At 42.3% G+C, this 225,000-nt stretch overlaps 7 protein-coding genes across 11 annotated transcripts; 2 read left to right on the forward strand and 5 right to left on the reverse strand.

Moving 5' to 3' along the window:
- Positions 1–59,891: 59,891 nt before the first annotated feature.
- On the reverse strand, positions 59,892–78,400 carry LOC143281212 (serine/threonine-protein phosphatase 2A regulatory subunit B'' subunit gamma-like). The gene is made up of 12 exons (XM_076586290.1): positions 78,254–78,400; positions 77,068–77,195; positions 75,234–75,283; positions 74,876–74,930; positions 74,533–74,645; positions 73,140–73,308; positions 72,010–72,198; positions 71,499–71,635; positions 69,394–69,469; positions 68,701–68,838; positions 67,863–67,990; positions 59,892–66,023 (listed from the first exon to the last, which is right to left on the reverse strand). The coding sequence occupies exons 1-12, from the start codon at positions 78,330–78,332 to the stop codon at positions 65,909–65,911; spliced, it is 1,377 nt and encodes a 458-aa protein (XP_076442405.1). The 5' UTR covers positions 78,333–78,400; the 3' UTR covers positions 59,892–65,908.
- Positions 78,401–82,180: 3,780 nt separating this feature from the next.
- On the reverse strand, positions 82,181–86,488 carry LOC143281464 (AP-4 complex subunit sigma-1-like). Its single transcript, XM_076586676.1, has 6 exons — positions 86,313–86,488; positions 85,745–85,829; positions 84,248–84,334; positions 83,360–83,428; positions 82,899–82,910; positions 82,181–82,306 (listed from the first exon to the last, which is right to left on the reverse strand). Exons 1-6 carry the CDS (start codon positions 86,363–86,365, stop codon positions 82,181–82,183), a joined length of 432 nt encoding a protein of 143 aa, XP_076442791.1. The 5' UTR covers positions 86,366–86,488.
- Positions 86,489–87,492: 1,004 nt separating this feature from the next.
- On the forward strand, positions 87,493–127,011 carry LOC143281213 (striatin-3-like). Of its 2 annotated transcripts, XM_076586291.1 has the most exons (19): positions 87,493–87,735; positions 91,861–91,964; positions 92,695–92,774; positions 93,391–93,475; positions 95,363–95,530; positions 96,692–96,823; positions 97,848–97,923; positions 99,734–99,830; positions 102,780–102,878; positions 104,653–104,781; positions 109,484–109,635; positions 110,651–110,709; positions 112,769–112,885; positions 113,531–113,700; positions 115,434–115,601; positions 116,844–116,984; positions 117,793–117,900; positions 118,377–118,463; positions 119,880–127,011. In XM_076586291.1, exons 1-19 carry the CDS (start codon positions 87,529–87,531, stop codon positions 120,047–120,049), a joined length of 2,349 nt encoding a protein of 782 aa, XP_076442406.1. In that variant the 5' UTR covers positions 87,493–87,528; the 3' UTR covers positions 120,050–127,011. The 2 variants fall into 2 exon arrangements, with proteins under 2 accessions (XP_076442406.1, XP_076442407.1); XM_076586292.1 differs by lacking the exons at positions 102,780–102,878; positions 104,653–104,781.
- A 168-nt stretch (positions 127,012–127,179) lies between these two features.
- Positions 127,180–160,998, reverse strand: LOC143281214 (uncharacterized). Of its 3 annotated transcripts, none has more exons than XM_076586296.1 (13): positions 160,835–160,998; positions 150,211–150,370; positions 149,279–149,369; positions 148,715–148,794; positions 147,861–147,940; positions 146,525–146,711; positions 144,816–145,040; positions 144,171–144,239; positions 142,944–143,115; positions 141,776–141,982; positions 141,060–141,155; positions 139,416–140,605; positions 127,180–138,004 (listed from the first exon to the last, which is right to left on the reverse strand). In XM_076586296.1, exons 2-13 carry the CDS (start codon positions 150,310–150,312, stop codon positions 137,174–137,176), a joined length of 3,330 nt encoding a protein of 1,109 aa, XP_076442411.1. In that variant the 5' UTR covers positions 150,313–150,370; positions 160,835–160,998; the 3' UTR covers positions 127,180–137,173. The 3 variants fall into 3 exon arrangements, with proteins under 3 accessions (XP_076442411.1, XP_076442408.1, XP_076442412.1); XM_076586293.1 differs by lacking the exon at positions 160,835–160,998 and adding an exon at positions 159,873–160,013; XM_076586297.1 differs by lacking the exon at positions 160,835–160,998 and adding an exon at positions 152,848–152,955.
- An 8,935-nt stretch (positions 160,999–169,933) lies between these two features.
- Positions 169,934–192,275, reverse strand: LOC143281215 (uncharacterized). The gene is made up of 11 exons (XM_076586298.1): positions 192,141–192,275; positions 189,438–189,620; positions 187,999–188,082; positions 187,024–187,181; positions 186,541–186,589; positions 185,252–185,354; positions 184,047–184,155; positions 183,173–183,287; positions 173,812–173,924; positions 173,263–173,414; positions 169,934–171,584 (listed from the first exon to the last, which is right to left on the reverse strand). Exons 2-11 carry the CDS (start codon positions 189,607–189,609, stop codon positions 171,476–171,478), a joined length of 1,164 nt encoding a protein of 387 aa, XP_076442413.1. The 5' UTR covers positions 189,610–189,620; positions 192,141–192,275; the 3' UTR covers positions 169,934–171,475.
- A 1,181-nt stretch (positions 192,276–193,456) lies between these two features.
- LOC143281217 (sperm-associated microtubule inner protein 10-like) lies at positions 193,457–196,928 on the forward strand. The gene is made up of 3 exons (XM_076586301.1): positions 193,457–193,616; positions 195,322–195,415; positions 195,894–196,928. The coding sequence occupies exons 1-3, from the start codon at positions 193,525–193,527 to the stop codon at positions 196,107–196,109; spliced, it is 402 nt and encodes a 133-aa protein (XP_076442416.1). The 5' UTR covers positions 193,457–193,524; the 3' UTR covers positions 196,110–196,928.
- Positions 196,335–210,999, reverse strand: LOC143281216 (proton-coupled folate transporter-like). 2 transcript variants are annotated; one of them, XM_076586300.1, is made up of 5 exons: positions 210,895–210,999; positions 208,502–209,700; positions 206,460–206,543; positions 204,999–205,155; positions 196,335–204,387 (listed from the first exon to the last, which is right to left on the reverse strand). In XM_076586300.1, the coding sequence occupies exons 2-5, from the start codon at positions 209,628–209,630 to the stop codon at positions 204,303–204,305; spliced, it is 1,455 nt and encodes a 484-aa protein (XP_076442415.1). In that variant the 5' UTR covers positions 209,631–209,700; positions 210,895–210,999; the 3' UTR covers positions 196,335–204,302. The 2 variants fall into 2 exon arrangements, with proteins under 2 accessions (XP_076442415.1, XP_076442414.1); XM_076586299.1 differs by lacking the exon at positions 210,895–210,999 and adding an exon at positions 210,562–210,833.
- Positions 211,000–225,000: the final 14,001 nt, after the last annotated feature.

Below are 225,000 nucleotides of genomic sequence, written 5' to 3' on the forward strand. Positions count from 1 at the left end.
TCTGGGTGCATGTGTTTTAAGTGCACCTTTGCTTGCGTATTATAATCTGAGTGACTGTGGGTTCAAATACCACTGCTATTACTATTTTTGTGCGCTATGAATGTTCGAGGAAAATTTTGACGGCATGATATCAGTAATTGTGTGTGGAGAATAAGTTAGCAGTCGATTCTGTTCTTGCTTTTTATCACCATGATTGTGGTTTTGTGCCTTAATTGGGCTCCACTGAGCAAAATTAGTCTTGGTGTGCTGGCTTTGTGCTTTAATTGTGCTATACTGAGCAGTAAGTTGTTGATGCATTGTGTGCCGTAATGTGCTTTGCTGTGTTGTACGCTGTTGTATGATTATACATATGCTGTGTAGCGTGTTTGTTAGTATATATTGTAGTGTTGTGTTTTGTAATGTCGCGCTACTATTATTATAACGTGTGCATTATGGATGTTGAGTACCGTGTTGCTTCGTGGCAGAGAACAGGTATGTATGTGATGGCCTAGAGGTAACGCGTCCGCCTAGGAAGCGAGAGAATCTGAGCGCGCTGGTTCGAATCACGGTTCAGCCGCCGATATTTTCTCCCCCTCCACTAGACCTTGAGTGGTGGTTTGGACGCTAGTCATTCGGATGAGACGATAAACCGAGGCCCCGTGTGCAGCATGCACTTAGCGCACGTAAAAGAACCCACGGCAACAAAAGGGTTGTTCATGGCAAAATTCTGTAGAAAAATTCACATCGATAGGAAAAACAAATAAAACTGCATGCAGGAAAAAAAAAAAAAAAAATGGGTGGCGCTGTAGTGTAGCGACGCGCTCTCCCTGGGGAGAGCAGCCCGAATTTCACACAGATAAATCTGTTGTGATAAAAAGAAATCCAAATACAAATGTATGCCAGATACTGTGCTACATTTGCTGTGAAGTGCCTGGTGTTTAACAGCTACTGGAAATCGTCCTTAAGGTCAAGCTGCTTTAGGCCGAGGTCTTGTATTGCATTTCTGTCACGGCAGGTTTCTCGACGTTTCTTTTTGCGAAGTGTCGCTGTTAGTTGGCAAGATCTTCTGCGGTACGGTAGAATAGTGCTGTGCTGCACGTTGTGTTGCTGCTTTTTCTTCTTCTTCTGCGTTCGTGAGCTGCAACTCCCACGTTCACTGGTATGCACACGAGTGGGCTTTTACGTGTATGACCGTTTTTACCCCGCCATGTAGGCAGCCATACTCCGTTTTCGGGGGGTGGGGTGCATGCTGGGTATGTTCTTGTTTCCATAACCCACCGAACGCTGACATGGATTACAGGATCTTTAACGTGCGTATTTGATCTTCTGCTTGCGTATACACACGAAGGGGGTTCAGGCACTAGCAGGTCTGCACATATGTTGACCTGGGAGATCGTAAAAATCTCCACCCCTTACCCACCAGGCGCCATCACCGTGATTCGAACCCGGGACCCTCAGATTGACAGTCCAACGCTTTAACCACTCGGCTATTGCGCCCGTCAGGTTGTGTTGCTGTACGTTGTGTTGCGTTGTGTGTTGCTGCACGTTATGTTGCTGCACGTTGTGTTGCTGTACGTTGTGTTGCTGTACGTTGTGTGTTGCTGCACGTTGTGTTGCTGCACGTTGTGTTGCTGTACGTTGTGTGTTGCTGCACGTTGTGTGTTGCTGCACGTTGTGTGTTGCTGCACGTTGTGTGTTGCTGTACGTTGTGTTGCTGTACGTTGTGTGTTGCTGCACGTTGTGTGTTGCTATACGTTGTGTTGCTGCACGTTGTGTTGCTGTACGTTGTGTGTTGCTGTACGTTGTGTGTTGCTGTACGTTATGTGTTGCTGCACGTTGTGTGTTGCTATACGTTATGTGTTGCTGCACGTTGTGTGTTGCTGCACGTTGTGTGTTGCTGTACGTTGTGTTGCTGCACGTTGTGTGTTGCTGTACGTTGTGTGTTGCTGCACGTTGTGTTGCTGCACGTTGTGTTGCTGTACTTTGTGTGTTGCTGCACGTTGTGTTGCTGTACTTTGTGTGTTGCTGCACGTTGTGTTGCTGTACTTTGTGTGTTGCTGCACGTTGTGTGTTGTACGTTGTGTTGCTGCACGTTGTGTTGCTGCACGTTGTGTGTTGCTGCACGTTGTGTGTTGCTGCACGTTATGTTGCTACACGTTGTGTGTTGCTGCACGTTATGTTGCTGCACGTTGTGTGTTGCTGTACGTTGTGTTGCGTTGTGTGTTGCTGCATGTTGTGTTGCTGCACGTTGTGTGTTGCTGCACGTTGTGTGTTGCTGTACGTTATGTTGCTGCACGTTGTGTGTTGCTGTACGTTGTGTGTTGCTGCACGTTGTGTGTTGCTGTACGTTGTGTGTTGCTGCACGTTGTGTGTTGCTGTACGTTGTGTGTTGCTGTACGTTGTGTGTTGCTGTACGTTGTGTTGCTGTACGTTGTGTGTTGCTGTACGTTGTGTGTTGCTGTAAGTTGTGTGTTGCTGTACGTTGTGTGTTGCTGTAAGTTGTGTGTTGCTGTACGTTGTGTGTTGCTGTACGTTGTGTGTTGCTGCACGTTGTGTTGCTGTACGTTGTGTGTTGCTGCACGTTGTGTGTTGCTGTACGTTGTGTTGCTGTACGTTGTGTGTTGCTGCACGTTGTGTTGCTGTACGTTGTGTTGCTGCACGTTGTGTGTTGCTGTACGTTGTGTTGCTGCACGTTGTGTGTTGCTGTACGTTGTGTGTTGCTGTACGTTGTGTTGCTGTACGTTGTGTGTTGCTGTACGTTGTGTTGCTGTACGTTGTGTGTTGCTGTACGTTGTGTTGCTATACGTTGTGTGTTGCTGTACGTTGTGTTGCTGCACGTTGTGTTGCTGTACGTTGTGTTGCTGTACGTTGTGTTGCTGTACGTTGTGTTGCTGCACGTTGTGTTGCTGTATGTTGTGTGTTGCTGTACGTTGTGTGTTGCTGTACGTTGTGTTGCTGCACGTTGTGTGTTGCTGTACGTTGTGTGTTGCTGTACGTTGTGTGTTGCTGTACGTTGTGTTGCTGCACGTTGTGTGTTGCTGCACGTTGTGTGTTGCTGTACGTTGTGTTGTTGTGGCTTTGCAGTGCTGTGCTGTATGTTGCTGTGCTGTGCTGTACATTATCATGCTGTGCTTCACGCAGTTGTGTGGTACTGTATGGTTATGTACTGCACGTTGCTGCCTTTACTTTTTTTTTTTCAAAACTGTAACGTATAACACAGCACCATACAGCACAGAACATCACCGAACAGCACAGCACTTGTACAATACAGTACAGCACCACACAGTGCAGCACCACACAGCACAGCACAGTGCAGCACCACACAGCGCAGCACAATATCACACAGCACAGTGCAACATAACACAGCACAACACAGCACAGTGCAACATAACACAGCACCACACAGCACAGCACAACACAGTGCAACAGCACAGCACAACATCACACAGCACAGTGCAACATAACACAGCACAGTGCAACACCACACAGCACAGCACAACATCACACAGCATAGTGCAACATAACACAGCACAGTGCAGCACTACACATAAAAAAATTCTTTCACATTCGTCTTTAGAATTGTTCGTCTTTCATGGGAATTTGGGTCAAGGTCAGCACAAACTTCTCTGTCCAGTGGACACAGTTCAGCAGAGAGGGAACAGTGGAAGAGATTGTCTATGTTCGTTCTTTAATTTATTGTCTATGATTGTCTATGTTCGTTCTTTAATTTAACGTCTTTAATTTATTGTCTATGATTGTCTATGTTCGTTCTTTAATTTATTGTCTATGATTGTCTATGTTCGTTCTTTAATTTAACGTCTTTAATTTATTGTCTATGATTGTCTATGTTCGTTCTTTAATTTAACGTCTTTAATTTATTGTCTATGATTGTCTATGTTCGTTCTTTAATTTAACGTCTTTAATTTATTGTCTATGATTGTCTATGTTCGTTCTTTAATTTAACGTCTTTAATTTATTGTCTATGATTGTCTATGTTCGTTCTTTAATTTAACGTCTTTAATTTATTGTCTATGATTGTCTATGTTCGTTCTTTAATTTAACGTCTTTAATTTATTGTCTATGATTGTCTATGTTCGTTCTTTAATTTAACGTCTTTAATTTATTGTCTATGATTGTCTATGTTCGTTCTTTAATTTAACGTCTTTAATTTATTGTCTATGATTGTCTATGTTCGTTCTTTAATTTAACGTCTTTAATTTATTGTCTATGATTGTCTATGTTCGTTCTTTAATTTAACGTCTTTAATTTATTGTCTATGATTGTCTATGTTCGTTCTTTAATTTAACGTCTTTAATTTATTGTCTATGATTGTCTATGTTCGTTCTTTAATTTAACGTCTTTAATTTATTGTCTGATTGTCATGTTCGTTCTTTAATTTAACGTCTTTAATTTATTGTCTATGATTGTCATGTTCGTTCTTTAATTTAACGTCTTTAATTTATTGACTATGTTCCCCCAGGTCTATCCCCCTAAACATATGAATGTTTCATTATACATATACTTTTGTGTGCTGGTCAACAGTAGTCAGTGGTCAGCGGTGGTCAGTGATGTCAGTGATTTGTAGTGGTCAGTGGTCACCTGCGTACAGTAGTGGTCAGTGATGCTCAGCAGCAGTCAGTGGACAATGGTGGTCAGTGATAGCGGTAAGTGGTGGTCAATAGTCAGTGGTGGTCAGCAGTGGTAAGTGGCGTCAGAAGTAGTCGGTTGTGGTCAATGGTTATTGGTGGTCAATGTTCAGCAGTGGGCAGCATTAGGCAGTGGTCAGTGATGGGAAGCAGTGGTCAGTCGTCAGTACATTTATAGTGGTCAGTGGTGGTCTGTGATCAGCAGTGGTCAGCGGTCAATGGTGGACAGTGGTCAGCAGTGATCAGTTTGGGAGAGAGAAAAAAACTACCAGGACGTCATGATAATGCACACATGTGACAAAACAGCGCAATATTAAGATTTTATATAGTGGTCAGAAGTGGTTAATGGTCAGTAATGTCCAAGAATAGTCAATAGTCAGCTAATGGCCAAATCCTGCCAAGACGCCCTAATACTGCACACAGTGATGCAAGCTTAACTGATAGTGGTCAGCAGGGGTCAAACACCTGGTAATACAAAATAATGAGCAGATGTACCTGATAATGTGCAGATGTGGCAGCAATGCATTCTGAGCAGTTTTGGATTGAGGTCAAAAGTGGTCGGCAGTTGGGGAACATAGACCTGGGAGAACTTAGACCTGGCTGAAAGAAAATTGGAGGTGGGGGGAAACAGCGCTGACCCCAGCAGTGGACGACAGATCAGTCCGCCAAGTGGAAGTCTCTCATCCAGACAATAGCTGACAAGTTATCCGTAAAGTGTCGGAGGACCTACGGGCACCATCACACACACACATAAAAACATACACATTGAAATGATAAACCACAGCAAGGCAAGGCATAACAACGCAGGGAATTGTTCACACAAGTATCGGCAATTTCAATACTATATTCAAAGTCCGAAAGTAAAAGATTCTTTAGCTTCTCGCCCATCCTCTCCATCTTTAATACCTAAACTATGGACCACACATGAAAAATGAAAGAAACCTACTTCAAATCACCCATTCAGCTAGTTCACTGGTTGCTGCTTATAGCCCAGCCGATCACGAAGGCCAAAGTAGGACTCGAATCAAAATACGACCATGACACAATTCCTCTGACACAAACATAACACGTGCAACAATCCATGGCTTAAGTAACTGCACTGTAGGACCCTGCGTTATTGCGGTTTTACTGAAAGCACGTATTAGCCATCGCATTAAATTCGTCACCTCCAGATTTCAAAATATATATAGGAAGCAAAAAAAAAAGAAAAGAAAAGGGGGATAGACATAGGAAGAAAAACCGCCCGGACAGCAAAAATCAAATACAAAATATGTATGCTTTAGAGGGAAAAAAACTGTGGAAAAAGTCGATTTTAACTCGGCAAGAAACAACCCCTCTTCCACTGGCATATGGAGAGCGGAAAGAGCGGCAGTCGATCCAGAGTACTGACGGGCACAATAGCCGAGTTATCAAAGCGTTGGACTTTCAATCTGAGGGTCCCGGGTTCGAATCTCGGTGACGGCGCCTGGTGGGTAAAGGTTGGAGATTTTCCCTATCTCCTGGGTCAACATATGTGCAGACCTGCTAGTGCCTGAACCTCCGTGTGTTTACGCAAGTAGAAGATCAAATATGCACGTTTAAGATCCTGTAATCCATGTCAGCGTTCGGTGGGTTGTGGAAACAAGTAACATACCCCCGAAAGCGGAGTATGGCTGCCTATATGGGTAAAAACGGTCATACACGTAAAAGCCCACTCGTGTACATACGAGTGGGAGTTGCAGCCCACGAACGAAGAAGAAGATGATGTAGAGTACGCGAAAGTTATCCCGGGTCATTCGAGACTTACCTATTACGCCCCCCACCCTCTCTTCTAGTAGAAGTAGATGTCTACTGCGAATGGGCCAAATCCACCCCACTCCGAGTTATTTGAAGCAAGCTCAGAATGATTTCTATAGCGGGGGGTGGGGGGAATCTAACTTGTGAATATCATGTCAGTTATGGCATGGCCATGTTTACTATCACCACCCTTCCCAGATTTTTACCCAGGGTAGTCTATATAAATCCATGGGGTAAAAACCAACTAGGGTATGAACCGGCTGTTTCACAGGCCAGAAATATCTCACAGAAGATACACATGCATTTTTCAGTACGTACACACAGTGACAGAACGGTGTATTTATCTGGATGTACATGTACGTTGTGATCCACACAGCATAACACAACACCGTCAGCTGATTGGAAGGGACGCAGGGTGAACGTCTAAAGAGCAGGCTGAAAGTGCCAGGCAAAAAATATTGTGAAATGCTGGATGCGTGTGCGGTGGTGTTTTAGTGTCAAAGAGTTGAAAAGACTGATTCAAAGGCAAAGATGTGTAATTTTCTAGTGATACACCCTGCTTTCGACAGCTTTCACCAAGTTGAAAAAAGGGTAAAATTCACTACACGCACACAAAACACTTCTCCGCTGGACCAGTTTTTCATCAACTTGAACGCAAAACAACGAAAGGAGAGTTAAGGTCAGAGCAAATTTTGTTAGAAAGGTTGTGAGAAATAAAGAGCTTTGGAAAATAGATAGCCATGGTAAGTAAATAGTTATGGAAACAGCTGTGGGAATGTAGCAAAATAAATTAGACGTGGCGGGTAAACAAATTATTGGGGTGGAAATATTTAGAAACAGCTGGAGAAATACTGTTAAGTACTTGATTTGTCAACACTGGAAAGTTACAGTGGTGGAAAACAGTCTGTTGTGGGTGCATTGGGGAATTCATAGCTCTGGAAAAAAATTAAATAAACAGTTGTTTTCACAGCTATTTATGTCCCACATCAGGTGACGTATTTGGGAAACAGCTGCAGGAATGTAAGACAATACGCAATGGCTGAGCCAACAACAATAAATCAACAGTGTTGGGAACAGGTGACTCTAGGAAATAAGCAGTTGCAGGAATACTGAAGAAATCACAGTTATGAAAAAATTGGGAAATAAAAGCAGTGGAAGTTAACTATCTTTGGACCTTGGGAAATAAATGGCTGTGGCAATAAACGATTACAACAATACTGGGAAAGACATCGGTAGTAGGAACGCTGGAAAATACTGAAACAGCTATGTAAACAAAAGCCATGGAACACTGAGGATAAATACCAGTGAAAAAACGATTGGCTGTGGGAACAGCGAGGTATAACTGTGGAAATATACCGCAATGAAAATTAGGAAGTGGATACTAGGGAATACCAAAACAGCCGTGGAAATAAACAGCTTAGGGAACATTGAGAATTAAACAGCCGTGAAAGCAAACAGACCTTGGCGATACTGGAAAATAAACAGCTGATTGTGGAAACAGTCCAGCTGACCGCACAGGGCCATATCAAAACTGTCATACCATACAAATGCTCATCCGCGTCAACACAGAAATGTTGCATCTTCACACCAAAAAATCAGGAAGACAAACCCACAAAATAGTTTATGACAAACTAACCATTTAGCTCCTTAAATAAGACAGGCCGTGCTGAGGACTCGGCCCTCCTGCTAAATTTATCATTCCTAGATTTTTTTTTTAAATTGAAAAAGGGATAAAAAAAAAAAAAACCCTTCAAAACCAAATAACAAAAAAAATAATACATAAAAGGCCATACGGGCAAATAACACTGCAGAATGGACAGCTATATAGAATACTAGTGCTTATGTATTTCACTACCTAGTTTCCAGAGCAAAACAACACTGGTAGTACATCACAGACTGTGGAAAAGAGACAAAGTGTCAATGCTTGCTCGAAAAAAGAAAGGGAAATGGACTGGGAAGGCAGAAAAGGGAGACAACAGTGAAAGAAGAAAAAAAAGGCAGAAAAACAATAGAATTTAGTAAATTTCTAACACAAATTTCAGAAGGTGAGGATGCTGTTTATACAGAAAGACCCCCGGTATCCCCACGGGGAACATTTAGAAAGAGCAGCTGGCTGTGGGAACATTGTGTAATAAACAGGTGCGGGAACATACGAAAATAGATAGCGAGCATTGAGAAATCAACAACTGGCTGTAACACATGGCCTGGCCTGTGGGAAGACAGTACAGCCAAGGAAAATCCTGACCCAGAGAAATCCACACACTAAAAACGAAGCAACGACGATCACCACGGGAAGGTATCAGTGGAGACGTTCGTCTACATGTATGATAGTCAGTCGTATCCGACCATGACCATCAGAACAGCAAAGGAGGCAACTGCTGTCCGAACTAGCTGGGCCAGAAGTTGATGAAAGTGGAGAGTGTCTTGCCCAAGTTACACCACCACTCGGCCCAGAGGGATCCAGGACAGTAAGCGGTGGGATGGTTCCCAAAGGCCAACTGCCCCCCAAGGCTGCAGCATTAAGAGCCAGTGCAATCTTGCCTCTGAGTTTAATAGTCCTTTATAAAAGAGTAAACTGTAAATGAACCTTCCTCTGATATGGAGAAACCACGGATCATACAGCTCTCACTTTGCTGTTGGCCCAACTGTAAGCTGATGTCAACCTGTGATATAAGCTGAGCGTTGGGTCACCCGTCTACAGGTACGGAAGACAGAACTGGGGAACACTGGGATGCGAGAACCAAGCTGTGAGAGCGTATAGCTGTGAAAACGTAACACCGTGGTGACATTCAGCTGTGAAATCCCAGTACCCGACCCCCGTTTCCCTTTCAATCTGTTCACAGCATCAGCTGTGGCACCAGCCTTCATCCCCAAACAGCACTCCTCCTGGTTACCGATGAGATACGTGTGTTGAACTGTGTTCCTGCTGGTCGCTGTGATCGCTGTGGTACCCGCGGTCCGTGTGGTCTTCGTGAAGAACGTATCGCGTCACACTGATGCAGCGACAGTGTTGTGTGATGCCGCTGTGGTGTACTGGCTCTGTGCTGTCTTGGGCGTGACCTGGTGTCTCTGAGTCACTGTGCACTGTGTGGTCACTTTGGTGACAGCAGTCTGTGGGGTCACCACCGTGACTGTGGTCTGTGGACTGACTGTGGTCTGTGGTGTCGCTGTGGAATGTGACATCCGCCTGACCCCTGCGGTAAGCGCGGCCCACATGCCAAACGTCATCGGTGTGACCGTGGACGGAAGTGTCCTCTGCAGGGTCACTGTGGTCGCTGTGGTACGCATGATCAGTCTGGCAACTGACTGCATCGTCCACACGGTCACAGTCATCACCACAACCCACGTACTCACTGTGAGCGTCACCACATGGGCACGTGTCGTCAGTCTGACGATCACACTCATACGCCGGGTTTGTGTACACACGATCACCGAGGTGGCTGTCGGCCTGATCGCTGGGTCCAGCTGAGTGGCCGTCACCCTGGTCGTCGGCCTCAGAGCTTTCCGAGCGGATGTCGGAGTGACTGTGGACCAAAGAGTGCTGGAGGTAGAGGCCGAGCAGGTCCTCGATGAAGGCCTTCGAGTCCACGTTCAGCAAGGCCGACACTCTCTTTCCCGTGCTGCCCCCCGCAGGCTGCAGGAAGGTGCCCCGCTCAATGCCGACCGGCACTGAAGCCCTCCTGGTGCTCACCAAGGACTTCCGACGGTCCCCGTTGAAGACTTTGCTGACGGTGACCACAGGGTCCACACTAATGACACACGACACGTCAGACAGTCTGCCGGACACCGTCATGGACCCCTCACTCGACCGGGTCGACCTGGATGGGCTCGCTGACGTCGTTGTGGTGGTGGTGGTGGCGGTGGTGAAGATGTTGACAGCCGACAGTGCGCTGGAACGCCGCGAATCCTTCAAGACGTGGAAGCAGAAGCTCCTGCTCCCGAAGCGGCAACAGGCGCTGCAGCAGGCCTTGAGAATCTTCCCGAAGGCCGCCCTGAAGTCGTTGTTCTTGAAGGCGTAGATCCAGGGATTGAGGCCGCTGTTGAGCACGGCCAGCAGGGTGAGGTAGTTCCACAGCCAGGGGGAGATCACCACGCTGCCGACCACCTGGACCAGGAGACAGGCCAGGTAAGGGGTCCACAGCGCCAGGAACACCCCGATGACCAGCGCCAGGGTCCGGGCGTACTTGGCGTCGCGGATCATGAAGCGCACGCTCAGGTTGTGGTGCACCGAGCTCTCCACGGCGGCGATGGCCCGGGCGTGCTGGCGGGCCACCCTCAGGATCCGGAAGTAGCACACGCTGACGACCAGGCACGCCGGCCCGAAGATGGCACTGAGGAAGAGCACGTGCGCCTCGTCGTGCAGCAGCCGGAAGGAGCAGGGCAGGACGGGCGCGGGGCGCGCCGAGAACCAGCCCAGCAGGACGGGGACCCACACGATGCCGGCAGAGTAGAGCCAGACGGCGGACACGGCCAGACCCACCCGGCGCGGCGTCATGAGCGTGACGTACTTGAGCGGGCTGACCAGCGCCGTGTGGCGGTCATAGGCGATGGCCGCCATGGTCAGCACCGACACCCCGCAACCCGTCATCAGCAGGCGGTTCGGGCACAGGCACAGCACCGGGTTCTCCACCTGTACGGGCACACACACACACACACACACACACACACAGAGAGAAGCACGAGCACACACCACGACACACACACACACACACACACACACAGAAGCACGAGCACACACCACGACACACACACACACACACACATCTGTTTAAGACCCATGGAGTGTAACTTGTGAACGAATGCTTGTTGTGGCGTCAATTTTATACCCATTTTCTCTGAAATACTGCATTTCCTTTGTTAAAACAGACTCCCCCTAACCCCCTCTTCACCTACCTTTGTTTGTTTATTTATTTATAAGTGATAACATTGAAATGTTAAAATTAATACTTTAACTGGACATCTACAGTTACCAGTATGTGTGAACGAACATTAAACATTCCTCCTCCCATCTTAACCGACACACTTGTGTCGATACCTCAGCACGTTCGCAATACGAACTCGTACAAGAAATGCACAAAGTGGCTGCAAACATAGGCACAGTATATGCATTCACTTAAGCTTCGCACACACACACAAAAAAAAAATCAAGCGTGCCAATACACATTATACTCCATAATCCCCAATCTCTTTCTCAGTACCTGTCCGATTTACCACAAGGCTCAGAGTTAGATCCAATCTGGTTTTCTATCGACATAAATATACATGATTTCCCTCTTCATATTAATGACGACTGTGCTGACAGGAAGAAGGTGGCAGAATGGTTTAGACGTTTATCTGCCAGTGCAGTGTCCGGAAGGGTCTGGGTTCGATTCCCGCTGTCGCCTTTTCCCTCAAGGAAGATTAAACTGAGCGTCTGGACTTTCGGATGAGACAATGAACCGAGGTCCCGTGCGGAGCACGCACTTGGTGCACTGAAAAAGAACCCTTGGCAACAAAAGTGTTGTCCTCTGGCAAAATTCCGTGGAAGAAATCCACTTTTGATAAGCAGACAAATATATATGTGCATGCACTCAAGGCCTGACAAGCGCGTTGGGTTATGCTGCTGTCAGACAGCTGCCTAGAAGATGTGGTGTAGCGTGTATGAGTCTGTCCGAATGCTGTGACGCCTCCTTGAGAAACTGAAACTGTGATGACAACACGGCCCATACAAGAAACTCCAGCCTATCCACTTTGTCCCCACCGCCACAACAGAAAGCAGAAATCTTAAGTGAATGGTGTGACACAACCACGTTTCACCGACTACATGAAGCGAGATGGACAAAAATAAGAAACCAACAAAAACAACAACAACAACAAAAAGTGAGAGAGAGAAAAAAAAAAGTGTATGAATAATTGTGTGCTTTAAAAAAAAAAAAAAAAAAAAAACAAATAAAGAAAATAAATGAGAAATGTCTTTTTTCCAGAAAGGGGATGAAAAATCAACTTATTCATTTACTTACCTTCTCGTTCATTCCTTGATCAATTTTATCCATCCTGGCATTTCTCAATTCCATGTCTTCAACAACCCAACAGCAACCTATTTGTCTACACGCCATTCAAATCTTCCATCACCATCTTTTTCTCTTATCTCTTCACCAGTTCGCATGTGTATATTATTGTGTTGATTCTTATCCATTCTGGCCACATAGTCACCCACACGTTCTCCCATTTGGCTTCTTGCCTGTTCGCTGATTTACTTCCCTGTCCACTGATTTACCTGTTCATCTAATCTTTCACCCTTTTGCGCATCCTATTCTTCCTCTCCCTCATCGAAATGTCCATCCATCCATCCACCCTTTTACCTGACCACTGCCCCTCTGTTCCTGTGACAACGATTCCACACACACACACACACAATGTGTATATATATATATATATATATATATATATATATATATATATATATATATATATATATATTTGAGGAAGTGTCTGGGTTTGTTCCAATGTACCTTTTATTTACCTGTGTGCTAGCTGAATCGGTAGCGTAAGCATCACTGACTTGAAGTTGTGTACCTTGTGTAATGGAGAGAGTTACCACTCTTTACTATTTGTTAATTATATGTATGTATGTATGTATTCCTACCACTCCCTAAAAAGAAGAAAAAGAATAGCATTACATTTATATAGTGAAAAGAGCATTTCATTTATAGTGCTTTCAAACTGTTCAAAGTGCTTTACAATAACACGCGAGTCACACACTAACACTGACACACACACACACACACACACACACACACACACACACACACACACACACACACACACACACACACATACAGAGAGAGAGAGTAGCAGGTATGTACAGTCCGATGAATTCAGTACATCACGTTCCTGAATATTTAACAACAAAATACTGACAGCCATTTGGAAAGAACTGTCACTAGATTTAAACACCGTGTTTCAGTGAAAAGGACAGTGTCTTGTCTCACAGGAGAAAGCTGGTGATGATGATTTACTTTTTTTTGTTTTGTTTTTTTTTTTTTTTTGCAACAATGATGTTAAAGATGAAATGCAGTTTTTGATTACGCGTCCATAGTTAAGTAGTAAAGGAAAGTGAAGGAAGTTGTTCTTTACATCAGAAAATGAAGACTTTGTAATAATCAGTAAACCGTGTACCTGAATAAAAGCGTTTAAAACTTCAGAATATGCTTGGATATATTAGTATGAGAAAGCTGCCGACAGTGATTAATTTAGCAAAATGTAGAAGATGAAATGCATCTTGAAATGCGTCCATGATTAAAGGAAAGTGAACGAGTAATACATCGCAAATTTATCGACCATGCCTGCATGAACTGACCATGCTCTTTACATCAGAAAATGATATATCTGATAACATTATTATTAATCAGTAAACTGTGTATTTGAATAAAGTGTTTAAAACGTCAGAATATACTTGTCACGTGAACTGCGAAGCTTTACCAACCTGTACTATCCCCTTTTATCGACCATACCTACATGAACAGATCAGGCTCTTTATATCAGAAAATGAACATTTTAACAATCAGTAAGCCGTGTACTTGAATAAAGCGTTTACAATTTCTGGATATGCTTGTCACGGGAACTGAGAACCATTCCAGAATCTTTACCAACGTGCCCTACCTCCTTTAACTCTCTCCATACGAACAGCGAAAGAGACGACGTTAACAGCGTTTCACCCCAATTACCATCATCAAAATATTGCAAGCGGAAGGCTCTTATACTGAAGAGGTGAATGTTGACAAAGAATACCACAATTCTGACGACGGAAGCTAAAGCTTGGGTCATTCAGACACCCACTGGACATCCGAGGGGTCTGTGCAGAGGAGAAGAGAGGACTGGCTGTACTGAGTGAGTTAAACGAGGCCGAGGCCTTTGTAATCAGACACGACGGGAGCAATAGCCGAGTGGTTAAAGCGTTGGACTTTAAACTGAGGGTTCAGTGTTCGAATCTCGATAACGGCACATGGTGGGTAAATGGTGGAGATTTTGTTCCGATCTCCCAAGTCAACATATGTGCAGACCTGCTTGTGCCTGAACCCCCTTCGTGTGTCTACGCAAGCAGAAGATCAAATACGCACGTTAAAGATCCTGTAATCCATGTCAGAGTTCGGTGGGTTATGGAAACAAGAACATACCCAGCATGTATACCCCCGAAAACAGAGTATGGCTGCTTACATGGCGGGGTAAAAACGGTCATACATGTAAAAGCCCACCCGTGTACATACGACTGAACGTGGGAGTTGCAGCCCACGAACAAAGAAGAAGAAGAAGTAATCAGACACCGGCATCGTTCTCACCTGTCCAGGTAGGACCTCGATGACGATGAAGAAGGGCGTGATGAGGGCGACGACGATGTCCCCGGCGGCCAGCGACAGGGTGAAGTAGTTGGTAGGCACCTGCAGCCTCTTGAAGCGGGCCACGCTCACCACCACCAGCAGGTTGCTCACCAGGATGAATGGCACGATCACCGCCACCACCACCACCCCGCAGATCTGCTCCGCAGACCATCCCCACCCCGCATCCCCTCCGGAGCTGAACACCCCTGCCGGGACCAAGCCGCTCTCCCTGGACATCCCCAACCCTTCAGGGACCTGCGACACCCAGTCGTCTCCCCTCCACAGCGAGTCCGAGTCGTCGGCCTTGGGGGAAAGAGGGGGGTGGAAGGCGGAGCCTGTGAGGGGGGAGTCCCGCATGGCGCGGGGCACCAGGAGGGACACGGGGCTGGGCGCGTGGAGGGTCTTGCCCACGTCTGGAACGCCGCTGATGCCCAGGATGGGGGGTGACAGGCTGTTGACGATGTCCTGACCTACCATACCTTCGCTTTCCCCCTTTCGCTAACCACCTTGCTGGCTTTTGGGGGGGACAGACAGGACAGGATCTAACTGATCTATCCCCGACACCGCCTTTCGGGAACTACAAATATATCAAATTATACGTACACAAAATCCTTGCGTGGCTGGTGTACTCGCCAGAATGAACTCTGGACTCTTATGACACACGGGTTAAACTCTGGTCCTCTCGTTTCTTTCCTCGCCGGCCATTTTCAACGACTTTTTGCTTCTCATCTGCATCTGTTTTTCAAACTTGCCATCGCTGCTAGCGACAGGGGTTCTGAGTTCACCAGCGTCGTAAACCAGGCTCTGAAACAGACAGTATCATCCACTGACAGGGTGCACTGCACACGGGCTGGGCAAAACGCCTGTAAAGCGAAAACAGGATAGAAGGGAACCGATTCAAACTGTCTGCGACAGTCCTTTTGTCACCAGCTGCAAAAAAAAAAAAAAAAAAAAAAAAAAAAGGCAGAGAGTACATGGGGAGAGGTGTTTTGGTGAAAGTGATTTTTTGTCTCTCCTTCCCCCCCCCCTGCTCCTCCCCCCTCACCTCCTCCCCCTCACCCCAAGTGATGTAGTGCACCCTGTCAAGACAGTGACAGGACTTATGCACTCCGCATGGCGCCCGCGTGTAGCTGTCGTCAGAACTGATGCCCTCACCCAGAAGCGATGACCTCACGTCGGCTGTCCGACCCCCTTTCCGACCACCGCCCGTCTCACGTGCCGCTTTCTTCAGGGCGTCGTTCTCCGGGTGCTGCTGTTGGTTGCTGGCTGTTGGAGTCTGTTCACCGTTAGTTTCGGGGGGGGGGGGGGGAGCTAGGGGTGAGAGGGGCCCCGTTTTTGTTTTGTTTTTTGTTGGAGGGGCCCATTTTTTGTTTTGTTTTGTTTGTTTGAATCGGGGTGCGTAGGTTTGTAGACCACAAGTATGTTGTTCGAAAAAATAATAATAGATTTTTTTTTTCGATTTAGGTATGCCATACCTTACGTTATTGAGAGAGATTCAACGCATGCACACACACTCACACACACACAAAGACGACATTGCATACAGTCAGTTTAACGACCCGCACACTCCAATGTCCAAGCAGACCTGTGAACCGCAGCAGCTGACCTGTCAGAACCTCACCATCACCTCCTCCCTTCTCTCTCCTGCTCACCCCTCCCCCCCCCCCTCACCATAACCTCCCCCCTTCTCCTCTCTCCTGCTCACCACCACCCCCATCTCCAACCCTTCCTGCGCCACTTGCAATAACTGCGAAATGTTCATCTCGTAAAATTCTCATATTTATTGGGATTCTGTTTTTAAGCTGCTTTCCAGCAAATAAACTCGTCAGAGTAAACCCGTTTAATCTCAAGGATACAAAGGATCCTTTGCATCATGTGTCATCAGCTATACATGGTGCAGAAACTTTAGACCCCTCTTTTCTTTCTTCTTCCTCCTCTTCTTTTTCTGTCCCGTTGCTTTCACTACAAATGAGCTGACAGCCAGAGCAATATTGTTTAGTTGTTTCTAGGCGGCTTTAGTTCTTTCCTGAGCATCTTTCGAAGTTTTGAAGACCAGGCCATCATCCGCAAGAGTAAGCACCCGAGCTATTCCATTGTTGTTTAAGTCTGCAAGGCCCTTCATGTAGACATTGTAGAGGACAGGAGAGAGCGGAGACCCTTGTGGCAGTCCCATGGATAGTTTAGAAGGTGCAGACATCCAATCTCCGAGGCGTAGGACGACGGTTCTTTCCTGAAGCGCTGCTGCTATCCATCTTGTCAGTGTCAAACTTACTCCATACCTTAGTAGCAGCTCCATGAGGTGCGCAAACTGGACTTTATTGTAGGCGTCTTCAAGGTCGATTGCTACTGCGAGTGTTTCTTCTTTTCTTTGAAATCCTTCATACACCTCATATGCAAAAGCAGCTGCATTTTCCCATGTGGACTTGCCTGTTCTGTAACCACCTTGATTTGAAGGGAGAATGTGCCTGTGTTCAAGATCCCTTGCAAGTTTCCTGGCTATCATGCGTTCCATGAGCTTTCCAGCAATGTTTTGCATGGTTAGGACCCGTTAGCCGCTTACCTGACGATGGTCCTTTCCTGGTTTGGGTATGGGTTTTAAGAAGCTGTGTGTCCAGTCCTCCGGCACATGTCCATTGTGGAAACTGTTTTGATATAGATTGAAAAGCTTGCTTCTGTCTTCTTCCGATAGCTCCTTGATGTCCGAGTAGCGAACTTCGTCTGGGCCAGGAGCCGATTCTTTCTTGCATTTAGCTATTGCTTCGTTTAGATCATCTATTGTCAAATCATCATCGGGTCCAGTCTGCATAAGGGTTTGGTTTAACTCCTCAACATATTTCTTTTTCTCATCTAAGTTTCTTTGATCGCTCTGTTGTATGAAACGTTTGAGCAGGACGGATCCTTTTTCTTCGTCTGTCTTAAGCTTGGTTCCGCCAGTGTCTAACATGCCTGGGGTTGTTGTTGTGCACGTTTTCCCTTCCATGCGACTATAAAATTGCCAGAACTCTGTCAATGTTGTGTCATAACTGAGTGCCTCGCAAAACTGTTTCCATTTGTCATTTTTGGCCTCTTGATCAATGACTTCAAACTGTTTAGTTTTTTCTTTCATATTTGTTTCAATATCTTTGTCTGGAGATGGTTTTGTTCTCTCTTTTTGCCAAAGTTTGACAGCCGCATGTTTTTCTATCCAGGCTCTCTCTGTGTCGGTATTCCACCATGGGGGCTGAATAGTTTGCATCCTGTTCGGTGCCGTTCTTTTGTTTCTTTTGCGCCTTAATTTTTCGATGACGGTTGTCTCTTTGGTTTCATACTGAAATGGATCGCACGGTTTCATACAGGGTTTATCTGACAGTTTCTGTAGACTGAAAACTACCAGGAGGTGGTCACTGCCTTGGTGTGGAAGCGTCTCTGCATTCATTTCTTCTCTGAATTTTGGAGATGTTAGAGCGATGTCGATCACACACTAAATAATATTGCTCAATGGTGCAAAGACACAGGATCTTCCATCAATCCAGCGAAAGCCCAAACGTTGCTGTGCACCCTCAACAAACAGAACCGCGAGCAAATCACCACCACCTGTGTCATTCGACGGGATTCAGATCGAGAAAACTGAATGCCTACGCTACCTAGGAATACACTTCGACAGGATGCTGACCTTCAGAAAACATACGGAAAATACTGTTCTCAAATGCAAAAAGGGCCTTTCAGTCTTAAAAGCAATGGCAACCAAAGGTGTTGAACAACGCCACCTCTTCCTGCTATACCAATCACTCGTCCTCAGTGTGATCGACTACGGACTTGGGCTAACAACACCATCTCAAAGCAACCTCCTAAAATTAGAAAGAGTTCAAAATGAAGCTATGAGGCTGATCCTTGGAACAACAAAAGACACGCCCACAGAAACGATGCGATACCTGCTTGACCTTCCTTCAGTGCAGGCCAGACACAAGTTAGAACAGGTTAAGACCTACTTCAAAGCATTAGAAAACTCTCAAAACCCACTGCATGACCAGTAAAAGAACCAAAAGGCAGCCGTCTAGGACGAGGAAGATCATGGATGGGGCAAGCAGAAGACACAATCCAGCTAGTATGCCGACTACAAGACCTGAAAGAAACAAAAGAATGGGAGAAAAACCCCGAAAACCTCAACCATCTATTCAACAGTCATTTCACCCACTCTAGGAAGACATTGTCGGGAATGGCCAGAGGAAATGAAGCTACTCATAGAAGAAAACAGTAAAGAAGAGGACATCATCATATACACAGATGGCTCAGTCACCAAAGACCAATCCGGTTGGGGATTCACTGCAAAACAAAATGGAAAAACAATTAGGGAAGAGAATGCTGCCTACAAAGTCACAACCTCCAGCCTAACGATGGAAGTTGAAGCTGTGACACATGCCCTCCAGTGGCTATCGTCCATCCATACGCCCGGAAACCAACATGCCATGATTCTAACCGACTCAATGGACCTCATACAGAAAATTGAAAACGGAATAGGAAGCCCAGAGTGGCATAAGGCAATGCGCAACTTTCAGATTAAAAAACTCACATGGTCATACTGCCCGGGACATGCAGGTGTTAAGGGAAATGAGCGAGCTGACAGACTTGCTGGTAACGCAACACCAACGAGCGGCCTACATCTAGGAAAATCGGAAATCCTCAGAAAAGTCAAAGAATACCAAAAAGAACAGGTACAAAGCCATCACACCATCGATCGTCTCAAAGAAATAAAAGCAGAGAGAGGGAGCGGCCGCAAGTCTAACATGAAAGGTAGAGCACGATGCTTTGCAAATCAAACAAATATCGGCATCATTTCCAAACCAACATTGCGCAAATTTCTTCAAAATGGAACAGAGTCTCTGTGGGCTTTTCCAAATACAATAGACTGAGCAACACACTAGACGCCACGTTCTTGGCATCAGAGATCTCTTCACATCCCTATTGCGGCCAATCAGTGGCAGCCTCTGTGCGTGTGTGTATGTGTGTGTTTGTGTGTATGTGTGGGTCTGTATGTTTGAGTGCGTTTGTGCATGCGCAAGGGTGTAAGTGTACACAAGTGTCAGGAGAGTTCTGTGCACGTGCGTATGTTTGTGTGTGTGTGTGTGTGTGTGTGTGTGTGTGTGTGAGGGGGAGGTGGGGGTAGAGGGGGTAGAGGATGAGGTATGTGAGTGTATGCATGCCTACACTGTTGGAGCAACGGGATATTGGAACGTGCGGGTGTGTATATATATATATCTTTGTATATATGTGTGGGGGGTTGGGGGTGGGGGATATGGGCGTATGTGTGTGTGCTTGTACAAGTAAGTGTTCATCTGTGTGTGTGTGTGTGTGTGTGTGTGTGTGTGTGTGTGTGTGCCGTGGAAGCTGCGATACGTAGCCTAGAAATGAGTGTGTGGAGGAGGGGGGTAGAGGAGGTGCAGGGAATGTGTGTGTGTGTGTGTGTGTGTGTGTGTGTGTTGGGGCTCATGTACGTTTATGTGTATTTGACTGTGCTTTCATATCTGTGAAACTGCATGTTTGGTGCATATCTGTTATGCATGTGTGGGTGTATGTGTGAATGTGTGTCTTCATGTTTTACATTTATTTGCTTATCATCATTGTTGTCTTATTTATTTTTTATTTTTTTTATTTTTTTTATCATTATTATTATTATCATTATTACTACTACCTTTTTCATATTATAATTATTATTTATTTATTTATCTATTTATGTATTTATTTACTTATTTATGTACGCTTATCTATTATTTATTCACCTTTTTTTTTCTCAAGGCCTGCTAAGCGCGTTAGGCTATGCCGCTGGTCAGACATCTGCTTGGCAGATGTGGTGTAGCGTATATGGATTTGTCCGAACGCAGTGACGCCTCCTTGAGCTACTGAAACTGAAACTGAAACTGAAACTTACAGCCAGAACTCCAGAAGTGACACCACTTGACTTTGGTTTTTCTGCCATACTGCACACTTTCCCCCATAGGTTTTTTCTGCCATACTGCACACTTTCCCCCATAGGTTTTTCTGCCATACTGCACACTTTTCCCCATAGGTTTTTCTGCCATACTGCACACTTTTCCCCATAGGTTTTTCTGCCATACTGCACACTTTTCCCAGTAGGTTTTTCTGCCATACTGCACACTTTTCCCCATAGGTTTTTCTGCCATACTGCACACTTTTCCCAGTAGGGTTTTTCTGCCATACTGCACACTTTTCCCAGTAGGGTTTTTCTGCCATACTGCACACTTTTCCCAGTAGGGTTTTTCTGCCATACTGCACACTTCCCCCCATAGGTTTTTCTGCCATACTGCACACTTTCCCCCATAGGTTTTTTCTGCCATACTGCACACTTTCCCCCCGTAGGTTTTTCTGCCATACTGCACACTTTCCCCCATAGGTTTTTTCTGCCATACTGCACACTTTTCTCCCATAGGTTTTTTCTGCCATACTGCACACTTTTCTCCCATAGGTTTTTCTGCCATACTGCACACTTTCCCCCATAGGTTTTTTCTGCCATACTGCACACTTTCCCCCATAGGTTTTTTCTGCCATACTGCACACTTTTCCCCATAGGTTTTTCCTGCCATACTGCACACTTTCCCCCATAGGTTTTTCTGCCATACTGCACACTTTTCCCAGTAGGTTTTTCTGCCAAACTGCACACTTTTCCCAGTAGGTTTTTCTGCCATACTGCACACTTTTCCCCCATAGGTTTTTCTGCCATACTGCACACTTTTTCCCAGTAGGTTTTTCTGCCATACTGCACACTTTCCCCCATAGGTTTTTCTGCCATACTGCACACTTTCCCCCATAGGTTTTTCTGCCATACTGCACACTTTCCCCCATATGTTTCTCTGCCATACTGCACACTTTCCCCCATAGGTTTTTCTGCCATACTGCACACTTTCCCCCATAGGTTTTTCTGCCATACTGCACACTTTCCCCCATATGTTTCTCTGCCATACTGCACACTTTTCCCAGTAGGTTTTTCTGCCATACTGCACACTTTCCCCCATATGTTTCTCTGCCATACTGCACACTTTTCACAGTAGGTTTTTCTGCCATACTGCACACTTTTCACAGTAGGTTTTTCTGCCATACTGCACACTTTCCACAGTAGGTTTTTCTGCCATACTGCACACTTTCCCCCATAGGTTTTTCTGCCATACTGCACACTTTCCCCCATAGGTTTTTCTGCCATACTGCACATTTTCCCCCCATAGGTTTTTCTGCCATACTGCACACTTTTCCCAGTAGGTTTTTCTGCCATACTGCACACTTTTCCCAGTAGGTTTTTCTGCCATACTGCACACTTTCCCCCATAGGTTTTTCTGCCATACTGCACACTTTTCCCCCATAGGTTTTTCTGCCATACTGCACACTTTCCCCCGCAAGTTTTTCTGCCATACTGCACACTTTTCCCCCCCATAGGTTTTTCTGCCATACTGCACACTTTTCCCAGTAGGTTTTTCTGCCATACTGCACACTTTCCCCCACAAGTTTTTCTGCCATACTGCACACTTTTCCCCCCCATAGGTTTTTCTGCCATACTGCACACTTTTCCCAGTAGGTTTTTCTGCCATACTGCACACTTTCCCCCATAAGTTTTTCTGCCATACTGCACACTTTCCCCCATAGGTTTTTCTGCCATACTGCACACTTTTCTCCCATAGAACGCAATGTGCTGCAGGTCACGCATTATAAGCCTGAAAATTACACTCGTTTCCATGCCTCGATACATGTCCTGTAATGTGGACCGACTCATGGTCTGCACAGCATCGCAGGGTATCAGACATTCAGCAGGGCGATTTATATCCTTGCGATCCTGCCCAGCCTTGTCCCATGAACGTCAGCACTGGGGTGAAGAACGAGCAGTGACAGAAAAACCGAAGGTTAAAGATCCCATGGCTATTTCGGCACTCGGGGCAGTGAATTCATATCAACTGTGTATAGGGCTCGGCATAGCTGAGCACACTGCTCAGTTTACTTACGATGTTCGCCACATTCGTGGACAAAATTGGAATGGTCCTGTGTCATAATTATAATAATCATAATAGATAATATTGCGCTCTTCCCGACCAACCAGCAGGCTTGACTAAAGCACACACTTACAATAAGACATGTTAAAACCGAGCAAATTACAAAAACACGTGTTGAAATTACCCAAAGACAGATGAAAGCAACAAAGGTTTGGAAAAGAATTACATATAAAAGTATACATTACAAGTAACAATGTAATTATAGCAGCTGAGAGGCAGTCAGAACGCGATGATCAGGGCGAAGAGTAAACCACTCTGTCATTCCATTTCATAAATGACGACGGCACCATACAGCACCGATACTACCTACCTCAAGTTTGAAAAGAATGTTTCAGTTTCAGATCGGTATTTCCCCTCGGCTTCCAGCAACCAGAATCAACGAAAAACGGGAAGGGCAAAAACTAGTACATACACAAAACAGACGCGCGCGCGAACGTACACAATACAACACAACACACACACACACACACACACACACACACACACACAAATATCAAGGAGCGTCAGTGGTCCCTCCCCTCCCATCAGCCCCGTCCATCAACGACGACCTTGACAGTGACCCCTGACCTTACCCCACTGCTCAGTAATCCCTCCGAATAAATCAAGCCTTCTTCCAACTATCCCACCCAACCTTACTCCCTTCCTACCTCCAATCCTCATGGCCTTGAGCCCATTTACTGTAAACGTGCCTCCCTGCCTCCTCCCTCCACCTCATCTTTCTTCCCCCCCTCCCCCCCCCCTCTCTCTCTCTCTCTTACCCCTTCTCTTCACTTACTGACGTAACGGCCATGAAAGAATTTTAATCATTCAGCTAGACATTATGCTCTCCTCTTCTCATCGCAAATCATTGGAAATGTCTGATTTTGTAGGCAATTACAGACCCAAACAGCTGCATGCAATGCGTTTAAAAATTAGCGAAAAACGTTCAGCCAGAATAAACGTGGACACCGCCTGTAACCTATGTAGATGCAGACGCAGCCTTGCTCGACGTCACGTAAACAAAGCTTCTACACTCCGTCAAATAAATGAATATTTATATAATTATATCTTCTTCTTTTTTTAAGAAAATGACAAAGAAAACACAGGTCTGTATTCTGCTAAAACATGTGCTTATAACCAAACTAAATTCTAAAGCTTGCGGATGCCGCAACTGAAGTCGTTTGCACTTTGGGGATGACCAAAACTGATGACTCTTTTTCTCTTCCTTTTCTTTTCTTTCCTTTTTAAGCAACCGGCAAACCCTTGAATAGTTTCTTGCGTTGTAGGTTTTTTTTTCTGTTTTTCCGCCTTTTTTTTTCTTAACTAAGCTTTTCGAGAATAGAAAAACACGCTTGATCGTTGGGACTCTTTTCACAGCTCCCTCCCAAATAAGGGCTCGCATTGCGAACTATTAAAAAAAAAAAACACGAAAACAATCGCTGTGACCAGCCCCAAGTTTGCGAGCAAACCGTATACATACGCCGCATCAAACAACGTGTTCACCAGCTAGTAAGTGACATTTCAGATCCGTCTCAAAAGCACTGAGGGTCGAGCAGAAGGCAACGACCGCTGAAGAGTACTGCACACGCTTTCTGTCAACAGTTCATGGGGAAAAGAAAGAAAGAACCATTCGGTGGCTGCTCTGGAGACCGAAGCGAAGACGGGTTGTTTTTACACACACGCAAGGCTGGCTCACAAAGGACTCAGTGTCGTGGGTTTCAAAACGGATAGCCTGAGTGCTGACTGGGAGATTATTGCATGTGACTGACACGTGACTTAAGCCAGGCGGTGTTTCAAGAAAAAAAAAAAAAAAAAACAAATAAAGCACTTGATGTTGACACCAGATCCCTCAGACATCCACGATAGCCTTGACCTCCCTCCCAACCTGCAGGACGTCCAGAACGCCATCAGCCAGACCAGCTCAGAGAAAGCTCCCGGGATGGATGACACCCCTGTGAATACATTGAAAGCAGCAAAACCAGTGGTCACTGAAACCTCCTACAACATCTTCCAACGACATCTGGAAAGAAGAGGGCACACCTCGTGAGTTCAAGGACGCCATGATTGTCTCCCCCTTCAAAAACAAAGGCAGCAAGTCAGACTGCGGCAACTTCCTCCTGTCTATCACTTGGGGAAGATCTTGGCGCACAGCATCCTCAGCAGCCAGATCTCTGCCATCTCAAGGGAAAACCTGCCAGAGGATCAGTGTGGCTTCCGTCCCGGTCACAGCAATGTTGACATGATTTTTGTAGTTTGTCAGGTGCAAGAAAAATGTAAAGACCTGTATGCAGTCTGTGTGTGTGTGTGTGTGTGTGTGTGTGTGTGTGTGTGTGTGTGTGTGTGTGTGTGTGTGTGTTGTTGTTGTTGTTGTTGTTTTTGCTGCCCCACCATCTGCACAGCTTCAGTGGCATTACTCCCACACTAATTCCCATACCCCCAAACACGGCCACACCAAGGTTTGTCTGTCGCAGTCCCAGTGTCGGCGGTCCACAGGGAACCATCGATTTTATGTTGCCAGGAGGCCGCACACAAGAGGAGACCCTGCACTGCTGCTGCGTCACTTTGGTGGTGTTCAGTGGTGCCTGTTTTGATCTAATGTACTTAGGACACCACTTATTAAGCCCCCTACTGACAATAATGGCTTAGTTCCGGAACCAGACTGAGTGAGCGTCTCCCCCAAAGTGGAGACCGCCACCACGTCCCTCCAACGACAGTCCCCCATGAATCCGGCGACAGTGAAGACCTTGACAAGACTCATTCCAAGCACGGAAGTGGAGGGGTATCGAAACTGAGGTCACCATGACAGTGGGACATGAAAGGCCACATAATAGGGGGATTTTTGTATTGATGCTGATGATGATGCTATGGAAGTCCATTTACGTTTGGGACTATGTGACAAGGCTGTACTCTACGCTTCCTGTTATATTAATATCCCTGTGTCAACCAGGCCCGAGAGATACACACACTTGCAATGTTGCTCAGGAAATTGAAAAAAAACCCAAAAAACCAACAACAACCAAAGACGCATCCGTGAAGTGGAAAATACTCAACTGTGTGGACCCAGTTTTCCAATAAAATATAAGCCCATAGCACACTCAATTCTGAGTAGGAGCCAGCCGCGGGCCAAAAAACCAACCTCCGCTGGTATATTCGAACCCGCGTCCTCCCAGCCGTCAGTCCACGACTCTAACCACTTCGCCACGGCGGTTGGTCTGTATGCAGTCTTCGTTGACCTGACCAAGGCATTCGGTACTATCGACAGAGAGGCACTCTGAACAATACTTAAACTCGGCTGCTCACAAGAAACTTTGTGAACCTGATCTGTCTGCTTCGTGACTACACGACAGGGCTGGTATTTTCAGGTGGAGAGGCGTCTGATACATTTGAACTGGACGTTGTACGTAAAACGCTTCAAGCTTCTGGACAGGGTACATCCGAATAGATGACTCAAGCAATTCCCATGCAACTCATCCATGGTGAACCCTGCTTTGGCAAAAGAAAGGAAGAAAAGCCATCCAAAACGCTTCAAAGACTGCATAAAGGCCAACATTGCGCATGCTGGAATCCCCCTAAAACAATTTGAGGAGGTGCACATGATTGGACCAGCTGGTGTGTACTGACAAAGCAAGCAGCACGGCAGCTTTGAGAAGAACCGCTGTAGAAGCACCGCCAATGCTTGCGAGAAGAGGAAGGCAGCAGCGATGCCCAAAGAGCCCGGACAGTTCCCCTGCCCTCACTGTGAACGCCCATGCAGATCCAAACTGGGGCTCCATACCCATAAGCAAGTCCACACCAAAAGTGACTGATAAATACACAGACGTCATCGCTGGACATGACGGACTACCAAGACAGCCAGGTGGTGTCACCAGATAAAAACCTGATGTTGATACCAACTGCTGTGGCGAAGTGGTTAGCGTCGCGGACTGACGACTGGGAGGACACGAGTTCGAGCCCCAGAGGTGGAAGTTTTCGGTCCGTGGCCGGCTTCTACACGGTGTTGAGTGTGCTATGGGCTCTAATCGGAAGACGCACCATACAGCACAGGGCCATCCAAGTCACGGATGCGTCTTTGGAAAGGTTGCTACAATTTCCTGACTACTACTGCTGGTGTCCACCTTTGCCACCAAGAATGACTTCACTTCAACATCAGCACAAATGTAACTTGTGTAGACTGGAAGCCAAAGGAATAAACCAAACATCACCATGTCCTCACTACTCACACGATGCCGGGCGGCAAACGATCAAATATTTCGGGACTTCTCACTACTTCACACACAAGACTGATTTTGTGAGATCAGCGCTCTGTCTTGACATTGAATCTCACCAGGCTCAAGAAATCTACCAGTTGCAAACAAACATCAGATGTATACTCTATCTGTATACTGTTACCCAGCTGAATTGTGCAGAGAAACAAGGCGATGAACGCACCGAACAAACGAACTATTTACAGACAACAATGTCAGCTTAGTCCAGCCGACCGTACAGGGCCATATCTGGACATCCCAACTGAAAATAAATAAATGAATAAATCCTACCACGTTAAACACAAAGCATGTCACATGACAAAGAAAACAACTTACACAAAACACACCTGCAAAACAGCACAGTTCATGACATATTATGTTAACCGTGAAGCTCCTGAAGGCAAACAAGACTAGGCTCTGATGAGGACGTGAGCCCTTCCGCTTATTAACCCATCATCACCAGATGACAATAATTCGTTGTCCCAACCCCTGGTGATTAATTGTTCGGTGTGAACAGAAGATGCATTCTTCACAACGATCCTGGGTGGCAGAAGGTTAAGTGTTTCGGGTTTTCATTCAGGACAAATTAATGACCCCTTACTTTCCTCGCTGCGTTCTTGGTACTCGCGCGAGACTTTTTGTGTGTGAGATCAGCGCTTTATCTTCAGTGCATCCCTTCCCTGCCCTCACCTATCCCCAGCCCCCGTGCTGTGGACATTTCTTTGACTGTCCAAATTATGAGTAGGTATGACTAAAGGTCGGGCAGAAAAAATCTTTTATTGCGATGATAAATAAAATTTTCAACCCTCTCTCTCTCTCTCTCTCTCTGTCTCCTGGTCTCTCTCTCTCTCTCTCTCTCTCTGTCTCCTGGGCTCTCTCTCTCTCTCTCTCTCTGTCTCCTGGGCTCTCTCTCTCTCTCTCTCTCTCTCTCTCTCTGTCTCCTGGGCTCTCTCTCTCTCTCTCTCTCTCTCTCTGTCTCCTGGGCTCTCTCTCTCTCTCTCTCTCTCTCTCTCCTGGGCTCTCTCTCTCTCTCTCTCTCTGTCTCCTGGGCTCTCTCTCTCTCTCTCTCTGTCTCCTGGGCTCTCTCTCTCTCTCTCTCTCTCTGTCTCCTGGGCTCTCTCTCTCTCTCTCTGTCTCCTGGGCTCTCTCTCTCTCTCTCTCTCTGTCTCCTGGGCTCTCTCTCTCTCTCTCTCTCTCTCTGTCTCCTGGGCTCTCTCTCTCTCTCTCTCTCTCTCTCTCTGTCTCCTGGGCTCTCTCTCTCTCTCTCTCTCTGTCTCCTGGGCTCTCTCTCTCTCTCTCCCCACCCCCTCTTATGCACACACATAAATTTTAACGTCGGTGTAATATAGCACGAGGAGTGTCATATTCGCTGTCGGAAGTACTATTCGTGGGCCCTAAAGACCCGTGTCGTGCCAAGTTCAGGATGGATCTGTTGTCGACATTCTTCCGCTCTTGTCGCAAGGTGAACGAACGGAGAGGTATGGTAGGTTTTTAATAATACTACGCTTCAGTGTGTTTGATTTATTTGTGTGTGTGTGTGTGTGTGTATGCACGCGTGTGTGTGTGTGTTGTAAGTGCGTGCGTGCAACATTCCTCTATCTGCCCATGTCAATCTAACACAAAGCCAGCACCGTTCAAAACAATTCGTTTGACTAACACTTTCTGACAGGAGTTTGATTGGGACAAATAGAAACAACAGCAACAAAAAGCAAGAAAGAAAATCATGTGTCTGGGTGGCAAAGGGTTAACACGTCGTGGTCTAAAAATAGATGGCTGGGTTGCTTAATAATCTACCTTGGTCCACGTTATTTGTGCATGAGCGGTTTGGGGTGAAATCAACATTGTGCCGTGACATTGCAGCGACCTCCACTTACCTCCCTTATGCTCCCCAACCTTCTTTTTTTTAAAGTTTTGTTGTTTTTTTTCCTAAGGACGCATTTCGGAATAAGGAGCACGAATAACAACTAAGGTCGGGCACTGCAGGACCTTGTGTCATGAAGAAAATAATGGAAATGTCTTTTTATTTTCCCATGTTCTACCCACCCCTCTCCTCTCTCTCTCTCTCTCTCTCTCTCTCTCTTCCGTCAGCTGAAGACAGCACCGCCCTGAGTTGCTCTCTCTCTCTCTCTCTCTCTCTCTCTCTCTCTCTGTCCATGGGACTGATCATTGATCCCCCCCCCCTCTCTCTCTCTCTACATGGGACTGATCATTAATTCCTCCTCTGCAGCTGTCTCTCTGTCTCTGTCACACACACACACACACACACACACACACACACACACACACACACACACACACACACACACACACACACACACACACACACACACACACACACACACACACACACACACAATCAGCGATGAATCTAATTTAACGTCTTCTCATTTTGAGCTATGTTGGATGTGTAGTGAGTGTGTTGGGGTAGGCTGGGGGGGGGGAGGTAGGATGTGTGTGGGGGGGAGGGGGGCGGGGCAGGTAATAGAGAAGCAAGGAACATGCTTTTTTCAATATACAGCCCTCGTCCTGAGAGGAACAAAAGAAAAGATGCAGTTGTAAACATAAGGACAAGCGATGGAAAAGCAAAGAAAACACGTATACATCACTGCAGTCCTATTCACTTCTTCCTGATTATCTCGCACAACATGTACGTACATATGTACGCATGTATGTATCATTATATATATATATATATATATATATATATATATATATATATATATATATATATATATATGATAATCGTGTCCTAGTATGACCATCAGAACAGCAGAGGAGGCAACTGCTGTCCCAAATATCTGGGCTAGAATTTGATTATAGTGAAGAGTGTCTTGCCCAAGTTACATCCCCACTCTCTCGGCCAAGAGGGGTTTAAGGCAGTCGGCGTTGGGATGGTTCTGTCAAAGGCCAACTAGCCCCCAAGGCGGCAGCATTAAGACCATATAAATAACAAGGGTGATGTACAAAAAATAAACATTTTTTTTTTAATATTAAAAAAAAGCCCCACGAGATAAAAAAAAAATAAAAAAAAATAACAATTCATGTTTCCTTCGAAACAAACAATGTAATTTTCGTTATCAATATATAAAGTTTTACTGAAGAGACACAGGAAAAATTCAGTATCGTTTCATCATACCCCCAAGAAGAAAGCTGTGCATGGTAAGAGTGGTCCTTAACTTTTTGTTAACAGTGTACATCAACTTTAAATAGACTACCTTGGCTTCAGATTGGAGGTGGCGCCTGTTGCTGTTTTTCTCTGCTCTTGTCGGGAGGTGAACGGACGGCGATGACCAACTTTATTTACAATATTATATAAATCAATCTATTTAGGAACACGAAAAAAGTGATTTTACCGCAATATTATATAAAACAATCTAATCTATTTAGGAACACGAAAAAAGTTATTTTACCGCATCAAAGGGTTAAACGGCATTAATATAAAAAAAAAATAATGCCCCTAGTTTGTTGATAGCAATACTCAATGAATAGTCTTTAGAACAGAAACCAAGGATTACAAAGAGAGAAGAAGCCAAGTGACACAATGATGACAGAATGCTAGAAACAAGCCTGGAAACACACAGAGCAGAAGCCTAGGAACTCACAGAGGACAAACCTGGGAACACACAGATGACAGAAGCCTAGGAACTCACAGAGGACAAACCTGGGAACACACAGATGACAGAAGCCTAGGAACTCACAGAGGACAAACCTAGGAACACACAGATGACAGAAGCCTAGGAACTCACAGAGGACAAACCTGGGAACACACAGATGACAGAAGCCTAGGAACTCACAGAGGACAAACCTAGGAACACACAGATGACAGAAGCCTAGGAACTCACAGAGGACAAACCTGGGAACACACAGATGACAGAAGCCTAGGAACTCACAGAGGACAAACCTGGGAACACACAGATGACAGAAGCCTAGGAACACACAGAGGACAAACCTGGAAACACACAGAGCAGAAGCCTAGGAACTCACAGAGGACAAACCTGGGAACACACAGATGACAGAAGCCTAGGAACTCACAGAGGACAAACCTAGGAACACACAGATGACAGAAGCCTAGGAACTCACAGAGGACAAACCTGGAAACACACAGAGCAGAAGCCTAGGAACTCACAGAGGACAAACCTGGGAACACACAGATGACAGAAGCCTAGGAACTCACAGAGGACAAACCTAGGAACACACAGATGACAGAAGCCTAGGAACTCACAGAGTACAAACCTGGGAACACACAGATGACAGAAGCCTAGGAACTCACAGAGGACAAACCTAGGAACACACAGATGACAGAAGCCTAGGAACTCACAGAGGACAAACCTGGGAACACACAGATGACAGAAGCCTAGGAACTCACAGAGGACAAACCTGGGAACACACAGATGACAGAAGCCTAGGAACTCACAGAGGACAAACCTGGGAACACACAGATGACAGAAGCCTAGGAACTCACAGAGGACAAACCTGGGAACACACAGATGACAGAAGCCTCGGAACTCACAGAGGACAAACCTGGGAACACACAGATGACAGAAGCCTAGGAACTCACAGAGGACAAACCTAGGAACACACAGATGACAGAAGCCTAGGAACTCACAGAGGACAAACCTGGGAACACACAGATGACAGAAGCCTAGGAACTCACAGAGGACAAACCTGGGAACACACAGGTGACAGAAGCCTAGGAACTCACAGAGGACAAACCTGGGAACACACAGATGACAGAAGCCTAGGAACTCACAGAGGACAAACCTGGGAACACACAGATGACAGAAGCCTAGGAACTCACAGAGTACAAACCTGGGAACACACAGATGACAGAAGCCTAGGAACTCACAGAGGACAAACCTGGGAACACACAGGTGACAGAAGCCTAGGAACTCACAGAGGACAAACCTGGGAACACACAGGTGACAGAAGCCTAGGAACTCACAGAGGACAAACCTGGGAACACACAGGTGACAGAAGCCTAGGAACTCACAGAGGACAAACCTGGGAACACACAGATGACAGAAGCCTAGGAACTCACAGAGGACAAACCTGGGAACACACAGATGACAGAAGCCTAGGAACTCACAGAGGACAAACCTGGGAACACACAGATGACAGAAGCCTAGGAACTCACAGAGGACAAACCTGGGAACACACAGATGACAGAAGCCTAGGAACTCACAGAGGACAAACCTAGGAACACACAGATGACAGAAGCCTAGGAACTCACAGAGGACAAACCTAGGAACACACAGATGACAGAAGCCTAGGAACTCACAGAGGACAAACCTAGGAACACACAGAGGACAAACCTAGGAACTCACAGAGGACAAACCTAGGAACACACAGAGGACAAACCTAGGAGCACACGGAGGACAAACCTAGGAACAAACAGACGACAGAAGCCTCGGGACACAAAGGATAGAAGCCCATGAATGCACAGAGGAAACATGCCCAGAAACACACAGAGGACAGAAGTCACGGAACACAGAGGCCTTTTGAAATGCTATTGTAACGACCATCTGCCAGTCGGCGCCACACACTTTGTTTGCCAACCCATCACTGAAGCATTTCAAAGAGCTTAAATTTCATGCTTCATGTTCTATTTTCTATACTCAACTCGAACTCTACTCAGCAGCTCTCTCGGCAAATTGTTGTCACTTGTACATGAATGTTTCTATACTCGCTTATCTTTAAACGTCGACTTCTACAAATGACCATTCTGACATAATCATAATCTAATAAAACATAGTAAAAAATTTGTCAGCTATCGTTATGTTCACATCTATTTTAGAATATATTTGTGTTGTTAAAAAAAAGGGGGGGGCGGGGGGGTGGGGGGGGGGGGGGGGCATGGGGGACTAAAAATGTGTGCTATTCCAGATAAAAGTCAAACAAGGAAATGAGCTGCGCGACAACACGGCCCATCAAAGCATAACGTGAACAGGGATCAGAATAAAGCAAAATCCAAATGAAACGCGCCGTTGGATTTCTGATTCAGTGTTCACCAGTGATCAGGGTTCCAGGCCCCGGGTGTAGACAACTGTTTTCGTCGCATTTTTATCATATCATCCTGCTATGAGGGCAGAGGGAGGGAGGTAAGAAGGCGACGGGAGGGCGACGTTTCGCGAGTGCTGCTGTCTCTGAGCGCTGGTTTCACAAGGCATGAATAACAGCTGCCTTTATGAGAGAGAGAGAGAGAGAGAGAGAGAGAGAGAGAGAGTGTGTGTGCAGTATGTGTGTGTGTGTGTGTGTGTGTGCGTGCGTGTGTGTGTGTGTGTGTGTGTGTGTGTGTGTGTCTGTCTGTCTGTCTGTCTGTCTGTCTGTGTAAGTCTGCAGTGTGTCTGTCTGTCTGTCTGTCTGTACTGTCTGTCTGTCTGTGTCTGCAGTGTGTGTCTGTCTGTATGTGTGTGCCTGTGAGCAGTGTTTGTGTATATGGCTGTCTCTGTGTGTGTGTGTGTGTGTCTGTGTGTCTGTGTGTGTGTGCCCGTGTGCTTCTGCGAGCACGGGTGAGAGTGTGTGTGTGTGTGTGCGCGCGCGCGCGCGCGTGCGCCTCAGAGTGTGTGTGTGTGTGCATACAGTGAGTGCGTGCTTGCGCGCGCGTCTGAGCGCTTCTGAGCGGGGCTTTCACGGCGCAAGGCATAAATAACTGCTACATTCATGTGTATCCCGGTGCGTGCGTGAGCGAGTGTGTGGGTGAATGCAGTGAGTGCGTGCGTACGTATATGGTGTGGGGCTCTGAGCGCGGCTTTCAAAAGACATAAATAAGTGTTACGTGTGTGTGTGTGTGTGTGTGTGTGTGTGTGTGGTGTGTGTGTGTGTGTGTGTGTGTGTGTGTGTGTGTGTTTGTGTGTGTGTGTGTGTGTGTGCGTGCAGCAGTGCGTGTTTTAAATAACTTTCAAGCAGAGGTCATGCACGGTCGTCGACTTGGGGACGATCTCTGGCCCGGCGGCCTCACGTCATTGCCTTGCACACGGCCGTCCCGGATTTTCACTGCCCCCCCCCCTCCCCCCACGCCCCCTCCCACACCCATCCTCCCCCCCCCTCCTTCTCCTTAGTCCTCCCCCCCCCCAACCCCCAACCATCTCCTTCCGGCACCACCACATTCATTGCAGGCAGGCACACACACACACACACACACACACACACACACACACACATACTCGCACACACACACTTACTTGCACACACACACACACACACACACACACACACACACACACAATTAAGCGCTCACACACACACACATACACACACACTTACTCGCACACACACACACACACACACACACATACACACGCCCCCCCCCCACCGCCCCCCCCCCCACCCCCCCCCCCCCCCCCCCCACACACACACAACGGCCCTTCTGTCATGCTGTCACCACCGCACCCATCCCTATCTCCCTGTTCCTCACTGTTGACAACCACTGGCTACTGAGGGTGCATACGATGCGGAGGAGGGTGGGGGGAGGGGGACTGGCTTGAGAGAGAGGGTGGGAGAGACAAGAGAGAGTGAAACAGAGAAATCATAATAGTCCATAGTGTATTACATATAAATGCAACTCACACACATACACACACATTATATATAAAATATATAATATGATAATATATATTATGGAGTGATGGCCAAGAGGTAACGCATCCGCCTAGGAAGCGAGAGAATCTGAGCGCGTTGGTTCGAATCACGGCTCAGCTGCTCGGATATTTTCTCCCCCTCCACTAGACCTTGAGTGGTGGTCTGGACGCTAGTCATTCGGATGAGACTATAAACCGAGGTCCCGTGTGCAGCATGCACTTATCGCACGTAAAAGAACCCACGGCAACAAAAGGGTTGTTCCTGGCAAAATTCTGTAGGAAAATCCACTTCGATAGGAACAACAAATAAAACTGCACGCAGGAAAAAATACAATATATATATATATATATATATCATATGTACAAACAAACACACACACACACACACGCACGCACGCACGCACGCACACACTCATATATATATATATATATATATATATACAGAGAGAGAGGGGGAGAGAGAGAGGGGGGGAGGGAGAGAGAGGGAGAGAGATAAAGTTGCTGATTCTAGGCTCTGAATAAATCAGTGTTGCTAAACTATTTTTAAGAGTTACGCAGTCAATGAATAATGAGAGACAATGAATAATGAGAGAAAAGGTTACCTTTGTCATAAATCTTAACACCAACAGAACAGTCACTGCATCCGTCACAATTTCAACATCTACATAAACACAGGATTTGTGAACCCACATTACCAAGGTCATGAGGGGGTGGAAATGTGTGGTGTCAAGGTCAGTTCGGGATGCGCGAGCAAGGACAAAAACATTGTCGGAAGCGTCACACGGTCATAGACCAATCACTTCATTACTTACATACAGTCCCACATGCTTACAGACTAGTTATCACGTTCGACAACATATTGACACCCATACAACAATTATCAGTTATATTTGACACAGTTTTGAAAATTCATAGTAGGAACGGAGAGAACATGGAGAAGACAGAGGGAGAGTGAGAGAGATAAAGACAGAGAGAGAGACAGTGAGTGATTGAGAGAAAGAATGAGAAAGAGAGAAAGCGAGAAACAGTGAGTGAGACTGGAAGAAAAAGGGAGAGCGAGAAAGAGAGACACACGTAGACAGAGAAAGAGAGAGAGAGAGAGACTGAGAGAAAGACAGAGGGAGACAGAGAGAGCGACAGAGACAGAGAGAATACACACATTTTGGCTTCCGACCTTTGAACTAGCAAATCTCAAAACTGGAAGTCTTGGAACACTTTTGACCTGGTATTACTAACATTGTAACATCATTAAGAAAAGAAAAAGAAAAAAAAAACAAAAAAACAGGAAGCGGGGAGGGCCAAACTTGTGCAACGTCAATCAAATTGTGCCCAAAAACATCTTCTTTTTTTTCCAAACACACACATGCAGCTCCTTTGCAACTGTAGGGGGATGGGGGGGCGGGGAGGGGGTCGAGGGAGTGAAGGAGACAGAGAGGTGGAAAAAGAGAGAAAGGATGCAGAAGAAACACAAAACAGGAAAGACAGAGAAAAAGGAGGAGAGAGAGAGAGAGAGAGGGGGGGGATATTTTATTCATTTTAAGGCATCCGCCCAGTATGATGAGGGGAACTGTGAACAACAGTGAACATCAACTACAGTTGGACAGGTACAACTGTTCCTCCCAAATTTCTTTCATAAAGGCATGTGAGAGAGAGAGACAGAGACAGAGACAGGGACAGAGAGACAAGAAAGAGAACTCAGAACTCAAAACGTTTTCATTAAGATTTTAGACACTGTCTTGCTAATCTACATTCATTACAAATAGCGTACACATAAATGAATGGGGAATGGGAGGGGGGGGGGCATGCAGAAGGGCATGAGAGAGAGACAGAGACAGACAGACAGATAGACACAGACACACAGAGAGAAGGGGGGGGGAGGTGGATGGGTGATAAGAATAGGTTTAAAATACGTTGGGGAGGGGTGGAAAACGAAAAGAATTGTCAGCAGGAAGATGAAGAATGAGAAACAAATGGAATGAGACCAGAGGGGCAGCTGCTCCACACCGACATCCACAAAGCACACAACAGGTCTTTGTTTAGCTGAGGTTACCAGGCTGTGAAGAACTTTTTGTAAACAACGATACATCTTCCTGCGACAGCTACAAATGGGGGAATGGGGAAGTTTTGGGGAGGGGTAAAATAATCATGTTTTAGAAAAAAAAAGAAAGAGAGCGCAGAGGGTTATAGGCGCGCGGTTACACACACACACACACACACACACACACACACACACACACACAGAGAGAGCGAGAGAGAGCAAGAGAGAGCGAGAGAGAGAGAGAGAGGGAGAGAAAAAAAAACAACAATAAGGGATCTCCGTGTGTCAGTCAGTCCATCACAGAAGCCAGTGCTTGTAAAGTTTACCTACTCCATTCTGGAAAAAAAAGAACTTGCGTGCGTGAGTTGTGTGTGTGTGTATATGTGTGTATGTGCGTGTGTGTGTGTGCGTATGCGCGCGTGATTTAGTATGTACGTGCACTCAGTTGAACGTGAATGGCAAAGGTTAAGGGAGGGGGGTGGGTCTTCACTGACCAGTTTTCTTAAAATGAACAGCAAAACGAAACACTCCATGAGAGAGAGAGAGAGAGAACTCAGAACTCAGAATTCTTTTAATGTCAATAGCTTTATCAGCCCTAATGACATGGGGGTACAATCAAAACAACAACAAAATTGTTATTTTAAAAAAAATATATGTTAAAAAATAAACAGATGAAACGACTATTCAAAACACACAATTTTTCAAAATCCATTGATAATCTACATAATTTCGACCACCCAGTTTACATTTGTGATGAGAAGAAATCACAATATATTTTTCATACATAACAAGTCTACACAAAGTCAATTTCTTTAAGAACAGTGAGTGATGTTTTTTTTCATTTTTCTTCGAAGATTGTATGCTTCGGCAATATTCTTTGCAAGATACCGGACTGAATTTTCCTGATGTACATTAAATACACTAAACACACACGCAAACACGCACACACACACACACACACACACACACACACACACACACACACACACAGAAGAGAGAGAGAGAGAGAGAGAACAGACAGAGAGGGGAGGGGTGGGGAGGGAGAAGGGGGCAGGGAGAGAGAAATGGCGAGAGAGTATGAGACACAGAGAGAGAGAAAAGAGAGGGAGTGTGTGTGTGTGTGTGTGTGTGTGTGTGTGTGTGTGTGTGTGTGTGTGTGTGTATGCAAGAGTGCGCGCGTTAACGCATGTGTGTGTGTCCGTGCATGTGTGTGTCTGTGTTTGTCCTTGTGTCTGCGAGTCTGTGTCTTGTGTTGACACCGATGTGCGTGTGTGCAAGCAAGAATGCACGCGAGACAGCGAGGGAGGTGGAAAGATGACAGGCAAACAGACAGGGAGACATGAAAGAGACCATTAACAGGGACAACATTTGCAAATGATGTCAGATTAGAAAAAAAAAATTGAAAAGAAAACACACACACACACACACACACACACACACACACACACACACACACACACACACACACACACAGAGACACGCACGCACGCACACACACTCACACACACACTGTTCGTCAAGTGACCTATAAAATCTCAAGAAACAAGGCTCACATTCACGTTACTTTCTATATCTTATATTGATTAATGTGCTTCTTGGACTTCAGCTCTGTGTGTGTGTGTGTGTGTGTGTGTGTGTGTGTGTGTGTGCACGCGCGCAGCGCACTTTTGTTCGTGCATGGTGTATTTGATGCATTTATATTTTTGTTGTTGTAAATAACACAAGCTTCTTCTACCCTTGAAGTGTGAGTGTCAATCTGCGTCATCATCATGATGATCATCTGTAGTAGTAGTAGTAGTAGTTGTTGTTGTTGTTGTTGTTGTACCGCTGTAGTAGTAGTTGTATTGTAATTGTTGTTATCATCATCATCATCATCATCATTATCATTATTACCATCATCAGTAGTAGTAGTTGTTGTAACGTTATAGTAGTAGTAGTAGTAGTAGTGGTGGTGGTGGTGGTGTTGTTGTTATCATTATTATCATTATCATTATTATTATTATTATTATCATTTTTATCATAATCATCATCATCAGTAAAAGTAGTAGTGGTGGTGTCATAGTGTTATCATCATCATCTCATTATCATAATCACCACCATCATCGTCATATCAATATCCTCCTCCTCCTCCTCCTCCTCTGTTCAGCAGAGTTGAGTGACGATCTTGGTTTTTCTCTCCATCTACGAGACCTTAGATATGAAGCGATAATGTTCTCCATCCTGCCAGACGGTGAATTCGGTTGGAGGAAGGCGGCAGAGTGGTTCAGACGCTGTTCTACCAACACAGTATCCGTGAGGGTCTGGGTTCGAGTCCCGCTCTCGTCCTTTCTCAGGGCAGCGACGCGCTCTCCCTGGGGAGAGCAGCCCGAATTTCACACAGGGAAATCTGTTGTGACGAAAGAGTGATACAATACAATTCCTCACTCCTCTTTTCCTCACTCCAGCCAGGTGTGAATGGGTGGCCGACTTCAGTTGGGGGAAAGGCTAGAACAGCGAAAGGAAAGGACTGGGCCTCGCCTTCAGAAGCCGAGCCCTACTCACAGCGGGTGTGATAATGTCACTAACCGGATGTCTGCAAAAAGGCTACGGGACCGTTGCCGTTAACCTTCAACAGGTAAGAGTGCTCACGGGCAGGAAAACTGCAAGAACTTCACATCACGTTATCTCGTTTCAAGCTCGCTCACTCCCCTTGCACCAGATCCTTGGTCATCTCATGGCTTGGGGCACAACTAACCAGCAGCGACGCTCTCAACGTCACCACACACCGGCACGTACACCATATACACACGCGTGCGCGCGCACACAAACACATCCAACTCCATCCTCTTCCTGCTCCAAACATTGCACAGTGACAGAGAGAGAGACAGAAACAGACCGACAGGCAGACAGAGATAGAGAAAGAGAGAGAGAGAGTGGGAGACACAGAGATTCAACAGAAAAGATTCACGTAAAAGCTTGCTGATACCTATGTCCTTTGGTCTCTCTATCCATCACGGATGAACAACTCGCAGTAAGCGATGCGAGCAGCGACAAAGAACAATGAACACGTGCCGTGTCATCCGCAATTCGATTGGCTGTCGGATGAAAATACAACAGGTTTAGTGTGCGATCTACTACCTTCTGACAGTACAGAAGTTTACATCAACAGAGATATACAGTACCAAAGTTAGGTGTGGACAAAAAACAGTAGTCTGAAGGTCTGGTAGAAACAAATAAGTACATTATGTAGGTCATATAGGGACCAAAAATTGACATTAACTACGTCGTGTTGGGGAAAAAAATGTACACGTATATCTGGGCCAGGTAGGGACAAAAAATGTACAGTATATCTGGGCCAGGTAGGGGCAAAAAATGTACAGTCTCAAGGTCAAGTAGGTACAACCAATATACAGTATCTAGGTCAGGTGCGGACAAAAAATGTACAGTATCAAGGTCACTTTCACCTTCACCTGCACATTGACGTCAGCTGATGTCGTTGGGTACAGGTGAAGATATCGCCACCACTCTCCTCCACCTGTCTGTCCTCCGCCGATCTGTGAGATTCCACCAGGTTCGTGCCTGTCCATCCTTGGTTATCGTCCCCCCACTTCTTCCTCTGTCTGCCTTGTCTAAGGCTTCCTCTGACTGTCCCTTGCAAGTTGTTTTTGCAAGTCCCGTTGAGCGTGAATCATGTCTGTACCGCTTCAGTTTCCTTGTCTTGACGACTGTGAGGTCATCATGAATTGCTTGCTTGATCATGATGCTGACGTCTTCGTCTGTCTCATGATCTGTGTAGTGGATGCCAGATATCTTCCTATGGCATCTCATTTCTGTTGTCAGGTTCAAACGCTGTGGACTCCCTTTCACTGCAGTGTGCTGGGCAATGAGACTGCTGACATCCTGGAGAAGGAAGGCACTACACAAGAGCAGGATATGTCCACCAGCTACTCTTAGGTTAGGCAAAGACCGTCATCAAGGTCAAGCAGCAAAAGAAGTGGATGCAACAGCATCCACGCCACAAACGGAAAGACCTCTCTAGTCGCTGCTGACTGGGCAGGAAAAGGTGTCAGGACATGCCACATCTGCCTAAACCACCACTTGTACACTAATTCTGCGTATCTCACTTAGTACAGTGCTCCTGTGAAAATGACAGCCAGACAACAGAACATCTGCTGGTGTTCTACCCCCTCCATGAGTTGCTCAGAAACAGAAACTGACCCAGTCCAATGGGGTGTCTATCTGACGATTTAGGAGAAGAAAAAGAAAACTCGAGATCGTGGCAAAGATTGCGCAAACAACAGCTGCAAATGGCAAGACTCCAAACGATCTGGAGTGACAATATCAACCTGCACGCCAAAATACACCGCCTGCGCTCCCTTGCCTTATCAGTCTTACTCTGTGCCTGCCAAATTTGGACACTCTCAGCAGACATGCTCAGAAAGATCCTGGTGCCGAGGACAAACAGGGACAAAATGTACAGTTTCAAGGTGAGGAAGAAAAGAAAGGAGAGGAAATGTATTAAAAAGAAAATTGAAATAAACATTTTTAAAACGAAATGAAGGAAAAAGAAAGCGAGACAAAACTGAGACAAAAGAACAATTTACAGAGAAAAACCAGATAGAATAGGTTGAAGACTCCAAGAAAGAAAGAAAGAAAAAAAAAGAAAGAAAGAAAGAAAGAAAACATACCAGGAGAAAGAAAGAAATGGACAGAGAAAAACATACAACAAAATGCGGAAAAATAAGAACGACAGTGATGGGGAAAGCTCATTGTACAGACTTTCCAAACGGTGGGGATAACTTCTATATAGCTGCGAAGACACGCTCTGGTTTAACAGTATTTCCCCCTTACCCCCACCCCCTCAACACCCTCCTCCCCCTCCCAGGAACGCCAGAAGAACAGTCAGGACTTATCCCCCTTTAGATCTTCACCCCTCCACCCCCCGTCAGAGAAACAGGACCCCCCATCGGAGAGCCAAACGGACCTCCCATCCAGACAGACATCCAGGACTCAACCCCTCTAAATACGCAACCTTCACCGAACCAAGACCCAAGGAGGAAGGTGGCAAGATGGTTAAGACGCTCAGCTGCCAATATAGTGAGTCCGTGAGGGTCTGGGTTCGAATCCCGCTCTCGCCCTTTCTCCCACGTTTGACTGGAAAATCAAACTGAGCGTCTAGTCATTTGGATGAGACGGTAAACCTAGGTCCCGTGTGCAGCACGCACTGAAAAAGAACCCATGACAACGAGAGTGTTTTCCTCTGGCAAAAATTCTGCAGAAGAAATCCACTCTGATAGGTACACAAATATATAAGCATGCACTCAAGGCCTGACTAAGCACGTTGGGTCATGCTGCTGGTCAGCCATGTGCCTAGCAGATGTGGTGTAGCGTTAAGGGATCTGTCCGAACGCAGTGACGCCTCCTTGAGAAACGGAAACTAAACTGAAACAGAAACCAAGACCCGAGCCCAGAACAACAACTTGACCCTAAGGTCGTCAGCCATAAGGTCGTTTAACTCAGCTCCACTAACACTTAACCAACAGTATACGCCAAACCTGACTGTAGACTATTTATCAAAACAAAACGACTTATCCCCACAAACACGCCTTGGAGTCTAGTTCAGAAAGATATTTATGACACCAGCAACATGCTCAAGCTTCTTATAGCAGACAGGGCGGCGCGCGTATGGGATTATCGAGCTCCCAGACCCCTGTTGTGTCAGGTCGGTCTGTGTGCAGCTGACTGAAAACACCGATGAAGGCATTTGTCACACGGCAGGGTTGGAAGAGGGATGGAGAGGGGGGGGTAGTTGTTTCTGACAATTTCATTGTTATCCCCCCTGAACCTCTGCTTGGAACCGTCTTTCTCTTGCGCTTGTGTGTGTGTGTGTGTGTGTGCGTGTGTGTGTGTGTGTGCGTGTGTGCGTGCGCGCGCGTGTGTGTTTTCGTGTATGTGTGCGCTCATGTGTGCATACGTATGTGCATGTGTTTGTGTATGTGCGTATGTGTCTGCGTGCGTCTGTGCGTGTGTGCGCGCGCGTGCGTGCGCGTGTGTGTGTGTGTGTGTGTGTCTGTGTGTGTCTGTGTGTGTCTGTGTGCGTACGTGCGTGCGTGCGTGTGTGTGTGTGTGAATTTGTGGTTGTTCGTACGTGTTGTGCGTGTTTGAGTGGATTTTAGACAAAACAAACCACAATACAAGTTGTTGCATGTGTGATAAACGTAACAGCTAAGCAGACAGTTGAGGAAGAAAAACAAAAGAAAGAAGAAAAAAACACTGACAGTAAGCAGAGCGGGGGAATGACAGGAAACACAGAGAGAACATTGAACACTGAAATGTTTACTGTCATTAGCCACACAGGTCTGGTAACGTGGAGGGTGTGTGTGGGGGGGGGGGGGGGGGGCGGCGAATCAGAACAGTGATGGAGAAAACAACGAAACAAAATGGTGTCATACAAGAAAAAAAAAAAAGATTTGTAGTCAAATAAACTGAGCTCTCGACCACCCCCTTTTTTTTCAAGCTCGTGAAAACTAAAAGTCATGTTTGTTTCGGTTTTTTTTTTAATTTAAATAATGAAGCTATTTGCATAAATTGCTCTTCTTGCTCTTCTTTTGAGAGAGAGAGAGAGAGAGAGAGAGAGAGAGAGAGAGAGAGAGAACGAACGAACGAACGAACGAATGAACGAAATTTTATTTTACGAGGGTAAAGGAGTAAGCACAAAGTACTTGTTTAAATCCGGCCCTGTGGGCAAGAATAATAACTGAGAAGAAAAAAAAGCGAGAGTCAATTTACAACACCAACATCAAAAGCATGTGTAAACATTAGCATAGAACTTCCGTACAATACAGAGAGAGAGAGGGGGGGGGGGAGAGAGAGAAGGAGGGGAGAGAGAGAGGGGAGGGGGAGCGAGAGATGAGATTATTGACAATAGGTTGCCTATTTGGTTTTATACCAGTGCCAGGGGGTGGGAGGTGACAATCAAACAAAAAAACGCGGCGTCTAAAAACCGAAAAATAGCAAACCAGGTACGTATATCAGCAAAAAGGCAAAACTATGCCCGATCTATTTTCTGTCTGCTGTGTAAGAGAGACAGACAGACAGACGGACGGACAGAGAGAGGAGACAAAGAGACAGACAGACAGACGGACAGAGAGAGGAGACAAAGAGACAGGAGAGAGACAGACAGACAGAGAGGAGACAAAGAGACAGACAGACAGACAGAGAGGAGACAAAGAGACAGAGACAGGAGAGAGACAGACAGACAGACAGTTCAAAGTCTCTCCACCCCCACTACAGTACAAAAATTACATCAATGAATGTATCTGACACCTTTAGAAGGAGCCGTTTTCTTAGAATGACAGACAGATATGTTTTGAACACAGAGAGAGATATGGCGACAGGGAGACAGACAGACACAGAGAGAGAGAGAACGCTGCACGGGTATGGAAAGATGACTGGATTGCTCGTCGTTCACCAGAGTGCCAGAAAAGAGAAAGTATTGGGAGAGGATTGGTGTGGGGACGGGGAGGGGGGAGTGGCGGGGGGGGGGGGGGGGGGGGGGGGATCCTTGTGACTTCATCAGCAGCCGGGTTCTGGGAAACCTTTAAAATACATCCAGTGCCAAAGGCGATACACCGTCCAAAAGAACTTAAGGACCACGTTCAACTTCTGTGTTCGAAGAAATATAATTATGAATGGTGATATTTCATTCGGTCGCTCATAATTCTATCTGTAATCATTACTATTGTCATTATTATTATTATTATCATCATCATCATCATCATCATCATAATTCTATCTGTAATCATTACTATTGTCATTATTATTATCATCATCATCATCATCATCATCATCATGTATGAATGTTGTTGCTTCTATTGTCGGTTTGAAAAACAAAATCAACAAACAACGAAACAAAAAACAAAACAAAACAAAACAAACAAACAAACAAAAACAAACAAAAAACCAAGCACACACAAACAAAATTTCAGTCTAAATTTCTAACACCGGAACATTGAAGTGGTTCCTTACTTCTTTGGGACAGTGTAGACAGGCTTTCCTGTCTCCTACGGCAGTAGTTCGTTGTTCCTCCGTTCACAGTATATGACATCAGCTTTTGTTTTTCTCTTTCTTTCTTTCTTTCTTTCATTTTATTTTGGATCACTTATTCTTCATTTCGTTTTACCACCACTGTTTATTTCTGTTTATGATTGGTGTATTTCTACGAGAAGAATCTTTTTTTTCTCTCTCTCTCTCTCTCTCTCGTTTCATTTAATCTAGTTTTCGTTCATTCTCTTTCTCAACTGTTTCTGCTTCGTTAAATCACACCCTCAACGCTCTCCATCTCTTTCTCTCTCTTTCAGAAATAAAACTTGGGTGGATGTGACGCCATTATAGCTATGAAACAATACAATAACAGCAACAACAACGATAATAATGATAAGAAGAAGATGACGATGATGATGATAAATTGCGGATTTATGTAACACTTACACTGTGGTGTTAATAAGATACATAAATATAACTTAAAGAGTGTTAAGATACAAACCCGTTGAAAAAAAAAGTAACATCAGTAAATTAACATTATTCTCTCACCCCACCCACCCCTCCACATACACGCACACACACGGTCGGAGGAGATGATTAAAAGTTTGAAATAATGATCACTTGAAAAAAAATAGGGAGGAAAAAAAGTTTTAAGATTAGATTAGACAAATTTAATAGTGAAACAGACATTTTGTTGAAGAAATTTTCCAGAACAAATCAGCATTGCCCATGCGCAAATTCATATGATACTAATACACCGGTGTTCAGTTCTCACCATTCTGGTTTGATACGAGGGGAAAAAATTCAGAAAATGTTTAATTAAGCGACAGGGACCCACCTTGCAGAACCAAGTGCTTACAGTGTACGTGTTGTGAGTGGACACCGGTCAGCCAGCCACAACCTGTTGATCCCTGGTCAGTCCGCCACGTGGTGCCTCAGGCCTCTCTGACCAGTCCCTGCAGCGCTGATGGATGACCAGTACACAGCGATGACCGCGCGTGCAGGGCGCGTGCACGTCGTCATGAGATGCGTCGTGATTGGCTAAACAAAGCGCTTCACACCTGTAGCGGCGTGTTCCACGTGTAATACGCTGGTCTTCTGGAGGTGCCGCCCATCTTCGACGACCGTCATTTATTTTTAGGGCGAACTAAAAAAAAAAGAAGAAAAGAAGAAAAAAAAAGTTCTGCTCTTAAGCCCTCATCTTGGAAACAACGTGATTTTAATTTGTCAGTTACTGACAATGTCGGTTCCGTCAAAATGGAAACGGACCGTTTTGACAAATTTCGCTCCAACAACAACATTTTTCAAAGCCTGAAGTAGGAAAAGATACAACACCGATACGACTTGAAATGGAATTCATCGTCACATTTTTTTTCCCTTCATAGTGGAGACAAACGCACGTGCGTAATAAAGGACTACTAAAAACAGCGACGAAGCACACCAGTTTTTGGCAAAGTAGTTCTTTAATTAAAATGCAGCTAGAAAAGAAATTGCTTTCACCAGCTAATCAATGACAAATTAAGGTTCAGACTGTTCCGTTTTCATTTCAGAGGTTTCCAGCTCTTCGGCACAGTTCCTTCTGAACAACAGTGCAATCTCAATCCCCTGAATCAAATTATACGGCTTTTACTTTCTGAACGTTCAAAATCCCATTGTTCTGAAGGCTGTTCCAGTCCATCACATATTCCAGGCGCTTTGATGTATCAGTCAGACAGCTCAAATCTGAGCACTCCGTATGAAATTTGTACAACATTGCTGAAGAAGCTCCGAACACCACAGCCGGGATAGTAACATAACTTCCGGGGGTGGGGGTGAGGATGATTATCGAACCGACATCACATGCTGTCCATTCGATGTCCTGCTCAGATTCAGATTTCATATTATGTTGGTTTTTGTTTTTTTTCTGTTTTTTTTTTTTTTTTTTTTTTTTTTTTCCTCTCACCCCCCACATACAAGCGAATTTCCGTCTGGTCGATGCGGAGAAAGGAACACTCCTTGATGACGTCGCCCGTCAGGCATCCCGAGCCCTAACACCAGTTCAATTCGTTCGCGCTGACTGTGCACCGGTGAGAGTGGGTGACGCTGGATTACGGGTCAAACAAGGGCAACATGGGGCGCCCTCGGCTGTCTGTCTGTCTGTCTCTGGCCACAGGCACGTGCACACAGAACTGGGTCAGTCGACCGGAAGTTGTCAGCGCCCTCAGCACACCAAGCTGCGCTTCAGTTGCAACTCCACATACTTTCAGCCGTGTGTGTGTGTGTGTGTGCGCGCGCTGGGGGTTCTGGGAGAGGGATGAAGGTGTATGTGGGGGCGGGGGGGGGGGGAAGGGGCAGGGGGTCATGGGGGAGGGGGAGGGTGGCAGTTTGTCTCTGGAGACCCAAAACGTAGCGCTAAGTCTCCGACAGTTTGTTTTCGCCTTGTTCAAGCAGTGCAGGAGAGGGACAAGTTTGGGTTTTTTTTTTACAGTGAGGGTTTTGACACGAACACGTAATGCTTTCCCCCGTTGTGATAAAGCAGGGACAGGGAGAGAGAAGACCGTCGTAAGAAAAGCACGGACCAGTCTCAGAGGTGACCTGCACTCTTCTTCAAACTGTCTTCAAGAAACAATTCAATATGGTGTACGATTACAGGCCTACACGCACAAAATCGCTGTAATCATGATTTGTACTTTGTTTCTGTGTTGCTTATGGCTCATGCATATCAGTTTTGTTCAGGCGGTCTCTCGGTTCCTCCACCTTGCAATCGAAAACAATGGTCATCCAGCTTCCCAATTTCTGTTTCCGTGCACCAAATGTCGCGTGGACACAAGTTGCCCTACGAAAGAGAGTGCGGGCGAAGGGTGCTCTCAGTCCAGTTTTCTGGGATCAAAACAAGGAATTATTATTTCGGCGATATTCAATATCTGCTGGTTAGGTAGTGTTCACCAGTGAGAGAGAGAGAGAGAGAGAGAGAGAGAGAGAGAGAGAGTGTGTGTGTGTGTGTGTGTGTGTGTGTGTGTGTGTTTGTTTGTTTGTTTGTGTGTGTGTGTATGTGTTTGTGCGTGCGTGCGCGTGCGTGTGTGTGTGTGTGTGTTTGTTGGTCATCAATTAAGTATCTGTTTACTGAACTGATTTGAGACGGAAAAACGTGTGTGTGTGTGTGTGTGTGTGTGTGTGTGTGTGTGTGTGTGTGTGTGTGTGTGTGCGTGCGTGTGTGCGTGCGTGCGCGCGCGTGCCTATATGTGTGTGTGTGTGAGTGTGTGTGTGTGTACGTCCGTGTGTGTGTGTACGTGCGTGTGTGTGTATGTTTGTATGTGAGTGCGAGTGCGCGCGCGTGTGTGTGTGTGTAAAAGAAAACAAAAAGACAAACATTATCACAGAAAATGCTCGTCGTCTTCTGAATACATCAGAAGAAAAATATTCACACGCTAATCGGTCATCAGTTCCTTTTGTGCAAACAGAGGGTAAGGGAATCAAGAAATTGGCTAGCATTCAGAATCAATTCAGTTTTTTTGTTGGTTGTTTTTTTGTTTTGTTTTTCGTTCTGACAGAAAAAAAAACAAGCATTCGGAACGCCGCTCAAAATTCACCAACCAGCCACCCATCACCCCACTTCCCCACCCACAATACCGAATTCGGTATTCAGAGCATGAAGCGTCTTGTCTGTCAAAATGCAGTCCGACGAGAAAACGACGAGAGGTTTCGTAGTGTCTGTTCACAAAAAAGTATCCCATGCAGTTTTGACAAGACACAATCCTTGCTTGAACCCCCCCCCCCCCCTTCCCTGCAGCAGACCCTGTCCTGACACCACACACACACACACACACACACAAGACCCAGACCCCTTTTCAACTATGTGACCAGAAGTCACTCGATCTCTGAAACAAAATTTTCGATTAGTTCTGTGACAATCCCTGGCGGACAATCGATTATATACTGACTTATACAGTCCTGAGGCAATTTTCAATGACCCACGGTCCAACAATTCTTTTGTCGTGTTCTTTTCAGTACATCTGTAGTAGTAGTAGTAGTAGTAGTAGTAGTAGTAGTAGTAGTAGTAGTAGTAGAGACACAGACAGACAGAGACAGACAGATGCACAAAGAGGGCGAGGGGGGGGGGGGAGAGTGAAATAGACTGGCACCCAGCAGACCAAACTTGCACTGAAACAGTTATAACAGACGAAAGCAAACATTCTATGTGAAGTAAAATGAGCAAAGAGGCTGTCCATTAATACAGAAGCAAACATACTACGAAGTGTGTGTTTGAATGAAGCAAGAAGTACGTTTGGAAAAAGAGAGGGGGGTCAAATTACAGGGGAAAAAGGGGGAGAGAGAGAGAGAGAGAGAGAGAGAGAGAGAGAGAGAGATTCAGACTGAGATGGTTTATTCATCAAGGCCACAGCGCCCTAGAAGGGAGATATACAGTAAAATGCAAGAAAGAGAGAGAGGGGTGGAGACAGAGAGCAAAGAAAGAAGCAAAATGTGGAGAAAGCATGTGATGCACCAAATCAAGTTTTTCTCAAAGAACAAGAAAAGGGGAAAAGACAAAAAAACCAAAACAAAAAAAAACAAAAAAAAAATCAAACGCTCCACGGACTGCATACGCACTGAGGCCACAGCCACAGTGGCTGGCAGTGGAGAGACAGAGAGACAATGGTCATCAGACTGGAGGCGAGGTGTACTGACCAGAGGTCAGCAAGGACAGCACCGGGACCTGTGGACATCGGGGGGGGGTGAGCGAGGACACGGGATGTGTGAACACACCTGACGGCCCGGGCCCCCCCTGACCTCACACCGCCCCTCCTCTCCCACCACCCCCCCGGCCACACGGTGTCAGCGGTCAAAACTACGTCCCCTTCCATTCTTAACCCCTCTGGGAGACAACTGTGGAATGCATTTTCCAGAGGGAGGAAAGAAGAAGCAAGACAACGAATTCATCCCCTCCTTGAGCAAATTTCATGATCCTCCCACCCCCAACATATATTCCAATACATTCTGAATTCAGCTTGAAATGGAAGGGAATTCAAGACGTAGTATCCTTCCCCTACTGAAGAAAAAGAAAATTAAGCTGAAATTTACATACACGTAATAAGTGAGCCGTGAATCAATCTTTTATATATAATTCTTTGTTTTTAAGACCTGGAATCATGCCCAACGGACATCTAATATAACGTAGAAGGGGGTGGGGGTGGGAGGGGGCTTACTTGGGGGTAAATTGAATGGGTGTTCTTTTCTTACCTAACACCGGCAGGGTGCTTCATCCCTTTGACGACACGTGGACCTTTGTTCTTCTGTGCCGTGTCCCGACTCTCCTTTGTTGACCACTGATCAACACAACAAAAGCATGCAACAAAACAAAACAAAACAAAGCAAAAAATCAGCGTGAAACGGAGTCTACCGTTCTCCTCAAGACTTCTTCTTCTTCTTCTTCTTCTGCGTTCACTCGTATGCACACGAGTGGGCTTTTACGTGTATGACCGTTTTTACCCCGTCATGTAGGCAGCCATACTCCGTTTTCGGGGGTGTGCATGCTGGGTATGTTCTTATTTCCATAACCCACCGAACGCTGACATGGATTACAGGATCTTTAACGTGCGTATTTGATCTTCTGCTTACATATACACACGAAGGGGGTTCAGGCACTAGCAGGTCTGCACATATGTTGACCTGGGAGATCGTAAAAATCTCCACCCTTTACCCACCAGGCGCCGTCACCGTGATTCGAACCCGGGACCCTCAGATTGACAGTCCAACGCTTTAACCACTCGGCTATTGCGCCCGTCTCCTCAAGACAATGTTCATGTCATTTCTGCGGTGGATTGGTGGCCAAGTGGTAACGCGTCCACATAGGAGGCGAGATCGAGAAAGACTGAGCTCACGGGATCAATTCCCACACATTCGCCAGCGTTTTATCCTCCTCCACCAGACTATGAGTGGTGGTCTGGACGTCAGTTATTCGGATGAGACGGTAGACCGAGGTTCCGTGTGTAGCATGCGCTGAGCGCAAGTAAAAGAACCCATGGCAATAAGAGAATTGTCCCAGGCAAAAATCTGTAGAAAAATCCACATCGCACACACACACACACACAAAACCCACACATACAAAAACTTGCAGACAGAAAAACAGAAAAAAGGGGGTAACGCTGCACTGTGGCGACGCTGTCTTCCCTGGGACAGCAGCCCGAATTTCACACAGAGAAATGTGTTGTGACAAAACAGTAATACAATACAATACAATAAAATACAATACAATATCGATAATTATGATTTATCATCAAGGCGTCCGTACTTAGCGATTATCACAGCAGCACATCTCTCTGCGGCGATTTCCTCAATGACATAACTACACTGTTAAGTCTTTTGTTTTCCCTAGCATCCTTTCCAACCTTAATCATCATCCACTAAGCTTTTACCAAAGTCAGATATTATTGTATTCTATTCTATTCTATTCTATTACTTTTTGTTAATAGGTTTCTCTGTGTGAAATTCGGGCTGCTCTCCCCCGATGTTTCTCTGTGTGAAATTCGGGCTGCTCTCCCCCGATGTTTCTCTGTGTGAAATTCGGGCTGCTCTCTCCCGGGGGAGAACACATTTTCATAGTGCAACGCCATGATTTCTTTCCCCTTTTTTTTTTCCTGTCTGCCAAGTGCAGTTTGTTCACTATCAAAGTAGGATTTCCCATAAATACCAACATAACTGAATTTCAGTTTGTCTCGTGGTCGTTCCAACGTCTGTTCTGCCAGACAGGATCGTTTTTGTTGCCAACACCAGCACCAGCAGCCCGCGTGGAACTAGCCGTGCCATGCTGCTGTGAGACCACCCATCGAATGACATCCTGCTGTGCCGCTGAGTCGTTCTAGTGGCGTTCACTGCAGCCAGGTCTCATTCAGTATACGTAGGACACTTAGCATTAAGCTCAGTGCAAAATAATCGTATTTGAAATTTAAATAAATTATATTCTTATGACAATGATGATACTTTTTGTTTTCAGAATGTATCTCATGTCAGTTGGGCTCGGGAGATGCACATCGATAGTCAAATGGTGAACACACACACACGCACACACACACACACACACATATATATATATATATATAGAGAGAGAGAGAGAGCTGTCAACTTCCACGCATGAGCACACATATAGATGCGCGAATGTGAAAACACACACACACACACACACACACACACACACACACACACACCAATCACAGATGACACATCAATGAGGTAACGTCCCGTTCATCCCTCCTCTGTGCCGTGGATAATTTGGCTCCACGTGTAAACTGACCCCTGGCGCTAACTGAGCGTCCTCGGACTGAAGTTGTGTGCGGCTGTATTTTGCCTTGGTTGCAGGGGGTTTACCGTGCTGATTAGTTGGCAAACACAGCGTCCCTTTCTTCCTCACGAGCCAGACAGACAACCAACCAGCCAGTCTACCTGCCCCCCACCCCCACCCCCCTCTCTCTCTGCCCCCCTTCTCCTCCTTACCTGTCTCTGTGTTGCTTTCAAGCTTTACTAATTGCTGTTGTATGCGCTCTTTTAAACCTTTCTTTATCCACGAGGAGGAGGGTCTGTATTTACGTGAATGGCCATGAATTATTACATGCTCTGGTTATATTGCGTAAGATAACACGCACACACACACACACACACACACACACACACACACACACACACACACACACACACACACACACACACACACACACACACAGGGGGTGGGGTGGGGAGAGGGATAAAAAGGAGAATGAGAGAGAGACAGACACGGAAAGACAGACAGAGAGAGACTGACAGAGAAATACATGAAGAGACAGAGAAGAAAAAACCGAATCAAACACCACCAACGGGGCACCAGATGAACAACACGACACACCAACATGTTTGTATTTGTATTTGTATTCCTTTTTATCACAACAGATTTCTCTGTGTGAAATTCGGGCTGCTCTCCCCAGGGAGAGCGCGTCGCTACACTACAGCGCCACCCATTTTTTTTGTATTTTTTCCTGCGTGCCGTTTTATTTGTTTTTCCTGTCGAAGTGGATTTTTCTACAGAATTTTGCCAGGAACAACCCTTTTGTTGCCGTGGGTTCTTTTACGTGCGCTAAGTGCATGCTGCACACGGGACCTCGGTTTATCGTCTCATCCGAATGACTAGCGTCCAGACCACCACTCAAGGTCTAGTGGAGGGGGAGAAAATATCGGCGGCTGAGCCGTGATTCGAACCAGCGCCCTCAGATTCTCTCGCTTCCTAGACGGACGCGTTACCTCTAGGCCATCACTCCAAACCACCAGGATCTATACAAGGCCCTCAACACAACCCCACCGGTGTCAGGAGAGTATTGCACTGCATTGCACTGCATTGTATTGCATTGTATTGCATTGTATTGCCACAACAGATTTCTCTGTGTGAGGTCAGTGCTTCGGAACCCCGTCAGATCTGTCAAAGTCCTCATCTCCTCCGTGCAGATAGACAAAATCAAATTACGCCATGTTTAAGATTCCGGCAGTAACCCATGTCAAGTTGAGTGAGGTCAATGACACACGGCTATAAGCCTTCCACGCCTCCAACCCGGAGTATGACTGCCTAAATGGCAAGGACCAAACGGTGACACACCCACAAACACCCACTCCTGTGAACATGGGTGTCGCAGCCCAAAGAACGCAGTAACAACAAAACAGCCTAGAACTCGTGTGTTTGTTGTAACTGTTGGTGACAAAGACTACTCACAACTCACCAAACAGGAGAGAAGAGGAACAGAAAATGAAAACATTCAACCACGATGATGTCCAACACGACACAACGAAATGGCTTCTCTTTGCTGACAATTTCATAGGGACTGTAACATCGGGGACTGCACCCGCTTTCTTCAGCACTCACAGAAAAGAGAGAGAAGGGGGTGTGGGGGGGGGAGAGAGAGAAAGAGATGATTTTTTTGCCATTTTGCCAAATCATTGGCGTGAAGAAAATAAGAACGGAGAAGAAAAAAACCCAAACATTCTTGGCAAAGTGAAATTATGAACCTGTTCACCCCCTCAGACGACAACGTCATTGGGAAACATCTTCCCACAACACACCCTCCCCCCGATCACAATCCTCTCACATCCTCATCCTCACCCCTCCCCCCCCCCCCATTACCCCTTCCCCCACACCCTCCGAACCCCCCCCCCCAACTCTGCTCATCCTCCACCCTCCTTCCTCCCCCAGTCCGCTCCCACAAACCAAAGACACCACTATCTCGAGACTTTGCACACACCAACTCCCTCCTTCTCACATCCTCATCCTCATCCCCCCCCCCTTCCATTACCCCTTCCCCCACACCCTCCGAACCACCACCCTCCTCCTCTCCTCTCCCCTCCCACCAGCCTCCCCCAGTGCTCCCAGAAACTTTCCAACCACCCCCTTCACCCTGACGACCCACCACAACCCTTGGTCTGTGAAAGGAAGCTCCTTCCTATACCATCACCCCCGCCCCCCCTCCCTTCCTTTGGCATCCTCTTCTGCATACCAGCCACTCAAACAGCAGACGCATGGGGTGTCGGAGTGGGAACTGAGAGAGAGTGAGGGGGTAGGGGGAGAAGACTCTTCCTCCGACTCCCCTCCCCCTCCCTCCTACTTGACCTCCCTGGATCCCCATCCCGTCTTCCCAACCCCCATCACACACACACACACACACACACACACACACGTACGCACGTACGCACGCACGACGCGCGCACACGCAAAATGTCCTCAAATGACCGACCCGATCAAACAGTCCCCATGTCTCTTCGGCGCGGCGTAACACGCCAATCACATCGTCATCTGCACTGGTGGGTTCTCAGGCTCTCTGCCCCTTGGAAAATATGTCGTGGACGGGCGAGCAAGCGAACAAGAAAGAAAGAGAGAGAGAGAGAGAGAAACGAGATTTTATTTTCAAGAGGGTAAAGAAGTAAGCACATTGTGCTTGTTTACACCCGGCCCTCTGGGCAAAATTTCTTAATGGTGAAGAGCAAAAAAAAAAAAAAAAAAAGTGTTAGAGTCAAAGAGAGAGAGAGAGAGAAAGGCAGAGAGATAGACAAAGTGATAGAGAGAGAGGGGGGAGATAGAAAGATGGACAGACAGACAGGGAGGGAGAGAGAGGGGGTGGGAACAAGTCAAGACAAGACAGAAGAAATCTTTATTAACGAGGGATAACTTGAACGTAAGCCTTTGCGGCTTTTTCACGTGCTTTTACACGCTGCCGTCGCCCATGAGGGTGGGAGGGGATAAAAAGAAATGACATGACGAAAAAGAAGGAAAGAATAAAGTTATTGGCTAAAAGGCAGAGAACGAAGTTTACGTTCATCCTTCTTAAAGTACATTAGTAAATGTCAAAAAACGAAGATCTGAACGTCAATGAAGATGAGGAGAGGAGAGGAAAGAGGGAGAGAGAGAGAGGGTGGGGAGACAGACAGAGACAGAGTCGAGAGACAGACAGACAGACAGACAGACCTAACTTGAATATGTGTCGAAGGGGGATGGGTGGCGGTAAGACAGACGGAAAAGTAGATAAGTATTAATAAAACATTTCAATGTTCGACTGAGAGCAGTGGGCTTTTTGTTTGCTCTCTCTCTCTCTCTCTCTCTCTCTCTCTCTCTCTCTCTCTCTCTCTGTGTGTGTGTGTGTGTGTGTGTGTGTGTGTGTGTGTGTGTGTGTGTGTGTGTGTGTGTGTGTGTGTGTGTGTTAAGTGACTGACCTTCAAAGACAGCAATGGACACTCAGTGGCCACACCCAAACGATTGGACGGTTCTGAGGGTCACCTTGTTGCTGCCATCCGCTTCATCATCATCATCATCATCTCAGACGTCATCGTCGTCGTTGTCGTCGTAATACAGACAGTAGAAGTTCTCCGTACCGTGGTGCTCTGTTTCCACGCTCACTGGAACCAAAAACCCTATTCACATGTATAATGTACGGTCTTTGCTGGAACTGGAATCGTCTCCTAAAGGCCCACTTTCTGATCCCAGATTTCTTCTCCTTGGCGTTCACAGCTACACCATCAGTCCAGCTCTGACGATGAATGTTTTCTACAGCTCTTCGTGGCTGCCATGTAGTTTGGTCGTGAGTGGAGTGTCGACAGGCCACACCTCTTGTCTTTGCCTGATTGCACAGGGGGCAGTTCTGAAGAATGTGTTCCACTGTCTGGTGCTCCTGTCCACAGGGATAGGTAGGAGATGGCACCAGCTTTCAGTTTTCCGGTACATCTGACTGCTCGGTCTGTTGTGACCAGCGCGAAGTCTCACCAGGACACTTTGCTGCTCTCTGGGTAACGTGTGGTAGTCGTACCTGACTGGTGTAGTCGCCGTGAGTGCCGTGATGACGACTTCAACTCACTGAAGTTGACGCTGTTCTTGGGTTGCTCCCGCAAGGCGCCCATTTTGACCAGCCCATCAGCTTGCCCATTCCCAGGGACTCCCAGGTTGGAGGTCTTGTTCCCTGTAACATGACAAACATGACATTTTTATATAATATTGTTTATAACCAAATTAACCTATTCACCAACTATTTCTTCTTACTGCTGTGAAAATATTCGGCGTTTTCGACAATTATCCATGTTTACTTGAAAGTAAACTGACTTCTTACTAAAAGATTTATGCTCGTTGATAAGAGGATGGGGAGAAATAGAGAAAAGGAATTCTCTCCTAAAAGTGCAATAATCTTACTGTTGTTATTTTTGTTATTATTCATATATTATTATTATTACTTGTTAATGTTATTGTTATCAGCATCGTTCATATTATCAATGCTATCAAAAAACCGCTCCATGATAATCACTTGCCTTGAACATCAGAGTATACGTGCAGTACAAACTTGTGAAAGTGGAGGGGAAACAGTACAAAAAGAACATCTGGATATCAAATCTATCTTTTAAAACCCTGTGACATTAAATATTTTGCACGTTCCTTTTTTTCCCCCGTTACTTTTCTCTTCTAAGCAAGTCTCTGCATGTCTGTATACCCCACTGAAGTGCGGCAGAATCTTCAAGTCAACACTTTCTTTTGGCTGGCTGCAATGCGGGCAGAATAAGATGACTATGCTGTGCGCGAGTGTGTAAATGAATAGGCTGTGTGTGTGTGTGTGTGTGTGTGTGTGTGTGTGTGCGCGCGCGTACCAGTTTAATGACATAATTAATGACTTACCTCTGCAAAAACTGCCGTATTGAACAACACATTCAATTCGGACCCACTTGTTCTCTTGGCAACTTCTGCTCGAAGTTTTGTCTTTCCACTCTAGGACGTGAGCGGGGCCAGTTGTGGTAACCTGCAAGTGGATGGTTTTTGTGCCTTGCTAAATCGTTTGGGTGAAAAGGGTGCGGAGGAGAGAGAGAGAAATCAAGCACGTGCGCTTTGTCACAGTAAACCAGTGCAATACTTTGCACACTAACCATGCACACACATTTCGTGAACACTGCTGAGAACCAGCAGAAACAGTTCATGTTTTTCAGTTTCTCTTACACCATTCCCTGTCCTTGCTGGACCCCATTTCCATTCACTCGCTCTCCCTGTCTCGTCACCCTCTCAATTTTCTCCTTTGAAGAGCCAGCCCTTTTCCTCTTAGGTTTTAACAGCATGTCATTTTCAAACTGTTCATCAGTATGCAAGTGTAGTCATGACTGTAACCCCGTCTCATCCTTGTGTCTGTCTCTCTCACTTTCTCGTTTTCTCTTTCCCTGTCTTTTCCTCCTCTTCCTTTCATTTCCTTTCGTTTTTGACTCACTTGTGTAAACAAAGTGGTAAACTTTAACATTGACATTTTCTCTGCAAATACTTTGTCAGTTGACACCAAATTAGGCATAAAAATAGGAAAAATTCAGTTCTTTTCAGTCATCTTGTTTAAAACAATATTGCACCTCTGGGATGGGCACACAAAAAAATGAAGCCTAATTATATGCAAACTGCATTTACTGTTATATTTATATTTTCTGTATTATCTAAACTTGGCACTTTGATCTGATATTCTGACCCAACAACAAGAGCAGTCATTATTATCATTTTTTGTTCAAACAGGAACTTCTTTTGCTAAGCATGGAAGTTTTATTTATTTTGCAAACGTTTTGGTGCAGATAGTAAAAAAAGGGAAAGTACTCTGTAATTAATGCTAGGGGACTTAATTCGAATCTGGTTAGGACTTCTTTTTTTTTTTTCTCTTTTTTTTTAACGCGAAGCTTTATAATAACAAATACAGAACACATTTTAAAGATTAGATTTTTTTTTTTTAAGTGTATCACAAGTGAGCCTTGCCTCTCTTGTTAGTCTTTATCTCGATCCCACTCTCTCAATTGTTTTCTCGATCTCCCTCTCTTCAAAGTAAAAACTTTTTGACAACTGTATGCTTTATTTTCATATTATGTATGTTTGTGAGTAAATAGGCTCACTGATCCCTCTCTCCCTCCTTTCATTCTCTCTCTGTCTTTCTCCTTTAGCATTGCAATGCAGTGAATAATAATCGTGTATCCACGATTCATACGCATGTGTGTGATTTGCTTGCTTTGATGACTGTTTTCTTTTTCTTTCCTTCCGAGGATAGTTGGGGTTTTTTTCGGGTTTTTTTCAACAGCATTGTTTACTCAATTACCACCCCACCCCACCCCCACCAGAAAAAAGACCCACTTCATTCTTTCTTTCGAGGGCCAGTGGCATAAAAGCATTAATTGCTTTCGGACTCAATTATCCCCATCAGAGAATAAAATTCATTAAATTTCTACCTCAGGTTGTCTGTGTCTGTGACGGTTCATCTCTATATTTCTATCTCTTAAAATCAATTTGTTTTCATACTATAAAAAAAAAAAAAAAAAATTAATTCTGCATACGTACCGTCTCCAGCAAGGGTCCCAATCCTGTCCAGTGGCCATGAAGAGAAATCTCGGCTAGTAGCCTCCCTTAGTACATTACCTCCCTCCCAGTTGTGTATGCAGCTTCCTCTTTCCAGTGTTGTTATTCCGAGAGCTATAAATAGTCATGGACATCCAGATAACATGTGTTGACCACAGCCCTAAGCATTGTGCCCCCCCTTTAACCCCATCCAGGATATCACCCCCTTCCTTCCTCCCTTCCCCCCCACACATATTGCTCACACATGCACACAGCAGTACACACACACACACACCTTATCCATGTCCCTGTTCAAACCAGCTCTTTCCATGGTGACATGTATCCACTGTGAAACATCCGTGTTCCTCTATAAGGCTTTTCTGACTTAAAAACTTTCTTTAGACATGTGCTTCTTTGCACATGTGCACACCTGATGCGTGTGTGCGCGTGTTTGTTTCATGTGAGCATTTGTGTTCACATCTTTCAGAGAAGAGTTGAGAGAGAGAGAGCATATGGAGGACTGTGTGAAAAACTGGCAAGCATGAATATCCAGGGAAGAAAAGAAAAGTATGATTCTGAACAAATTCAACCCTTTGCAATTTCAGTGAGTTGGTGTCTGCTTGCATATGCATGCATATGTGTGTGTGTGTGTGTGTGCCTGTGTATGTGCATGTGTGTGTGTGTGTGTGTGTGTGTGTGTGTATTTGTATCCATTAAAAGAAAGAGATAGAGAGAGTGACAAACCCTCTGAGAGACAAAATTAATTGTTAAATGTTGCTTATAGTCAAGCCGACCGCACTGGGCTGTATCAGCACCATCAAACCATACAAATGCTCAAGCGCATCAACACAAAACTGTCACATACACACAGAAAATACCTATATTATGATAAACGCCATTTAGCTCCCTATGGCAAATAAGATCAGGCCAAGCTGAGGACACCAGCCATTCCACTTAATTTATCATCCCCAGATTACAAAAAATCATAAAAAAGGAAAAAAAACAACCAAAACAGTACTTCAAAGCCAAACAAAAAATACATAAAAAAGCATATTGGCAAATAACACTGCAGAAAGGACAGCTAGTGCCCATCCCAGTGTTAAAGTTTTACTACCTAATCGCCAAGGCAAAACAGCACAGACAGTACATCACAGACTGCGGAAAAGCGAAAAAAAGTGCCAAGGTTTGCTTGAAAACAGAAAGGGGAATGGACTGGGATGGCAGAAAAAGGAGACAAAAGTGAAGGAAGAAAAACAGGCAGAAACAAAGAGAGTGATGGAAAAGAGGAAATTTCCAGCACAGAATTTCCAGACGGTGGGGATGCTATTTATACTGACAGACCCCCGGCATCCCCACGGGGGAAAAAGACAAAGTGAGAGACAGATTAGCAAAAACAAAGATGAACAACAACACATTCCAGCTTTTGAAACCACTTTGTACTTTTATTTCAATCCAAGCCTGTTACACTGTTAGTTCAAACATTCAACACATAATTGTGCTTTATACTTCCCACACCACACCCCGCACACACATTGCGCACACACTGTGCAAGTCTTCATACAAAGCCCCCAAAACCAAACAGTATAAATACAAACAACAGATCTTTTCTTCCCACGAATCATTTAACATTTTGAATAAAGACTGATAAAGCAAAAACAAAACAAAAAATCTTCTGAAGGAAATTGTCAGTCTAAATCAGGCAAATGCAGTTTTAAATGTGATAGTCAAAATATATGCAAAGCTCTGTATGCTGGCACTTTTATCTTTAGTGTTATTATGTTAATTTGGTACTTAAACCAAAAGAAAAAACAGTGATCTCTTGAACTGTATGTTAGTGTTTTAAGAAACCTCACCAGCCAGATGACAGCCCAACTCCTCTGACCAGAAACATTACAACAGATTGGGTAAGAAATGTTATTCTTTTCACAAAAATTCCAAAGAAAGGAAGCCATTGCCGATTTCTTTTGTTTTTGTTGCTGTTGATTTTGTTTTGTTTTTTTAATATATATATATATGCACACATGTGAATTGTTTTTTGGATTACATGAACTATTTTTCTTTTATCAAAGAAACAAAAGAATCAAGAACAGATCACTGGGCAGACTTATTATTCAGTAGGAGAGCTATAAAAGGTGCATATGTCATGAATATTATATATGTAGGCTACATTTTACATGCATACAGATTCACTCAATATCACATTATCCATCACACTTTCAGAAGTGGTCCAAAACACTTAAGCTTATTTGTTCGAATGCACTGGTGTTTCACTGCTGAACAGTTTTGAGTTTGTAAACACATGTAAAAGAAAGACAGAAACAAAGACAGACAGACAGACAGAAATAAAACAAAACAAAACAAAATTGAAAAGCTGTGTGTTTTCTTCTTTTTTTTCCACTTTCAATATGTACCATAGACACATATATATTTTCATGTTACATATAGCACAAACTTATTTTCAGTAACTCAGATTCAGAATATAGATAGCATATACTCAAACCTATTCATGATATAGATTTGAGCCAGATCATTGAACAATACAATTCGCTTGAAATCTTTTGTAACAATGAAATCTTTACGGAAACAAATCATCAACACACCCACATATGGGCTGACACAACAGCAAAACCACAGGTACACACACACACATGCACACACACACACACACACACACACACACACAGCCTCTAAGAATCTAAACAAGTATCTCAATTGACCAGCATGTCAGTTTTCCCCCTACATACTCATTACAAACCTATAGATACTATCCACCAAAACTGCTCACAACCATTCTTCTCGCATGACATTTCAAGATGACACTCAAAAGCAGTCAGAATAAGCCGTCTATGGGGAAACATGCAGATTTCTGTTTCACACCATATCCTTTTTGAGAACTGACACTAGAACATACTCTGCATCAAATTAATGATGTACAAAAAGTTATGAACATGATAAAAACTAATGGCAGTGAACAGTCATTTTGTGGATGTACACAACATTGATCTTTGTATGCTTCTACGGTCATTCATGTACAAAGCAACACATCCAATAAAACTCAGCAATGGCAATGAAACTGAGCATCCAGTCCTTTTCAAATTTCAGTGCGTGAAAATCTTGTACCATAGGATCTTCTGCTATCAAATGGCATTGATACACACCATCATATTTTTATATGAACATGCAGGACTCTCTAGTTCTGCTATGTTAATCATTCTCGTCACACCAATCATAAAGAAAAAAAAATTGATAGGGGGCCAGAATAAGAAAAACGTTTTCACATGAGAACAGTATGCAATAATAACAGTCAGGTGATAATCTTCATCTAATAGTGAGCTGTAATTAAGAAATAAGATACTGAATAAAAATGCGCAACATGCACATGCAGACATATCTAAGCATGCATACCATCAACATGAATACATTTCTGTAATACATGCATTGAAAATGCTGCCATGGATAAAATCACAAGGACAAAAACTGTAAACAAACACTGCTTGATGAACACAGACATTTTACATTAAAACATAATTTTTCAAAATACGCACACACACATAAACACACACACCATCAGTATTTCCTAGTTTGAAATAAATATCTAAAAACTGACACAGAGGTTGGTGTATTCTGTCACCATTTTTGCTTTTCACTGGTTTACACCATCTTTTCACAGACACAACAATCAAACCTGGGTCCAACATATTCAAACACAAGCTGTCACGATTCTGTGACAAGTATGATACCTAAAAACAGATCAGCCACAATAAGCAAACACAAGCAAAAAGAAACAGGTGTGGAATCAGTTCAGTGGTAAAGATTCTCTGAATCTGGATAAATGTAGCAGAAAGTTTCCTCTGCTCAGAATCCTAAGTTTCAAGTATGTATTTCTGCGGTTTTTCACTGCCTTCCTCAGCAAAACTGACACAGGAAAGACATGGGCTGGACAGGCTGAGAACTGAGATCACAGCTGCATTAACTCCTTGAACCCCATGCCTGAGCACTGCTCTGGCATCAAAATTCATCTCATTTAATTAACCCTTTGATCGCTTTAGTCACCACTCAGCGACTTGCAGCAAGAACACCACAGTTGCCACATGGCAACTTGAAGGGAGAACGCTGCTGCCGCAGGTCGGCAACTTGAGCATTAGAATTAACAAACTTGCGCTATTCTTTAATAAATAACACTAAACTTAGCCAGCACTTCCTGCAACATGTACCGGAAACATCCTTCTCATTGTTGAACCAACTCCCGTGCAGTCTGGAGCAATTTTCAGCAGCTTTTTTAAACTTTGTATGATGGCGAGTTCTTCAACCAGTTCAGATTGTAATCAGCGGTCTAGATTTTAGACCACGATATACAGGACAGCAAGCTGTGAGTCTCATTGATAGTCAGTGGAAAATGATTTTGCTGCTGAGAGTGACAGTGGAGAAGAGTTCATACCAAATGGCAGCGAACTGACGAGTGACACTGACAGCTCTGCTGCACAGCTGGTTTTCAGCTGTACTGTGCAGCTAACTTAGCCGGCTATCAGCTGTTAGCAGCTTGAACATAGCTGGTGATGTTGGGGTTAAACAGTTTTCACATTCCTACAAAAGCATAAACTGCAAAGAAAATTTGGAGGAAAAACAGTATGTTTCCTGTGTTTTTTCCGTATCAATGTGGCATCGAAGCTTGCCGAAGCTGTGAACTGCCCAGAGATGAATGGGTAAAAGTTGCCTGGCCACAAGAGAGCAAATGTGGTGTTGCTTCAGACTGTCAATACTAGGAGGAAGTTCAAGGCCAGTGTCCTGGATGAGGCCAGGCTTCCTCATCTTGATTTGGACTGCTTCTTCCACCTTCCTCTTCCAGAAATCAAACCTTGAGCTAATGGCTCAGTGAATGGATAGCTGAATGCTCCGTGTCTCCAGTCAGTGGATTCAGGGAGGAACTATCCAAAAATAACAAGACAAGGTTTCCTGAAGTCACAAACTAACTGTAATGTGTCCACCCACCCTGGAGATAACATGTCCAAGGTTTCTCAACCTCAAGATATAGCTCCACTAGTGCTATCTCCATCTACCTCACTTTGGTCAAAACAATCACACAGATGTGTCCCAGTCTACATGCTGTTAAAGCACATTGTCAACATACCACAGCAACAAATATAAAGAGCTGAACTCTGCACTTATGTTTTCAAAACTTCAACAACAGCAGTGAAGTGCAAATATAGGGCAAGTGTACCACCTTGCACTATTTCCATAAACTTGTCTGTGCAGAGTTTTGATTCCTGATAACAACAAAAGGGTAGAAGTTAGTAGTACAATTTGTCACCTTTTGTTCAACAGGCCACAGAACAGGACCCACTGTCACAGTCACCAAACACAGACCACACTGTTTAAAACGTTATTTATTCATGCATGTTTTGGGTTTCTGTTCTTGGTGTCTTTCTTTTTCGTCTTATTTTCTTTGCTTTGAAAATTTCAAAAACATTCCTCCAAGATCATTACCAACAGAAACAAGAAAAAAAAAGCAATATATAATCAGCAACATCATACTCTACACCAAAGCAACAACTGATAAACAAACTTCAATCTGATCAGCAAAACATTCTGATATAACCAAAGAGAGATATCAGCCATGAACAAAGTTCTTTTTGTCGTCAGTCGATGTGAATGTGCTTGCATCAGCAAAGAAACCAATACTTTTGTCTCCATTTTCAGTGCACTTTGAAAACAAAACCAGATGACAAAAACAGAATGTTGACATGACATAAATGCAAGCCCGACACAACAAGCAAAACGCCTCTCATCATTCAGTCAGCTTCACAGAAATCATGGTTTCATTCATGCCCACTTATGTCAAATGTGAATGAAGTTATTTTGATCAGTTAACATCAGTATCAAGCCCAGACATTTCACTGGTCTTGCATTTCTTTCATCTTTCCTTTCTACTTTCTATTTTTGACAGTCACCTGGTCATATATTTCTTTCCATTTTCCTTTCTCCTGCTTTCTATTCTTGACAGTGAGCTTATCTATCAGAAAGTGGAGAAGAAAAGAGGCCTTGTTATATTCATCCACTCCAAATGCAGTATAAGGAAACAAATGAATGTGTGTACAAATCTTTCAGGAAATGACTTATTTCATGACTGAAATCATGTGGGTCCTCAACCTCGGGTAACTGCCACCAATATGCTCAGCAGCAAAATCTAGTCAGAGCATCCAAAAACACCTTACGTACACAAAAGTGCATCACCTACAGTCACTGGTAACATTGATGTTTTTTGTTGTTGTTGTTTTTTCCTTTTTACATTCATTACTAGTTGTTTCTCTTGTTAAATGAACAACTTCCCTTTTACCAAGTCCATTCACTAATTTTCTTTAATTGTACTTCCAATTATTTCAAATATTCATGTTTGTTTCAAAAATCTATCTATCATGGTTGCCCCACCTCACTATACCACCCCTCTCCTCTCCTATCTTTTTATTTATTTATTTTTAAATGGTAACATTCAAATGTGAAAATCTTTATCTTAACTGCATGTCTTCAATCAGCAGTATGTGTGACAGGACTTTGAACAAAATTTCTCCTCTTACTCCTTCTTGCATCCAAAAGCAGGTTTCAGACTGCAAACTTTAAGGAACAACAACTAACTGTGGCCTTCAATCCTCCATTCAAGACCATGCAGAAACATAGAACTCAGTTGTTTTTTTCTTTTTGTTTATAAGAACCACAAGAAATGGCCATTCCCAAACTTTTTTTCAAAGATCATCCATGGTGTTCAATCTTGGAAGAAGTTATTACATACCTACATAGCACTACACCTCTCCCCACCCAGCCTCCTCTTAGGGTTAGAAAAACATTTCCAACACATCTTTATAAGATATGAAACAGAATCATACATGAAATCTTAAACTCTATGGCGGCTATACCAATGTACAGACGGGACTGCTTCATTTCTCATATCTTTTTGATATTAAACAATGTGCTTTTTCTTCTTTTCTTGTTTTGAATTAAATATGAATGACACCTGAACGCCCATATTATGATGAAAAATGGCTTCTTAGTGGAGAGACATGACATGAGGTGAAAAAACAACTATGACTGTGCAATGCTGACACTAAGTCCTGAACAGGGATAAGCAAAAGACAGAAAATCAACCTCACTGTCACAGACGCAAGACCAGTACTTTTCTTTCATGATCATATTGTGGCCCAACTTGCTAGTTCTGTCTCGTTTCTCCTTGGGAATGAGAGACTTATAATTACACACACACTCTACCGTTCACTGTCTTTGCTATTCCCGCACACACATGGGCGATGACACTCATCCACAGAGTTATTACAATCACCTCCCTTACATCCTACAGACCAGGAAAATAATGGACTCAATTATCTGACGTCCTGCACAAACAACAGCCATATTGCGAAGCGAAAAAACAGAGAGATCAGGTGTCCCATGTGCCCAGAAGACGTCATGCTGATGCCTCTTCCCTTTCCGAGACGTCAGGGACCAGGTATTCACGGTTCTCATAGGTCCAGAAATCATTCAGGTCTATCAGAATGCACACCACCGTTTCACCCTTTCCGCTGAAACACAAACACAACCCAGTCAACAGTCTCTCTCTTTGCTCTTCCTCTTCCCCAACCTTCATCCCCATTACATTTCTTTCATTCTTCTTTCTGTTTTGACAGTGAGCTTTCAAGTTAGAAGGTCAACATGAAGAGAAAAGGCAATCTTACAGGAATCACTGACTCCATATGTGTTATTAGCGAACAAATCAACATGAGTACAAATTTTCCTTGAAACAAAAACATGAAATAATTCAGGAAAATCTTTTACTTTTCTATTCCTAAATCCCAATGCTAGGCTGAATGGATGGAAAGAAAACAACGCTAAAAGGTAATTGTGGCAATCAAATGAGAGAAAAAAAAACAGAACAGGACCGACAGCTAGCCCAAGCTGTGTAATGTCTATGGTTTAATCCAAGGCATTAGCTGACATGCTAAGGCTGAAGATTTTTCTTGTGAAGTGCCCAGATTCAAATAAAATGACTGCCTTGCAGCTTCAGATTGGAAGTGGTCTTTTCTTCTTTTTTCTGTGTGGTTTTGTAGTTCATATTACATTACTGCCTTTTATTCAAGGCTGGTGAGTTTTGCTGTTTTTGGAGTTAAGTTCTGTCCAGACCCATTAGTGCTTTATCCCCTTTGTGTGTACACACAAGCAACCTATCCGAGTTATTAAAGATCCCACAAGCCATGCATGTGCTACTGGGTCATGGAAACATGAACAAATTCACTATGCACTAAAAACAACACAAAAAAGAAAGAGAACAACCCACAAACTGAACCAAGTCAGCGCTCTTTCTCCTATCTTTGCCCAACAGTGTGAAAAAAGGTGCTCTTCTCAGTCCCTCACATGGATTCCCAAGTTCAGTTTAAAATGTCACTCAAAACAAATCTCTTCCCATTCTGCCTACAATCTTACTGACAAATGTGCTTTCTTGAACTTTTGCTGGCTCTGTGTGTGTGTGTGTGTGTGTGTGTGTGTGTGTGTGTGTTTGTTTGCAAGTGTGTTTGTGTATGGTATGTTGTATTTGGATGTAAACATCACAAGCTTCCTGTCTGCATCAGTCTACACATTATCATTATCATCATGAAGTCAATGTGGAGCTTGGAACCCAGAAGCACAGGAAGAGAAGGATATGGCTGGTCTTGCATTTTCTAACATTGTCCCTTCCAGACCATCCTATGTTGTAAAATAGTTCTTTTATTAACCATGCTGATTCAGATACACATTATCATCAAAAGTCCACACATCAACCTCTTTTCAAATAATAATCTACAGAAGTAGCGCATACAATATTTGATTGCTGATGATTTTTTTTATCCTAATCCCGCTACCCCCGTCCCCCCTCTCACACACACCCTTCCAATATCATGTTTTTTTCTTTCTTAAATTACTGACACTCACCATCTCCATTTTACATTTTGTACTCTATCTTCTTCACATTCTGTTCTCTCTCTCTCTCTCTCTTCCTTTCTTAGTCCCCTCCCCCTCACCCCCCTTCGATCTCAACTGCGCCCCCTTTTCATTCAAATATACAGAAATGTTGATTTCTAATTAATAATAACAATCATCATCATGACAGAAATGATAATAATCCAAATAATAATAATAATAATAATATCATTTATTTTCAGTCTAATATCATCATCTTAGATGAAGAGACTATAAATAATTAAACAAAAACGAAAACACTATCATCATCACCATCGCAACACATCCCACAAAATAAAGTGTAAGTATCAGAAACACTGTCGGAAGGACAAAGAGGCAGTGACTGATAGACAAATGTACAGACAGACAGACAAATGATTTAGAGAGAGCTTCTAGAACACAACCATTCCAAAGGATCAAAGTATTACCAGTTGATGAGATCCTGCAGCGTCAGTTTGAGGGGATCTGCTGGCTTGACCATGTCAAAGATCTCGTCCTTGACATCTTGGAACGAGACAGGCTCCTGCCCATGAAGCCTCATCTGGGCCTGAATGGACTGTTCAACAACCACAGCAATGGAACATTCAGTTTCACTTTCAAAGAGGTGAAAGTAAGTGGATTTGATCCATATATGCTCTACCACATCTGCTTTGGAAAAAAAAATTAAAATAAAGGAACATATACCTGATATTTGCATATACACAAAGCCTTGGTTATGCTTTGAGAGCCTACCATATGTTTGTGTAAAACACTAACGTAAAAATGAAATGAAATAATTAAATCTTTCAGTACCAAGCCTATTTAATGCTCAGTGACAACTATGTGCCAAGGAATATTTTGGTCATGGTGGGCAACGATTATGAAAAAAAAAAAAACTGGCATGCAAACCACTAAAATAAAGTACATATAACTTATACTTCTCTGACAGGAAAATGGACACACTATCCAATTATGACAATTTCATGTTAATTCACTGATTTTGCGACTGGAAAATTCCTATAATGCCACAGAGGAAATTCTGTCCTCGGCACTTTTTTGCATACCGGAAGGGGTCAGAAATGTCTGTCCTGGGGCACTCTAGTGGTTAAAGAAAACAATTTAATGAGTGAATATACTGAAATATATAATAAAATGAAAGACACATTAAGGGCGAATTATTGAAACATAACGAGAATTTAAGTTTTCTTTAAATTCACTTTCTGCTCACAAGTGTCAATAAAGTAAAAACACAAAGCTGTACATCAAACAAGGAAGTGGAGCATGTACCCTGAAGAAAAAGTTGAGAGCAAAGACATTGAGGTAGCCCTTGTGCTGTACATCCAAGATGCGGAACAGGTAGCGCAACGCCTGTGGCTCCCGGCGGTTCTCCATGGCCAACACAAAGTCCAGGTACGTTTTGTAATCCTGCCACACATTTGTCCAGCGTCAATTAACACAAAACACTGAGCAATTCAACAGATGTACATTAACTTTAATGTTTCAGATGAAAGACAAAGGGGTTTTATTTACATTCATAAGTCTTCCATAGTGAACCCATATACTAAATGTGGTAAACTAGCTAAAACCACTACTGAAAGAATTATTCATTGTAAAAGTTGTTAATACATGAACCCACTCAGGGGATGAAAGTGGAGAAGTTGAACAGGAAAGAACAGAGCAGACATGCTATGTGAGTTATAAACAAACAGAGGTGATACATCTTTTATAGAAATTACACACACACACACAATCACACACACACACACACACACATCGTCTAATATCACTTCAAGTGGAAAGACGTTAAACTGAAGACGAACACACACACACACACACAGGAGAGAAGTGCCAGACAAAGGCAGGGCCATGCACAGAATTAAGAAGTATAGCACAAGTAAAGAAGAAACTTGAAGTGAAAAATATGAAACAGAAGACTGAAAGAAACCAAAACAACTGCAACAAAAAATACAACTCTCATACCATTTCTCCTTCGTATGTTAGACATTCTTGGAAAACTCTATCCAGGAAAACTTCAGTGAGGGTTCCTGTGCCATACCTATAAAAAGAATGACAACAAGAGCTCCAATCATTCATCACAATCCTGTTACATCTTTAAACAAAAAACAGCTGTGATGTTCACAAAAGAATAATAATCATATGTAAAAAAAATGTATACTACTTCTTCTTCTGCGTTCACTCGTATGCACACGAGTGGGCTTATGTGTATGACCGTTTTTACCCCGCCATGTAGGCAGCCATACTCTGTTTTCGGGCGTGTGCATGCTGGGTATGTTCTTGTTTCCATAACCCACCGAACGCTGACATGGATTACAGGATCTTTAACGTGCGTATTTGATCTTCTGCTTGCATATACACACGAAGGGGGTTCAGGCACTAGCAGGTCTGCACATATGTTGACCTGGGAGATCGTAAAAATCTCCACCCTTTACCCACCAGGCGCCGTCACCGTGATTCGAACCCGGGACCCTCAGATTGACAGTCCAACGCTTTAACCACTCGGCTATTGCGCCCGTCAAAAATGTATACAATTATCCTGATGATATAAGAGTGAAAACTGAGATCAAGTTAGGTAAAAAAAAACAACAACAACACTTACTATCAATAAATGAGAAGACTCACATTGGCTCCTCTCAGGCACATACTATCAGCCAGCACACAGGTAAAGAAAAAGAACAGAGAAACACACCTTGAAAGTCAATAACAGTAATGATAATGCGAATTTATAAAGCACCTATTTTTCTAAATTGGGATCTAGGCCCTTTACAAAAACTGTTAATATATACACGCACACAAACTCTCTCTCTCTCTCTCTCTCTCTCTCTCTCTCTCTCTCTCTCTTACAGACACACACACACACAAACACAAACACACAAGCATACGCACACAAACACAAACAAACACACAGACACGCACAAATACACACACACACACACACACACACACACACACACACACACACACACACAAGATATACAGATCAAGAACAATGGAGTGGCATGGGTGTGTTCTACATTAGTTTAAAGAAGTTAGTTTTCAGGGAAGATTTCAATGAAGTGGTAGAAGACTGGCAGAGGAAGTTGGTTCCAGACAGCTGAGCCATGAAAAGAGAAAGACTGCTCAACAAAAGACTTTGTTCTGACAGATGGGATGCAAAGCAGATGAGAACTGGAAGAAGAACATAGCTGAAGGGACGGGATGCGTAAGCAGATGATACCTGCACGATATCTTGGGGTGGTGCCAGTTAACTGCTTACTGCTAAATGCTCCTCATGTAGACTAGTGTAATTTCAAACAAAGTTCTGTTCCATCTGCAGTCAACCCTACTTATTAGCCTTCATTGAAATCTGGCGATTTCAGAGTAACACAACACTGAACATACGGTCACTTCAGACAGACAGACATATTGGTGCAGATACAGCACTCCCATGCATGCTCAGACATGTAACTGTGATGATGATAATGAACTTTAATACAGCAAAAAATCCAGACATTCTATTCTGTTCTAATTACACTATACTGTCCTCTCTATCTCCCTGTCCCAACCCTCCCCCCCCCCACCCACCCCCTTCTGCCAATGTGCTCCACATAAACAAAGTTGAAGAGAATAAGAAGAGAATCTCTGACCATGTGCATTCGTTTTTGGTGACGAAGTTTTAAACATTCAAGCATCAGTAGAGAAAAATAACTCAAATGCTGGAGAATCAACCTGAGGGAATTCTGATAAGTCAAAACAGCCAATGCCAAAAACAGCATAAGTCTGTACACGATACGAAGATACTTTGTTATCTCTAAAAGAGAAATTGACACGTTTGCTGATAAAAAGGCAACATCATCCACAGAAAAACAATAAGCTTGATCATTCAGTGAAAACACAAATTCAACAAACAAACACTGAACACAACGCAAGCTCCCACAGCACATTCTAAGTATCCAAATTGTGAAAATTCCCCATAAAAAAGGAATAACAATAATAACAATCATATTCATAATCATAATGTAATAATAATATATATAAAATAATAATAAAAATAACAGAAGATATAAACAGTGGGCAAACATACACACCTGGCCAGTTCCTTCTTGCTCAGCATGCCATTACGATCCTTGTCCAAGTTGAGGTACTGTCCATACACACGCAGGGCAGATGGCGCTGAGAACCAGTTGGACTCTTGCAGCTCCTTGGACAACTCTTCATCCCGAAGCTGTGCGCACACACAGACCAACACACAAAACTTTATAAACTACACGAACACACTCGTATGCATCATAATATCTCTCATTTTCTAAAATGTTTCCTATCTATGTGTATCCCCTTCAAACTGGGCCATGGCCTTTCTTGAATAAAATATTGTTATCGTTATCGCTATAATTTCTCTTATTGGAGATTAAACAAAAAGTATTCTGTACACTCTATATAACAAAAAGATATTCCAGGCATCCCTTATGGGTGGATCACTGGGAGGAAACAGCATCAACAAGATACAAATGCCCACTTACAGAAACAGACTTCATTTTCTGCTATTTATCAACAACAAAAAAAACAACACATGATGACTACACCCTAACCCACACACACCTCTAACAAATCGTCCAGGAAGCTGCAGGCCAAGATGTCCTGGATCTTGATGCGGCCTGTCCTCAGCGGGTCCAGGAAGAAGAAGAACTTGCGTACAGCCGTGCACACGTAGAAGGAATAGAAGGTCTTCTCCAGACCACTCAGCTGAGGTAGAGTGGGGATCAGCTCCAAAATGTAGTTTTCTAAATCCTGCGTCAGTGATAAAATCAGTGGCAGCACACAACATGAAAGAACATTCCCCCATTCTGGCTCTTAACAACAACCAGTGCTTTGTACAATTACTTCCATCATGTTACACAGAACGACAATATCACAGACAGATGTGCATTTATATAGCACTTATCCTGAGGCTCTGTGTGCATTTAACAATACCTCCTCCCACTCCACACACACATCAATGCACACAAATCAAAGATGGTCTTGGGAGAGTGGGGTTGTGGGGGCAAGGGAAAAAGCCATAGTTAATAAAGCATCCTTTCCTTTGACTGTTCAGTTTCAGTTTAAATACTGACATACACAACAAGTTTTATTAGGAAGGAAGTAAAGTATCTTGTACCATGGCATATACATGCACAGAAGGAAAGCCTGAACAAACACAAAATAGGTTGTATGTCACCAAGGATACTGCTTTAACCAACAATAGAACCTCTTGGGTTAATGTAAATAGTGTAAGACTTCCACACTGAGTGTAAAGCACAACAGCCTTTTAATGCATGAAGTCATTTCTCTCTGAGATTTTATGTTTTGATGAATCAGATCCATTATAAAACATCATTTCTCATACTATATGCATGTTAATGCATCTATGTGTATGCTTGTGATGTTGTGGGTGTGGTGTACGATCTTGTGTGTTTGTGTATATGTGTGTGGTTCGTCAGTCAGGATCGACGAGACCATGACTAGATGTGTGCATGTCATGTGTATATACATGTATGTGTATGAGTGTAAGTCTGTATATGCTTGTGCATGTGTGTACATGTCATGTGCACATGCATGCATGTGTATGTGTGTAAGTCTATACATTGTAAGCATTCATTCATATCCATGTACAGAAGTGTTTGGCATCTGACACACAATCTCACAGCTGATGAACAAACAATGGGCAGTCAACACTCATTCTAATATCTTACAGATTCTTTTAGGTAGCCCTGTCCAGCCACATCGTAGAGGGAAAGCCCAATCCGTGTTTGATGTAACCACACTTTGCGCATGACGTAGTTGAAAAACTGCATGATAGAGACCCGACCAAAGGGATCATTCTGCACCAACTTGCTGAACACAGTTGCCTGGAAAAAGGGTCTGAAACAAACACATCACATTGCTTGTTTATCAAAATGAAACCTTTCCTGCAGAGTGCTAGTCACAGGAAACCTCACAAGGAGTTCAAGTGATCTGGACAGATTTCCTGGACATGTATTGATAATTACAGGGGGAAAGAAAACTAAACATAGCCTGTCTGTTAATCATTTCCTTTTTCGTCCTCTTTGAAGTCAGGAACTATTTTGTTCTGATTATTACTGGATACAAATGTGTCATCACAACTTTCCAATTATTATGTCATCATATCACACAAGTATTTCCTGCGCCACGACTCTCTCACACAGTTTAGCAACAGATCATCAAAACCTGTTTCACAGCTCAGCACATTGTGGAGATGCAAGCAGCATACCACATCTGGTATACTACATCTGATGTCTGACCTCTGCATAAACCCAACATGCTGGTCAGGCCTCGAGAGCCAACCCTAGGTTTGTGTAAAACATCAACATAAAAGAATTAAACTAAAAAAACTAAACAAATAAGTGAATACATTATGATATAATATCATTATGACATGAAATGAATACAAAATATACCACCTATCCTTGGTCAGTGACCAAGCTCCAAGCGCTTTACAAACACAGTTATTTGTTCAACAGGCTGCCAACCTGGGCAGAGCTGGATAAGGGCTACATTTGAGCGCTCATCATTCGTTTCCTGAGTCATTCAGTCAGGTATCAGTCACACACACAAAAACACTCAATGAGACATGTAGCCTTTTATGTGAATGACTGCTTTTTTTTCTTATTCTTTTTTTTTTTTTTTTTTACCATGTAGGCAGCCATACTCTATTTTCAGAGGTATACATGTGGGTGTCTTCTTAACATAATATTCATAATAATAATAACAATAATAATAATAATGGATACTTGTGTAGCACACTATCCAGAAATATGCTCTAGGTGCTTTACAAAAACACTTTTGTTTACATAACACATTACATCAATGTTACCCACACACACCAAAATGTCACACACACACACACACACACACACACACACACACACACACACACACACACACACAATGCATACATGTACATTTTAACATATATATGTACATAGCAGCTACCAAATAGCTTCACTATTTCTAAAATAGTGAAAGATACTCAGAAGGCAAATGACTGAAATAAAACAAGTACATAAAAAATATTCATTATTTTTATCATTATTAAACAGATACACAGAGAAGGACGACACTCACTTGCACTTTGGCCCGGCCTCAGCAGCCACAGACTGGAAGTCCTGGTAGCTGATCATCTGTTCCTCGCCATGTAAGGGGAGAGTGTGATGCTTGTCCAGCAGAAACCACAGTTTCTGTCATCACAGGCAGCCATTCATAAGCACAATCAACACAGCAGGTAAAAGTTTCAACTGAAAATCAATAAATAACCCACCAAGTAAAACAAAAATAAAATATATCAAGTACAAAACAATACCATTACTGAAATAGCAGATTGGTTTGGATCTGCTGCCACTGAAATACCATCAGATGCCAATATATAATTTCATTTACTTTGCCAACTATCTGCAGCTCTCGTACATACCTGCAACTCATCATTGTCCAGGAGTTCACGGCTGCGTCTCTGAAGAAAAACGGCTCTGAAATAATACAATATCATTTACATTAAATCAATACTGAATTATTAAAAAAAAAAAAAAGAAAAAGAAAAAAAACCAAAACAACTACTTGTTCAATGTGTGTGTGTGTGTGTGTGTAGGTGTGTGTGTGTGTGTACATGCACAAGCATGCACATTTCCAAAAGAATGTATCCCTTTTCTACAAGTTATAATGGACAGGTTTGAAGGACCCCCACTCTCTCCTCTCACTGTCACCAGAAACAACATGGAAAAAAATGATAAAAGAAAAAAGAATACAAAACACTTTTCTGTTTAAGATCTTACCTGGATTCTTCTCTCAATTTCAAAAGTAAGGGTTCTTTTTCAGAGGGAATCTGAAAACAAACAGAAAGACATTATCAGAGTGAATCTTTTTTTTTTCCATTTAATTTTCATGGCATAGTTCTGCATTTGCGGGATTCAGCTCCCATATTCACAGGCACTGCTTTTATGATTATGTTCACTCTGCCATGGTGGCAGCCATAACCCATTTTCAGACGTGTACATGACTGTCATGGATTGCTGGATTCTTAAAATGGCAAGTTTCACATTGTTTGGAAAAGATATAACTCTTGATTTATGTGGCATCAATTTTGCAAGTTTCTGTAAACTTTGAGTATGCTTTACAATTTTAGATTCATAGGTAAAAATGTGAATTAAAAAACAGAATACTGTGTGTTTCTTCCAAGTGTTGTGTTTTATTTGCGTGAGATATTATGTGTGTCTGTCTGTGAGAAAAGATATGTGTCATTTCCCTATCCCAAGGCTAAAACTGAAGTCAATTTCTAGTATTTTCTGACTGCAATGACCTTGACAACTCACAACCATGACAATAATACCATCTCTGTCATAGAACTTCAACTTCTGGGAGCATTTAGAAAATTTAAATGCTGTATATTGCATTTAAAATTATACTATCACATGAGATCAAAAAGATTATTTAGTCTCCATGGATTTGTTGAATTTCATCTTCCTGAAAACTTGAAGAGTATTTTGTTGCAGTCGTGATATGTGTAGACCTGCAAGATATGGTTGGAAGAAGCAGAGACAGCGGCGATGTCCATAAGTTTTTCAATAATGAATGTTTGCTATCCCTTGATTTATTTATCATCATTGTTATCTTTTTTTTTCTTTTTTTTTTTTACATTATAGTTGTTATTTATTTATTTATTTATTTATTTGTGTAAGCTTATCCATTATTTATTCACCTTTTCTTTTCTTTTTTTCTTTTTTTTTTCTTTTCTCAAGGCCTGACTAAGCGCGTTGGGTTACGCTGCTGGTCAGGCATCTGCTTGGCAGATGTGGTGGTGTAGCATATATGGATTTGTCCGAATGCAGTGACGCCTCCTTGAGCTACTGAAACTTAATCTGAAACTGCTATCCCTTGAAATATTTAAAACTAGTCTGTTACATATCCAAGATCTGAAAAAAATCCAAGAAAAATGCTGTTGCAGTATTTTATCTTTTGTGATATGGCAGTCTGAATAGGGAAGTTTACAAACCAATACTGTAAAACCTACCACATGCATATTTTGTGTATGCACATGCAAGGTACAAAGCTTCTAGCAGGTCTGCACATGAGATCAGAAAAAATTAACCTTACTCTTAATCCGCCAAGCGCTGATAACAAAGACCATGAGAAATTAAATCCAACCTTCTAACCATTTTGACAATTTAATGCACCTGTCTCATGATTTACAAATGATGATATTTCATTATCTGTCTGTCTTCTGTAACATGCTCAAGCCTGAACTATCAAAAAAGGGGAAAAAAATGGGCTTTCTCAATCTGTCTCTAATTTGTAATTATTTTCAAACATATTTTTGTTCTTTCTCTGAAAGCAGTAAAACCCAAAGAAATTCTCTCTATACATCATCAGTACATGGAATTGTACAATGCCAAAGACACATATAAACATCACACAACCATTATCTATAACTGTTGCACATCAAGTCAGCTCCACCTAGATAGGCAACCTGTTCTGCAAACCATTTTCTGTGTAGCACTTACAGTTAATTTTCTAAGCAAAGACGGGCACATATGAAAATATCAATAATAATAATAATAATAGCAATCATCATCATCATCATCTTAAAATGATGCACTGGTTACTGCCCACCTTTGAAAAGAGACTGGGCACATTGGAGCATTCCTCCCCCAGGCCCTTCCATTCTTTGTACAGCCTGGTGAACTCTTCCATCTCATAGTCCTCTTCTTCTTTGTCATCTTTCACCCCATTCTGCTTCACTGCCAAATCATAGAGGGAACCAAGTCATGTTTCAATGATCTTAACCCCCTTGACTACTGCTGACAAGTTTGCTCATCACTGAAGGGTTGTCACCTCAACAAGTTAAGAGAGATCTTACAAGTCAGGATGTCAGTCACCAGTCTGTGTCTGGACTTCTTCCTTTTGGAATTACCAAATCAAATCAATTACACCATTGATAAACACAAAAAATAGTAGTAACTGCACAGTGCACTTGAAACTCGTGCAACACTGATTTCATTTCACCAAGATTCAGTAGTAAAGGGTTGATTTACATTAACATAATATTTAATAATAATAATAATAATAACAATAATAATAACTGACATTTGTATAATGCATTTCTCTTGGGAAATCTTGACTAAATGCACTGGCAATTGCACATTCACACCCAGCCACATCAAATTTTTTTTTTTAAACACTCAACTGTACACCCATGAGCAGAAGACATGCACACACACACACAGAGTACACACACTGGCACAGTATTGACTGGAACACAACCAGTGAGTCACATATATACACTATTAAAGTACAGTATAAACAGACACACTGCCTGTTAAAAATAAAATATTGCTATCCTCATCATTAACATGAGACTGGAATATTATCCAAAGAACTCAATATCATATGGATGGACAGAAAAAAAGAATGTGTGTGCAATTGTACATCAGAAGAAGCAGTAGTTGGAATCAAGAAACCATGGAGTCTACTTCAAAGGGTGTGATTATCTTGGCCAGAACAACGTCTTGGGGATGTCGATATCAATCCAATTAATTATCCTCCTTGAAAGGCTGAGGATCCCACCGTTATGCTGGTTTACTGTGCTCTTGGTCGTATATATTCCAATCACTTAATTGTTCTTCATTACTGTCACTACCCTTGCAACCCCTACCCACTTTCTCTCCCCCTCTCCCTCCTCTCTTTTTGTCTCTCTCACTCTCCGCCCCCTTTCCAGCTCTGTGTTGTCCGAGAATGCAGCGTTCGCTCAGGTGTGTAGATTGAACACATGTTCAACAATATCAAAATATGCTCTAACCTTTCTTTTGATCGAGAAATTTGCGTAACACATCCTGCCACTCGACATTTTCCATTCCGTCTTCTCTCGTCCACGTCATTGCTCATCCCGAACCTAGAAAACACAAACCGGGGAATATTAACTGTTACAAGCCAGTTCGCACTGCCATGTTGGAAAGTTTACATGCCCGCTGCAATTTGATTGGTCGATGCTAAGGAAGCGCGTCCCCTAATACAAGGGGAGAAAATGCATTCATTGTTATCGTGGCGTGTCGGTGCTTGAAACACAATGCGTGGGACCCACCGACCCCCCGCGCTGCATTCCATTCGTTCAGACGTCAGAACTTAATCCACAAAGCGTTATCCTAACACTGACCGACGATCTTTGTCTTGACAAAGTAATCACGACACTGTCAGCTCTTTTTGTTATGCCCACTCGATCCTCATGACAAACACACGCACGTACGCACGCGCGCGCACACACACACACGCACGTACACAAGCGCGCGCACACACACGCACACACGTGCGCGCGCACACACACACACACCCACCCACACGTGAATAATTAATTCCTTTCACTTGGGGCATGGGAGATATTAAGAAGCACTTCTTCAAATAACATCAAACAGCTATTGTATGTATAACAAATAATTAAAAGACCAGTATGGAATAGCCCTGCAAGCAAACATGTTATTATCTATATGTGGATTTTCAGAAGATGTGGTTGGATGTTAGAAGCCATATTATTTGGATTTGATCTATTATCAATATGTTATGACCTGCAAGTATAAACATGCAAGCACCAATGCCTGGCGGTTCCAGATTTTCCCAGCATCCCAGAACAAAGAATGTGATAATGTGAACACAGTGAGAGTGCAGATTGTCAGCTGGCTTCTTTCTTCAATGTCAGAGCACTAACCTTGTTCTCTACTCTAGCCTCAGTAGAATACAATTCATTGTAAAGTAACATGTGTTGAGTGTGTGTCCGTTTGAAAGTGAACATGCGAACATTACAGGGTGCTTCAATATAGCACAAGTCAGGGTGGCAGACTGATTTAAAGTCAGCATCTCCCATGGATCAGTGTGCATCATATGTTCCTCTGACAACAACCACATGAATCTGCTGGCATTGCCATGAACTCAACATTGTCGTAAATGTGGATTGGAGACTGAACCCATGAAGATCACTAAGACAGCAAAGGCCCTATATATATGTACATATATGTATGTTGGGTATTTGATGATAACAGTGCCTTAACTACCACTATTGACTGCTGATGACAAGCAAGCTTGTCAGAGAAGGGCTGTCACCTCATGAGATCTTCTTGGTAGTCCATCAGTTTCGATGATGACAGCTTGCACAGCTCATCTGTTGTGGACTTGCAGGTGGATTTGGAGTCCAATTCTCAAACTGCATTGTCATTCACAGTGGGGGCAGGGAAAATGTCCTTGTTCAGCTGGCACAGCTGCCGCTATCTTCCATCTCTCATGGGCTTCTGTGATGCTTGCAACGCGTACCTCTTCAAAGCTGACATGTGCATGTATTGAGAGAGCACACCACCCAACCCTGTCCTGTGCACAGTGCTTGAGCTACCTTGGGGCACCACTATTGACTGCTGATGACAAGCATGCTCATCAGAGAAGGGTTGTCACTTCCCTGAGATAAGACAGAAGCTTACAGGTCAGGATGTCAGTGAATAGCTGTCACCTCACTGAAATAAGACAGAAGTTTACTAGGTCATGATGTCGGTAAAGGGCTGTCACCTCACTGAAATAGGACGGAGCTTACAGGTTAGGATTTCAGTCAGGACGGAGCTTACAGGTTAGGATGTCAGTAAGGACGGAGCTTACAGGTTAGGATGTCAGTCACCTTTCTTTCTTTGGACTTTTTTCTTCTTCGGACTGCATTTCTTTCTTTCTGCAAAATGAATTGTACCATTGCTGATTAAGTTCCCAAAGAGCAGAAACTGACTTGAAACTCATGCAACACTGATCTCATTCCATCAATGTTCAGCAGTCAAGGGGTTAAGTATTTAATTCTCCTGCGTTCATGCGCTACAGTCCCATGTTCACTTGTATATTCACAAGTTGGCTTTTACATGTATGACTGTTTTTACCCCGCCTTGTAAGCAGCCATACTCCGTTTTCAGGGGTGTGCATGCTGGGTATGTTCTTGTTTCCATAACCCACTGATTGCTGACATGGATTACTGGATCTTTAACGTGAGTATTTGATCTGCTTGCGTATACACATGAAGGGGGTTAAGGCACTAGCAGGTCTGCACATATGTTGACCTGGGAGATAAAAAAAATCTCCACCCTTTACCCACAGGCGCCATCACCGATATTTAAACCCGGGACCCTCAGATTGAAAGTCCAATGCTTTAACCACTCGGCTATTGCGCCCATCAAGTATTTGATTAATGATGGATGAAGCTACTGCAAAAAAAAAAAAAAAAAAAAAAAAAAAAAAAGATATTTCTAAAAAGACTGTACAATGACAGCTTACATTCTATGCTCACTTTCATAATATATCCCAGGATCAACTGGGCCCAAGAGAACATCGCCAGTATGTGTTGGTCAGGAAATTTCAGTAGCACTCTCAAAGATGCATCCATGAAGAGGATGACACTTTATTGTGTGTCCCAGTCTTTCCATTAGAGTCGATAGAACATTAAAATTGATCTTGATAAGTGACAGCCAAGGACCGGGTTTCAAGCCATGTAGAATCTCCCAGGTAGCAGGTGTTAATTGCTGTCACATAGTGGGTGGTTATAAGTAAGTCATGCTGAATGTGAGTGGACAATATTCATAATGTACCCATTGATAATTAATTAATCAATTAGATAGATAGATAAATCATATAAATAGATTTTTTTTTCACAGAAGTACACACCTTCCCCCACACCCAGTGCATGTGTGTGTGTGCGTATGTGAGGGGTGGGGTGGGGGAGGGGGGTGTAGATTTGAAAGGTGTGCATGTGTGTGTGTGTGTGTGTGTGCTTAATCATCGAAGCAAGGCACATGGGTGGATGTTGATACTTTTAAAACTGTGACCTTCCTTTGAGGTTTTGACCTCAGTTGAAGGAATTGCAAAACAGGACATCTGCGAACCAGCTTTTGGGGTGCTGTTTTGAAACATGCCATATTGATGAAGCTTGTACTGATGGATTTACAACTCCTGAAACACTGAAAAATTATTGTTCATCTAAATAAGATCTTGACCATGATTCAAGTCAGGGTTTCAGGGTCAAGGAAATAGTTTTAATAAGTACACGTACTTATAATCTGACCATGTGTTCCAGATTCTTTTTTTCCATTTGTGGGCTGAGACTCCCATGTTCACTCATATACATGGGTGGGCTTTTATGTGTATGACCGCTTTTACCCCCGCCATGTAGGCAGTCATGCTCTGTTTTCTGGGCGCTGGGTGGGGTGCATGCCAGGTATGTTCTCGTTTCCATTACCCACCGAATGCCGTCATGGATTATGGGATTGTTAATGCGCATATGATCTTCTCCATGTGCATAAACACAAAGTGGGTTCAGGCACCGGCAGGCCTCCACATGTTGACTTGGGGGAGATAAAAAAATCTCCACCATTTACCTAACAGGCACCATGACCAGAATTCAAACCCAGGACCCTCAGATTGAAAGTCCAACATTTTTATCACTTGTCTTTTGTGCCCATCATGTGTCTCTGACACACATGAGGGAGTTCAGACTCTAGCAGGTATGTACATATGCTGACTTGGGAGATAAAAAAAAAATCTCCCTTAATGGTTAACCCACTAGGATCAAACCCAGGAACTCAAAACTGAACGTCCAATTCTCTACCTTCTCAGATATCCATCTTCAAAGGGAGAAAACATGCTGAAGCATTTTCCATTCACCAAGACTCTCACACGCTTGCACAGACAAACACATATTATATTTGAAAGATCAGGTTTATTTCTCTGTGGTATCCATCAACTGCAGCGGTGCCAGTATCCGTTCTTTCGATGTCTGAGCAACAGCACCATTCACAATCATTTCATCCAGAATCATGTAGACTCTGTCTGAATTGTACATGATCTGAAAGCAAGTCAAGGATTGCACACTCTTCCACATCATCTTGATTTCAAAATGTGTCATAACTTGTCCATTATGAGCATGAAATCTCAACCTTACCACTCAATATGCATGTCACATTCATCCACTTACTGGGTGTTTAACATATATATGCATGCACTCAAGGCCTGACAAAGCCTGTTGGGTTATGCTGCTGGTCAGGCATATTCCCAGCAGATGTGGTGTAGTGTATATAGATTTTGTACGAACGCAGTGATGTTTCCTTGAGAAACTGAAACTAACATTTTTCTTCCACAGTCAGGATCAGACTAGCCACAATATTGATATTACTACTGTTTCATATTCAGTTACAAGGAAGCATCAAAGCATGCAGACTGATCCATATACACTATACCACATCTCTTCAAAAACAGTTGTTGTTTTGAAAGGAGCAGATGCCTGACCTACACATAAACCCAATGCAGTAAGCAAGGCCTTTTGAGACAACCATAGGTGTGTGTGTGTACAGCACTGTCCAATATTCATGATTACTTTCACATTAATGAAGAAAATCACCTAAGAGCAGCGACAATGATTGTTAACGGTCAAAGGATACATCCAGCTCACACTGAAACAAAAAACAAAATGACATAATGTTAGATGGTGATCTAATTCCATCCAAAATGAAATCCATGTGCCCATTCAATTTTAGACAGTGGGCAAGAGAGAGAAAGAATGAGAGAGAGAGAGGGAGAGAGAGAGAGAGAAAGAGAGAGAGAGAGTGAGTGTGTATGCATGTGTGACTGTATGTGTGTGTGACTATGTGTGAATGTGTGTGTGTATGTGTGTGTGTGTGTGTGTGTGTGTGTGTGTGTGTGTGTGTGTGTGTGCGTGCGTGTGTGCTTGTGTGTGTGTGTGTGTGTGTGTGTGTGTGTGTGTGTGTGTGTGTGTGTGTGTACAGATATTTATGCATCTGAATGACTATGTTGTGTGGATGTGTATATGTGTGCAAATGTAAAATAAAAACAAAAGATGAAGATTATCAATACACAAATAAGATTTTTTTTAAAAACTCACCACATTTTCAAAATAACTGTTCAATGTCTCCAGGAAGTTGTGCATCAGCTCAAGAACTGAAAGTTCATTCTGAAACACACACACACACACACGCACACACACACCACACGCGCGCGCACACACACGCACACACACACACCACACGTGTGCGCGCACACACACATACACACACAAATGTTGTTCAGTCTAAATTTGACCATGTTTCTCCTCTCCTTCAGTCTCTCCACTGGTTGCCTGTTTCTGATCGAATAGACTATAAGCTATCCACTCTGACCTTTTCTGCAGTCAACGGATCTGGCCCCAAATATCTTTCTGAACTCATCCATATCTATACCCCGTCTCGCCAGCTCCGTTCTTCCTCTGATACTCGACTTCTCAGGATACCTCACGTCAGAAGTAAGACCTATGGACACAGATCGTTTTCTTTTCAATCGCCAAAGACGTGGAACAAGCTCCCTGATAACCTCCGTCATTCTGATTCCCTCGCATCTTTTAAATCTCGTCTCAAAACTCACCTTTTCCCTCAGCAATAAGTTCAATTGTGGCAGGTCCACAACTACATGCATGTATATGAATGTGTATTGTGTGTGCGTGTGTCTATGTAAGTTTGTGCCTGCCTATGTGTGCGTATGTGTTAGGGTAGCTGTTAGATACACATGTATGTTAAAATGTATGTATGCAGTGTATCTAACATGGTCAAAAACAATATCAAAATACTTTCTCACTTCATTTTGAACACTTTAAATTACATTCTAAGAAATTCATATTTCACCAGACATAACTATTGCTTGATTCACTGAGGCAAAGTCAGTTAATGAATTATACATTTCTACTGAATTCTTTTCATTATCAGTTAATGCACATTCTTTTACACAGCCAATGACTTACCTCATCTGGAGTTATACCAGCAATCAAACACAGATTGACATATTTTCTGTAAATGATCACAATTTCTTCATGGTGGAAGACAGTGCACTGAAACAGAAAAGAATAAAGTGACATTTTAGAACTTATACACTATATATTTGATGAATGAACAGTTAAAACACTGAATCATTGCACATCAACTATTTGGATGCAAACCAATTGCAAATTAATATCAATAATTATTATGATAATGATCATAATTCAGAGTGACACTCATACCTCCCAAACAGTGAGCTTGTGGCATTTACAATAAACGCTATACATTTATGTATCCATACACACACACACACACACACACACACACACACACACACACACACACACACACACACATGCACTCAGTTATGACGTACCATACACAAACAAGTGTATGCACACACAAACACGCACACACACAATTAACAGAAGTCAAGAATACATTCGTCAAAAATAAAAAAAAGGTTGGCAGAACAGAAGAAAAGTGTTCTGAGAGCCTGGTCATAGTCACTGATCTTTTCTTTCTTTTTTCATGTTTCTCCACAGCATCTTCTCTCTCTCTCTCTCTCTCTCTCTCTCTCTCTCTTTTCAAATTTACTTGAATCGTGTGGTTTTTCATGCCCTATCCTTGTGTCACCTGAGTTTTGATTTTCTCTTCATTTTCATGCCAGTAGTAAAGTCATGTAAGCCTTATTTGGTGCTGGCTAATTTATGGGGACAATCCTTGCACAATTGACACAGTGATTCAGTTTCAGTTTCTCAAGGAAGCATCACTGCGCTTGGACAAATCCATATATGCTACACTACATCTGCTAGGCAGATGCCTGACAAGCAACATAACCCAACGCCCCGAGGCCCTGAGTGCTTGCTAAAATATATGTATGCACCTATCAGAGTGGATTTCTTCTACAGAATTTTGCCAGAGGATAACACTCTCATTGCCTTGGGTTCTTTTTCAATGCGCCAAGTGTGTACTACACACAGGACCTCAGTTTATCGTCTCATCCAAATGACTAGACGCTCAGTTTGATTTTCCAGTCAAACTTGGGAAAGGCGAGAGTGGGATTTGAACCCATACCCTCACAAACTCTCTCTATTGGCAGCTGAGCATCTTAACCATTCTGCCACCTTCCTTTCAAGACATAGTGATCTGCACTTCATATGAAACAGATATACTTGCAGACACAGAAAAATAAAGAATGGAAAATGGCTGGCAAAGTGGCATTGTACTGTGGATATGCACTCTCTCCAGGCAGAGCAACCCATGCAAATTCCATACAAAAAATCTGTTGTGACATGAATAGTAATTATTCATACAAGTTGTGCGGCTTGAACATCCTATATATATGTTTTAATGAAAATCTATTAACTTAACAATTTACTCATGCCAAAGAATTGTGCACTGAAAAATAGTTCATTAAAATAGTTATTTCAACAAATATCAAATCCATGTGACAATATTACAGTATGGTTACACCTTACCTGTTTACCTTTTCCTCTCAAGCATGTGTTGATTATGCTGCTTTCTGATTCCCGATACTTGTGTGTTTCTGTCTTCTCATAGTATCTACAAAGAATGCAAGAAGAGAGAATTCAATAAACTAACAGCTGAGAGTATTAATAAAAAATGAAAATAAAAATCAAAGTAAACAAATAAAAAATTCCTACTGAACCATCCTGTGGAATAAGCACACACTTAATATTTGTACAAACCACTGCACAAAAACATCTCACTCAAAATGAAAACAGAAAGGAGTGCTCACCATTTCAAACACACTACAAATAATCGTCTATAGATTAAACACACATACACACAAACACATTGAAAAAACCCTGCTATATCTGAAGCAGTAGGAAACCTTCAACCGTCTACAGCTGATCTGATTCTTTGGCCTGTTGAAATTGACTATATAAACCAAAGAGGAAGATGCAACAACATGCCACTGGCTCTGGTTATATCTGTATGACTTTTGCAGCAGAATCGTGCAGGAGCCAGTGCAGGCATTTAAAGAATAATTATAATCCTTTTTCCTCTTTAATTTGGACAAACCTGCACAGTCGAAGTTGTCCCAGCTTGTTTACAATGAGGAAGAATTTTATCATCTCTGATAGTAAAGAACGAACCACAGCACATTAAACTCAGAGCCAGCACCATCCACACCTGTGCAGATCAACACGACACAGAAACGAAACTTGGTAATTCATGAAAACAACAATCACGTCTCTTTTTTTCCCTACTTACCGAAATATAGTACAACAATGTAACACTACAGGCAAAGGTGGTGATGGAAAGGCACAATGGGTTCAATAATGGCATCAGATATGCATCAACAGCAGCAAAACTAATCAACTGATAAACGATATTAAGCATTTATTCTCTTAGCAAATATCATCCATGCACCAAACATAGACAGAGATATAGACAGACAGACAGACAGACAAGCAAGCAGGCAGACAGATAGACACACACTCTCTCTCTCTCTGAGAGAGGGGAGATGAGCGAGAGAGATAGTGTGTGTGTGTGTGTGTGTGTGTGTGTGTGTGTGTGTGTGTGTGTGTGTGTGTGTGTGTGTGTGTGTGTGTGTGTGATCTAATTAGCACCATCCTCAAACCACCCAGGCCAATCAGTTTCAGTTTTGAGAACCTGAACATGGTCCTATGAAAAAGGACCTGAATCTTGCAACGTCAAAGTCAAAGTCAAGTCAAAGTGTGTGTGTGTGTGTGTGTGAAGACTCGTTTTCGTCTCTAAGAGCTCTAGCAATTAAGTCCTTTGTATGACGCGCCCATACATAATAGTAACATGGACAGAATAAATCAACAGAAAAGAATCTTGCTTTTACTCAGCTGCTGTCATTTAGTTTGTTGTGCTTCTTTCCTGGTCTGGTGACGAACACAAATATTACGAACATAGATAGATAAATTTATATACCATTTGTGGGTATTATAAACTTATTTTAGAATTCTCATTGTTAAAGAGATACACAATTAAAAAAACACAAAAAAAACAATAACAGCACCACGGTCGGAAGCAAAATGTCTGTGTGTTCACTTCTTTTGATATGTTTGTTTATTTGTTTAACTATTTATTAGTGTGCGAGAGTGACACCAACGTTTGGTTGTGTTTGTATTTTTTGACGTTTTCCGGTCGAACCAACTCAACCCAAATCGGGTCCTTTTTGGACACAAACCAGTTCCAAGAATGACGTCAAAACATAGCAGACAGCGCCCCCTCGTACATAGCAAGTTGTAATGGAGACTTTGCAAAGATGATCGAAGACACCCCAGGACCGCAATACTCGGGCCACCTTGGGCCAGGATCTGGTGGTTCAGGAATGGTAACAAAACAACAGCAAGATGATGTTAGTCAGCGACCACAGTACTCGATGCCAGGCATCTTGCATTTTCTGCAAACGGAATGGGCACGGTTCGAGATGGAGCGATCACAGTGGGAAGTTGAGAGAGCGGAGCTGCAGGTGATGCAAATAAACAAACCTGTTTTGCGTCATTGCATTGTATTTTGTCGTTCGAAGTTAGTACACGTGTATATCTTAAACGTTTCCTGCTTTTGGGTTCAATATACAGTATGCATAAATGATCAGAATTTAATGGAGTCGCGCTGACAACGTTATACATTTCGACAATTATTTGCATGCGCTTTATCGACACAGCCATTCACTACTCGGTGTTTATCATGATCGCAGTGAATCACAAGATGGCGGAATCCATTCATAGTTCCAAAATCTCAATGTTAACATTCTTGAAGTTTGCATGCAATTCCACAAGCAGTTGATTATAGGCTCATTGAGCATTGATACATGTTTATTCACTGGTACGTTTTGCACTCTTTCAATCCCTTTCCAGCCCCACTCTCATTCTAATGTGCATGCTTTTGAGTCTCTCCCTTAAGAATCCAGGGTCTGTTTGGTTCAGTGTGACAGTAGTAGTTGTGAATGTGAAACATGCAAGGTGTATCCCACAGTATCAGTGTAATGTGTAGTGTGTGTGTGTGTGTGTATGTGTAGATACAGTATAAGTATTTTGCTTTTCTGTGCTGCGAATGTTAGCTTTAACCTTTTCATTGCCCATGACATATGTATGTATATATACATCCTCAAAAATACTTTGTTATTTGCCCCATGACGTCCATAATCATCAGTGTTCTTTAAGGATTTTTCAGTTTTAAAATTGATGTCAGAAAGTTTCATATGTTTAATTATCCGCAAGGAGCAAAACCCAATCATGATCTGTATGATAATTTCTGGATGGTATTGTCAGTATCCCCCTGGTGATGCTTTCAAAATGGCAGATGACGAGCCACCTCACCCCAGTGGCTTGAAACAGCAGTGTGTTAAACACACGCACACAGAAGACAGATTTTGCCATCCAAGATGTTGCAGAAGCTTTAAAAGTCATTGACAATGATGAATTGAGTTTCGCAAAATCTTGTCAGTTGTTAGCTTGACCGAAACTGAAATATGATTTGCAGAGAGGAGTGTGGATCGGAGTAGCTGAAGAGCTAGATCATGTAACCAGCAAAGGAAAGGAATTGGTGCAGAGAGGTTGTGTAGCTCTGTTGCTGACCTAGAGTTGACCTCAAATACAACCATGCTCTTAATCAGGACAGGGAGGGAGAGAGAGTGATGAGGGGATGAATAGTTTCTTGCGAGTTTTGAAAATTACATGTACAGCATGCTTTTAGAAAAGTGCACTCACACTGATCACCATGCTCTCGTCTGCAAGTGAATTTATGCATAATGCTAACACCCCTCCGCCTGTACTGTGGGCCAGCTGGGTCACTGTTAACCTCTTTGATGCTGTCTGAAAGTGAGCATGAAGTGAGTGGGTGTGGCACAGGCAGGAGTTGCAATTGAAAGATGTGCATATTAAATATACAATCATTGTGTTAAATGAACTTCTAACTATCCAAATTGGATTGTCTGTTCATTTGTCATTTACTTAAGAAATGTATAGGTTTGTTTACTTTCTTGCACTGTTGCAGTAGTTTGTGTGTTAGAATTATTTGTTAATTACTACCTTCCTCAACTCAAAACTGCCTGAGAAATAGGAATGCCCTGCACTGAAGAGGTCAATTCAATAATTGTGATTTGAAATTTGCAAGCGTATGCATTGTGTTTGTGTATGTTTGTGCATGTGCATAATTTCCAAACAAATTTTATATTATGCATTATAATATTCTGATGATATTACACACAAAGGTTGCATTCTGTGTTTGTAACATTCAGTTTCAAACAAAGTTTGTATTATGCATGATATGATTCAGATGATATTATACACAATGATGTGACACCCCCCTAACCCCACGCCTCCACCCCCAGCACCCCTATCTCACACACACACATCACACACACACACACACACACACACACATTCACATACACACTCACACATTCACTCACTCACATGTTGCACACACATACATGTGTAAGTCTGCACATTATATTCATGAAATTTCCTTTTTGTCATTATGCCTCCATGTGGAGGTCTTGCTTGACCTTTTTGGATTATGAACACATAATTTTTAAAGTGTAAAAAATTCTGTCTGGTTTTGAGAATGGGGGGAGTGAGGTGGTCACAACTGGATTTGAGCCTGGTTTTAAAACAATCCACAGTGGTGGATGCCACTATTTTCTCTGTCAGATTGTTACAGATTGACAGCTGTGCTAGCACTGTACTTTCATTACTAGATAGACAGATAAGTATAGATAGGTAGAGAGATAGATATCTGTCAGTCTCGGGAGCCTATGGAGTTGAACTCTGGGTGGTGACTGATAAAAAAAATTTTTTTAAAGCAAAAAAGAAGATAAGTGTAACTGTACAGACCAATATGGGAGTGACAGTCCCTCTCACACTGTACACAGGTGAAATATGTTGCTGGTTTTTTGTCTGGCATTGGGCCTAAGTTCACCTCAGTCTTTTTGCCACAGAATGCTGGGTAAGCATCTCTTTGAAATTGGAGAGGCCTTCATGCAGTCTGACTTCAAGCTAATTATTCTGAGACTGCAGCTTCCCAGGGGTTTATGTTATATCAACATCCAATTTCAAGGCCTTATATCATTGAAAGGCTTTTTCTCTCCTGTGGACATCTTTATAGTGCAGTTGGGGTCTGTGTTTGGGAAGTTATTCCTGTATTTCTCTGTAAAGTATATATTCATGGGGATCCTGCCTTCATCAATTTGTGCTACTTTACCAAGCGAGCACATATATCTCAGTTTCAGTCGGTTGTACATGCCGGAAATTCAAGCTCTCACCAGGATGTCTGAGATCATCTAACAATATATCAATCAGATTCAATGTGTCAGAAAAATGTATATAAAACTAGTAAAAGGATTTATTCCCCATTGCCATGAAGAATCAGTTTTCTCAATCAGACTCAAACATTTCATTAGATCAGAATCAGAATCTTTCACACAATGAGGATATCCATCACTAACTTCTGGCAGGGTTTCACATTTTGAATGGTGTTGTATCAGGTCATGTAGCGAGCAAGAAATGCTAATCAAATCTAGACATTTTCCTTTTAAAATTATTCAGAAATAAGTGCTATTGTCCATTTGAGATTGTTCAGACAGACAAAAATCAGCTTGTAATGGAAGCAGGCAAAGAAAACATTCAGTATCTTTATTGATTTGTGTTTCAATTATACTGTAGGCCAGGGAAATGATCATCAACATGGGGAGCATCACAAAAGCCATGAGACAGAATGTCAGAAAGGGGTGGATTGACTGGTTTAAGGTCAGAATCTATGTCGTCATAGGAATGGTCTTTGAATCTTAACATAACATGTAAGTTCATAGAAATGCTTTTCTTTGATCTGACGTTTATTTATTTTATTTTATTTTATTTTGTTGTTGCGTTATCAGCACCATTTCAGTGGCATTTCCACCCATTGTCACTCTTCTCAAATTCCCCATACTCAGTTTAGTCAGCAGCAGTCCCAGAATCAGCAGCCCACAACACAGGCTTATGTTCTTTATCATTCTTATTAATTTGTCATAGAAACAGTGTAGTACTAGCTGTGGTAACAGTGCTGATAGAATTAAGAATGAGAATATCAGGTGGAATATCTATAAATTTTATGTTTTTATATCTATGTATTTTAATTTTATGTTGTTGTTTTTTTTATCTGACTTGCTTTTGGGTGGGGAGAATTAATTGAAATTTGATTAATAGTCTGTAAAAAAAAAATTTTTTAATAAAAAATTTAAGTTTCCATTGTGATAAGTTGTGGTTGTTACTGACAAAGGAGATGCTGTAGCAGTGAATTCACTGCCCTACTTGATGCTTACACACACACACACACACACACACACACACACACACACACGCACATACACGCACACACACACACACGCGCGCACACACACGCACACACACACACACACACACACACACACACACACACAGACATGATCACACTCTATAGTGTCATTTCACTTGTAACTTGTAAGACAATGAAATGAAATATATATTGTTGTTTACATTCTCCTGCTTCTTCCCATGCTTGTTTGTGTGTTGTTTGTTTCTCATTGCAGTGAAAACGGTCTTTTCACACAGGTCATTTAATGTGTTTAATGCAGGCAAGGATTGCATTTCTGCAAGGAGAGAGAAAAGGCCAAGAAAACTTGAAACAGGACCTTGTCCGCAGAATCAAGATGTTGGAGTTTGCCCTGAAGCAAGAAAGGTAAAGTGTGTAATTTGGAGGCCTGGAGCCAGTTGCATTGCTCGAATGAAGAGCCTAGCATGGTCGTAACCCTCTACTAACTGTGTGGAGTATGGAACTGACCAGTGGCGTAGTTCGGTCAATGTAGGCATTTACTCTGATTTAGTCATGTGTAACTGTCAAAAAGTTAGAACCAAGCAATGCAACTGGCTCCTGGTGACTTGTATACATAAACTAAATGAATCTGTGTTATCACCTAGTCTCAGCTGTCTGTGTGCACCAGTCTATGTGTGTGTGTGTGTGTATGTGTGTGTGTGTGTGTGTGCACATACGTGATCATTCAATCATATGTCATGTGTGGAAAAAGTTATCATATTTTCTTGGCTACTTTAAGTGAAATTGGCTGGAAACTTAAGGAGGGATGGTAGTTATGAGTAATAATTTTCTGATTATAGGAGGAAAGTGAGAGGACAAAGGTTGAATATGTCATTTAGTTGCCACCCTCCAAAAAAATCTTGAAAAAGCTCACATCTTACATCCGGTTTTTAATCAAACTTGATGCATGTAATAACTTTTTGCAGCATTATATCTGTCGTAAATTTAAGGTTGAAATCACATTATGATATATTGGTAGAAAAAGCTTGTGGGTTCTTGAGAGATCAGATGTTACATTCAGTCTTTTGAAGTTATTTCAAACTGTTTGAACTGGTATGTTCAAAGTACTAAAACACTACTGTTGCACTTGTTTCAGGGGCAAGTACCACAAGTTAAAGTATGGCACTGAAATGAATCCAGAGGATCTGACCCCACCTTCATTTGACAAAAAGGATGGTATGTTTTTTTGTCAGTCATCATATTACTTATTATCCTGTTTTCAGTCTCTTAGTCTTAGGTATGCCCTCAGGACTTTTTTTTAATCCTTTCTTTTTATATCTTGTCACATAATCTTGCTGAATGTTTTGAACATGAGACTAAGTGCTACTCTTGTGTCCATCTTGATTGTGGTGTGTATGGTTGAGGCCTCAGAGTCCTGTTGAATTGTTTAGGAAGTTTGACCAATTGAACAGCAAGAATGTTTGGGGAAATTTGATTGAATAGTTAGAATGTTCAGCAAGTTTGTTTGATGGGAGCCTCTCAGCTCTGTCATTCATCTAGGTCACTGATACTATTTCCTTGCAGATGATTCCCAGCTCCATAACTCTGCTGTTTCTCTAGACTTTCAAAAAATTGTATTGAGAATGGAGCCGAGTGGATAAGTGAGAAGAACTTGAAGATGAATTAGGATAAAACTGAGCTAACTGCCATTGGCACCAAGCCAAAGACTAACCAGGTCCTATGCCAAGTCCTAGGCATAGTGGGTATGAATTCACTGCCCTGGTGGCTGGCCCGAAAAGGCTATGGGACCTTTGACCTGTACCCTGAGCCAGTGTGACCTGACTGTGTGCAGAAGATCAAGTGGACGCAGAGCCTGCCCTCACCACACCAGCCACTACAAATGCTCAGTGGAAACAGGGACGACAGCTGCTGCGACAGTATGTACCAGTAATGATTGCTGATATGTGCAAAATAATCATTGGTGTATTTTTTAAATGAAGAATGATATATCTGAAATAGATTGTGATGTATTTTAAAATGTCAAATTGCTTAATGATATGTGTAAAACAGTGAATGATATATATGTGAAATTGATAATGATATAAGTAAAATAGATGATAATTATGATACATTTATACAAAATTATTATATGTTTATACAAAATAATGCAAGACTTATGCAATACAATACAATACAATACAGTACAATATGGTACACTAAATTGCAATGCAAGGCAATCCAATACAATACGTACAGTACAGTATATACTGTACTGTGCTGTGCTTGGCTGTACTGTGCTGTGCTGTGCTACTCTACTCTACACTACACTGTACTGTACTGTACTGTACTGTACTGTACTGTACTATCTATGGTGGGTCATATAAGAATAGCCAACAAAACTTTTCATCAGTCAGTCAGTCAGCTGAACATGGTCATTCCTGTCTGTGACCTTAAGATCTGCTGTCTGCTGTGATGTGAGCAATAGAAACATGACCAGCTTTGCTTGAGGTGCCTGTCTGTAGCGGTGCAATCTACTGGTGTCTGATAGTGCACAGAGGTGATAGCAAGTTAAATGCATACAACACACTCCAGTACAGAGCAGAAGAGTACACATCACTACTGTACACTTCAGAACAATATAATAAACAAGAATATAGTATATTACAATACAAAACAATACAGTTTAGTACAGGACAATACAATGACAATATGATACAGTACAGTACTGTACAGAATAATACAACACAGTGCAATACAGCACAGAACAGTACAGTACAGGACAATACAATATAGCACAATACATTACAGGACAATACAATGCGCTATAATACATTACAGGACTATACAATACAATATAGTACAGGACAATACAACACATTACAAGATAATGCATTATTACAGTACAGAAAAGTACAGGACAATGCAATACAATACAGTTGAGGAAGATTCAATACAGTATAGAACAGTACACTACATTACAGTAGAATACAGTACAGAGCAATACAATGCACAACAATATAAGACAATACCACACACTTCAATACAGTACAGGACTGTACAATACACTGTAGTTCAGGACAATGCCATACACTATAATACAGTTCAGGACAATGCCATACGCTGTAATACAGTTCAGGACAATGCCATACGCTGTAATACAGTTCAGGACAATACCATATGCTGTGATACAGTTTAGGACAATGCCATACGCTATAATACAGTTCAGGACAATGCCATTCGCTGTAATACAGTTCAGGACAATGCCATACACTGTAACACAGTGCATGACAATAGAATACAACGCAATACATTACAGAACAGTACAATACACTACAATACAACTCAGTTGAGTGAGGAAGAATGCAGCTTTGTTTTGTGTTTTTCAGCTGCTCATTAAAAACACTTTGTGAATCTTTTTTTTTGTTGGTTTGTTCTTTTTTCTCTTTTTTGGGGGGATGGGGGTGGGGGGGGGGACCTCTGTTGTTAGCTGTTGTTCCAGTCATCCATTTTTGCTGAACAGCACTGCGTTTCCTGCCAGAGTGGGAGGGGGGGGAGGGAACTAGGAAGAGGAAGCATTTAAAACATGAATGATGTTAAGTGTCTTGGTTTTGGTATTGTATTACTTTTTGTACATTCATTTCAAGTCGGGGCATAACCACTGAGTTACTGCTCCACCTCTGCCTGTGGTTACTGCGAGTTTCCCCCCAGGTATAGCCATTCTCCACCATTTCTTTCAGAAGTGGATATGATGAATTCACTGCCCCTTTGGCCATGAAAGGCTGGGGGGTCTTTAACTGTTAACACACTGGTTTCGTGTTGTGCAGGTACCTGCAGGAGATTGGCTACACAGACACCATCGTCGACGTGCGGTCAGCGCGGGTTCGGTCCCTGCTGGGGCTTCAGCCGGTGACGGGCGACATTGATGTGGACAGTCAGCCGGCACTGACCAATGGGGAACAGCAGCCGGTCAAGAGGGACAGCACTGGCAAAAGGTACAGTCACCTTGGGGACTTTGATGAGGATTTTCTTCTTGTTTTTTTCTCAGCAAAGGTGTGGCCACCTTGTGGAGTTTGATGATGGATTTCATTCTTGTTTTTTTTGTGTGTGTGGTGGGTTTTTTTCAACCATTTACCTTCTACATAGCTTTCTCTTTTTTCTTTTTTTTTAATCTTTTTATCCTTTTTTTTTTTTCGTCTTCTCCCTCAGTTCTGTAAAGAGTCAGTGGGGCGCCCAAAAGAAAAAAGAACTGTTCACTAGATTCGTCCATGTCTGTTGGTTGTGTGTTGAAGGCTTACTTTTTTGAGGCACAACCAACTTTCACGTATTTTTATTTAGATGTGAATACTTCTTTGTTTATTTTGTTTCATTATTTTATTTCATTTCATGTGAATGTTTTACACAAACCTAGGATAGGCCCTCAAGGCCCTGAGCATTTCATTGGATCTGTTCTCTTTCTTTCAAAGCAGATGTGATGTAGCTTGTATGGGTCAGTTTGCTTACTTCCTAACTGAAACTGATGATTCCATGCAGGCAGTGTTTGATGAATTTTATTGCAGTGGTCTTTGCCCTCTCTCTGTGCTATCCAGGCTGTATTTGGAGAATTCATTGCAGTGACCTTTGCCCTCTGTCTGTGATATGCAGGCTGTATTTGAAGAATTCCTTGCAGTGGTCTTTGCCCTCTGTCTGTGATATGCAGGCTGTATTTGACGAATTCCTTGCAGTGGTCTTTGCCCTCTGTCTGCGCGATTCAGGCTGTATTTGAAGAATTCCCTGCAGTGACCTTTGCTGTCTCTCTGTGCCATGCTAGCTGTGTTTGAAGAATTCCTTGCAGTGACCTTTGCCCTCTCTCTATGCTGTGCCAGCTGTGTTTGAAGAATTCCTTGCAGTGACCTTTGCCCTGTCTCTGTGCCATGCTAGTTGTGTTTGAAGAATTCCTTGCAGTGACCTTTGCCCTCTCTCTATCCTGTGCTAGCTGTGTTTGAAGAATTCCTTGCAGTGATCTTTGCTATCTCTCTGTGCCGGGCAGGCAGTGTTCAATGAATTCCTTGCAGTGACCTTTGCCTTGCAGTGACCTTTGCCCTCTCTCTGTGCCTTGCAGGGAGTGTGTTTGATGAATTCCGTGCAGTGACCTTTGCCCTCTTTGTGCCGTGCAGGGTGGGGTTGCGGCGACTGCCGGGCATTGGGCCAATGGACAGTGCCCTGATGGACACGGAGAACTCCATCATGACCACCTTTGACTTCCTGGCGGGGGACAGCTCTGAGGAAGACTCCAAAGACAAACTGGGGTGGGCTGCACTGCCTTGTGTCTTTTCTCCCCTTCCTCTTCTTCTCCAGTTTTTTTTTTTTTTTTTTTTTATTTTTTTTTTTTTGGTCTTGTTCGTCATTTCTTCTTGTTCTTCTGCTTCTGCTGTTTCTTCTTCTTCTTCTTGCTCTTCTTCTTTTTCTTCGTCTTGTTGGTCATTTCCTCTTTTATTGTTTTTCTTCTGTGTTTTCTTCTTCTTCTTCTTACTGTTTTTCTTGTTCTTGTTCTTCTGCTTTTTCTTCTATGTCTTCTTCTTCTTCTTATCCTTCTTTTTCTTTGTCTTGTTTGTCATTTTCTCTTGCTCTTGTTTTTGTTTCTCTTCTGCGTTTTGTTCTTTTTCTTCTTACTCCTCTTCTTGTTCTTTCACCTTCTTCTTCTTCTTATCACCCTGCTTCTTCCTCTCCATCTTTGTCATAGGGACTATATTGTTACTGTTTCTTAAAATTAATGCAGTTTGCTTCTTTATGAAATGGTTACTCTGTTCAGGTAATTACTTATAAACTGTGTGTCACTTCATTTGCTTTTCTCTGATTTTCCTCCTTCCACCCAGGTGTGAATGGGTACTTGACTTTGGTTTGGGAAGGTTAAAATGGCAGAAGGAATAGACTGTGACCCACCTTTCCGTGCTCAGTTCCTAGACACAGTGAATATGAATTTACTGTCCCGATGGCTGGGAAAGGCTATAGGACTTTTTTCAAAAAGGGTCGCACATGTGAAATCCCTTTGTAGATATGAGGTACGTGAGAGGTAACAACCCACAAAAGCACCAGCAGCAAAAGGAGAAGCATCATCCTGAAAACATCTGACAGATGCCAAAAACAAAAAAAAAGACCTTCCCATGTGTTGATATGAGAAGTTATTGCCATTTATTTATATGTTTATGTACTCATATATTGCTGAGTTAATCATGCTTTACAGTCTTGATGTACTGATATATAAGATTCATATAATCAGTTTTTTTAAACCTGCTAATCATCTTCAAAGCATTATTGATGGTGACCTTTCAGTGATGACAGTGAAGATGGAATTACTGCGGATGACGAAGCTGATGAAAGATTGGAAAGGAAAGGGGTTAAAATCAAGGTAGGTTCCTAGTACAACCATTGTGTCAGAATGATCTTTGCTAGCAAAGATTTGAAAGCAAAATATCTTCAGTTTCATAGGCTAAACACAAATGAAAAAAAACAAGAAAGAATTGTCAGAGGTGTGATGAGATTATAATGTTGAGTTTCTTCACCTTCTTTTGTTCTTTTCAAATATAAAGTTTCCTGAAATGAAGGAAATAAAGATAATATATTGGTAACTGAAATGAAGGAAATACAGAGAATATACAGGTACCTGAAGTGAAGGAAATGAAGAGAATATATAGGTACCTGAAGTGAAGGTATAAAGACAATATAATGTACCTGAAGTGAAGGAAATAAAGACAAAATAGAGGTACCTGAAGTGCAAAGGTACAGAATTACCTTTGACTGTATATGTCAAAACATGATAAAGGTAACTTGATATTTTGCTTGTCATGCAACTCGGTACTTTTCTTCATCTTTTTTTCAGAGAGAGGGAATGTTTGGGGGATAGGATTAAGGAAAGGGGATGTTCTTTTCTTTGTGGTTTTGATTTTTTTTTTTTTTTCAGTTTTCTTGAAAGTACATGTAGATCTTTACAAATTCCTAGCTTTGAAGACATCTGTGTTGGCTTTATGGCTTACATGAATAGATTTTAGGTAGTTAAAGCTCATCCATGACTTTTTTAAGCAAAAATATGTGAATCCTGCAGAAACAAAATGTGATGCTTTGAGCAGTCATGGAGGCTGCCATTTTCCATAATGTTGTGACGTCACAAGTACAGAGAACATTTTTGCTTTTGGCTGATTTGCAAAGCAGATTGAAATGAATTTGTTAAAAAATATGTGCAAGGATTTTCCAATAACCCCAAGAAGAGAGGTGGTGATGTGTGGGTGTTGACCAATAACCCCAAGAAGAGAGGTGATGTTGTGTGGGTGTCGACCAATAACCCCAAGAAGAGAGGTGATGTTGTGTGGGTGTCGACCAATAACCCCAAGAAGAGAGGTGATGTTGTGTGGTTGTTGACCAATAACCCCAAGAAGAGAAGTGATGTTATGTGGGTGTCGACCAATAACCCCAAGAAGAGAGGTGATGTTGTGTGGGTGTTGGACAGTAACCCCAAGAAGAGAGGTGATATTGTGTGGGTGTTGACCAGTAACCCCAAGAAGAGAGGTGATGTTGTGTGGGTGTTGACCAATAACCCCAAGAAGAGAGGTGATGTTGTGTGGGTGTTGACCAATAACCCCAAGAAGAGAGGTGATGTTGTGTGGGTGTTGACCAGTAACCCCAAGAAGAGAGGTGATGTTAACAGTGTGGGTGTTGACCAATAACCCCAAGAAGAGAGGTGATGTGTGGGTGTCGACCAATAACCCCAAGGAGAGAGGTGATATTGTGTGGGTGTTGACCAATAACCCCAAGAAGAGAAGTGATGTTGTGTGGGTGTTGACCAGTAACCCATTACCAATAACCCCAAGAAGAGAGGTGATGTTGTGTGGGTGTTGACCAGTAACCCCAAGGAGAGAGGTGATATTGTGTGGGTGTTGACCAATACCCCAAGAAGAGAGGTGATGTTGTGTGGGTGTTGACCAGTAACCCCAAGAAGAGAGGTGATGTTGTGTGGGTGTTGACCAGTAACCCCAAGAAGAGAGGTGATATTGTGTGGGTGTTGACCAGTAACCCCAAGAAGAGAGGTGATGTTGTGTGGGTGTTGACCAGTAACCCCAAGAAGAGAGGTGATGTTGTGTGGGTGTTGACCAGTAACCCCAAGAAGAGAGGTGATGTTGTGTGGGTGTTGACCAGTAACCCCAAGAAGAGAGGTGATGTTGCAGGTGGTGGGCAATGAAAGGGTGGGGGGAGATGATCTGATGGAAGACCCAGAAACGGAAGAGGTCATGGCGGAGTTTGACTTCCTGGTCACAGAGAGTGGTGAGAGAGTAGGGGAGGTGTGTAGTTGTCAGCATGGTGTGAGAAAACGTGTGTTCTAGGTGTGCAGTGGTCAGCGTATTGTGAGAAAAGGTGTGTTCTGGGTGTGAAGTGATCAGCATGGTGTGAGAAAATATGTGTTTTACGTCATGTAGTGGTCAGTGTGTTTGAGAAAGCACGTGTGTTGGAAGTATGCAGTGGGCAGTGTGTTTTCAGATAACGTGTGTTGGAAGTGTGTAGTGGTCAGCATGTAGTTAGAAAACATGTTAGAGGTGTGTGGTGGTCAGGAACATGTGTTGGAGGCATGTAAGTGATCACTGTGTAGTGAGAAAACACATGTTTGAGGTGTGTAGTGGTCACAGTGTAGTCAAAAAGCACACGTGTTGGAGGCGTGTGGTGGTCAGGAACAAGTGTGTTGGAGGTGTTTAAGGGATCAGTGTGTAGTGAGAAAACACATGTGTCGGAGGTGTGTTGTGGTCACTGTGTAGTCAAAAAACTTGTGTTACAGGTGTGTAATGGTCAATGTGTATTCAGATACATGTCTGATAGATGTGTGTCATGGTGATCATGTTGTCAGAAAACATGTGTTGGAGGTGTGTAATGCTATTCTGTCATCATGTGAGTTGGAGGTATGTCACTGTGTAGTCAGGAAACGTGTTGGAGGTGTGTAGTTATCTGCATGTAGTCTCAAAAACATGTTGGAGGTGTGTAATAGTCACTGTGTTGTCAGAAGACAGATGTGTTGTGTGTGGTTGGTTATGTGCAGTCAGAAAGCCTGAGTTGGAGGTGTGTAATTTTCAGAAAACATGTGTTGGAGGTGTGTGGTTGTCTGAACATGCGTGTTGGTCATGTTGCACTAACCCCTGTCCCCTTTTGCGTTGTGAGGTGACTCCCCTTTGTCTCTGTCTCTGTCTGTGACTCTTTGTGTGTTTGTGTGTGTGTGTGCCAAACCCTGCCCTTGACTAGCCGCTGTGTCATTCTGAATCTTTAGATGTTTCCATCTTTTGATTGTGAGTCATCTTTTCCACAGCTGTTGAGACTAATAGTTTTGTATTTATTCCATTTCATGGTTTGTCGAGGGGGGAAAAAAGGGAAAAAGATCCTAGTTTACACACACTATACCATGACCCAGTAGTGCATTTTCTCTCTGTCATTTGATTATTTGAATTTCAATTGTCACAAATTATCATGTCTTACACAGTACAAGACTTAAATGTAATTTTAGGGAAAAATGTTTTCCTTTTTCTTCAATCTCAAAGTGATGAAAGCGAAGAAGGCATAACTTTAGGGACTGGAAGGGAGAAATTGATGCTTTCCCCCCTTATCTTGTCAGACCTGCCCAGAATATGGACAGTCAAAATGAATGTTGGAAAAGGTGTAGAATGGAGAGAACAACATTCGAAACAGCCACGTTTCCCCATGTGACTGTACTGTCAGCCATTATCTCATTTCTGTATGGAAAATTTCCTTTTAGTTTTGGTCATGATGCAGAGGAGGGGCAGGATTTTTTGTTGTTGTTTTATTTGGCTTCAGATTGTTGTGACCATTCTAACAGATGTTTGACGGAGGGTGTTGTTACTGTTTATCCCAGCAGCTGTTTTAACCCCTTGAGGGACAGGATTTTTTGTTGTTGTTTTCTTTGGCTTAAGATTGTTGTGACCATTCTAACAGATGTTTGACAGAGTGTTGTTACTGTTCATACCAGCAGCTGTTTTAACCTTTTGACTGGTGAACGTGGTGAACTGACATCAGTATGTCATGGGTTTGAAGGACAATTACTACCTTTTTTGTGCCTTTTTTTTTTGTTTTTGTTGTTGATACACATTTTAGATTTTAATTAAAAAAGCAAAGCAGTCCCAAGAGGACGAAATTCAAATACAGAACGGTGACTGACATCCTGACCTGCAATTCGGTCTCAGGGAGGTGACAGTACTTCACTGATGAGAAGACTCATCAGCAACACTCAGGGCGCTAGTCAGTGACTGACAAGGATTGCTGCACTGTTGTGGTTGTGTCCTTTACTAAACCATGACATCCTCACAGCACGACTTGTGTGACACTTCAGTTGACCTGGCTGTGTGTGTATGTGTGTGAATGTTGCCCATTGGATCAATGTGTGAAGTTGTTGCATTGAATATCAGTTTCTGTTTGTGTTCTTGGGGGGTTTTTTGTTGTTTTTTTCTGTCTGCGTTTGGTTGAACTTTTCCACATCTTACATTTGGAAGAGATGGTTTGATTGGATACACCTTTTTTTTATAATTTTTTTTATTCACTGATTGAATACACTGTTTTTTTTCTATGCCTGATGGAGACTTTAGAACACAGAGACAAGGAGAAATTCCAAGCATAAGGCAGAAGGGCAGTGGCTTAGTGGTAGTGCGCCCAACTGGGATTTTGACTCCCTTTCCCCCTCCTCCTTATCCACTCCCCACTCTACTAGACCATGAGTGGTAATCTGGGTGCTTGTCTTTCGGTTGTGACGATAAACTGAGGTCCTGTGTGCAGTATGCACTTACCGTACATAGTGAACCCATGGCAGTGAAAGGGTTGTCCTTGGCAAAATTCTGTTAAAAAAAAAATCCACTTTGATAGTAAAACAAATAGAGAAATCCATTTTGTTAGTTAAACAAATACACTTGCAGATATATCAAAAAAGAAAAAAAAGAAAGAAACGACAAAAAAAACTCATGGGTGGTACTGCACTATAGCAACATGCTTTCCTCAGGGAGAACAGCCTGAATTTCATACAGGAAAATCTGTTGTGACAAAATTAATGTAGAGATAACACAACAAACTCAGAGTAAATAAACAAACAACAACCCTCAGCTCTGCATACTAGAGGAGTAAGACCAAAAGATTTGTGGGGTCCAGTGATGAGTTTAAAACGTTGAGCAATGGCCTGAGGTATGGAACCCCTGACCTGTGACTGACTCTGTGTGTGTTAATGTACAGACCAGAAAGAGGCAAGCGCTAATGCGGAGTGGAGAGTTGACCAGCGCCATATATCAGAGCTTAAAGAACAGTATAGGAGGGAGAGAAAAGAGAAACACAGTAAGTGTCACAGACTTGACGGTCTGTATCTCTTTGTCTCTTGCTTTCCTTTTTATTCCTATTTATGTCCAGCTTTTTTCTTTTTTTTCTTTTCTATTTTTTTTAATAGTTCTTTCAGTTTTTACTGTATTTGAAAAAGTTATAAAACTGTTGCTGTTCTTACCAATTGAAATAGATTTGGGTGGGGGGATGTGGAGAAAATCTGTGTGAGGTTGATTATCTTATTTTCAGACAAACAGGTAGTTTACCTGTTTCCAGCTGCTTAGGGACAGTGCTGATCTGCCCTGGGATTCTTTATCCAGTCAGCAGTAACATAAAAATGGAATGTCAATACCAAACCGGTGTGTGGTAACCTGTGGCTCACAAGGGGACACAGATTCTGCCCATTGGTACTTTTTCCAGCAGGTGCTGAGGCAGCATATTTGATACTTCAAATGCCAAAAACAAAACAACTAATGTTATTATAGCTGTGTTTGCAATAATCATTGTTTTTTTGGAAGCCATGTCTGAATTAATGACTGCTCTCTTTGGAAGACATTTCTGAATTAATGACAATTCTTTGGAAGCCATGTTGAATTAATAACAGCTCCTTTTGGAAGCCATGTATTAATTAATGACAACTCTTTTTGGAAGCCGTGTCTCAATTAATGACAACTCTTTTTGGAAGCCATGTCTGAATTAATGACAACTCTTTTTGGAAGACATGTCTGAATTAATGACAACTCTTTCTGGAAAGCTTGTCAGAATTAATGACAACTCTTTTTAGAAGGCTTGTCTGAATTAATGACTACTCTGTTTGGAAGCCATGTTGGAAATCATAACTCTTATTGGAGAATCATTGCTCTTTTTGAAAGCCATGACATAGCAGCTTTGAATCCTTCAGTGACGGGCTTGTCTGAAAACATGAACTTTATCAGATGCTTTGGATTATGAAGTTTAGAGTTTCAGTAAGATTAATCCATTGCTTGTTGTCAGAGTAAAGAAAGTGGCAAGATGGGAAAGAGGTTGTTGACTAACAGGGTTGTTTTGTTAGGGTTTTTGTTTTCTATAGTTTGAATGGATTTTGCATTAGGGTTTGGGTGTTTTTTTTTCTTCTTCTTTTTTTGTCTATATATATTTTGAATGTATTTTGTGTTAGTTTTTCTGCCTGTGTAGAGTCCTATCACAAGACAGTCCAGAGCCAGTTCATGAGATTCTCTGTAGACATGTTTAGTGAATACGTTTCTTTGTTTAATGCAACTATAAAAGTTTGGTGTTTGCTTTAAATGTGTGTTTCTTAATATTCATTGCTTTGATAATTTTTGTATTATTACATTGAAAGACCAACTTTTTAGTTATTTCATTTCATTTTTGTTTAAATTGAAGGGCCAGTCTTGCACATTAAAGATTTGGTTTTCATGATTTTGAAAAGTTGGTTGGTTTGTGGTGATTCTTTACCGAATGTTGCATCCTGAATTTATTTTAGTGGTTTTTGGTTGATTAGGTAGTTGGTAGTAATAGCATAGTGGGTTTCCTTTTCATTGCTAAATGTGGGTTTCTGTTTCCAGCTCAGTTCTAAAGCATTTGCTTTTGAAAGAGCAAGAAAGACAGTTACATGTATGGTGTGTGTTCATGCGTGTGGTAGTGCACACACACGCGTGCGCACGCCCGCACACACACGCACACACACACACACACACACAAATGAAAGGTGTTTAGGTATGTAACTGTTGCACAGTCATGAATGCGCACACAGCTGTACATCCGTTCACGCGCTGACCCCTTATGATACTAGGGCCCTCGCGGTCTGCCTTACAAGCCATGTTAGCTAATCTGGGGTCGGATGAGGAACTGCCATGCTTCCAGTCTGACTCCTCCTCTGGCTCCTCGCCCCGGTGTGCTGAGGTGGAGGATATCGACAGTGGTAGGCCGACACTGCTCTCCCTCCCTCTCTCCCTCTCTCCTATCCAACATACTGCTGGCCAGGGCTGGCTCACTCTTCTCATAGCCATCTGCCATGCTCGGCTGCTACTCTCCTACAAGCAGACAAGTATTCGCTGCCAGCAAATAAGATTGTTTGCTTGGATGCCTGTGTACTCGGCATTGCTACCTCTGTTGTCGTAAAAGACAATTTTATGCAGTTGTCTTTTATGACAACGTTTGTATATCGTTCTGCAAAGTATTCTGCCAAATGCAGTACTGATTATGTAAATATGTCTCTTTCTTTCTTTCTCATTTCCTTTCTGGTGAGTTTACGCTGTTGCTTCAGCTTGAAAACTTTTTTTTAACTTTGAGCTTTTGAACTAAAAGCTTGCCACTTTTGTTTCTCATGCTTTTGCACATGCATGTACAGGTTTAGAATGATTACTAATAAATAGAAATGATGATTGTTATATTAGCCCAAAAAATTTTTTTTTTTTTTTTTTTTTTTTTTTTTTTTTTGGTTAGCAATTGAGTAATATTGAGCTGTTTCATGTTGTTCAAGATAACAGCCAAGGGTTATCCACACACTCTGCTTGGTTCGGATGAAGTCTGTTGGTTTGATTCTGCAGAGAAATATTTGGTCTTTAGCTTATAATGCTTTATTTTTTGTGATGCCAGGTTCGCGGTGGTGATTTGTGTCATTGGGCATGGGGAGAAAGGGTTGGGGTATTTCTCTTACAATCTATGATACATATTGTCATATGTATGTGTGGGAGTGTGTGTCTGTAAAAGGATGCTTTTGTCCATGTTTATATCACATCCAAGAGAGTAAGCATATGTTTATGTATGTGTGTGTGTGTGTGTGTATCTACATATCTCTGTCACTCTCTCTTACATACACACACACACACACTCACACACACACACACACACACACACAAGTGTGGACTTATGTTTACATAGATGCATATTGTGTTGTCTCTGTATGCATATGTGTGTATGTATCTGTGTTTGTGTGTGGGGGTGGGGGGTTCTGTGGGTAATGTGGTAGATGGGAAATGTAGATGTTTGTGTGTGTGTGAGTGTGTGTGTGTGTGTCTGTCTGTCTGTGGGTAATGTGGTAAATGGAAAATGTAGGTGTTTGTGAGTATGTTTGGGGAGTGGAGGGGGGTGTAAGTGTGTGTGTGAGTGTGTGTGTTGGGGCTCATGTGCTTTCATGAGTAGTGTTGGGCCTGTCAGCATTTGTGCTTTTATATCTGTGAGACTGCATATTTGCTGCATATTTGCTGTGCCTCTGTGTGTGTGTGTATGTGTGTGTGTGTGTGAAAAAGTGTGTGTATGTGTGTGTGTTTGTGCGTGCGTGAGAATCAGAATTATATTTACTTGTCATGAAAACCCTAAATTAAAGGTTTATAGCCGCAACAATAAACGATTGTGTGTGTCCATTTTTAATATTATTTGTATCTTTTTTATTTTATGCAATTTTTTTATCTGTCTTGTTTATTTACTTTTGTATCTTATTTTACTTTATTTCTTTGTATTTTTTGCTCAAGGCCTGACAAAGTGTGTAGGGTTATGGTGCTGGTCAAGCAGCTGTTTAGCAGATGTTGTGTAACAAACATGGACTTGTCCAAAAGCGGTGACGCTTCCTTGAGTATCTGAACTGAACTGAATTGTTTATGCAGCTGGTGAATATAAACTGATTTCAGAGACTGATGTGGGTTGTTTAAAGGTTAATTGATATGTATGTTGATCATTAACCACGTCACCCTCGTCTTGCATGACTTTGCGGTACTGGATATTTTAGAATTTGCGATATGGAAGTGTGACCTCAGAAGATCATTATTCTTCGCAAGTCTTTTGCTTACATGTACAGCATTGTTGTCAAATACTTGTTCATATGTGCAGTTCTTGGACTTAAAACCACATATTATGGAGGATAGTATTGTATTCATTGCAGTGTTTTCCCAATTTTATGGCTTGTTTTATTCAATAAGCAAATTATGGAAATTTGAATTATAAGTTTACATTGATTAAGTATTTACTAGGTCTCATGCATTTTGCAGTGATGATACATTTGTAATAATGTTCTGTTTCGCATGGTTCTATTATGATTGCACAAATATATTTGAAAATTTGTGTCTAATACAAAATAAGTACCTATGGAATTGTTCTATGAGAACTTTAGTAGTTGTAGCAGCAGCCGTAGCAGTAGAAGTTGAAAAAGAAAGATTTTTTTTAAAGCATAATTATTGTCAAGTTTTTTTGTTTAATGTGAAAACCAATTTTTGGAGTATTTTTCTTTTTTGTAGTTTATAGGTCAGTATGTTCGCCTTTCATTCAATATTTTGCATGAAGAACACTGGTGCCAGGAAAGTGCTTAGTTTGATACTGCTCATAATGGTTGCGGCAACACAATAGAATCATTAAGGTGTTGGACTTATGATCCTTGTGGCCTCGTTTCGGCATGGTGTTGTGTCCTTGGGAAAGGCACTTGACTCCCAGTTTTCCTCTCACCACCCAGGCGTGAACGGAAACCTGAAATTGGTCGGGGAAGTTTAAAACGTCTGTGAGAGAGGATTGGGCCCTGCCTTCTTCCTGGATTAGTAGACAGGGGTTCTGTTTTGAGCGGCCTTCAAAACTGAACAGGGCATCTAGGTGACAGACTTAAGAAGGACACTTTGTTCCACATTGTTTTGCCAGGATGGGATAAGAATTGCTGACTGTGTGATTTCTTTGTTGTTATAAGGAATTGTCGGCACACACAGTGTGGTTTATGACATTTAAGTACATAGGCTCAATGCTCGGCTTGTGTCAGAGATAACATATGCTTTACTGTTGGGCCAACAGCAAAGTGAGAGCTGTATGATCGATGGTTTTTCCACTGCAGTGGGAATTCATTTACAGCTTACAGTGTATGGGTTGTGGTGTGGTGTTGACGACCCAGAACCATATTGCTGACAGTGTGTGTGTGTGTATGTGGTGTAGTGTGGTGTTGATGACCCAGGACCATATTGCTGACAGTGTGTGTGTGGTGTGGTGTTGATAACCCAGGAACATGTCGCTGACAGTGTGTGTGTGGTGTGATGTTGATGACCTAGGACCATGTTGCTGACAGTGTGTGTGTGGTGTGATGTTGATGACCCAGGACCATATTGCTGACAGTGTGTGTGTGGTGTGATGTTGATGACCTAGGACCATGTTGCTGACAGTGTGTGTGTGGTGTGATGTTGATGACCCAGGACCATATTGCTGACAGTGTGTGTGTGGTGTGATGTTGATGACCTAGGACCATATTGCTGACAGTGTGTGTGTGGTGTGGTGTTGACAACCCAGGACCATATTGCTGACAGTGTGTGTGTGGTGTGGTGTTGATGACCCAGGACCATGTCACTGACAGTGTGTGTATGATGTGTTGTTGATGACCCAGGACCATGTTGCTGACAGTGTGTGTGTGGTATGGTGTTGATGACCCAGGACCATGTTGCTGACAGTGTGTGGTGTGGTGTGGTGTTGATGACACAGGACCATGTTGCTGACAGTGTGTGTGTGGTGTGTTGTTGATGACCCAGGACCATGTTGCTGACAGTGTGTGGTGTGGTGTGGTGTTGATGACCCAGGACCATATTGCTGACAGTGTGTGTGTCGTGTGGTGTTGATAACCCAGGAACATGTCGCTGACAGTGTGTGTGTGTGTGTGTGTGTGGTGTGGTGTTGATGACCCAGGACCATGTCACTGACAGTGTGTGTGTGATGTGGTGTTGATGACCCAGGACCATGTTGCTGACAGTGTGTGTGTGGTGTGGTGTTGATGACCCAGGACCATGTCACTGACAGTGTGTGTATGATGTGTTGTTAATGACCCAGGACCATACTGCTGACAGTGCGTGTGTGGTGTGGTGTTGATGACCCAGGACCATACTGCTGACAGTGCGTGTGTGGTGTGGTGTTGATGACCCAGGACCATACTGCTGACAGTGCGTGTGTGGTGTGGTGTTGATGACCCAGAATCATACTGCTGACAGTGCGTGTGTGGTGTGGTGTTGATGACCCACGACCATACTGCTGACAGTGCGTGTGTGGTGTGGTGTTGATGACCCAGGATCATACTGCTGACAGTGCGTGTGTGATGTGTTGTTGATGACCCAGGACCATGTTGCTGACAGTGTGTGTGTGTGCGTGTGTGGTGTGGTGTTGATGACCCAGGACCATGTTATTGACAGTGTGTGTTTGTGGTGTGGTGTGGTGTGGTGTTGACAACCCAGGACCATATTGCTGACAGTGCGTGTGTGGTGTGATGTGGCGTGGATGACCCAGGACCATGTCGCTGACAGTGTGTGTGGTGTGATGTGTTGTTGACGACCGGGGGTTTGACCATGCTGCTGACAGTGTGTGTGTGTGGTATGGTGTGCCCATATTACTGACAGTGTGTGTTTGTGGTGTGGTGTGGTGTGGTGTTGACAACCCAGGACCATATTGCTGACAGTGCGTGTGTGGTGTGATGTGTTGTTGATGACCCAGGGAGGGCATGACCATGTTGCTGACAGTGTGTGTGTGGTGTGGTGTTGACGATCCAGGACCATGTTACTGACAGTGTGTGTGTGTGTGTGTTATGGTGTGCCATGTTACTGACTGTGTGTGTGGTATGGTGTGCCATGTTACTGACAGTGTGTGTGTGGTGTGGTGTGTTGTCGACGACCCAGGCCTGCAGGGGGGAGGAGGGATGGGCTTTCCCCCGGGCTCCCACAAGGCCATGCTGGGGGGGTCCGACATGGATGAGTTCAACAGTGCCTTCGGCCTGGGGGAGCTGGCCGGCCTGACTGTCACCAACGAAGCCGACCCCTCCAGTTACGATGTGAGTGCTGGGATGACTGGAAAGATACACTGAATGAAATAGACGCGCGCAGAAGATCAGATACGCACATTAAAGATCCTGAAATCGGTGTCAGCGTTTGGTGGGTTATGGAAACAAGAACATGCCCAGCATGCACACCCCTGAAAACGGAGTATGGCTGCCTACATGGTGGGATAAATAAACAAAAAACAGTCACACACATAAAATGTTACATGTTTTTCTGAGTGTATGTGTGTGTGCCTGAAATGATAACCGTGCAGTGGCAGCCGTCAGTCAGCTCTACCCAGGTAGGCAGCCTGTTGTGCAAATGACCCTTTGTTTGTAAAGCATTTAGAGCTTGGTCTCCGACGGAGGATAGGCGCTATATAAGTATCCCTATCATTCATTCATTATCGAGGAAACAGTAACTGTAAAAAACGCTCTGGCCCCCACACTCTATGACAGAAAGATATATTTAATGAAATGAAGTGAAGGAAAGGATTACTGTAAAGAAAGCTCAGACCCCCACCCTATTTAGAAACCAAATACTTTTGCAATTTTCAGCATTGTTCATTGTGAAAATAGACGGACATTGCGTGGTTTGTTGTAAAAATATACAGACATAGCATGGTTCATTGTGAAAATAGACAGACAAGTGTTGTCAGTGAAGTTCACAAAATGATCTGAAGTATGAAAATGGCTTTGTGAGCTCGTTAGAAAAACTACCATGGGGGTAGAATTGATGTAGGAAGCTCTGAAGAGAATTGCACAGATGCTGTGACCAGCCTGGAAAAAAAATCATTGGTGGTTTTCCTTTTTTTTTCTGTCTGTACATCTGTCTTTGGTACTCCTCATCACAAGTTCATCATTTACATTATAGTGAACAAGAGGTGTTTTTTTTTAAAGACAAACTCAGGAACAAATTTTTGAAAAAATAAAAACATTGACTAATAAAGGAATAAATTTATACAGCAATGTAGATACAAAGTGCTTCGACAGACAGTGGTATTCACCCGTGCATGTGCTTTGTTCTCAGATCTCAGCACCCAAAGAAGTGTTCAGGAAGACCTGGAATGCCAAATACACCTTGCGAAGGTATGCACACATTACGGTGTGAACAGAGCTTATAAAATGTTATCTTTGTGTATGTGTGTGTGTGTGTTTGATAGCATTGCAATATTGTGGAAAGACAGGTATAGACAAAGGTGCAGAGACATTTTTTACCTTGCAGCTGCTGAAATGAGATCAGTGTGGTATCAGTATGAACTACAACTACTGCTTGTTGTCTGCTTTTAAGGGTGTCTTTGGTTTTGCTGAACTAAGATAATAAAATACCAGGAAGAAGTTCATTGTAGTTTGTGGATTAATTGCAGTTTTAAGTTGCACTTTTAAGTGGGATTCTTAGTCAGAAGGACAATTTATTATAGAGCAGGCAAAATGTCAAACATTTTTCAGCAGATAGTTCTAGAAAGCCTCAATTAATACAGTAAAGTATGTTGTGTGGCACTGAGTAGATCAACTGCACAACAGTATCAGTTTCAAGGAGGTATCAAAAGTATGCACACTGATCCATACACTTTTTATTTATTGACTTTTCATCGGCATTTAGCACCATTCAGCCACATCTCATGGCATGTAAGCTTCTTTCATTCAACATCGGTACTAACCTCATTTTATGGGTGAACAGTTTCCTTGTTCAGAGAACTTAGTCCATTTTGGACAAGCTCTGTCTTCTGTGAAGACAACTTCCACTGGTACCCCTCAAGGTACAGTTCTTTCCCCTGTTCTCTTTACATTATATACAAATGACTGCACTGGCTCAGACACAACTCCTTCAATTAGGTATTCTGATGACTCAGCCGTAGAAGATCTTTTGAATTCTGATGCTGTTTATTTTGAGCAAGTTCAAAAATTTTCCTCCTGGTGTAAAGATAACTATTTAGATCTTAATGTTCAGAAAACCAAAGAAATGGTAATTGATTTAAGAAAAAGCGCCTCTCCAGTTCCTAACCTGTTCATCAATGATACAAAGGTTAAAAGAGTGCATAAATATAAATACCTAGAAACTATTATTGATCATGAACTGAATTTTACTTCTAATACAACTTACATTCACAAAAAATGCCAGTCTCTCGCATGTGTTGTCTGCAGAAACTCAGAAACATCAGAGTTAATTTGAAAGTACTTCAAGGGTTTTATAGATTTTTAATTGAATCTGTGTTAACTTTCTTTTTTATACGCTGGTATGGCGGTCTAGCTGTGAAGAATAAGAATATACTGAACAAGACTGTGAATTTGTGCAGTAAGGTCGTGGGAGTGAGACAGGACAGCTTAAGCAAACTGTACAATGTCAGAGTACGACAGAAAGCCAAACGCATTTCAAGCAACAGCAGCCATACGCTGGCAAATTATTACCAACTCTTACCATCAGGCAAACGGTTCTGTGTCCCAAAATTTAAAACAAACAGAACCAAATGCAGCTTTATACCAACTTCAATTCAACTATTAAACAGCAATAATTGATAATCAGATCTGTGATAAAAAAATTTTTTTTTAAATGTATGCCAGAGTGTGTGTATGTGGAATGTGACATCTTAAATCAAAGTATTGTTGAATTGCATTGTTATTATAATTTTTATGTCTTATGTCTACTTTTAGTATGCTATTCATGCGTATTTTATTCATATCTTGTTATTGATTTTGTGTTTCACATGTATGACTGTGATGATGTATGTATGATTTACTCTAAGCTACCTTTTAAAGGTTTCTGTTGTGTTTTTGTTATCTACTATTATTATTTTTTTACGCATGGGTTGCCATCTAAACATTTTATATCTTTTATGTATACATGTTGAATGACTGTGATTTCCATGTATTGTTTATGTGTTTTACACCACCAATGAATTTTCTCTTGTTGAGATAATAAAGTATTCTGTAATCTGTAATCTGTACCTTACACCACATGCTGCTTAGGCCTTGAAAGTATGTCCTAGGTTTATATGAAACATGAACATTTTAAACCAAAAAACCATGTGCATCGACTCACATGTGCATACTGCCACCAGTTTGCAAATGCATGCATGCACACACACACACACACACACACACATGCGCGCAGAGCACTAAGCAACAAGGGGAATGACTGTGATGGCAGTCACTTTGACGGAGTGAGGGCATTGGCGTTTCACCCTGTGGAGCCGGTGCTGCTGACAGCTTCAGAAGACAACACTGTCAAGCTGTGGAACCTGCAGAAGACTGTCCCTGCCAAGAAGTGAGTGCCGGTTTCTGTGTTGTAAAAGAAAGAAAAAAAAAGCATATACCCTGTTTTTCTGTCACCCTCGTCAGTAAAGAATCAGCCTTCTCTGATCATATCATAACTGCACTTATAGAGCTGGGTTCCAGCAGTTTGGAACTCCAGACTAATTTTTTTTACCTCTCCTCTTTTTTTTTTTCTTTTTTTTTTTTGTGGTTGGTATTGGTTTTTTAAATAATTTTTTTCTTTCACCAGTAAGTGCCACAACATCTTGACTAACATCAACTCACATTTATTCGCTTGGATCCTCCGCCAGGCTCATAATAAAAACTTGATTTCTTGTAATAATCCTCACAGAATGTGGACTTTCAAAAGAAGATTGCATGCAGTTCTGCTAGGCTTATTTTCTGCCTTTTTTTTTTTTTTTTTTTTTTTTTTTTTTTTTTTGCAGAGGGAGACAAAATATAAATAAACAATGAATTCATGTGGAACCTGAAAAGGCTAAACACTTGTCAGCTCACATGAAAGTACTCCCTTGATTTGTCTTGTCCAACCCAAGATGTTAAAAAGGCAGTATTTTCATGTGAGCTGAAGAGTTGTTTTCAGCACGTTTTTGTCTTTATTTTTCAATGAGACTTGCGATGTGTGTGTGTGTGTGGACAGAGCGGCGTCGCTGGACGTGGAGCCAGTGTACACGTTCCGGGGCCACGTGGGGCCTGTGCTGAGCGTGGCCGTCAGCCCCTCAGGGGAGCAGTGCTTTACGGGGGGCATGGACTCCTCCATCCTCTGCTGGAACATCCCCTCCTCCAACATCGACCCCTACGACTCCTTTGGTGAGGGGGCATGTGGGGGTGTGGGAGGGTGTGTGTGAGAGACCGAGCCAGGTCTAGTATGGACCCCTACAACCCTTTTGCCAAGGGGGCATGTGGTTGCGTGTGTGTGTGTGTGAGAGAGAGAGAGAGAGAGAGCGAGCTTCAGCATTGACCCCTACAATTCTTTTGCTGAGGGGGCATGTGGGTGTGGGTGAGAGAGAGAGAGAGCGATTCAACATTGACCCCTACAACTCTTTTGGTCAGGGGGCATGTGGGTGGGTGGGTGAGTGTGTGTGTGTGTGTGTGTGTGAGAGAGAGAGAGATCCAGCTTCAACATTGACCCATACAACTCTTTTGGTCAGGGGGCATGTGTGTGTGTGGGAGAGGGGGGGGGGGCAGGGTGAGAGAGTGAGAGCCATCTCCAGCATGGACCCATATGAGTCTTTTGGTGAGGGGGCGTGTGTGTGAGAGAGAGAGAGAGAGATAGCCATCTATGACTCATTCACAGTGGATGTGGGATTTGTTGGGGACGGGATGGGAATGTGTGTGTGTGTGTGTGTGTGTGTGCGTGAGAGAGAGAGAGAGAGCTCCAGAATGGACCATCTTTGACTCTTTTGCAGTGGACAGGTGGGATTTATGGGGGACAGGATGGGAATGTGTGTGTGTGAGAGAGAGAGAGAGAGAGAGAGAGAGCCTATTTCAGCATGGATCTCGATCTCCATGACTTTTGATCTGCGGACACATGGTATTTGTAGGGGTTGTGTGAACAGGGTGGGAATCTGTGTGTGATGTGTGTGTGTGTGTGAGAGAGAGAGAGAGAGAGAGCCAGTTCAGTATTTTAAGTGAGCCTAAAGAGAATTTTCTGTTTTTGGTTGAAGCAGATAATAAAGTATTTTGAATTGAATTGAATGGACATCTGTGACTCTTTTGGTCAGTGGACACATGGGATTTGTGGGGACCGGGGGAACAGGATGGGAAGTGTGTGTGTGTGTGTTTAAGAGAGGACAGCTTGAATGGCCAATGGGATATGGTGTGAGAACTATTTGTTATCATCATCATTATCATTATGATGATCATCATCATTATTGTCTCAGACGGCAGTGTGCTACAGGACCGAATGGAGGGCCACAGGGACGCGGTGTGGGGACTGTTATTATCATCATTGTCATCATTTCTTATGATCATCATATTGTCCCAGAGGGCAGTGGGCGTACAGGACCGAATGGAGGGCCACAGGGACGCGGTGTGGGGACTGTTATTATCATCATTGTCATCATTATCATTATGATCATCATCATTATTGTCCCCAGACGGCAGTGTGCTACAGGACCGAATGGAGGGCCACAGGGACGCAGTGTGGGGACTGTTATTATCATCATTGTCATCATTATGGTTATGATCATCATCATTATTGTCCCCAGACGGCAGTGTGCTACAGGACCGAATGGAGGGCCACAGGGACGCGGTGTGGGGACTGTTATTATCATCATTGTCATCATTATGGTTATGATCATCATCATTATTGTCCCCAGACGGCAGTGTGCTACAGGACCGAATGGAGGGCCACAGGGACGCGGTGTGGGGACTGTTATTATCATCATTGTCATCATTATGATTATGATCATCATCATTATTGTCCCCAGACGGCAGTGTGCTACAGGACCGAATGGAGGGCCACAGGGACGCAGTGTGGGGACTGTTATTATCATCATTGTCATCATTATCATTATGATCATCATCATTATTGTCCCCAGACGGCAGTGTGCTACAGGACCGAATGGAGGGCCACAGGGACGCGGTGTGGGGACTGTCCATCCACAGCTCCAAGATGCACCTCCTGTCCTGCTCCTCTGACGGCACCGTGCGGCTCTGGAGTCCTGGCACCAAGGCCCCACTCCTCAACACTTTCCTGGTAGAATCAGGTCAGTGTGTGTGAGTGTGTGTGTGTGTGTGGGGGGGGGGGGGTCTGCTTTGTGTGTGTGTGTGTGTTTTGCTTGTCAACACTTTCCTTGTAGACTCAGGTCATTGTAGGGGTGGGGGTATATTTGTGTGTGTGTTGGTGTTTATGTGTGTGTGTGTGTGTGAGAGAGAGAGAGAGAATGCGTGTGTGTGTAAGTGTGTGTATGTGAGAGAGAGAGAGAGAGAGTGTGTGTGTGTGTGTGTTCCTCCACACCTTCCTTGTGGAGTGTGTTGAATGTGTGAGTGTTTCACTGGTCAACACCTTACTGGTTATGTCAGATCAGTTTGTTGCTCCATATACACGCGTGCTTGTGTTTAGTTGATCAGCAACATTACTTTTGTTTTCCACCATGTTCTTTTTACAGTCACTATTGTTGCTGTCATGCAGCAAATCAAAATTCTGGTCAATATGATGACACATGCGTACTGTGTTCACAAGATTTCAGCTTGTTGTCTTCATTTGGGGGGTTGCATAGTAAGTGTAACTCAGAAATTAAGATTTCAAGCTAAGATATTGTGTGTTTTTTATGCCCACATCCAACACAACCACACCTCAAACTGTCAGTGTACTTGGCAGGGTGTAATCCTCACCAGTTTCAGTTTCAGTTTCTCAAGGAGGCTTCACAGCATTCAGACAAATCCAAATATATCACGCCACTTCTGCTAGGCAGATGCCTGACCAGCAATGTAACCCAGTGCGCCTAGTCAGGCCTTGAGTGTATGCATGTATATTTATGAACCTGTCGGAGTGGATTTCTTTTACAGAATTTTATCAGAGGACAACACTCTTCTTGCCGTTGGTGTGTTTTCCGATTGCGTGCTGCACATGGGACTTCGGTTTAACGTCTCCTCCGAACGACTAAACACTCGGTTTGATTTTCCAGTCAAAGTTGTGAGAAAGGGTGAGAGCAAGATTCGAACCCAGACCCTTACAGACTCTCTATATTGGCATATTAGTGTCTTAACCGTTCTGTCACCTTTCTCCTTGAACCTCACCAGAATAACTAGAATCACTTCTTGTGATCAACATTACCTGCTGGCAGTGATGTTGACACGCTCAACAACTTTCTGCTTTACAAAATGCTTAAAAGTACTACATCAAAACGGAGCCATAACTTGAGACATGGAGATGTAGTGTCGTATGGATACAGTCTGCCACACTGTGACACCTCTATTGACCCAGAAAGTGTGTTGATGTGTCACAGAGAGAGGCATGCCCACGTCTGTGGACTTTGTGCGCTGTGACCCGAACCAGCTGGTGGTGGGCTATACCTCCTCCACTGCCTATCTCCTGGACCTTGAGACTGGACAGCAGGTCCTCTCCCTCGACACTCTCACACACTGTGGTACGTACATCCTCGTGTTTACTTACTGTAGTACATATGTCCCACCTCCTGGACCTGGAGACTGGACAGCAGGTCCTCACCCTCGACACTCTCACACACTGTGGTACGTACATCCTCTTGTCTTTAATGTACTTACTGTAGTACATATTTCCTTCCTGCTAGGCATGGAGACTGGACAGCAGGTCCTCACCCTCTCACACTGGTACGTCCGTCCTCTTGTTGTGTTTACTTTACTTACTGTAGTATGTATGCCCAACCTCCTGGACCTTGAGACTACACAGCAGGTCATCACCCTTGAATCCCTCATGCACTGCAGTATGAATGTCCTCTTCTGCTCATGCTTTGTGGAAAGTACATCCACTTATGTGCTGTGGTACATACGTCCTCATGTCATATTGGCCTGCTGTGGTGTGTACGTCCTCCTGTGTTGGTCTGCTGTGGTATGTTTGACGTCTTGTCATGTCAGATGGTGTGTTGGCAGTCTGTTGACAGTGTATCAGTTACATGTTGATGGTTTGTTGATGACATGTTGACAGCATGTTGATGGTGTGTTGACAGTGTGTTGATGGTGTTCATGACATGTTGACAGTGTTGACATTATGTTGATGAGTGTTAATGACATTAATGGCATATTGACAGAGTTGATGGTGTGTTGATAACATGTTGATGGTTTGTTGATGACATGTTGATGTTGTGTTGACAACATGTTGACGGTGTGTTGATGCGTTGACAACATGTTGATGATGTGTTGATGGCATGTTGGTGGTGTGTCGGCATTGTGTTGACAGTGTGTTGATGTGTGTTACAGATGCCAGTGGCAGCAACCAGATCAACTGTTTGCTGAGTCACCCCACCATGCCTATTACCATCACTGCCCATGAGGACAGACACATCCGATTCTTTGACAACACTTCAGGTAATCACTGTGTGTGTGTGTGTGTGTGTGTGTGTGTGCCCATCACCATCACCACCCACAAGGACAGGCACATCTGATTCTTTGACACTTAGGTAATCACTGTGTGTTTGTGTGTGTATGTGAGAGTGTGTGTGTTAGTGTGTGTGTGTGTGATTGTGTGCATGTGAGTGTGTGTGTGTGTGTGTTTGTGTGTGTGTGCCCATCACCATCACCACCCATAAGGACAGACACATTGAATTCTTTGACACTTAGGTAATCACTGTGGTGTGTGTGTGTGTGTGTGTGTGTGTGTGTGTGTGTGTGTGTGCCCATCACCATCACCACTGACGAGGACAAACACATCCAATTCTTTGACCACACTTCAGGTAAACACTGTCTGTGGTGTGTGTGTGTGTCTTTGTGTGTGTAATGTGTTGTAAATGATTGTTGCGTTATGTGTTGTACCTTTTATTGCATGGTTGTGACGCGTGTTGCAGGCAAACTGATCCATGCCATGGTGGCCCATCTGGACTCGGTGACCAGTCTTGCTGTGGATCCCAACGGACTGTACCTCTTGTCTGGAAGTGAGTTTTCCTCTGGTCGTCAGACTGACTGTGTAGTGGCTATGGCAGGGCTAGAAATTCACTTATTATTTTTGTTGTCCTGGGATAAAAAAAACCCAACTCAACTGTTCGTCCAAATTTCTACATGCCCTCCCTTAGTAAAGACTGAAAGAGACGGTTGATTAAAAGTAAATATTGGTAGAGCAATAACAAGTCAGCAGACTTGATTCATTGGGTAAGTAGTGTATATTGCTGAGAAAGAGGTAGTATAAGTTTCATTGCTAACAGTAAGAAGAGTGTTGGCCTAGGAAGTGTGAGAATCTGAGTGCACTGGTTCAAATCCCATAGTTGCCAATATTTTATCCCCCTCCACTAGACCTTGAGTGGTGGTCTGGACACTGATCATTCGGAGATGAGACGATGAACCGAGGTCCTGTGTGCAGCTTGCTTTTAGCACACGTAAAAGAATCCATGGCAACAAAAGGGTTGTCCCTGGCAAAATTATGTGGAAAAATCCACTTTGATAGATAAACAAATAAAATTGCAGGCAGAAAAACAAATTCTTTAAACGGGTGGTGCTCTCAGTGTAGCGATATGCTCTCCCTGGGGAGCCCTGATTTCACACTGAGACATCTGTTGTGACAAAAAGAGTAATACAGTCCAATACAAGAAATAAACAGTCCCACAGTTCTCACAGAGACAGATCTGTTGTTCTGGTACTGATATGTTGTATTGATATGGTACTGATATGTTGTATTGATATAGAACACGTCTTGTCTCCCTGAAAAGGGGAGGAGAGAAGAACGATTGGTCTGCATTGTGCCTGACTGCTCAGTCACCTTTTCACTGACACAGTCACATACTGGTTGCCCATCACACAAGTGGAGAGAGCAGCATTTCCATTTCCACTTGTTCTCCAGAAGGTTTAGTTGTTCCAGACAATGGAAAGAGTGAATATTTCTTGCCCAGAGCTGTTTCACTTGAACCACTTAGCTCAGAAGATGGCATCATGAAAACATTAGCACTGAAAGAAATTTTTGTGTGTATGTGTTGCAGTAGTGTGTGTGTATATGTGGCAGTGCTGTGTGTGCATGTGTATGTGTGGTGATGCTGCATGTGTGAGCATGTGTGGTGATGCTCTTTGTGTATGTTGTGTGTGTGTGTATGTGTGGTGACACTGTGTGTGTGTGTGTGGGGGGGGGGGTGGTATGTGTGGTGATGCTGTGTGTGTGTGTGGTGCTGAGTGTGTGAATGTGTGGTGATACTCTGTGTGTGTGTGTGTGGATGCTGCATGTGTGTGTGCGTTGCTGTGGAGAGAGGGGTGGAAGTAGCCGGGCCAGGGAGGGGGGGGGGGCAGATGGGGGGAGGGAGGTAACTGCCCCTGCAGAACAAAAATTCACACCAAAATGTGAGGGACCTCATTTCTGTGTGCGCCAGGTCACGACTGTTCCATCCGACTGTGGAACCTGGACAGCAAGACGTGCGTGCAGGAGATCACCTCGCACCGCAAGAAGTTTGATGAGTCCATTCACGATGTGGCCTTCCACCCCAACAAGCCCTACATCGCCAGTGCCGGTGCCGATGCTCTGGCCAAGGTGTTCGTATGACACAGCACACACCACAGCTAGAGCACAGCGTGTATCACAGCGTACACGCCTAGAATAGAAAGCCAGTACGTGTAACAAGATCCAACGGTTGTGCTGAAAACAATCCTTCATGGATTTGTTGAGGGAAGGAGGCGGAGGGCTGTACAGAAAAGAAAAAGAAAAAGCCAACAACAGTGGGCTGACAACGTTAAAAAATGGACAGGAAAACCACTTGCAGAAACTTGTGCAGGCTTTGACACGCAAGTGATGGATCTGGAGGGATCTGTTGAACGGTTCTTCACTTCAGTGACTCTTTGCAGAGTTGAAGGAGAAAATGACACACACCTAAAGCATGATGCGTTTGACAGCAGTCACACCTCAAATATAGTGTGGATGACAGCATACATGCCTGGAAAGTGTGAATGACGGCACCTACACCTAGAATGATATGTGTGACACCAAACACACCTAGAATAATGCAGGTGTTACAGCATACACACCCAGAACAATGCATGTGTGACAGCAAACACACCTAGAACAATGTATGTGTTACAGCATTCTGACCTAGAACAGTTCATGTGTTTCAGCAAACACACTTAGAACAATACATATGTGATCGCATACACACCTAGAACAAAGCATTGTAACAGCAAGCACACCTTGAACAGTGTACGTGTGACAGTACACACACCTAAAGCAAAGCATGTGTGACAGCAAACACACCTAGAACAATGCATGTGTGACGGCACACACACCTTGAATAATGTGTGACAGAAAACACACTTGGAGCAAAGGATGTGTGACAGCAAACACACCTAGAACAATGCATGTGTAACGGCAAACACACCTAGAACAAAGCATATGTGACAGCATACACACCTAGAACAAAGCATGTGTGACAGCATACACACCTAGAACAATGCATATGTGACAGCATACACACCTAGAACAAAGCATCGTGACAGCAAACACACCCAAAACAAAGCATGGGTGACGGCAAACACACCTAGCACATGCATGGATGTGTGTGGTGGAAGACGATGGAGCCAAAGTTTGGTGCAGGCAGTTGACCGGAACGTCTTTTCCTCCTCCCTGAAAAGGCAGGTGTGTGCGTCCACGTTATGTGCGGGAGAGGAACAGGAGTGGTGGTGGTGGTGGTGGTTACAGTCCTGGCTGTCTCCTTACTCTGATTGTCACAGTGTGGTGTGGTGGGTGGAGAGGGGGTTGGGGAGAGAGGGGCTGGGTCATCTTATCAGCCAGGATGATGGTCATCAGGGGCTGTGTGCAGGGATGGATGGCTGGACTCCTGTTTGTTGAACACCATCGCAGCAATGGTCAACCTTGGTTGTAACTATGTTCGTATGTGTTGTGTGAGTGAGTGTGTGTGTGTGAGTGCATAGTGCAGTGTAGCAAAATGCGGTTGCTTTTCATTTACAGCTGATTTCTAGATATGTTTTCTGTTTTACTTTATTTGAGGGGGGAAAAGTTATAAAAAAAAATTGCTATGTTGACGTGTGTGTTTGTGAGTGTGTGTGTGTGTTATGGGTAGTAAGTTACGTTTTGGCAAGGATACACTTGCCAAGGATTTCTGATATTATGTGGGGGCTGGTTTGTTTCCTGTAAAGATCTCAGATATGCGAAGAAAGGTGAACTCAGTGTAACATGTAGAAGACCTCGGATACCCATGAAGTGTGAAGCACTCTGCAAGGAAGACCAGGCTGCAGATGTTTCATAGTTGTCATTTTTGATACATAAAGATTATATGATGCTCAAGATTCAGCTTGCACATGTAACAAATAGTTTGGAAATGATATTTCAACTGTATATACTCTCCAGTGACCCAGACTCCAGCAGGGGTCTGATTCCTGTCCTGTGCAAACTACTACCCACCTATGGGGAGAAAATGAAAGTAGCTACGGCTAATGAACTCCTGTTCCTAGATTACCTTCCCTTCCACGTCCCTGACCACCACCCTCTTTTTCCAGCAGCCATCTAAAAATGTTTTTTAAAGTTTGGAAATGATCATCAAAATAAATGCTCATAGCTTAAGTTTTAAGACACCACATTACAGTGAAGCTGTGTTGAAGGCTTTCATCAACACCTGTCTCTGAAGGATTCTTCACATTTGCTGGCCAGACAGAATCACTAACAGAGACTTCTGGGAGTGAACAAGACAGTCTGAAGAAGAAGAGGAAGAAATCCACGAAAAACCACAGGAGATGGAGTGGCCACATGCTTCACAAGCCTGCATCCAGCACTACTAGATAAGCCGTCACCTGGAACCCACAGAGGAAAAGAGGTCGACAGAAATACACTGCACCATGATATGGAGACAGACATGAAGAGGACAGGCCGCACCAGGGGATGGCTGGAGCGACTGGCACAGGACTGGGATGGCTGGAGAAAGCTTGTTGGCAGCCAGGACAGGGCTTACAGGTCAGGGTGTCAGTGAAGGGCTGTCACCTCACGGAGACAGGACAGGGCTTACAGGTCAGGGTGTCAGTGAAGGGCTGTCACCTCACTGAGATAAGACAGGCCTTACAGGTCATGATGTCAGTGAAGGGCTGTCACCTCACGGAGACAGGACAGGGCTTACAGGTCAGGGTGTCAGTGAAGGGCTGTCACCTCACTGAGAGGACAAGGCTTACAGGTCAGGATGTCAGTGAAGGGCTGTCACCTCACGGAGACAGGACAGGGCTTACAGGTCAGGATGTCAGTGAAGGGCTGTCACCTCACTGAGACAGGACAGGGCTTACAGGTCAGGATGTCAGTGAAGGGCTGTCACCTCACTGAGATAAGACAGGCCTTACAGGTCATGATGTCAGTGAAGGGCTGTCACCTCACGGAGACAGGACAGGGCTTACAGGTCAGGGTGTCAGTGAAGGGCTGTCACCTCACTGAGAGGACAAGGCTTACAGGTCAGGATGTCAGTGAAGGGCTGTCACCTCACGGAGACAGGACAGGGCTTACAGGTCAGGATGTCGGTGAAGGGCTGTCACCTCACTGAGACAGGACAGGGCTTACAGGTCAGTATGTCAGTGAAGGGCTGTCACCTCACTGAGACAGGACAGGGCTTACAGGTCAGGATGTCAGTGAAGGGCTGTCACCTCACTGAGATAGGACAGGGCATACAGGTCATGATGTCAGTGAAGGGCTGTCACCTGACTGAGATAGGACAGGGCTTACATGTCAGGATGTCAGTGAAGGGCTGTCACCTGACTGAGATAGGACAGGGCTTACAGGTCAGGATGTCAGTGAAGGGCTGTCACCTCGCTGAGATAGGGCAGGGCTTACAGGTCAGTACTTAAGTCACCCTTCTTTATTTAACTTCCTATCTTGTGACTGCTGCATTACTTTTGTTCATCAAGATCAATGACAGCAAAGTTAAGCGCCAAAAGAAAGTAATGACTGCATTTCAAATTGATGTCACACTTACCAAATTTCATCAAGATTCAGAAGTTAAGGGCTTCAGCCTGATACTGTAATGATTGTAATTTCATCTAGATTCAGAAGTTAAGGGTTGAACCTGATACTTTAATGATTGTAATTTCATCAAGATTCAGAAGTTAAGGGCTTCAGCCTGATACTGTAATGATTGTAATTTCATCTAGATTCAGAAGTTAAGGGTTGAACCTGATACTTTAATGATTGTAATTTCATCAAGATTTTGAAGTTGAAGGGTTTAACCTGGTACTGTGATATATTGTAATTTCATCAAGATTCAGATGTTAAGGGGTTAATCCCGATACTGTAATGTTTGTGCTTACGCTTTTAAGTTTCCCCAGCACACTGCTGCTGTTGTCTGTTTGTGGTGGAACTCACACTGGCACTGTGGCTGGAGGGGGGAAAGTGCTGTTTAGCTTCTCTCTCAGTCTCTTTCTGTCACACTCTCTTTTTCTTTTTTTTGTGACAGGGTGTCTTATTTTTTGTTGTTGTCAGATGTTTATTGATAGATAGATAGCATTGTGTTGTCATGTTCTGGGCAGCATTTCCACGGTGGCACCAGTTCTGTACAGAGCACCCTCCCCAACCCCCTGAAATTACCACTCAGGCACTTTTTCCCCCCACGCATTTTTTCTGTTAATCTTTATTTATAGATAAGATTGTGTGTTTTGAAATAGTTTTGTTCCATAGTTTGACCTTCCCTCCTGGAGGCTGGTTAAATTTGACCTTGGCATGGGGGGCATAGGTTTGTTACCTTTGTGGAATTTCTTACTGAGGGTTCCCCCCGGTTAGCAGAATGTCTGCATCCACTGTTGAGAAATTGTTATTTAGTTTGATTCTCAAGGCCGGGCCAATGCACAGGGTTCATGCGTTGGTCATGCATCTGCTTTTTTTTTTTTTTTTTTTTTTTAAAGCAGATGTCTTGTGTGTGTGGATCAGTCTGCATGCATTAGCTTTGCCTTGAAACTGAAACACACACAACCCCACCCCACCCCACCCCCGCCCCCTCCAAGGTCACTTTGACATACAGAAGATGTAGGACCTCAGGAACTGTTCCTCAAGACATTGACAGTCACAGGAGGATGCAGGCTGGGAGGTGTCATTCTGTTCTCAGATGTTCTCTTAACGAGAGCAGCAGAGGCGTGTGTAGTTTCCTTGTAGAGAGTTCTGTTCAGCTTCAGACTACTGAGTAATGTTAAAACATAAGCTGAATGTCAATGCCGTCTTCTTGGCAGACTGTTCAGCGTTCTGCCAAACCAGAGCTAGGTTACTCAGTGCACTGGTGGAATATGTGATGTAAAGAAGGGGATTCAGGTTGGTAATCTGTGTGTGTACAGTTCTTTTTAAAAGATGTAAACAAAGCATGAATAAGTGTCACCACTCAATTTTATTTGTACGAGAGTGTAAAAAATATGTTTGTGTGTGTACGTGCGTGCGCATAAAATGTGTGTTGAAGATCTTGTGGTTTTCTTCCAGTGCAATTTATTTTGTGATGAAAATATTTTTTCCCAGTACTTATTACCTCTGCTTTTGAAACCATGGAATTTGGAGTGTGGCACAGCTAAGCTTGAAATCAGAGACAGATGAGAGTGGATGTGACAAATCACTTAATATTATACACCAGTTTCATGATTGTGACAAAGCATTTACACATTATACATCAGTTTCATGAATGTAACTAATCATTTACTTATTACCTATCAATTTCTTGACTGTGACAAAGCATTTACACATTATACATCAGTTTCATGAATGTGATTAATCATTTACTTATTATACATCAATTTCATGAATGTGACAAATCATTTACACATAGATCAGTTTCAGTCCATCTGAGACAGTGAAAAATATTGTCAAGCTGATAGGCTAGCTGGCCAATAGTCTTTACTATGGCATGATGACACTTGATCATCTGATAACAGTTGATATGATAGCCTGATAACTCTGGACAGCTCTGTTGAATGCTGATAAGAGGATGACCTATATATATATATATATTTTTTTTTTTTTCTAAGAGGAGGTTCTCAGACTGACACAAAAAATGCTATGTATATATTTAAAAAAAACCAAAAAAAACCCAAAAAACAAATGAGTTGAGAGCTTCAGGAAGAATGTTGCATTCAGCTGTGGATGTGATATCTGTATAATGTGCAGGGTGTGATTTCCGTTTCCTTTTGGAGAGTTGGTGTTTGGGAGCGTTGGCAAGACTGTGTGAAAGGTCCATAGCACACAGTGAAATTTGGAAACTTTGATGGAAGAGAGGAAGAGATGGCAAAACCGGTACATTTGACCTCTTTCTGTGTCTGCTTCAGTAGTGTCTTATCTCGCATTCAGTATTTTCCATGGATTTTTTGTTTGTTTTTTTTGTTTTGTTTTTTGTGCTGCATTTAATTCTTCAGAAATTCTCAGTTTCTCTTATTATCAGAAAACAAGTCAGCAAGCTCTCTCACAGTTTAGAAAAAAATATTTCCAGTCTTATTTTTTTCTTATCAGATAAATTCAATTTAGAAAAAAACAACAACAAAAGACATGGGAGCCAAAAAAAAGTCATGAGGGGAGGGGGAGAGGGTTTTTTTTTTTTTTTTTTTTTTTTTTTTCCAATTCTGAGCCTTTTTAGAATTTAATAAAAGTCACTGAAAGATTCACAATTCAGGCCACAAGATAGTTAGCCATCTTTGCTGAATGTAAACAAGTCACCAACATCATCATAATTGTCAGGTTATTAATGTTGTGTTGTTCTGATGATTTAAAAAAAAAAAAAAAAGATGATGAATGAAATGATAATGATATTAGTTTAGGTGTGGTTTGTTTTGGAGTGGGAAGGCCTATGCAAAGACAGGTTCGCTTCGACTGTAGTTTTCACCCAATAATTCAGAGAGTGGGTTGGTTGGCACCGGTAGTTAATTTTACACATCCTAAATTTGTGTGTATGCCAAACTTTGTTCTCAGTGCTCTAAAAAATAAAAATGTCATTACTTCATCATAACTTCAGAATAAAAGAGTTATTGTTCTTCAGTTTAACATTTATTCTCGTGGTGTGATTTTAGATGAGTAAAAAATTTTATCAGTGTGTGAGTGTGTGTAGGAATATTTTGCTTGCATCATAACGTGTCAAGTTTTATCTGTTGAATCAATCATTGTTTTGAAAAATATTGTGAATAATCCAAGATTGATAATGAGATTATTGTATGTTTAATTTTCATCCATGTGAACTGATCAGTTGAATCGGTTTGTCATTCTCATGGGTGTTGAAGAGATTATTTCTCCCAACCCTGGCTTGCCCTGAAACCATTGAGATGTGGGTTTTTGTTTTTTGTCATGTGATGGAATTATTGAATTTTCAGTGCTCTGTTTTCGAGAGACGAATGAGATGAAAAGCTTGGTGAACAACAGTGTGCGCTCTTCTGGGTGAAAATTCATTGAACTGAGAAAATGGTGGGGTTTTTTTCTCTTTTTTTTTTTGCCAGTGTGTTACTGAACTTGTGCTGTACATACAGGATTTATTCTGTCACAGAGAAAATAAATACTACAAAAGTGTGTATTTGGTGTTGGTGAAGAGGCACTTTCTTCAAACTTATGTACAGCATTCAGTCATGTACACACAGTCGTCAATATATACTACCTTTGCTTTGCATCCAGCCAACAGCAAGATAACCCACATAATCATGTACACACAGCTCTTCCATCAAAAGGAATTCAGAACACACTGAAATATATTTTTTTAATTATTATTATTATTGTTGGTTTTTTTTGTCTACAAGTTACATTCATAAATAGACCGATGTGGAATATCCAGCATGACTGACATCTGATGTCTGGCTAAAGTGCACAGGGCTAAACAAGGAGACAACTAGGAACACATTCCGAATCGGCAGCAAACGGCATCTCTGCCACAAAATGAAGCGCATGGTTAATCAATCAAACGTAGTTCTGGACATGACCCACAGAGGGCAAATATGCATGGACTTGATCAATGATGAGTCATGGGCCTGACACACATACACATTAATTTAAGAAGGTTAAAGGTTCCATCACCTTTTATGGCCTTTGGGGCAGTGGAATCGTACCATGTCCACTGTGGCTAGGGCTCTAAGGAAGGTGGGGCCTGATCCTGTCCATCCACCGCTTTTAACCTTCCCCTACCAAAGTCGAGTCCCCACCCATTCACACCTGGGTGGAGTGAGGAAAATCAGAGTAAAGTGCCTTTCCCAAGAAGACACCACCATGTCAAGCAGGGCCTTGAGCCCTGATCACTGGTGAACACTGGATCATACGTCCAACGCCTGACCTATTCTGCCACGGCATCACCATGTACACATTAGACATGCAGTATATCTGTCCCTACGAGGCCAGCTCTTGCTCAATGACTTGGAGTCAGTGGGGTGTTGGGGAACATTACAAACAAAGCCTCTCTCTCTGGAACCCAGACACAGACTACCTAGGGGGTAATGTACAAATTGTGCAACAGTCATGTTCACCACTCTCTGCCATTCTTGTCCACACCACCAGAGTTCCAGTTCACACACAACCTTGAGCCAAATGCAGTGTGGAATGAGCATGCACCCAGTCACTTGCTCACACAGCACACGGCCTTCCCACACCTGGTAGTGATTACCCTGAAATGGTTCAGCCCTTACCTCCCCCTAACCTTACCTTGCACAGCCACATCAAACTACTGAACAACAGAAGCTGGGCTCATTCACATGTCATGGTCACAGTCACAGTCTCTTCATAAATATCATCCACCTGAAATACCCATCTGAAAGACTGCTTTAGGGTTCCTCATATCCAATAAATAAAATGCATGGTGCACACATATAGCAACATAGTTATCAGTTTACAATGACACTTTTTAAAAGTTGGAGTTAAAAGGAAACTAAATCAAAAGCATTGGAAAACTATCATGTAACAATTCCAACAATCCTTTGGGGGAATTTTCATTTTAGCTTCACTGCTGAAACTGTCTTTATGAATTCAGATGCAAGGATGATAATGATTATCAAATGTCAAGGATGATCAAATGCACATATTCACTCGCATCCGATTCACTTGAAAATAAAATTTTAAAACTTGCGATCTCATAATTCAGTGTAATAGATGACACTAAAATAAGTTCAAATTTTGTTGCATGATAACAATCTCACAGGTAGTCCTCTCAGATCTACAAGTCAAACACACAGCTGTTTAACACATGCTTACAACTACCATGTTAACTTGAACATGAAGATGATCAGCACATAAAAAGGTCAGTACTTTGAGCTTCAACACTGATTAATCACAGAATTAACAGCCCCAAAGTATTAATTCCAAATTACTAATGCTTTGGTTCAAAGTACTTTGTTTCATCAGAAAACTTACTTTTGTTTCATCAAAAAACTAACTTCACAGCGTTGTTGAATAATGATTTGTTTTTTGCCCTTTGTTTGTGACACAACTCTATTCATAGAGCTGACTCCAATGAATATATGTACATATACTGATATAGACCAAAAGAATAAAGAGTGGCATGACACACAACTGCAGCCAAAACCAACCACTTCAGATCTGTACATAACTAAGCCATGCAATGTCAACCTGGAAACAAAAATTACACCACTCCACAGAGATGATATGCAGCACAGTTTCATATGCAAGAGTATTAACTTTTTGAAAAACAATTATTCCATACTTTTTGTTTTCCTTTTGTTTTTCTTTCTTTTTTTTTTTTTTTAACCAAAGCAAAATACAAGTAAATAAGATTTTCCAGTACAGACTGACATTTTTAATTTGATAGGCCTACACAAACTAACATTTTCAATTCATCATTTCCAGCATCCTACAGCTCTGATATATCCACTCCACCTTTCAGGAGCTTGGAAACTTCAAAGCTTTCAGAAGCTTGGAAAATTACACGACAGCTACATAATATTCAAGGGGGGGGGGGAACAAAAAAAACAAACCCACATCCCTCCAGCTTTCAAGAGCCTGGAAAACTACCACTACCGGGTTTCTAGACAAGAGAAATTTCCAAGTTTTTACCTCTAACAATTATGCTTCCAGCTCCCAATGCTCTGCTAGCATTCAGGGAAACCTGAAAATCCCTGACAGGAAATAATTTAGAATACCATTGGCTTCAATATTACGGATACAAAAAATTCTAAAAAGCTGCATTTTATCAGGAGTTGGGGAAAATGCACATCCTGCAGTCAGTTAAAGGTAAAAGGAATGAAGTACTTACAGGTGTCAGAAAATATCACTTCAAGTCAGGCAGGTATCATCAGTGGGTGTGGGTGGGGGGTAGGGCTTAAGCTGGAAGGAAAGGGGAACAGTGATGCTTTGCACTATCATTGTATGCCATCAAACCAGAGTCATCACTGGACACTGAAAGCATGCTATGACCAAGTCGAAAAGTCTTCATATCCAATCCAATTACAATCATATATATATATATCCTGAATGGTATATTATCTGTGTGTGTGTTTGTGCAGGCACACAGTCATGCACTTGTATGTTGCCCTCCCACCCACAACTTAAAAAACTGTACAGCATCAGTAAAAAGGCAGACAGATTTACACAGCAACGATCACTGGTCTTTTAGTTTAACAGTTTGACTCCCACAGCAAGGTTTGGTTTTGTGTACAATGATAGAGACAGTACTTCCTGTCAAAAAGACTCAATTGTGCACCAGAATATATTTCTTTCATATAATTTTTCATTTGTGAACAAGAAAAACAAAAAACAGCAATAATGATTTTTTTTTTTCATTGATAACGACTATACATTAAATATCATTAATACAGCTGATGAAGATTTCAACCCATGTGCACAAATCTTCAAGATAAGTAAGTTGGTTATCATACTGTTGAAGGCTATCATATTAACTATCAATTTTTTCCTCTGGATTTTTTTTTACTGACATAAAGTAGTTGTTTTTTTAATTTTTAACAGAGGTTGTAATTATTGTCCAAACTGTCTTCAAAAACAAGACACATCAATTCAGGTTAAAGGTGAAGGTTATAGATCCTGAAGCTTTTTATGGTGTTAGGGGCTGTGAATTATATCCACTGTGTCCAGGGCTCTGCATGGGAATCCTCTCCAATCCTCTCCTTCCACAGTGTTAACCTTCCCCGACTGATGTCGGGCATCCATTCACAACTGGCTGGAGTGAGGACAACTGGAGTAAAGAGCCTTTCCCAAGGACACAACACCATGCCAATACAGTGGAGTGATGGCCTAGAGGTAACACGTCCGACTAGGAAGTGAGAAAATCTGAGCGCGCTGGTTCGAATCACGGCTCAGCCGCCGATATTTTCTCCACCTCCACTAAACCTTGAGTGGTAGTCTGGGCGCTAGTCATTCGGATGAGACGATAAACCGACGTTCCATGTGCAGCATGCACTTCGCGCACGTAAAAGAACCCACAGCAACAAAAGGGTTGTTCCTGGCAAAATTCTGAAGAAAAATCCACTTTGATAGGAAAAAACAAATAAAACTGCACGCAGGAAAAAATACAAAAAAAATGGGTGGTGCTGTAGTATAGCGACGCACTCTCCCTGGGGAGAGCGGAGAGCAGCCCGAATTTCACGCAGAGAAATCTGTTGTGATAAAAAGCAATACAAATACAAACAGGGCCTCGAACCCTGATCACTGGTGAACTCAGGATCCAAAGTCCAAGACAAAACCGGTTCTGCTATGGCACATCCCACACATCCATAGATTTCTTTCCTGATACTAGGATACTAGTTACAGTTACAGAATGTTGTTTGCTCATCACTTCATGTCTAAGACTGGACTGAATGTGTTATCTAACTCTTATGTTCATTCACAGTGCTGACTGGTTTTTATAGTTTAATTGTGCGAACCATGTTTTGTATTACAAAAAAAAAAAGAAGAAAAAAAAAAGAAGCTTCAATCCATCTACAGATCTAATGGAATAGTATACACATTTTTTCTCTTATAAAAAACCCAACTATTTCCATCTGCATTAAATTGAAAAGTAAATAATATGAAATGTGCCAATACCAACAAAGATATCTCAAGTTCCTCCCCTTCTCTTACAAAATAAATCTGTCGAGTGAGGAAACATGTTGACGACACAAACTGACAAAAGGTATTCCAAGTGATGAAGACATAAGACTATCAATCAGCACTAGCCACTGACTATATAATAACATGTCCGACAAAACTACACAGTACACACTACATGAGCAAATCACATGAGAGGTAACCAAAGTTCAGGGTCATAAAACATCCAGTGACATTCGTAGTCTACACACTTCCCTTGATGTTGGACAAATCAATGCAACATCTACATGGCTACACAACCAGTACACAACAAGCACCCTAAGTACAGAACAAAGGAACAAACCAACCAAACATCTTGCACAGCACACTATTTTCACTTTCAGTTAGCAAAACTTATCAGCAGCTGTTCACAGCAGACTCAAGTCCTCAGTGATGTCAGTCAATTTCGATACACAAACATGTATGTATTCAAGATGTTAACCAGTGCTAATGCTAGTCACGTGGACTTTTAGATACAATTCTATTATGGAAACACAAAAATAACTTTCTTTTATTTCTATTTTTACTGTTTCCACACTCACTCAACTCCAAAAATCTAAATCATTAACTTCTTGCAAAATATTACCAGGAAAAAATACCCTCTTTCAAAAACAAAATTACAATTTTTTTTTTTCCAAATATTAAACATTTTGTGTAATCTGCATGGTCAAGAGAGAATGCAAAATGTATCCATTTTAGAAGTCCAAAAGGTTAAGAGAGCATAAGTGTTTCAATTTCACTTTCAGTCTGAAAGATCGAGAAAAACTGTGTAATCTTTCCACTTAAGTACGAAAGGTTGAGAAAGAATGCACTAATCTTTCCATTTAAGTCTCAGAGGTTGAGAAAGAATGTGTAATCCTTCCACTTTTATCTGAAAGGTTCTGAAAAGAATCCGTTTAAGTGTGAAGTAAAACCTGCACATTAACCACACAGATCTGGATAAGCTGCAACAGATCATTGCACTGGACTGCAAAAGCAGAGATTAACACTACAGCAATCTCTCCATCTACAGATGCAAACGTTATCACTTTATTTCAACTTTCATCCTACCACACTAAAAAAGAAAAAACATCAACATATTTCATGTCAGAATAGGTAATGCCCCCTTTTACCCATTTCCTAACTGCAATTAATTGGCAAATAAATAAAAAATTGAGTCACTGTTGCTTTATGCTATGAAAGTATCATCAATCAGCACACACATACACACACACACACACACACACACACACACATGTAATGATGTATACACACACATGTGCCCATACATACACAGACATGAACACAACACACACACACACACACTTGAAATCCATTTGCACATGTCAAACAACAGGCTATCTTTTCCTGTCTTTTTCCTCCATATGTATTACACCAAAATAAGCACACTCACACATATACCAAGATTAGAAACAGCTCACACACACACACACACACATGCATGCATGCACACGTGCACACACACACACACACACACACAGGGCACACATTCTGAACTGAACCCTGAGTATACTGAAGCAATTTCTACCAGAGCAACAAGCTACTATGTACAATGTACCAACAGTAACGCACAATCAGGTTTGTAAAAAAATAAAATAAAATTTTAAAAAAAGAAAGAAAAAAGAGCCATTTATTTTTATTGATATCTGAAATAGATATAACTTATTACATCATTATTTAAATCATGTTTATTGCACGAGGCTATTATGGGATGATCATAATTATATACATCAGACTAATAAATTCTATGACTAAGTCAAACACAAATTCAGAACATGTTTCAATAAAAAAAGAAAAAGAAAAAAAGATTAATAGTGGTAAGTACAACTAAATAAAAAAAGGAGAGGTCTCTATCCATTGGAATCAATAAATTATAAAGCAAAAAAAAAGAAAGAAAATCATTCAGTAAAATGCCCAGTATGTATCCCTTTATTTTCCAAACCTTCCGACCAAAACACATTTGTAAATTTTCAGCAAAGGATCATTTTCTTCGAAACTTCCCACCCAACACAATTGTTCAGCAAAGGATTGTTTTCTACTAAACTTCTCACTCAGCACATTTGTTACAGTATTTTTCTAAAAAAAACTGTTAATTTGTTTTCTTCTATTCTTCAATCTCAACACATTTGTTTAAGTATTCTCAGCAAATATTTGTTTTCTTCTATACGTCATTCTGACTTGTAACACATTTGTTAAATCATTCTCAGCAAAGATTTGTTTTCTTTTATGTATGTCTTTTTGACTCGAAACATGTGTTAAAACTTTTCTGTAATGGATTTTTAGACTCTCTTGTGCTTTCCACTCAACACTCTTATCATACTATTCTAAGCAATGTCTTTTTGTTAGTTTTTCTCCTCTAATACTTCCGACTTAACACATTTGTTAATATTCTCAAAAAAGGATTTTTCTCTCTCCCAATTTATCAAACTCTTATTCAAACAGAGCACCATATTCCAGTCTCAATTCCCCAAGTTACAACCCCAACGTTCTGTCCTCCTCCTGGTGAGAATGGATTAATCCTCACAAACTTCATCAGCCACTGTGGTGAAGTGGTACATGGTCAGTGTCGCTGCCTGAAGACAGGAAGGATGTGGGATTGTGCCCAATTAGAGGTGGGGGTTTTCAGCCCATGGCCAGCTCCCACCCAACTTAGCGTAATGGGAAGACTGGGATGGCACAGATGAGGGTCTCTCACTAAACAAACACATCTTTGGGTTTGTTGCTCAAATTTCCTGACCAGCAAGCATCTGTATCTTTCAACGTGGTTGATGCCAGAATATAGCATGAGAGCACAGCCTTGTCAGCAGTCAAGCAGTCCCAAACCAAAACGGACCCTCACAGCATCATTGTCATCACCCCATCTTCATTCATCATAATCAAACATACAAAAATGTCCCAAATTCCGTAAGGGAAAAAAAACACCTCACCAACAACTTGGGAAAAAAACACAAAGTGGTTGACACATGAATGACAATGCCCTTGAGTTCTATGGATGGAGGTTTGTTGAACACAGCAAAACTGTTTGAGAGACACACCTTCCAGAAGATTATATATATATATATATATATATGAGAAAACAAAACTGTCACAAGATCTTACATAAGCCCTTAAACTATTTGAGGATCTCTAGGTTCACCAACATAACTTAATGACAACATACTGCACATATATGCACAGAGCTACCAGCAAAATATGCAGCGCTCATATCTGCATGTTCACGTCACTTGCTGTTTGACACATTGCAAGCACACCTGTGTGTTTTGACTTAAAACAAAAACCTCCCATCGACGATTTATAGAGAAAAAAAAGTCATATAATTCTAGAGCTCCACTTAGCAATCATAGTGTAACTTCCCTAGATCTAAACCAGTTTTCATCCGGTAGAATCCACAAACACTGAAACAGTGTACTTGATGACAGTCATTTAGCTACGAAGATGGTGTCGAAGCAAACAAGACTGGTGGTCGTATCACTTGAAGAAGCGCTTCAAGAAGTTGTTCAGAGTGGTTCTGTCAATAAGCAAAGCTAATCAGAAAAATGAAGACGAATACAGGGAAATGAAAAAGATTTACATGAAGACTTCGTAGAACTTACAGATGAAAGTGAAAATAACAAAGAAGGAAACAATACTGATGGGACACTTAATTCTGTGTTGAATGTTTTGTGCTTGTGTAGGAAGCTGAATTTTATATCTGGGTTCAAGATTAACTCTTTGGATGCTTGAGGTGAGTGAATGATTTTATTATTACATTATTTTGTGACAATTTGACACACATCTATACCTGCTTTGTGTACAATGTTTTGTTTAAAGAAAAAAAAAAAAAAGAATGTTTTGTTTTCTTCACTTCAGGTGTCTTGTTTCCTTGCATGGCTCGTGTAACAGAAAAAAAAAACAGTTACAAATACTACAGTGTGATAGAAAAAAGATGTTTCTTTCCAATCATACCTTATTTATTTTGAATCTGTAAACAAAAGTACAAAATCTCAACTAAAAAGTATTTTAAAAAGCCCATTTCCAGGCTGTACATGCCCACTGAGCACCTCACCTGAGGTGAAAATCCACCCAGCTCAGGTAAGCCACAATAGAGTTAATATTCAGCAGTTACTCACACCTTCTCTCTCACATGTATACATACACATACACACACAAAATACTACAAGAAGTTAGTTTGACAGCATACCTGTGCATATATCTGTGGGGGGCGGGTGTGTGTGCAAGAGAGTGAATGAGTGTGTGGCTGTGTGTGTGTGTTTTTTTAGACTGATTCTAAAGCAAACAAACTTATCACGTATAAGATCATAACAAAGAAGAAATCAAGAAAAAATGTATCTTCTCATACAGAAAACAGATTTTTTTGTATTTATCAAATCTTATGAAGTTATGTTCCTCTCATTTTGTTGTGTTGAATTTTGATATTTAACTTTTCCACCCATCCAGTATGAGTATGTTAAAAATATGTGTGAAGAGACATGGGTGCGTGCATGCATGCGCGAGTGCGTGTGCGTGTGTGTGTGTGTACATGCAATCATATGTCATCATGGGTACGCATGATGAATACAAGTCAGAGTACAGGTCTACTAACAGCATAGAAGGGGATATATATTACACAAAAATAATATCTCTCTACAATTTAGCATGCTTTTGAGCAACAGTCTTATCATTGTTTTCTGTTTGCATTTGAACAATGACAACCTCCTGATATCATAAGGACTGATATTTAGAACTACAAATACATTATCACTGCTATTATGTACAATTTACCGCGTCATCAGAGAATAAATACACAGTTTTGCAGGAACTGACGGTTATATAAACACCATTTACATCAATACCGTTTATGCTTTAACTCTTGTGTAAAATACGGCTAAAAATAAAATTCACCCTTCCCCACCTCATGTTCAACTCCTCATTTCTTTTTTTTACACATTTTCACTGAATTCCACTTCCCAGATACACTCAAACATGCATTTTTCTCCACAATAAACAAAATACTGAAGTTAATTCATGGACAAGTATGTTTACTGGTGAAAATGAACTGTCCTCAAGTACACTCAATCAGAAACACAAACAGTCCAATCCTTTCACATCTCTCTCCACTGGTAAAACACATACACTTGGTCTGTGAGATTACATTTCAGATATGTACACAGAACAGCAAAAACTGCTTGATGTTGTTTTCTATCTTTTTACATTTTTCAATGCATTTTCAGATCATACAGAGACAAAATTACCATTACTTTGCTCCAGTTCTTTCTGAAATACTGAACAACATAAAGAACAAGCTGCAAGATAAAAACAACGGACTGTTTCCATTGTTGACTTTTAACATTACTATGTAGTTTTTCAGTCTCTCTCGAACATTTCAACCCTTTTCATTCCCAAGCCAAACCAATCAACAACAACAAGAAGCAGAAAACAGAAACATACAAGAGAAAAAACAAACAACGATTCATATACCCATATGACACTCCTTCCTTGTCCGCAGACCACACTTTCTGGCACACTCAAGCGATCCCTCTATTTCATCCCGGGAACACACAAGCAACACACTCTGCCTATGTTTTCCTTCAGCGTTTCGTCTAAGGAACACACACACCAGCACACTGCGGCGATCCCTATGTCTGTGAATGGAACACACACACATGCCACACCACACACTCAGGCGATGCCAATGTTTTCCTTCAACGTTTTATGATGTCCGATGCTCCCACTGTCGGCGACGCTGCGACCCCCACTGCTGAGGCGGGAGGGGATCATCAGCTGCTGAGCGATCAGATCTGGGGAGTAGCGGTCCAGTGAACCCCCATAGGGGGCGCTGCTCCCACTATTGGTCACTGCCTGCGTCCACAGCACAGAGTGGCCCCCCCCTGACGCTGTTGACAGGTCGTGGGGGAAGCTGCGGTGGCTCTCCGGCACCTGGAGGGGGTGGTGGTGGTGGGGGGGACGGTGGTGGGGGGCGGGGTGTGGCGGCAGTGCCACCTTCCTGCCGCAGTGCGGGGGCAGGGTGCTGAGCGAAACGTTGTCCAGGTCAAAGTACTCGCTGTGCCACGAGTAAGGGCGGGGTGGGGCCGCCCCCACCCCCATCACCACCATTGTCCCACTGCTGCCCCCAGCCTCCCCTCCAATCCCACCGCTCTCCACACCCCCACACGTCGACCACCGCCGGGAGTCGGGGTGGGAGTCAGTGGATCGCAGGGTGGCTGTGTCATAGGACCCAGTGGAGCTGTGGGAGCTGCCTGTCATCAGGTCGTTGCACAGCGCCGTCATCAGGGGCAGCGACTGTGCCTGCGACTGTCCCAGCAGCTGCTCAATGTCAGGGTGCAGCGCCTCCTTCTGGTTCTTCACCGAAACATGTGTGGCTTTGCTCCCCCTGCCGGCCTTCACCTTGGCAGAAGTATTGCCGCGTTTCCCTGCCGCGCTCCCCCCCCGACAGCAGGAAGCACTGGAGTCGCTGTGCGCATCCTTCATGCCGGAGTCCTCTTCACTAGACTGGTCACATAACACACAAAACAGCGTGAATGAAAACACAGTACACCATGAATAAAAATACAACACACACAACACTGCATGAATGAAAACAAAGCACACACAACACACCATGAATAAAAACAACACAGTGTGAATGAAAATGCAAACCATGAATGAAAGCCCATCAAATAAAACCACTGTAAATGAAAACCCAACACACACAACACACTGTAAATGAAAACACAATACACACAACACACCGTAAATGAAAACAACGCACTGAATTCAAACACAACACACACAACACAACGTGAATGAAAACACATCACACAACAACAACACAACATGAATGAAAACACAACACACACAACACAACATGAATTAAAATACAACACACACAACACTGAACATGAATGAAAACACATCACACAACACAACATGAATGAAAACACATCACACACAACACAACGTGAACGAAAAAACAACACACAATACACAGCGTGAATGAAAACACATCACACACAACACAACGTGAATGAAAACACATCACACACAACACAACGTGAATGAAAACACAACACACACAACACAGCGAGAAATCTGTTGTGATAAAAAGATAAATACAAATACAAACACAAATAACACAACACAAACAAACACAATACAGCATGAATGAAATCACAACACATACACACACACACCATGAATGAATACACAACACACACAACACAACATGAATGAAAACAACACAAGATGAATGAAAACACAACACACCATGAATCAAAACACAACACGCACAACACAACAAGAATGAAAACACAACACACACAGCACACATCTGACTAAGGGTAGGCACTTTAAAAGTGTCGATAAAATGAATAAACAGTGAAGACATCTGATACAGGACAGGCACTATATATCAATAATACATATCAATAATAAAGTAATAAATGAATAAACAGTGCAGACATCTGACCAACGATACTGATAGGCACTGTATAAGTACCAATAAACAGTGCAGACATCTGATATCGACGATAGACACTGTATAAGTATCAATAAACAGTGAAGACATCTGATATCGACAATAGACACTGTATAAGTATCAATAAACAGTGAAGACATCTGATATCGAAGACAGGCACTGTATAAGCATTAATAAACAGTGCAGACATCTGATCAAGGATAGGCACTGTATAAGTACCAATAAACAGTGCAGACATCTGATCAAAGATAGGCACTATATAAGTACCAATAAACAGTGCAGACATCTGATCAAGGATAGGCACTATATAAGTATCAACAAACAGTGCAGACATCTGATATCAAAGACAGTCACTGTATAAGTATCAACAAACAGTGCAGACATCTGATATCAAAGATTGGCACTATAAGTATCAACAAACTGCAGACAAAAGCCAAGAGTCCTGACCTGAGCAGAGTGCTGGGTACTGCTGCTCTCCTCCGACAGCACATGGCCAGAGTCGATGGACCCCCCCTGGGTGTTGTAACTGCTGCCGCTGCTCACCGTGCCCCCACTGCCGCAGTGGGGGGACTGCGAAGGGCGAGGGGCAGGAGGTGGGAGGCTGTGACCACCCCCACTACCAACACCACTGTCCGACACAACGCTGGGCAAGGCCCCTTCACTCATCACCATGACAACGGCTGGGTCAGCGAAGGCAGGGGGCGGGGCCAGAATCTCCTGAACGTCCTCCACCCTCCCCTCCACCTTCCCTCTATCCGTGTACAGGTGCTCACCCACCTGAGGGGGCGGGGGGAGGTGGTGGTGGTGGTGATGGTGGTGATGGCCGGAGGAGGAGGAGGGTGAGGGGTTGGACAGCCCCAGTCGCGCCATCAAGGGAGGGAGGGAGGAGGGTGGGCTGGGGTCCACAGGGTACATCACACCACCACCAACACCACCCTCCACAACAACTGCCGACGACAGCGGCAACGTCTGTGTGGCAAAACTGGCGGGGGAGTAGGAGGTGGAGGAGGAAGAGGAGGGAGGAGGGGGGGACCCCGCGGGGTACTGAGGGGGAGGGGGCCTGTGGTGGGGGGAGGGCTGAGCAACGACGGGGGAGTTCTCCACACTCAGAGCAGCCACGCCCCCTGTGGAGGCCGCGGACCCTGACGTGGTGGTGCTGTCCCCCGACACGTTCCCCAACATGGCCGCCATCCCCCCACCACCACCGCCCACACTTTCCTTCCACGGGGCCACCACCATGCCCCCCCACCCCACCATCCCTGCTACCTCCTTGTCCCGTGGGGAGGAGGACGGCGGCGAAGGGGTGGCAAGAAGGGAGAAGGGCTGGGCAGGGGGTGGAGAGGAGGGGGAGGGGGTGGGGGGCAGGGCGTAGGACATGCCGCCACCCAGGGAGGAGTAGAGGGCGTGACAGGTCTGCTGGAACTTGGCACGATAACTGCCGCCACCTCCACTACTACTACTGCTGCTGGTGGTGTTGTTGCTGTTGGCCAGAGAGAGGTCCTGCAGGAGGGGGGTGGTGGTGGTGGCAGGGGAGCCCTTCCCCCCACTGCTGCCCCCTGCCGCCCGGAACAGCTCCAGGGACTGGGGGGGCAGGGCGGGGCTGTGGCTGCCCGGGGTGGGCGGAGTCATCTTGTAGCCTGCAGACAGAAAACAATCATTTGTCAGTCACTCTCCCATGCTGTCGGGAAAAATACTGGTCATTGTTTTCTTTCGGGTTTTATTGCTGTATAGGGCCGTTTCTGAAAAGTTTTCAGTGGTAAAAGAAAAATGTAAAAGGAAAAAATATTACAATATCCGTTGTGTTGATTTTTTGTTGTTGTTTTTTGTTGTCTTGTTTGTTTGGGTTTTTTGGGTGTTTTTTTTGTGTGTGTGTGTGTGTGTGTGTGTGTGTGTGTGTTTGTGTGTGAGAGAGAGAGAGGAGAGAGAGACAGAGACAGAGAGAGAGAGAGAGCATTTGTGTGTGCATACACTCTCAGATCCAAGAACAGTTATCAGACAGATACTTTACAAAAGACTTTCAGTATCCATGCAACAAGAGACACCGCCCTAACATTCCTTCCGCTTTCAAAGCCGACAGAGAATGGAACTCACTGCCTCTCAGAGGGACCTTGGTGTGTGACTGTGTGGGCATTCCATGGAGGGAACTCTGTCTGGGGGGGCAGTCAATGATGATCTCCTTGCAGCCTTCTGTCACATCACACAATAAACCATTACTGTAGCATGTCACATATGTCATTACCATGTCAAGATGGATAGATATTTGCTGTCAACAAAGAAACGAAAAGACAAAAAAAGAAGAAAAAAAAAAAAAAAGAAGAAAAATTAAACACAAACAGCAAGCTTTCAGGGACAATAATAAAACTAACTCCACACACACACACACACCATCTGTATACACACACACAAAAAGCATATACACACATACATGTACATACATATGCACATGCACTTAAATACACACATGTGATGAGTGATCAGGTGAGGCAGGAGCAGGGGCAGGAGGGGGTGGATTTTTGTCTAAAATCATAACTGAAGACAAACGTAAAACAAAAAACTAACACATGCATACACACATACACACACACAAGTCCAAATGCCAAGCCTAGCGAACTGCTCTTACAAAAAGAATTACAGCCAAGGCTGGCGGAATTTGTTCACAAATGTTTATTTTCATAATATACTCATGTTTATGTTTTACTGTGTCTTATAAACCTTGAGGTTTTATGACAATAAAATATTATATTCTACTCTATTCGCACACTGCAAAAAAAACCCAAAAAATCCACCACACACATACACAAACTCACCTTCCCCCTCATCAAAGCTGATGGCCATTTTGTCACTGACGATGCCGGACGTGGTGTTGGAGGAGGCGTCACTGATGACGGAGAAGCGCTGTGTGCCGCCTGGTGACTTGCCCGGCGACTTGCTGCACCGGTACTGCACCAAGCCTCCATTGGTGTGCAGGTCACGGGCGTCGCTGTAGATGTACGACTCTCTGTACCGCTTCTTGTCTGTGGGGGAGGGCAACAGTAAAGACACAGGTGAGCATTCATTTTATTCATCTTCTTTTGTGGGCTGCAATTCCCACATTCACTAGAATGTACAAGAGTAGGCTTTTATGTGTAGGACTGTTTTTAACCTTGCCACGTAGGCAGCCATACTCCGTTTTCTGGGGTCAATTTTATTCAAGACCTGCTTTCAGGTTTACTGTCACATGCAACGGGGAAAGTTCTTATAGTTTGACAGGTAAAATCTGCATCAATACTTTCAATGTTTTGCTGTCCTTGCTGCTGCTACTGCCACAGGGTTGTATGAGCGTTCTGAACAGTTGTGAGTTTGCTTAGCGTTAATAATTTTCCTCAAACTGCATAAATTCTACAGACTGTGGTTTTTGATATGGATACTTATACAGCGCCTATCCTCAATCAGAGACCAAGTTCTAAGCGCTTTACAAACACGGGGTAATTTGCTCAACAGGCTGCCTACCTGGGTAGAGCCGACTGATGGCTGCCATTGGGCACTGAACATTCATTTCCTGTGTCATTCAATCAGGTTTCTGTCACGCACACATACCAGCTAGAACAGACATATAACATTTTACATGTATGACCATTTTGATTATTTATCCCGACATGTAGGCAGCCATACTCCGTTTTCATGGGTCTGCATGCTGGGTAAGTTCTTTCAATAACCCACCAAACACTGACATGGATTACAGGATCTTTAAGTGCGTATTTGATCTTTTGCATGTGTGAACACACGAGGGGGGTTCAGGCACAAGCAGGTCTGCACATATGTTGACCTGGGAGATCCGAAAATCTCCACCCTTTACCCACCAGGCGCCGTTACCAAGATCCGAGCCTGGGACCCTCAGATTGAAAGTCCAACGCTTTAACCACTTGACTATTGCGCCGAATGGATGACCTTTCATCTGTGTGTGTGTGTGTGTGTGTGTGTGTGAAGGAACAGCACCTTCAGCATCCAGGTGGCGTATCTCCATCAGCTTGGGCTGGATGGCCATCTGGAACATGTGGGTGGAGCGACAGATGTGCAGCAGGTACTTGGACGTTCCGTCACTGTCTGTGTAGTACGCAAAGCGACGTCCGCCCGCACTCCCCACCGATCGGATCTCAAACTTCTTCTTCTGGAAACGTCACACACACACACAGCTCTTAGCCTGTGAAAATTTAAATCATCTCAATAAATTGAATTAAACGAATAAAATAAAAGAAAAAGTTCCCTTCTCCTTAACATTCTGAACCACAAGTACTGATTGTTTTCCTTGGAACAAGCACAGATTTTTTCCATACAGCAGAGGGCACATTCAGTTTCGCTTTCTCAATCAGTTGCATTCTCATTTGGTGCTTTTAACTTGTTGGCTTTAGCCTCTACGTTGTTCACCAGTCTTTTCAGGTAACAGAGTGTGCTTTTGGTGACATTGTGTGTGTTTTGTGTATGAAAACAGGTTTGGGAAAGCAATCAGTTGTTGATGGGCTGCTCCACAGAAACTGTAGTGATGAGTACAAAGTGTTGATATTTGCTGGGAAAGGAAAAAGTCAATCATTCAAAGACAGCAAGTAGAAAATCAACAGAGCAGCTGACCAGTCCCTCTAACTCCTATTCAAACTGCTGTTTGTCCCTCTCTCCTTCCCTCCATGTATATATATATATATACATATACACATCTGCCTGTACAATTTGCTTTGCTTTGACTTATTGTGTGTCATTTTGTTATACATGTTGTATGCCTAATTGTACTGTTCTGCTTCTAATATACATGTATTTATCACAGACTTCACCATACTTAATTTCTCTTACCGAGATAAAGTTACTCTGATACATGTGCATAATTACACGCACAACAGCAAAGAAACACAACACTTGCACACATATACATATGTACACACTTATGCACAAACATGCACACATGCACAATTATAGTCTTCTACTTCCTAATTCTTTATATTGAATCCTGTACCGTTTCCCTTATCAGTTATGACAAAGAGTTTACTCTGTGTGTGTGTGTGTGTGTGTGTGTGTGTGTGTGTGTGTGTATGTGTGTGTGTGTGTGTGTGTGTGTGTGTGTGTGTGTGTGTGTGTGTGTGTGTGTGTGTGTGTGTGTGTGCATGCGCACATACATGTGCAAGCGCGATGTGTGATCATGTGTGTGAAAGAGGTAGTGATGGAGAAAATACTCACATCAAAGACTAGCCTCCCAATGTCCGGCCACAAAAATGTGGAGATCAGGTTCTTGAAGCCGGCATCATCCTGCCCAACACAGCCATCACATTACACAGGTCTCCGTGTGTGACCACCATGCATAGTACCACTGCCTTCACTTCACTGTCCGATTGTTTTCACTGCATCATCAGCGTTATGTTTTATGTAGTCTTTCAATAAATTGACACAACAACACTGGATTACCTGAAGCTTCCATTCCTTACTGAAACCCGACCACAACATCTGGAACTGATACTGACTTACGTTTCACTGTATCAGAACAACATTCACTGGCATACATTCAAACAAGAGGATTTTATTACTTCACCAAAGGAACGAACAGAACAGATAAATACACACAAACACACATACACAACATGCACTCACATACACAGACCCACACTCAACAACACAGCAAAGCATACACACACATACACATACAAACAAAACACATACAAATACACACACACACAAATCCACACTCAACACAACACCACAGCAAAGCACACACACACACACACACACACACATACTGTGATACACACACTCAAAAATCCACACTCAACGGAACATCACAGTAAAGCACGCACACACACACACACACACACACACACACACACACACCTCATACACCTCCACCCCGCGGGGGCAGATAGCCAGCCAGGTATTGCACTCCTTGTCCGTCTTCTTCTTTCGGACGCGGTAGAAGTGGAGGTTGTGGGCCCCAGGGGCCGTGGAGCACTCCCGCACGTACTTGAGTTCTGCGTCAGTGCGCGTGATGTTGTGCATGTCCTGGTGCACCAGAGGGCAGTTGGCACTGAGGTAGTCCACCCCTCTCTTCTCCAACATCTGGGGGAAACCAGAGCCAACCAATTCATTTTATGAGGGAAGTGGAATAAACATCTGTATGCTTCTTTGTAACACCCATCCCACGCTTCTCCAACATCTGGGGTGAACGAGAACCAACCAATTTATTGATGAGGGAAGTGGAATAAACATCTGTGTGCTTTTTTTTTTTAACATCCACCCCTCGCTTCTCAGATGTCTGGGGGAAAACCAGAACCAATCCATTTGTTTGGTAAGGACAGTGGAATAAGCATCTGTATGCTTTTTTGTAACATCCACCCCACACTTCTGTTACATCTGCGGTGAACAAGAACCAATCCATTTGTTTGGTAAAGGCAGCAGAATAAGCATCTGTACGCTGTATGCTTTTTCTTAACATCCACCACTCGCTTCTCCAACATCTGGAGAAAACCAGAACCAACCAATCTGTTTGGTAAGCAAAGTGAGATATGCATTTGCATGCTTTTTTTTTTTTTTTAACGTCCACTCCTCTCTTATGCAACATCTGGAGGAAGTGAGAACCAACCAATTGTTTGGTGAGGGAAGTGTGATAAGCATCTGTATGCTTTTCCTAACCCTTTGACTGCTGATCCTACGTGAAATGGGATCTGCGTGGCATGCATTTAAGTGTTGTTGTTTTTTTATTTACTACATCTTGATTACTTTCAAGAGGTGCAACTGATTTTGCTGAACGACAGTAACGCAGTGCTGTCAGAAACATGTGTGAACACAGAGCAGTGACGGACACCATGTCCTATCTCAAGTGAGCGGACACCCTTCACTGACAAACATACTCATCAGCAGCAATCATGAGGTTAACATCCACTCCTCTCTTACGCAACTTCTGGGGACAACGGGAACGAGAGTGAAACTGGTTAACAAGGGAAGTCGAATATAAACATATGTATGCGCTTTTGTTTAAATCCGTTGCTCAAAGAGAAAATGAAATAAAAATATCCATAAAAATAACACAGAAATATTGAAATACAATGGGGACCTTCTAACACACTGAAATACATACATAACCATGTGCATGCATGTATGCAATGCATATTACATACATTGTAATACTGGCATGCATGATGAAAAATCACATTTGTAAAAACTGTACACACACCTCATAAAAATACCTATGCATATGCAAACTGATTCAGATTCATGCACAAATTGATTCAGATTCATGCACATTTTAATTGTGTTTGAAGGGAGAGAGACAGAGACAGGGACAAAGAGTGAGTGAGATACAGACACACACACACACACACAAACAGAATCTACTTGATTGGTGGGGGGTTTTTGGTTTTTTTTATATTTTCAAAATACCAAACCAACCATCTGGTGAGCAAATTTGTTGTCTAATCAAAAAGAAGAGTTTCTTTGTATATCCTCTGTTGCTGTGAAGCCTAATTAAAAAGACAAAGAAACAAACAAAATACACAATTCCACTGTATTTTTTGTCACAACTCCAGCTCACTCCCTGCTCTTACCCAGGCGGGGAAGTAGAGGCGGGGGTCAAAGTATCCAGCAGTGTGTTTGTCAGGGATGAAGTTTCCATAGTCTGCCTGGAGGGCAAAGGCCACGATGCTGAAGCACTTCTCCTCATTGTAAAGGTGGTTGTAGTTCAGCACGTTCTCCTTCAGCTGCAGGTAGTACAGGTGTCTCGTCACCTTCTCCCTGTCAACACCAACACCTGAGTCAGTTGGGAAGGACCTGGGCTTTTGTTTGTTTTATTTTTATTTTATTTTTTTACAAGTCTGGTTTGCGCTAGACGCTCGACTAATATCAGAGGCTGACATGATCTTACAGTTGAGCCAACAGCAAAGTGACAGCTGTATGATCAATGGTTTCTCCACTGCAATGGGAATTCATTTGTATTTGTTTTTCTTTTTATCACAACAGATTTCTCTGTGTGAAATTCGGGCTGCTCTCCCCAGGGAGAGCGCGTCGCTACACTACAGCGCCACCCATTTTTTTGTAATTTTTCCTGCGTGCAGTTTTATTTGTTTTTCCTATCACAGTGGATTTTTCTACAGAATTTTGCCAGGAACAACCCTTTTGTTGCCATGGGTTCTTTTACGTGCGCTAAGTGCATGCTGCACAAGGGACCTCGGTTTATCGTCTCATCCGAATGACTAGCATCCAAACCACCACTCAAGGTCTAGTGGAGGGGGAGAAAATATCGGCGGCTGAGCGTGATTAGAACCAACGCGCTCAGATTCTCTCACTTCCTAGGCGGACGCGTTACCTCTAGGCCATCACTCCACATTTACAGCTTAGTCTGTTATGAAAGACTATGGCTCTCCAACCAGGAGCAAGATTGCACTGGCTCTTAGTAGTCTTAGTACTGCTGCCTTGGGGGCTGGTTGGCCTTTGGGGACCATCCCAACAAGGACTGTCCTCCGCTTATTCAAGAGAGTGGGGGTGTTACTTGGGCAAGACACTCTCCACTGGGTAAGCACTATTTACAAAAGAGAATGTGTGTTTGTGAGAGTTCTGCTAAAAATTTGCTGTTTAAGGTAATTAATTCCAATATGCCTTCAGCTGTGTCTGTTTATTAACAGTGTGTTCAACTGCTAAACCCTACGCAATGGTTTAATGGTATAATCTTGATCCAGACATAGTCTTTTAATTTAGAAAAAAGTAAAAAGAAGTTCTTGGCTCGCGTCAGTTTTGATCGGACAGAAGTCTAAGAGAAGAAGAAAACTGGAGTCAAATGTGAGAAGGAGAAAGAAGAGTTATTTAGAATGCAAGATAAAACAGTTGAATGAAAGTGTAATGAAAACACTATTAAGAGTAGAGTTAGAAAAGAACACACATATTTACCTTAAAAGCACCACTTGGTCAACATAGAACTGAACTCGAAACCACACCGTGAGCAGAGGCCTTCCGTCACTGTCATAACCCTGAACATGGAAAACAAGGAAAGTGTTTATCGTATTTCACGTGATTTGTTTTTTAAACAGACACCAGACAGGCTACGAAAAGAAAGCACACTACCTATTCTTCAACATTCAAGGGATACAATTTCCATGATAACTCATTTCTACAAGATTTCACCAATGCAAGACCATTTTCCTTCCCGTCCTTTCAGTGCACATATTCCATTCTGGGGGATATGTATGTATATTTCAAGTCATTTGAATCTTCTGAATTGTTTAATGTTCATAACAAAGAAAAGTCTATTTACTTTTGATGACTTCACACTGACATGTTGATATCACTTATCAGTGTCAATTTATTTATTGGTGGGTTTTTTGTTGTTGTTGTTGTTGTTTTTTTGTTTTTTTTGGGAAGGGGGTGGGGGGGAGGGGGGAGGGGTGTTCATTCCCTTCCTGTTGCATTTCTCAAAAGAAAATTATGAAAGATAAATTACATCAGAACATTTTAAATGTTATTTACAAAGTTCTGCAGCTTTATCATATCCGTCAAAAGCAAATTCATTTCAATTTTATCAACACTTTTATTCAATTCACACCTGTAGCACAAAAGCAATTAAGCATTTATGAAATGCAATGTTCTAGAAGGCTGAAATCCACCTGAAGAAAGTAAAGTTCATGCTGGTTCTATGTCTGACAACAAATGTTATAAGTAAAGATGTACATATTTGTGGAAATAACAAGCTATATGAAATGTGGAGAAAAAAAAAAAAAGAAAAAAAAAAGAAAAACTGTTCATACCTCTCCTGGTCCTGTTTTCCATTTCTTTGGAGCAACCTTGGAGATTTTCTCATCTAATATTAAGAACTGGTACTCTTCATCTGAAATGATAATGATAATAATAAAGGTATTCATTTAACGCATAATCTTGTAAAAATCAAAGCACTTTCATACCAGTTATTCTCAAGACTGCTTAACTCTGACTAAGAGGGATGACAAAAAAAAAAAAAACACACCCAAAAAACCTTTAAAATACATGTGGATTGAAAGCTACAGAATCAGAGAAAACAACTGACCCATCTGGCCACTGAACAAAACCTTGCACAAATCTACACTGTTATTTACAGTGGTCATTCTCTTGGCCACATCACCAGCCAATAAAAACAGTAGTTTAGTCAATCATTTTCAAGTGCTTCTGTAACCATTTAACAGTTCAAAATGCAGGCGACCATGAACACAGCAAAATGGTGTGGAATATGCATGCATGCACGCACGCATGCACGCACACACACACACATATGAAAATAATACCACAATGATTGGGTTTTTTTTGGGTTTTTTTAATGTTCAAGAATCTCAACTTACTTTTCACAACAGCCAGACCGAAATACTCCGTCTCTCTCAGACTCAGGTGGGCAGCCACCTGGTTGAACACTTCATACAGTTTACCCTTGACCTGAAAACCAGCAGACAACCAGTTAGTGAAATCAACATTAATAATAATCATAATAATAATAATGATAATGATAACTGATACATGTATACTAATATAGTATTATCATTATTAGCATCGAGAAAAATCCGCAAAGTGCTTTACAAAACACATGATATTATACACATCACAATACATCAATGTTACAAACAAACGCCAAAATGTACCAAGTAAAACTATACACACACAATGCATACAATTACATATTCAAACATAAAGACTCACATCACTGACTCACACTGACACAAACATACTGACTCACATCCACACACTGATCTGAACACACTGACTCATGCTGACATGAACACACCGACTCACATTGACATGAACACATTGACTCACACCAACGTGAACACACTGACTCAAATCCATGTGAATACACTGACGTGAACACACTAACTCACAACGATGTGAACACACAGACTTGCATCTATACATGCATATATATATATATATATATATATATATATATATATATATATATATATATATATATAGAGAGAGAGAGAGAGAGAGAGTGTGTGTGTGTGTGTGTGTGAACACACCAACTCACATTGACATGAACACACTGCCTCACATCGACATGAACACACCAACTCACATTGACATGAACACGATGACTCACACTGACATAACACACTGACTCACATCGACATGAACACACGGACTCGCATCTTTATGAGCAAACTGACTCACATCAACATGAGCACACTGACTCACATCAATGTGGGCACACTGACTTACATCCACATGAGCACACTGACTCACATCAACGTTGACACACTGACTCACAACACTGACTCACATCGACGTGAATGAGGAGCTGCTCCCCGCTGAAGAGGACCACCCCCACCACCTTGCGTTTGTTCTTGCTGCCTGTGCCGGGGGCTCCAGCCACAGAGGTCATGGTCCCTCAGCGCCGTCCAAAGGCGCCCTGCGTCCTCATCCCTTCACATTGGGCCCGCCTGCACACACATCATCAACTCTTTTACACCATAGTCTAGCAGCATTGAATTTACACACACCATCAACTCTTTTACATCACAGTGCAGCAGCATTGACTGAACCTATCAACCTACTGTATTGTGTTGTACTTTGTATTATATCATACTGTATTACATTTTGCCATACCACATTGATCGGAGTAAAATGTGGGCTGCTCCTCTTGGGATAGTGTGTCTCCACAGTGCGCTAAGTGAACCACAGACTATCAATATAAAACAGAATATATACAACATTTCAAGACTCGATGACATCCTGTTGTGGTAGTAACCAAATGTCACCATTCACTTCACGTGGCTTTTTAGAAAAATGAACTCCATGTAAATCTTTAAGTTTCTGAGTTAATGTAAACGCTTCAATGTCAAATTTAACCATTCAAAAGCATATGATACACACACACACAGAGTAATTCAACTTCTTCAATGCTGCCACTGGATGGGGGGGAGGGGAGGGGGGGGGGGGAAGAAGAAAGGATTGAATGGAGAAAGACTTCATGTACTCAGTCTATGTACACAGATGAATCAAAAGAAGATGGAAAAGGAGGAGGAGGAGGAGGAGAAAAGAATTTCCATTCCAGGAAAAGCATGACGAAGAAGTGAAGCAACACCAGGGCCCACAGTCAGACACAGCAGGCAGAGACACACAGCCACAGACTGGGGCCTGCTTGCAGACACTGGCACACAGCCAGCAGAATGAGCTCACTGCCCCTGCCCCCATCCCCAAATCCTCCCTGCATCATCCATCCATCTCCCTTTCCTTCCTGCTTCCTCTCTGTCGTTTTTATCACTGTCTGGCTGCAGCTGGGAAAGAAGCAAGTCTTTTTCAAAACCATCCTTGCTTCATTCACTAGTTCCTGTACATCATACCCCCCCCCCCCCCACCCCTCCCACTCCCACCCCCTCCTTTTCCACTGTCATTTCTATCAATGTCTGGCTGAGAAAGAAATAAGCAACAGTCCTTTCAAAACCATACTTCCTTCCTTCATTCATTCATTTATATCACCCATCTCCCCAACACCACCCACTCCCACTTTTTCACTATCATTTTTATCACTGTCTCAGTGTCTAGCTGTAGCAGGAAAAGAAGCAACAGTCCTAAAACCGTCCTTTCTTCGTTCCTTATTTTCTCACGTCTACAGTCACTGAGAACATTCATGTTTTTGACTTTTTCCTCCTTATCAGTTGTATCTCTTTGAAATTAATGACTTCCCTTTTACAAAGTCCACTAGGCAGCTCTACTTCTACTGGTTTCAAATACTCATCTTTACTTCCATCCTCCATGTATCCTGTTTCCTCCAATCTACCATACAACTCCCCCCTGCTCTCCTTCCATTTCTCAACTTTTTTCAAATGATAACATTCAAATGTGAAGAAAAACACTTGCACTACAATCACCAGTGTGTGTGAAGGAACATTAAACTCAATTCCTACCTTCCTTCCATTTTCCTCTTCTTTTTATTAGTCTTCTTCACCTTAGCAGCCTTCAAGGAGTTGAAACATCACTCAAGCTATTGATGTATAGATCTGTACAGTAAAGTATACTGGATATCTTTCAAATTTCGAACCCACTCCTTTTAAACTCACTCAAAAGAATCCAACAAAAGAATCATCTGCACATGCATGAGTTTCTCAAAGAATTTCTAAGAACCATCCTGCTTGCACTGTTGAGTTTTTTTCTCTCCTGTTTTGTTAGGGCTGTGCTTAAGTTAGCAACAAGTAATCATGAATCTTACAGTATAAGTTACAGCAGTACATGGCTGACATAGATCACAAATCACACATTTAAACTAATTACAGAAAAATAAATGATATGTTAATACATATTAATTATTATCCACAAAACACATCATGTCCTGTCTGATTTGGTTTCTCTACAACTTACAGCCACTGAGAAAAGGACAATGTTAAAGTTACAGGACACACACACACACAAATTCGTCTAAAATCACAAATGTGGATAGATGTTAAGCAAAAGAACAAAAGAACGAACACACACACACACACATACACACACACGCACACACACAATGAGGACATTTTGTTAAAACATACAGTGACACTCATTTTGATGTCCCACTCAAATCTTTTTTTCTAAAGTTAATCTATGTCTATTTCTATATTAACCAAAACTACAAATGTGACGGCATCAACAAGCAAAGCCTCTTCACAAAATCATCACAGCACACTTATGTCTCCAAACTCTGGCAAATTAATGTCATGCTTACAATGTTTTGTCAGTTGCCATCCAACAAAAATTCCACACACTCTTTTGAAATAATACCAGAGAGGTAACTGGTGTCACAAAATCGAAAAAAACAAAAACAGTATTAATAATTTTCAACTTCAAGCACCACAACTGGACTGTACTACCACTATCATGACTATATTGAGGAAAAAATAAAGGAAATCATATATATATAGAAAATCATGACACTACCTACAGGTATCCCGATGAATCCATGACAAGAAACCACAAGCAGAAAACGGCAAGCGAGGCAGTGCAAACCCATAATCATGTGTGCAGTGCAGTTTTCAAACATTCCCCCTCAGCTCTGACTCTGCTTTGGGGGAGAGCCACCACTACCCACTCCCCCATGTGTTCTATCCGCCCACACAGTGGGCTGTGTGCCAGAGAAAATGTCACCCTCTGCAGGTAGCGCCTCACTGCTGCCACAACCACTTCATCATACATACTCCGCCAGTCAGCGCTCATTCCCTTTTTCTGTACTCTTCCACTGGGCTGAACCTATGTTTCCTCCTCATTTTGACCTGTCATTTGACTTCTTTTGTATCATTATTTTCACGTATTCAGTTGTTCATGTATTTGATTTTTTTTGGTTAATGTTTTATGCACACCAAGGGCATGATCAATGTGCTGGGTTCATGCGTAGGTCAGGCATCTGTTCCTTTTGTTTTATTTGTTTTCTGTTTATGTTTTTTTGTTTGTTTGTTTGTTTATTTGTAAAGCAGATGTACTGTAGCACAGTATACAGATCAGTCCACATGCTTGACATCTCCTTGAAACTGAAACCTTGACCTGGAAGTGCTAATGAACACCATTTAGTCTCTCACACACAACTTTGTTCCACCATCAGCAGTTAGCAAGACTCTAGTCTAAGTAACTCACTTTATGGACAGTTTCATAGCAGTTCATAAAATGTGTTTTAAAATGCTTTTATCAATAAACAACCAGAATCTGAATAACTGTCAACAGCTTTTACCAATACTCGTGCAATCCCATGCACGCATGCACACACATACAAACATATGTGCGCATACATATTTATATCTATATACACACTTTCTGAGACACAAATTACCAAGCCAACAAATAAATACATACAACTACAAGTAATTCAATGTTGCAACTTACACACTCCAGTATGATACATTTTTTTTTTTTTTCTACTGAAATCAATTTATGAATACCCACATAATAGAAAAACCCATTAATATCAAACACTGCACAAAAAATATGCCCATGTCAGTCACATACTACACAAACTGCACACACAAGTATACATACACTCAGCCACTACTTCAGAAACTGCACACACACACACACACACACACACACACACACACACACACATGTATACACAACCACTCTGCCAACTGCTCCCCACTTTTCTCCTCTTCTTATTTCCAGTGCACAAGTGCAGACAACTGCAGCAGCCCCCACACACCACCATCGCTATGCATCAGACCATGAGGGTGCGGGGGGAAGGGAGGGGAGGAATGGGAGGCGGGGTGAAAAATGTTGCTGCAAGCCTGCGCAATAATTAGAGGAGGTGAGAAGAGAGTAGGCCTGTCCAAGTCACAAGGTACAACAACACACAAGTCCCCACCAATAAGTATGACCCAGCAGAACCTAAGACCAAACCCTTTTTTGCGTTACAAAAAAGTAACTATTATGAAAATTCAAATTTCAGTAAGTGCCATCGTCAACAGTTTTCACAGACCAATCAGAATGATCCAACCCACAATGTATATATATATTTATGGGAGGGAAAGAAATTCACTGAGGATGTTCTTGCTGCACACACTCATCACTTCTCTCTCTCTCACACACACACAAACTTGTCTGATATATAATTCTGTTAACTGTCTTACAAGATTCAGAAACTTCAGAATTTCAACTGTTTTGGAAGTACAGATCGGAGAAAGCCATAAAATGCAGTGATTTAATTGAATGAAAATACCTAATGACCATCCTTTACTAATTCTATTTCTGTGGTTTGAAGGCTGTAACTGCTTACTCAATTATAGAATGGAACTATATTAGGATGGCATTAAATTTTTGTTTTTTGGTGGGTTTTTCTGGTGGTTGTTTTTTGTTATACCACCATACTCGAGAATTCATATGGCTTTTGTTATCTTTTCTTCATACAGCAAAATATCTTCATAACACTTTAGTCAAATGTTTTACCATGAGATTTTGTGGGGTTTGTTGTTGTTGTTGTTTGATTGTTTGTTTGTTTTTTTAAACAAAACTGAACAAAAAAAAGTGAGAATAAAAGGACAGAAAAAAGACATGAGAAATGAATAATTTTTCAAGTGGTTTTGTAACTCAGGAGTCTGTGTTCAAATGGAAGCCTACCTGTGTGAATGTGATTACATTAAATTTTCATACTATCTTCACTTTCTCAGCTTTATTTATTTATTCATATATCTCTGTGTGTGTGTGTGTGTGTGTGCAAACGTCAAACAGCAAATTTATGTACCTGAATATAGACAATGTAACAATTTCAATTAAACTGTCTTGGGTTTTTCCCCAGTCAGGTCTATCATGTTCTATCCAAATCTCCAATATATATGTGATGGTGCATGCGAAAATCATGGATAATGGTCAAAATTCACAAAATGATATTATTCTTTTATCTGAAAGTGGAGAGAATTCTGAATAACACACAGAAAACAGAATTCAAGCATCTTTAATAGTTTCTGAGATACATACATTTGAATCTTGTGATGATCACAAACATACTTCTGAGAAAATTGGGGCAAACAAGTTCGCTGATTCCCACTCTTGATCACCAATTCCCAATGGGGAAACATAAAAATAAAGCACTAATACTTTATATTTCTTTATATTACTTGGAAATTTAATAGAAAAAGAATCATAGAATCTGAAAAACCAAAAAACTCAAATTTGGTATTTTCACCCTTGTCACTTTCACAGCGTGTTGCGTGAAATTTACTCCAGCGACTTATCCATGATTTTCGCATGCAGCGTCACATATTTTTAACCCCCACCTGAGACTACAATCCTCCCAAACTATTATGAAGTCACAGGATTGCCATGTGTCAACACTTAAGTCACTACTAACTTACAGTTTCGTACTGAAAAAGTTAAGTTATTGTGAGACCAACACTGTCACTGTCAAGACTGTGACAATTTCAAACAAAAAGTTAATGGAATGCAATATCAGACTTTTGGTAAGAGAACAGAAGGCAAAGCAAAATTTCAAACATCTGACATAGCAATGACTTTAGTATAAGCTCAATATCAAAGAAAAAGGAGGGGTGGGGGTGCAGAGGGGGGAACAACCTATGTTGAATCATTTTACAATGTGTGTGTGTGTGTGTGTGTGTGTGTCCACAGTCATTCTGTGAATGAGGGTGTCATTCTTCCCACAAGGCCCTGGATCAAGTTGGCAGGTCCACTCCAACAGGTTTTTATCACCACTGACATGTGCTTGAACAACCATTTACACCAGCTTGCTCCTGATACAATTTCCACCATTTATCACTTATCCCCCCACCCCCACCCCTCCTGCCCATCCCCCCTTTTCCCACCACACTCACACAGGCCCTTACATTCCTGTAGTGGCTGGGCCCAGTTCTCAGCCAGCAGGAAGGCAGAGGGAAGGAACTGGCAGAGAGAGGCCACAACTACAGCATCCTGGATGAGATAATCAGGGCAGTGAAGTAGAGCCATTACTCTTGAAACATAAGCCAAGCCTATCTCTCCCTTCTGGGGGTCTGGTCTTGTCAAACTGAATGCATGGGGTTTCAGCAGCAAGATAGCAGTACTTTTTAGAAACCATGTGCGCAGTCACATGCAACACTCCTGACACAGAGAACAAGCTCTCTTACACATACAATGTGTGTGCGTGTGTGTATACTCTGTATATGTGTGTGTGTGTGTGTGTGTGTGTGTGTGTGTGTGTGTGTGTGTGTGTGTACCCAGTGTGTGTGTGTGTGTGTGTGTGTGTGTGTGTGTGTGTGTGCGTGTGTGTACCCAGTGTGTGTGTGTACCCAGTGTGTGTGTGTGTGTGTGTGTGTGTGTGTGTGTGTGTGTGTGTGTGTGTGTGTGTGCCTGTGTATGTCTGCAAATGTGCCTCTGTGTGCAAATCCATGCACTGTATTTGTGTGTGCATGTACATTAATGTATGTATACACATACACTGATACAGACACTAAACACATACACACACATGCAGGCATGCACACACATGCGCACAAACACAGATACATACACTGACACACACGAACATGTGTGCACACATGTATACCTGCATGCCTAAATGTTAAAGTACATATGATATTCGTAAGCAGAAACCCAAGGTACAACAAACGACTGCATGGTTGTATATATATATATATACACTGGCTTACTGAAGGAAAGGATACATACTGGCTTTAAACAAGAAAACAGACACACAGATAGAGCCACACACAGAGCCACACACAGAGACATACACACACACACACACAATGTATACAGTATCCAACTTTCAAAATTTATTGGAACTGAGCATAAATGCGTCAAGCAGGCTCTGAGTCAGTCAGTCTCATTCACTAACTCAGAACTGAGAAAGTGATGGATGGCATGAGTCAAAAACTACTGTGACTTATGACTGACAACCACATTATTCTCCAAGAGGGTTTAAAACAGATATTCCAAACAGAAGCCATGTGACTTTATTCACCAACTTTATCACTTTAACTTCAGATTTAAAGTATGTATGAACCTTTCTTTACTGTTGTGTTAAACAGGTTTGGGTGAAAGGGAGATAATATCAAATCCCGCATACACCTTGGTCTCCCAGTACTCAGTCTAGGCTTCTTGCAGCACTCAGTAAAGCATATTTTTCAAAACCTTTCACAACTCTGCACTTTGTATCTGTACACTTATTAGAACTAGAAGTTAACAGAACTATAATTCAATGAGCATACTATAATGAGCATGCTAATTCTGTGCACACCTTCCAATATTGTTTTTTTTTTTTGTTTGTTTGTTTGTTGTTGTTTTTTTTACTGTAATAAACCTAAAATCTATCCATTTAATCATTTACAAAATTTCACTTCCTTTTTGAAAAAGACACAAGCATCAGTGTATACATTTGTTGTTTCTATTTGTTTATTTTATTTGATTATTTCAGTTTTCCATTTTTGTTTTCTTACGATATTTTCTTCCAGAAAGTCACTCCTTTCAAAGCGGTGTACAGTTCTATGACAGCGATCAAATCTGTTTACACACAGGCACAGTATGCAAAGTTTTACAACTACAATCAAATCTACACAGACACAATTACAAACACACTATATATAAATATATATATATATATATATTATTAATAGTGTGTGTGTGTGTGTGTGTGTGTGTGTTTCCTGACAGTCAAACTCAAGGAAAGAACATAATTTTCCTATACTATAGTTATATACAAAACTTAATCTTGTGCATTGTGACAGTGCATTCCAGAAACTGGCAACAACCATCATCCCGATTCTTTCACTATGGTGGCTACACCTTTTCACCCAGCTTAATTAAACCAAAGAGTGCTAGTGGATAGGTAGGTGCCACAAAAAGGAAATTTTTGATAAACTGATCTGGGAGTAAAGCCAAGTGAAGCAGAAGAGACTTAAAGGGTACATACTCTTTATGTCCTAAAAAAAATGAAGACTAGTAAAGGAAAAAACAAAACAAAAAATTATTTAAAGAGAGAGAGAGAGAGAGAGAGAGAGAGAGAGAGAGAGAGAAGAAAAGAAAATATTTCTACAATATTTTATGTACTATCATCCCTAATATTCTTTGTGACCTGGGATACCTAGCAATATACTATATAGACGTATTCTATAATACATATATTTGATCACATGGGAAGAAATTAGTTAAATCATTTCATATTCATCATTTGGCCCAGGTTACCAACTGTGAAGATTTTTTCTAGTACATAAACTTAAGAAGCAACTCCTAGAAGCTGAGAAGTAACTTCCTATGTGACAGAGAAATCACACCCAGAAATCAATATGAGCATCCAGAGACTAGACTGGGGATTGTTGTTTGTTTCATATTCCACTGTGTTTAGCAAGAGTTCAGAAACATATTCCTCATCTGCCCAAGTGAAATTACATCACTGTCATGAGAACGATTAAATAAATACTGAATAATGTATGGCATACATTAGAACATATGGATAAAAATCCAAAAATGGTGTGACGGTTATTTTCAGGACTAATTATAAAGATCATAATTTCATAATAGTGCTACTACTGCTACTAAAGTACTGTTAGTGTTACTACTCCTCTTGTCCTATGAGAGATAACTGCGCCAGTACTCATTTCTGAAACTTAATATAAAAACTGTTTAAAGTATTTTCACTGCTTCTTTTCCATTTCATAACCTTTCATTTTATATGATTTCTTCGAAAGCTTTAAGTATTATCCACTTGGTGTTAATGTAAACTATTTGGTATGATGTATTCAAGGAGGATGATTACAAAGTGCAGTGGAAAATATTTTAAATTTATATCCTGGTTTCAGCACACTGAAAACTGTCCAAAAAAACAAACTAATAAATGAAAAATACTATGAATTGATCATACTCACAAACGCTGGGTGACTTTTTTATTTTCTTTAAAGCTAAGCCATCATCTTAAAATCAACGGCAATGATGCACACTGAATCCCTCCACTTTAAAACTTGTTTACAAAATAGCGTCATTTTCAGATTTTACTGATGGTGCTGTTTAAAACAACTGTAATGACAAATTAAGTAATACTTAAAATACTATTACTAATAATATTTTTTTCAAATCACACCACCTTGGGACGAAGGGAAAATTCACGCATGCCTGCAAACTGACAAAGCATGCCGTGCGGTGAATGAAACGAACAGGCGTGTACAGAAACGCACCCCGGTGTTTTCCATTATTTGTTTATCTTTAGTTTTAAGGACTGTCGTGGAGGCACCGAAATGTATCTTTTAAAAAAACAAAAACAAAACAACAACTAAAACTGACCGGCGCTTTCAAAACCTGGACAAATGCGCTAAATGTAAAAGACATAGTGGGCCGTGTTTACATTGACAGCCCAGTGAAGAAAACCCTTCCCTCCCATTCCAGCATCGTACAGCAGACAACTCGGGACTGATCTACGGTTCTATGTGTATTTTTTAGTATACGATTCGTCAGCGTAAACACATTCAAACCAAACTAAAACGCATGAAAAAGGATGCTCACCTCAAGATCATAATAAAAATAATATTTATCCCGTCCGTCTTTTAACACATTCACCCCTTTTCCAACAACAGACGCTTGTATCTGTCATAAATTCTTCACATTCCACCTTCTTTGTACAGTCACAAACTACATGCGACTGAACTTCTTACTCTCAAAGCCTCTACAGTTTGCGTATTTCAAGTCTTCGCTACAGATTCAGAATTTATCCATGTTGACTGATAAGTGTCATTTCGTGAATATTATTCACTAACATATCTTATAAACAAGAAGTAAGTATCCCAACTAAATGTATTTTGATAGAATATGACTGGAGCAGAGACTACAAATAGGAACAGGTGGCGCTACATTCTTAACCTTTGCTTGAGGTCAACATGTGCGGCTCGTGCGAGCGTCGACCGTGTTGTGTTCGTTACTTGCTGCTGTGGTGGAATTGACTGGCAAACTAACTTGTGATGATTCAGCTACAGATTTCACTATGTGAATAATTTTCAGGAAATTCCACATGCATGCCATATAACCTGATATTCCAAATCAACAAATGTCCCGCAACGGAATGTCCCGTCAACAGACCGAAGTCTGTTGCGTGTCGATCAGCTGCCGATCATACCACACGTGGAATCGCGGGGAATTTTATGAACAATAAAATTAACCATTAACTTTTATATATTTGGAGTGTTCACCGTCACGGAAAATGCCCCTGCTTTGATATATCCAATACAATACTTTTATTATGACAAAACGCGGCAATCCGTCACGAGTTGTAGGGTGGCCGGTTGCTGGTTTGATTCTCTCGCTCGCTCGCTCGGCTCAGATGCGCGGGCATTGCTTGCCTTATCCCGACGTCATTCATAGCCTTTAGCAATTTTTTTAATATGTTTGTATTTACTGTTTTAAACGGCCATGCAATGTGGCAGTCACACTCGTAAATTGTAGGGTCGCGTTAACGGGATGGTGGAAAATACCTTGTAGCCGAGACTGTCACAGCGGTATGCAGTGGACTTGAGAAAACTCCGTAAAGTGACTGACTCGACGAGGAGCCGCATTGAAGTCCTGTACAACTTCGAATCCATCGCCATTACAGTCATAATCACCGGCGCCAGATCCAGCCTTATTCACAATCTTTAAAACAAACACTTTAAAAATATCTGGGGGGTTTTGTGTGCAAAATTAAAGCACTGACTTCCCGGCTTCGGTACTTATTCCGCCGGAATCCACATCTTGGTCTTGTTTTTTTTTTTCCAGGCTTATCCACTGCTTGTCAAAAATGTGTTTACTGTACAGCTGACGTAGGTGCGTCTATGTGTCAATGTAGGGTGTGTGTGTGTCCGGCAGTGTGTGTGTGTGTGTGTGTGTGTGTTCCTCGGTGTGCTTTTTGTCTAACTGACGTGTTCTTGTAAGCCCCTTGAATCACAGGATTGAAAGCGGAATATAACTGTTCCCGCGGCCTCTTGTCAGTATTAGACAGTCATATACATATTATTTGTTATATGTATTCCCATAATGTCTAATGTGTCCAGAATGAAAGTTTGTTAGGCCGCTTGTGGACTGATCAGGGATTGCAGACTGGGCCAGCAGTGTTTGTTATTGATACGCCCTGTTCTGTGAAGCGGAGGGGGGAAGGGGTTAATGTGCTTTTCAGTGTTTGGTGGGACGGGCCGGGTGTCACTGAAGACCCGTCTGTGGCGGGGTCATCGTCAGTTTGCTTCAGGTTTGAATACAACTGTATACCATAAGGTATATGCTGTCTCAGTTCAACCAGCATTGTCTGCTTGCCGATGAATCCGTGCAATGCCCGTGCAATGGTAGACAAGGAAAAAAACACGACCAAAACAACATTACTCAAATGGGCCTGTACGCCTTTGCCGCATTCTGACTCATTCACACACCATTGATTCATAACCCAGCCACGCACATCAGTCGTAGTCATCAGTGCTGTCAGTCCATCATCTTGCACTCATAAAGCTGCCTCCCGTGACTCGGGAATGAGTGGCATTTAACGTTCCCAAGGTCATGGTATTTGTCACAGCCAGTGTACTAGTAGGAGCCGTCAAGTTTCTCATATTCAGTCACTCAGTCACTGCACACGGTAATCAGTACCGCTGTCCCATAGTTTCATTTTCAAGGGCTGAGGTGTCAAAGCGTGCCAGCGGCGGACTGATCCATATACGCTGCACCCGGATACCTGCTTAAGAACTATATTAACAAAGTACCGGCCCTTTGCTATTAATTGTCTGTTCATGCGTGTCGATACTCCCCCGTACTGCACGTGTGTGTGTGCGTGTGTGTGTTGTTGTTCTTCTTCTTCAGTTTAGCGTCTTTTAGCAAAAAGTGTTATGACAAAGATAGGAGGAAAAGACGGCTACTGGTGAGGGAAAAGTAACTGTTCACGCAGTGTACCGGAGTTAGTGTGTGTGTGTGTGTGTGTGTGTGTGTGTGTGTGTTAGATTATTAAACTGGTAGTCAGTGAAATTGTGTCTTAAAAATGAGATAAGTTACAATATATAACGTACATCCTTTGAACGAAATAGGTATACAAACGATAACAGTAAGCGAACTGGACTAATCAACAAATATTTGACTCGGTAAGATTAAGCACTGATAGTCAATGTAATGTAATAATGATAATTGTCAACATATAAACATGGAAAAAAGAAACTAATTATTGTATGATTTATTAAAGGCATGTGGTTTGGGGGAGCTGAGGTGGGGTTTTGCGTGATTGCATGGATTCATGTTCATGTTTTCGTTTCTTCTACAGTATTGATTGTTTTCACACACACACACACACACACACACACACACACACACACACACACACACACACACACCGGCAGAGAGCGTTTTGCCGCTGTAAGATTTTGCCGCATAGATAACTTATGTTATATATATCTGATTTGTAATACATAAAATAAAGAGGGAAATTAATCAGTGTGTGTCAACTGACTGCTTGTTGCTTTTTTTTGCTTTTTTTTGTGTGATTATTTTCACACACACACACACACACACACACACACACACACGCGTATGCATAGTTGGACCTCGATATGATCAACATCAACCTCCACACCCCCGACCTTCGGCCCAGCCGCAACACTGTGCTTTGATCCCGCTGCCTGAAACAGACTTCTAAACTTTTATCTGCCACTGACTTTCATGGCCCTTTTATGAGGGAGGCAAACTTTTCAACTTGCGGCGACTCCATGCCAGGTCCAGGGTGTTTGAGGCACTGTTGAGAAAGTTCCTCTTTGCTGATGACTGCGCGCTTGCTGCACACATCCATGAGGACATGCAGTTCATTATGGACAGGTTCTCAACCTCCTGCAGGCGCTTTGGACTCACCATCAGCCTCAGCAAGACCGAGTCCATGTACCAATCAGCTAGCTCACAGAACGCCAGTGGCCTCCCACCCCCCACCCCACCCCCTCCCTCCCACCCCCCACCTGCAATCAAGATAGATGACACAGAGATCAAGTCAGTCGATAAGTTTTGCTACCTGGGCAGCACTCTATGCAGCGACGGAGCCCTTGATGCAGAAGTGACGCTGCGTATCGCCAAGGCCAGCTCCGCCTTTGGCAGACTCAACAACAGGCTATGGAACAACAAAGGCATCAGGCTCAGCACCAAGATGAAAACCTACAGAGCTGTTGTGCTGACCACCTTATTGTACTGCTGTGAAACATGGACAACATATCGCCGTCACATTCAATAACTTGAGCAGTTTCACCAGAGATGCCTACGAAAGATCCTCGGCATAAAGTGGCAAGACAGGGTCCAACATCCAGGTCCTAGAGAGGAGCGGCCTGCCCAGCATCGAAAGCCTGTTGATCCAGTGTCAGATACGCTGGACAGGACACGTTGTCTGCATGACAGACAGCAGGATCCCGAAGATGCTCTGTATGGCCAGCTGAAGGAAGGCCACCGCGAACTTGGAAGACCCTGCAAGCGCTTCAAGGACACATTGAAGACAAACCTCAAAGCCTGTGACATAGTCATCGCTTCCTGGGAAACTGATGCCCTTGACTGCTCTCGCTGGAGGATGCTGTGCTCTAGTGGCATAAAGACGTTTGAAAACAAGAGAACGCTAGCCATTAAGGAGAAGCGTGAGCGAAGGAAGCAGGGCTCAACTTCTGGAGACGTTTTCCCTTGCAACACCTGTGGGAAGTGCTGCGCATCCAGAATCGGCCTCTTCTCCCATATGAGGACACACACCGACAGATAAGCCTGCCTGCTTACTCATCCGTCCATCAATCAATGTGTGTGTGTGTATGTGCCTGTGTGTCTGTGTTTGTGTCTATGTGTGTGTGTTGTGTTGTGTTCAGTAGTGTGTGTGCGCGCGCGCGTGTTTCTGTTTGTTTTCCGTTTTTGTTTTGTTTTCGCAGTCTAAGTGTGAGCGGCATTGGCCTACTAGTACACGTGTGTGTGTGTGTGTGTGTGTGTGCTTGTGTGTGTGTGTATGTGTGTGCGCGCGCGCGCGTATGCGTGTCTGTCTGTGACAGTGTGTCTGTCTGTCTGTCTGTGACAGTGTGTGTGTGTGTATGTGTGTGCGTGTGGTGGTGTATCTGTGTCTGTGACAGTCTGTCTGGGACTCTGTGTGTGCGCACGCGTATGTGTGTGTGGGTGCGTGCGTGTGTGTGGATGTGTAATTCTTTTCCACTTCCACCTACACCTATTCCCCATTTCGGATGTATTCAAATCAAGTTTTGTTTTAAAGGTACATCAAAAACTTTTAGTTATTGTTTTCAGTCACTGTTCGTCAAGTTACACTATGATAACTAAAATTTAGACTGATAAGTGACTGACTGATTGATTTAACAATTGTTTTTACTGTTCGTATTACACTACGATAACTAAAATTCAAGTTAGATATATTTGTTTGTTCAACTGTTAACTATTGTTTTCACTGTTCGTATTACACTATGATGACTAAAATTTAGATATATTTGTTTGTTCAACTTTTAACTATTGTTTTCACTGTTCGTATTACACTATGATAACTCAAATTTACTGAAATTTGCTATGGTAGTCACATGATTGTGCGACGCCCTTCGATCACTTCTGTGTAATGACACCCTCAGTCTCCCGCACTGTGACCATCTCCCTCGCCATTAGTAGATCATATGTGTGAGTTATTTATCATGATTTGTTCTAATGACGAAGTGTCTGTTATTTCATCATAGGTTTTCTCAGTTTAAAAAAAAAGGAAAGAAAAAAAAAGCTTTTAAATTTCTGTCCCTCTCTCAATACGAGGCAGTTTTCTGTACACTATTTGTTTCCGACATCATTGAATTAAGTGACTGACTGACTGATTGATTGAGTGACTGGATCTGGGCGAATACGTTGCTGAAGCTAATGTGAGAGGACAATAAATCGGCCTCTCATATGCAGCAGGAATGAGTGTTTCCGACCGTGCTGAACCGAGTGGAAGGGCTAGGTTATCTCCCTTCAACCACTTTGGCTTATACCTCTGAGCTATCGGGGACAGTTGGGACAACTAAGAAGGAGGATAACTGAGAAGAAGAAGGAGGATAACCGAGAAGCAGAAGGATAACTGAGAAGAAGAAGAAGGAGGAGGAGGATAACTGAGAAGGAGGAGGATAACTGAGAGGAAGGAGGAGGAGGAGGATAACTGAGAAGAAGAAGGAGGAGGAGGAGGAGAACTGAGAAGAAGGAGGAGGAGGAGGATAACTGAGAAGGAGGAGGAGGATAACTGAGAAGGAGGAGGAGGAGGATAACTGAGAAGGAGGAGGAGGAGGATAACTGAGAGGAAGGAGGAGGAGGATAACTCAGAAGAAGAAGGAGGAGGAGGATACCTGAGAAGAAGAAGGGGGAAGAGGAGGAGGAGGAGGAAAATAACTGAGAAGAAGAAGGGGGAGGAGGAGGCGGAGGAAGAGAAGGAGGAGAAGGAAAATGTTGTGAACCACCGTGTATTTGAACTGGCTCAGTTTACACTGCGTTTTGAGAGAGAGAGAGAGAGAGAGAGAGAGAGAGAGAGAGAGAGAGAGAGAGAGATCTAAAGACAAACAAAAGATAACAAAGAACAAAAAGATCTAAACTGTTTTAGTCGTCCAGAGCTACTTCACATGAAATGCCGTTGACGGGGAGGGAGAGACAGAGACACAGAGAGAGAGACAGAGAGAGACAGAGACGGAGAGAGGGAGAGACAGATAAGACAGAGACATAGAAAGAGAGAGAGAGAGAGAGCTCAAGTGAAACTCTAGGTACACACACACACACACACACACACACACACACCACACATAGGGCTTTAAAAAAAAAAAAAAGAAAAAAAAAAGAAAAAAAAGAAGAAAAAAAAAAGACGACACAACGAATACCCATCACACAGAATTGATTGACACAGCTATATTCAAGGATGCTTCTCTTCACTGAAAAACAAACAAACAAAAGATAACAATGATAATAATAATAATAATAATAAAATAATGACAAACGTCGGTTTTCGTAGAACTCTGCAACACTCACCCAACAACTTTAATTGAGAAAAAAAAAAAACAAAAAAAACCAACCAAAAAAACGCAAGATCAGCCAAGCCCACCACTTGGCTTCCTTTGACCGTCACCCGCTGAAAACAGCACCATTCATCGACGCCGCACGGTGTAACAACTTCAAACAGCCCCCTGCTTGGTCTTACCCCGGCGAGGCCATTCTGGGCTAGCCTCAGTGGTGGTAATGACCATCAGGGTCATTGATTTTGTGGCATGTCAAGATAGGCCCCCTTATGTCAAAATAGGCCCCCTTATGAGAGACTTTTTCCGAATTGTCTTCCCCTGTTCGCCGTGTGGTGGTGCTGTAGATTAATGAGGAATTACCATAGACAAATGATGTATTCATATAATTATCTCAGTGGAAATTACCCCCTCTCTGCGGGTTTGATCAAGCAATTAAGAAGGATGGGGGTGCGGGTCGTTCTGTTCTGGGCTAACATGTCACGTACTTACTCCTCTCCTTCTCGCCTATCATGATCTGACTTAACGAAAGCAAACTTGAAGGACTGTTTTACTTTGACTGATACACTGTATTGAACTGAACTCGGGACTAATTTGTTTCTCCAGGGGGTCATTTTAAGCTAGACTTAGTTTCCCCATATCCATGAGGGGGGAGAGGGGTGGGAGTAAAATCTGCCATCTTCCATTAAGAAAAAAAAAAGGGGGGGGGGGGAGGGGGACGATCGCTCTCCGTACCTTTCACATGCTAAGCGAGCACTCTACCACTTGAGCTACATCCCCTGGTGAATGAACACCGTATCTCCCAAACAACGATGATGATTACATCATTAAAAAAAACAAAAAAAACAAAAAAAACCTCTATATGTAGCTCTTGTTGAAGCTTATCCTGTTCTTTTTGTTGCTCGCCCATCCATAACTTTCCTTTCCCTCTGCTGGAGAGAAAAAAATGTATGTTCGAATCGTCGAATAGGCTTCAGTATTGCTTTCTACATGACGCCAGCAGCAGGTTTTGACATGGTATCGTCAGCTAGGGAGGGTGGGGGTGGGGGTGGGGGGCAGTTTCGGGGGGTCGGGGGGGGGGGGGACGGGGGATCGGGGGGACCTGGCTGAATTGCATCACGCCATGTGTTATCTTTACACATCGCCTGGCATGGGAATCCATTTCTTTGTCGTCGGGCCGTAAACTTTAGACATATCACTGTGTCTATAATCGATGACTCGATACTTGGATATAACTAGCCTATAATTGTAGGCGACAATAATACGGACCGACACTGACACAGACGTTTGTGCCTAAGCAAGCGCATTCGTGCGCAAATGCACATAGAGGCTGCACGTGCGCGCGCACACACACACACGCGCAGAATGGCGGACAATACGCAATCCCAGTGACGGAAGTGCACAGGAAGTCAGTTTCAATGCGAAGGAGCATCTCTGTGCCGTACTGCTGCTCAGTCACTGCCTTCGCTGGTGTTCAGCATTGTCTGTTGTGATTTTGCACAGTCAGGACACCATCAATAAATCTCCCTGTTTAGTGATGACAATAATCATTTTGAAACGTATCTCGACTGATGTTTTATATTTCTTTCTTCTTTCCCCCGTTTTTTTCTCGGATCTTTGCCCCAATCGGTATTATGTAACTGAGTACATGACATGACAGGCCACTGATGATAGGCTTCGATTTGATTTAACTAGAACTGCACTGACCCACGGCGCCCCTTTTTTTTAGTGAAAGTGAACAAATTTTAGCAACAAAACATCGTTGATTTTGCGCGAACAGTCAGTCACGTGTGTTAATATTGAAACAGATAACTCATTAACTCTTTCACTGCTATAGGTGGCTTAATTCGACTAGACAGTGCACCGCCTTAGGTGACTTTACTCGACTAGACAGTGTACCCCCCATAGGCGACTTTAGTCGACCAGACCGCTAGACAGTGCACCGCCACAGGTGACTTTTGTCACTTAGACAGTGCACCGCCATAGGCGATTTTAGTTGACATCAAGGGGTCATGCATAAGGACCATTTTTCACGTCGTAATCAAGCTTGACAGGTGCAACCAGTTCCCCACCAACAGAACAATGACTAACCTTTGCCTTCTGACCGAGTTTGAAGTGAACAAGTCTGTTATTTTGACATGGTCCGAAGCCTTTGACTGAGAGCATCATCTCTAAAAGTATCTGGCAATGGGGGGGGTTCACACACAAACTTGGTGGTGAAAGAGTTAACTGTGGCATGGATTTTTTTTGGTTGCCATTTTTCGAATGTTCCCAGTATGATGTATATGGAAAATTATGCCCGGTAAATAACTATTGTTTCTTTGTTCTCAGCTCTTTTATGGGAGCATGTCTGTATTCCCACAGGTCTATGTTCCCACAGGTCTATATGTCCCCAGTCTATATGCCCCAGGCCTATGTAAGTTCAATCATACATATTTTGGGGTACTGGTCAGCAGTGGTCAGTCATCAGTTGTCAGCGGTGCTCAGTGGTCAGTGTTGGTCTCTAGTGGTCAGGCCGTCAAAATAATGCGCAAACGTGATAAAACAATGCAGTCTGAAGACTTTTTGTCAGTAGTCGTCAGTGAATGGTCAGCATTGGCAAACGGTCCGTAAAAGCGAACAACAGTCAATATTAGTCAGCTAATGATCAAACCCTTCCATGACATTTAAATACTGCATAGCCGTCACAGTGGTGAAAGATGAACTCTGGCAGTGTACAGCAGTTGTCAGTAGAGGTCACATGCTGCGCGATATAATAATGGATAGATGTAACAAAATAACACAGTCTGAGCACTTTGGCTCATGGTCAAAAGTGGTCAGCAGTGGTCCTAGACCTTGGGGAACATTTATAGACCTTGGGGAATATTGACCTGGGGGAACATAGACCTGGGGGAACAGAGAGCTGATCCCTTCTTTATTATCAGATGTAAATCAATATTATTTTATACTTCCACGCTCACTTAATCCTTTATTTTCCATGCAGTTATCATTGATTTATTTAACTTAATTTATGCATCAATTCGTTTATTCGTTAATTCGCAGAACGTTCGTCAAGATCCTATCCCCTTGGGAGGTTTTGTGCAGATCTACCCCCTTGGAAAATTTGTACAGATCTAGCCCATTGGAAGATTTGTACAGATCTGACACCCAGAATAGAAGCGATTCAAGCAGTTGCTGCAGTTGCTGCGCTGCAGAATAAACAACTGTGCATTCAGTACATTTCTTGTTTATCACTTGCTAACTGCACTGTAGGCACCTGACGGATTGGCATGCACAATTTATGGCAGTGCACACAATGTGCCATTAAATTTCTCAACCCAAAACTGAACTTTAAGACATGCAGTGTAATACAAAAGACACCTCAGAATCTGAACAGAGATCACAGAGTGCAATCTGAGCATTTAGTTCAATCACTTACTGAAGTCATAATCATAAACATAGTCAACACATAGTCAGACTGAAAAGATTGGTATTCCCATTCCTCCATTCAATCTATAAAAAAAATATTAAAAAAAACAAACAAACAAAAAAAACAACCACCAAAACATCACATACTATTCATTCACCCACAAAAATTGAAAGTCAAATAACAGGTCAGACGTTTTTTCCCCACCTTTATTTCTTTCTTTCTCTCACTTCATATCACATCAGTCCCACCTCCCCTTCCGTTCTTCAGTTTTACAAGACAAGAGTAGTGCACTCGACACACAAAACACCGTCCTGATGCGTGTGTAAGCAACTCAAGCACCTGTTAATCTTTCCTAACAGAGAGAAATAAATTGCACATATATTTTACACATATGTTTTCCCTCAAGCAATCCTAAATTTAACAGAACACAAAACGAGCATTAAAAAAAATACACGTTTTGAAAACAACAGCCACTGAGTCGTACACTCCAGCTTCAGCAGATCACACTGAATTTTGATATGTATAACACCACCTTCCATCACTTAAAGTTAGCATACCCTCGATTTCACACAGTGACAACAAACGAGATGAAAGTACAAGATATGGTGATGAACAGGATGTTTTACATGACTCTCCCTGCAATCTGTTCAGATCGTGATCAACTGATTTGTCTTTCTGCATGAGGAAACTTCACAATTCTTCTCACTTGTAACTGATCCCTCCAGTACTTCACATATCACCATGTAACTTGATTTTTTTTTCTTGTTTTAAACACCAGCTTCCCTTTCTGTACTGGAATGTGTGAATGCAAGCATGCCTAAATCACCTTGTAGTACACAGTCAATAACTAATGAGAAGAATGAAAAAAAAAAATCATTAAAATAAAGGGAAAACCACTGGACAAAGAAAGAAGGGGGGCCCTAAACAGGACAAAAAACAAATTCCATTTCCTTCCTTTCCCCGTATCATACACCAAATCAGTCAATCATCAAATCAAAACAATCATACACAAAAAAGTACTCTCATGGAAATGAGTCAATGTGAGAGAAACCAACTATCCAAGAATGCGCAGAATGGATTCACAGACGGACACCCTCTCACTCTCTAACAATCTCACACTAACACAGCTTCACACATAAACAGAACACCAACAGTAGAGTAAATTATGCTCGATTTATGCTGTCAGAAAGATGTCGTAAAAAATTCAGTCTGCATTCATGACATTTATTATTGTTGCTCTCAACCCATCTGACCACACATCATGGCCATATGAGGATGTCCACCTGTCAGTAGTGATCCCACAAACCAAGACAAGACCGACCTGGGAAAGAAAATGAGGCACAAGCACAGTCCACATTCATGCACATAATACATCGGCCTGACACTGACCACTCCATACACTTTTTTGTTTGCGTAACGTTTAAACAGTAGTAACCAGAATAAAACATAATTTATTTTATACTGTATTGTACTGATGCCTTTTTGTCATACCAGACTTCTCTCTGTGTGAGATTCGGGCTGATCTCTCTGGGAAGAGCACAAAGCTACAGTTCAGCACCTCCCAGATTATACATAATACACACTGACAAAACGATATAATCTCATATCATCTTTTGAAACCGAAACCCTGACCCTAATGCATCACATCTGTCTCTGACAATGGCACTTTTCCCACTCCTACCAACCACCCAGTCTCCATCCACAAGCTCTGGTTGGTCGATGGAAGGATTCTAGAGCATTGTGCTGAGGACGGCGGTGCCAATGCCCCCTGCGAACATGGCTGGCACTGCCACCAGGGATAGCACAGACAGCAGACCCATGCCAGACAGCCCGTGACCACTGCAACAGGGCAATACAGGTTGACCATCATTCTGTACCTTGCCATGGTGTGCGTTTCACTGGTCAAAAACTACCCCAGGGTAATGTGTATGGCTGGCTCAACAGCAAGGTATAAAAGGTCAAGTAAGACTTTGCTAAACTCTGTGTGTGTGTGTGTGTGGCTCAACAGCAAGGTATAAAAGGTCAAGTAAGACTTTGCTAAACTCTGTGTGTGTGTGTGTGCCTGTGCCTGTGTGTGTGTGTGTGTGTATGTGTGTGTGTGTGTCTACGCGTGCATGTGTGCATGTTGTCTGTCCGTTCACTTATATCCATGTTTGTATGTATGCATGTATATATATATGTATATAAACACAATGCATGTATACAATGCATGTACATTTATTGTCAGCTGATAATGTAACTTATTACTTTGATAGTAATGTACAGATTTTGAAAAAAATAATCTCTGCAACAGGGTAAAAAAAAAAAGTCATACATGCACATAAAAGCCCACTCTCATATATGAGTAAACGTTATATTATATAGGGAGGTGGAGCCCAAGGATGCTGAAAGAAAGAAAAAAAATTGTCACTTTGGGGAATCCGTTCACAGAGAATCGGAAGTGTAAACAGCAATTCATAGAAAGCAGTATTCACAGTGAGCATGTTGTCAGCTTCCTTCCTTGTCTATGCTTGTGAACTAGGAAACTGACAATGAACTGTCACTGACTATGTGGTTTGACTGGACATTTTGTGGAATGCACTATGCCAGTTTTAACATGTGTTCGAAACAATTTCAAGCAATTTCCTAGGTCTTTGAGTATTGCTGCAATAAAAATCTCTTTGTCTTTGACTTTCCAATTTCTTATGTCTTTGAACATTGTTGTAATTAAAAAAAACAAAAAAACTCTTTGCCCTCGACTTTTAAGTGAAAGTGTGTTTTTGTGAAGTGCTGTTCAGCTGATCTGGATGAAGGAATCGCTCTGAACTGAATGAAATGTTCAGGGTGCAAATTATCCTCCATGACAAATGATATATTTCTGAGTGTATCAAGTTATTCTGCCACACACATATATAAAATAAAAGAAATAACAAAACACCAGTTCTACTTCATAATGAATGTGTACATGCACACACCTTTTTGCTCACACACACACACTGAGTAAGTACATATGTATAACTTTTGCTGCCACACACTGACAGACACACACATACAAACACACATAACACACAATAATGGAACATGTATGTACACGACAATTTGCTGCCATACACACACAAGAGACAGATTCACACACACACACAAACACACACACACAGAGAACATGACAAGCCATATAACATCAATCCTACTGTGGAAGAGCATGAAGGCCATTCAATATGTTCTGAGATGTGACGAAATTTATGAAGTGATGAAACAAATTATAACAACAGGTTAGCATAGTGATAAAAGAAATTATAACATCAGGTTTGTAGCCACTTTTGTCACAGCATACACACCAATTTTCCAAAACATCCAGCCACTGAATTTTGAACCGCACTGCAAAACACAAGGCAAGGGTGACTGCGCTTCTGAAGCCAACACTGAGCAAAAGCCGATGTGACTTTCTGTTGACATTTCTGCTCTCAGAAACATATCTGTTCTCAGAAAGCCAAACTCTCAGAACTTACTGAACGGCCCTCATGTTCACGGTTCTCACCTTGTGCAGCCGGCAGCCAGACGAGACCCAAACAGCAAGCAGGCGCCGCCAATAAAGGCTGCCACAGGAGACACCCCAGGTGTTCCGCCTGCCGACCCCGCCATCCACTGCGACAGGTACGCTCCTGCCACTGCCCCACCTGCGTAAAACACCTGCAGACAAGACTATACTTCTATCATGACAGTCCTACAAAAACTGACCACCAACAACCACCACCAACCAACAGCCATGCTTCCATCTGCTGTGAGCGAACTGCATGAAAAGGTTAACATAATCATGCCTGTAACTTTAACATGATTACGCCTGTAACTATCATAATAGCCCAACCGACATACAAACCCAGGCAAGCTTCCTTCTGTTGTGATCGAACTGCATGGAAACAAAGTCTAAGTCCCCCATACACAACGACACACGTTGGTTCATCTGCCACAAGAGATCACTTTTTTAACTTTAAAAAAAAAAAAAAAAAAAATCGAACTTGTACCCCGAGACAGTGAGCGTCTACCATCAGAACAGGGGAAAGTCATCAGAACACAGAAGCTGACTGACCTGCCACCAGTTGCTTGCTCCCGATCTGTAGGCAGCTAAGTACGAGAAGAGTCTCCGCACCGACGGAAATCTACAACCCTGCGCCAACACTGCACAGTAGCTGGTGCTGGTGCCTGAAACAGCAAAGATCAAACCACACTGATAACTGTTGCTAAAGCCAGTTGCCATATGTACACCCCCCCCCCCCCCCCCCCCCCCCAAAAAAAAAAAAAAAAAGTTTTGAAGATTTTTTTTTTTTTTTTTTTTTTTTTGTAAACCACATAAAAACCCACGTCCAAATATCAGTTCTCTGTGAGTGTGGTGTGTGTATGTGTGTATGTGTGTGTGTGTGTGTGTGTGTGTGTGTGTGAATCAGTGGAAGTGCAAAAACTCCAAAAATATCACATATGCCCACAAAGAAGCGTATGAACACACATCACAAATACCCATGAACACAATTACATAGACATTGTCGCGTGCGACAGTGTAGCGTTGGAAAAAAAAAAAAAAAGAGAAGGAATTTGGGTCAACTTGACCCCTCGAATACGTCATGATTTTCGCTGTTTGCTTTGTTTTTTCTTGTTCCCTTCTTTCTGTCTTTATTTCTATGCGTGCGTGCACATGTGCGTGTGTACGCGCGAATGAGCGTGTGCTCCTTCCCTCCCTCTAGTCAGCTCAGGTTGATGTTTTTTTTCCGTGCATGCATATCTGCCGGTTGTTTAGCTCAACTACAAGTTTGATAAGGACAATTCATACGGAATCTACCTCGACGGGTCAGATCAACTGGGGAAGAACAGTGTGTTTTGCGGGCGTCGCGCCGACGGCCAAGAGTTTCACTTCGACTTGGCTCTAAACACGAACCTGTTGTCCGACGATTTTGTTGTGGGGTACTGGGGCGGAAATGGAAGCATGCATCGCAGCAAGGAATTGTGGGACCGGAAGAAGAGAGGGACCAACGGTCGTCAACGCCGCACTAGTCACTGTTCCTGCTCCATTCGTTTTGGAGTGAGGGGTTGTTTTTTACCGATTCAGTTCGGGTTTGGGGCCTCCAGTGCCACTACATTTCCTGGGTCCATGTCCGACCAGGAGGTCTGGAATTACGTCCTAGTTCCAGGGATTTAATCTCCCGTATTATTTTTTTTTTCACGAGCTCTTGAGGTGAGTCAGGTTAGAATGGTGAAGAATGCTAGTTTTGTTTTTATTTTTCTATAGACAGGGAGCGACCGTTGACATATATTTCAGGGTTTTGGTGTTGTTGTTATTATTGCATTTTGAGATACATACTTTAATTTCAGTGCAGTGTGCCCCTGCTAATCCTTGTGGATTCCGATTTATGGATATCTGTGTGCACACATTCTGTTATTGTTTTGTTGTTTTTTTTTGTGTGTGTTTTTTTTACGGTTGTATTAAGGCGTTCAGCTGTACATGTGAGTGTGTGCGAAACCCCTCTGTGTGTCTGCTTTAGCACATGTACTGTTTTTTGTTGTTGTTTTTTTATTTTTGCTTGACTCTTCACTCGAGTCTTTTTACAGCTCTGAAGAGTGGTCCGCCGTTGTCCTGGACATCCACATCCTTCCCTGCACCCGTGATACCCTGAGACTGTCACAGGGGTGTCCCCAACGTATACAACTGCCGCTTTACACCCCACCTGTCTACAGAAAGACTAGAACTCCCAGTGGTCGTCTGCATCGTGCGTCGTTTGTGACAAGGACCTGTGTGTTCGGAACTAATGCGAGTCGTACATGGACGGTAGAGGATGCGTGTGTATGTGTGAGAGCAGTGCATAAGAGGGGTGAGTGTACGTGTTCGAGCGAATGTGATTTACTCATTTATTTTTCCCTCATTCCCACTTATGATGTGGCAATTTGAATTAGCGGGTTAGTAAGTTTGGGGAGTGGAGGGGGTATTAAGGGAAATAGTTAGGCCCCACTGCTGTTTTGGTTGTCAGTATATCCGTGTGAGTGAGTGAATAAAGTGTGGTATTGTGTACAAATTCTTGGTGTTGGCTGCATTTAATTGAGCGTGCGAGGATCCGGAGACCCATTTTTTTCTTAAATTTTCTTTTATTAGATTGCGCGGGGCCTGTCGGGTTGTAGGTGGTCCTCAACCTCGACCGGTCACGTGACAATTTTTGGGGGCTCGTCCGGGATCTTCCGCTTCCCGATCGCCGCTCGCAGCTTTCACTAAGTAGTTTGTATTATCCAAGTTATTTATTTATTTTGTAACTGGCAATGTTTTGTTTTTATTATATGTGGGAAGCTAGAGTGGGAAGTTAACAGTAAATATATATATATATATTTTTTTTTTTTCCACTCACTGGGGTACCCTGTATCTACACTGACTGCTCCTCATAAACAGTTTTTGAAGAACACAAGGGGTGATAGCTATTCGTAGTGGTAACTCAGCATTTCCGTGTTTAACTTCTTCATAATCCCCTGGTTTTGTTTGTGCATAGTGTCAGGGTCCGTTACGATGGCTTCCAAGTATGTCATGGGAAAAGATCCATCCCAAGGACCGGTTACAAGGTCAGCTGCGGTCTCAGGCAAGAAAGAAGTGGTCGGTGTCGGGGAGGATTCTCCCTTTCTGAAAACTCTGGGCCCTGGCTCAGGAATTTCTCGGCAGTCCCCTAATTGGATCAAGGAGATGATGGAGGCACAGTATAACACTCCTCCAGTCACTTCCACAGTGGTTTGGACAAATGTCACCACTCCTGGGGGAGCTTTTACGGGCCCAAGGTTCCCCAGTCCTTCACAGGTACGTTCTCAGATAACTACCTCAGGCACTGGGTACGTCACTGGCACTCCTGGGGTTATGACCTCACGGGTTTCAGAATCTAACACGCATGATAATACCTCCATGGTGGGGGGCGACGTTACATCCCTCATTCTGTATTTGGAGAGAAAGGAGGAGATGCGTCGACAAGATGAGGAGAGGAAAGAAGAGATACGTCGACAGGAGGAGGAGAGGAAGGAGGAGATACGTCGACAGGAGGAGATGGAGCTCCGGCAGTTAGAGCGAGAGAGATTTGAGCTTTTGGCTCAAAGCCTTGCTCAGCGGCCTAGCCGAGAGGAGTCCCCGGCAGCGAGACTGCCCACTTTCGCCCCTCCAAGGCTGACTCTTCCTGAGTTGCGCCCAGGCGACGACGTCGACGATTTTCTGGATCATTTCGAAGCAGTCGCTGACTCCTATAACATGGCAGAAGAGACTCGATCACTTTACTTGATTAGTTCCTTGACAGGAAAGGCCCGGGAGGCATTTAACAACTTACCTCCGGAGAGTTCTTATACTGATCTGAAAGCGGCGCTTCGCCGTCAGTTCAGGATATCTCCTGAAGCTTACCGTAAAAAGTTTAGGGAGATACGCAAAGCCGGAAGTGAGTCCTTCATCCAGTTTGGGATTCGTCTTAAGCGCACGCTCGAGCACTGGGAAACCATGTCCGGAATGGCACTGAGGGACTTGATTCTTATTGAGCAGCTTCTCAGCACTGTGACAGACGACCTGGCTGTGTGTATCAGGGATGAAGGCCTTAGAACGTTCCAGGAAGTCATAGAGAGGGCCGAACGCTTTGCGGAAGCCAGAAGGGGAATCAGGGTCTTCAAGACCAGTGCAGGTTCTCTAGGTGGGGGACTCAAGTCTTCGCCCATGCCGAAGCGTGGGAACCTAAGCTATTCTCAGCATCCGTTGGCTGAACAATCACCGTATTCAGTTGTTCCGCCTCGTGGCAGCATGGCGTCTGCCCCTAAGTCGACCACTGCACCGGGTAAGGGGGGCAATCAGTGTTTTTATTGTGGCGATGGGGGACATTACAAACGCGACTGTCCAAAGTTAAAGAGAGACCGGAGGCAACAAGCGGCAGTCGGCCACACACACGAGAGTTGCGCTTTAGCAACTGTACCTGTGTTCAGCGCTGAACAACAAGGTGACCAAGGAGGAATGGGGCCTACCTGTTCTGTGTTTCTCAGCCTCGTAGAGGATCGGATAGTCGATTCTATTCGAGACTCTGGCGCTACATGCACTTTCGTTGACGAGAGTGTGGTACCTCCTGATGCCGAGAAAGGAGGAACGTGTCAGGTGACTGGAGTTGAAAAGTCCTTCAACGCTGTCCGTCCTTATGTTAAGGTACAGGTTGCTACACCGTACTTTAAAGGAGCTGTGTGGGCTGTGGCACTCCGGAATCCTGCATATACACTGCTCATTGGTAACAATGTGCTTTTCGCAGACGGTACACGACAGGGGGTGTCGACACAGCTACCCAGGGAGGTGCTGGCAGCAGTAACCACACGAGCGATGGCAAGGGATCAGGCGCCCGTCTTACAGCCTACTCAGGGACCGGTGACAGACACAGTAGCTCTCCACACAGATAGGGAGACCGTCCGTCGTCTTCAGGCCAGAGACCACACCCTGCAGCAACTGAGACAAGCGACAACTCCCAATATCAACACAGAACGGGAGGGTAAGGCATCTTACACAATGCACGATGGTCTCTTGTTCCGTGTGTTCCACAAGAACGGGGAGCACCTCAAGCAACTGGTGGTACCTCTGGGCCTCAGGCGCACTGTTCTCTCCCTAGGGCATGACATACCCATGGCGGGGCATTTGGGAGTTCGGCGGACACAAGAGCGAGTGTGGCAACACTTCTACTGGCCTGGCATGTGCAAGGATGTCCGCCAGTACTGTCGGTCGTGTGACGTCTGTCAGCGTACTTCTCCGCGTGGTAAGAACCAGCGTGTGCCGTTAGGTACTGTCCCTCTTGTGTCAGAACCCTTCCAGAAAGTGGGAGTGGACATCGTAGGTCCAATCACTCCAGCCTCTGCGCGGGGCAATCGTTACATTCTGGTGGTCGTTGATTACGCCACACGTTACCCAGAAGCCGTTGCGTTGAAGGGGATCGATTCTGTCACAGTTGCAGACGCACTGTGGCAAATGTGGACCCGAGTGGGAGTACCCTCGGAGGTACTCACAGACAGAGGTACCCAGTTCACAAGTGACGTGATGACTCAGGTAAACCGGTTGTTGGGGATCCATGGCAGAACTACGACTCCGTACCATGCACAGGCAAACGGTCTTGTCGAGCGTTTCAACGCCACCCTGAAGAAAATGATCCAACGCCTATGTATTGAGAAGCCCAAGGATTGGGATCTGTTCATTCCAGCCGTCCTGTTTGCGTTCAGGGAAGTGCCACAGGAGTCCCTGCGGTTTTCTCCCTTTGAGCTTCTGTATGGCCGCACGGTCAGGGGGCCCATGGCTCTTTTGCGCCAGCTGTGGACCAAGGAAGCGTCATCGCCTCCAGAAACCCTCACGGAGGTAGAGTACGTGGTGGATCTGCGCAATCGGCTGGAAGAGACCTGCAGGCTGGCACGAGAGAACCTGCAGCAAGCAGCCACCAAGTACAAGCGACAGTATGATAAAAAAGCCCGTGAGCGATGGTTTGAGGTAGGAGACGAAGTCTTGCTGCTCTTACCAGAGAAAAAGAACAAGCTCCAAATTGCTTGGCAGGGCCCCTACAGGGTGATAGAGCGGGTGGGCGACTGGGATTACCGTATTGCGGTCAAAGGAACCCCACGACTCTATCATGCCAATCTGCTGAAGCGGTACACCCGGAGAGAGGAGTGTTCCGCAGCTGTAGCCCCAGTGGTCATAGAAGAAACAGAAGATGACCACACAGGCTCTTTCAGCTCACAGGGGATTCCACTTCTACCCTTGCAAGCAGAAGAGACATGGAAAGATGTCTCTGTCCACACAAACCTCACTTCTTCACAGAAGCAGGAAATCATGGGTATCTGTCAGAGTGCTAGTGGCGTTCTCACCGACCTTCCCCTCAGGTGCACCGTGGGGGAGTGTGAGCTGGTTCTGGAGGACATTACACCAGTACGAGTCCGCCAGTACCCACTGCCCCACTCACAGTATGACGTAATCAGAGAGGAGGTCCAATCCATGCTGAAGATGGGAGTGATTGAGCCTGCCACGTCACCTTACTCTGCACCCATCGTATTAGTCAAAAAGAAAGACGGGAAGGTTCGCTTCTGTGTGGACTTTCGCCGTCTCAACCGGGTACTACGCTTTGATGCAGAACCGTTGCCCGATGTCAACCAGATTTTTGCAAAGCTGAGCCATGCCAAATACTTTTCTAAACTCGACTTAGCTAAAGGGTATTGGCGGATACCCATGAAAGAGAGTGACCGACCCAAGACCGCATTCACGACGCCACAGGGTCAGTTTCAGTGGCTGGTGATGCCGTTCGGGCTGAAAACGGCCGGTGCGATTTTTAGTCGCATCATGCGAAGAGTTCTGGGACCACTGCAGTTAGATGATGCCCATAACTTTATGGATGATCTGCTGCTGGCCACCGGTACTTGGGATCGTCACACCGAAGTTCTGCAGCAGATACTCTGCCGCCTACAGGAGGTACAGCTGTCGGCGAGACCTACTAAGTGCCAGCTTGGCTGTCCGGAAATCAGCTTTCTTGGACACCACCTCCAGGGTGGTCAGCTGCACCCAGAACAGGACAAGGTAGCAAAAATCCGGGAAGCACACCCTCCTGCCACAAAGAAGGAGCTGCGTGCCTTCCTTGGACTGGCTGGCTATTACAGGCGTTTCGTGCCTAAGTTCTCAGAAACAGCCCTACCTCTGACCAACAAGACCAAGGGCAGTGAGCCCAACAAAGTTCTGTGGTCGGATGAGTGCCAGAAAGCCTTTGACAAGTTAAAAGAAGCACTCATCAACCCCCCAGTGCTGGTCCTTCCCGACCCTAGCAAAACATTTGTGCTACGGACAGACGCCTCAGGGTTGGGCCTTGGGGCCGTGCTTCTTCAGGATCACGGTGAAGGACTACAACCCATAGCTTTCGCCAGCAAGAAGCTCAGTGGAGCTGAACAGCGGTACCACACCCTAGAGCAGGAGGCACTGGCAGTGGTTTGGGGTATACGGAAGTTCTATCCCTACCTGTACGGAAGGCATTTTGTGCTTGAGAGCGACCATCATCCTCTCAAGTATCTGCACCGTATCCGTCCCGTCAGTCGACGTCTCATGGGATGGGCTGTGGAGCTCCAGTCTCACAGCTTCACCTTCAGACACATCAAGGGTGTCGACAACCTGGGGGCAGACTACCTGAGTAGGACTGGGCAGTAACTGGAGGTTTGACTCATGCCGAGTCGCTGCACCGGGGTTGACCGGTGTGTTGGCCCTGTCCCACTGTTTCTCCATGCGATACAGATTTAGCCCTAGCGGATGGTTGGAACGCTTGATCCGTTGGTCTGTTGAGCGGGGACAGTGCACAGCGTTTACCATTTCTTGTGTTTTGTTTCACATAATTATTTTACAATTCAAGTAATTGACGAAGCATGTCAACCGTGCATGGCTGTAAGTGTGAATCTCAGATTTGAGATCGACACTTTTAAGGAGGGGGGAAACTGTCGCGTGCGACAGTGTAGCGTTGAAAAAAAAAAAAAAAAAGAGAAGGAATTTGGGTCAACTTGACCCCTCGAATACGTCATGATTTTCGCTGTTTGCTTTGTTTTGTTTTTTCTTGTTCCCTTCTTTCTGTCTTTATTTCTATGCGTGCGTGCACATGTGCGTGTGTACGCGCGAATGAGCGTGTGCTCCTTCCCTCCCTCTAGTCAGCTCAGGTTGATGTTTTTTTTTTTTCGTGCATGCATATCTGCCGGTTGTTTAGCTCAACTACAAGTTTGATAAGGACAATTCATACGGAATCTACCTCGACGGGTCAGATCAACTGGGGAAGAACAGTGTGTTTTGCGGGCGTCGCGCCGACGGCCAAGAGTTTCACTTCGACTTGGCTCTAAACACGAACCTGTTGTCCGACGATTTTGTTGTGGGGTACTGGGGCGGAAATGGAAGCATGCATCGCAGCAAGGAATTGTGGGACCGGAAGAAGAGAGGGACCAACGGTCGTCAACGCCGCACTAGTCACTGTTCCTGCTCCATTCGTTTTGGAGTGAGGGGTTGTTTTTTACCGATTCAGTTCGGGTTTGGGGCCTCCAGTGCCACTACATTTCCTGGGTCCATGTCCGACCAGGAGGTCTGGAATTACGTCCTAGTTCCAGGGATTTAATCTCCCGTATTATTTTTTTTTTCACGAGCTCTTGAGGTGAGTCAGGTTAGAATGGTGAAGAATGCTAGTTTTGTTTTTATTTTTCTATAGACAGGGAGCGACCGTTGACATATATTTCAGGGTTTTGGTGTTGTTGTTATTATTGCATTTTGAGATACATACTTTAATTTCAGTGCAGTGTGCCCCTGCTAATCCTTGTGGATTCCGATTTATGGATATCTGTGTGCACACATTCTGTTATTGTTTTGTTGTTTTTTTTTGTGTGTGTTTTTTTTACGGTTGTATTAAGGCGTTCAGCTGTACATGTGAGTGTGTGCGAAACCCCTCTGTGTGTCTGCTTTAGCACATGTACTGTTTTTTGTTGTTGTTTTTTTATTTTTGCTTGACTCTTCACTCGAGTCTTTTTACAGCTCTGAAGAGTGGTCCGCCGTTGTCCTGGACATCCACATCCTTCCCTGCACCCGTGATACCCTGAGACTGTCACAGGGGTGTCCCCAACGTATACAACTGCCGCTTTACACCCCACCTGTCTACAGAAAGACTAGAACTCCCAGTGGTCGTCTGCATCGTGCGTCGTTTGTGACAAGGACCTGTGTGTTCGGAACTAATGCGAGTCGTACATGGACGGTAGAGGATGCGTGTGTATGTGTGAGAGCAGTGCATAAGAGGGGTGAGTGTACGTGTTCGAGCGAATGTGATTTACTCATTTATTTTTCCCTCATTCCCACTTATGATGTGGCAATTTGAATTAGCGGGTTAGTAAGTTTGGGGAGTGGAGGGGGTATTAAGGGAAATAGTTAGGCCCCACTGCTGTTTTGGTTGTCAGTATATCCGTGTGAGTGAGTGAATAAAGTGTGGTATTGTGTACAAATTCTTGGTGTTGGCTGCATTTAATTGAGCGTGCGAGGATCCGGAGACCCATTTTTTTCTTAAATTTTCTTTTATTAGATTGCGCGGGGCCTGTCGGGTTGTAGGTGGTCCTCAACCTCGACCGGTCACGTGACAGACATACACAAGCATTTCCTTACGTATGATCCTCAGATATGTACCAAATCTGCTGTGCTTACATGCACGCAAACATACACACACAACACACATACACACACAAAAAAACACGCACACACAGTATTTCCTCAGATATGTACCAAACTTGCTTACATGCACGCAGACACACACACACACACACACAGAGCATTTCCTTACACATGATCCTTAGATATGTACTGAACTTGCTTTTATGCATGCAGACAAACACACATACACACACACACATACACACACAAAGACACACACACACACACATGCACACACCCAGTGTGTCACAGTTGATGAGAACAGTAGGAATCTGCAGAAGTCCCACCACAATGCCCGCCATGTAGGGCGGCCATGACAGTGACCCCAGGATCCCCTCCCCTCCCACAGTAACCTGTAGATCAATCAAATCAAACCAACATATCCATCAATCAATCATAATGAGAGAGACAATGTACTCATAAACAAGCACATCCACACTAATATGCACAGAGATCCCATGAGAGAGACCATGTACTCATAAGCAAGCGTACCCACACTAATACGCACAGAGATCCCATAAGAGAGACCATGTACTCACAAGCAAGCACATCCACACTAATATGCACAGAGAATCTCAGACATACAGTGTGCACACACATGCTCACACACACACCCATCAACATTTGCATCAATTATGGTAAAATAAGGCTCAAAGTCTCCTCATATGCATGAACTTGCCTCAAGCAACATTTCAAGTTTGAATGAATTACCAAAGTCTCAACAGAACCCATTTGCCTGCAGAGAATGACTTACAAAATGAGGAAACAGACTATGGACATCAATACTCATCAGGTAACAACCTATTACGAATGTCAGAAAAAATGTGGGCACTACATGATAAAATGAAATTCATCACTGACAGCATTCATGTCATATTAAATTTTTGTTTGTTTTTATTACAATATGGTATTCTCTTTGAATTCCACATACCAGTACTGCTTCAGTAAGTAAATAGTGATTTTTGCATTATTACAAACACACATGCACACACATACTCACAGTGCACTGTAACTCAGTCATAGTGATACAAACGCACTCACACACACACACAAACACACATAGGCTGTAACTCAGTCTCAGTGACACAAACATCCTGCACAAGATGCCATACCTCAGAGTCCCAGGGAGCGTACAGCTCTGCAGCAAACACCACCACCCCCAGCACAACCACAAACGGTAAGGCCACGTTAAAATAGGGCCCTCCCACATGCTGGTGCAAACTGATTTATAAAAAAAAAAGAATAAAAGAATTAGACGGAAAAAAAAAGAAGAAAAAAAAAAGAGTGTAATATTTGTTTTATTTGACTTTGATTTGGGTTTTTGTTACATGTCATGTGATATCTTCTTGATCTGATTGAAATCTCTATGTATCACGCCCTTCGCCACTCTTGAATTTCTGTAACTGAGATAATAGGGAGGATCTGCAGACCCACTTTTATATGATATTTGTGGTGATTCCCCGGGTGCTTTTAGTGAAAACCGCATGCATATGCACGTCTCCATTTCCTGTTTTTTCAAGATCACCGAAAGGCTAAAATTTCATCATGGAAATCACTGTCCTGACAAAATGATTTTGAACAATTTCGGTGATTATCTTTTTGCAAGATTACAAGATGAATTTGGTTTTAGAATTACACCCATCATTTGCTTTAGTCCTCTATGTTTACTCTGATCATGTTTCTTGTCACATCTCTGTCATTACGCATTCAAACTGACCCATTTATAAACTCTGCCATAAAATTATCAAGGCAGGCCCGCAAACCCTCCCTAATAAAATGATTCTGATTCTGGTTCTCTTATCTAAAAAAAACAACAACCCAAAACAAACAAACAAAAAACCCCCCACTTTTTTCTGGAGGCCTTTGAAGCTGAGTAGTGCTTGGTAGTATTCAAATTTCTCTCTCTCTCTCTCTCTTGTTACACTTCAGATGATTTCATGCCAGTCAAAACCATTTTCCTTTCACGGTACCCTACTGTTTGTTTTGGTTCCTTGATTTCAGGCTGACTGGAATGACTAAGGTTCTGAAGCTGAAAGCTGAAGAAGAAACACAGTCACATGCTGAGAAGAACATGTATGTGTTTGTGTGTGCATGTTTGTGTTGTAGGGTTTTTTTTGTTGGTTTTTTTTTTTTGCTTTCCCCCCCCCAGCATTTGGAAATTTGGAAGGTTCTCAAAGCCTAACCAGTGCAGTGTGTCTGTGCATATGACAAGCCTCTGCTCCCAGCCCACTCCTTTTTTTCCCCTTTTAAACAGATGTGATCAGTCCACATGCTTAAACAGTTACTTGATAGAAACTGGATGAAACATCATACTTACAAGTGCTGCTGAAGTGGAGATTTGGGTTTTGTGGCTCTCACCATGAAGGGCTCCATCAAAGCATACACCACCACCCCACATAGTCCTCCCAGTAATGTAATCACTGTGAAACAAATGGAAATGTAAGTTCAAATAACGCCAGTCATTCCTGTTGTTTGTAAATGATAACTTTTCAGACCAAACTGGCAGTTGATATACCTTGTGCGTCTGTCTCCTTTTCAAAAAATGATAAAGACTGTTCCCAATCGAAAAAAGAGAGATGTACATGTTCACATCCAATACAGTCTATAAAATAATTCTATACGATATTACTATTTGGAAAGAAATTGATGCTTTTGTTTCTTGTGTCAGGATCATTAGCTAAACAAAAATACAATCAAGTGGTTCAAAAGATCCTTCATGGAACACAACATTCATTGAGAAATGTAACGTTAAGATAAAATTACATAAGATAAGATACATATTGCAAAACAAATATTTCATAGTCAGTGTCTGAGCAGAATAAAGAAAAAAAATAAACACACAACTTCTTCCACAAAATAAATGTGAAACAAATAAGGACTTTTCAACACAAGTTTACAAACAAACATGTTCACATACACACCTTATCATGATTCTTGAGGTTGAAAAATATCTTGCTTGATCTGTATTGTATGCATGAAGTTCTACTGATTTTTTAAAATCTGATTTTATCTAGAAATTAGTCAGACCATACATCATTTAATTTTAGGAGGAACAAATGAACCATTTTGTAAAGTGAGGTGTCTTTTTAAATGGGCCAACAAAGCTGTCAAGTTCACATTCCAGTAGGACATTTGTTTGTTGTTTTTTTCCAAGTTTGTAACTTACATTGCATTTTGTTCTTACCTTCTTTTTTGAAGATTTGAAAATTATACTGTGAAAAGATATTAGTTAAACTAAAAAAACACACACACATATTCTCACTCCCTCCCCCACCCACTGTTCCCACCCTCCATGCAAATTCAAAATTTAAAACTGAGAATGCAATGGAATATATGTTCCTGACCCTATAAATAAACAACCCTTTTGTTTTTGCATGATGGGAAATGGCCACCAAGCATCATGCCACCTCAACAAGGCAAATGCATTGACTTTACTTCTTACACCCACGCCACCCACAATCACACCAACTCGCGAAGACAATCCATATACTTTATGTTAAACATCCACACCAACGAGAATCACACCAATTTACGTAAAACATCCACACCACGCAGAATCATACTGACTCATCAAGGCAATCGATAAACTTTATGTCTAGCACCCACCTGCATTCTGTGTTCCTGTCCCAACCTGCACCATTATCATACCTGGGCACTGCACATGAGGTCACAAAGAACCAGTGTCAGTTCATTAGTCATAATCAATTCATCTTAAACATATGCTTTCTTCACCAGTCTGTCATAATATCCGACTTTTTAACATTTTCTGATCTCAACTGTGTCCAATAATATGCTCTTGTTCATATGCACTAGTTTATATTCATATGATAGTAATAATGGGTATTTATAATGCACCCTACCTTCTTACCACAGAGGCCCAGTGTGATAACATGATCAATTTATAAGATAAATTTTTTTCATAACAAATCAAATTGGGTGTACAGTCCCTGCATGTGTATGATTTTTTATGTATCATCTACGAGTTAACACAGTGCAGGTAGACTTCATGACCATGTGTATGCCTGTGACACAAAACATATTTCTTGTGACATGACCGTCAGGTAAAAAAAAAAAAAAAGCGCATCTCACCGCCCCGCTAAGTGTCATTCCAATTCCAAGGATGCTTCCTCCAACCAGGCTGCTGACCACCCCTTTGTTGCCAAAGCCAGACGTGAACTCGCGCATGGCACGAGCAAAGTGCTGATGAGTAGCAGGCAGCATTGATAAACTACTGAAGACGAACATGCCTGGAAAAAAACAACAAAAAAACAAAGGTCAAGCTGCTGTTTACTTATTCATACAACATTTCAGCATCTGCCTCTTTTCCTGAGAGAAGTGGCAAAAAGAAACAAATTTGTGAAGATGATTCTTTGTTACCTTGTTCTAAAAATGCAACCCATCAAACCTGTCAAATGACATACACTGCAATACAAATGTGAATGGTTCCATATATCATATCTTACATACTCTGTCCATTAAACCATTTCTATACACTCAATGGGTTCTGTGCATTTATCCTTTAACAAAATGACACGATACAGCAATCAAAACGTGAAAGGTCCCACAATCTATCACATTCACTGGCATAGATAAGCGGGTCCAAAACCTCTCCTACCACTGCTTCAACCTTCCCTGGACAGGCACCCATTCACACTTGGGAAGAGTGAGGAAAACTGGAATAAAGTGCCTTTCCCGAGGACACAACACCATGGCTGCTGAAAGTGAAATGGAACCCTGAACACTGGTCACTGGTGAACTCAGCATCAGAATCCCAATGCCTAACCACCTCTATCACGGTGCGCCTCCCTTATGCATTATTGCATGTCACCAAAAATTTCTGGATCAAACTCTTTTTGCATCTACATTTGTAAAATGTGTGTGATGATTGTGTGTGTGTGTGTGTGTGTGTGTGTGTGTGTGTGTGCGTGTGTACATGCATGCATGAGCATATGAGTGCATGCATGTGTCAGCCACAGATGACTGATGGTCTGCACAGTTCAAAGAGACTAACAAAAATCAAAATGTGATCCGGAGTAATACTGTGTGCCCCAATTACCACCTTACTTGTTGCTGATGCAGACAGGAACATTTTCAGCATCACAAATCGGGTGAACAGCATCTGGTCTATAATCACCTGGGGCTCAAACACTGAAATCAGTAAACAAAACCAATGAAAAAACAAAATATATAACTCAGAGATGCCAACCCCTGTCAAGTGTTTGTAGAAACAAACAGGAAATTTGGTAGCAACATTTTAATTTGGTAGGAACACTCAGACTCCAAGCCACAAAACCAAACGTAAATTTTATCTACAAGGCACACAAACACTTGATTTAGCCTCTTGTTCAGGCAAACAATTAAGCTGATTGGTCCACTCAATGCTGTTTCAATGAAACACGCATGTGATTAGCTGAGCATCATCACATGAGACCAAGGTTAGTGGTGACTGTCCTGGCCTTGTGATCGATAGGTCTAGAGCATCTGGGTAATATTACTTCAGGAAAGCATGTGACCATGCTATGTAATCGAAAATGAACTCGTTGGAACAATTTTGACGTTGGCATAACGTCAGAACAAACTGTGAAAGAGCGTAATAAAATATGGTGAAATAGTAACAGTTGGCATCTCTGGTAGCTTTAAGGTTGGTTCAAACATTGTAACCAGTAAACAAAACCATTCAATAGCCAGTACAAATGTGGAGTTGGATTACTCTTCAAGAAGTGTTGTACATAACTTAGGTAAATTCAAACACTAAAACCATGGGTGAAAAAATGCAATGAAAAACTGATACAAATGTGTTTAGTATTAATTTTCTTTGAGCATTTTTATATAAATGTAATATAAGGTTAATGTCAGTTTTGTTCACTTGTTGGATGTGCTTACTGTCCTGACAAAAAAGGAAGCCTGAAAATAGTGTTTAAAAACTAAATTAATTAATGCTTATTCAATGGACATCATTGGAAGATGTTTGAACTACACACACTCTATACAATATCAAATGGAACTGACCAAGATAGAATAAAGATACTAACTGTCCATGAGCCATAAAACAAAGGTAACTGGCATACAGATCACCGACTAATGAACATGTAATAAATTAAACCAAAAAACTGGCATACAGATCACCGATTAATGAACGTGTAATAAATTAAACCAAGTCTGAAAAGTACAGTGAACTCCAGCTAATCAGTATGACACATGTCCATAAATGTAAAATGTTTTCATTAAATAAAAAAAAAAGATGTATGCAGTCTAGGTTGTTAAGAGAACAGAAGGTAAAATATTCAGGTTAACTGAAAACATTGTCTTGTGAGTGTGTGTGTGTGTGTGTGTGTGTGCATGTGTGCGTGCACGCATGTGCGTGCATTTTTGTTTGTGTGTGTGCATTCATGAGTGCAAGCGTGCATGCGTTTGTGTGTCAAATGTCTTTACTCAGCTTGCCAAATTATTTGCAAGATCACTAAATGTGATTCAGTGGATTTGAAAGTAAAAAAAATCAGTACCTCTGCCTTTTTCCAGGGCAAACCCAAAGATGATACCACAAGCAGCACTTGAGGACAGTTGCACACATATCCATCCAAAAGACTGCTGCCTGCTTTCATCTTCAGAAGAGTTAGATTCTTGTCCATCATATTTAAGGACAGACTGATATTGTTTTCGTGAAGCCCTTTCCATGTTCTCCGAAACTGGTAAAACATGCAACACAAATCAAACACAATCATTAATAACAAGACCAACGTCTGCCAGATAAAAACAAGGAAGGAAACTAATATGTGTTGTGGTTGTTCTTAACAGCTATCAACTCAGTCTCAGCAACCTTCCTCTCTGTTATCTGAGATAATTTCCATTAGTTCATACTTCAACAGAATACAGCCAAGAAGCTGTAAATGAGGCGCATCATTATGTTTGTAATAAGCAATTCTAAATCTTAATTCCATACTATACCATACTATATATTATATATATATGTACAATATTCAAATTCATTACCCACTGGCCTGGAGAATAACTAATTTGTAAGCATTCCAGAAAATACCTAAAATTGTTTTTTGTAATTTGTTTCTGTCTTAAGCTTTTAAATCCAGTATGTCGTTCTTAGCAGTCTTTGAAAAGGTGATCTACATGTATGGACAGTATAATCCAAATTTACATTCATAAATAAATAAACAAATTATATATATATATACATACGTAAAATTATTTTTTGTTATTGTATATATACACACAGTTTGGAAGCATGTCTATTTTCCCCAGGTCTATCTTCCGTAAGGTCTAAGCTCCACTGGGTCTATAATCATCCAGGTCTATGTTCCCACACACACAAAAATTTTGGTTGGTCTATTTTTTGGGGTACTGGTCAATACTGGTCACTGACCTGTCAAACTTGGCAAAAGAGTCTTTCAGATCAGACGATAAACTGAGGTCCCGTGTGCAGCACTTAGCGCATGTAAAAGAACCCACAGCAACAAAAGGCTTGTCCCTGGCAAAATTCAGTAGAAAAACCCACTTCGATGCAAAAAAACAAATAAAACTGCACACAGGAAATCATACAAAAAATGGGTGGCGCTCTCATTGTAGCGACGTGCTCTCCCTGGGGAGAGCAGCCCGAATTTCACACAGAGAAATCCGTTGTGACAAAAAAAGAGAAATACAAATACAAATTACATGAACAAAATGCTGCATTCTGAAAACTTTTCAACAGTGGTCTACAGTGATCAACAATTGTCAGTAGTGGTCAGCAACTGGAAAATCCTATCAAGAAATCCAAACACTTCATAGCTATCACAAAACAATACAATCTGAACAGTTATGTATAACTGTTAGTTGTAGCCAGCAGTGGTCAGTATACAGTCAAAAACCTACCAGGACATCATAATAATGCACAAACGTGACAATGTGACGCAGTCTGAAAATATTTTGCGTAGTGATTAGCAGTAATCAGCAGTGGCAAGTAACTGTCAGCAATGGCCAACAGTGGTCAATAGTGGTCAGCTATTGGTCAAACTCTGCCAAGACGTCCTAATACTGCATCACCGTCACAAAGTGGTGCAAGCTGAACTCTGTCAGTGGTCAGCAGGGTTAAACACCTGTAAAATCTATATAAATAGTATTATTCAATAAAATGCACAGATGTGACCACTCAGCACGTTTGGATTGCAGAAAATAGTGGTCAGCAGTGGGTCTAGACATGGAGGCACACCTGGATGAACAAAGGTCCAGTAAACTTACATTTGGGGAAACATAGACCTGAGGGGACACCTGGGGGGAATTAACAGAGTAACAAATGTTTGGAACAATTTGTCACAAGATGTTGTTTCCGTAGGAACAGTGAATACATTTAAAAATTATCTTGATATTCATTTGAAAAATTTAAATGACAAAACTCATTTACATATTTATTGATTTTTCAAGCATTGCGCACTCAATGTTGAAAAATGCATCAGACATATGTGGGGACTCTCTTTTTCTTCCCCACATCAAGCGGGCAAAAGGCCTCGTCAGGCCTGCACGCCTTGATATGATATGATTGCCTGGGGGAACATATATATTGGGCTGACCCCAACAGTTTGGTAAACATGATAAGGAAATCAAACATGCTACATGTCTCTGTGTGCTTGTCTATACCTATGGAAATCTTTACATTACAGACACGAAATAAACATTCATCATTGTTCCAAAATGATTCTCCACACATGTCTACTGTGACAGAGAAAGTATTTTAAGTTCAGCTCCTTTCTTCACAACACAGCGTAGTGTGTTGTACTTGTCACTCCCACAGCTCACAGAACAACAATATCAGTGGCAACTATTTTACAGACAGTTCTGATCTGTAACCGTTTAAGACCGACGTCCATGATTTTATGAATCATGTGAAACTTTTTTTTTCCCCGGAGAATGTGAAATAAATTTATTTTCTGACCCCCTTTCACACCCCTTTTCGTAAGTTTGGTGTCAATCATTCCTGGCTTTACTCATTTAGAAACATTCGGAATTGCGCTGACACGTGTTGAGCGGCAGTAATGTTTCCAATCGTGTATTTGAATAACTGTTTTGTAGTATGCAATGTAGCTATCCATAAAAAAAAATATATATATATAAAAATTAGTGGACCGATAACAGATCAGCCTTCTGACTTCACTTTTTCCAGTAAATTCACCCTATTCTTTGGTAAGGTGTTTCATAAAGCATATTCCGCGAAAACTTACTTCGTTTGAAGGCGTTTTCTGCTGAACGAGTTCCAACTAGGGCCTAAATACCAGTATGCTTACTACTTAAATAGTACAGCAATGAAATTTGTCAGTGGCCTTGTTGTTGCCAGAAACGTGCGTTTAATTCTCAACTGCGCATGCGCACGGTGTACTTAACCGGTTCGCGCGCACCGAAGATTGAAGACGTCGGGAAGATCGAGGAATCTTATTTTGGTTCAGGATCAGGATCAGGATTTGGGGCGTTGTTTTACACAACTTAGCCATTTTTGGCTTTGTATGCCCCTTAAGATTTACTCCTTTACATTGTTGGTCAGGTCGTTGACTAGCTCAGTCATTTTATCCATGAAACTGTCATACTTTCGTTTTTGTCAATAACTCGTGTTTATCTATGAGGTTCTTAAAAGTATTTATACTAGGTGCACGTTTGATATTGTTTGTTAATTTGTTCCAATAATTTGTTACTCTGTTACTAAATGTAAACTTTCTGAGATTTGTTCAGGAATACTGTTTAGATATTTTGTGGTTACTGCCCTTATTTAAATCGGGTTACTGTCACACTTTCAGGACACCAGTTTCACACTCCTTCCCGCCCCCTTTCCCTATCTTAACCAGTAACTGCGATCCAACCTTTTTATTCTTTCATGTTTGTTGTGAATTGAAGTTTTGATATGTGCATTCAGGTGACTGGGGGCTACATATCTCAGTGAATCATTTTTGATACTCTGGGGTACCCCGCAGTATCCCTCAGGTTAGGTCTATGGGTTAATTTTTGTGTGTGTTCTGCGAATGGTTTTCCTGTCCATTCTGCAATGTTATCGGTTCATCGTTTTTCTTCTTCTTTTTTTTTCTCCCCCCCCCCCCCCCCCGGCAGTTCGTTGGAAGATTGTTTTAAGCAAGCCGTTGCTGATTACATCAGTTTTTTAAGCAAGCTAGTCATTCGCAAAATGTACTGTATATAATGGTTTTAAGAGCTTTTATGGACTGCGATCCAAATTAAGTTCAGTTTGGCAACATATGTTTTATGAATTTGATGAATAATTGCTTTGATATTTCTTAAATGAGGCATACAATGCAGGCTAACAAAGATGATCAATACGAACAGGGAACGTTTATAGGCTGCGAGGCCAAAAGGCAAAATGCCAGTCCCTACTACAAGTACTACTACGACTGAGGAAGAAGATGCGGCAGCACGCGGGTGCCATGTTTTTACGCTACAGGGCCTGAACTGCGCATTCGGTTACTTCGAAGGCCAGGCATCTGCTCCCATGCCCCCCCTCCCCCTCCCCTTTTTTTTAATTTTCATTTTTTGACACCTTGAAACTGAAACACATCGCTACATCTCGCTTCCGTTTGTACTCTCGTGAGATCAACAACCATCAAGATGGAGCGGACAGACATGGCAGCGAAGACGGACCGCGGTGATCCAGGCAGCTTAAAATTTGGAAGGAACTTGTATACCCATAGCTGTGTAAGGTATGTAATAGACGATTTTTATGATATGCATATTTTTAAAATGGCACGGATGTGTTGTCTTCCAACTAATCAAGCAATTCAAACGTGTTGCTATGGAGCAGAAACAGACGCCAGAGCCTAGCAACAGGTTAGCTTCAATCTTCCATCCTTCTGGCCGTGTCGTTGCGAAAGACATTAATGTCTTTTTCGGAAAAAAATGTGTTTCCAGGGGGAATTCTATAAGTAGCACGAACCATTTTCTCCCCATTGAAAATGAAGTGAATGTTCATTTTCACATTTGCAAGATTTGGTAAACAACAAACATATTAGATGACCACCACCTACAATTAAAAAAAAAAAAAAAAAAAAGTTCGCCACAAAATTTCCATATTTAGACACCACATTGTTATGCAGCTTGACTGTGACAGTCCCCCCCCCCTCTCTCTCTCTCTTGTGTGTGTGTGTGTGTGTGTGTGTGTGTGTGTGACAGAAAGTTAGTTTGCAAGTTATGAGACATGTTTTTGAAAAAAGTTTAAAAAAGAAAGAAAGAAAGAAAAATAGTGTTTCACTAAAACTGACACATAAAGATACAATCAGTGGTTCAACCAACAAGTGTCAAACAAATATTTTTGGTGGACATAATGACCAGAAAACTATCATACAAAATAATTCATATGTCATTTCTGCTATAAAAAAATCCAAAACAAAAACCCATATCTTTTGACACCAAATTGTACCAAATACAAAATTAAAAGATAGGAATAAAGTATATAGTTCTAAATCCATTTAACACTGGGGAGTTTACAGCCTTGGAAGTCTTCCATGCCTTTTTGATGCAGAAAAAGAAACTTAGAAGATATACTGAAATAAACCGAGTTTTCCTTCAAATTGACATGTGTCAACACAACCGGATTTTCAGTAGAAATTAGTTCCCTTTATTTGCAAAATTTTTTTTTTTAGGAATGTGGACACCATTTCAATGAAATGAATTTCAATGCCCTAGCAATGCTGAAGCGCAGCATTGAAAGAGTTAATAGAAACCAGGCAGCATTTTGCAGACCATAATTCATTTCATGAGTTGAATGATCCTTGAAGAAAATCAGCCTTTAAAATATGCTTGATTGAAATTAAATGACAAAAAAGTAACTTATAACACAACTTGAAAAGAAAGTTTTGAACATGTAGTCTGAACCAGAAAAAGATTTGAAACAATACCTGACAATATTTTAAAAGTATAAAGAAGTTGCAGTGCAAGGACTTATAGTTGTGAACAGTATGTGGTGATCTATGCGTCTCTCACTTGGCAACCTCTAGGTGATTCCATGTGGTCTTAGAAACTGGGATACTCAGTTTTTCTTAATAAAAATGTATCTTCTCGGGCTTTTAAAAAAAATCTTTCTGTTTTTCTTAATAAAAATGTATCTGCTCAGGCATTTAAAAAAAAAAAAAAGTAATACATTTGTTTGGTATGACAGATTTGTATTTATAGTGTGGTGCTAAGAAGAGTTACTGTAATTCTTGAGGTTGGTTCAGTAGGTAATTAGTTATGCGTTTGCATACTAAAACTCATTGTATGCAATACAACATATTTAAGGTCTCATATTGCAAATCAAAGAGCACCCCATTTAGAAGTTTATGTATTTTGTATCCATTCTGAAATGTGAATACTTTTTTCTTTTTTTTTTAAGAGAAAATCAAATGTTACATATTCTGTGTGTGTTTGCAGAGTGCCTCAATATTCACGTCTGCATCCAGTCATTCCAAGACTGTACGTGCAAGAATGGAAAATGGACATGAAGAATAGAGAGCTGATCACACAGGTAAGTTTTTTTGTGTGTCATCTGGAAACCTTTTGAATACAAATGTTTGTCTCACTTTGAGATCGATGCACTGCTTGGGAACGATGATATAAGGCAACAACAACAAAAAAACAATAAACCTCCCCCCCCTAAAAAAACAATAAACCTCCCCCCCCTAAAAAAACAACAAACAAAAACAAAACACCAACCAGCCAACAGCCCTATGCTTTCAGTGCCCTGTCTGTCTTTGCTGTGTGCTTCAGTCTTTAGGTTCATAAGACACACGCTTTTCCACAGCTGTCTGCACAGTGATTGTTGTCCTCAGGTCCCAGAAAGCACAGACAAACGTGCACACACATATATATGTGTATTTGTGATTTCTCATATGCACAAATGAATAAATAGATGGAGGGAGGGATTGCTACACCCTTTAATAATGACAAGAAGAAGGGGGAAAGGGGGAAAAAATCTTTCTCATGGATTTGTTTGTGTGTTCCAGAATGCCAGACTGGGTGGCATTCCTAACTTTGAACACGATGAAAACCTGTTCCTGGAGAAACGAGAACAGATGTACTACAATGTGGAGGATGCCAATCGTGTGATAAACAAGTACAAGATCCCAGAACGAGCAAAGCTTCTACGGCCAGATTTCCACAGCGAGATGTCGCGCTATCAGAGTGAGCTGATGTGCAGACGTGACGAAGACACTGTGTAGATATGATTTCACCCCTGAAAAAGTGTGACATCTACTTCAGAGACACTGGTAAAATTTGTCTGATCTGGGTAGAAAGTATGGCATTTTTATCAGGAGAATTTCTTTTGGATAATTTGCAATCTGCAGGAGTAGCACTCACAGATTTATGCTGAATGATCTACCTAATCTCTGTAGTATTACATTTCTAGCTTCAGAAAGGGGTTCAATCATCAGAAGTCATTGTAGAAATCAGCAACGGCTAATCATATTAAAAGACTTTTGGCGTTTAGTGAAAGTTGGGGTGGGTATATTTCTTGTTTGCATCTTCTTTGTCATCTACACTTTGCTAACTTGTTTTCTCATGCAACATTACCCCCAGAAAAATTACCTTTTTCAGTTAAACAGAAATACTCCAAGAACTAAAAACCCGAGGTCCATCTGTTGGTAAAGAAAAGCTGTCTGTGAAAATTTGTTTTTTTGAGTGTAGATATTTTTAACTTAACCAATTATTTCTTTCAAAAACTGTGCAAATACTACTGTTGTAAAACTGTAATAAATGTTAGTTATTTCTCAGTTTGTTCAACAAAAATCCCTTACACACACACACACACACACACACACACACACAAAGAAGCATTTATTCCATTTTTGAAATATTTTATTATATATTTACATACATTTGGGGGTGTGCTGATACAATAATAATAAATCCTGGTCCACAATTCCTGTTACCAGTATTATCAGCAACATTTCCGTTTTTCTTCATTAGTTTTGTATTCTGCTTATTTGTATACAGACTTTCATTTCATTATTTTTACATGAATAAAATTAACTTTCATCTTCTGTTTTCACTTGTATTAATAGGTTGACACTGTGTAAATTATATCAAAACCATTAATGCTTATAGTCCAGCTGACTGCAATGACCTGTTCAAGCCCCCAAAACATTTCAACATCATCATATCAAAAGGCAAGGCTGTGACACAAATAATTCTCTCTCTCTCTCTCTCTCTCTCTCACTCTCTCTCTCTCACACACACACATGCTCACAACACACCACACATACAACTCCCATACACATGTGCACACACACATACAAACAAGGATTCACACACATACACACACTCACACTCTCTTTATCTCATGTACCCACACACACATACGAACAAGCACACACACATGCTCACACACATGAGACAGATTAAAAAGCTGTATAAGCTGATTCTTTTACCCTCAATAAAGATCATTTTGACTTTACACACACACAAACTCACTCCCTCTCTCTCTCTCTCTCTCTCTCACACACACACACACTCATTCACACACAGAAGAAGAAGAAGAAAAAGAAGAAGAAATTAACATTTATCTTTCTTAACTGTACGTTACTGAACACTCCATAAATATTTAAGGCACTAGTCATTCTGCTTAATATATGACCTCCAAATGACCTCCAAATTAAAAAAGAAATCCAAAGAACATTAAATTAGCAAACAACAACAACAAAAAAAGAGTCTTGCTGACTAACACCACCAAAGAGACTCAGCAGCAGTGCAGGGTCTCCTCTGGTGTGTGGCTTCCTGGCAACCTTATATTTTATGGATTGTACCCTGTGAACTGCCAATGCTGGGACCGCAACAAATGAACCTAGGTGTGGTTGTGTATGGGGGATTCAGAATGAGTTGCGTGGGAGGAATGCCACAGAAATGATGCAGATCATGGGATAGAAAAAAAGAAAGTTTTTGCTGACAACACTACAGGCTGGACAGCAGTGTCCGTTGCACTGATAAAATAATTGCACATCCTCAACCTCACCATACCCTTACATGTACACTTGGCATATATATCATCCTTTTTCAGACTTAATTCAGCATACACAAGAAAATAGAAGAAGGCAAAAAGAATAAGGCAGAAGAAAATTTCATATATAAAGGCCTCAGAAACTGAACACACAATAGATGAAAGATTCATATCTCTTGATGGGTGCAATAGCTGGGTGGGTGATTAAAGCGTAGGACTTTCAATCTGAGGGTCCTGGGTTAGAATCTTGGTAACGACACCTGATGGGTATAGGGCGGAGATTTTTCCAGTCTCCCAGGTCAACATATGTGCAGACCTGCTACTGCCTGAACCCCCTTCGTGTGCATGCGCACACAGAAGATCAAATATGAACGCTAAAGATCCTGTAATCCATGTCAGTGCTTGGTGGGTTATGGAAACAAAAACACACCCAGCATGCACATCCCTGAAAACGGAATATGGCTGCCTACATGGCAGGGTAAATAAACAAAACGGTCATACACGTAAAATGTTACAGGTCTGTCTGAGTGTGTATGTGTGCTTGCCTGAGATCTGATTGAATGACACAGGAAACGAATGATGAGCGCCCAATGGCTGCAGTCAGCAGGCTCTACCCAGGAAGGCAGTTTGTTGTGTAAATAACCCCAAGGTTGTAAAGTGCTTAGAGCTTGGTCTCCGACTGAGGATAGGCGCTATACAAGTATCCATATCAAATCAAATCTTCTTCGTCATTTGTGGGCTGCAACTCCCACGTTCACTTGTATGTACATGAGTGGGCCTTTATGTGTATGACCATTTGTATCCTTCCATGTAGCAGCCATACTGTTTTCAGGGGTAAATCAAACCAAACAAAGGGAAAAAGACAGAATGGAATAGAAATGTACATGGATGTCACTTCAATATCATAATATAATGCCAAAGTGACACCAAAACATTTTTTCCATCCCACACTGCATGTAAATATTTGCATAGGCAGAAACTTATTTATTCAAAAAGTAATGTTTTAAAAGTTTTAGTCTTACATCTATTAAAGAACTTCTTTATTTACATTCAAAGCCAGAGCCATTTCAAGCAGTGTTGATTTTGCTAGAAAAGATTAAAGAAATTCAACATGACAAAGGATCTAAAACAGGCAATGGCAACAGAATATTATTCATCAAATAGAATTAGATCTTTATGACTTGGTGTGTGCTCATTTCATAAAAAATTCTAACATGTTCACCAAACAATGCTGTGTGTAAAACAACAACAGAAAAAAAGAAAGAAAAATTCTGTGAAGCAAAACAAGTGAAGAAGACCAAATATATGCTGGATAAAATGAATAAAACTGTGGATGGCAAATAAGGTTATGAGACAAGTAAAACATGTTGCCAGATCTAAAAACAATGCATACACAAAGTCTTCACTTTAAAACAGTTGGACCAAACCCACTGGAAACTGTTGATGCTTGTGTATGTTTTTTTTGTTTTTTTTTTCATGTCTGGCAACTAATAACATGTTATTGCAATTAAAAGGCATTAATTATACGTCCAATAGCAAGCTAATTTTCTACTTTCTCTTCAAATATCTTTCAAGTATGGCCAGTCCTTTACTTTTGAAATTCTATGCAAAGGACAGACAATTGGAAATCTGTCCAAATGTTTCCCAGTTCAGCATACAAAAGAAAGTCGTCTTGGTACAGACTGCATTATGACCAGTATATACAGACATACACTGTCCACTGTCTGCCTCTTCAAGGTAGTGCACAATTACTGTATCAATCACTTCCAGATTAGGGCAAAAATTTGTAACAATCATTCAAAACTGAAGATATATAACTTATACCACAAGAAGAAAATGGTTCATCAACTCTGTACACAATCTTTCTGCATCTACAAATATTCAGAGATGAGAAAATGCAAAATAACTGATAACTGCTCAATCAATACCAGTCAACAGACTAAACCAAGTTGTTTAAATAAAATCATATCGAAAACAAGTGGTGTTTATATCATATCCATAAGGAAAATAAAATAATATCATTGCAGTTAAGTAAAATAACACCACGCACAAGTTAAAAAGTAAATAAAAAAAGAAAAAGAAAAAAAGGGATAGGTACACTCAGCAAAGAAAGTTACAGGCCAAACCATCTGTGACACTTTGAGGATTTTATGAAATTTGAGGAAACCAAGAAATCAAATCATATCAAGATTTTTTTTTACATGCAATAATTACACAGCTTTAAAAAAAAAAAAAAAAAGAAGCGATTTTGACATGATCTGTGATTTTTATATGCCCTGAAATCAGATTTTTTTTTACAAGCAATACTTAATAGCTTTTAAAAAATGTGATTTTGACATGATCCTTGATTTTTATATGCCCTTCCATCTGGTGGTTTATATTTCCAAAATGAACATGAACTCAAAATCACAAAGAGTATACCCCCCCACACCCCAATTTAGACACAAACACAAGCATGCACACTCAGAACAGTTTAAAAATGACCATATGTGGTTTTATGAAAAAAAAAACCAAACCATCTATAAAGACTGAACATCAATGGATATCCACCAATAAATGATTTTAGCAAATTTAAGAACAGGACAGTTACAGCAATATTTTCAGATTACAGTTAACTTTGTGGAGCACATGTCAATTTTCCCTATGACTTTACCCCCCTCTGAATCATTCTTTCTCTGAAAACAACAAATCATGTACACAATTTTGAATAAAACTAGATAAACTAGATAGTTATTCAAGTGAATCAAGTAACTGATTGTCTGATGTGTATATTTACTTTTTTGTGGGTACCGGAACAGCAATAACTGTATACAACAATTTGTGATGTTTGCTCTTACCACTCTAAATTGCTTCTTAATTCTTTGTCCTCCTCATTCAAAGACAATTTAATTACTGTTATTCTTCTCCTTCACATTTCAAGTTCACGTTCCAGAGAAAACTGTTCAGAGTCATGGCTATAAAAGCTTTCTTTGTGTTCCTTCATCACAGATATTGGATAATCTTGTCTGGTCTACGCTCATTCAAGTCATTTAATTTGTCACTTCTGAGCTGTCTTTTAGTTTGTCATTGCTGAGTTATCATTATGGTCATGGTGAAAAATGTAAACTTTCCTTGATCAGACAAACAAATAAACAAACAAAAGATTTATAAGTAAACAAAATGAAAGGGAAATGTCACGTTAAGTTTCATTCAGCTTAACTGCTTCACTTACCTTTACACAAAATTACGTTTCTGCCTCTGACTAATTAAATAAAATTTAATCTTTATTAAAAGTACTGCACTCTTTATAAAACACACAGTCTTTCCACTTATTAAAACAGTTTGAACAAATATCTACAAGTGTACAAGCAACTGTTCAAATTATATACCATTGTAACCTATATACAGTTTCTTATATACATTTCTATTGCTGCATATATAAGTCAGTATAAAAATATCAACACAGAAATAAACTACCAAAATGAGGTTACCTTTTGCAATGCTATTGTTTGGTGAAAAAAATGTCATCATGTATAATGCCTAATATCACATATCTGTAATTAAAAAAGCCAGTTTCTTTTGTCTTTTACATTAATAGCATTTTAAGGAAATATACATACAATGTGTAATTCGTGACAGACTATCCAAAAGAAGGCAGCTGATGTCAATAATGACTCCCAAATCCCCACCTTATTTTCCAGTCCAATGGGTAAACTCTCATTTTCAGTCTGATACAGAAGTTTCGATCTGGTCTTTCAGTCAGTGTGCATAACCTCAAGTTTGTTTTAACAAAAATTGCATTCACACATAATTGCAAAGTGCTTAGCCAAATGAAAATCACACAAGAGAAAAACAGAAAATGGCTAATTGAAAAAAAACGAGAAAAAAAAGTCATCGAAAAGAAAGAAAAAAAAAAGAAGAAGCAATTCTGAGCAGTCACAAATTTCATTATAGTTAAGACAAAATCAGCTGCATTCAGAAGATTTACAAACGGACTCTTCCCCTACCCCCAACAAAAATACTCTATATCGGGTGGTATTTTACAATTACACATTGCTTGCATTTTGTTTACCAATGTATATCTGGAAGCAAAATTAGCAGTTCTTGTTGGTTAGCATTATACACATAAACACATAAATTGTGGACACATGTTAATTCCTGTGATGGTAGAATCAATCAGAAAAAGATCATTAGACCAACACAGACCTTCACCTGAAGTTGTCTCTAATTAGAAATTTACATCCAAAGAGCACATTTATTTTTCAGTACAGTCATCATCAAACAAAATGTCATCAGTTATAAAAACTAAGGTAATACATATTGTGCGTATCATGATATTATATATATATATATATATATATATATATATATATATATTCAATATTCCTTGCAACCCCGGTACACTTGGTAATAAAGACATATTCTATTCTGTCCATTATATATAAAGAAATCTCTCTCTCTGTCTGTATATATATATATATATATATATATATATATATATATATATATATATATATTGTGGGGTTTTTTTTTATCTACACAGCCAGTTATGTAAAATTTTGCATAATAATCTTTTTTTTTTATATCACTTGACATCAACAATGCAAATTCCATTGGATATGTCATTTAATAAGTTATCTGTAATATGATGTCTTAAATCAGTTTTGTGTCTGAAACAACAAAAAAACCCAAAACATCCTCCCACCAAAAACAACCAACCAACAAATTAACCCCCCCTAAAAAAGTAAATGAGACAAAAAACAAAACATGAAATCCATTCTGACAAGTTTGAATAATCTTTATGAATCAAGAATAAGTAATCTTTAACAAACATGCAACCAGCTTCGAAAGAACCCACACATAAAAATTGTTCAAAAGTACTGTTAAACACTTTAATAATAAATACAAACTCGACAGTAGAAACACTATTAAACATAATAAATGCAATTTATGAACACTTGTATAAACTGTTTTATTCAAAATAAAACCATGACAAATATGACGTTAAAACAAGTCTTAACACTTTTAGTACCAGAACCTTGTGGCTGATTAATGAGATATGCCCTCCCTTTAAAGTACACACACACACACACACACTTACACACAGACATACACACACATACCCATAAAAATTTACCATACATAAAAGATCAGTCGGATCACAAGCTGTATTAGATCACTGGAGAATTCCATGCTTACATGATTTATTGAGGCACATTACAAGATCTGTGCTTTTGAAGTTGATTGCTCTCCAAAATTGCAAGCAACAAACTCGATCGAGAGAAACAGCAAGTGCAAAAAAAACAACAACAACAACTACCAGACTTCTTTTTTCGACTTTTCGCTTCATAAATATATCCTTTTTTTTCATTATGCATACAATGGCACTTCATTGTACAGAGTTTGGACTTAACACTGGAGGCTATCAACTGAAGAAATGGACAGCCCATTTGCTGCTTTTGTCTATGTTGATCGCCTATGGCACTGTTTGCGATTTCGAGTAAAGGTTAGATGCACTTGTGCAAGATCAAAGATGTCCACGGAACTCTCAAGTGGTCTATTCATCTTTACAGTTGCCACATGTAACAGTGATTAAGTGAACAAGATCAAGATTTGTAAAAATCAAGAAAGAGCTGTGGCTTTGTGGGTACAGAACCAACATGGGAAATAAGGTATTTTCTCCCATCCAGCAAATTTGAGAGATGGTTTGAGTGCAAGTCAATAATCAGAAGTCATGTGCGCAGCAAGCCCTTTTCATGAGACTTGAAGAATGCATGCCGGCAAAACAGCTGTCCCAAAAATAACTTGCAGAAAGATCCACATTGACAGGAGCACAAACATAATACAGATGTCAAACAGAAAGAAAATAAAATTACAGGAAGCGCAGCAATGTGGCAATGTTCCTTCCTGAAGGTAGAGCAGCCTGAATCTTACACACACAAAAAGATCTGCTGTGTCCAGTGACACAATGTGCAATAACCTCAAACATACGTGTGTGTGTGTGTGTGTATGTGTGTGTGTATGTGCGCGTGTGCATGTGATTGAAGCCTGACTGAATGACACAGGAATGATGAATGCCCAGTGGCAGCTGTCAGTCTGCTCCATCCAGGTGGGCAGCCTGTTGTGCAAATTATTTCGTAAAGCGCTTTGAGCTTGATCTCTGACCAAAGATAGACACTATACAAGTATCAATAATAGCATTAATAATAATAGTAATAATAATGATTCAAAATCAATATTCATAAGCTGACTTAACGTGACCATGCATAGGTAAGTGACTAACTGAGCCAAGGGTGAACACAGTCAGTGGCCAAGAAAGGCTGTCAGACTAGCTGAGCAGTACAGTCACTGACATCACTCCGTTCGTTTTACACAGTGTATGCTTTCCACAGTGCTTGTCTCCCCTGTGTGGTCCCTGGCTGTCTGCCAAGTTGCCAGATCAGGAAATCAGTCTCTCATCATCCTCATCTTTAGCTGCTGCCTCTTCTGTCCCTGGGTGCCGACGTCCATAAATGATTGAAGCTCTGAAAAGGATGAAATATTGCATCAAAAAGGTGATCCAAGCATGACTTGGAAAAAATGTACACCAACACACACATGCACACACTAACACTCACACATGCACAAACACACACACACACATGCAACCCTGCATGAAAAGGTAAACAACCTACACAGTCACACAGGAACATGCACATGCTTGCATAAATCTCACCCACAGACACACAAGTACACATACATGATCACATGATATACAGAGAGAGATCTAATTAAGCCTTTAAAACTTAAGTCATTTCCCCACTTTTATTACAACTTTTCTGAGTTTAAGTCAATGCAGCTGATTGTGAATGATCTGTCATTTGAAAGCAAACAAACATGCAAACAATAAATACACATTTTATTGTGATGATGTGTCACTTTGACACAAGAATGAACATCGAACAGTTAAAAACAACAACAACCCCCCCCCAAAAAAAAACAAAGAAAACAAACACACACACCCACCAAAAAACAACTACAACAACAACAAAAACAAACAAACAAAAAAACCCCCTATCATCATTATCATAAACAATGTTACATTTATTTTCCACATCAAGACATTCAGCCATGTCACCGCTGCACACATTCTTACATGAGCAGAAAAACGTTGAGGAAGACCAGCCCTGCCAGCACCAGATAGGGCAGACCCAGGTACACATCCAGACCAACGTTGTAAATGTTTGACATCACGACCCCACTCACTGTTGACGTAATCATCTGCAGAACTCCGATGCCCGTAAACAGTGCTCCTGAAACAAACAACAAGTTTAAATGAGTGAACAAAAAAACAACAACCCAAAATTAAACAAAAACAACAACAAAAAAAACAACATTGCTCCTGAAACAAACATCAAGTTTAAGTGAGTGCACAAACCCCCCCCCCCCCCCCCCCAAAAAAAAAAAAAAAAAAAAATGAAAAGTATCAGTTCAAAGTGAAACACATTTAATTAAAACAGAAGCACTTTCACTGACCCAGTTGTAAGCATGAGGAATTACACTGCAAGATAGCATGACATTTTCATAACTCGCTCCTCAGTGTGTAGATCACACGCTCTACAAGGTCATACAATTTCAGTGAGGAAGTCTCATTTTGTCTTGTAACTGTATGTACACATAATATAATTATCATGCATGATCAGAATAAATCCAGAAGGCAGAATGAGAAATACAATGAGAGATAGTATAAATATGGAACTGATCCCAAAGGGAACCAGACGCACAGTGACAAAAAAAAAAGGGAAAAAAAACAAACACACACACACACACACACAAAGCAGCAAGTGTGCTCTGTGCTATATGGTATAGGTTAAAAGATGCAAATATATTATTATCAAAGTACTTCAAGACATATCAGTAACATATCAACTTCAAATGGTTGAACAGATCCTGCTCTACATGATCAGGGTTCAGTTTCTCAGAGTTTATTATAACACTTCAAATATTCTAAACATCAGGGTAAGTATCACAGCAAAAATGACAGAATCAACATGAACAGCATATAATCTAAAGTGCTAATAGTACAGTGTTTTTTTATGTGTTTGTGCATGAATTCAGCTTTCTTCTTACCAACAAAACGTATATTTTCAGGTGATGATGAAACAAGCATGTTATTTTGGAAGATAGTATCAGTATGAAGTCCCTGGTTTGGAATTTCAATAAAGCAATATTCACATACATACATTTAGCGTTTGTTTAAGACCGCTTTTTTTGTTTTGTTTTTTGATTGATCACGGATAACCAAGCTGTTACTTTCCTTGGAGGAAAATTTGTTTGTTCAAATGTTTGATTTTTATCCGAGCAAAGACAATTCCCAAAAACACGATGATAAGAAAGCAAAAAGCTGTGTGATAATGAACACAAACCAAACCAAGTCATTTAACTCAGTTAAATGTGACCTGAGGCTGACAATCAGTCATTTGACTGTATGAGCACACACAAATCACGAGATCTCATCGCCAGTTCTATCACTGATTTTGAAAAAAGAAAGAAAAAAAAAAAAGAAGAAGAAAAGGTTTACAGTGGAGAAGGCAAACTTGTGACGATGTGGACATACCTTGCTCATGAAGAGACACTGATTTGGACATCATAGTTCGACACATGGGTCCAACCAAGTCCATCATCAGGCTGGCTCCTGCACCTGCACACCCCGTTAACACTGCGTCAGTACTGTGACAAGTACTAACAGAAGTACTTATATCCCATTAAACACTGTATTAGTATTACCAATGGCACTAATGGATACTTACACATGTAGCAGTCTATCCAGAAAAATATTGTATGTGCTTTACACACATTCTATGTCATGCATACATCAATGCTACATGTATTTTTGTACACACCAAATTGGACAGTCTAGTAAATTGTACACACACACACACACACACACACACACACACACACACACACACACACACACACCCACCCACCATTAAACATTGTGTTAGTATTAGCACTAGCACTAATGGATACTTACACATGTAGCAGCCTATCCAGAAAACTGTTGCATACATATGCTTTGCAAAACACATTCTACATCAAACTTTACATCGGTGCTACACATATTTTTGTACACACCAAAATGGACAGTCCAGTAAACTGTACGTATATATATATATATATATACGCACACACACATACACCATTAAACACTGTGTTAGTATTACCACAAGTATTGATACTTATACATGTAGAAGTCTGTCCAGAAAACTTTTGTATGTGCTTTAAAAAACACACTCTATGTCATGCAGAATCAGTAACTCAAGGAGGCGTCACTGCGTTCTGACAAATCCATATACACTACACCACATCTGCCAAGCAGATGCCTGACCAGCAGCGTAACCTAACGCGCTTAGTCAGGCCTTGAGAAAAAAAGAAGAAAAAAGATAATAATAATAACAATGATAACAATAATAATGATAATAAAAAAGAAACAAACAAACAACAAATAAAAATAAATCAGTGTTTGATGGTGTGTGTGTATATACTATATACATCAATATTACACATATTTTTGTAAACACCAAAATGGACAGTCTAGTTTATGTCATGCATTACATCAATGTTACACTTGCTTTTCTATACACCAAAATGGACAAATTATATGTATATATATATACACACAATATAATGATATATACACTGAATGTGTATACAAGCATACATTCAAATTTCAAACATGTGTTGTACACTCATACACACACGCACATTTGTTCAAGTATGCATGCATACCTCTACACACACATACATGCATACTTGTATAACATACATGCACAGTACCAATCTAAAAATTCTTTGAATATTGGACACACACACACACGTGTAATATAATGACATTATCAATTTTGAATAATCATTATCAATTCTGAATAATCATATATATGCAACTCTGTTGTGCTTTTTCATTTTTTGGAAGTCTAGTGTTTGTCACCATTGGCACAAGCAGCTGTAACAACAGCCATGGCCATTAATGCTGCATTTTTCCCAAATTATTACTATTTCTATTCCAGTAAAACCATGGCAAACAACAGACCAATATCATAGACTGGATTTATAGCACATGTACTCAGCAAATAAGAAATGAAGACCTTTACTGAGATTGTGTTGTTAGAGAAAATTCATCAGTGAATCATAAGATATGTCACCATATATCCTCATAGTTTAATGTTACCATGTATTCTAATACTATCACACACATCAACAACATCAGTTCTGTGAAAATGTTACCATCCTAACACCATCAATGTTCATCATGAACAGCAAAGTCTGTGCCAGAACCATCCATAAAAAACTGATATATTTTGATGCTTCATGTATCTATTACAAAACACTGTCAGTTTACCAAAATTATGCAAGCATGTGCTTTTTTGGGGGGAGGGGGGGAGGGGGGGATATACAGGTTTTTAAAGGACTGAAGCCTTTTTTCATGGGACCCCCAAATACAAAGCAAGTTCAGTTCAGTTCAGTTATTCAAGGACGTGTCACTGTGTTCGGACAAATCCAATATGCTACGCCGAATCTGCTAAGCAGACGCCTGACCAGCAACGTAACTCAACACGCTTATAAAAGAAAGAAAAGAATGAAAAAATGAAGACTCACCTATGAAGATCATCGCATTGTTCTTGGCCAGCCCCTTCAGCAGGAAACTGGATGCAGCAGAAACGGACCCCATCAAGGCAAAGACTGGCTCTGAGATGCAGCGCTTGCCCAGCAGGATCAACAGCACCACCACCACCCACTTCAGCAAGGTCATCACTCCATTAAACACACTGATCTTAACTTTGGACCAGCAGAAGGGCTGGTGCAGCAGGAAGAGAATGCCAAAGTTGGCCTCCCCTATGAAGGCCCAGAATATGATCACGAAACACAGTATGTAGACAATCATCTTGAAGCGCCTCTTACTGGGGTTGTCCTTCACGTAGAAATCAAATGACTTCAAAAAAGTCTTGTAGGAGAAGGGATGATAGTGGCGCTCCACTAATGTTTCAGGAATTAAAAACCGGACATAGATTGTGGCAAGCGCCACCTCCCCCAAACAAAATGCCATTGGCCATATATATCCCAATTCTTTCACCCATATTCCTGCAGTTGTTGTAGCTATGCTTGATGCAATAGCAAGGGTTGCTTCAACTGTTGTCACTCTGAACATACGCTGTTTTCCTGGAGATGAAATGTCAGCTACAATACCAAAACAAGCTGCTAAGAACAAACCATAGCTGCCACTCAGACCTTGAATAAAACTGCTGACGCATATCAAAGCAGGCGATAAGTCAAAATGGTATATGAAAACATTCAGCAGAAGGCTTGCAAAAAGTCCAGACAAGCTGACATAAAATACAAACTTGCGCCCATACTTGTCAGTTAAAGGACCGAGGAAAATTGCTGGGAAGATGGCCACAAAATTGCTGATGAAGTTTGTGTACAGGACATACTTGTTGGTCTGGGACTGCACCTCCTTCTCCAGATCAGCAATGGAGCTGTTTGATACTGAGCTGTTGCCACAGACACTGGAATCATTGCTGGTCACCAGGTTGTACTCCCTTGAGAAATGATCATACAGCCAGAACTGTATCAAAGGAAACTGAGTCACAAGTGGCGTAAAGTATAGAAAGGTTACCACCTCTGGCAAAACCAGTAACTTTGGACGCCTGACCTGTAACAACGGTTCTTTGCTGTCAGCACTTTCCTCCTCTCTTCTGTCATCGACAGTTGGCTGTTCATCAGACATGTTATCAACAAGAGCAGAAAACTGCAAAATGCTTGACCAATCTTGGCTTCTTATGATGTTCTCTGTACACCTGAAAAAAAAGAGAGAGGGAATTATCAATAAGCCTTACTCAATACTGTGTCCTAACATTTTGTGTAATGTTTTCCTTACTATATAAGTTAATTACCACATGTTTAAAGACTGCTGCAGTAAATCCATGTTATCAGTAAATACTAAATCCATGCATTTCTTAGACCAATCAGGAAATATGTGTATCTATAGATATCTAAGAGTATGACTGCCAGTAAGTATATGAAATGACTGAAAATGTCAGTCTAGTAAGTTCTTTAGTCTTCTGTTTGGGGAAAGGCCCAGAAAGACCCTGCTCCACTCATAAGAAATCTGAGCACTGTTGGTTTGGAGATTATGCCAATATTAATCTGTTTAGTAATGGCTTTTGCTCTTCCTTACAGGTTAGACTTACTGCTGCTCCCTCTCTCTGTCACCATATACTATCAGATCACTCAGCGGCACATCAACCTTGAATCGAGGCATCTTACTGTTTTGAAAACAACCCGACATAATAATGCTTTTGAGTCTGTTATTATTCTCTGTTTACTTTTTGGACTGTATATTTCCATTATTTCTTGTACCAAATCAGTTATTCACCTTTCGGAGTCACTGTTGTATGAATACTTATGACATGTACAATTTTTCATTCATGATTATGAAATCTCTCTGTGTCCTTTTGTCTGTCAGTCAATAAGTCTGACTCTCAATCAAATTTATGAAATTCGTCTTATTGATAGCTTTTGGTTTTCCACAGAATTTATATGTGTTATGCATACTGTAAAAGTAGTGTGTGTGTGTGTGTGTGTGTGTGTGTGTGTGTGCGCGCACGTTAGGGGTGTGCACTGGTCTATAATCCTCGAAAATAAAGATTTTGACTTACCTTGATATTCGAGAACATCTGTGAGTATGAGGTGATCGAAGGCGACCTAGCACAAGATTTCCATGTCGAAATTGGTTGAATATGAAAGGAATTGACTGATATATACAGTAAAAGGGGTGATCAGTGGTCTTTGTCATCTGAGCATGAGGCCCTGATCATGTGATGTGATGTCACAGTGACATGAGGCCGTGCGTTTTGTTTTTGGAAACAATTCTGAATGGCAACTTGCCTTGGACAGTCAGCATGACAGCATGACATATATTTACAGCTCAATAACAATTGTCCCTCGATGCCTTTTGGATCAGACACCTCATCACTACTGATTCCTCTTACCTTAAAGATTTCAGTGTGGAGCAAAAGGCCCAATCCTTGATTGTGCGAAGTCCGGATCTTCGGTCCTTGTCAATGTTTGGTGTTTGTCAACAAATTGAGAACGATAATTCTGTGCGAGTTTGGATTAGTGTTTTTTGAGTTGTTTCCCTTAGTGATAGCAATCGTTGGGTGTTTTTTCGGGTCGAAAGGTATGATTGTAATAAGCTGCAACAGAAACTGGAAAAAAAGAGAAAAGAATAGATGAATGCATGATAAGCAGCCATGGCGAAGTGGTAAGCGTCGCAGAGTGACGGCTGAAAGGACGTGGGTTCGAGCCCCACCGATCAGAAGTAGGCTTTTAGGTGTGTTTTTCCCGGTCCCTCAGTGCCCAAAGTCAGTTGAGTGTTTCAGGGCTTCAATGGGGCCACCAAGTCGAGTATTATCTATTTCATAGATTAGTTTTCGTGAGCGACAGTGCAGGTGTCTAAATTTCGTGGGCCTGGTTGGCGCTGCGACTAAGTGGGCTACAGCAACGTAGTCACAAACCAAAACAACAGACGGACCCACGTAGCAACATTGGTCATCTTCATCAACCTGATTCATCATCAGTAAGATAAAATAACATAAAATAAAGTGCCAGATTCTGTGGCTTTTCACGGTGACCTAGTTCCGTCTCCTCCATACTCTCATGCTTGATGTGATTTCGGAGTTCCCGCACGGTGTTCAGTTGGCAGTGACTGAGATCAGGGAGGAAGGTCGGTGGCAGAATGGTTAAGACGCTCATCTACCGATACAGAGTCCGTGTGGGTCTGGGTTCGAATCCCGCTTTCAGTTTTCTCCCAAGTTTGTCGGACTAGAAAATCGAACCCTGAGTAGTCTGTCGGATGAGACGATAAACCGAGGTCACGTGTCAGTGCAGCACTACACACTTGGCGCACCGGCTGACTCGGCCGGAAAAAGAACCCATGGCAACGAGAATGTTGTCCTCAGTCTGGCAAAATTATACAGAAGAAATCCACTCTGACAGGTACGCGGCAAATATACTCAGTATGCACAGTGCACTCAAGGTCAGTGGCTGACAATGCGCGTTGGGTTATACTGCCGCGGCAGATGTGGTGCAGCGTATAAGATAATTTAGTCCGAACGCAGTCACACGCTGACGCCTCCTTGAGAAACTGAAGCTTAAACTTCAGTGGCGGGGCTGTCGCTGGAGTGGTACGTGGTGGCCAGTCTCCACTCTGCAGGAGGATGCTCACTCTGGCTTCAGTATCTGCCGGTGCTGAGACTGCGGCAGATGAACCCCAGGGTGAAGCTGCTTAAATCAAGGCCTTTGACAGCCTTGGAGCAAAACTGGGGAATGGAATTACCCCCACTTCCCCCCGCTACTCCCCCATCTCCCCGTTCCTCCCCCCACCCCCTCAATGTAATGTTCTAGCCCTGGCTGCACAAGATCCAAAAAGTATATCAGTTTTAATTACATCTTGAAAACTGAGACACAGTTCCAGACAACTGAGCCCAGAACTGACTCAAGGCCTGACTAAGCGCGTTGGGTTACGCTGCTGGTCAGGCATCTGCTTGGCAGATCAGATGTGGTGTAGCGTATATGGATTTGTCCAAACGCAGTGACGCCTCCTTGAGCTACTGAAACTGAGCCCAGAACACCTTGGTGTGGACTGGCATAACATAAAACTTAGGATGGAACCAGTGACCACACTGACAATCACAAAAAAAACAACCAAACCAAACCAAACCAAAACAAACAAAAAAACACCAACAAACAGCAAAAACAACAAACCCTTTACCGGGTGAAGCTGGGCTTTCTCATGAGAAATATAAAAGCAACTAAGACCAAAAAATACTCTTGCACTCATTCAGGAGTATTGCTGCACCGTCTGTCGGGTACCCCCACACAGAAGACTAAACAAAGAAAAAAGAAGCAGTGCAAAGAACAGCTGCAAGATATGTCACACTGACCAGTATCATAGAGGACCCAAAGCGTCAGTTATTGCCTTAACCCAGGACCTGAACTGGGAGTCACTGAAGTCAAGGCGCACCACTGCTCAGCTTCTACTCTCTAGTCATACAAAATTAACAACATCGTCTACGTTTGCCTGACCCCTCAGTGGTCGACCCCAACACGTTCCATTCATTCCCAAAAGTTCAGGCAATACTCAGCCAGAACTGACATCTTTAGAATTTAACTTCTTTCCAAGAGCCAGCCTATTCCAGTCTGGGACTCCCCGCCAGGACCCAAACTTAATTGGCATCCTTTAAGGGGTACCTGAAATTATCCTTTTGATGTGGACCGATGTCCCAGGTTTAACTCATTGAGCTCTGCGCCCGAGCATTGCTCTAGCGTCAAAATGTCTCATTAAAACGTTTGTAAAACGTTTGTCACGTTTCTACACATGCACTAAACTGCAAAGGAAGGGAACTAACTTCAACAGCATTTCCGGATGTGTCCACATGTGTATAGTTTATAGGAGAAACAGCATACTTTCTGCATCCCCCCCTCTCCCCTCCCCCCCGCCCACCTCCCCGTATCAGTATGGCATGGAAAACTACTAAGGCTGTAAACTGCCCAGGATTGAAAGGGTTAACATGACAAAGTAGGGCTCTTAAAATCCAGGCCTGTGATCAGTGGTTGGGGCAAAGCTGCTATGGTAGGCTGGCTGGTTTGGATGGAGGGCTGAAAACTGGTTAAACTTTTTTTTTTTTTATCATGAACACCCAACACCCACTTCTACGTTTACTTATTTCATTTAGTTTGTGCCCGCGGCATCACTCACACTTCGTCGATAAAGGTCATCATAGTGGAGTGATGGCCTAGAGGTAACGCGTTCGCCTTGGAAGCGAGAGAGAATCTGAGCACGCTGGTTCGAATCACGGCTCAGCCGCCGATATTTTCTCCCCCTCCACTAGACCTTGAGTGGTGGTCTGGACGCTAGTCATTCGGATGAGACGATAAACCGAGGTCCCGTGTGCAGCATGCACTTAGCGCACGTAAAAGAACCCACGGCAACAAAATGATTGTTCCTGGCAAAATTCTGTAGAAAAATCCACTTCGATAGGAAAAACAAATAAAACTGCACGCAGGAAAAAATACAAAAAAATGAGTGGCGCTGTAGTGTAGCGACGCGCTCTCCCTGGGGAGAGCAGCCCGAATTTCACACAGAGAAATCTGTTGTGATAAAAAGAAATACAAATACAGATACAAATGTGACAGACGATGATAAACGATTGAACATGAAGACTAGAGACTCCGCCGTCAGTCCCGGAGAATCACTGTTTGGATATGAAAACAAAATTAACATCAGAAAGTCCTCGGGAATGTACACTCACCGTTTACTGATTAAGATAACAATTATAATGAGTTAAATAAGTCTTTACAAAATAATCAATGATAAATTTTACCAGCAAAACGATAATTGATTATGTGTATAACTGCATACACATCGGCGCACAGGATAGTCAAATGGGCTACGTATAACTGCCTCGGTCTTTTCCCAATGTGTCTCACATCTTCTCCCCACAATCACTAATATTGTCAACTCATCCCTTCTCACTGGAACGTTTCCATCCACTTTCAAAACTGCAATCGTCCGGCCTCTTCTGAAGAAACCCAACCTTGACGCAAACATTTTGAAAAACTATCGACCAGTTTCTAATCTTCCATTCATGTCCAAACTCCTTGAAAAAGCTGTCCTCAAGCAGCTTAACAACCACCTTTGTTTCAACAATCTCATCCACCCATTTCAGTCTGCCTATCGCGCTGACCATAGCACCGAAACCACTCTCCTCCACATTCTGAACAATCTACTGATAGCGTCCGACTCAGGAAAAATTTCCCTTCTCACTCTCCTCGACTTGTCAGCCGCCTTTGATACGATAGACCATTCAATCCTTCTTTCCCGTCTTCATTTTACATTTGGTATCAACGGCACTGTTCTAAACTGGTTCAAATCTTATCTCACTGATCGATTCCAGTCTGTCACTGTTGATCATTTCCAATCTGAACCCGTTAAAATCGAACATGGAGTCCCACAGGGATCTGTTTTAGGCCCAGTGCTCTTCACACTGTACACTGCTCCTCTCGCTGAAATTATCAACCGCCATAATATCAGTCATCATTCTTATGCTGATGACACTCAACTCCAGAAGAGTGATACCCCTGAAAAATTGTTGTCGCTCTTGCAAGAAACATCCAACTGCTTCCTGGACATTCAAAACTGGATGACTCGAAATAAGTTACAATTGAACGCGGACAAAACTGAAGCAATGATCATAGGAACTAAACAAAAACTGTCTTCCATCACAATTGACACAATCAAACTTGGCAGTACATCCATCCCTCTTTCCACGTCAGTCAGGAACCTCGGTGTTGTCCTTGACAATACACTGTCCATGCAAAAATTTATCAGTCAGACATGTCAGTCCTGCTACTGTCAACTGCGACGCATCAGTGCCGTCCGGAAATATCTATCCACTGACGCAACATCTAGACTTGTCGTTTCTCTCATTCTCTCTCGCCTTGACTACTGTAACTCTTTATTGTCTGGTCTGCCTGCTTCATCCATTCAGCCCCTTCAGCGCATACAAAACTCTGCTGCCCGACTCGTCCTCAGAAAGAAAAGATCTGAGCACATCACTCCTCTTTTGCAACATCTCCACTGGCTCCCTGTCTCACACCGAATAAAGTACAAGATCAGCACTCTATGTTATAGATGCATTCACAAAACTGCCCCTTCCTGTCTCTGCGGCTGCCTTCACCTCTACACTCCATCTCGCTCCCTACGATCGGCCTCGGATCCACTCTGTTTACGCATACCCAGATTCAAACACTCGACTATTGGCCGCCGTTCTTTCTCTGTTTCTGGACCTTGCGATTGGAATGAACTTCCTTTTTCGCTTCGTCAAGTCTCCACACTCAGCTCTTTCAAGTCTGGCCTTAAAACCCACCTCTTCCCAAAATAGCCTCCCTTGCCTGCCCTTCCTTGTCTTTAGTTTCTGCAGTATTAGAGTTATGCATGCGTGTGAATGACTGGTGCGAAAGCGCTTTGATTTGTCTCTGCACAAGATCCAGCGCTATATAAATACCATTATTATTATTATTATTATTTAACTGCACACTTTTAACTCTGACATAGAGTGAAGGGTCTAGAAGGCTACAGGAAGCGAACTCAGAAGAAAAATATAACTTCTTGCGTCATAACTACTAGTAAACAGTTAAAGGTAATTAATTTCAGAGAGAGAGAGAGAGAGAGAGAGAGAGAGGCGAAATGAATCGACATTTATTTTGTTCACGATGGTAGTGAAGCAAGCGCAACTGCTTTCCTTTTTTTTTTTCATCCAGTCACCAAGACAACCCCCTCCCCCCCCCCCCAACACACACACAAAAAAAAGAACTTGAAAAGACAAGAACACACACACGCGCGCGCGCACCCCTCCTCACCCACCCCCTCTACACACGCACATCCCCACACACGCGGGCACACGCTCGCAAAATGGAAAGAAAAAAAAAGACAAACCCGTATAAATGAAAGCATGCACATAACATATCTATGTACATTAAAGTCATACTTTACGTTGGAAAACTGTCACATGAGAAAACGAAAGGAGAAGGAGAAAACAAGGGCAGAGACAGAGACAGACAGAAACAGACAGAGACAGAGAGAAACAGACGGACAGAGAGACAGAGGCAGACAGACACAAAGATCGAGAGAGAGAGAGAGAGACAGAGAAGTGTTGGGGGGAGGGGGCGGGGTAGGGTTGGGTGGGGGTTGGGGGGTGGGGTCAGTGGACTGAGAACGGGGAGTTCACAGTGATTGATACAGCATCCTGGCAGGGCCCAAGAGTACAAACAAATCACCCATGTCATTAGTCAGCCAGGCCGCCACTGGCCCCCTTGCTGGCTTTAATAAGATCTAAATCACCGACCGAGGACGTCACACCGTGATGCTTAACTGGATTCCCTCCACCACCCCCACCCTTTGCCCCCCCCACGCCCCCACCCCCTACGCAACCACCCCTATCCCCCACCTCCCTCTCCACCGAATACTCCGAGACGTGTCCATTTGTCATCATCTCCCCACGCGCTCCATAAAGCCCACCCCACACCCCCATGCGCGCGCGTGTATATGCACCTAAACCAACGTCTGTGTCGCGCGCACTTGCGCGTGCGGTACGATGCACGCACGCACCGGACCACTCCTCATTCGTAATGTGGGTGACGTCCTCCGTGATTTGACCCCTGACGCTCCCGGTGTGGTCCACCTCGTATTTATCGCGCGCCACGACCTCTCAGCTCGCACTGGAACGAACTCAGAGAGTCCCACAGCACCATTGACAGAACGTTCACGGATGTGTGATGGTCCTGAATCCGGCTGCTGTCCTTATGTGGTTGTAGGTAAATCTTGCACATCTTTATTTTCAGTTTCAGTTTCACGGAGGTGTCAAAGCGTGCGAACTTAGTGATGCATAGTATACGCTGCCGCACCGCATCTGCTTTGAAAAGAAGAAGAAGAAGAAAGAACAGATGCTCGACCTTCCCAAAATCCAACATATTGGTGAGGCCTAAGATCTGACACAGTGTCGAAAAGTCCAGTTTACTGACTGACTAAACAATGGGCAGCTGTAAGCAAACACGTTCGGCGCCTTATGCAGTCAAAATGTCATTTCAAAACGCTACAATTCTTCTTGAGCAAGGGGATGCCTTCATCTACGCCACTTCTATTGATTTTGAAAAGACCTTTGACAACAGATTATATCCTGTGGAACATCCTAGGACACAATGAATATCCCAGAAAGATTGTCAACATCATCAGACTGTTGTGTATTAGTTTTAGATCACAAATGACATGTGCTTCATATAACTCCTTTGGCATCAAGACCGGGCTGAAACAAGGATGCATGTTATCGACATTCCTTTTTTTCTTCTTTTTTTTTTCCTGTGGCCGACTTGATCATGCAAAATGTGAAACAGTCAGACGAAAGAGGAATCCGATGGACTCATAAGTCTGCTTAAGGATCTGGGCTGTGCTGACGACATCAGCCAGTGACATGCAAACTCCCAGACCGAAACAGAAGACCTTGCCTCTTCTGCAGGAAGACTTGTGCTCAAGATCAACACATAGAAGATCAGAAAAGCTGAGGATACCACTAAGATGAACCCATAGAAGACCAGAAAAGCTGAGGATACCACTAATGTCAACACATAGAAGACCAGAAAAGTTGAGGATACCACTAAGATCAACACACAGAAGACCAGAAAAGTTGAGGATACCACTAATGTCAACACATAGAAGACCAGAAAAGCTGAGGATACCACTAAGATCAACACACAGAAGACCAGAAAAGTTGAGGATACCACTAATGTCAACACATAGAAGACCAGAAAAGCTGAGGATACCACTAAGATCAACACACAGAAGACCAGAAAAGCTGAGGATACCACTAATGTCAACACATAGAAGACCAGAAAAGTTGAGGATACCACTAAGATCAACACATAGAAGACCAGAAAAGTTGAGGATACCACTAAGATCAACACACAGAAGACCAGAAAAGCTGAGGATACCACAAATGTCAACACATAGAAGACCAGAAAAGCTGAGGATACCACTAATGTCAACACATAGAAGACCAGAAAAGCTGAGGATACCACTAAGATCAACACACAGAAGACCAGAAAAGCTGAGGATACCACTAATGTCAACACATAGAAGACAAGAAAAGCTGAGGATACCACTAAGATCAACACACAGAAGACCAGAAAAGCTGAGGATACCACTAATGTCAACACATAGAAGACCAGAAAAGCTGAGGATACCACTAAGATCAACACACAGAAAACCAGAAAAGCCGAGGATACCACTGAGATCAACACACAGAAAACCAGAAAAGCCGAGGATACCACTAAGATCAACCCATAGAAGACCAGAAAAGCTGAGGATACCACTAATGTCAACACATAGAAGACCAGAAAAGCCGAGGATACCACTAATGTCAACACATAGAAGACCAGAAAAGCCGAGGATACCACTAATGTCAACACACAGAAGACCAGAAAAGCTGAGGATACCACTAATGTCAACACATAGAAGACCAGAAAAGCCGAGGATACCACTAAGATCAACACATAGAAGACCAGAAAAGCTGAGGATACCACTAATGTCAACACATAGAAGACCAGAAAAGCCGAGGATACCACTAAAGGGCCAGACAAAACGTAGGAGGGAGACATCAATGACATAATAGCGTTTATTTATCTCGGCTAAAAAATGACAACAGATGATGATGCAAAAGCAGAAATTATGACAACAATCTCTAAAGCCAGACAGGCTTGAATGTTCTGAAGTCTGGCATCATTAACAAAAATTTTTAAAAAATCCGACTGTTCAGAAGTAAAGTTCTGAGCAACATTCTTTTATGAATCAGTCCCGAAAAGTCACCGAAAACAGCCGTATACTCAAAGCATTCTATAACTACTTGTCCACGCAGAACTCTGAGACTATCCAAATCAATGAAGTCAGGAAAAAGACCTCTGTGCTGGACACCACTATTGAGATCAAGCCAAAAATATGGCACTGGAAAGATATGTCTCCAGAATGCCAACAGATTCCTTTGTAAGAGTACCCCTTCGCTGAACACCAGAGACGAAATGATCTCGAGAAGACAAAGAAGACATGGCGCATAACAGGTGATAAAGAGCGGAAGAACAGCTGTACCTGGGGCAGACTAGCTCAGATTGCACATGGTACACAGCAGCAGAAATCTTTAGTTTTCAGTTTCAGTTTCTCAAGGAGGCGTCACTGTGTCCGGACAAACCCATATGTGCTACACCGCATCTGTTAAGCTCGACAGCAGCATAACCCAACGCGCTTGTCAGGCCTTGAGTGTATGCATATATATATTGGTATATCTGTCGGAGGCTGGGACTTTTCTAAACGTAAGTTTACCAGAGAACACCTCATCTGTTGCCACGGGTTTGTTTTTCAGTGCGCCAAGTGCGTGCTGCACACGGGACCTCAGTTCATCGTCTCATCCGAATGACTAGATGCTCAGTTTGATTCTCCAGTCAAACGTGGGAGAAAGGGTGAGAACGAGATTCGAACCCAGACCCTTAGGGACACTGTATTGGCAGATAAGCGTCTTAACCATTCTGTCACTGTACATCAAGAGGCTTCAGTAGGTAAATAACCGTCGCACAATCCAGATGATAATCTAATTCCTAACGTGAGCATAAGTTGACTTGTTAGACCACAGCTGTGGCTGACACGAGAATGAGCGAGTATTTTTTTTAAAAATGCCTGAAGTCAGTCACTACTCTTGAGTCTTTGTCAAATCTGCGAATGGTTTGTATGAAAGTCGTGTCCGACTATGATCATCAGAACAGTAGAGGAGGCAGTTAACTGCTGTCCCAATTATCTGGACTAGAATTTGATTTTTTGTGGAGAGTGTCTTGCCCAAGTTACTTTCCCACTCTCTCGGCCAAGAGGGTTTTAGGACAGTCGGCGTTGGGATGGTTCCCAAAGGTCAACTAACCTCCAAGGCTGCAGCACTAAGAGCCAGTGCAATCTTGCGTCCTAGTTCGAGAGTCATAGTCCTTCACAAAAGATTAAGCTGTAAATGATTTCCCAAATGCAGTGGAGAAACCATTGATCATACAGATCTCACTCTGCTGCTGGCCCAACTGTAGGCTTTTGTCAATCTGTGATACAAACTGAGCGTTGGGCCGAATGATTTACACACACACACACACACACACACACACACACACACACACACACACACACACACACACACACACATAAGGACAAGACCCGGTTAGGACTGTCCCATTAATATTGGGAATCTGACAAGACTGTCATTGCAAGCGAGGGGAGGATCGAGGGATTTGCAGCGACTCGGTGGCAGCGATGATGAATTGTGAAGGGAGCAGGCTATGGAGTGCAAGGATGGGACGAGTTGGAAAATAAACTGGAAGAAGAGCAGCATCGTGTCTTCAGAAACACGTTGATGATGATGGGTTGTATCCGAGCTGGACTCCAATCGGCTTAATTGGTTCTTGTCGAGAATAACTAATGTTAAAAAAAAGAAGAAAAAAAAAGAAGAAAGAAATGAAATAAAATAAATAGATGAATAAATTGACAGATAAATGAATAAATAGAGAAATCTCCTCTGTGTGTATATATATATATATATATATATATATATATATATATATATATGTATATATATATATATATATATATATATATATCTGTGTGTGTGTGTGTGTGTGTGTGTGTGTGTGTGTGTGTGTGTGTGTGTGTGTGTGTGTGCACCATATACACACGCACGTAGAGAGAAAAGAAACGTGGTGATTCAGCGATTCACTGTAGTGATCCTGTCGATCATCCTAAGGTTAGAAAGCACGAATTCTCACGGACAGTTATTGAGATGACAGACTACCCTACCCTACCCTGCCCTACCCTAACCTTTTCTTTCTATCCTACCCTACCTTGCCCTACCCTACCATTCCTTACCCTACCTTGCCCTACCCTACCTTGCCCTACCCTTCTTTAAATTACCTTGCCCTACCCTACCCTACCTTGCCCTACCCTACCCTTCCCTACTCTATCTTGCCCTCCGCTACCCTACCCTACCTTGCCCTACCCTACCCTTCCCTACTCTATCTTGCCCTACGCTACCCTACCCTACCTTGCCCTACCCTACCCTTCCCTACTCTATCTTGCCTTACGCTACCCTACCCTACCCTACCCTACCTTACCCTGCCCTACCCTACCCTACCATACCTTACCCTGCCATACCCTACCCTACTCTATCTTGCCCTCCGCTGCCCTACCCTACATTGCCCTACCCTACTCTATCTTGCCCTAAGCTACCCTACCCTGCCCTACCCTACCCTACCCTACCCTGCCCTACCCTATCCTACCCTACCCTACCTTTCCCTACCCTACCTTGCCCTACCCTACCTTACCTTGCCCTTCCCTACCCTACCTTGCCCTACCCTACCCTACCTTGCCCTACCCTACCTTGCCCTTCCCTACCCTACCTTGCCCTACCCTACCCTACCTTGCCCTTCCCTACCATACCTTGTCCTACCCTACCCTACGTTACCCTTCCCTACTTTATAGTGCCCTACGCTACCCTACCCTGCCCTACCCTACCTTACCCTACCCTACCCTACCTTACCTTGCCCGTCCCTCCCCTACCTTACCCTCCCCTACCTTGCCCTACTCTACCCTACCTTGCCCTACCCTACCCTACCTTGCCCTACCCCACTCTACCCTACCCTACTCTACCCCACTCTACCCTACCCGACCCTACCCTACCTTGCCCTGCCCTACCCTACCCTGCCCTGCCCTACCTTACCCTGCCCTTACTACCCTGCCCTACCGTACTGTAACGTACCGTACCTACCCTACCGTACCCTACCTTGCCCTATACTACGCTTCCCTACCCTAACCCTACCCTATAAAACAATCCAGCTCGTTGCAGTGCAGTGCAGTACAGAAGCAGTATCAGTATCAGTAACTCAAGGAGGCGTCACTGCGTTCGGGCAAATCCATATACGCTACACCACATCTGCCAAGCAGCGGATGCCTGACCAGCAGCTTAACCCAACGAGGTTAGTACAGAAGTACAGAAGCATCGCAACACTGATAACAAAACACAAACAATTTTTAAACTATTCATCACAACACAGTTTTCATGACGCAGTTAACTGATATTGTGTATAACACATACTCACACTTTTGTAGAAACCAGCACAGCAAAAAATAATAGATAATAAGAACTTGACGGATCTGCAAAAATCGAAGCTGCACGAGCGACGCCGGATTCAACTTTTTTGACTCACTTGTGTAAATAAAGTGAGTCTATGTTTTAACCCGGTGTTCGGTTGTGTGTGTGTGTGTGTGTGTGTGTGTGTGTGTGTCCGTGGTAAACTTTAACATTGACATTTTCTCTGCAAATACTTTGTCAGTTGACACCAAATTAGGCATAAAGATAGGAAAAATTCAGTTCTTTCCAGTCATCTTGTTTAAAACAATATTGAAGAAGAAAAAAAAGAAGCCTAATTATATGCAAACTGCATTTACCCTTATATTTATATTTTTTGTATTCTCTAAACTTGGCACTTTGACCTCTTATTCTGACACAACAACAAGAGGAGTCAGTATTATCATTTTTTTTGTTCAAACAGGAACTTCTTTTGCTAAGCATGGAATTTTTATTTATTTTGCAAACGTTTTGGTGCAGATAGTAAAAAAGGGAAATTACTCTGTAATTAATGCTAGGGGACTTAATTTATCACAAGTGAGTCTTGAAGGCCTTGCCTCTCTTGTTTTTTAATTCAATGATTTGCATGCAGACCCCACCGACGCCATTGGACCAAGTCCAGCTAATAATCATATATACCACGCTTTCAGAGAGCACGCTGTTTGACCAAAAATGGCCTGAATCCAGCAGTCAAACAAATCTTGCACCACGAAGCTCAAACGTAACAGAATCACTTGTGTTATTTGGACATGATGTGACAATAACAACTGATGCTGTTTTATGTTTTATAATATTGTTTGCAAAGTATTACTTATATTTATGCAAAATTGAGGACAGCCTTCCACAAATATCAAGTTTTAAATTTTTTTTAACAAATCAAAAACTCGATATAGAACTGAATATAATGCATATATTAACTTTAACCATCCCATTTTCTCTGTCAAATGGCTGCCTTACAAATTATTGATCACAAATGATTAGTAACCTGTTCATGATTAACGAAAATTAACCACCCATATTTATTTTCTTTTTATTGATATTCGTAAGAAATGATTGTGGTGTTCACTTGCTGTGAACGTGCTCTAAGATACTTGACAGTTTGTATTCCTTGACAGCTTGTGTAAGATCTTAAGAAATGAATGATGATACTCTCATGATGATAACCAACCTATGTATAATCTAGCCGCTTGGCTGTTTCTGTCTATCAGTATATTTATGTGGTTTTTTTGGTGTTTTTTTTTCTACATGTCTATTAAGATACTGTTGTTGTTGTTGTTGTAAAATGTCAACTTATCAAAATGGAATAAAAAAGAAGTTAAAAAAAAAAGAAGAAGAAAAAAAAAAGAAACTCAAACGTGACAAGGATTTTATTTCGATGAGCACAGTAAATGATTTCCTATTTCTTGCTTGGACTCGAGGAAAGGCGAAAGAGTCCTTGCAGATTCCCTCGCGCCCGGGGGTTGGAGGGTGGGGAAGGGTGGGTGGGTGTGGGGAACATTTACATACAGCCATGAAATATAATGATTCCCCCCGGGGGGGTGGGGGGGGATGAGGGAGGCAGCGGCGGACATTAAAAAAGAATGGCTGTGCTACTCGGAGCTTGCTGATTTATTTCACGCACACAATTCATCATATACATATAGCAGCATGAGGCTTGAGACACGTAGGGAGTGGACGCCACAGTTTGTCCTGTCATGGGGGAATGGGCGGGGGGGAGGGGGGGGGGGGGAGTGGGGGGTGAAATGAAGGGAGGAATAAATGAATAAGATATATATGAGCGGAATGAAATGAATGAATAAATAAATGTATAAATATTGCAGACAAAACAAGCATGAATAATTCAATATATATTTTGTGTGTTTTGTTTTGTGTGTGTTTAATTAAACGTGCGAATACATGCGGTTTCTCTTCTCTCTCTCTCTGTGGAACATACGGCGTGCGCGGGGGCAGGCGCCTCTGTGTGTGTGTGTGTGTGTGTGTGTGTGTGTGTGTGTGTGTATGTGCGCGCGCGCGCGCGTGTGCCGATGCGTGTGTGCGCGCGCATATGATTGTGTTGCAAATGATAATCTTAGCTATTGTTCGCTTAGAGGCAATACAACTTCCTTCAAAAAACTTTTCAACTTTTATGCGCACTGAAAAAAACAAGTGTCTGATCGATGTTGATTATATCTACTTTGACAATTCTTCTTCCCCTTGGGCAGTGAACATTATTATTTTGTTGGAGGTTCTGTAGTAAATGAGGAAGATAGTGTGTGTGTGTGTGTGTGTGTGTGTGTGTGTGTGTGTGTGTGTGTGTGTGTGTGTGTGTGTGTGTGTGTGTGTGTGTGTGTGTGTGTGATGGTA

Source organism: Babylonia areolata, chromosome 4 (genome assembly GCF_041734735.1).
Source record: "Babylonia areolata isolate BAREFJ2019XMU chromosome 4, ASM4173473v1, whole genome shotgun sequence".
Lineage (NCBI taxonomy): Eukaryota > Metazoa > Mollusca > Gastropoda > Neogastropoda > Buccinidae > Babylonia > Babylonia areolata.

What these genes read in the sequence shown, in the direction of transcription:
- LOC143281216 (XM_076586299.1), bottom strand. Translation starts at nt 210,698, where the DNA reads ATGACAAAGACCACTGATCACCCCTTTTACTGTATATATCAGTCAATT. An exon ending in AGATGTTCTCGAATATCAAG is followed by an intron (nt 209,701 to 210,561) that starts GTAAGTCAAAAT and finishes CTTTTTTTTCAG; the next exon opens with GTGTACAGAGAACATCATAA. An exon ending in CTCAACGTTTTTCTGCTCAT is followed by an intron (nt 204,388 to 204,998) that starts GTAAGAATGTGT and finishes CATCCTTTTCAG; the next exon opens with AGCTTCAATCATTTATGGAC.
- LOC143281212 (XM_076586290.1), bottom strand. Translation starts at nt 78,332, where the DNA reads ATGACGTGGACGAGAGAAGACGGAATGGAAAATGTCGAGTGGCAGGAT. An exon ending in ATTTCTCGATCAAAAGAAAG is followed by an intron (nt 77,196 to 78,253) that starts GTTAGAGCATAT and finishes ATGATTTGGCAG; the next exon opens with TGAAGCAGAATGGGGTGAAA. An exon ending in AAATTGAGAGAAGAATCCAG is followed by an intron (nt 74,931 to 75,233) that starts GTAAGATCTTAA and finishes GTATTATTTCAG; the next exon opens with AGCCGTTTTTCTTCAGAGAC.
- LOC143281214 (XM_076586296.1), bottom strand. Translation starts at nt 150,312, where the DNA reads ATGACCTCTGTGGCTGGAGCCCCCGGCACAGGCAGCAAGAACAAACGC. An exon ending in GCCTCTACTTCCCCGCCTGG is followed by an intron (nt 145,041 to 146,524) that starts GTAAGAGCAGGG and finishes GGTTTCCCCCAG; the next exon opens with ATGTTGGAGAAGAGAGGGGT. An exon ending in ACGCCACCTGGATGCTGAAG is followed by an intron (nt 141,983 to 142,943) that starts GTGCTGTTCCTT and finishes CCTCCCCCACAG; the next exon opens with ACAAGAAGCGGTACAGAGAG.
- LOC143281213 (XM_076586291.1), top strand. Translation starts at nt 87,529, where the DNA reads ATGATCGAAGACACCCCAGGACCGCAATACTCGGGCCACCTTGGGCCA. An exon ending in GACTCCAAAGACAAACTGGG is followed by an intron (nt 96,824 to 97,847) that starts GTGGGCTGCACT and finishes GTGACCTTTCAG; the next exon opens with TGATGACAGTGAAGATGGAA. An exon ending in GGTGGAGGATATCGACAGTG is followed by an intron (nt 104,782 to 109,483) that starts GTAGGCCGACAC and finishes TCGACGACCCAG; the next exon opens with GCCTGCAGGGGGGAGGAGGG.
- LOC143281215 (XM_076586298.1), bottom strand. Translation starts at nt 189,609, where the DNA reads ATGGAAAGGGCTTCACGAAAACAATATCAGTCTGTCCTTAAATATGAT. An exon ending in GACAGGAACACAGAATGCAG is followed by an intron (nt 185,355 to 186,540) that starts GTGGGTGCTAGA and finishes TTTGTTTCACAG; the next exon opens with TGATTACATTACTGGGAGGA. An exon ending in CATCAACTGTGACACACTGG is followed by an intron (nt 173,925 to 183,172) that starts GTGTGTGCATGT and finishes TTGCTGTTTCAG; the next exon opens with GCACCAGCACCAGCTACTGT.
- LOC143281217 (XM_076586301.1), top strand. Translation starts at nt 193,525, where the DNA reads ATGGAGCGGACAGACATGGCAGCGAAGACGGACCGCGGTGATCCAGGC. An exon ending in TATACCCATAGCTGTGTAAG is followed by an intron (nt 193,617 to 195,321) that starts GTATGTAATAGA and finishes GTGTGTTTGCAG; the next exon opens with AGTGCCTCAATATTCACGTC. An exon ending in ATAGAGAGCTGATCACACAG is followed by an intron (nt 195,416 to 195,893) that starts GTAAGTTTTTTT and finishes TGTGTGTTCCAG; the next exon opens with AATGCCAGACTGGGTGGCAT.
- LOC143281464 (XM_076586676.1), bottom strand. Translation starts at nt 86,365, where the DNA reads ATGATAAAATTCTTCCTCATTGTAAACAAGCTGGGACAACTTCGACTG. An exon ending in GGACAACTTCGACTGTGCAG is followed by an intron (nt 85,830 to 86,312) that starts GTTTGTCCAAAT and finishes CATTCTTTGTAG; the next exon opens with ATACTATGAGAAGACAGAAA. An exon ending in CTGGTATAACTCCAGATGAG is followed by an intron (nt 83,429 to 84,247) that starts GTAAGTCATTGG and finishes TGTGTGTTTCAG; the next exon opens with AATGAACTTTCAGTTCTTGA.